Genomic DNA, 288,358 nt, shown 5'->3' with positions numbered 1-288,358 from the left:
CCCACCTCACTGTAGCTGTAAAATTTCCTTTTTTTATCCTAATCTAATTTTTTTGAACTCTCGCTTTTAAAATAAATGTGTTCCCCTTAACTGCTGTTTTCAATTTACTACAGATAAACATGGTTATCCCTAAACGCAAATAACCACAGTTATCTGTCACAAGCACACAAAATCCCAAACTCTTCCCTGCCCTCTCAGGCACTCACTCGGGCCATGCTCCCCCGACTCCCTTCAAGTTCTTTTTCCCTCCCTACCCCCCTTCGATTCCCCCAACATCCGTCCTTTCATTTGACACAGTTTCATTCCTGATCTAGTTTTCGATCAAAACCGCGATTATCCCACCAGATAACCATCTATTATGTAAACACGTTCGAGCTCCGAACTTGGTGCCTATTCCCCCCCAACATCCCAATTTAACTTGGTGACCTCTTTCCCCCCCCCCACCTCTTGCCTCATGGCATTTCATAATTTGTCCTCCTCCAAGCTGCATTTTTTCCACTTTTCGTTTTCGGCTAACCCCGGTCATACCTGTTCTAAATGCGGTTATCTTTTGCATCGACCACCCAAAAAAATGACAGTTTTTCATTTCTGAAAAGCCTTGCTGGAGAATTGTGGGACAAATATATATAGCTATAACTTTGGCAGTAGGGGGCACCCTGTTCTCCGTCAAATATTTTAACAGCTACTCCATGGAATAGCCCAAGACGCCTCCCGGAAATGTTATTAGCATCTGTGCTGTACAGCACCAAGACTGATATAAAGGTTTTAAGGAGCAAAGTGCACCCTGTACTCTGCTGAATATTTTAAAAACTACTGGATGAATTTACTCCAAACCAGTCAAGGAAATTAAGTCAATGCTTTGTGCCACAATTGTTTAGTGGGGTCTTGATAAAATGTGTGTTTGGAAAATGTCATCCAAATCCATCCAGCAAGTCATATATAAAGGTGTTAAGGAGCAAGGGGCATCCTGCGCTCTGTTGAATATTTTAAAAACTACTGGATGGATGTACCCCAAACTAGTCAGGTACATTAAGTCAATACTTTGTGCCTAAGTTGTTTCTTAGTTGGTCCCAATCTGCCTAGCGGTTTCACGCTACTGCTGTTCAAAAACTGCACTTTTTATCTGCGGGAAAATGAATGGGATGAAATTGTGAAACTGTGCTGTTTGTTTTCTGAATAACGTTTTGATTTTATAACATATTGTTCCCAATGTTTGCAGTTGGGGGGGTTGGGGGCACTTGACAAACTTATGGAGAATTTCATCCAAATCCACCCAGCAAGTCAAAAGTTATTAGCAATAGAACTTTGGGAAAAATTGCTGTTTTTCCATTTCTGAAATTCCTGTCAGCCCCTCTGCTGCAAAGCACCATGGGAGATATAGCTATAATTTTTGGAGAAGGGGTGCCCCCTTCTCTGTCAAATATTTTAAATACTACTGAATGCAATAACCAGTGGTTTGGGCTGTGTGCTTGAGCAAAAATGCTACTTTTTTCTCTGTGGGAAAGTGAATGGGACAATGCCGAAAGTGTTTTTTTTTACTTTCTTAATAACGTTTATATTTTTTAACGAATGAATCCCAAAATTTCCAGTCTGGCGGGGTCCGTGAGTACAATTTTGTTTGCAAAATGTCTGCCAAATCTGTCATACGAGTTATTAGCAATTCATTTTTTGGGTTTCCTGTACATATATATATATATATATATATATATGTATATATATATATATATATATATATATTCACAGAAAAAACTTTGTTAAAGGGACGTTATGGTTAGGTTGAACTAATAAAAACGTATGAAATTCAAAGAAAAAACGTTGTTAAACAGATGTTACGGTTCCAAGTAAAACCGAAAACCCCCTGAAATTTGACAGTTATGGTAAGCTAAGCAACCATAACTCGTGCCACCACCGTGCACTGCTAAGACTAACACCCAGGACATCAAAGATGACATCACAAATGTCATTGATGACATCACTGATGACATCACACGTGAAATACATTTTGATGAAAAGTCTCTACGAGGAGTTGTGTTTATATTGTTGATAACAAGATGTGAGGAGTGATCGGGAGACCTATCATGAACTACGGTAGTGGCTGTGTAGTAATGGTTAAGTTGCTATTCCCATAGGAAGAGCACTTTTGTGGTGGCTTATAATTTCGCTTCACCTGGACGAATCCACACCAAACTTTGCAAAAAAAAGTATATGGCCCACTCTGAATTTATTTGCAAAGTTTGGTGAGGTTTGGTCCAGGGGGGGCAAAGTTATAAGGGGGGTCCCAAAACTTCTTTTTTTCCCATAGACTGAATGGGGAAAAAACTTTGCTCACGCCTACAGCCAAAACCGCTGGATGGATTTTCACCAAATTTGCGGAAGGAGCAGCGGCTTGGTCCTGAAAGTGTGCTTTTGTAAATTTGGTGAAAATCTGTTCAGTAGTTTTTTTAAAAACGAGCAAAAAGTAGGTCACAAAAAATTAGTGATATCTTTGTCTGCTCCGCGGACACATTTCCCTGTTTGCTCCATGGACAGTGTCCTGATTGGCTAATCGGCTTCCGTCATGACCGCAGTCATGTGACGTGTTCGCTGATTGGATGGTGCATCAGATTTTTGGAAACGCCCACCAACTTGGATCCGCGGACATCCGCGGACTGCACAGTGACAAATGGTGGAGAAATACAACTTTGGCAAGTGTGTTGGTGTTTAAGAGCGTTTGGGGAGGGTAGGAGAGTAAGAGATGGGTCAAATGCTGTATTTATTTAGGTGGCAGCCACCCCTGTTGTGTTCATCATGTCTGCGGACAGTCGCACTGTCTGGAATGTCCGTAATTGGGCAAACGGGGGTGTCCTAAGGACACTATTCCTGTCCGTACTGTCTGCAGGCAAGTTGAAACTGTTCTAAGAACGGGCCTGGGGTCTGGGATGTCTGCACTTACCAAAAATGGGGGTGTCCTAAGGACACTGTTCTTGTCCGTAGTGTCTGCATGCAAGTTGTTACTGTTCTAAGAACATGCGCGGTGTCCGGGATGTCCGTAATTGGGAAAACGGGGGTGTCCTAAGGACACTATTCCTGTCCGTACTGTCCGCAGGCAAGTTGAAACTGTTCTAAGAACATGCGCAGTGTTTGGGATGTCCGTAATTGGGCAAACGGGGGTGTCCTAAGGACACTATTCCTGTCCGTACTGTCATCTGCGTACAGTGATATTAAGTGTGTATTTCGTGTAGTGCAAATCCCCACCTCTCCATATTTTTGCCTGAGGCAAATAGCTACTCTCTGGTCCCTCCACTGAGTTGCCATTTATCCGAAATTATAGCGCCTGTCCTGACTCTTGCAATCGAGGAGCTATATAACATATTGACCCATCTAATATATCCCGGCCCTATCCCGTATCCTTTCAGGGTCGCTATCAACCATGGCCACCTCACCGAGTCAAATGCCTTGACCGCATCCAATGACACTATGGCCTGCTCGCCCAGGTCATTTTCCGTTTGGTCAATAATATGGTGCAGCCTCCTGTGATTATCAGTGATATTCCTGCCTGGGACATAGCCTGTCTGATCCGGGTGTATCAATTTGCCAATTACTCATTTTAGCCTATTGGCCAGCACTGATTGGGGCCTCCAGGTCCGCCCTTTCTAGATCATCTAAAGTGGGCAGCTCGATATCTTCGATTGTTCCCAGATTCTCCTGACCCATATCTCATCCCACGTCCTCATATAAACGTTTATAGTATTTGTGAACTCCTCATTTACCCCCTCCTGGGTGTCCCAGATCTGACCATCCGCATCCCTGACTTCTCTAATCACCGGCCGGGGCGTCTCATTTTTGTATAGCCAGGCCAGTAGTCTGCCGGGCTTGTCTCCTTCCGCATGTTGCCTCTCAATATATTTCTTATAATTTAGCTTACATAATCTGTCCCAGAGTTTGCTGCTAATATTTTGCAGATCTCTCATCTTAGCACTGTCCTCTCGGGTGGTTCCCCCCCTTCGCATCAGGTCCTCTAGCTCCCTTTCAGTGTCCCGTAGCTTTTGTTCTATCCCCCCTTGGAGCGCTTTAGATTTTGATATGGCTACCCCTCGCACCACCAACTTAAATGACTCCCATAGTATTCCCATAGATCATACGCTTCCTGTATTTAAATAAAAATATTCCTCTATGGCCTCCCTCGGGTCCTCCTGGAATCCCGAATCCTGCAGGGCCTCAGCTCTGAGCCTCCACATCGGGATACGCGCTCTGGGGGGGTGGTGTCACCACTCCAGGACCAAAGGTGAATGGTCCGACAGTACTCTGGCTTTATATTCTGCACCCAGCATTTCTCTTGCTACCTCGGCAGAGGCGAACACGTAATCCAGCCTAGTATGTAGGTCATGTGGCGCGGCATAGTGCGAGTATTGCCTGTCCTTCAGATGCAGTTGCCTCCACACATCCTCCAGACCAAGCTCTGCCAACAATGTCCCCAATGCTTTGGCCGCTGGCACCGGTTTCAATGTCTTGCTATCTGACCTGTCTATCCCGGGGTTCAGGGTGCAGGTGAAATCACCTCCCCACAGTATTGTACCACACAGCAGGGGGATAACTTTACTATACAGAGACCTAAAATAGGCTGCAGTATCATGGTTGGGGTCATACAAGTTTATGATGTTCACTTCTCTGCTTTGGAGGAGTCCCACCACCACCACCATTCTGCCCTCTGGGTCTATTCTCGACCGAAGCAACTGAAACGGCACGTGCGGTGCCACCCATGTCACCACCCCCCTTGCATATGCCGAATATGTGGCTCCCGTAACGCTACCCTTCCATTTTCTCCTCACAACCTCCAGTTTCTCTTTGGTGAGGTGGGTTTCCTGTAGCAGAGCTACATCCACCCTCAACCTTTTCAGGTACATCATTACTTTATTACGTTTCAGATAACTATTAAGGCCCCGCACATTCCAGGTCACAACTCTGAGGTTACCCAATGCCATTGTCACTTTGTCCGCTCTCGTCCCTCCCTTTCCTGTGTCTTCTTCGGTGGCTCGTATTCCTGCTCATTTCCCTCCCACCCCGCCCAACTTCCACAACCGTGCCCCACTGCACACAACTCTTCCCCACCCACCTCCCTACCCAACCACAACAAATGCCCAGCTCCATCCCTGGATCTCAGGCCCACCCGCGTCTGGTCCTATCTCGTGACTTCGAGGATTAGAACCCCGCGGGGCGTCACCAATCTAATAGTGACCTAACTAAGCGTAATGCTATGGGGGTTTGAGGGTTGTTTCCCAGGAGCTCCCACTCATATTATTGGGATTATTCAGTTCAACCGGATCTTACAAAAATATACTGTCTAAGCAGCGCCATCCCTGAGTCTCATTCAATGCTATATTCTAGTCCCAGTGTCTTGCGCTCTGTCACCAAGGGTGCTACAGCCTCATGTTACTTATCTTCTTCCGCTCCCATCTGGATATCCGATTCCTGGGGGCGACTCTGCATATCTAGCCAGTCCATGGCGTCCTCTGGTGTTTCGAAAAACAAAGTTTTGTTCTTGTGGAATATCTTCAGCTTGGCCGGGTAAAGCAGCATGTATCTCTGTCCTGTTTCTCTCAGTCTTCTTTTCACCTCTCTGAAGTTCATTCTGCTATGCTGTACCTGCAAGGTATAGTCTGGATATGCAGTGATTTTGGCAGGCCCTCTCTCAATCGTTCCACCCTTCCGGAAGAATTCAAGTATCTTTTCCTAATCTAGGTAATTCAGAATTTTTGCGATCAATGGCCTGGGGGCGGCCCCCGGGGCAGTCTTCTTGTCAAAGCTCTGTGCACCCTTTCAACAGAAAACTTCTGGGTCAGGGCCCCTCCAGTTATCTCCTGCAGCAACATGGTTTCCACGTATTCCGTTGGGTTAGACCCTTCCATTCCTTCTGGCAAACCAACGATGCGGATGTTATTGCGTCTAGCAAGTCCTTCAGCTTCCTCCGCCCTATTCTCCAGGTTGCCTACTCGCTGTACCAGGGCATGTAGTTCCGATCTGTGGGCGGCACAGTCTGCCGTGTTTGGGGCCATCTCCTTCTCCAGTTTTCCAGTGCGCTCCACAAGCATTCTCAAATCTTGTCTTAGCAAATTCACATCTTCCTGGACCGCTCCGACCTTAAGGTCCAATGCCACTTTCAGTTCATTCATAGGCAGGCCCAGTTTGGTCTCCCAGGCAACTTTCAGATCCGCAAACCCTGCGAGCACCTCCTGGATTGTGCCCGGGGCCTCCTCCGTCAAAGTGGTGGTTTTGTCCTTGCTCCTGACTCCCTCCGCCCCGGGAGATGTCTTCGCATAAGCCTCCAGCGTGGGCTGCTTGCTTTTTGGTCTTACTGCTTTGTTCGACATTGTGCCATACCACCAATGTGTGTGTCGGCACAGCCTCCTCTTTTGTGAGGGTCCCCGTGGTGTTGTGCTATTCCGAAGGCTAGGGCTTGGTAACCGTGTTGGGGGAACTCCCCTGCTGCGCTCTAGGAATGGGCTGTGTCCTCCCACGTATTTGTGCCCACTCGTTGCTGCTCAGCTGGCCCTCTGGTGGTCGCAAGCTTCTGCTGTTTCTACCCCTTTCTGTGCCGGGGTCTATCTGGGCCCCACAGTCTTCAAGCTCACAGATGTGTCTCTGGCTCTATTGTACAGCCCAGTGATGGTGCAAGCTCTGTCTCGCCCTATTCATTGGTGATGGGGTCTCCCAGAGCCAGTTCTTGTGAAGGCAGCTTAATTATGTTGTGCCTCGGCACCGTGTGCGTGGCTCCTGAGATGTGGTGTCTTGTTTAAGTTCCCCAATGTGTCAGGCCACCAAATATCTAGCTGCAGCTCCCACCCATCTACAATGGGTGGAGCGCTATGTAGGGGGAATCCTGTGTGGCAGCGCTTTCCAGGGCTACCTCAGCTACTTCTCCCTCCTGTTGTGCACCAGGGAGGCTACCCCCCTTGTCCTTCCTGCACCTTTCACCGGTGCGTTCTAGTCAGGTACTGCCCGTCGGGGTCCCTGCAGGGAGGGCTCCCTTGCCTGAGTCCGGCTCCACAGGGGCTGGCACCCCTAACGTGCCCAGCCCTCCAGGCTCAGACCCCGTGTGTGCTCTTCAGGATTGAGCGTCCCGTAGGCTGGTGCCAGCGCTCGGCAGGCACAGTGTCAGCCGCTGTTCCCTCAGAGCACCCGCCACCTGCAGCACTGCCAGGCGCGAGCCGCTTTAGCCCTTCAGCATTTTCCAGCCTGCCGAACACACGGCTAGGGCCAGTGTTCCACTTTCCATGCGGCCCCCTCAGCTCCAGCACAGTGGGGGCTCCGCCGAGTGCAATTCAGGCCGCCTCTCGACCCCGCATGCGGTGTTGGCTATATAGCCCAGGGTGATCCACCGCCACCTCTCATTGTGTGTCACCGGAGATGCAAGCCGGGGTCATCCATCACCCAGCTACAGCCTCCAGTGCCGGCAATCTCCTCCTTGGCCCAACCGGCCTCTTCCAGCAGGGCTCAGTGCTGGGTATTTGCTGCTGGGCTCCACACAGCCAGCAAAGTTGCAGGGGGTGCTTCCACGGCGCCAACCACCTCCGTCCGCGACATTGCGGTCAGTTTATGACCCTCTGTGTGCCGCCACCATTTTGGCTGCCCTGCAGTTTCGGGTGCCCGGCTGACTCTTCTCGGCCACAGCTCCTCTCGTTCACTGCCGATCAGCCTCGCGCTGCATTCAATATATGCCCTGGACCTTCATACGTCCCCGGGTGTGCTGCCAGCCTGCTTTTTCGCCCGAATTCTCCCTTAATTCTCAGGATCAATGATGGATCAAGGGGAGCTCCCGAAAAGTGCGTCCCTTCATGTAGCCATCAAGCCACGCCCCCCAGATTATACCTATTGTTGTGAATGTTTTCTTACCAAGCGAAACTTGACCATGTGTGAATCCAGTCAGCTTGCAGTTTTTTTTGGTACCATCTGCATTGTAACGTAGAAGCATTAATATTACATATTTACTATGTGTTTGTATTAGTAAATTGGAGCGATAATCTGAATTGCAGGTAGTACATAATCTGCCATGGTTTGCATTTTGTACAAGTTACTGAAGTGGAACGGATTCACATTTAGGTACGGATACATACACAAAATGTTCATTAGGGATTTGTTCATATTGCATATTGTTGCACAGAGTGCATGTATGTTTCCACATGTATGAAAACTGGAAGATTTCATTTATAGGTATGTTTTTGTTTTCCAGTACTTGTAGCAAGTACATTAGAAAATCTTGTGAAACTTCTTGTGAGTTTATAGTGAATTTCACCATTGTAGCACAGGAGTCCAATTCTTGTCTTATTCCATGAACACTGTAGGTGTTGTCAGGATTTTTGGTTGCATTTCTATGAAGGACTAACATTTGCAAACACAATTGGTCTGTACTATGTAAGTAAATGTTGTCAATAATTGGTGGCAATTGAAATAGAATATTGATTGCTACGTTTGCGTAGCAATTTACACCAGTTATATTTGAAAATTTGAATGGACCAGATAGTTCTGTGTCCAAATCATTTTTTTGGAGTGTGTGTTGCTTCTTTGAAGAAGTACCTGAGTTACTTTGAGTAATAGATTCTTCTTTGGTTGTACTAATTAATGAAGTATTAGTTTCTTTTACTCTCTTTGGAGGATTTGCAGTGACATCCTGTTGCATTTCTGTTTGAACTCGTTTTCTTTTGTAACGTTTTGCTTTTTGTGGAACAGGATATTTTTTTAGATGGGTGTGTATAGTGAACATACTCTATTGTAGTCTAAAATGCAAGGAATATCAGCGTTTACTTTACTTGCATGAAAGTTGATTTGAAATAGACGGTCAAATGTACGTAAGCGTGATAGTGTTATTTAGCTCATGCCTTCTTTAAAGAATGTATTCCCAATTTCTATCAATGCTTTATCCAAGGTAAGACCTTGTGATTTGTGAATGGTGACTGCGTATGCTAGAGTTAGAGAAAATTGTTCTCTGCGTAAATTCATGTCTTTGAAAAGAAGGAATCGAGCTGTTGAGCGCCCGATCCTTTTTACTTCTGAAAGTTTGTCAAAGAGAATATTGACAAATTGAATGTTGTTGTCACGTGGGTATGTTTGAAAGCAAACAACTGTACCCAGTGCTCCATTACCTAGTCCTTGCTCCACGTCAAGGTTACATTTAAGCATTACTCTACAGTTTAAAGATAATTTTAATATTTTCTCCAAACCAGCTTTGTTGGAGATGGAATTTTCAAAGGTATATAGTCTTGGTGTGTCTTGTTGACACATGGGTAGTATCATACCATGTACGTCCAGTTTGTCTGTTGCAGAAATTTCAATTATTGGTTGCATTTCTTTTTTCAACATTGTTTCATTGAATTTGGAACAGCTTGCAAGAGTTGGCATCAAGGACATACAATTGACATTTTTGTGTGCTAATTGTTCCATGACATCAGTAGCACATGAGTTATGGCCATAAAGTGCATGGATGTGCCGGGTTTTTAATATTGCTTGTGCTTCTTGAGATAGTACACCAACTCTAATGCTTTTTAAAATGTTGGCGTAGGTGAGGTCTGCAGACTGTCACATGTTTTCTGTTAATTCTCTGTATTGGAAATGTTGCCAAAGATTGACATTTCTGATGCTGTCAACAGTTTTACAGCAGAGTTTGTGTCCTAAGGTTTTAAAACTAGGTTCACCTTTCACTGGTGTCAATTGAAGAAGATCTCTGAAAACAATAATGTGTTTTCATCCAAAGAGCTCTTCGTAGTTTGTTTTAAGTACTTCTTGTAATCTGAGGTGAATCAAAGCCAACATTAGGTTGGAGACTTGCTCACTTCATCTATTAGTAGCATTTTCATTTCTTTTAACATTTTGCTTAGTTCCATTGTAGCTTCTGTAGAAGGTTTGTAATAGTCTAATTTGTTTTGTTGTTCTACTGGCAGGAGTAGTAATCGGTATAAAGTGACACCGCCTATGTTGTAGGCAGCTAAACTTGTGGGGGCAGTTACAACAGATGACAGTTTGTTGTTTGTCAGTTGTTGAAGGAACTTGCTGATGATTTTGTTTAAAAATGTTTTGCCTGAACCAGCTTCACCACTGACGTATAGTAGTATAGGTTTGTAATTTTGGCAGGTGTATTCTTTATTTTCATGTTGTACACCATGTGCAATTTCTTTTGTTACTTCTTGAAAAATGCTACGCTGCTCATTGTTTAGATTTGATTGTAGTATAGTTAAGTCTTCTTTATCTTCATACTGACACATGGTGTTTTCTACTTCTGTCATAGCTAATTCTGCCTCATTTGCTATTAGTGGCTGTCCCAGTGGTTCTTGGCTTCCTGTTACAGAAGGTTGACTACTGTCGGGAGTGTCCTTATCTAGTTGGGCATGGAGTTCTTCTTTGTGTTGCTGTTCATTGTGCAACTTTGTTTTGTACTGTGTAAAGTTTACATCAGTTATAGTGATTTCATTTGCTTTGAAAGCATCTTCATAGGAGTCATAGTTATCTAGTATCTCTTCTTCTTTTCTCCATGATTTAAAGAGTTGTAGCAGGGACATGTAATATAGTTGTTTATGTTGAGGAGTTTTTAATGACAATTTGACATGATTAATTAAACTTGGTTTGGTAAGTTTTACTAAGCTGCCTTCACAATTTGTCACTCTGTGTGCCATTCTGCGTGCTAATCCCTGTTTAATAAATGATGATTTGTGGGCAGAATGGTGCACAAATCTTTGTTATTTTGGTGCATAAATTACATGAATCACCCGCACAGTGTGTTTGAGTAACAGTAAGAATATTTGTATTTGTATTTGTATTTATTTAGTTTATATAGTGCTTTACACCAAAGTGCTGCACATTTTAACAACAACACGATACATATAACAAGTAACATAACAGTAACCGTAGAAGCAATTTACAATTGAGAATCAGACCAAAAAAACAGTAAGTAGAGCAATTAAACTGACGGGGAGAAGTAGAGTAGTGCAGTAGAAGTGAATGAGAGAGGGAGGGGTGGGGAGGAGGAGGAGGGAAACGGATGTGGTGAAGGGTGAGAATGGGGGGGCAGGGAGGGTGATGATTAAGGAGATAAGGCAAAGGGGAGGGGGCAAGAAGGGGGAAGGGTTTCATGGTGGGGAATGGAGAAGGAGAGATTTGAGGAAAGTGCAGAATGAGGAAAAGGTAGAAATAGAGCAGAGTGAGAGAGGTAAGGAGTTCCAGTGCAGGGGGGCTAGGTGATGGAAGGAGCAGAAACGGGATGTGGCACAAGGGGAAGGAGAAACAATGAGAAGAAAGTGGTCAGCAGAGCAAAGGGAGTGGGAGGGAGTGTAGAAATAGAGGAGAGAGGAGAGATAAGGGAGAGCAAGATCGTGGAGAGATTTAAAGACTAGGCAGAGAAATTAAGGTATTATTGTACTTACTCTTTTTTTGTGGAATGAGCCTGTGTTTGTAATTCAGATGTTGCTGTTTTCCAGGAGAGTGGTCTTCACTGCAATTTTAAAAGAAAGAAGTTAGTCATTTTGTGTGTTTATAGCACTGATGTTAATTGAGAGGTTCATTTTTATGTCTGTGTAGTAGTATTCTTGTTTAATTTCTGAACATAGTGTATGCATGCAGTTTCATTTGATGTGCAGCCTTTATATTTTATTTACATTATGTTAGTTCAACATGCCTTGCAAATGAGTAGAATATTAAGTGTATGAAATTCACTTGGTTTTTTAAAGCTGTGTTATAGAATGTTAGGAATGTTAAGAAATAATATTTTTATTTTGCAATTTTTATAAGGTAAATGGCAGAAACTGTATAGAAAAGCATGGAATATATGCATTTGTGAAGGTGTGGGTAATAAAGCAGAAGGATGTGATTTACAGGTAGTGGTGTTATTGCAGCTGGGAGCTTTTCAATGATAGTGTCTATGTGTCTGAAGATGCATGACCTTTTACTGGCTGTGTGTAATTGTATGATACACTACTAAGTGTTTTTCCACAATTATATTGTTATTTCTTCCATCTTCTAATATTATAATTTTTTAGATAGGTATGTAGGTGTGTGTGTAAAAAAAATGTAGATAGCTGACAGGTTTGGAAGTGACAGTTGTTATAGCAGATGGGAAAAATGACAGTAAATTCATTTTATAGGCTATACAGTATAAGTGGCAGTTACTCTGTTTATATGCATTCATAAGAGTTGTACATGTACTATGCAGAAAATATGCATACCTGTAGTTTGTATTCATACTTGCGGATATGCATGCAGCTGCAAGTAGAAATTTTGGAGACTTGTAGTGTAGTTTTTGTAACAGGTGCTTTGCAATGATATGAGACTTGTACTCAGAGTGATCAACAGTACATTTGAAGTGCTGAAATCTGATGACGAGTTAGATGTAGAGGTCTTGGATGTGATTGGTGGATGGTTGTGTGACTGGTTAGCTGTATCCAATGAGGGAATGGCACACCGCATATTACATACAGGGATTTTGGGGTGGAGAGGCATGCAAATGAGAATGAGCAGAGCAAGGGATTGCTCAGTAAAGTTTAGTGGGTGTGTTGTGGAAGGAGAGAGTTTGTCAGAAAGTCTTTTTCCTGACAGAAGAACAGTTAACTATGGCTGTGTGTTTCAAAAAACAGATTATCTGGATTTTGGGAAACTCATGGATACATTGGTTGGAAGTGCATGCAGAACGCTGTGGAGTAGCAGCAGATCTTGGATTCCCTCATGTGTAAGTGCACTGGCATGGAGTGTGTGGAATTAAGTGGTTGGACTTGGTACCTCTCTGTTCTAGTTTGGAGACAGAGCTTCATCCAGACATAATTATAATTCATTGTGGAGGGAACAGTTTAGGACATGTGTCAGGAATTTCTTTGCAATTTGCGATGAAAGAAGGACTTGGGAAGATCATGGACATGTTTCCAAATTCCCAAGTAATTTTTTCTCGTATTGCACAGAGACAAATGTGGCTGCATTCTTCTTCATTTGGTCCACAGATGGAGAAAGCGAGACGGAATGTTAATAGGGCTGTTTGTGCCTTTTTAAGAGATGTTGGCATGTCCTCTTTCCACAATGAAAATATTATGTTTCGTAGCACATACATTATTCGCAGAGATGGAGTTCATCTTACTTATGCTGGTAATCAGATTTTTCTGAGAAATGTACAAAATGCATTGCAACCTTTTGTGGAATTACAGCCATCCATTTTGCAGTAGGTGTTAACTATTTCAAGTTTTTGAAACACAAAAAAACACCACCAAAAGGTTCTTTTCAGAGCCACCACTTCCTCCCAGAGAAAAGTGGAATGGTTTTGATAGGGCAGCACCCCAAAATTTTAGATGTCCACCGACTTTCCGCGGACTTCTAAAAAATGCACAGGGCCCTGTTCCATTTATTTGTCACTTCTATTTTAAGACTGTGAAAGGCAGCTCTGAAAAGAGCCTTTTTTTGGGGGGGATTTTAAAAAAATATATTTTTTGGGATTTTTTACACACGACACACTAGGAGAGGAGGGGAAAGGAGGGTAAGGGGGGACACCAAACACAGGGATAAAAAAGGGCAGGTGGAGAGAGGAAGATGTAGGGTGGGCCTTACTTAGGTAGGTAGCAGGTCTTCTCGTGCTCCGAGACCGCAGTCTCAAAAGCACTTCGAAGTCTCTCCCCCCTGCAGAGTATTGCGTCGCAGTACATACACAAAACTGTGACCCTCGAAAGGTAAGGGTCATCAGCATCGTGAATGGACTGTGAGGCAGATGGAGGGATGCGCTCTCCCATAGGAGTGTCTCTTGTGGTGAGAGGAGCGGAAACAGAGGATGTAGTAGAGGAACTCAACCTATTACGTTGATCACAAGGTACAACCTTGCGAATGGCCCCACCGTGGAACGACCTTATGTGTTGCTTCATAGATGTCGTACCAAAGCTGTATGAACCAGGCATCCCGCGACTCAGCACCATTTTGCACTGGTTGCAGGTGACCTTGTTCGCACGTGCTTTGGGTACGTCACCATGAATGGTAAATAACCGCCACACCCAAGACTCACGGCGAGTACTGGTAGTAGGGACTTCCACTACCTCATCCTCTTCATCCTCCTCCACATCCTCACACCTGTTCCCCTCTTCAGTCCCTTGGGGAGGTGGTGGTGGTGGAGAGTTTGGGGGTGGTGCTGATCCAGATGTAGCACCAGGTGGAAGAACAACCGCCATGGATGCCATCAGGTTTCAGCAAAGGCAGCAAAATCTGTAAAATTGCAAGGCAAAGTAGATAATGCTCTGTGAGATAGCCAGAAGCACAATGCAGATCAGCTCTGGGGTGTGGCCTTTTATAGGGGTGCTGGTGTGTGCTCCTCGGATAGCCGCGCTGTCTGCGGCCAGATCGAACACCCCAAAAAGGCTCAAAAGGTTCCAAAAAGTATGTAGAAAGTCAGGGTCATTGTCTGGGACATGTGCTATGGTGAATCTTTACTATAAAATACTTTGGATTGCCTGAAAAGGTACTTTTAAAATGTTCAGGGACCCGGACAGTGTCCGCAATTCAGGACAGACGCTCAGCGTGGGTGCGGTCACACGATGACATCGCAAACACGTCCGTGAAAGGAACGGGTGTCCGCAGGACACCAAATGTACAGGAACGGCTGTGCGCATGCGCGTGGGTGTTCTATGGACAGTGTTCGGGTCCTGAAGCTAATTAAAAGTGTGACACAAGTGGGACGAACAGTTATGGACAGGCACGATGTTCGTAGGACTTATGGGTGTGGGTCACATGTGCGTAGATGTTCTACAGGCAGTATGGACAGGAATAGTGTCCTTAGGACACCTCCATTTTGGTTAATTGCGGACAACCCGGACACCGCACGTGTTCTAAGAACATTTCCATTTTGCTTGTGTACAGTACGGACAGGCATAGTGTCCTTAGGACGCTGCCATTTTAGTTAATTGCGGACATTCAGGACACCGAGTGTGTTCTTAGCACAGTTTCAACTTGCCTGCAGACATTGCGGACAGGTATAGTGTCCTTAGGTCACCTCCATTTTGGTTATTTGTGGACATTCAGGACACCGAGTGTGTTCTTAGAGGAGTTCCATCTTGCTTGCGGACAGTATGGACGGGTACAGTGTCCATAGTACACCTCCATTTTGGTTAATTGCGGACAACCCGGACACTGCACATGTTCTTAGAACAGTTCCATCTTACCTGCGGACATTACGGACAGGCATAGTGTCCTTAGGACACCTCCATTTTGTTTAATTGCGGACAACCCGGACACTGCGCGTGTTCTTAGAACAGTTTCAACTTGCATGCGGACCTTATGGACAGGCGTAGTGTCCTTAGGACACCTCCATTTTGGTTAATTGCGGAAATTCCAGACACCGAATGTGTTCTAAGAACAGTTTCAACTTGCTTGCGGATAGTATGGACACTTCCATTTTGGTTAATTGCGAACATTCAGGACACCGAGTATGTTCTTAGAGCAGTTCCATCTTGCTTGCGGACAGTACGGACGGGTATAGTGTCCTTAGAACACCTCCATTTTGGTTAATTGCGGACAACACGGACACCGCGCATGTTTTAAGAACAGTTTCAACTTGCCTGCAGACATTACGGACAGGCATAGTGTCTTTAGGACACCTCCATTTTGGTTAATTGCAGACATTCCGGACACTGAGTGTGTTCTTAGAACAGTTCTATCTTGCTTGCGGACAGTACGGACGGGTGTAGTGTCCTTAGGACACCTCCATTTTGGTTATTTGTGGACATTCAGGACACCGAGTGTGTTCTTAGAGGAGTTCCATCTTGCTTGCGGACAGTATGGACGGGTACAGTGTCCATAGTACACCTCCATTTTGGTTAAATGCGGACAACCCGGACACTGCACATGTTCTTAGAACAGTTCCATCTTACCTGCGGACATTACGGACAGGCATAGTGTCCTTAGGACACCTCCATTTTGTTTAATTGCGGACAACCCGGACACTGCGCGTGTTCTTAGAACAGTTTCAACTTGCATGCGGACCTTACGGACAGGCGTAGTGTCCTTAGGACACCTCCATTTTGGTTAATTGCGGAAATTCCAGACACCGAATGTGTTCTAAGAACAGTTTCAACTTGCTTGCGGATAGTATGGACACTTCCATTTTGGTTAATTGCGAACATTCAGGACACCGAGTATGTTCTTAGAGCAGTTCCATCTTGCTTGCGGACAGTACGGACGGGTATAGTGTCCTTAGAACACCTCCATTTTGGTTAATTGCGGACAACACGGACACCGCGCATGTTTTAAGAACAGTTTCAACTTGCCTGCAGACATTACGGACAGGCATAGTGTCTTTAGGACACCTCCATTTTGGTTAATTGCAGACATTCCGGACACTGAGTGTGTTCTTAGAACAGTTCTATCTTGCTTGCGGACAGTACGGACGGGTGTAGTGTCCTTAGGACACCCCATTTTGGTTAATTACGAACATTCCGGACACCCGCGCTGTCCGCGGACATCTTAACTGCCTTTTTTTCAAAAATAAGACACAAAGGACTGAATTAAAACACATCTAATTTTTTTATTATATACAGATATAAAATTTATGAAAGAAAGGGGGAAGCAGAAACTGACACAAACACAGGGGAATTGGGGGTTTAGAGAGGATGTTTAGGAGGAGATGAAGGGATGGAAGTCTCATCGTAATGTTTTTCTTGGTGGGGAAGGTTTGGGGATAGTTGACTGGGATATGGAGAGGGGGAACAGGTACATGTGGGGAATGATATTTAATTTTTTCTTTTATGTGGTCCTCCACAAAATGTTTCAAAAGATTGAAATTTTCCATTAGCATGTCCATTTTTTCTTCCAAGCGGTGTCTTCTAAGGTGTCTTTAGGTGTACTATCCTCAATGTTTGTATGGTCTGTGAAAAAAAAATGTTAAGTACACATAAAGTTATGATTATTAATTTGGTTATATAGAGAAGTGTCTACCATTAGTATCATTATCTTCAGTCATTTCCTCGCGTGGAACATTTTCCTCAAGCCATTCCAAAGTACTGGCCATTTCTGTGTAAACAAAGAAATATATATACTACTTTTAGTGTACCTAATACAGAAAGGTTAGAAATATATAAGAAAAATGAATTTTACTTACTAGCTTCTGGTAAGTTGTGTTCTTACTGTTGTGTAGGTCTGCTGTTGCTCCTAGCTGTGCAGTTTCTGTGAGGTAATTATGTTGGAGGCATATCTTTTTGTTTTGGTATATTCCATTTTGGTACATATGGTATTTAAATGGATGGTTGATTTGTTACATATATAGGTTCCACTTCTTATTTATTATTACATATAATGTGTTTATATGCTGCTTTTTGAACTTATATGACTTGATAGAACAATTTAAGATAACCCCTGAGTTTTTGGGTAGTGTTGTTGTCCACGCACATACGCACAGTCCACAGACATCAAAATCACTAGCTGGGGGTTCAGTATGTTCTATGTTACATGTATATAAAGTCAGGGACGTTATGGTTAAGTTGCGCTACTAAAAACCTATGAAATTCAGTAAAAAATCTTTGTTAAAGGGACGTTATGGTACCAAGTAAAACCGAAAAAACCCTGAAATTCGCCAGTTATGGTAAGCTAAGCAACCATAACTCGCACCACCACCCTGCATTGCTAAGACTAACACCCAGGCCATCAAAGATGACATCACAAGTATCATTGATGACATCACTGATGACATCACGTGTCTTACTCACTCTTTTTTCCTTTAGTGATATATCTTGGCCAGTAATAGTTAGGAAAAAAAATCAAAAAGTACTATATTTGTAGACTTATAATTCACTTAGGGTCCACTCATAGCCTATGAAACATATACATAAGGAAAATACACACTTGAAAGACAGCAATGCTTTCTGTGTATGAAGAGCATCACTAAAGTTATCAACACTTTCTTATTGTTCTGCTGTTTTTTTATTACTGTACTTTCTCTGGATATGCTCATATTTGTATTCACATTACTTTCTCTAGGGTGCAGTCACATCATGTGATATTTCTACATTAGGAAGTAGTAAGTTTGAAGCAGAGTAATCCTGTCTGTGCATAAAGATAATCAGTTAGGTTGTGAACACTTTCTGCTTCTACTGCTGCTTTTATGCGCACTTTCACTTTCTCTATATATACTCATATGTGTATGTGTTGTGTCTTTGTGTTTTGTATGTAATAATTAAATTATGTAGTAAGTAGTTTTATTAGCTATTTATTACATGTTGCATAGTACACACAACTCTAATGAGAAAGCATTTATCATTTACTATTCAACATGGGAAGATTATGAATATTGCACCTCCATCATGTATGCTGTGCACAATGCTTATGTTTATACATGAGTAGCTTACTATACTGTAAAGAACTTCATAATAGAATGCTATTTATATCAATGTATTGCTTAATGCACTACATAGCTCATGATATTTATTGCAATGATCCTTGACACTTTTTTGTCAACATTATAATAAGAATCCCTTGTACAGACTTTTCATGAAAAGTAAATGCACATGTGATGTCATCAGTGATGCCATCGATGACATTTGTGATGTCATCTTAGATGTCCTTGGTGTTAGTCTTAGCAATGCACAGTGGTGGCGCGAGCTATGGTTGCTTAGCTTACCATAACTGGCGAATTTCAGGGGTTTTCGGTTTTACTTGGAACCATAACGTCCCTTTAACAAAGTTTTTTTTACTGAATTTCATAGGTTTTTAGTAGCGCAACTTAACCATAACGTCCCTTTAACAAAGTTTTTTTACTGTGTATATAAATATATATATATATTAAACAGAAAGAGGGACTGGAATCCAATCCAGGGCGCAATGGCACTCTGGCTATGCTCGTAAGGAAAAACATCAATCTTCTTCACAAATCCACAAACAGTCAGTGTTTTTCAGTGCAGCCAAAGCGTCCTTTATTAATTAAAAGTACTTGGACAAAGGAAGGCAGCAGCAGTTTAAAACAAAAAAGAGGAACGACGCGTTTCACCCTGCTCGGGCTTTGTCTGGTATATATACAGCATGAATAACATATTGATAAATCTTAAACATACTTATGAACAAATATATGTTGTAAAGAAAAGAGATTAAATCCATAATCAGTTAATATATTGCATTCATTTAGGATGAATGGTATGCACACGTCTTGGACATGTGTGACCAACTTCCAGTGTGTACAGGACACTTAAAGGCATGAGATTACAGTGTTAATGGGCATCTTGTTCTCACAAAACATGTTTACCCTCATATTGTAATGGGAAGATACTTTAAGATAACCTTAGCCTGCGCTTATAAAAGTATCATGTGTCATGCAAACATCTTTTTGGGAAAGCTTCCCAGTCAGAAAACATTGTTAATGACAAAACAACCAGAATTCTGCCAACAAGGAGCAGCCCCTTTCCTCCATTAATATTGTTAGTAAGAGAAGGAACTTCGCTTACTGCACTTCAATGTAACAGGCTTCAGCTCAGGCTGGTTTTCCCAGTGCAGGTTTAGAAGCACAGGTTTGGGACCTGAAATTAGCCCTTTCTTCTAAAGATATGGTTATCCGCAGGAATTACCAGATTTAAGTAAAACAAGTTGCTGACATGTGTACAATCCCTTTTATTGATATATAGAAACCCAATTGGATGCACCTAGTTTGCCTTTAAATTTGTGATACTCTAAAAAATTGCACATTTGACCATAAACCATCTAGACAATTTAAAATGGCCAATCAGAATACAACACAATACTTTTGCCACTAATCCATATGATATTTTCCCACAATCTGGTTGATTGATTGAGATATTTATAAGCGCGCGCACAACAAACTAAATCGAATCCTGGTGCAGCTGGAATGTGTCATCACAACAGGTATAATAAATAGCCAATCATATAATGGTAATTGCCTGTGGGCCAAGACAGAGAAGCCTTATCTGTAAAAGCCTGCCTGGGCTGAGAATCTTAAAAAGGCTTACAAGCCACAAAAGGTGCCGAAGAACATCGGCCATAATTGTCATTCCTTCGTCTAATAATAGATTATACAGTACATTGTTCATATTACATTGTTCTGAGTTTTAAAATCTGCAACTTGCTTGTGCATTAAAAAGCGTAATCATCAAGCACTGTCGATGACACGGGCAAGTGAACATATTTATCTTGCGATTAGTGATAGAAAATAAATGTGGGTCAATAGCGAAGCTCTTACTTGCTTGGTTAGGCCTGCATTTTTTCCATAATTCATATGATTTAATATGTATTGAAATTGCATGTCCCTGTTTATTAAAATGGAAATTCATTGCCTTGACCTTCACACATTGTTTTCTCAGTCATCAAACTTATATTCATTTACTGGGCTGTTCAGAAATTGATGGAGAATCTGTATTCAAGCCTTTCTTCTTCTTATTAGAGCCGCTGCATGCAATTACATCCTTGCATTAAATTAACAACACTCTGCCGAAATAGATGAGATCACCTAATCATCTATGACTATAATTCCAAGAGATGATGCCTATTATAATTGTCCACATGAATGTATACCGCTCTGTATAGAACCTGCGTTTTTATAAAATCTCCTAACCATTCCATGGATCTAGATTATGGGACTCAAATCCACGTCGGTGGAATAACGTTGATCGCATTTAAAAAAAGATTTGTTACCAAATGTCTAAAATTCGGTATCAGGTAATAATGTCCCCATATATACGGTTGCCATACATAATGTCGCCTGGAAAAGGTCATGATGACATTATATATGGTGACCATATATACGGGGTGGGGGTTGTTGGGGTGTCCCCCGAAAACCCATGGAAGGAAAGGGTTGGGGGTGGCGGGGTTGTCCCCTGCATGTTGAATGTAATAATGCCCAAGCAAAAAACTGCCACTTTTTGGTGACTATTTTTGCCAGGCGACATTTTTGCATGGACATTATTACATGGAACCTTAAACTCCAGAGTAAGCTTACCAGTGCCTTAGTATCAAAACATGTAATGCTGACAAATTTGGGAAAATGAATAACCACCCCACTACAGAAACAACTCATCAGAGTTAGGACTCATCACAGGACTGTAGGGGAATCCCAGATAATTGAATAAATGATTGTGTCCCAATTTGAAAAGCATGTGATCAGAACAGGGAGAATGAAACCATCATCGTCCCAATGTTTTTCCCGACAGGCCACAATAGCAACCCTACTTTCATTGTAAGACCATCTTCCGACTCGTGGGGAGCGATGCTTCCTGACTTGTCGGCATACTTTGATATAGTTGATGATGTCATAGAAGGGATGGGCCATTGCAATCTTCGTGCCAGCGGCTTCACTCCGCCCTGCCTGGGTCTTCAGGGCAAGCCTTACGATCAAGGTTTCTTCCCCTTGCCAAGTGTCCTGACTACTTCCAAATCTCCAGTTTCTTGTCCTACTTTTTCTTGTTGACGGACATTCTCCAGCAGCATAACCACCACTTTCCCTTATATGGTGACACACATGTCCATGTGTGCAATGACCGCCCATTTTTAGGAGTAGTACTCTGGCACACCTCTCATGCCACTTTCCTCTCTGGCAGAACAAGTACCCCCACCTACATCCTGGTATATACTGTGGGGGGTTGGCTGGAGGTTGTACCCAATGCAATGAGGCACACCTATGTTGACAGGATGTCCACCTGACTTCCTTGCTGTCTAACATCTGTGCAAAGTACCGGGAGTTGTGTTTGGTGATTTCCCTGCTTATCCTGTTCACTCTGTCTATCAGCTTCAGGACTCCTGCATGGACCTTCCTTGTCTTACCCCTTCCGCATGCAGATGGTCCTTTGTCTATCCTAGTGTCACATGAGGAGCGAGACCCTCTCAATTGCATTCCAGGTGCAATGATGTTTGCTAGAGTCCATGACAGCCATCAAAAGACATGAAACTAACACAATTAAACATTCCCAGAGCTACCAATCCAAGACATATAGAGAGCCGAAGAGCCCAAAAGGAAACGTAAATGTTATAGTTGTACCACTGAAAGACCATTACTTTTCAAAACTGATACATTTATCCAATTCTCAATTAACAATATAATAATACTATAACAATTCTGTATGGTCTGTTAAGCCTTCTAGAAGTCAATTCTCATCTATATCTTAATATAGAAAGTGACAAGTCACTATACTCAGTACAGGATAAGCCATTGATCCCAACCTCTGCCTACATCTAACTATTGGGAAGAAGAGAAAAAACGTATACTTTTCCAGGATTCTCCCTTGGCCCCACCCTCTGCCACCTTCTAAATATTTGGTAGAGGAAGGAGACTGTTCACTGACTATTCACTGCCCATGATCATCACTTGTCCTTACTCTACCTTGATCTAACTATCGGGAAGAGTAGAATGACTTTTACCCTTTCGTGATCATCACTTGACCTATTTCTCCATCAAATTCAAAATATTAGGAAGAGTGGGGAGACTTGTATTTTTCAATGGCTCAGCTGCAGATACACTCTTAACAAAGAGGCAAAGAATCTTCTTTTTCTGGAACCCCAAAAATGTGGTTTCAGCCAAAATGACTGCACCGACCTTACGAAAAGACCTAAAACGCATACCACCAAAAGTTTAAACATCAAAAGTTCAAACCTTTTGTGGTATGCATTTTCGGAAGGTAAAAACAAAAACGACTGCCGGGGCTTGGGGGGTGTCCCCCGTAACACCCTTATACAGTATAGTGAGCGGGGATTGCGGAGGACACCCCTGCAGCTCACCGACCAAAAGTAAAAAAAAAAAAAAAAGAAAAGGACCCTGCAGCGCTGGTTCCTGATCACAGAAGTGAATGGGAACCAATGTCGCAGGGACACAGCATGTCGGAAAGAAAGGTAAATAGCGAGGTGGGGGTGTGTTGGGTTGGGTTATGAGTGGGGGTGTGTTGGGGGTGTGGGTGGGATGTGTGTTTGTATGGATGTGGTGTTTTTTTTAAATGGATGTCCGCAAGGGAAATGTACAAACATTTTTGTATTGCATACATTTCCCATGCGGACCTTTTGCATGCCGTCATTTCTGTTGTGGGAAAATCACACAGATCCAAAAATGTTAGAGCGATTCAAAGTTCTACCCAGAATGGTCACAAGTCACATGAATTACTTGCAAACAAGGCTCTAGATCCTGTAATCACTGATTTTCAATCGACCAATCAGCAACATATGCATTTAATACCAATAAGAGGAAAATAATAGTTGATTACATTATTGTTGATGTGGAACACTGGCATGTATGAAAATGTCTGCGATGGCAAAAGGATCATGAGCCCTTGACATGAAGGCTTGTAAAAAGGCCTAATCTCCTCTTAAATGTCTTAAAATGAGCACCAAACAACAACCTAAGGAGGCTAGAGGGAGCATCCACCAGCAAGCGATCTCTCAATTAGGTTAGTAACCTTCAGTTAGTTGGCAACAAAAACGCTTGTGGCCATAAAAGCTTGTTATTCAGGGGGAGTGGGGGGGAAAGGAGCACAACCTATTGTTGCGCCTACATTATTGCATTTCAAGTAGGCAAGATTGTTATGCACTGTACCTTTAAAGAAGATCCAGCACTTGTCGAGTTTCTTCTCGAAGCTGACCCCTTGAATCAAGTACTTGGCCATTTTAGGAAACAACTAAAATTATTTAAACCAATCTTTACATGATCGAGGCCTGGGACACGCAAAATTAGGGGCCTCATTACGACCCTGGCGCTCCCGGGAGCGCCGATTACAAGCTTCCCTTTGCCAGGCGTCCTTTCCGGGTCCCGGGAGGGGAAGAGGGAGGTAATAACAGGCCAGTTGAAATCTGCCCCTTTATTACCTTCCCTCCCCATTCCCATTGAGCCCTATGGGGGATCAAATGGGAATGGGGAATGGTTCCTGCAAGGAGGAATTACTGGGTCCTCCTATGTCGGAATGACCCGGTTATTCCTCATTGCAGGAGCCCGGTAATGGAGCCCGGTTTGGAGGCAGCCATGGAGCTAATAGCTCCATGGCTGCCTCCATACTCGTAATGAGGCCCTAGATGGAGGTATGATAAGAAGTGTGAAGAAGCTAAATATGCTCTGTCACAGTCTCCGGTACTGCCAGGATCTCGAGTGACTGAGGTACAATGATTGATCCACGTTTTAAACATAAACTGATTGAATAAATGAAAAAAACATCAGCCTTATACACCAGGTTATACCCAATGGCAATACTATGGATTTTTGGTTATGGATAACTGGTGGTATTACTGGGGCGTCCACCATGCCGATCCATGTGATAATGCCGCCTGGAAAAAAGCCACCACGTAGGCTAACATTTTTTTCCTGACACCTAAAATACTTTCCCCAAATATTCTAGGAGGCGTATCATTTTATATTACAAACTCCCATAAACCCCTATTGTAGAATATTTCGGGAAAGTGTTTGATTGGCGGCTATTTCCTGGGCAACTTTATCACTGGACAGCCACCATGCTTGATTCTACCAGGGTGCATAAGATTGGCGGGTTGACTTTTCTGATATGTACAGCTCAGAGATTACTGATTATGTAAAGAGAGTAAAGCATGCATGAAAGCAGGAATTTGGATGCCTCGTGTCTCTTCTGGTGTACAACTGTCCCTAAAGACAACATGATCTAACACCTTTTGTGGTCCTGCTGCTATTGTCATGTCAGATACCTCGATATAGGCAGCTGTTTGTGTAATAATAGTAACTCTGTAGTCTTCTTTAGCTTGATATGATATGATTGTTTATTTATATAGCGCCTATACACAATGTGTTTCAAAGCGCTTTAAGGCAAGGGAGGGAACAAGGGAAAATACAACCACATTCTTACAGGCCATGAACATTAAGGATGTGAAATTAACTATCGTACTCGGCCTGGTGCCATAGTGCAAGAGCTAAGACATTGATAAGGAAGGGAGGGGGAGAGTGGGAAGGAAATGGAAACAGACAGGCGACTACCGTACTAGGCCTGACGACATTTCTGGTAGAGCCAGAGAAAAACAAAAGGTGAGGGAGAGGGGTGCAGAAAGGGAGGGGAGGAACAAAACAAGCGACTATCATACTAGGCCTGACGACATTTCAGATAGTGCTGGAGTGGTGGTGGGGAGGAAAAAAACAGTAATGGGAGGATGGAGGAAACAGACGAGGTTGCTATCATATTAGGTCCAGGGACAATTCTGATAGAGTAAGTGCATAGAAGAAAGTAAGGGGAGGAGATAGGAAAAGGGAGAAGGGAAAGGAGGAGAGAAAAGAGAGTAAGCAGTCAAATAGAGTGGAGAAGCAAGAGTGGAGAGCGAATACAATTTCAGAAGTCAGTAGTAACACATAATGTTGCAAGCCAGGATACAAGATGAAGATGGGAACAGCATGATTCAGGGCCACCATGAGTACAAGATGCAAAGGAGGTCCAGCATGAGAGTTGAGAAAGAGTGACGCAGCACCGTGAATGAATGAAGTCCATAAAGGTCAAATCCAGCATTGGCCACAAGACAGTGATGGTGAAGGAAGGCACCCGGTGGGCGGGGCTTGCTAAGTGGTGAAAAAGAGCATCAGGCAGGAAGGTACCAGGTGGGTGGGGCTTAGGCCAGGTGACCTAGATCCACTTGCACCTGCTCCCCATCTGCAAAGGAAAAGAAGCTGGAGGGCTCCTTAAGTAGGGAAACAGAGCGGCAATCAGGAAGGCACCAGGTGGGCGTGGGTTCTTAACATATCTTTATTACAGGTTACAGCAAGATAGCTAGAACAGAACCACTGGGTCCCATCACCCAGGCTTAACTGACATTAGCTGGAAACTTCTCCCATCATTCATCACCAAACATTACACATGACATCACCAGCTCATTAGATACAGGGACAAGCACTTCACAACACATCTCCTTCCTTTCCATAACACACACATATAAATCACACCGCCTACAAGCACTTCACAACACATCTCCTTCCTTTCCAATACCACACAAACACGACAAGTGCATCACAACACATCCCTCTCCTTTCCAATACCATACAAACACGACAAGTGCATCACAACAGTTTTTATGAAGGTTTTTAATTCCCAGGTCCTGCACATGGCACATCCTTGTAAATGGAAGACCATGACTTGTGTCTCCATTCAAAATAAGGAAAACAAATTACCACATTGTAACTATAGGTTTATCTACCTCCTGGATTCTTCATGCAAAATTGTTGGGAAGGTTTTTCAGCGGGAAATCCAGGATTGGATGTGTGCAAGGGACAGTGAAGATTCAGGGCTTCATTCCGAGATTGGTGGTAGTCATGGCATATTTGCGCCATGACTGCCACCAATAACGGGATCGAGTCCGGTGTGGTGTAATGGGGATTTACCAGTCTAGTCAGACCCTGGTGGGACCGGTAAATCCCCATTGCACCAACTATTCCCCATTCCCATTTGAGCCCCCATAGGGTTCAATGGGAATGGGGAAGGCGCTATTTCTGGGCCTGCTAATGGCAGGCCCGTAATTAGCAGCCTGGTCCCCTAGCGGGACCCGTAAGGGACGTGTGGTCTAACCACACGTCCCTAGCGGTTCCCGTTAGGGGACCTCGGAATCGGGTTGTAGGGGATTACCGGCCCTGGTCTCCTTACCGGTGCCCGATATCCCCTACCGCCCGACTCGTAATGAGGTCCTCAGAGTATACAGGATTCCATGAGAATCCTGTCACTTTAGTACTAGGGGTAGAATTGTCCCTGATTATGTTACAAGAAAGAAGGGAACTATCTTTGGTATATGTGTTGACTTAAAATGTATTTCTGATGGGATGGACAAAGGTTTACTGAGTCAAGTACCTGAATCCCGAGGCATGTACTGTGCGTGAAAAAAAGGTCTAGGAGCCCTTCTACCGTGAACAAACACAGCCAAATAACCTGTTCTCTGGGAAGATTCCCACTCCGGAGGGTCTACAACCCCGTTTAGCTTACTGTACCTTTCATAGAGGAGGAATATCCATTTGCAAATCAGTCTGATCCCTCCCACTTGGGCAGTCCATCACCGAAATACTAGGCAATTCTCCTCTGAACAAGAGTACCAACAGCAACCCCAGACACCTGCTTCGGCGTGACGTTAAACTGTACCTCTCTAAGCAAAGTGAAGAAAGAAATCCCCATCTGGATTACCCTCAGTAGTTTATGCTGAAGCCTCAAGTTCCTAGAAATTCAAAAAAAAGTCTGAGAGCCCCCCTCCCAAGAAACAACAACCTGTTCAATGGGAAGGTGCCAGCTCCGGAGGGTCTACAACCACGTTTTAGCTCACTGTACATTTCACAGAAGGGAAATATTCATATGCATATCAGTCTGGTCCCACCCACTTGGGCAGTCCAGCACCAAAATGCGAGGAAATTCCCTGAACAAGAGTACCAACAGCAACCACAGGCACATGTTTCTGCCTAGTTGGCCCTCATCAGTGAGGTGAAGCTGTGCCTCTCTAAAGCACAGTGAGCAAGGGATCCACATCTGGATTACCCTAGGTAACTTAGGGAAAAACACCAAGTTCCTAAAATTTAAAAAAGAGGTTTGGGGGCCCCACTACCGAGAAAGAACACAACTGTACCATATTTGGCTTACACTTTTAAGGGTCCCGTTCTCTAATATTAGTGCTCAGTTCTACTGTGGCCATAACTGTGAATGCACAGATCAATTCCCTATCCGATCTGTTGTAAGACAGAGTTGTGCGTAGTTCTTCACAAATTGTTACCTTTTTGAAATTATATAAGAGCATATCTTAACGTTAAAAAGTGCGCATTCTTAAGGAAGACTCACTGCCACACTATTCATCCGTCTTCTAATTTAAACTGTGACCACTCTGCTCCCTCTAACACAACATTGGAGCACTTACAAAAGGAAATAAAATCACTTAGCTGCTTATACCGCCACACTCTCCTTAACTCGAAAAAGAGGCATGGCTCTGGATTATAAACAGTGATATAGAGTCTTCCTCCAGCCCATATCCTCCTTAGACATAGGCCATGCCCCCCACTGCAGGGAAGAAGGGGCGTTCTGAGAATAGGACCTTCCTGCGGCTGTCCCACCCTCTGCCCACCCCATTTAGGCTAGGAGGAAAAATATGGCTTTTTCAACAAATGTCTACAGGTTTGTTCATAAAAGGCAACGTGCCCTCCACAGCAGGGAAGACGGGGCGTTCTGAGAAAAGGACCTTCCTACAGCTGGGCTACCGTCTGCCCAACCCATTTAGACTACGAGGAAACATATGTTTTTTTCAACAAATATCTACAGGCTTATTGATAAAAGGGAACAAACAACAAAAAAACAAATATTTTAACTCTTCTATAAAACAATACATCATCTAACAAAATTGAATGTCACCCACATACAGCATAAAATTGAAATGCTGGTACTATGAACTGAGGGGGATAAATTACACTTCAGGGTTCCCAGTGTCATCATAGGCAATTCAAGTTTCGGCCTTGCTATCTATCTGATGTCACTTGAGAATGTTGGTGTTAGGTATGAGCGATCATTGGAATGTACTTATTTAAAACGTTGCCCTTCTGCAGGGTGCAATTGGCTATTAATCGACCCGCCGCCTGATTTCCTCCTTCAACTACTATCACCAAACATTGGTCCGCCTGTGCCCTCATGCTAAGCATGGTAACGCTTTCCTTATGCCTCTAGCCTCTCTGCATCCCCTGAGCCTCCTCACTTTGCTACCATAACCTGGCGCGGCAACACATGACTTTGTAAATGACTGAAATGTACTTTGTCCCTGTACCTCTCCTCATGACGCCTCTTCAACTATTTTCCACCTTATAGACACTCCTTCATCTCCAGCCTTTCCACCAACGATATGTGTATATCATATGCAGCATTGCGAACCCCCTGCACCCTGAGCCTTCGGCCCGCCCACTTTGCTTTCATCCTTTCCAACATCACTCAGGACTGTTATGCCTTCTGCTCCTGCCCCTATCTATCTCCTCTGTGTACATGTACACCTTTACTTTTGCCTCGCCCTGCCTTGAGGAATTACATTCCGATGGTGCTTTACCGCACCGTACCCACCAGTAACTTCCTTGATGTAGTTCCTTGCACTTATTAGTGTGGCTTATAAATTGCTTTTACCCTCCTGCACCCTGTACCTGTTTACTTTGTTGCAGACCCTGCACTATGTAGTGATGCTTTCTAATGTTGCTGCTTTGTACCCTCCTGTACCTGTCAACCTCCTCCTACCAGTTTTCTCTGTCATCTGCATGCCCGATGTAGCCCCTCATCCCACGAGGCAAGGCTTTTCCAGTCTGCAGTCTTTCATACCTGCTTAGTCATAATTGCTTGTCTGCATGCCTGATGTAGCCCCTCATGCCACAAGGCACGGCTTTTCCAGTCTGCAGTCTTTTATACCTGCTTAGTCATTATTGCTTGTCTGCTTGCCTGATGTAGCCCCTCATGTCATGTGGAAAGGCTTTTCCAGTCTGCAGTCTTTCATACCTGCTTAGCCATAATTGCTTGTCGGCATGCCTGATGTAGCCCCTCATGCCACAAGGCAAGGCTTATCCAGTCTGCAGTCTTTCATACCTGCTTAGTCATTATTGCTTGTCTGCTTGCCTGATGTAGCCCCTCATGCCATGAGGAAAGGCTTTTCCAGTCTGCAGTCTTTAATACCTGCTTAGTCATGATTGCTTGTGTGCTTGCCTGATGTAGGCCCTCATGCCATGAGGAAAGGCTTTTCCAGTCTGCAGTCTTTCATACCTGCTTAGCCATTATTGCCTGTCTGCATGACTGATGTAGCCCCTCATGCCATGAGGTGAGGCTTTTCCAGTCTGCATTCAATCATACCTGCTTCACAATTGCATGTCTGGCTTTCAAAATGCAGTTTACCCAGGGATTCCATTTCACCAAAATGCCAGGCGTAGCGGAATGACATCACACGACCCTTGACTCCTGATGACATCACAGGAAGTGATGTCATTTGACCCCACCCGAAGTGATTTCGCGGCAAGCAATGGAACATGACCTTTCACCCGTTGACAAAAGAGGAAGTGGCATCACATAGCATTGCTCACTACGAAAAATATGGTTACGATATCATTATAATGTGATGTATATTTTATACAAGAATGGATCGCCATATGTATCGTTAAGATCAGTGTGTAAAGGCCCATATTACCAAATTACTGTGAATGCAAGCAGACATCCATGACCAAATGATAATGATGTGTTATTATATAGCACTTACGCTTAAGTGCTTTACATAGAATATACACCCAATATCACCCAGCCTGTTTTGGTACCCATTTATCAACCTCAGAAGGATGAAAGGCTGAGTTGAGGCATTTAAGAACAGACTAAATCAGTGACTCACCCCCTGAAGTGTGCCTGAAATAAACCTTTAATGAGTCTAGCAATTATTGTATAGATTTCCAGAAAGACACATTGGCCCTCATCAGAAGGTTGGCGGAATGGGCTTACCGGCACCGGTAAAGGTGCCGGTGCCGGTAAACCCATTCCGCCCTACCACAAGGTCTGCTCGCGGGACCCGCAATGGGCGCCTGGAAAAACCAGGCGTCCATACCAGGTCCCGCGAGGACACCAGGGAGCCAACAATGGGCCCATTATTAACTGGCCCGTTGTTAGCTCCATCCCCATTCCCATTGAGCCCTATGTGGGCTGGAATGGGAATGGGGATGGACCGGGTCCGGGTTCCTTGGACGGGGAATTACTGGGTCCGCCAAGGTTGCGATGGCCAGGTAATTCCTCATTCGAGGAACCTGGGCCCGGATTGCGGTAAGGAGACACCATGCCGCTAAAAGCGGCATGGTTACCTCCAACCTCCTAATGAGGGCCATTGTTTGGTATTCCTTTTCTTTCTTATTTAGGGTCAGTGCTGAAAGTTTTAGACTTGTGGCACTCCTGTTCTTATTGTTCTTCTTTTTTTAAGGGGCCTGAACAAGAAAGCTAGCCCCTCCAGAATTAAAGAGCCACATGGTACTGGCCACAGCCCAGGAGCTTGCATTACAAAAAGAAATATATAAATATATATTTTTTTTAGAGGTCAGAAGGGAGACCACAGAGGTCGCAAGGGAGGCCACAAAGGTCGCACTTGCGACCTCTGGCGACCCCCAAATGATGTCCCTGAGTTTACCTACCTGTACCTGTCCTTAACTTGTTTTGCATTTGTGTACCTCTCCCCTCCCTACACTCCCTCCCCTCCTGCACTTCCCTTCCTCCCCCTCTCCCCTTTTTTCATGTCTCAGCACTTGCACAATCCAAATTGTGTCAAGACCCGGTAGGAACACTTTTTTTGTTGTTTTTCATCCCTTCCTCCCCTTCCTGCACTTCCCCTGCTCCCCCTGCCCCTTGCTCTCATGTCATAGCACTTGCACATTCCGAATGTTTCAAGACCTTTTAAGAGCATTTTGTTTTTCTTTTAAACTGTTAAACCTCCTCTCTCCACCCCCGTTTTGCCTTGGTTCGCCTTGAAACGCAATTACATTTTTGCTGTATAGTGCACATGACAAATAACCAATAAATAAAATAAATAAATAAAAAGCGTGCCCTTGAGAAAGAGGTGGTAATAAAAAAGTAAGAAGCTTTGTGGAACTTTTGGAACAAGTTCGGACTAAATATATTGGAGGAGCATTTGGAAATTAACCAGTTCAACATTAACTGCAGTTAAGGATGCATATATACACGAAACGTTAGTGTTTTGAGGATCCTCCATATTCTATAGTTTATTGTTAACAGCAGTGAGCATTATTCAGAGTTAAGGATACTACCAGGGGTACCCAGTGAAAGTGTCATATCAAGTGTTCTTTTGTGTGTGTATGTGCACGGTGGGAGGAAGAGAAGTGTTGTTCAGTTGAGTGAGTCTATGATTGGTTTGGTTTAACTAAGAGTCTATGATTAGTTTGACGTAATTGGGTATTCATCTGGATAGGACGTGCTGTATGGTGAATGAGTGGGAAGGTTGTTTGGTGTGAGTTGTTGAAAAGTGAAGGATTACGCCCTCACTTGTTTGCTGTACTAGTTGTTGTGCGTTACCTGTTAGTAAGTGCGTTGGTTGAATGTGGGTGTGCTTGTTTTGTTCCTCACGCGCTCTACAGCCACGAGGTGCATCCTAGTTCAGTTTCAGTGACAACCTGTTGGTTCTCCCTCATAGGCCCGCCAGCACCTGCTGGGTATGTTTGCAATACTAGTTGTCGGTGTAGGTTTCAACATGTTTTTCTTTGTAAGAGGGGGAGAAGTTATGTGTATATGTTGTCCTGTCCCTGCTGGCCATCTATGAATGCAGTGAGAATGTTGGTGCTAGGAGTGATTGACAGCTCAGTGGTGTGATTGTGAGTGTTACTGTGTGTGAGTGTTCTGAGAGTGTCAGTTGTGCCTGAGCTGGGTGTGCTAGAGGATGGGCGGTGGTTGGTCTGAACTATGTCTCTCTGCCATGTATATACCTCAAGAGTGAGAGGAACCCTGTAACTGTTTATATGTAAATAAAGCCTACCTAGGTTCCTTTATGAAGTGGCCCACAACTGGTCTGTATCTAGACTCCATCCCTGCCCACTAGATCTCAACACTACAGTGTTGTCCCCACACGTTGGCAACCCCATGTCAGAGATACATTGGGTCACCCATGGACACATCCATGCATCAATAGAAGAGTGAAGCAAGGACCCTACTCTGGCAGGTGAGATTGGCAGCTTTATTCAGTGTATATATAGCCCAGAGTCTCTGCAGCCTCCTCACCATCCAGCTCCCATTAACCGTCTCCCCGCTCCCCACATCCCACATTCCCGGCTTCCCCACATTCCATCTGACCTCACATGATTCACAGCTAACTGGACCAATGGATGAATCTGCCTAATCCTGACAAAGAAGCTAGGGGGTGAAACATTGAATGTAGGGTGGCCCGTCCAGTGTAAGATGTGAGATACAACAAAGAGGTGAAAAACTGCACCTCGAACGCTTTAGAGACTGAGAGGACGCAATGGGCAAATCGTTAGAATGGAAGCACGTGTTCAGAATGCATGTCAAGTAAGACATTTCCTAGTAGAGCACCGTCTACTCTGCAACCATTGGAACTTCTGTGGGTATACATGAGGTTTAGACTTGGTACACATTCAAGGGTCTGGAATGCGCAGAGGCCTAGGCAGGTGGTCTGATGAGGCGACTGTAATAAAAGCCACTGATTTTGGTCTTTTATATGTATTGGAAAGGAAAAAGTGACTCATTCCTGCATTGGAAACACTTCTCAGAAGTGATGTCAAGACATCACTATTGTTTTGGAAAGGGACAGAACATGACATGGTGCAATTTGGTGTCGCTATATATATGGCTTATGCCTGGAGGAAAAGGGCATCCGCTGTATTACAAAAATGACTCATGCTAGGAGGCAGTACTGCACCAGGGGCCCGCCTCAATTCTAAACGGACTGCAATGTGTTCTGCAGAAAATGAAGTGGATAGAAGAGCAATTCTAGCTTACACTATAGACTTTGAGATGTTTATTTGGAAGATATATATGTGTGAATATATATTATTACATATTCTGTGAGAAAACAACACTTAAAGCCTAATTCGAGTTTCAGCTCAATGCAACAAAACCTTTGACGTTCAGCAAAACATCTTTAGTTGATGTGATGTCAAGATGCCGGTTTAGCACAACAAACCATTGGAACTTTAGAAGGTTTTGGAAGCTATGGGGCCATAACTCTGAATCCCCCTCGTTGCCCAGCAAAAGAGAACAATGATGATATCACGGATTACATCACTGGAAACAGCACATATGACATAATTGTGACATCATCAATGGCATCACTGCAGACGAGATCTCACTGAAGAGATCACAGAGGCCATCATATCTACAATGGCATCACTGCAGACGAGATCTCACTGAAGAGATCACAGAGGCCATCATATCTACAATGGCATTGTTATATCATCATTAACAATATCAATTATGACATAACACCTGCCATTTCGTATGACAGCACATATAACATCACTTATGAGACCGCTTATGAAATCATTGGAAAATATTTGTTGCACAGAAAAAGTGCCTTGCTCACTTGCAAGACATATATCAAGCATATTCTAGTGGAGCAGATATTCTGCATGCATACACAGGTGTACTAACACCTGTCATAGCAAGCATGTCATGCTTACATGAGAAGAAAGAGAAGAATGTTTTGTTTGAATGTGAGAAGTTGGAATTTGGTAGGTTGATCATTTTGATTATCTCGGTGTCAGATTGACAGCTAATGGATCCAGGGGCAATTACATTGTCCACAATAGCTGTATTTCAAACTGGGCTTACCATAGCTTTTTCCCGAAAATCCGCAGGAAAAGTAATGCTAGATACATTAACAGTTTGCAAAATATAGGCACACCCAAGCACTCTTTATGGGCCCGAGATATGGGTCAGGGCCCCTATATAAGTGATCGAAAAATGACAAGAGATTTTTGAAAAGCCTGACTTGTTCCCCAACTATCGAGCTCTCTAGAGCCGGCAGATGCTTGATCTTGAAGTCCCCAGGTGTAAATGCTCATCACCCATGAATCAGTCTTTTTCTGGTGCTGCCCTGAAATGCTGAAATGCCCTTCCAGCTGATATGCGTGTAACACTAGAGTATTCTAGTGGCCCTGGAATTCTGTTTGCTAATTATAGCAGGTGGTTTAATGGTTGCCCACTCTACCTTGCCTGCTCTGCCTGTTTTTGCCTCTGCTATTTTAAGATTTTAGTTTGATTGAGCCTCGCCTATTCCTATTGTTGTTCATTTTCGCCTTCACTGCTTTGGGTGTAATACTACTGATTCTACTGATTCTGGTATTTAGGTTTGTAGTTTTTAATAGCGCACTTATTAGTAATTGTAGGATTTTATGAACAATTCTTTATATTTTCTTTTATGACTGTATTTTACTTGTGTTAAAATGATGTTTTATCTATTTTACAGCGCTCTGATGCACTTCTTGTGTTTTGTTCCCGCTTTATAAAAAATGAAAAATAAATAAATATATATCCTATCTTTTCTGGACTTCCCCAATATGCTAGTTAATACTATTAACAACACTGGTCAACATATTCTGAAGGGCCAAGTTACATCTTTAAGAGCACGGCCTACTATTCTGTATGTTATGCGATATAGAGCCACTTAAGGGTAAAGTTATGAATGACATAAAATACTTTTTGATTGCAAATTGCAGCATGTAGTCCCTGATTTATGTCCATCAGAATATCATGCATGAAAAGTGTTGGAATTTGCATAGAGAGCTAAAGACAAATATTGCTTCTTAAACCATACATTGTCTTACTTTAGATGAGTATTTATAATGCGCGCGGTTCGGGAATTGAACCTGTGATACCTCTGTCATCTTGCTCCCAAGGCCAGCAGGTTTCCCATGAGCTATCCTCCCGGCATGTACATGTCGTATTAATCTCTGGCAATTATTACCTGTGTCACACTTTCACATTTCAGCAACACTACTAAGTGATGTTACGAGATGCCATCTGTGATGTGATCAGTGTTCTAGTTTCCAGTGATGCCATTGATTATATCACAAGTGATGTCATACATGGCATATGTGATGTCATCAGTGATGTAAAGCTGTCAGTCATGCGTAATGGAGGAATGGCACACGATGCAGGAGATTATTGTAAGAAGCGACACAGGAATGATTGATTTTTCAACAGGAAACCGGAGATTCGACAATGCTCTGTGCGTGGAAACCGTGGAGACTATCCAACAGGTACCATCAAGGAGGATTGCTAGATCTTGACCACAGAAAACCTTTAAGGCATGCAACATTAACGAGACTGGCAAGAGTTTTGTTAAGATTACGAACTTCTTTACCCTAAAGGATAATCATAATTTGTTCTTTGAGAATGATCACATTGAACTGGCAGCTGAGTTGGGGGCTGCGGTCCCAGTGCAATTGAACTTATTGTGTCAAAATGATTACCATTGCCTAGTCACCAACTTTACACATTGCCCAGGGATATGGAGAGTGACATGGAGGGTTTGCCCACTCTGATAGAGTTCCAACAGCAAGCGAGTACAGAAGAAATAGGTCCGGAGAGTGAAGTGCCGGCAACTTTCTTGAATTGACATGCTTCTAATGACAATATTACTGACACTGTAGAGAACATTGCATTAGAAAAAGCATTGTGCAGCCCACCTGTGCTCTCTCTGCATGCACCCGATTTATTAGGTCAACCTGGTCTACTTTCCTCTCCTCCCGCATCGCTAGACTGCCAAGTGGAGGCGAGTAATAACATTAATGAGCCTGTGGGTTCTGCAGAGGGGAGGGGGATGAGGACTGCTCACTTGACAACAGTTGTATCAGCTTGAGAAGTAATGAGAGCTGCTCCTCGATAGAGATGTTTGGTGTTTTTGAAAATCCACTAACGACCTTGATAGAAAAATGTAACAACTTGACAGTGAAATTAGATGTGCAGGCAGAGATTCTTAAGGGAATATGTCACTATTGTGAATGTATTGATATAAAATGGTTAGAAAATTGATAGCATTGCATTGTCTCACACTTAAAAATTGTTAGCATTGCTTTAACTCACACTTAGTAAATTGTTGGCATTGTATTGACTGAACCCTAGAAAGTGCCCACTGTGATAGTACTGTGAATTTACTGTGAATTTACTAGCCTGCTCAGCACACTCAGGAAAATGTTAGCATTGTAATGACTCACACTTAGAAAATTGTTAGCATTGTATTGACTCAAACCTAGAAAGTTCCCACTGTGATAGTACTGTTAATTTACTAGCCTGTGCTGCACACTTAGAAATATGTTAGCATTGTAATGACTCACACAATTCTGCTGTCCTTGTTCAGGGCCTTTCTCCCTCCATCGTAGTATCTCAAACGTAGGGGCTGCGGTTTCAACTTGGGATATCATAAATCACACGCCACTGCATATACCAGTGTTAGGCAGAAATATATGCAGTACCCTTTGGGAACACCACACACAATTAAGACTACAAGTGACAGTACAAATTCACAAATACAAGCCCGTACTACACAGTAAAGTGGTAGCGATGGCTGAGCAGCCAGACTTATCTCAAGAGCAAGTGAGCAGTATCAATAGTTATACAAAGGACAGCAATTACTATGATTCAAACAAACACTGACTCAAGGTTTCTGAGTAAAAGAATATACATTTATTTATACATCAGTTGTAAAACATTTCATTAAAGTAAAGCAGTTGGAAAATCACACTTTTAATACACCACACCACTCCCAATAGATCCTCGTCAAGTTGAGCTCAAAAAATGAAGTGTGAGCAAAATGGCACTCCAATAATTTAAGAGGGAGGGAAAGACAAAGTTAGACTAAAATTGAGCAGCATCAACAGGTAAGTAAGCGGGTCAATCTAGAAAGAGGAACTACAGTGATGGCATCAAATCAAAAAGGCTTAAGGCCAAAGTCAATAGGACAAAAGTCTTTTGCTCAAGATCACACGGTTCAGGGTAGTTCGCAGTTAAGTCTTTGCCAAGAGTTCCGGACGAAGTTGGTTAGGTGAAAAGTTAGTTTAAAGAGTAGAGAAGGACGAGCCCTCGGATTGGCGAAAGGTTTCACACACGTTCACCACGGCTGGACGAAACAAACAACCAGATTTGCACAGTACCTTTAAATGGCGAAGAAGCTGTAGCTGAGGCGGATGTTCCTGGCAGGTCCTGCAGGCTCACGGTTCCTGAAGCGACTGTAGGACTGATATGAAGTAGGAAGACTGGAGGGTCCTGCACTGCCCCGGGAAGAAACCAGCAGCAGAGCAAAGCAACAAATAAAAGGTGCGCTCCTTAAAACCCAAGCAGGGTCCTACCTTCCTGCCTATCCAGTTCACTGTACCTCTGTACAGCAAATTCGACCAGAGGAGAGAGTCCTGGGTTGCAGTTTGGGCAAACTGGTTGGTCCCACCAGCTCAGGGGAAGAAGATTCCTGGTAGATCTTCTCTGTCATTGGAGTCTGAAGATTCGGACCTGCAGCAGGGCTTCACCGGGCAGGTCAGTTGTGGTAGGGGTCCTATTCTGTCAGCTCCTCGTCGGTTCTTTTGTTCCAGTGGCGACTCTGCCTTTCCAGCCCCAGAGACCTACTTTTTTATCAGTTTTCCCCCATTCACACAGCCTGGCTGTCAATCACACAGCAGGATAGCTGTCCTGGCGGGGCAGTCACCTAGCCAATCAAACAGGAGTGTGACTTGGGTAACCAAGGGAACCCATGGCAGGGGTCCCAAAACCCCTCCCTCACATCCTGCCTACCCAGACTTTCAGGTGCCTAAAGGACAGCGAACAAAGGAACCAAACCTGGTTTGGCGCGCAGCAAAAAAAACGAGAAAGACATTTTCAAAAAGAAATGGCGAATAAACCCAGCCGGAACTGTATAACAAAATATATGGTCTTGCGGGTTGAAGTTCGAGGCTACCAGGTAGGAAAAATAGGGTAGTTACCACTACCACCAGCCAGGTCTTGATGAAAAGGGAGCAAAACAATGCGCCAAGAGAAACAGACAAAAAAGGGATATTATTAACCCTTTCCAGTACTCTATGTAAGATAGTTTGTACTGGGGCTGTGGATTAAAGAGACTAATAAAGTCAATGGCAAATTTACATGTTCTGGGAGACAGTAGTCAGTCCCAGAAAATGGAGTCTCAGTTGGGAAGTCTAAAAGACAACCCTGTGTCACTGCACTGAAGGTGCTGTGTAACACATTGGGCCTCATTACGACCCAGGCGGCAAGTTACCGCCTGGGTCGTACCTTTACCACCATCCACCATGGCGTAAACTACGTTTACGCCATGGTGGTTGGCGGACTTACCGCCCCATTCCGAGGTTGGCGGGGCGGTAAATCCACAATCCCCATTTACCCTTCCCCATTCCCATTTTTGCCCCATAGGGCATAATGGGAGTGGGGAAGGCGTTAATTACGCCACCGTAAATTACGGTGGCGTAATTAACATCAAGGTCCCTTAGCGCCATGGATTTTAACACCTGCTAAAAGCAGGTGTTAAAACCTCCATGGCGCTAAGGGACCTCGGAATCAGGCGGTAAGGGACGGTGCTGTTTACGCCGCCGTAAACCCCTTACCGCCTGAGTCTTAATGAGGCCCATAGTACAAAGATGATGCCTGTGGAGTAGGTGAGGCTCCACAGTCTCTGAACACAAGAAAAATGTTAGACACACACAGCAAAACACATGTAAGTGTGGGAAAAAAGGTTCCCACTCTTACCAGGTGAAAAAAAATAAATCCTAGAAATCCAGCAAAGCTGCTGAGGGACTCAGTAGGTAAGGGAAATTAACCATTCTGGAGAATTCTCACTAACAACCGGTGTCCCTATGTTAGGCTTTCCCACGCTATCCAAGTGCTCCTAGACTAGACACCGTTTTTATTTCAAGGCTTTTTCCCGCACTGGGTCAATCCCCCACTATCCAGGCGTCCCAAGTCTAGACACTGCTATTGCACCCAGAATGCCTGCATTTTCTGTTGCCCCTTTGACACTTTCTCTGTGTCCTTCAGCCCAAGTCTAGACGCTGGTATCACATCCAGGGTTTTTACTTTCGCTGTCACAGGTACCTCAAACTCCGGTTGCTGCCCCTGTCATTCCCCATGATGGAGACCCCAAATCAGCTAATCCTCCTCGCCTACCCGCTTTCTCCCGGCCTCTGAATACCTTGCCCTCTCCTGTAATTCATCCCCCCTGCGCATGGCCTGTGCCCTTGCACCCAACTTCATGAACCACCCCTACACCCACGTCAGCCCACAACAATGTTCAGAAACCCTGCATATCAACACCACTGAAGAGAGCTAATAAATTACAATGAATCTTACTCTGAACACTGCAATCACAAACGCAGACCTTAATTCTGGAACAGCGAGCTTGCTAAATCAAAACCCTCCTCTCATACACTCACCACTCATGTCACTACGCTCACTCCCTTCTCTACACCAACACACAATTAGAATGCAGCTACACCCCTCTATCAATTTCTGCCTAGCTGCTCACATACGTACATTGCCTCATGAACACCACAACACTCTGATAAAACGCAACCATACCTCTCGATCCAGCGTAGCTGCACACATAAGCGTACTATACCGGCCTAACGCAGCGATAACCCAGTCCTGGTGACCATAGCCCTGACTGCACACATTCTACTGAATACAACCACACATATAATCGGTGTACCAATAAACCTTATGCAACCTGACTCTCTCAACTGACCTGGACCACGGTCCCCGAGGGCGTTCAACCTACCAGTGCTTTGAGGTCATACCAATAATATATATAGCGCTATATAAATGCCAATTAACAAACCATAACATAACATAAAATGTCAAGCACACTGGACTTTTCTTGAAAGATACGCGTACTGTTTCTCAGTAAACACTGCTCTACATCACCAGAAACCACAGCAAGAAACTGATATGAAGAGGGTGGATGATGGGGAGCTGAAGGGGATGTCCACCCACAGTCACCTGGAGTCGTGGGAACTCTACGTCTATCATAGATTAAATTTTTCTATCCCCTGAAGCATTAGAAATGTGTAAACATTTTGAGATTAAAGACGGGGGTTCAAGCGAACAATAGAAGATTAGAAGCAGAAATTACCTGGCAATTTACCAAAAAAGGTCAATATTTCCACCAATCTCTAACCATTAATAATGGTAAAAACAGACTGGTGAAATACAGGAAAAATGGTATCTGTCTAAACGACAAACTGCAAAGGGTTTGACAGGGTATGTCAGCCCCGAATCAGAAGCAAAAATGTGGTCCACTTTTTTTTCAGGATTTGTTGTGTTATGTAGAATACACAGAAAGCTCAAGTCAATTGAAACAGATATTTTACCATCATATATTCGATTAAGCGACTTGGGCAAGAAAAAGAGAAATGCAATCCGCTCTAAGGTCCTTGAGAATTGAAATGAAAGATACTGAAGAGCTCAATAAAAAAATGACCACTATCAAGAGGGTGTATAAAAACTAGTTGAGGCAAACGACAAGCACAGCGCTCACAAAACGACGAGGAGCAGATGCTCGAAGTCTTATATGAAAATACCTCTTGCAATTTATGCGCAGTGATGAATGCGATTGGGAATACAGAAATATGTGAACAAACAAATTTAGTGCCAGAAAATGACTGGATTAACCATCTGCCCAGCCAAATCAAAAACCATCTGGGGGACCTAGTTTTAAAATCCCTGATATTCCTTGGACCCTGGACTTCGCTGAGAGTGATGTCGCAGATTTAATAAAAAAGACATTATCCTCTCGAGCGGCTGGCCCTAATGGTTTAATTTACCAGGTGTTGAAGGGCAATATAAGCCTTTGGTCAGGGCTGCTAACACAATTATTCAGAAAAACCCTGAAGAATAGAGTTTATCCTACCTCCTGAAAGATGTCGATAATCATCCCCATTTATAAGAGGGGGAATCGAATGGTTCCAACAAACTTCCGACCAATCACCCTCTTGAACGTCGAAAGTAAACTTTTTGCAAGCCTTCTGTTGAAGGAGCTAGAAAATTGGGCTTAACGAAGTAACATGTTCCTAAAACAACCAACAAGCTTTCGTAAAGGCCTTTCTAAATCGCTAAATGGTTTAATCTTAGCTACCCTAAGTGTTAAATCTGGAGTGAAAGGTAGACCGGTACTCTATGGTTCATGGATAGATTTATCCAGCGCCTTCGATCTAGTTAATAGGGACCGGTTGAGGCATACATTGGAAATCTGGGGAGTATCTAAACCACTTCTATCTATGTTAGCCACATTGCATGAGAACAGCACAGTAAGAATAAGATTAGATGCTGAAGGCTCACTCTCGGACTATTTTAAAGTGGAGAGGGGAGTCAGACAGGGATGCATGGTAGCACCATTGCTATTTAACCTTTATGTGGAGGGCATGGGGAGGGAGATTGAATCTGCAGCTTTGACTAGCCCTAAAGTTGGAAGTTATTTGATCAAATGGCTGGCATATGTGGATGATAGTGTCCTTTTAGATAATACAGAAGTGGGCTTGCAACATTTATTAAAGTCATTAGAACTCTACATAAAAGTGAATGATCTATCTATTAACCCAGCAAAGTCCAAAATAGTAGCCTTTAGAAGATGTCGCAAGAAAAGCCATACATTTGTCTGGACATTGGGAAACCAGACCATTCTGGTGGCAGAGGAATCGGCTTTACACTATATGCTGCCCCTAAGGTAGGACAAAATAAACAAGACTTCACAGAAAAAGCTTCCCAATTAACATCACAAATGAAAATATATTGGGGAAATACTGCACATTTTCCATCTTGCCTCTGATAAAGTTTTACACAGCTAAAGTGATCCTGAATATTATCTAAGGTATAGAAACTAAACCCCTGGCCTGGAATTTGGATTGGCATAGATTAGAGGGAGGAATTTGGAAGAAGGTTTTTGGTCTCCCCCAGAGCCTCCCCATGGCCAGTCTTAGATATGAGCTGGGCCTCAGGTCACTTAAAGTAAATGTTGAATGGAAGCTTCTATCGTTACATCATAACCTATGATCCTGCAGCCTAATTCTCTTTATGAGGACCTACGGAATCATTTGGGAAGATCTTGCTCTGTGGTATTGACTAACTTGCAGAATCTGGTATCTAGAGCATTAGAAGACAGTAAAGATGATGTATATACACTCATAGTCAATCCTATGAAGACTAAGCAAGCATTAATGTGAATGGACTGGATCCATATGATAAATCATATGTGAGAGTCTATAACAATAGATTCCCTTTCCCATATGATAAAAAAAATTGGTTTCCGCCTGAATTACTTGCGAAAGTTTCCAGATTGGAGAACAAGACAAAACGTGTTAAGATTTCGTTTGAATCTGGTTCACACTGGGGAGTTGTTCTGGTGGGGGCGAGCCAAACATGCAGAAACATTGTGCCCTGGCTGTGAGGAATTGAGCAGGTAGTCTATAAAACACATATTGATGGAATGTGGGGGTACTCTGGGTGTAGGGTTGTAGTGTCAGAGGGGCGATTGACCTGAGCTACACTCTGGGATAGTCTAATACCATGAAACATCTTTGACTGTAAATGTAATAAGGGTTCTGAAGCTGTCCGTGTTTATTGAAAATGATCATTATCATCATGGAATATTTACATCTCTTTCTTTTTTCGTTTAAGGATAGTTTGTTTTGTTAGATAATCGTGTAAAAGTATTTGAGGTATTTTAGATTTTGTTCATGACTGTATGTCTGGACATGTTTTATTGATTTTGTGTTTGTGAAAAACTGATTTTCAGTTGTAACCCAATAAAAAAAAAGAAAAATGAGGTGGACCCGGGACATTGTGGGGGTAAAGGACCGGTGTTGAATCTGAATAAGTGCAGAACAAAAAGAAAAGTAATAAAACATGTCATAATGTATACAAACACGAGTAGGAAAACCAAACCACATTTTTGGTATTCATTGATGGTATTGTGAACACAGCTAACACCTGAAATAAGGCTAATAATAATGAAAGATTGATGGATATATCACTTGATTAAATTATTATATTACGGGATATACATTGTCTAACAGATGGCACAAAGATTGCCCAGCCTAGAAGCAACATACACTTAACTGGATGTGTGACCAATACTATAGATAAGAATTTGTTTTGGACCATATGGGTAGACCCATCAGATGCATTATAAACAAGGCGAACTGTATTGAATGTAGTAATATGAATCATGGCTTAAGTAACTTTACTGAGATTAGTGCAAATAACACCAGATATGTAGTGGAAAGAGGAGAAGGAGGGGGGAAATGATAATGTAAAACAATGGTGAGGAACAAAGACATCCCTGTGTACTTGCTGGTTCAACAGAACGGTAGTAGTACCACACTTAAAGAATGAAGAAGCAAACTAAAAATAGAGTGTGGAGATATTGAGGGCTTGTTTCAACTAACAGAAATTCTTGAATTAAAGAACCAAATTGATGTGCATGCACAAACCTTACCGCTGGATTCACACATAACAATAAATGACACCAGCAGATGCTGCAAGGTGAGAACAATTACTTTAAGGCCTTAAATATCTGTAGCCTATTTGGCTCTAGAGATGCAAACTACATAAATAGAACAAGGTTTGTATCGCAGGTGTCTACCCCTCTTCCCTTCAACTGAGTATAGGTAACATGATAGGCAGATCAAATAGTTCTATCATTGCAGAAATCAGGATTATAGTGCATTTATTTAAGGTAAAAGGTGCACATGGCACTGTGCATATTTGGGTTAGAAAAAACCAGGATATGAAGGGTGCTTTAAATATCACACACATATCATAAGTGTATAAAGATATATTATGAATAAGTGATACAAAGTGAGAAATGCTTAAATAAATAAATAATAGCTCCCTAAAGGATTAATATATTTCATAATGGATGACTTAAGTACAAAATGGTGTCCAGTTTTAAGCCACGTGTGGAAAACCCTGACTCATGTTGACAAGCAACACAGACTGATAAATTAGAGAGTCTTTGGCAGCATCTTGCAGTGAGATAATTGGGTCTGTTAGCCAAAAATGAAACTTGGCAGGAAAAGCAGACAAGTGTCATGATGTAAAGGCATAATGTGCTTCATGCAGACCATTTTGAGAGACCAGCTGCATTGTTTGGCACCATATTATAGAGTGTATCTCTTTTTTACACAGTATAAGGCACTAACTAACTTGGCAGGGTCTCAAAAATCATGTAAGGAGTAAATATTGATGCAATGAAGGTGTTTTGGCAGGAGTTGCTAAATTTTATAAATGTGTCCTGCGAAGTCAAAAATAAGTTTATCAGTTGTGTGTGTCAGAGAAAAATTGGGGTGCCATCTATACTAATGTGGGCTTGGTGTGCATCAGATAAGCCATCCAATCATAGTGAAGGGAGTTATTTTCTCTGGCTAAGGGGAGCTATCAGAAGCATACTCTAACCAAAGTAGTCATTTTCATAAGGATGTTGCATCATCCAAATAGCCTATGTAAGCAGGCTAAAGAGAAAATGTGCTGTGTGCTTTCCGGAGTGTTTCTTGTACCTACACCTAATGAAGACTGCTGGAAAAAACTCATGGGTGCCTGAGTCTTCTCCTGTCTGTGTCTCTGAGGAAGGATTCCTGTATGCCTGGCATTTGATAGGGACCCGGGCCCTTTATTTATGTGTTTCCCAAATGTGGGGCCCTAAGGTCTTTTTCATAAAGATTCAGGGACAAGGACTTAGGCTTCATGGTGACATGCTGACAGACAGTGAGAGATGCCTGAAAAAGATAAGGTAAGTGACAAAACTGCAGTATGATTTCATTTCTGTCAGTGGCATCTCCTCATGACCATCAGCATGGCACACCTGGCATCTGTGAATTATGGTATGTATTATGAGAGATAGAGGCAACAGAAAATAAATGAAATATTTTTATGTACATATCATGTGGTTGTAATCATTTTAAATAGCTGGAAATATTGTGTGAAGAGGTACTAGCACCGAGAAGCCTGACTCAATGTGTTGAAAGAGAAAGTATATTGTGCCTCCTATTGTAATAAATATATTAATATTGGCCTACGCCAAGCTGCTCGAAAGTCGCTTGCGAAAGAAATCCGTGTTGCAAGGTCCTGACCTTAAATCCATGTAAACCGCCATTTTAGGTCAAACCGCCATTTTAGGATTCGCTTTGTAAAAGTCACCCTGTGAGTTAAAATGGTGGACGATGTCATTCCAGAATACAACATGGCCGTCTTGACCTCTGTACATAGCTAATGTGTAACTTGCCTGCAGGCCACTCGGTGAGGTCGTGAACTGAGACCTTGTCCTTCGTTGACCTATGCGTAGAAGGATTACACGTGCAATGAAACTAATCCACGAGCATATGTTGAGACAATTTATTCAAATACTGAACGAAGAACATCTGTTTAACTACATTTTATTAATGTTTGAGAAGGCCTGCATGGAAAATCTTAGAATACACAGTTATTTCATAGGCTTGTTGATACATGTATTAAAGGCAAACCAGTTATATGCGGTTGTTTGAGACTTGCCACAAACCCTAGATCGGTGATGTACTAAAAGGAATATTAACCCGAAGTGGGGCTGGACATCGTGCCCACCAAATGTATAAAAAGCGAATGCATTCTAATGTACAACGTCTCTCACTGAACACACTGAACCACGCTGGAGTTCGTTGTGTTGTACTGACGGCCGATAGCTATCTGATTTTGTTCTGTTTTTGTAACTGGATTCAGTATAAAATAAAGTACTTTGTATGTTCCTTTGTAACCCGTGTTCGGTGTATTTCCTTTTGGGGTACTCAGCCTCGATATTTTGATTCTGTTTTCACAAAGGGAGTCCAGGGGAAATGTCTCACACTCCAGCAGGAGTAAACTAAGCTACGTTTAAACAGGTTCACATAAAGAGACATTTTAAACCCTGTGACAGGGTACTTAATTAGAGGCGAGAGTGAAAAAGATAATCACAGTGTTTTTTGATGTGTACATTTTGACTAGTGTGTTTGTTTCTGAGCAAAATATATTCAAGAGTGATAAACATTGTGAAGTTATTTGAGGAGCAACAGTGATTGAGCAAATCAATAGAATAGATAGACTATTGAAATTAGAGGCTTGAGCAAGCAATTGATGGGACATGCTCATATTTGTTATTTTGAAATGTTTTGAGGCTTTATTTAAGCATCTGGTAAAAAATATGCAGTCAATTGTGACTCACCTCCACATTTTTAAACAAGTGAGTGCAATCAAGTGAAGGGATAAAGACAAATAAACATTATATACGCACAGAGATAAGGCCCTTTACGGATTGAAATGCTTTGAATGATAAGAATCCAAAAAGTGGATGAAAATCCAAAAAGTGGATCACATAAATGAAGATCAACAGTGGGAGATTTCGCAGCCTTGCTTCTGAATAAAAAAGTGCATAGTTGAAAACATTCCTTAAGGCTGGGTTGTGAGTTAAAATCGACAGTAATTTCATTTTTATTTCAACAGATAGAGGCAGTTTGTATGTGGCATGCTCTAAAAAGTAAACAAGATAGAAATGTATTAATTTAAGAAAAATTGCATAGTGTGTACTTGATAAAAGCCACGCATCATGCAAAGTGAGATGTTTCAAAACTGAGGCACCTTTTGAAGTGAGCCAAGGCCCCTGCTCAAAGCTAAAGATAAAGGGCTGATACAGAGCCAAGAAATTATTAATAGTTGCCGGAAACAAAGGCGCCTGTATTTGAAAACATAAGATAGCCTTGCGAGGTAAAGTGGATATGAACTGGTTTTGCATGGAGAAAGAGGATAATGTTTTGTTTTTGTAAGAGTCTCAATATTTTGTATATAAAATACTCGCAATATTGTGGGAAGCTTAGAGAAATAATATATGTGTATTAGCATTAAAACAGAAAAATAAATAAAGAATTCATGAAAATGTGATTGAAATGTGTGGGAATGAGTAGGGCCAGAGCTGATGCATGTATGAGCATACATACAAGACATTTTGTGATTTGCGTATTTTTGAAATATTCATATTTTTTTGTACAAAGGTTCTAAGTGAGCCAGGGCTGAACTATGGAAATGTAGCCTTGAACCAGAACTCATTGAATTGACTTTCGCTTTTTAAGGATTTTTGAGATACACACATGTAATGCTTGTGTTTTAAAGTAGGGAAGCTCAGCTGTATGACAAACACCAGCTGAAGAATTTGACAATTGAGTAGGTTTTGCGAACAGCATTTTTTCCTGGTTTTGTGCATGGTTTGTTAATATCAGGTGCTATAGAAGCACTTGAGTGAAGTTTATGACATTGTGGGATAGTTAAGTTGGTGGTTGTTTATGTGATTAAATTGTATTGTGAGTTTACTATTTCATACAGGAAATCGTCCCCAGTCATTACACAGATGTGAACTAGGGTGGTCCCATTAGGTCACTGTTTAAAGTTAAATAAGTCACTTCCCATTTTTATGGGGTTGTTAGTTTTTTGGAGTTGTTTGGAGTTAATGCTAGATACTTTTTATGTTAAGCACACATCAGGTCGCCCCTGATTTGTTAATTTCATTAGGCATTTCTTAATGGTGATACACAGAACATTTTGAAATAACATATATCATAAAGCATGCATGGGCAAATGACACAGATGAGGGAAACGGTACTGGCAAAAATCCATGTTAAAAAAATCGAGACACATTAATGGGAAGTAATTGAGAAAAGGGGAAAGGTGCTTCACTAAGAAGTTTCAGTGCGCGACTAAAAGGAAGAGCAGATGCACACTGTTTCCTTTCATGGAATTTGTAACAGAAGGCAAGGAAGTATGTCAGCAAAAGGAAATGGGAAAGTGATTACGGAAGGAGAGAAGGAGGATGAGAACGAGACACAAAATGATTGGGAGAGCAAAAGGAAGGTAGAGATTGCAAATAGAAGCACAGGAGAGTGCTATTAATACCCAGAACTGTGAGAATATTGATAATAAAGGACAGGGAGAGGAGGCATGGGATATTCACCATAATACATTAGAGTCATAAGGATATTACACATGCAGACTCAAGCATATGCACCAAAGCCACAGCAAATCAGACAAGCTTCAAGAGGGGGGACAGCGTCTCCCCCACTGTATAGCATAGAGGCATTAAAAAAATAAAATTAAAAAAATTAAAAATGTGCCTTATATCACACAATTTGTGAAACATGCCGCAGAGAATAGAAATGTAATTATTAGTGCAAATTACATTAAAAAGCAGATTAATGCAATAGTAAATCATACTAGATTAAGCACATTGGGCCTCATTACATGTTGTGCGTTAAGGGATTAACGTTACCGGTAATGGAATACCGGTATCGTTAAATCCCAGCCCCAATTACGACCCGGGTTACCGCTATTAGCGGCACCGCTAAGTACGGTGCCACTAATAGCGGCTTGTCCACGGGCGCACAACCCTATATCCAGTAAATAACAGCATGTCGCTAATAGCACAACATCACAAGCCATGTGGGCATGCAAATAGCGGCATGGTAAAGCCCCAAAAACCCCTTACCGGCATGGCGCTAATACCGGCATCGCGAACCACCTGTTAAGAGAACTGAGCAGTGTTCCCACCTGCCACAGGTGGACACAATCAGCACAGGTGGAGGCAATGGAGACTGTGCCAGCACAAAAGGAGCACACCACACCCCTTCACACACCCCTTCCTACGCCAAGATGGTTCCAATACTAGCAGCATTACATGGGCTGGAGGATATTATTGCAGTGCAGCAGCAACAACAACAGGAAGCACAGAGGAGACGCAGGAGGAGGAGGAGGAGGAGGAGGAGGAGGAGGAGGGCAAGACAGGTGCAGCAAGCACCTAGTAATACCACAGAGGCAGCCACCAATCCCCAGGATGCGAGCCAGTCCATTTAACCTTACCCCTGAGCAGATACGCACCCTGTACCGTCTGGACCGGGATACCATAACCAGCATCATGGCCATGATACATGACGACATTGTGAGCCTCATAGACCTCAGAACTGCCATCCCCCCTCTACTGAAGGTGGTGACCGTGCTCCACTTCCTGGCCACAGGCACCTACCAGCATACAGTGGGGCAGATGCATGGCATCTCACAACCAGTATTCTCATGCACGCTGAACCAGGTACTCAATGCCTTCCTGAAGCATGCACGTGAACACATATTCCTGCCATGGACTGCCCAGGAGATCGCAAACACCAAAGTTGGCTTCTATTCACTGGCAGGCATCCCAAGTTGCATCGGGGCCATCGACTGTACACATGTGGAATTGGTGGTCCCACATCACAATGAAGTAGTCTACCGAAACAGAAAACAATTCCACTCTATCAATGTCCAAATGGTATGTGACACAAACAAGATAATCACACATTGTTGTGCCCGATTTCCCGGATCAACCCATGATTCAATGGTCCTGCGGAACTCAACCATGCCACGCTACATGGAGCAACAAGCCGGACAACGTTTGTGGCTACTTGGTGAGGACATGGCAGTGTGATTGGGGGGGGAGAGATACATACTCCAACTGTGTGTAGACAGCCGTCCATAGGACAAATGGACATACAGATGTACGCCAATGTCAATCAGGGAAGGCCACAATGTACTTGAGAAGAACCCACATGCAATTTGAAGCTACACAACATGGAGAACAATCCAAGTTTCCAAATATCACACATCCATCCACATCCACATTTCACATCATGCCACACCACATAATACACAAATCTGCAACATGGCGTCAAGATAGTTATACAGAATTAGCGCAACACAACATCAATAAAGCAATGTGCCCTTGAATGCATGCAAAGGGATTACCCCTAGTCATAGCATTGAACCATGCACCTATAGCACCACTGAAGTGATGCTTCACAGCATGGCAACATCGATGTCGGTATGGCAGTACACTAGCAGTGTGGTACCAATTTTGCCTGGGCCCAGGGACACCTAAGACTTGGCCTCACCCAGGACATGTCAATTACTGTCGGAGGCATGAATGGGGCATGTCCACTTGCAAGGTCTAGCTCACCTTTGCACATTGCAGTCACACAGATCGTCTGCATGCATGCTGGTAATCGTGGATTTCAATCAAAATGCAAAGTCGATTTCTGTGATATGTACAGGCCGCTCTTGAGGTGAACAGTAACAGGTCCCCATTCTTCCCCCCATACAGGTGATGCCGGCTATCCCCTGAAGAGGTGGCTCCTTACCCCTGTACAGAACCCACAGAACAGGCACGAAAAAGACTACAATCGTGAACATACCCGTACCCGCGTCATGATTGAGCAGACCTTTGGCCTTTTGAAGACATGGTTTAGGTGCATTAGCAGGTCTGGTGGTGCTCTCCTATATGGCTATGAGAAGGTGGCCAAGATCACCATGGCATGTGTCATGCTGCACAATATGTGTATCAGACGGAATGTGCCACTGCCCCCTGACATTGAAATACAAGCACCTGATGAGGATGATGATGGTGATGAGGACGGAGGTGACGGGGATGCAGGTCATGCAAGAGGCGATGGCCAGGAGGGACGTGATGTGAGACGGCATCTGATCAACCAAATATTCTAAGTAACATGGTTTCACTCTGTAGGATGGTTATGGGTAGTAATGCACTGGTGTCTGTGTTGAAGTGCACAATGGACCCTGTCACCAATAAAGTACACATACACAATGAAAAAGTCCAAGCCTGTGTTCTGATTAATCACCAGTGTATTAAGGAATTTTAAGATGTAAAAGTGCATGTCCCCAACTATCCCACTACCCTTCCCCCCTCCCCCTACAACAGTCCCGAAACACCCTCCCTTCATCCCCCCACAACAGTCCCAAAACACCCTTCCCCCTGCCCCCACAACAGTCCCGAAACACCCTTCTCCCCTCCTCCACAACAGTCCCGAAACACCCTTCGCCCCTCCCCCCACAACAGTCCCGAAACACCCTTTACCCCCTCCCCCCGACAACAACCCCTTATGTGTCTGGCACAATGTTGTTGTCCTGCTGCACACATGGAAGGTTGACCCTGCAGTCCCTATTCTCCATTGCCACCACCAGCATTAGGAGGCTGGGTTGACGTGTGCCTTGTGGTGTGCGTGGAGTGGCGGAGGGTGCTTGTCTGCCTCGAACTAGTGGATGATGATGTGGCTGTCTGTCCCTGTGGTGGTGGTGGGAACTGGCGGTCCATCTCATCCGCTATACGCGTGAGGACCTGCCTGAGTTGGCCAATCTCCACACACAGCCTGTTGGTACAGGCTTCAATCGCCTCCCTTGAGTGCCTGGCAGTCTCTGTTATCGCCCCCCTGAGACAGGCAGCCTCTTCCACATGCTGCCCAAGCAGCACAGTTATGTCTTCTTGGCGCTGCCTGATGCTGGCCAGGTCAAGGGTACTGTGGTGTGCTCGTGGCGTGGCTGCTGCGCCTTCCTCTGCAACCAGGACATCTGGTGAAGCCACCGGTGGGCTGCTGCACCCTCCCGTGTTGTCCTCACCAGACTGGCCATGGACACTGGACCCTGGTGTTTGCTGTGGAGTTGCCTCTGGGGTTCCTGGGGGAGTTGGGGTGTGCATTTCCATGGAGAACTCCATCGGGTCCTCCACATCTGAGAGCGGCACTGTGGCTGCCGCCTCACCTGTGGTACTTGTGGCATCAGAGGGTGGGACCTCCGTGGCTGGAATCTGTGATGGGGGGTTCCCATCTGAAGGTGTGGCAGTTGTTGCTGGTGTGGACTGCGGTATGGTAGCAGTGGCGCTCCGACGATGTTTGGCACTCTGCATGGGAACACTTCTCCCTTTGCCCCTTGATGTAGTGGGGGTGTCCCGTGTGGCCTGTGGCCTTGGTTTCTTCTTGGCAGGGGGTGCCTGAGTCACAGTGCCAGGTTCTTCACTGTCTGTATGTGAGCCTGTGGGGGACAAAGAGGGGGATGGCATTGGTGATGGTTCAATGTACTTCATGCAGAATACGTTCATGCTGTTGTGTGCATTGGGACTTCATTGGTAGGAATGCAGGTGATGAGTCTGTTGAGTGGGTCATCCATGCATGGTTCTGTGTGGCACTTGTCTGTGGTGATGCGTGCATGTGTGTGTGTTTGTGTTTGACACTGACATGGCCAGGGTTGTATGCATGTATGGATGTTGGCACATCCATGAGGTCAATCTGGGCTCACATTTGGGGGGGACCTCAACATTCACAGTGCATAGTTTCATGTGTACGCTCACCTCCATCTGATGTAGTGGCCACACCATGCTCCATGCTCCCGACTCCCTCAATTGATTCAACACCAATCGTGTTGGCGCAGGTCTCCTCCCACTCCCTCAATTTTATTGGCAAATCGGCTCCACCTCCTGTGGCCATGGCCAAGTTGCGGTTCGCAGACAGGATGCTGCGGACCCGGAGGCGGAGGTCGTCCCACCGCTTTTTACACTCCCGGACAGTGCGTGTGGTGGTGCCCACCGCACTCACTTTCAGGGCAACCTCTGCCCAGATTGCCTTCTTCCGGATAAGGGTCTCCCGCCGCATGTCGTTTGAAAATACCACGTCTGCATTCGCTGCATGGGTCTCAGTGAGCATTGTTAGCTCCTCGTTGGTAAACTTCTCCTTAGGCTTGCGGTCGGTTGTTTTTTTTATAGCCTTAGGCATGGCGAGGGAATCCTTGTGCCTGTGGAATGGCACAGTTCTCAAAACAGGTCCAGGGGGCAGAGGATGGCAATGGATTGTGTTTTTAAAGATGGCCGCCGTGCTCTTTCTCGTTCCTGTGCGATGACGCTATTTCCGGTTCCGCTATTTAACGGTGACCGCTAATTGGGGTGACCGCTAATTGCGATGGCCGCTATTAGCGGTGACCGCTGTTTGCATTTTGCGGGAGGTCGGAAGTGCTATCAGCGCTTTCATCGGTGCCGCTAAGGGTCTTTTTGGGGTCTTTAGCGGCATGGTGGTAGGGTCATTACCGGCATGGCACTATGCTTGTGTCCGCGTACTCGTGATGGTACGCTATTAGCGGCCTCTTGCCAAGGCGGACACGTTAATAGCGCCATGCCGGTAAATGTCGATTTTTAGCACACAATGTGTAATGAGGCCCATTGAATGTTTATGGGGATAAAACACCTTTTTTCAGCAACAATGTTAAAAGTACTTGTATTGATGGAAACATTTGTATTTAGAATGGGGAAGCAGTAAGTAATTAGAGGAAGAACTCTCAAACGCACCAAGGCTAAGGTTACACACAATATAGATGAAAAGTATGATATATTTAACAGTTGTATTGAGGAGAGATCTCAGTATATAACTAAGGAGATAACATGCACTGGTTTAGGGATTAGTTATGAAGACACACTAGTATTTTTAAGGTCTGCACATATAAAGGAGTGTGCCATTAGGTTAAGGAGTATTTTTTAAAGAGCACACACCCTGATTAGTATGACTTTCATGAATAAGGACTGCATTATTTAGTGTTTTTGCAGGGTTTGTTTAAATGAAACATATTTATGAATAAATATAAGCAGGCTGGGAGCTGACAAGGAAAAACAAGGAAGGCTTGTTACAATTATTGAGCACGATATGAATTACTATTATGCATAATGAATTGAATTATTGCGAGAAGTAGAATTTGGAGATATGAACAGAGAAGACATTTTTTAATGAGATTGGGGAAAATAGGGATGATTCGTTTAGAATCTCTGTCATGATAGGCTTGTAAAGAGAGGGGGAGGGACACACATACACACACGCACACACACACACGCACACACACACGCACACACACACACGCACGCACACGCACACGCACACATGCATGCACACACATACACACATGCAAACACACATGCACCCACACATGCGCACACACACACACACAGACACGCACATGCACATACACACACACACACACGCACATACATACACACACACGCATGCACACACATACACAATTTTGTGTAAGTACTGGCAATCAATGGATCACAGGCTCAATTCACATAAAAACACATTTAGGTAGTCAGAAAAGGAATTCAACACTGCAACGAGAATTCACACACACACATGTAGATTGCTTTTGCTTTACATTAGGAATACCAGTTAGGAACATTATCTCTTTCTGAAATGAAATATAAGAGTAGCTGGAGTTTTTGGAGACTATAAATAGAACAGATATAGGGAAGCCTTGAATGAACAGGTTCAAGAAGAGACAGGAAGGATACACACAATAAAGCTTCATGTAAGAGTGGTAAGGATTCCTACTGGCAAGGCATGGTAGGAGAGTGCGCATTAAATTCCCAGAAGGGTTAACAAAAAGAGAAGACAATCCATCCACTAAGACAGTGGAGGAAAAATGTACGTAGGGGAACAAAATTAAAATACACACATGTAAGGGATTATAATATGCAAAGTATATGAGTTTTTGTTGTGTTTAGACTAATTAATATAAAATAACAATGAACAGTTAAAACCAAAAGAACTGAAGTTGGAAGTTCCTAGCCAAAATATTGACATCTATCCAGGGGTGAAATAAATAAATAAGTAAATCAAAAATGATGAATGAATGAATGGATATTAAAGCAATAAAAACACAAGTTGATAGTAGGTGTAAATAAAGGAACAAAAAATAACATTGCGAGACAAGTGTGATGGAGGAAGGTGTTAATTAAATATTCTGATTTTTGTACAAATTGACCAGTGTAGTATATTTGATCAAAATAAAATGTGATTAATGAAAGGCCAAAAAGGTCTAGATGGCCATGATTGATCTAACAATACGAGAGAATTGTAGCCAAAGTAAACACGCCAGTTATGTTTACTAGGAGCTTTATTAAGTCATATGAAGATCATAAGACAAAGACCCCCAACACATCCAACAACCAAGGCTTAACTGACAAAGCTTGAGCAATAACAAGGTGATGAACTCCACATTCCAGAATAGGTTCACTGTAGAGATTAGGAGTAGAATGTTGGACTCGAGCTGGTCTCGCGGACTCTCAGGATCGTATGTGTAGAGAGCCGCGCGACCAGCGAGAGAGACAGTTGGCGGACGGCGGAAGTTGGTACTGTGTGGAGACTCGGGTGAGCTCCGTAGATTAAACTCAACGTTACCTTAATCAGCTGTATCAATCACATTCTTTCATGTGGCGACGAGGAACGGAGCTCGCCACAGAGTCAACGGGGTGTTCCTGAGAGTCGGCGTCGGGATATCCGGCGTGAATACCTCTACAACCGAGTGGCAGGAAAGAGGTGGGGGGGGCCGCAGAGAGACTGTCCAGGCAGCAGAGTCTCAGAGCTGCAGGGGGACGGTCTCCGCGGCGGCCGCAAGGGGACTGTCATAGCAGCTGAGTTCGTAGTTGCAGGGAGACGGTCTCCGCGGCGGAAGAGGAGTGGGGAGCAGGAGCTCTTCGCTCTCCCCACCTCATCAGAAAAGCCAAGTGTTGCAGTCACCCAGACCCCTCAGGACACAGAGGTGAGGAGGAAAAACAAAGAGGGAGAGGGGACTGGGGGATTGAGCACAATAAGAGGGGGAGGAGGCAAGACAAATGTGAACACAGTGCCATCTAGAGGAACCAAGAGGAAATGATTTAACGGAAATAAATAAGAAGAACAACCATAAGGGAAGGCACATTCAGAAAAAGAAATGTATATGGTGCCTGCTACAGGATATATAAAGAGGTGTTTAGGAAAGGTGTGGTGACACCCTAAGGATAGAATTTGCTTAAGGATTTCTATTAAGTAAAGGACGGTGATTCTTACAGGAAACTATTTTGAAGATTTGGACAGTGAAAAGGGAGGAGTCAGAAGGCCAGAATAAGAAGATTTCTGGAAGAGAGATAAACAAGCTGATAAGAAAACACTAGGTGTGATAAGCAAATGTAATAAGTGTACAACGGTACATAAGAGCATATTGGTCGAATAAATTTTGGCTTGTACAACGGAAATAATGGCTGCAGCAAGTATATCACCACCACCTCCGTTCCTGTCAGAGCCTGGTACTCCGCCTATAAGATGGGACAGGTGGAAGAAATGGTTTGATACTTACCTGATTGCAATAGGTGGTGATAAGTTTGCGTCTGCGAGAAAAGAAGCAATCCTACTCCATAACTTAGGAACTGAGGGCAGAAGTGTTTATGATGGATTGCCTGATGTAGCGCAGCAAGGTCAAGGAGAAATTGACCAGTATTCAATGGCGGAAAGGAAATTGGAGATCCACTTTGAGGCTAAGAAGAACCTAACGTTTGAGAGACATAAGTTCTTCCAAAGGGTACAAGATCCACATGAACCAGTGGAGAACTTCATCGCGGCGCTAAGGTCATTGAGCCATACATGTGAATTTGGGGTGCTCACAGACTCTATTATAAGAGAACAATTAGTCAGATGCACAAATAATGCAAAAATACAGGAAAGACTATTATCAAAGGATGCATCACTTGAATTGGCCATTGATATAGCAAGGAGTATGGAACAAACACATAAATATATATCTACTATGAAGGGAGACAAGCGAGAAGGAGAAGTGGCCGCTGTGAAGGGTTTCCGCAAGAATGTCCAGAACAAAGAAATAAGATGTTATAAGTGTGGAAGCAACCGTCATATTTCCACAAGTATGTTTTGTCCCGCCAAGAATATCGTGTGTCTGAAATGCAAGAAGAAGGGCCATTTCGCGAGGGTATGTAGGGAATCAGATGTGGTGCAGAACATTGAAACAGGAGGAAGAGTACCAGAACAAGTAGAGGATCAAGTAATGGAACTGTGCAGCCAGACAAAGCATGTGCTGGAGATTTCGGAGGTGTCAAGTAAAGGAGGTGCACCCACTGATGTATTCATGATCAACGGGAGAGTCGTGACCATGAAGGTGGACAGTTGTTCACCATGGACCTTAATGTCGAAGGCGACATTCCTGAGTTGCATGCAGGGAGACGTGAAAATGTTGAAAGAACACAATATTGAGCCCTATGCATATGGGAACGTGAAAATTGATGTAGTAGGGATGTTCCAGGCTTCCATAAAATATAAAGGAAGAAGCTGTGAATCGGAAATATATGTGACACAAGAAGGGTCATCACTTCTGGGATGGGGTGAACAATGGAAATTAGGAATCAGAATCCAAGCGAATGCAGAGAGACCCATTGATGTGGCAGAATTGAAGGACAAGTGGGAGAAGGAATATCCCATGGTATTCAAGGATGAATTGGGAATGTTGAAAGGATTTGAGCACCAAATTCAGTTGAAAGCGGGCGCGAGTCCAAAAGTGCATAAGGTGAGGCCAGTGCCTCATGAATTGAGCGAGAAACTGAAGATGGAGATAGAGGCATTGCTTCAAAAGGGAATAATAGAAAAGAGTGAGAGCTCAGAATGGTTGTCGCCGGTGGTGGTAGCTGCCAAGGCGAGTGGAGACATTAGACTTTGTGTAGACCTGCGGGATCTGAACAGAAACATCCTGGTTGATAGGCATCCCCTGCCGATAATTGGTGATAGATTATCTGTATTAAACAATGCCAAAGTATTTTCAGTCATTGATCTTTCTCAGGCGTACCATCAAATTCCATTGAAGGAAGAGTGTCAACACTTGACAGCATTTATTACGGTATTTGGAACATTTAAGTACTGCAGGATGCCATTTGGACTTGCCTCGGCGGCAGCTGTATTCCAAAGGGTGATGGAGATAGTTCTGGATGGAGTAAAAAACATTATTGTGTTCCAAGATGATGTTCTCATATATGCTAGTTCCGCTAAGGAGCATGATGAAGTGTTGAAACAAGTGTTGGAAAGATTGGGTGAGGCAGGGCTAACGGTTAAAAGGAGCAAATGCAAGATTTCGGTGAGCAGAGTGGAGTATTTGGGACATGAAATTGATGAGCATGGTGTGAGACCTAAGAGAAATTTAGTAGAAGCATTGAAGGATGCACCGGTACCAAAGGATAAGGAACAAGTCAAATCATTTTTAGGGTTGGCTGAATATTATCACAGATTTGTGAAGGATTTTGCTAAAGTGTCAACTCCTCTGAGAATGCTACTTAATAAGGGTGCAAGGTTTGAATGGTCAACGGAATGTGAGTTGGCTTTTGAGTGCATTAAAAAAGCGGTGAGCGCAGCACCGTCCATAGGAAGATTTGATTCAAAAGATAGAAGTGTGTTAGTGGTTGATGCGAGCATGTTGGGATTGGGAGCGACGTTGGTGCAGTATGACAGGAACAACGTAGAGAGAGTTATTGCATTTGCGTCTAGGACACTAAGGGGTGCGGAATGTAAATATTCCGTCATTGAAAGAGAAACATTAGCTATGTTCTGGGCTGTAAATCATTTCAAGTATTTCTTGTGGGGGAGAAGATTTGTGATCAGGTCAGACCACAAACCCATGGTGCAGCTCTTTGAAAGCGGAAGGTGGGCTTTGGGTTCACCAAGAATAAGCAGGTGGGGTTTAGGACTCCAAAATTTTAACTTTGATGTGAGTTACTTGCCGGGAAAGAGAAATGTGGTGGCGGACTGCCTGTCCAGACTACCGATGAAAGATAATGGGGTAGAAGATAGAGAAGTAGAAGAAGAGTCAGTGGTGGCAGAAATACAGTGTGCTGTCAGTAGAGAAGAGTGGACATTAGAGGAAGATTCTGACGAGGATCTCAAACTTGTGAAGGGTTGGACAGTGGAAGGGTGGCCAGCTAAAAAGTATTTGGATAACAAATTCAATACATGGTGGGAGATAAGAGATGAATTGAATTTGTGTGAAGGCAGATTGAGGAGGGGAAGGTGGTTGGTTCCCCCTCAGTCAATTAGGTCGGTTTTAGTGAGATTGGCACATCAGGGACATCCAGGGGAGGCTGCCATGAAAAGGAAGTTGAGGCAAAACTATTGGTGGCCGGGAATTGACAAAAGTGCTGAAAAGTATGTTAAAGATTGCTGGAATTGTCAAACAAGTGACAAATGTAGAGTGGTAAGAGAGGCACCTCTAGTACCTAATATCATACCGGATCAACCTTGGAACAAGTTAGCAGTGGATATTATGGGCCCTGTGGCAGGTCTTGGAGAAGGACTTAAATTTCTATTTGTGATAGTAGACTTTCATTCTAAACGGTTCGAATGTGAAGCGGTGAAAGAAGTAACGACTAAAGAGTTGATTGGGTTTTTGGAAAAAGTTTTCCTTAAGGAAGGTGTTCCTGAGGAAATTGTGTCGGATAATGGAGTACAATTTGTGTCAGTGGCAATGAGAAGATTTCTGGAGGGCTACAGCATAAAACACACGAGGACTGCGCTGTATAATCCCAAAGCGAATGGTCTGGTGGAAAGAATAAACAGGTATATAAAAGGGGGTTTACAGTTGGCTATGAAGTCGGGACAGCCATGGAGAGAGGTGTTGAGGATGTTGACATGGAGTTATGTTACTACGCCACACTCTGTAACAAGGGTATCTCCTTTTGTGTCGTTAAAAGGCAGGGAACCTGGTACAAAGCTTTGTCCAGGATGGCTAGGCATGGCCAAGGTGGTCAGTGTGGATCGGGATCACATAATGAGACTAATCAAGTTGAACCAGGAAAGAAACAAAGAACTGTTTGATGACAGGATGAGGGTGAAAGAACAGGAATGGAAGGTTGGGGAGATGGTATATGTTAAAAATCCCAGGTTGGTGAACAAATGTGTTGAAAGTAAGTTCCTAGGACCAAAAAAGATAAGTGCGGTTAAGAGCAACGTGGTGGTATTGGAGAGTGGTGCAGTCTGGTCGAAAGGAAGGTTGGCAAGAGCGGGTAATGAGAAAGAAGATACATTGGAAAAAAAAAAAGTGAGTGTGGACATTAATAAAAAAGAGGAGGAAGGGGTGAAAGAAGGAGTTGATGAGGAAGTGAAAGGAGGAATGGCAGATGTGGAAAAAAGGGATAAGGATGTAAGAGTGAATGAACAAGGTTCATATAGACATAGATCCAAACCTGTGTGGATGAGAGATTATGAAACCTAAACATAACATGCAAGGTTAAACAAGTTCAAAGTTTTATTGTTCATGGGTGTGAATTATTCTTATCTGCTTAGCATATTTCTATTTTAAGTTTGTTTAACTAAGTATGTAAGGTAATAGAAATCAATGTAAATTTTCGTATTATTATAAGTTGTATTAGTTATTTTCTGCATAAGGGGAAAGATGTGTAGAGATTAGGAGTAGAATGTTGGACTCGAGCTGGTCTCGCGGACTCTCGGGAAAGTATGTGTAGAGAGCCGCGCGACCAGCGAGAGAGACAGTTGGCGGACGGCGGAAGTTGGTACTGTGTGGAGACTCGGGTGAGCTCCGTAGATTAAACTCAACGTTACCTTAATCAGCTGTATCAATCACATTCTTTCATTCACCTTACAGGCTAATTCTAGAATGAGCCTACCTCACCCAGCCATAGTCTTTTACTCTTGTCAGACACTGGATAAGTTGTCATTTATACAACAAGAACCGTTAGTAGAATTGCACAAAGAACATAATAAGTAACAGGAACATTGTCTATGTTCATATGAAAATGTTGATTCATGTATTACAGATGAAAATAAATGTCATTTTGGAACACAGGAGGAATGTCTATATGGCCTCAGTAGAGTATAGCGATATAATGGGAAGAAACATTATGACAAAACTAAGTACTAGTGGACAAGTAGAGACAGAAAAAGTAAGTACCCGTTGACACAGTAAGTTTGTGACTAATCTTATTTATCATTATTAGGAGTAAGAAGACCCAGGTGAGTACAGATTAAAAGATTTTAAGGGATACAGTCCTTTTAAATAGATAGCATTTTCCCCAAGAATTATGTACGCAGGTGTGAGTGCAGGATAGTACATGTATGCGAGTATGGCCATGTCTAATGAGGAGAATGAAGAAGACTTTTGGATAGAAGGTGGAGTAACCTTTTTGTAATCCTGATGACAAGGAATGTCAAATATATACATTTAGCAAATGCATTAAACTTTAAGGATATGCAAAACAGTGTATGCTTATATGCCACACTTGCATACACTTAATAGGATCAGTGCTTGTTTCCAAATACCGCAGGTATGTAAGATTAGTGTAGGAAGGGCAACAAAAAATGTTTATTGTGTCTCATCAGAAAAAATACAGCAAAGAAAGAAGAGGCCGCTGTCCCACGCCATCAGGAGGAGGACTTCAGAAGTACAGAGAACATTTTAAGCATAGCAGAAGAGAGTAAAAACAGGCGTGTTGCTACATTTATGACAATTTAACTAAAAGTGCACCAACGTTTCGTTTTTCAGAAAAGCGATCCTGTATATTATTGGGCTGAGGATTCCAAGAGATCACCTCAGCAACATCACGTTAAAGAAAAAACAAAGGTCTATTTAAGGAAGTAACTGATCACTTGGCCAGCTTATCTTGACTTTGACTCTATTTTGGTTTCTACAGGGAGCAAGAAACCACATCACCTACGGATACACCAAAAAGAAAGAAGGGGAGTGACTGAAGAAGGCATATCTGTCATGATGCCCGCTCCCGGGGAGCCGGTTCATGCCCTGTTTGGTTCTCACCAATCCGAAAATCCAGTGAAGTAACTGGATACCAACGCGCCCCTGCATCAGAAGCAGGATGGAGAGCTCGTCCTTCCAGACCCTAAGGTGAGACGCTACGAGGAATCACAGAAGGGTTTCGAGGAGGGTGAGAGGGGAAAGTGGGAGGCTGATTGCATTACCCCGCAGACAGTTAATCCCCTATTTTCGCCTACAGAAGGATACTTCTGTGAGCCAGACAAGCCAGATTTGGGGGCCCGGTCCAGTCCGTCTTCCGAACCCTGCGCATCACCTTAGAAGAGGTCACAGCAGCGCGAACCAGGCCAGCACCTCTGTGGGAGTCAGGTGAGCGTTACAGAACGTGAAGCCTTCCTACAAATTCCCACCCAGGCGCTATGGAAAGTTCTGAGACTGATCAGTTGGCCCAATAACTGGGGGAATTACGGCCGAAGTACATGCCGCTCGTCAAGAGACTAATGCCCTCAGGAGGGAATTAATAATATCAAAGGAAAGAACTGATGACCTGGCCAGACAGCTTTTGCAAGGTCAAGCTGGGCAAACTCCTCTACCCGGTTCCGGAGGGAACCCTGCTACTGTGGTTTCCAGTAACCCTGTGCAGATTAATCTACCTGGAAACATGCCGCTGGCCCCACCCGAACGCTTTGCTGGGGACCCCAAACAATTCGCCGTATTCATGAATCAGTGTCGTTTGCACTTCCTATGCAGACCTGGGGCCTTCCCTAATGATCAGACCAAGGTAGCCTTTGTATTGTCATATCTCAGCGGCTGCGCTGCCGATTGGTCAGTTCCACTGGTTACTCAAGATGACCCGATTCTCTGTGATTTTCAAAGGTTTCAAGCAAGCATGGAAAGGTTATTTGCTCGACACTCTCAGGGGCAGGCTCTGGATGATGAACTTCTATCCCTGCGACAGGGCAATCAGGACCTCCTATCCTATATTGCAAACTTTAATAGACTAATTGTGGAAACGGGATGGCCAGAGGATAAAAGAGTCACGTTGTTTTATCGAGGCCTACGCGGAGAACTTAAAGATGTCTTGGCCCAAGTTGTAAATCCGCCCCAAGAATGCACAGAGTATATAGACTTAGTGGTCCAATTGGATCACAGACTTCAAAACAGAAAAGCAGATCGGTCCAGGTTTGAGACCCGGTGTTGGTCAAGACCCATGCTAATCCCAAGGGAGTTGATGTCTCTGAGCCTATGCAAATTGGAGGGGTTAAAGGACCCTTAACTCAAAAGGAACTTGAAAGGAGGTGGCAGTTAAAATTATGTCTTTCTTGTGGGAATTCTGGACACTTTCTACGAGATTGCCCGGCAAAACCGCCCCGAAAGGCGGTAGGAGCCGCTGATAAAAACCATGAAGACTCTGTTTCGGGAAACGACTCCGCCCGACAAGTGCAGGGGTCCGCTTGCCGAGCTTGAAAACTAATTCTCAGACCTCGCATTTCATTGTGCCAATGGTTCTCGTAGATCCAGAACAGCCTAAGCGGTTGCATGCAATAAAGGCATACATCGATAGTGGGGCTATTGGAAACTATGTGGATCGTGAATTAGTCTCTAGGATTAACCTCCCTCCCGGTCCTAAAACCAGCAAAGATGTCATCACCACAGTCGATGGAACTGAAATTGCCTATGGACCGATAACACATTCCACTACTGAGGTGACTCTTATTGGTCCCGACGGCCATCGGGAGGGTGTTGTGTTTGATGTAATCAAGGCTCCACAGTTTCAGGTTATTCTTGGAATCCCTTGATTAGAAACACATAATCCTCGAATTGATTGGCGAGCTAAGAGAATAACCTTCCCGGATTGTACACAAACCTGCTACCCAGAAAACCTGAAGATTAATCTAGCATCTGTAACCTCTGCCTCCATGCAACTACCTCCGGAATACCAAGACTTTCAGGACGTCTTCCAAAAGGAACAGGCCAACACGTTACCTCCTCACAGATCGTACGATTGCCAAATCGATCTGGTGCCCGATGCACAACCCCCTTGTAGCAGGATTTATGCCCTTACCGAACCTGAGAATCTGCATTTGAGACAATATTTGGATCAATACCTAGCTAATGGGTTTATTCGCCCGTCAAAGTCCCCGGCATTCTCGTCTTTGTTCTTCGTGCCCAAAAAAGAAGGCGACCTTAGAACTTGTATCGATTACCACGCATTGAACCAGATAACGGTTAAAAACCGTTATCCTCTGCCTCTGATCCCTGAACTCCTTGACCAGGTGAAGGACGCTTGCATATACACCAAGTTAGATCTCCGGGGGGCTTATCATCTGGTACGAGTTAAAAAAGGCGACGAATGGAAAACTGCCTTCCGTACTAAATACGGATTATTCGAGTACCAGGTGATGCCTTTCGGATTCTGTAACGCGCCGGCAGCCTTCCAATACTTCATGAATGATGTCCTTCGGGAACTCATCGATGTTTGTGTTGTCGTATATATAGATGACATTCTGGTGTACTCCTCTTCGGAATCTGATCACAGAAAACACGTCAGGGCAGTACTTAAAAAACTGCGCCAACACAAACTATTTGCTAAATTGGAGAAATGTGTTTTCCATACCAAAGAAGTCGAGTTTCTAGGTTTCATCCTGACACCCAAAGGAGTCCGAATGGACTCAAGAAAAGTGGATGCCATCCTCAAATGGCCATCACCTAGCTCTGTAAAAGGGGTTCAAAGCATGCTCGGCTTTGCCAATTTCTATCGCAGGTTTATCCTGGAATTTTCACGCGTGGTACAACCCATTACTGCACTCTTGAGGAAAAATAAACGTTTTGAATGGTCTGAAGAAGCCGAGCAGGCCTTTCAGGATTTAAAAGCTAAGTTTACCTCCGCACCTATATTGAAACACCCGCGTCCAGATCTCCCTTATATCGTCGAGACTGACGCATCCAGCCTAGCCATGGGAGCTGTCCTGTCCCAAAGAGATCCCGAACCCAACCAACTGCATCCCGTAGCATTTTGGTCCAGAAAATTCTCGGCACCCGAGGTTAATTATGCAATCACGGACAAAGAACTGTTAGCCATTAAGTCTGCTTTTAAAGCCTGGCGGCATTATCTGCTTGGCGCTCGACATACCATCACAGTGATCACTGATCACCGGAATTTACAGTATTTGAAAACCGCCAAGGCTCAGTCATCACGGCAGCTCCGATGGGCTTTGTTTTTCGCTGAATTTGATTTCGTGATTACCTATCGACCTGGCTGCAAGAATGGCAAAGCAGACGCCTTATCCCGAATTGGAATGGGAGAATCTGATACAAACTCAGAACCAGTACCAATAATTCCCGAACAGAGGATTCTAGGCATGACTTTGTTACAGACGCTTGAAGACATTCAAGCCAGAGTGAAACAACTCCTGGACCCTACAACCTTACAGGATTGGATACAAAAGGGATCAGACTTTACCATAGATAATGGTTTACCTTATTTTCAAGGACGCTTATTCCTGCCACATAAGGAATTACACAAACTAGTTATTTCTGGTTATCATGATGCATTAATAGAGGGACACCCCGGTATTGCCAAGACAGAGGAAAAGGTGAAACGACAATTTTGGTGGCCCTCTTGGCGAAAAGATGTTAAATCTTTTGTGATGTCCTGTGGTGTTTGCGCCCAAAATAAAAGTCAAAAGAAAAGACCAGCCGGTCTCCTTCAACCTCTAGACATACCGCCAGCACCCTGGCACACCCTATCAATGGATTTTATTACGGACCTGCCTCCTTGTTCGGGGTACAATACTATTCTGGTAATTGTGGATTTGTTTTCCAAAATGGCCCACTTTATTCCTTTGAAAGGTTTACCTTCAGCTTCTGTCCTAGCCAAAGAATTCCTCGAAAATATTGTTCGGCTACATTGATTCCCATCTATACTAATCTCTGACCGGGGAAGCCAATTCATTTACCACTTCTGGCGCAAATGTTGTCAAATGGCGCAGATCGACGTAAGATTATCGACCAGTCACCACCCTCAGACCGATGGTCAGACCCTTGAGCAATACTTACGGTGTATGTTACAGCAATCTGAAAGCAACTGGAAAGACATTCTTTGGATAGCCGAATACGCATATAATAATTCGGTACACTCTGGAACTGGCCACAGTCCTTTTTATACTTTGTTTGGGCATCACCCTCGAACCTCAAACCTTGACTCACCTCAGAACCTTGGAATGCCTGCAGTAGAACATCTGCATTCTACAATTACCCAAGCCTTCAAAGAGGCAACTACGCATTTACAACAAGCCAAGAGAAAATACAAGGAGAATGCTGATCTACATCGGAGTAAAGCACCTCCGTATCAGATTGGGGATCAAGTGTGGTTAGCTACCAGACATTTACCACTCAAAGGGCCTCGAACTTTTAACCCAAAATATCGGGGACCTTATTCTATTACGGCAATAATTAACCCAGTGGCTGTTAAACTTGATTTACCAGCTAGTATGCAAATTCACCCTGTTTTTCATGTTTCAGTTCTGAAACCAGTGGTACCCGGAACCCGACTACTCAAACCTCCAGAACCTATTCTAATAGATGGGGAGCCCGAATTCGAAGTGAAGAACATTTTAGACTCAAAAATGTTTAGGTCAAAACTGTTCTACCTAATTGATTGGAAGGGGTACGGACCTCAGGAGAGGTCGTGGGAACCCAGCGACCATGTGCATGCACCTCGATTAGTCAGGAAATTCCACTGACTCTTCCCAGACAAACCAAAACCCCCGGAGGGAACAACCTTGGGAGGGGCCTTGGGGGGGAGTGCTGTCATGATGCCCGCTCCCGGGGAGCTGGTTCAAGCCCTACGTCCCAGAAAGCGGACATCCAGTCCCCAAGGAAGGACCCAGCAACCCCATATAGGGGCCCTTTGGACAGTGTCCTGGCGCCTATGGCGCCAGGCTCATAAAAGACATCAGTCCTGGCGCCATAGGCGCCAGGCTCATTATGGATGTGCTTGGGTGCACTTACCTGATGCAGACCATGCTGCAGGATCCCGGCCTCCTTGAGGCCTGAAAGGAACTACTTTACCTGTGGGACTAATTTACCATTCGGGCGTGGTCGGGGAAGGATACATACCTGATTGGAGGAAGGATACATACCTGGAACTTCTTCCAAGGCTATTTAAACCCCACCCGAACAGCCACACGTGCTTCGCGTTGTTCTGCATCTAGCAGCTGGACGCTCACCGTGTCTGCTCCTGCATCCTGACTTCTGCCACACCTGCCAGCATCCTGGATCACCTGCAAAGGAAGAGAAGAAGAGAACAGAAGAAGGAAAAGTCCTTACCTGCTAAATCCACATCCCGGAGACATCTCGCCGACAATCCTGAAAAGGAAGACGTTTATTTAAAAGCTCATCGCGTCGATCGCTGCAGCGCCGCATTCCACTCACCTTTACTGGGCGCCTCCATGTTCAGCAGCGATCCTCCGGATTCGCAGTCACACCCCAGCGCCTAGGGAGAAAAAGACCAGAACAAAAGGTGAGAGAGAGAAGGGAATAAGGAAAGCTAAATCTCCATGTTAAGACTTACCTGTTGATTCATTCCCTCTTCATTTCGGGTCCGCGCCGCATCCTGGCATTTCCGGACCCCGGCCCCTAAGGGGAAAAAGAGACATCAGCGTTAATGAGCGAATGAAAAGACATTACCAAAAAACGCTCATTAAAGACTTACCTGATTTCTACAAGGATTTCACCTCTCATCTCGGGTCGGTGCCTGTTCCCCGGCATTCCGTACCCCGGCCCCTATGGGGAAAAAGACACTAGCATTAGTACATTAATGCATGGACACAAGGGGAACCTCTTATCAAAAAACGTACCTGGAAGCCAAGCAAGTTTGGTTCTCACCAATCCGAAAATCCAGTGAAGTAACTGGATACCAGCGCGCCCCTGCATCAGAAGCAGGATGGAGAGCTCGTCCTTCCAGACCCTAAGGTGAGACGCTACGAGGAATCACAGAAGGGTTTCGAGGAGGGTGAGAGGGGAAAGTGGGAGGCTGATTGCATTACCCCGCAGACAGTTAATCCCCTATTTTCGCTTACAGAAGGATACTTCTGCGAGCCAGACAAGCCAGACTTGGGGGCCCGGTCCAGTCCGTCTTCCGAACCCTGCGCATCACCTTAGAAGAGGCCACAGCAGCGCAAACCATGCCAGCGCCTCCGTGGGAGTCAGGTGAGCGTTACAATATCCTTTTTTTAAAAAAATGTTTGGGAATTTGTTATGTTGTTTGTTTTGTCTTTAATTATTTTTATCTCAAAGAAGGAGACCGTGTAAACTCTACTGATGTGAAGAGTGACACAACCACAGAGAAAATGTTTCCTTTGTCACTTAGAAAATAAGCACACTATAAAAAATGTTGAATGAAAGCACGTGACAAATGGGGCAATTAAAGGAAAAAGCAAAAATGTGTGTAATTTATGGTCTCATTTCATAGACACTCCCAGGTATCAACCATTATGAATAAAGCATAGGTGACACTAAGCTATGCAGTAAAGGGAGAAGGACGCAGCCATTCTGTTCTATTAGAAAAAGAAAACATTCAGTTGCAATTATTTCTAGGAGGTAGGACTGCTTAAAGGAAAGGACCAGGTTATTATAAGGTTTAGGTTTGAGGAGACAGTACTGATGATAAAAATGTATGTGTCCTACAAGGAACTCATCCAGTTTTTGTATTACAGATGGATGGGACGCAACTGCACTCCAGGCGATTGACAGCAACCGATCGTGAGAGCAGGGAGAAAAACCCATATTGTTGTAAAAGGGGTTTTGAAGGACCCAGTCAGATGCCCATTTGCAACTAAAATGTAAGACTTTTTTTCTCTATGAAACTCCCCCATCCTTGTGTTCCCCAGAAACAATACAATGCCCCCCAACTGACTATCCAAACCAGAAGATTGAGAGTTCGAGTCCTCTGTAGTCACAAAAGAGTGAATCCAAAAAGACTGGTCTATGAATTAAGGGGCCCATGAATTTGCTGCAAAGCAGCCCAAAGGACAAATAAAAATAAAGTATAGACTGAATTGAGAAAGTCTATGGACTTGGAATAAAGAGAATAAAGCATCGGGTGGAAGATGTGCAGATGGAAGACGAATAAGATGAAGACGAAACTAAATCTGCAAGGGGAGAGGGCAGGGACCAAGGAAGTGTTGTGGCGTGGGAGGAAGAAGAAAATATATATAAATAGTAAAATGTTGCACATGGAAGGAACAGTAGAAAATGGGCTGGTGAGTTCCCTCAGGGATTTTGTAACTGTCCTAAATGATCTCTCCCGATTCTCGTGGTGACTGAAATCACTTGTTGTGCATGTTATATTTATATTTAATCGGGTAACAGAGGTGGGAACCAGACAGGAGCAAAGTTATTGTTTGAGGATACGTAAATACAAAGAGTAAAAGAGGGTGAAACATATGCAATGGTCTTTTGACAGAAAAGAGATACCTTTATATCTTATATAAGAGGAGAATACAATATGGATGAAGACATTGTTGATTCTTTAGAAGTGTAATTTATGAAACCTCCCATGTTGAGATAGAGCATTACATTGAGGGGGGTGACTGAGTTAGGGATGCATAGGTACACTGCATATGGGCGAGGGTGGACACTGGGTATAGTGGTCGAATATCGAACGCTGGTCAGATATCGACCAAAGGGGGGAAATGTATAGGAGGTGTTAACCCCTGCCCCCTTCAACTGAGTATAGCTAAAATGATAGGCAGATCAAATTGTTTTATTATTGCAGAAATCAGGATTATAGTGCTTTTATTTAAGGTAAAAAGTGCAATATTTGTGTTAGAATGACCCAGGAAATGAAGGGTGCTGTAAATATCACACACTGTCACGATATGCAAAGTGGTGTGGGGTACTGCAAAACAAAAGCTTGTTAAGCGTTCTATATGGCCGCATCCCTCCGGTTGTAACCTGCTACAACGTTGGACATGCATGGACAGACCTCTTAGCGGCCTGTTGCCTGGGCAATGACATAGGACGGCGTGATCACGTGAACGCACCAAAATATATTTCTGTTTTGTGCCCCTTCCCCACGGTGCTTCTGATTGCAGTTGTTTCCACATTGCTCTGTTCCATTGACTTTTCCTAGATATTGACTCCTCTTACCAACCATGGGCTGCTTTATGGATTGATTTGTTTACTCCTTGTTGGCCGCATTGAAATTTCTGCCTTCTGACAACAGACTGTCCCTGGATTGTTTCTGCTTGCTCCCTAGTTGTTCTACGGCGAATTACTGTTTCCAAACTCGGAACGCCTGTGGTACTGTTCGGCCTGTTCCTTGCTGTTCGTTTCTGATGCTCTCCTTCTAACTATGGAATTCCCTTCAGCCTACTCCTATCTGCCTTCTCTGAATGTTGATCTGTATTCCTTTCCTGAAGTACATTGGAAACCCTCTTGTTTACTCACCGGATTGGATTGTCAAGGAGATTGAAGGGATCTCTCCAAAACTGACTTGGACGCTATGCAGCATTGATCCTGGATTGGATATTCCCCATTGAACTTTAGTGCACCCTCGTTCCGTTCAGGATAGATCCTACTAACCGACTAATCCTTCCTTCCGTCCAATCTCTGGTGTTGGTTTCTACATCTACCTCAGGATTCTGGATAAACGCACGTCCTGCCCACACCTGGGATTGACTCACGCTTCCATAAGGTTAGAGCTTAACAGGCCCTTAGTTCTCTTGCGTTCCTTTAAACATTCCTTATCTGATGTCCTCCTCTTTCTTTTTTTTCTTAGCCTGCCGTGTACTGATTGTACCCTGCTCTTTCATTTGAACCACTGTGGTACCTGTTCATTATTATGTGTAGCACGGTCTCTCGAAGGAAAGGTCACCCTCAGTTTAGGAGACCTTTCTTGGGTTTAAAGCGTGTCTTGGCGGAATCAGTTGGCGTTCAGTCTACACAGCTTCCAGGGGCCTGATCCCTTGTACATGAGTATGACAGAATCAGAAGCCATGAAAACCGCTGACACGATGGCCAATTTATTTCAATTGGTAGCCAACCTTAGGACTGATATGACCATGTCCCACACAGCCCTTCATCATAGGATGGATACCCTGTATGATAATCCCCCAGGGTGCTGATTATGAGGGGGATCCTGCAGCTGCTGCACCAGCCTATCCCATTACATTACAGAACTCTGTTCCTGTTTTGATGTAAACGCAGTTTCCATTGGCACCAACCGAATGTTTTCTAGGTGACCCTAGGATGTGCTGCACATTCATGAATCAGTGTAAGCTTCAATTATTATGTTGTCCGGCCTCTTTTACTGATTCATCCACCAAGGCAGCTTTTGTCCTTTCATAACTTGGGGACACTGCAGCAGCATGGGCTAATCTGCTACTGGAGTCTAAAAGTTATCTCTTGTATGATTGTGATGCACTTATTACCTCAATGAATCGAGTGCCTGGCACCTGTTACAAAACCCAGATGACTATCCTTAAATTCCTAAGTCTAAAGCAGGATTCTCTGACTCTCCTGACATATCTCACCAAATTTAACCAATTGACTGCAGAGACAGATTGGCCGAGGAAAAGAAAACAGCGTTTTTTTACAAGGGACTGTCTGAGGATTTAAAAGATGCCCTCTCTACTGTTCCTGTGATTCCTGTGGATTCCCAGAATTACTTGGTCCTTCAAATCGATGCCTGCAAAGCTGAAAGGTGGGGTGAAAAGAGGGTCACAGCTCCCATAGATCATAGCATCGATGTTCCCAGGTCTTCATCTAACGGTGCTGAGCCTATGCAAATCGTGGTTCTTAGAGCTCCTCTGTCCAGCACTGAGAGGGAACGCAGCCTGAAAAACAACTTGTGCATGTATTACGCCTCCCCAGAGCTCTTTCTTAAAGACTGCCCCATAAAACCTGTAAGGAAACATGTAAACTCCAAAACTTGACCGTAAAAGGAGTCCTGCAGCCGAGTGATGAAATTCTGGACTTCTGTTCCCTTACTCATCATGCCTTGATCTGTGTCTCGTTTTTGCTTCAGTTATTGGTTCATACTATCCTACAAATCCAGGCTGTAATTGATTCAGGGGCTGGGGCTAACTACATGGACAAAGGGTATGCCCGTCAGATAGGTGTCACTATTGTATCCAAGCCTCAACCCGAATTGGTTAACGCTGTTGATGGAACAGCTTTACTCTCAGGTCTTGTTATGGAACAGACACTGCCCATTTCCATGTCCACTGGCTCTAGACATCAGGAGTTAATTTCATTTGACCTCATATCTGCTCTTCAATACAAACCGATACTGGGTATACCATGGTTAACGACTCACAATTCTCATATCGACTGGGAAACACAAGAGGTCACTTTTATGTCTGACTATTGCAACACCAATTTTTTTTATCCTAATGTTGACACCCCTAAGACCCATAGTATAGGCATACTTGATCTGTCTCAACCATTGGGGTTGTTTTCTGCTGTGCTGCTATGAGGCTCCCCAAGGAAACAACAAATTCTCTGATTTCTTCGACAAGGGATGGGCCGAACAACTGCCTCCACTTCGCAGCTACGATTGCTCCATCGATCTACTTCTGGGATCTAAGATTCCCACAGGTCATGTTTATTCACTTACAGTGAAGGAAAATCAGATCCTGAAGGAGTATCTGGACAGGCCACTTGCTACTGGCTTTATACGACGCTCTAGGTCCACAGCTTCTGCATCTTTGTTCTTTGTACCAAAGAAGGAGGGGGACTTGAGGGCTTGTATTGATTACAGGGCGCTTAATGCTGTGACCATCAAGAACCAGTACACCCCACCACTCATCTCAGTACTATTAGATCAGCTCTGTTCCTCTACTATCTTCACCAAGTTGGATTTGAGAGGGGCCTACAACTTGGTGCGCATAAGTCTTAATGAGTGATGGTGTAATCGCATATATACTTATTTATAGGTTTGTGATGATTTGCTCAAAGGAGCTGTAGTGACTATTATTTAGTGCATGCCTAATGATAGTATGTCATGTTAGCTTAGTTAGTGACCACCATGCTTCACAGCGACCTGACCCTCACCCCGCCTGGACACTGGCAGCTGAACCACGTGATGCTCACCCTCCCACCACTGGAGAGACCAATCGGGACGGAGCAGCACCCATAGCCATATATCTGTCAATGTTATTTGCCCAATCCCAGGCATTTGTAGTCCTGTATAGTATGATGTCAGCAATAACGCTTTTTCTCTTTAAAAGCCAATGGGCCTCATTACAACCCAGGCGTTAAGGGGTTAATGGCCCCGTAAAAGGTGTCGGCGCCATTAAACCCTTAACGCCTGATTACGAGGTCCCTTTGTGGGTTGCACTTCAACGCCTGCTTTTAGCAGGCATTAAAAAACCAACCCGCAAAGGGACCTAGGAGCTAATTACGGCATCGTAATTTACGGTGCCGTAATTAGCGCCTTCCCCATTCCCATTGAGCCCTATGGGCCAAAAATGGGAATGGGGAAGGGGCCATGGTGAATGGGGAATTACCGCCCCGCCAACCTTGGAATGGGGCGGTAATTCCGCCATTCACCATGGCGGATTCCGGCATGGACCATGGTGCTGAAAGCACCACGGTCCACCGCCTGGGTTGTAATGAGGCCCAATATCTTTGTATTGTTTGCCAGAGCGCTCTCGGGCAGCAGAGTTCTCTGGATGCCAATTTTACATAATAGACAACTAACTCTCGCAGCCTGTTCTCTTAGTCTCATTCCCTGTTGGGGTGTGTCTTATTTCTTTGCATTGCACGTCTAAGACAGGGATGGGTCTTTACATTTGGTGACCCCCTGCAACGTTATTGGGAAAGGTGCCCCGAGGCCCCCGTGCCGTGCGGCGAGATCCGGGACACCCCCCATCGAAACCATTGCCTCCGCGGTTGACCAGTTTGTGCACACAAAGGAGATGGTCCACGGGTTCCCGTTTGCCAAATACCCAACTAAAAACTGCTTGCCAAGGCGGGCCACGGCTTGGTTGGGGTGCGAACCAGATTGTGGATAGAACGTAAATGGTGGCTCTCGGACCACCCAACTGAGCCCGTGAGTACCGGTCGCGAGAATTTTAAAGGGAATGAGAGGGTGTGGGAGACAGGGGAAAAAGGTAAAAAAACTGGTAAAACACAAAAAGTTAGAGTAAGGTTTAGGGTCTGTGTGAATGTCACTGAGGCTTTTTCTCGTCTATCCTTTATATGACCATTAGGTTTGTGAAAAAAAGAGGTAAAGAGAAATAAGGGAGCCTAGTCCGAACGGGGTAGAAGGCGGCGCTGCGTAGCATTGTCTCATCCAGTGCAGGGAACAAGTGAAGATAAGTAGAAAAAAAGTAGGAGTCTCATATATTTAGTAGACTCGGAGTAGTAATTTAGAATATTCTTTTTACTTGTGAAGCAGAATTCTTGGAGAGGTAGCGTGAGGGGGCTCAGAGGTGGGGAGTGCATGAAAAAGTGAGAGTTAGGGGCAATAAAATAGAATCATTAAAAAAGGGAGTAAAAGAGAAGGAAGTCCATGTTACATTTTCTATGTGCTCTATGAGTTAAAGTGTTACATGTTGGTTTGTCAGTAAGTCCCTCTGTATTTGTGATTCGAGAAGCATAACAGTTAATTATAAATATTGGTAATGAAAATTGTGATTGATGATCAGAAAGAGTTTGAATATTGGAAAATAATATCCGATGTTGAAATAATTTGTGGTTCCAGCAAAAGGGTGTAAGTAGTAAGAGTAAAACATACGTCATCATGGGAGGGACCACACCATTAGCACATATTTGTCAGCATCTCCCTTTGTACAGTGAAAAAATACAAAAATATCATGATCAGTGGGTGGCGGAAATATAAGGAGACAGTATACTGCCTATATGGCCAGAGGGAGGGTCATTTGATAAGAGGGCATTGGATCTAGTATCCACACACCTGCTTGCGAAATACAGGGGAAAGCAGCTGCAGAACAGAAGGGAGGTGCTAGATTTGTAGCAGATGTTCGAAGAAGTAGCGCCTAGTGGCGAGGTAAGTAAAGACACAATAATTGAAAAGGAGAAGGGTCCAGAGGGAGATGATGGGGCCACAAGGGTAGACTGCACGATACCCACAAAAGCAAATGACCCCACAAAAATATACCCATTACTGACAAGGCCTGCAGTAGGATACAGTGATCCTCTTTATGTGCCACCGTGCACCACACCCATTACCCAAAGAACAACATCAGCCACCGCCCGCCTCCGTATGAAACAGGTGGGCTATATGGCCCAACTAGCGCCCCGCCAGTGAACCTAGCGCGGCTGACAGGAGACCTAGACAGGCAGCTTGCACACGCACAGATGGAAATAACACGTTTAAGGGCATTATGTGATAAAGGACAAATGTTGCCAGGGGGAGGGGAAGTACCACCATTGACGGCTGTTGACCTCACACCCCCGCAGAGTGTTGCAGGGGGATCCAGACCCTCCCCGTCCGCCGCCGGCACCAATACCGAAAGGGCAGGAACAGGAGTGGCAAAGAGGTGAGTTCCTGTTTCATCTAAATGGCAAACCTGTGAGAATAATACGACCTGCAACCCCAGACAGCCAAAATGGGAAGAGCAAGGAGGGAGGGAGCCAGTGGAGGAGGTAGAAGAAGTATGGAGCGATCTAGATGAATACGAAGAAGGAGCGGCAGCAGCGGGGTCTCCGCTGCCATTCCACTTTGACCAAGAGGATGAAGGGGCTGCACCGAGATGGCAAAGGAGATTAGGACAAAGAGTAGGGAACATGCTGGTGAGTAAAACAAAGAAGGGAACGGTAAGTAAGAAAGGAGGTAAAGCGAAACTACAAATGCCTCTGATACACAAGGGAGCAGGAAGGCCCCACTACATACCATGGGCACAGTTGGGCAAGAATAACTTGTTGAAACTCCTCCCTCCACTTTCAGGTGGGGAAGTGGATACATGCATTTGAAAAACACACAGCAGGAGTTCCTTTTTCTATAGGGGACGTGAAGAGTTTGCTGCTGTCTGCTGTTGGTGATCAAGCAGATGCAGTGTGGGTGAAGGCGGGGTTCCCGGGAGTGACTACGAACTGTGACCACCATGATGGGTCAGCATTCAATAACGTTAGAGCTCAAGTGTGGGATGCATTGCGGAGAACTTTTCCAGACACTCCAGACTTACACTTAGTGATGTAATGCACTATGGGAGAGGAGGAGGAGCCTATGCAATTTATCCTCCGGGTGCAAGACCGGTGGAGAAGTGAAACGGGTACGCCGTGTGACCAATCTACCGCCTTTTCTACTTTATAATAAAAAAAAGGCCTCCCAAAGGAGGTACAGAAGGCCTTGGATAAAATAGCTGGGTTAGAAGCCAAGGGCTGGCCTGAGATCCAGAGCATAATTGTACACCATTGTAGGAGGATCAAAGAAAAAGGAAAGGAGATAGCACAGCAGAGGTTGGCAGACGAGACAAAGTTTGTGCAAAATAAATTAGTGAAGGTCACGACGATGAATGCAAGAACATCAACTGACAGGCAAGGCGAAAGGAGAAGAGGGGGTGCGAAATACGCCAGTAAGAAAGGCCGCAACCTGGGCTGCAAATGGGCAGGAGCAGTGGGACGGAGAGGAGCAGTACGGAGGGCCCCAATGGCAAGGGAGGCCTACAAGAGGACGAGGTGGGTACAGAGGACCAAGAGGGGGATTTGGAGGAATGGGAAACAGAGTATTTGGAGGGCCTGGGATGAGGGGGGGCCGTAAGGATCATGTTGGAACTACGCAAGGTGGGGGCATTATTCAAGAGAATGCAGAATGCGACCTATGGATTATTATCAAGGACAGCCCCCCATGGGAAACAAGCAGCAGTATGGTCACCCACACCCAGGCAGTCCCTATGGGTTACCGATGGGAGGAAATGGGCAGAATGTTATAATGAGCCACAAATGCAACAAAGACAGCAACAACAACAACCACAGCAGAGAGGCATGCCACAGCAAATGGCGAGGCAGAACACTATGGCCAATGCGAACACTAATATTTTTGCAACTTCTGCAAATGGCGCACCAGCGCCTTTTCGCGGTGTAGCAGTGGTGGGAGATAATGTGTTCTCTGTTCCAGGAACGGAGACATATGCAGATTAGGACAGCCCACAGAAAGCACTTGAGTGTCCAGTCCTATTCACTACCCTACGTGCAGAAGAGGAACCACTAGTGGGGGCGGAGATAGGCAACAAACAGTTCATCTTTATGGTGGACTCGGGAGCTGAAAAATCGTGCCTCATGGGAGACCGGTTCCCGCTCTCAGGAAGACATTTGGAAATGCAGGGGTTCTCTGGGGCTATTTTAAAAGTTCCTTACACAAAAGATCTTGACATAACGGTGGGGGGAAAAACAGTGCGAGCACCCTACTGTATCACAAAGACTCGCCAATTTGTTGGGAAGAGATCTCCTAAGTAAATTAAACATGACAATCTCTTTTACTGAACAGGGAATAGTTTGTTCCACCCCAGGAGTGTGCCAGGTACGGGTGACATTGATTATTAGTACAATGACAAACGAAGTTACTGTAAGAGGGGTGCCCATTGACATGGATATGTTCATTTATGGTATCAGGGTGTTAGCAAGAGTGGTGCCAGGGATAACAGGAAAGGAATGGAAGGTGTCTTCAGATTTTATTTTCTGCCCAATTGTGAATACAGATATTGTACCAGGAACAGTCCTGTCCATTGATCTAGAAGAGGTACAAATTTCGAGAAAACGTATTGCAGTGATAAGACTGGACACACATGGGTGTGAATGGAGAACAGTGTTGTGCATAGACCCAAACATAATGTTGCGCGACCTAACTGATGAAGAACTGTTCACTGACAATGAGAGTGATGGGGAAAAAATAATGGAAATTAGTGTACCATGTGACATCATGATTCAACACAGGGAGATACATAACCCTCTCATGGCTAGTGTTAATGTACCACCTACTATATCCGAGGAAGATATGGAAAAGGTCCTGCCAGAAATATGGACCACAAACCCCAATGATGTAGGGCTATTACAGGAAGTTACGCCAATAAGAATAAAATTAAAACCAGTTGCCATTCCACCTAGAGTGAAACAGTACCCACTATCAAGGGAAGCGGAGGAAGGAATAAGAGAAACAATAAACGCACTGCTAGAACAAGGAATAATAGTGCCATCAAATTCACAGTGTAACACAGTGATTTTTCCGATCAAAAAAGCAAAGGGCGGGGCTTGGAGGATGATCCAGGACCTACGCCCACTTAATGACATAATACAGAAAGAGTTCCCATTAGTGCCTAAACCTGCATCAATATTGTGCAGCATACCTAAAGAGGCCACGTGTTTCACAGTAGTGGATTTGAAAAATGCTTTCTTCTCAATTTCACTTGACCCAAGCTCCCGGTACCTCACAGCGTTTACGCTAGGGGGGAACAGATATGAACATTGCAGGCTACATATTGTGAAAGCCCAGCATTTTCAGTAGAATTCTGCATGAAGATCTTGGCAACATTGATGTAGAAAACACGATAATACAGTATGCAGACGATTTACTCGTCTGCAGTAAAAGTAAAGAGCAGTGCAGGGCAGACTCAATAACATTGTTACATTTGTTGGCCACAAAAGGATACAAGGTGGACAAGGGCAGAATGCAATATTGTCTAGCAGAGGTACTATACCTGGGACAACTAATTTTAAAAGATGGCAAAAGAATACTACCAGACAGAGCAGCAGCCATACGCCACCTGATCATACCAAAAACAGTAAAAGACATGCAGACATTTCTCGGCATCTGTAATTACTACTGTGCATGGATACTGGACTATGCAGCATACACACACCCTTTGTTACAGGCTCTGAAGGAAGCACAAAAGAATAATGTCCCATTAAAATGGACAGATGACATGATGACACAGTACTTCAAACTAAAGGATCTCATTGCACACGCACCCGTTTTGGTGAACCCTGATTATGACCCGGAGTTTTACTTATTCTCCCACTGCAATGGCGTTTTAATGACTGCAGTATTAACACAGAAAACATCCCTAAGACAGAAGCTATTGGCCTATTACAGTGGTACATTGGACTCAGTTATGCAAGGTTACTTCGCGTGCGAAAAGCTCTCGCTGCAGCGGCCTTTGCAATAGAAAAAAGCGCAACTATTGTAATGGGATGCTCCGTGACCCTATACGCAGAACACTCACTCTTTGCAATCCTAGAAAGGTCCAAATCAACACTAACAACACAGAGGGCAACGGCCTATGAGATAATAATCTCAATCCCAAACGTTCATGTGGTCAGGTGCAAAACAGTGAACCCAGCCACATTTATCACAGAACCGTGCATAGTTGAAGATATCCAGACACATGACTGTGCTACATATGAGGGAGAAGTAGATGACATTCCCGAAGCAAGTGAAAATGCATTACATAAGGGGGAAATATACTTTGTGGACGGGTCAGCATCGATAGACAGTGAGACATGGGAAAAGCACGTGAGGGCGGCAGTTGTAAGAATGGAAGAAGAAGAATATGAGATTATTGTACAGAAACGCCTCCCCTCTCATTACTCAGCTAAAGCAGCGGAATCGAGAGCACTAATTGAAGCGCTGCACACTGCTAAAGGATGTGCGGTCACAATATACTCTGACTCAGCATTTGCTACAACAACAGTACACTCAGGACTGTCACAATGGTGGCGAAGAGGGTTTAGAAGGGCAGATGGTTCACAAGTACAACATGCCACACTACTAAATGAACTAATAGAAGCATTAGCAGAACCGTCGGTAGTAGCTCTGGTGAAATGCCAAACGTGGCAGCAGATGCAGCAGCAAAAGACGCTGCATATTTTAAGATACCACAAGCAATTGAATGCCTACACCAAGCACAGATGCATTAGAAGAAGGATACAGTCACACACCAATTGTCCAAATAATAGAACTACAAAAATGTGCATCTACGGAAAAACAAGACTTTTGGGGGAAAAGAGAATGCAAACAGTCACCAACAGACCTCATATGGAAACAAGAATTAACATGAAAGGTAGTGATGCCGGTGGAATTATTAGAAATTGCATTTCAACAAATACACTTCCCAACACATGTGACCAAACAACACATTGCAGCAGAAATACAAGAGCATTGGTTTCTTCCAAACTTGCATGAACACTTGTCCAAATTAACAATAGAATGTACAACAAGTCAAACATATAATTCAGGAATGACTCTGAGAACGTTGCGAGGAACATTACCACAGACTGTAGGTCCGTTCAGAGAGCTCCACATTGACTGTGCAGATATGGGGGAAAGATGTAATGGAGCAAGGTACCTAATTGTGATAGTGTGTCCTTTTTCAAGGTGGGTGGAAGCTGGACCCTGCCCGTACCCAGATGCAAAAAGTGCCGGCAAGTTCTTAGTGTGGGAAGTTTTTTCAAGGTGGGGTATATGCGATGTAATACGATCAGACAATGGCACACACTTTGTGAATGACCTCTTCAAAGAAGTAACGTCATTACTGGGGATCAAGCACAAACTGTGTACTATTTATCATCCGATGGCCAACGACATGGTGGAAAAGATCAACGGTCTGCTAAAAAGCAATTTATTAAAGTTATGCAACACACTCAAAATGAATTGAGTGTATTGCTTGCCTCTAGCACTGTTCCAACTCAGAACACAGCCAAGAAAAGACCATTATTTGAGCCTGCACGAAATAGTGATGGGAAGGCGCATTCATACACCACTCTCCCCAGTGAGAGGAGCTTCTGATGCTCATAGAGCTGCCACAGTGCTGGGGGATGAATTTAAGGAATACCTCACCAACTTAACACAGGCAGTGCGGAGTATAGCAAAACAAATTGTACGACCATTTAGGGAAAAGGCTACAACAGACACTGCAAGACCAACAGATGACAGTCCAAAGGGTCAATTGATGCCAGGTGAAAATGTATATGTGAGAAGATTTGTGTGGAGATGGAACTCTCTGAGATTTCACGGGCCATATCAAGTGATATACTGCACACCAACTGCAGTGAAAGTGAAGGGACTGAAATATTGGGTGCATCTGTCAGATGTGAGAAGAGCATGTGATAGTGCAATCCCTCAGTGCGATCAAAATAATAGCAACTAAGTTGCAAGTGGGTAAGAGAAAGAGTATAAAGGAACAAAACTAGAAATTAGCAAAATTGAAAGTAATGACTAAAATTGACATTGAAGATTTGTGCTTTCTCTCAAAGGCCCTCATTACAACTCAGGCGTTAAGGGTTAACGGCGCCGTCGGCGCCGTTAACCCTTAACGCCTGATTACAAGTGTCCCTTTGCGGGTTGGTGTTTAACGCCTGCTTTAAGCAGGCGTTAAAAATCCAACCCGCAAAGGGACTTTGGAGCTAATTATGGCACCGTAATTTACGGTGCCGTAATTAGCGCCTTCCCCATTCCCATTATGCCCTATGGGGGCAAAAATGGGAATGGGGAATGGCAAATGGTGAATGGGGAATTACCGCCCCACTCACCTTGGAATGGGGCGGTAATTCCGCCATCCACCATGGCGGAATCGTAACCTTAGTGGCATGGACCATGGTGCTAATAGCACCATGGTCCTCCGCCAAGGTTGTAATGAGGGCAAATATCTATTCTCTCTCTCTCTCTCTCTCTCTCTCTCTCTCTCTCTCTCTCTCTCTCTCTCTCTCTCTTTCTGTTTCTCTCTCTCTCTTTCTCTCTCTCTCTCTCTCTCTCTCTCGCTCCATCTCCCTCTTTTCAGTAATGATAAAAGATTTTTTGTTTGGCCACTTTTATAAGATGAATGATTATCAGTGCTAAAGAAAACACTATGTGATGGGAAATAAGTTTATTGTGATGAAATTAAAGTTACAAGGAATAGAATAGTGTCAAGGTGTGCACACCTATATAAGCATAAAGACTATGATAGAGTAGTTAAAAGTAAATATGTTGATAGTAAAATGTTTAATTGTACATGCTTGTTACTTAATAATTTTATATCGCCCCTTCAGGTGAAACAATGGCAGAAAAGAATGCACTCACCGATGATGGCACCATGTTAGTTAGCAATAGGGTAGCTAGTAGAGTTAACAAATACTATAATATTGAATGTGGTATACAATACTGTGCAATACTGTTTTCTACAATATTATTTTTTATGGCATGGTATTATACTGTGTCTTTCATTATTGAGAACATGAAAGAAGGGGGAGTGGGGTAAACCTAATACGTGAAGGCTCAGCACTCATCTGGGCGGGTGTAAAAACTATGTGGAGACATAATCCCTCACCACTGCAAATCTTACTATGTTACATAAGAACCGGTCAGCAACAACCCCCCTTTTTCCAGTTGCTGCTATCAGGCCAAGTAATGTGAATGAGACCAATCAGTATGATGGGGACTACTTTTGGGAGAGTGGGCCTGAGTCAATAAATACTGATGTACAAGCAACCACAGAACTTACCTCGCAAAGCACTATACTGCACTTTAATATTCCTGCAACCAATGAATCAGAGACGCCAGACCCAAAGATCTAGCAAGCTGCTAGTGAACGAAATGACACAGCATGGGCAGGTGTCTTTCCCATACACTATCGAAAAGTAAAAACGATCAATGACAGGGAAGGGAGGAGGAGGAGACGAAAAAGGGGCGGGAGGGAAAAGATATGATATTTACCATGGCCTGGGATTAGATGAAATAGAAGACCCCCGCCACCCAGACCAGTCTAACAAATGGTACTCAGACATGAGTGCGACAGCAGAACAAGCAACGAACGAGAGCTCCTATGTTTGCTCTCTCATACCACATGCATCAGGCATGCCCAAAATACTTGTACCACAAGAAATGCCCTTGGCAGACGCCCAATGTTTGATTCATCTCATGTTATGTAGGATTCGGAGCACCTTCCGGTCACACACATAGTTACAATGGAAATGCTGCAGAACGAGAAAACATGCACAAGCAAGCACCAAGGAGTAATTTGCATCAAAGAACCTTTTTCATCATTAGAGGAACAAGGTTTACAGGCAATAAGTGGCATGATGAATTGACTGAGTGCAAAGCTGAAGCACTCAAAGGGCTAACGGAAGAAAACTTTCAATGGGTCAAGGAAACGTGTGCTCCCGTCTGGTCCCAGCACATTGCAAAACTCACATGGGTTACAGCTCTCAAAAAACCTATCAAAACGCAAAAGGAAATCTCACATGAACTTTGTTTCCATGGAGAATGAAAGGTGCCGATGGGTGCCAACAAGAGATGCAACAAAACTATCATCATCCAGATATGAAAAAAGGTACAGCAGCACTCATGGATATGTACTGGGTGTGTGGCAAATAAGCCTACCTGCATCTGCCAGCATCATGGAGAGGAACTTGTACCCTAGCCACACTGCATTCCGCACTGATGGTAATACCAAAAAGCAATATCCAAGGGGAGAGAGTATCGGCTGGCACATTAGCAGCAGGGGAATTGGCTGGCATATCGACAGCAGGGCAATCGGCTGACACCTCGGCAGTGCCCCAACCAGCAGTCACAGAGCTTTACTCATGCGACATTCTGTCTGAAAGTGACTTAAAAAACAGACTGTCCCACAAAAAGAGGACATCAAACTATATTTCCAGCGAATCAACCAATCTTCTCGCGGAGATCCCAGCGAAGTATAAACTCTTTAACTCTGCAGAGACATTATTTGCCTCCCTCGTAACGCCAGGACTTCAGGCACGGACAAACACCAAATGGTTACAGATCGTCCACTGGGAGTTGATCCAACTGGCCCACGACACTGCAGAGGGATTCAACGTGATCAAGGTGGAACTTCGCACCTTGCGTCTAATGACAATGCAGAACCGGTACGTCCTAGACCTCCTCACAGCGATGGACAGCGGTATTTGCCGAAAAATTGGGAGTGCATGCTGTACATTTCTACCTTCTGAAGACGCAGATAATGGGACCCTCTCCCATGTCATCTCAGCAGTGCATAGCTTGGGGGAAAGAATGCTGAAAGGAGGAGTAGAGACAAGTAACTGGTTTGACAACATGTTCAATTAGATACCATCCTGGTTCAGCGTCATGATGAACATTTTTGTTCCAGTCATCGTTTTTATCTTACTATTTTTTTGTGTGTGCCAACTAGGTATCCGATGTTGTGCAAAATATATGCCTAATTCAGCAATGATGGTGGTAACGATGGGCAGGCAGACAATGGTAGCCACCATGATAGATGCACAAATGCAAACCGGAGAACCAAACCCACCACAGTATCGCACGGCAGCTGTCTACCGCCAGAATGGGGATAGGGGGGATAATTTGTATCACACAACCATAAAAGAACCAAGGGAGCTGCAATGGTACAGGGAGGTGTGGGTGGGCAGGGATGAATATATATGACATGCAAACCTGACGAGTATGCTAGGAATGGGCATAGCCTGGGAAGTGTATGTCGGGCTTGGATGCCAATAAAAGTTACACCTGCTTGGGATGAAGTGATAGCGGAAGCAGAGTATTATCAGAATAAGAATAATAATGAAAAGTAGTTTGTTACTTTAGATGTAATGAAAGGGGGGAATGTGTGGGAGTGAGGGGTCATTTGGACCCCCCTCATGCATTCAGTACGATGTGCACCACTTGCTCGACCAACAGTGGGGGACGCCTCCATTGCCCTTATGCTCATGAACAGCCCTTATGCTGATGATGGCGTAGGTGGGACTGTTGCAGAGACACTTGGCATCATTTTGTGCACCCTCGACTCCATTTTGGACTAGGCTTCACTGAGATAATACAAAAATGCTTCTCCCCCCCCTGCAGCGCACACTGCGCTAATGGCCCCAAACTTTTTCGAACGATGTCTGAATGCCTCGCAGCTACGTTCTCACACCTGAGATGGAGGTAATTGCAACAGAACAAATGTAACATCTCACTCTTCCTCTGAGATCACTGCCCCATGTATGAACTGGCCTGATCAATGCATTGTAGCTCATCCATCTCCACAAACCTGCCTGTGCCCTCTTACCCCTGCTGTTGAAAAATTACTGCCAGTATAACCCTGTGTCTTTGCAAGGTATTCTCTTGATGTACCAGATGCTTGACCCGGCCATGAAGCCCACCTTAGTGTGCCCCCAACTACAATCAGACCTCAGTACATTGCACTATAGGACTAACAAACGTCAGAATGCCCCCTAGTTTCTTTGATGCGCCCAGACCCACCCGACGATCAATGTTATCATTCTTGCCAAGACCCCTAAGCCCAGTACTCCATATAAGTCTTAATGAGTGATGGTGTAATTGTATATATACAATTTATAGGTTTGTGATGATTTGCTTAAAGTAGCTGTAGGTACTATTATTTAGTGCATGCCTAATGATAGTATGTCATGTTAGCTTAGTTACCATGCTTCACAGCGACCTGACCCTCAATCTGCCTGGACACTGGCAGCTGAACCACGTGATGCTCACCCTCCCGCCACTGGAGCGACCAATCCGGATGGAGCAGCACCCATAGCCATATATGTGTCAATGTTATTTTCCCAATCCCAGGCATTTGTAGTCCCATATAGTATGATGTCAGAAATGACGCTTTTTCTCTTTAAAAGCCAATATCTTTGTATTGTTTGCCAGAGCGCTCTTGGGCCACAGAGTTCCCTGGATGCCAATTTTACATAAAAGACAACAAACTCTTGCAGTCTGTTCTCTTAGTCTCATTCCCCGTTGGGGTGTGTCTTATTTCTTTAAATTGCACATCTAACACGTGGATGGGCCTTTACAGTATCCGCAAAAGAGATGAGTAGAAAACCACTTTTAAGACACTGTATGGGTTGTACGAGTACATGGTCATGCCATTTGGGCTTTGTAACACTTCAGCAATCTTTCAGCATTTCATGAATGATGTCTTCAATGACATGTTGGATCGTTACTTGGTGGTTTACCTGGACGATATTTTGATCTATTCTGATTCGTATGAAAATCATGTACACACATGCTCTACTGTTCCTGTGATTCCCGTGGGATTCCTGGAATAACTTGATTTGGTCCATCAAATCGATGCCTGCAAAGCTGAAATTCGGGGTGAAAAGAGGGTCACAGCTCCCATAGATCCTAGCACCGATGTTCCCAGGCCTTCATCTAATGGTGCTGAGCCTATGCAAATCATGGTTCTTAATGCTCCTCTGTCCAGCACTGATAGGAAACGCAGCCCCAAAAACAACTTGTGAATGTATTGCGCCTCTCCAGAGCACTTTCTTAAAGACTGCCCCATAAAACCTGTAAGGAAACATGGAAACTCCAAAACTTGATCGTAAAATGAGTCCTGCAGCCGAGTGATGAAATTCTGGACTTCTGTTCCCTTACTCATCATGCCTTGATCTATGTCTCAGTTTCGCTTCAGTTATTGGCTCATACTCTCCCACAAATCCAGGCCGTAATTGATTCAGGGGCTAGGGCTAACTACATGGAAATAGGATATGCCCGTCAGATAGGTGCCCCCATTGTATCCAAGCCTCAGCCCGAATTGGTTAACCCTGTTGATGGAACAGCTTTACTATCAGGTCTTGTTATGGAACAGGCGCCACCCATTTCCATGTCCACTGGCTCTGGACATCAGGAGTTAATTTCATTTGACCTCATATCTGCTCTTCGATACAAGTATACCACGGTTAAAGACTCACAATCCTCATATTCACTGGGAAACACAAGAGGTCAATTTTATGTCTGACTATTGCAACACCAATTTTTTGATCCTGGTGTTGACACCCCTAAGACCCATAGCATCTGCATATTTGATTCCGTCTCAAGCATTGGGGTTGTTTTCTGCGCTGCTGCTATGGGACTCCCCAAGGATACAACACATTCACAGATTTCTTCGACAAGGGACGGGCCGAACAACTGTCTCCACTTCGCCGCTACGACTGCCCCATCGACCTACTTCTGGGATCTAAGATTCCCACAGGTCATGTTTATTCACCTACAGTGGAGGAAAATCAGATCCTGAAGGAGTATCTGGACAGGGCACTTGCTACTGGCTTTATACAATGCTCTAGGTCCCCAGCTTCTGCATCTTTGTTCTTTGTACCAAAGAAGGAGGGGGACTTGAGGGCTTGTATTGACTACAGGGCACTTAATGCCGTGACCATCAAGAACCAGTACATCCCATCACTCATCTCGGTACTATGGTACTATTAGATCAGCTGTGTTCCTGTCATGGCCACTGCTCATTGGCCAGTCACTTCACGTCCTGCAGGGTCCCAATGGACCCAGTCTTGGCGCCTTTGGCACCAAGCTCATTATAAAGAGTGCTTTGCACACAGACTGTTGAAGGCACGTGCATCTGGGCAGGGCGGGGCCCTAGCAATGCATGGAAGGCACGTGCAGAAGGCAGGAGGAGTGGCAAGGTGGGGATTCAGGGCGGGGCTTAAAGGGAGTGGCTGGGGCCATGCTATATAAGGCGGCCCCACCCGCATGATGGTGATTCGCATTAGTCTGCTGGAGCAGAGATTTATGCTTACTCCACAGGGTGTTCGAATGGACACACGCAAGGTTGAGGCTATCCTCACATGGCCTTCCCTGACCTCTACCAAAGGGGTACAAAGCGTGTTGGGATTTGCTAATTTTTACAGATGGTTTATACCACAATTCTCTCAGATCTTCCATCCGATCACATCCCTTCTAAAGAAGAATACGAAATTCTTATGGTCCGCTGAAGCTGAGAGCGCTTTTCAGGAATTTCAACAAGCCTTCACCTTGGCACCTGTACTTCGACATCCTCGACAGGATCTACCCTATGTGGTTGAAACGGACGCCTCCCGCATTCCTATGGGAGCTGTGCTATCGCAAAAGGTCCTGATGGGGCAGCTCCATCCCATAGAATTTTGGTCTCACAAATTTTCAGCAACCAAAAAGAACTATGCAATTACCGACAAAGAACTCTAGGAAATGAATGGAGCCTTCAAGACCTGGAGACACTACCTATTAGGGACAAACACACAGTCAGTGTTATTACTGATCACCGTAATCTACAATATTTAAAAACAGCTAAAGCTCAGTCCTCACGTCAACTCCGCTGGGCTTTATTCTTTGCTGACTACGATTTTATAATAACCTATCGACCAGGAGCACGTAACGGAAAGGCAGACACCCTATCGAGAATGGGAGAGGACCAAGACGCCTTCAATCCAATCAACCCCATTGCCATTATCCCCGAAGAACAAATTCAACACCAGATCGCTGTAACTACGTGCTGGGAAGACTTAAAAATTGATCCCCAAAGTCAGATGGACCAGACTGCCCACATGGAATGGTTGAGTAAGGGGGATCAATAGTCTATCAAAAATAATCTGCCATACTCCCAGGGAATACTATATGTTCAAGACGAGAAAACACGCACGAAAATAATAGCGAACTATCATGAGTCATTGGTAGAAGGACACCCTGGAATTGCCAAGACTAGAGCCAAAATCCATGGCAATTATTGGTGGCCCTCTTGGAGGAAGGATGTAACCCAGTTTGTTACCACTTGCAGTGTCTGCGCACAAAACAAAGCCCAAAAACTAAACCTTGCAGGGCTATTGAGACCATTAGGAGTACCAGCGACACCATGGCATACTTTGTCACTGGACTTCATTACCGACCTGCCACCCTGTGAAGGGTTTAATACGATATTAGTAGGTAGACCTATTCTCCAAGATGGCGCATTTTATCCCACTGAAAGGACTTCCCACCGCTGCTACTCTGGCCACAGTATTTCTGGAACAATCGTTCAACTACATGGTTTCCCATCTGTACTGGTTTCTGACCGAGGAACTCAGTTTGTTTCCCTCTTTTGGAAAAAAAGTTGTAAGATAGCCCAAATTGACCTCTGTCTTTCCACGAGTCATCACCTCCAAACCGATGGTCACACGGAAAGAACGAACCAGATGCTGGAACATTACCTGAGATGTATGTTGCAACAAACAGGAGAGTCCTGGAAAAACATTCTCTGGCTAAGCGAATTCGCATACAACAACTCTATTCAAACCAGCACCGGGCAGACCCCATTTTACACACTGAATGGTCGGCACCCAAGAACATCCTTTTTGATCCCCTTGACGAGTTGGAGATGCCGGCTGTTACATCATTGCATAGGATAATCACTCAATCCCTTAAAGAAGCCACCGAAACCTTGAACCGTGCTAAGGAGCAACAAAAGAAATTTGCAGACCGACATAGGTGAGAGGCTCCACAATATCACGTTGGGGATAAAGTATGGTTGGTATCCAAACACATTCCATTTAAAAGGGCCCCGTGCCTTTTGGCCACGATACCTGGGACCATATCCGATTAAGGCCATCATAAACCCTGCGGCCATGAAATTGGATTTACCAGCCAACATGCAAATCCACCAGGTTTTTCATGTCTCTCTTCTAAAGCCAGTGAAACCAGACACACAAATTTCAACACCACCTGAACCGGAGGTTATCGCAGGGGAACTTGAGTATGAGGTAAAAACATCCTGGACTCCAAGAAAGTATGCTCAAAATTTTATTATCTCATTGATTGGGAGGGCTAGGGCCCCAGAATCGTACTTGGGAACCAGCCAAATTTGTTCATGCTCCACGACTCATCAAACAATTTCACTGGAACAACCCCACGAAACCGGAACCTCAGGGAAGGACAATCCTGAGAGGAGCCTTGAGGGGGAGTGCTGTCATGGCCACTGGTCATTGGCCAGTCACTTCACGTCCTGCAGGGTCCCAATGGACCCAGTCTTGGCGGCGTTGGCACCAAGCTCATTATAAAGTGTGCTTTGCACACAGACTGTTGAAGGCACGTGCATCTGGGCAGGGCGGGCCCTAACAATGCATGGAAGGCACGTTCAGAAGGCAGGAGGAGTGGCAAGGTGGGGCCTTAAGGGAGTGGCTGGGGCCAGGCTATATAAGCCGGCCCCACCCGCATGCTGGCACTTTGCATTAGTCTTCTAGAGCAGTGTAACGCTTACTGCCATTCAGAAGACCTTACCAGTTTCAGCATGTGTATCCTCAGTCTCCAGAACCCTCCAGCATCTTACCTAGAGGTCAGCCACACCATCTCTTCACTTGTGCAGCTACCCCAGCATCTTACCTTGAGGTCAGCCATACCATTGCTTCATTCTGCAGCTACCCCAGCATCTTACCTTGAGGTCAGCCACGCCACCGCTTCGCTTCTGCAGCTACGCGCGCATCTTACCTGAGTCAGCCTCACCTTCGCTGGAAGCACTGCCATTGCTTCCCCTTCTGCAGCCACACACATATCTTACCTGGATCTGCAGCCCATCGTGGGTGCCGCCCGGCATCTTTACCGGTCCCGAACTACCATCAACATGGGATCTTCTTCCGACACACCGTTCTCGAGGATCTTCATCTCCGGCCGCCTGTAGGAGTTCGGAAACCTCCCATCAAGCACCGATCAGCTGGATCTGCAAAGGGAAAGGAAACACAAGGTTAGCATTTGCATAGACTTTCATACTCTAAGCAGCGTGCTTCAGGTAGAGGCCACTTACCTCTGGTAGCTCCTCCGGAGTAGACTTAGTCATCACACGTTTCTGGGTAATCTTCATACCTAAGGGAGAGAGAAAGGACAATATAGGGTTACCGACAATAATCATGGCGGAAGATTAACACAATCAATATGAACAATAAGCACAAAACCTACCTTCAAGACAGAATGGTCGCAGCACGTCTGGACCTTCACGCCAAGGACCAGTGACGCAACTAGGTCCATCTACAGCTCCCCTGCTGCAAGAAAGCAGGACGGAGAGCTCATCTTTCAATCAAAACAGGTGGGCCTGCATGGGCAAACTCTTGCTCACAACCTTCTGGAACGAAAGGGTTGAGAGGAATCCTGACGTCACGACGTCATTTTCACCGTCTCTCATCTTCTCTCAGGAGCAGAACCAGTATCCTGGCTCCTCAATAACGCAGTGGTTGGGGGAGAGAGCTGATCCACGGGAGCCAGGTCCAGGGAGGGCTCCACCCGCGCCCCAACGCCCCAGTGGAGACCAGGTGAGCATAACAGTTCCTCTACTATCTGCACCAAGTTGGATTTGAGAGGGGCCTACAACTTGGTGCGTATCTGCAAAAGAGATGAGTGGAAAACCACTTTTAAGACCCAGTATGTGTTTTACGAGTACATGGTCATGCCTTTTGGGCTTTGTAACACTTCAGCAACCTTTCAGCATTTCATGAATGATGTCTTCAATGACATGTTGGATCGTTACTTGGTGGTTTACCTGGACGATATTTTGATCTATTTTGATTCGTATGAAAATCATGTAAAACATGCTTGTTCTGTCCTCCAGAGGTTACGGGAGGACCACCTTTATGCAAAATCTAATAAATGTATGTTTCACGCCAACAGGGTTCAGTTTTTGGGCTATGGCATTACCGATAAGGGGGTGCAAATGAACATCTCTAAGGTGAGGGCCATTCTGGACTGGGCCGTTCCCTCCTCTGTTAAAGCACTGCAGTCTTTCATTGTGTTTGCTAACTTTTACAGGAGTTTCATTCATGCTTTTTCAGTCATAGTGGCACCTCTTACTGGCCCAAAGTATCCTTTGACTGGAACAACATCACCCAGAAAGTGTTTGATGCCCTCAAGCTGGCTTTTACCACCGCACTGGTTCTGCAACATCCTGACACTCAGCAACCATTCTTGTTGGAGGCCGATGCATCTAGTGTTGTGTTAGTTGCTGGCCTTTCCAAATGGTGTTCAAGTATGGGTGAAACACACCCTGTGGATTACTACTCCCGTAAACTCACTTCCGCCTGAAGGAATTACTCAGTAACAGACAGGGAGCTTTTGGCAATCAAAGATGCTTTTTCTGAATGGAGGCATCACTTAATGGGCACCCTTCATCCCGTCGAAGTGTTTACTGACCACCGCAATCTTCTAGCACTTAAATCTCTGAAGTGTCTCAACGCGAGACAAGCTCGTAGGCAAAATTGTTTCTCCATGTCCGATTTTTCCATCACTTATAGACCAGCTGTGTTACACACCAAGGCTGATGCCTTATCACGCTTGGGTGAAACCGGACCGTCATGCAAATGTGATACCACTATCCTGCTACCAAAGCATGTGGTTTGTGCTTGTACCCCTTGGACCATGCTCAAAGAAAAACTACAGGAGTGGGTCTGCCTGAACCCATCTCACTATAGCCCATGATATTCCCTACATTCATCAGCGAATATACATGCCTAACGAAAATAAACGATTTTCTGCCCTCCAGTGGTGTCATGATTCACTTCTTGCTTTACATGCCTGCAGACGAAAGACCCTTGAGTTGTTACGAAGATGGTGTTGGTGGCCCAACATGTCACAAGATGTGATAGACTACGTAAAGACCTGTATAGTATGTGCTCAATGCAAAGGTCAAACTGGGAAACCAATGTGTCTCTTATGTCCTCTTCCAATTCCGTATAAACCGTGCTACATGATTTCAATGGATTTTATCATAGAACTCCCGCCTGTCTCATCTTTTGCCACTATTTGGGTAATCATAGATTACTTCACTGTGAACTGAAGATGGAGGAATGCAGGGGAAAAGGCACAATGGAGGGGATGTCAGAATTAGAACGCCGCAATATAGAAGAAAGCCAATGTGAGAGCCCACTCGTTGCAACCCAACGAGAGAAAGTGAAACAACGATGTCTGTGGCATCCTGGGTTTTACAACCATGCGGCTGACAGCCATGAGACCCCTGCAGTCAGAGTCACTTGAGGCCCGACGGAAAGTGTCCCGGCCGTACCCACTCCCCTGCTTTCCACCTACCCAGGGAATACTTTTCACGACAAGCGGAACAACAAGACCCAGGATAACTGAGTCGGACACGTTCCCATGCAACCGTCAGATACCTACCACACGGTTCGGTTCCCAGTACAGCAGGAATACATAGCAGACAAACATGAAGCAGAAAACCTTCCCCGGGTACTCACCCATCACTCACCTTCCGTATTGAGCAACAGCGTTCCAAGAACCTCGGCGGTGTCGGCTCGCTTGGAAGCCGGGGTTCCCCGTAGTTTCTTGGCCCTGACGGCTGAGACAATATGGCAGCCTTCTATCAAAGAGGAAGGGGGTGGGGCTTATGGGGGTATTTATAGAGAACCAGTACAAGACATCACTGATTGGTCCACCCAACTCCAGCCCCTATATAAGGGTGAAACAATTGACGGACTATGTGTGTCTATTCCAATCTCTTGCAGGACATCGAGAGAGAGAGAGAGAGCTGCACCCGAGACGCTCTGGGAATACGAGGACTAGCTGTCAATTTTTGAAGTCTCACCCTTACTACAAAAAGAAGAAGAAATCTATCTTGGAACTCTGATATAGATATTTTTTTTTATCCTGAATAAAGGCTCTTTTAAGTTCCACACTCCTGGCTGCCTGTTTCCTCCTTTACAATTTGGTGGCAGCGGTAGGATCCGACAGCACGCCATGGAGGGTATTATCAAAACCCTAGCCGAAGGTTAACAGCAACTACAACAAATTATACAGGTGGAGTCTCACCAGGCACAGACAGACCGCCAAACTATCCAACAAGCACTGCAGCTGCAGGCAGCCAATCAAGATGCACTGAAAACAGTAACTGAGGCTGTGGTAGCCAGTAGAGGCATTCCAATGGTTCCTACCGTTAAATTAAATTAAATTAAATTACCGCAGTGTTACAAAAATTCCAGACTGATGAGGATCTGTGTTACTTCTTCACTAATTTCGAAAGAGTTGCTCGCAACGCCCAATGGCCCGTTGAAAAGTGGGGACACTTCATAGCCCCCTTACTAACTGGAAACATGCAAGGCGCATACCAAGCCGCCAATCCAGCTGGGGACACCGCCTACGCAGAAATAAAGAGGACAATACTTGAACGTATGGGCATGGATGAAGAAGCATACCGGATCAGACTCAGGGAAACGAAGCTGAAACCAGGGGAGACACCCCGACAATTGTACTATCGGATTCAAGATCTGACAGAAAAATGGCTAAAACCTTCCAGTAGCAGTATCCAAGCCATGGTGGGTAAAGTAAAACTGAAGCAGTTCACAGAGGCACTACCCTCACCGATGCAAAGGTGGGTTAGGCAACACCACCGACCCACATTGGCGGAAGCCATCGCCATCGCTTCTGCCTTTCAAAAAGCGGGGTCTGTCCGAGGGCCTACGACGGATCTTCCCTTCCCAAGAAGCTCAACCCTGAAAGCCCAGGGAACAGTAGAACAAAAGCCACTACGTGTGGAATCCAAGCCCATGCCATGGCCAACAATAAGCAGACAGCCTCAATGTTTTGACTGTGGGGACTGGGGCCATGTAGTGAGGTTTTGCCCCAAGAAACCTAAACCTGTCGAGCCAATGGAAATTGGATTTGTTCAAGGAAGAGAGTATCGGAGGAGCTGTGAGCCCTACTTCCTAGATGTCTGTGTGGATGGAACACCCCGACAGGACCTCCTGGACAGCGGAAGTGAACAAACAGCAGTCAGACTGGAAGTAAGTGGGGAAGGGGTTGGGTTGGAAAGCCCAATACCTATAAAGTGTGTGCATGGTGACACTTAGGGCCTCATTACACGGTACGCGGTAAAAAACGGAATTTACCGGCATGGCGCTATTAACGTGTTCGCCCTCACAAGAGGGCGGCAATAGCGTACCATTGCGAGTTCGCAGACACGAGCATAGCGCCATGCCGGTAAACCCCCTACCGCCATGGCGTTAAAGACCCAATAAAGTCACCTACCGCCCTCGACCAATGTGCTGATTGCACCTTCGCCCTCCTGCTGCATGGAAATATCGGTCACCGCTATTAGCGGTGACCGTTATTTTGCGGAACCGGAAATAGCGTCATCGCACAGGAACGGGAAATAGCACGGCGGCCATCTTCAAAAACACAATCCATTGCCATCCTCGGCCCCCTGGACCTGTTACGAGTTGATCAGAGTTGGAAATCATCCTGTACACCTGCATCATGCCAAAGGCCTTCAAAAAAAGTGCTGACAGGCAGCGCAAGGAGAAATTCACTCCTGAGGAATTGAATATGCTTACACAGACCCTGGCTGAGAATGCTGATGTCGTTTTTGCTAATGACATGCGGCGGCCCACACTAATGAAGAAGAAAGCCATCTGGGAACAAGTGGCAGTAAAAGTCAGTGCAGTCGGCACCAGCACCCGCACAGTGCGTGAGTGCCGGAAAAGGTGGAACGACCTCAGGCTGCGGGTGAGGGGCATCCTTGCGGAAAACCACCGGATTGCCAGTGAAGGAAGAGCTGATTCAGCCATCCGACTCAAAGAATGGGAGGAGACCTGTGGGAACCTCATTGCAGTTGAATCCATTGAGGGAGTAGGCAGCATGGAGATCGGCGTGGGTACCACTTCGGATTCAGGTGAGTGTACACATGACAGAATGCAATGTGAATGTACTGTTTGACCCATATGTCAGCACAGACTCCTCTCATGCATGGACACACATCCACACATGCATCCATCCCTCCCCATGTCAGTGTAAGACCCAAACACACACATATGCGCACATCACCAGTCACATGTTCCAAACACAACCATGCATGGATGAGGCACTGAACTGGCACATCACCTGCATTCACAACTACTAAGTCCCAATGGCCACAACTGCATCATTGATGTTAACTGCATTAAGTATATTGAAAATCAACCAATGCCATCCCCCTTCTTGTCCCTAACAGGCTCACACACAGATGGTGAGGATGCCGCTAATGCATCCCTGGCACCAGCGACTAGTAAGAGGCCAAGGGCCCAGGAATCGGAGGACACCCCACAACTTCAGGGGCAAGGGGGGAAGGTCACACCTGATGACCATGAAACACCGACAAAGTGCCACTGTCAGGGAAGCAGTAGCTGTACCACAAACTGCAGCCACACCACTGGAGGAGATCCCACAGGCACCAATAGCAGCCACCGAGGGCCCACCATCAGCTGCGGCAAGCTCCGCTGGTGAGGCAGCTGCCACTGCCCCCCTGTCTGATCCTGAGGACACCATAGTTGACCCAATGGGGATGCACACCCCAAGCCCCCCCTAGTACCCCAGAGCCTACACCATTCCAGACCCCAGGGTCTGATGTGACTGTTGAAGAGAACAAACCTGCCATTATGTCCCCCATGGTGGCTTCACCAGCTGCAGTGGATGCTTCTGAGGGCACTGCATCCAGTGCACAATCACCCAGCACTGCCCTCCAACTGACCACCATCCTGGAGCATCAACGAGAATTGACTGTGCTGGTTGGGCAGCATGTTGAGGAGGTTGCCCATCTCAGGGAAAACATTGCGGAGACGGCGAGGCACTCCACTGACAGGATGGACGCAAACAATGACAGGCTGTGTACTCAGATTTCAAGGCTCAGGGAGGTCCTATCTCGCATGGCTGACGCCATGGACCGCCACTTCTTGCAACAAGGACAGTCTGCCCCATCATCATCTTCAGGATCAAGACAGACAAGCCCCCTCCGGCGCTCAACACGCACCACCAGGCACTCGTCTGCCCATTCTCAAAATGCTGCCACAGACAATGACAAATAGGGGGTTGATGGAAATTCCACTGCGTGCATGGCCAAATGCATACATGGCAGACAAATGAGGAACTGTTGTGGGGGGTGGGGGGAAGGGTGTTATGGGTGTGTCGTGGGGGATGGGGGGAAGGGTGTTATGGGTGTGTTGTGGGGGGTTGGGGGAAGGGTGTTGGGATGTTCGGGGACTTGCACTTTTTCACCTTTTCATTACTCAATACACTGGTTTATGTTCAAAACACAGGCCTGGACATCCTCATTGTGTCTGTGTACTTTATTGGCAACAGGGTCCATTGCGTGCTCACAAACATACACGAGTGCATTACTAACAATATCCATGTGACAGTACGAAAACATATTCCTCAGAATATTTGGTTGATCAGATGCTGTCTCACAGCACGTCCCTTCTGCCCATCCCCTCTTGCAAGACCTGCATCCCCTTCACCTCCATCCTCATCACCATCATCTTCCTCATCAGGTCTTCTATTTCAACGTCAGGGGGCAGTGGCACATTCCGTCTGATACACATATTGTGCAACATGACACATGCCATGGTGATCTTGGACACCTTCTCATGTCCATACAGGAGAGCGCCACCAGACCTGCTAATGCACCTAAAACGTGACTTCAAAAGGCTAAAGGTCTGCTCGATCACGATGTGTGTCCGGGTATGTGCACGGTTGTATTCCTCCTCGTGCCTGATCTGTGGGTTCCGTACAGGTGTGAGGAGCCAGCTCTTCAGGGGATAGCCCGCATCACCTGTATGGGGGAGGGAACGGGGTCCTGTCACTGTTCACCTCAAGAGCGGCCTGTTCAAATGACACAAATTGGCATTGCATTGTGATTCACATACACAATTAACAGCATACATGCAGACGGTCTGTGTGACAGCAATGTGCAAGGGGGAGCTACACCCTGCAAGTGGACATGCCCCCTCAATGCCTTCAGCAGTAATTGACATGTCCTGGGTGAGGCGAGGTCTCTGGTGTCCCTGTGGCCAGGGAGATGTAGTTCTGCACTGCTGGTGTACTGCCATACCAACATTGATGTTGCCATGCAGAGAGGCATCGCTTCAGTGGTGGTATAGGTGCGTGGTGAAATGCTATGGCTAGGGGTGATCCATTTGCATGCATTATGGGGCACATTGCATATTTGATGTTGGGGTGGACTAATTCAGGATGGCTCTCTTGATGGCATGTGTAAAATGTAATATTTTGTGGCGTGGAATGTTGTGCAATGTGTATGTGGATGGATGTTTAATGTTTCTAGACCTGGATTGTTATCTATGTTGTGTAGCTTGTACATGCATGTCGGTTCATCTCAAGTATGTTGTGGCCTTCCCAGATGGACATTGGTGTACATCTGTATGTGCATTTGTCCGGCGGACGACAAGCTACACCCATTTTGAGTATGTATCTCTCCCCCCCAAAACACACCCAGTTGGAGTATGTATCTCTCCCCCCCCAATCACACTGCCATGTGCTTGCCCTGCTACTCACCAAGTAGCCACGAACGTTGTGCGGTTTGTCGCTCCATGTAGCGTGGGATAGTTGAGTTCCGCAGGACCATGGAATCATGGGTTGATCCGGGAAATCGGACACAGCAATGTGTGATTATCTTGTTGGCGTCACATACCATTTGGACATTGATGGAGTGGAATTGCTTCCTGTTTCGGTAGACTACTTCATTGTGATGTGGGACCACCAATTCCACATGGGTACAGTCGATGGCCCCGATGCAACTTGGTATGCCTGCCAGTGAATAGAATCCAACTTTTGTGTTTGCAATCTCCTGTGCAGTCCGTGGCATGGTTATGTGTTCAGGTGCATGCTTCAGGAGGGCATCGAGTACCTGGTTCAGCGTGCGGGAGAATACTGGTTGTGAGATGCCATGCATCTGTCCCACTGTATGCTGGTAGGTGCCTGTGGCCAGGAAGTGGAGCACACTCACCACCTTCAGTAGCGGGGGGATGGCAGTTCTGATGTCTATGAGGCTCACAATGTCATCGTGTATCATGTCCACAATGCTGGTGATGGTATCCCGGTCCAGACGGTACAGGGTGTGTATCTGCTCAGGGGTTAGGTCAAATCGACTGGCTCTGATCCTGGGGATTGGTGGGTGCCTCTGTGGTATGATTAAGTGCTGTGGTGGTGCTTGCTGTGCCTGTCTTGCCCTCCTCCTCCTCCTGCATCTCCTTTGTGCTGCCTGTTGTTGTAGCAGCTGTGCTGCAATCAGGTCCTCCAGGCCATGTAATGCTGCCAGTATTGGAACCATCTTGGTGTGGGAAGGGGTGTGGGAAGGGGTGTTGTGTGCTTCTTTTGAGCTGCCACAGTCTCCATTGCCTCCACCTGTGCTGATTGTGTCCACCTGTGGCAGGTGGGAACACTGCTCAGTTCACTTAACGGGTGGTTCGCGACGCCGGTATTAGCACCATGGCGGTAAGGGGTTTGGGGGGCTTTACCATGTCGCTATTGGCATGTCCACCAGCCTCGTGATGCTGTGCTAATAGCGGCATGGTGTAATTTATGGGATGGAGGGTTGCGCGCACGCGGCCTGCCCGCTATTAGTGGCACCGTACTTAACGGTGCCGTTAATGGCGGTGAGCCGGGTCGTAATCCGCATGGGGATTTATCGTTACCGGTATTCTGTTACCGGTAACGTTAAATCAATACCGCCTTCTGTGTAATGAGGCCGACAGTCTTATCCATCTAAAGAAGTTACCATAGAGGTAAAAGTGGTATAATCCAAAATGAAGGTTGCCATTATGCCTCATTTGCCAACACAGGTTCTTCTGGGGACCGATCTTCCCTCCTTTCAGGATTGTGTAAGGGATACAGAATGGTTGCAAACAGCTCCCTTCTCACGAACGGATCTAAAAATGCCCCTCCCAAGGTCTCCCAAGAAAAGTAGAAGCGTAGTAAGAAGGGAGAAGATAAAATGGGCAGAAGGGAAAAAATTCACGGGGGTCATAGACTGGTTACTAGATGATAAACAACCTACTTTTTGAAGTGAATTAGGCACAGAGCCCACCCTGAGAACCGCCTGGGATCAGGCCATTGCCCATCCAGAGAAGGGTACAAACTATCCATGGTTCAAGTCTTCAAAAGGCCTGTTGTATCGGGTAACCGAAAACAGAGGTAACCTGGAGGTAGAAAATTGTTGGTACCCCAAAGTTTCAGGTCGACTGTTGTGAAATTAGCCCATGATGAGACAACAGGTGGAGATTTGGCAAGGGAAAAAACTCAAGAAAAAGTGTTGAAAATATTTTATTGGCTAGGAGTCTTCCGGGATGTGACTTAGTACTGTGAAGAATGTGTTGTCTGCCAGAAAACCAACCCCCGAATGCCTCCCAAAGCCCCTTTGCAACCTTTGCCATTGAAAAAGGAGACATTTTCCCGAATTGGGATGGACATAGTGGGACCATTAGAACCTAATAGCCATGGTCACCAATATGTTTTAGTCATTGTGGACTACGCAATGCGATACCCTGAAGCTTTTCCCATGAGAGGAACAAGTGCAACACAGGTCTGTAACCTGTTGGTACCTTTTTTTTGTCGAGTGGGACTATCCGCCGAAATAATTACTGACCAAGGGAGAAACTTTGTATCAGGGGTGATGCGGAAGGTGTGTCAACAACTAAACATAAGATAGATCCGCACAACAATCTACCATCCACAGACAGATGGTCTGGTAGAATGGGATAGTAAGACTATTAAGCAAATGTTAAAGAAGATAACCGAACCCATGGGCACTAATTGGGACAGAGTACTACCATGGGTACTCATGGTATTGAGAGACACCCCACAGTCATCCACCGGGTTCTCCCCGATTGAGCTGTTGTTCGGGCACAAACGTCGAACAGTGATGGACATAGCCCGCAGTGAATGGGAAGACCAGGAGGAAGAAACCCAACTTATTGACTATGTTATGAATCTCTGGGACAACCTAACAAAACTAACAGAACTGGCCAGGGAAAATCTTGGACGATCGCAAATTGGCTCAAGAAAAGTATTACAATCGTACTACAAGGGTACGATCCTTCCAGAAAGGGGATAAGGTACTGGTGTTGTTACCCACATCATACAATAAGATGGTGGCCCAGTGGAGAGGCCCATATACAGTGGTAGCAGTACTTTGACCTGTTAATTACTTAATAGAACAACCAGACAGGAGGGAAAAAACCAAGAACTATCATGTCAACCTCCTGAAAGAATGGAAAGAACCAAGAGGAATAAATTTGGGGAATCAAGATGTACAGAACTACGAAAAAGAACCCTCCGCACTACAGACTGTTCAATGGGGTCCTGACTTAACAGAAGAGAAAAAGAAAGAATTACTGGAGTTTCTTACCCCTTTAGGTGAAGTTTTTTTCCTTTTTTTTGGGCAGAACATCACTGGTAGAACATTGAATTGAAACCAAACCAATTTGGTAGAATAAGACCTTACAGACTTCCTGAAACCAAAAGGGCAGTAGTGCAGGTGGAAGTTGAAGAGATGTCGAAATTGGGAGTAATTGAAAAATCAACAAGTCACTGGTTCTCCCCGATAGTCTTGGTGCCCAAATCGGATGGCACGTCTCGGTTTTGTATGGACTATCGAAACTTAATGAGATTTCCAACTACCAGGCATATCCCATGCCTCATATAGACGAATTATTGAATGGCTTGGCGCAGCTCAATATCTGACCACTATAGATCTCCCTAAGGGTTACTGGCAGATACCATTAAGGAAAGAAGACAAGATCAAAACTGCTTTGTCCACCCCATCGGGGTTGTACCAATTTACATCCCTGCCTTTTGGTCTTCACGGAGCTCCAGCCACGTTCCAGGCATTGATGAACCAAGTCCTGGCTTCCCATAGTGATTACTCTTCAGCCTACTTTGATGACATTATAGTGTTCAGCAATAGCTGGAAAGAACATCTTGAACATCTAGAAAAAGTCATAAAAGAATTGGACACAGCCGGCATGAAAATCAATCCAAGAAAAACAACCATTGGAGCCCAACAGACACGGTATCTGGGATATCTAGTGGGAGGTGGGAAGATTTGACCCCAACTAGACAAGGTGGAAGCCATTCTGAAACTACCAATGCCCAGCAACCGGAAACAGATTTGGGCCTTTTTGGGGTTTGTAGGCCATTATAGGAGGTTTATACCTCTGTTTTCTTCAGTTGCAGCACCCATGACAGAAGCACTGAAAAGTACCTACAAGAAAGACATCCATTCTGACAAGGATGTTCTTAGGGCGTTTAACAATTTAAAAAATGTGATCTCAGTCATACCAGTCATGTGTTGTCCAGACTTCAAGAAAGAATTCTACCTACAGACTGATGCCTCTGGTTCCGGAATGGGTGCAGTACTCTCACAGGGTGTTGAAGAGGACCTATATCCCATCGCCTTTATTAGTCGAAAACTCCTATCCCATGAGGAATCCTACTCAACGGTGGAAAAGGAGTGTTTAGCCATCAAATGGGCCGTAGAAACTCTAAGATATTATCTATTAGGCCGGACGTTCACTGTATTCATGGACCATGTGCCACTACAGTGGTTGGCTGTACAAAAAGATTCCAACCAGCGTGTTCTGAGGTGGTTCCTCACTTTACAAGCTTTTTGCTTCAAAACAGTTCATAAGCCGGCATCTTTCCAGGTGGTCCCAGATTATCTTTCCAGGAGCATGGATCGACCCCAACGGCTTGAGTCTTCGGGGGGGGTTTGTGAACTGAACATGGAGGAATGCAGGGGAAAAGGCCCAATGGAGGGGATGTCAGAATTAGAACGCCGCGATATAGAAGGAAGACAATGTGAGAGCCCACTCGGTGCAACCCAACGAGAGAGAGTGAAACAGCGATGTCTGTGGCATCCTGGGTTCTACAACCATACGGCTCACAGCTGCGAGACCCCTGCAGTCGGGGTCACAGGAGACCCGACTGAAAGTGTCCCGACCGTACCCGATCCCCTGCTTTCTACCTACCCAGGGAATACTTTTCACGACAAGCAGAACGACAAGACCCAGGATAACTGGGTCGGACACGTTACCAGGCAACTGTTGTATACCTACCACGTGGTTAGGTTCCCAGTACAGCAGGAATACATAGCAGACAAACACAAAGCAAAAAACCTTCCCCAGGTACTCACCCATCGCTCACCTTCCGTATTGAGCAACAGCGTTCCAAGAACCTCAGCGGTGTCGGCTCGCTTGGAAGCCGGTGTTCCCCGTAGTTTCCCGGCCCTGATGGCCGAGGCAATATGGCAGCCTTCGATCAAAGAGGAAGGGGGTGGGGCTTATGGGGATATTTATAGAGAACCAGTACAAGACTTCACTGATTGGTCCACCCAACTCCAGCCCCTATATAAGGCTGAAACAATTGACAGACTGTGTGTGTCTATTCCAATCTCTTGCAGGACATTGAGAGAGAGAGAGCTGCACCCGAGATGCTCTGGGCATACAAGGACTAGCTGTCAATTTTTGAAGGCTCACCCTTACTACAGAAAGAAGAAGAAATCTATCTTGGAACTCTGATATAGATTTATCCTTTTTTTATCCTGAATAAAGGCTCTTTTAAGTTCCACACTCCTGGCTGCCGGTTTCCACCTTTAAATTAATCAAATTAGCTGTTTTTGTTCCCTGTGAAGGTCTTCCCTCTGCTCCTGTGTTGGCTGATTTATATATTGGAAGCATCTTCTGTTTTTTCGGTCTCCCCTCTGTTATCATTTCAGACAGAGTTTCTGAATTTACTTAGCATTTTTGGAAAGTTTTGCCCTCATCCTTTGGTATTGAGGAAAGGTAGTCAAGTGCTTATCATCCCCATCAGAGCAGACATAAAGGCTGAATGCAACCCTTGAACAGTACCTCCGCTGCCTCTGTTTGCAGTATCAAACCAATTGGCTCTCGGTGTTCTCTGTGGAAAAGTTTGCATACAACAACTCAAACCATTCCTCCACTGGTTCGTCCCCCTTCTTTGCCCTCTATGGTCAGCATCCCAGATCGATTCCCTTAGAACTATCTTTGCCATTCGAGAATCCAGCAGTCAGCACATGTATCCGTGACTTAAAGGCTGTTCAAGAGAATGTCAGAGACCATCTGGTGCAGGCTCATAACCGAACCAAGAAGTCTGCCGATGCTGATTGCCTGCCTGCTCCTCCCTATTAGATTGGTTCTAAAGTATGGTTGTCCACAAAGAATTTGCATATACGGGGAAGGCGTAAACTGCTACCACGATACGTCGGTCCCTACTCCATTGTTCACGTCCTTAATCATGTTGCTGTCCGTCTGGGCCTACCGGAACATTGGCATACATCCAGTGTTTCATGTGTCCCTTTTGGAACCATGTCCCCCTTCTACCTGTTTGCCAGTGCGCCCATCCCTATTGATGTACAAGGGTTGGATGAATACGATACTTGATACCAAACTGCGCAGGGTCAAACACTATTATTTAGTAGACTGGAAAGGTTATGGCCCTGAAGATAGATCCTGGGATCCAATAAAGAACATCCATGCTCTGAGGCTTGTAGCCTGTTTTCATGCCTCTCAGGAAGTGGGCTGGTGCTTGAGGGAGGATACTGTAACGATATGGAAAGAGGTGCAGAGTCCTGCAAAGTGAACCTTTGCTAAGCGTTCTATAGGGCCACGTCCCTGGCGGTTGCCATAGCACCTGCTACAATGTTGGACATGTATACGCAGCCCTCTTAGTGTCCTGTTGTCTGGGGAACGACATAGGACAGCATGATCATGTGACCGCACCAAAACGGATTTCTGTTTTGCGCCCCTTCCCCAGGGTGCTTCTGATTGAAGTTGTTTGCACGTTGCTCCGTTCCATTCCCTTTTCCTAGATATTGCCTCCTGTTACTGACCCTGGACTGCTTTAAAGATTGCTTTGTTTGCTCCTTGTTGGCCGCGTTGATATGCCTGCGCTACCTACAAGAGTGCATCCTGCCGAGTGCTGACTGTTTGGCTGCATCCCCTGCTGCATTGTGGAGCTGCGTTTTCCTCTCAGCATGATATCTGTGCCCTTTGCTGAAACACATTGGGCTAAGCCCTGTCCACTTCTTACCAAAGCACAAAAGCAGCAGACGACGTGCTTCGGAGGCGTGTGCTTCCTGCAAGAGTGCTACTTGTCGAGTACTGACTGTTCGGCTGTTCAGCTGTGCAGCCGGGCATAGTTTCTGCTTTGTGGTGCTTCATAGCATTTCTCCAACTGTGGTCCGCTTGCTTACTGAAAGCTCGAAATCAACCTAGTGGGGCTTTTCACTTGAGGTGATTGTGATTCGTATGTATATGCTGAAATCAACCATGCCCGACGATCTCACAAACGCTGCGCCCTGTTTGGACAAATCCTCTAAGGAGGTAAGCACATTGGTTTCGTCAGCCACGCTCCCTTTGACTCCCGCTGGTGCACGAGTTCAGACCTTACGGAAAATAATGAAACTCAAAAACCCCACATGTTCAAAATCTGCGTGTGTGGACCTAAGAAAATTGTGGACTCTGACGCCTAAACCCATCCATATACCTCTCCCATCCTAGGAGCAGGAGCTCCTCTCCCAGGTCCAGCCCCTGCAGGAGCAGTGGGTGCCCGACACGGAGCCCAGCTGACCAGCGCCATCCGACCGGCTTCCATCATGCTTGCTGCACTCACCCGTGCAGAATCGCCCCCAGAGCAACGAGGCCCCCGCAATTTATGCAGTGCCAAGTGATGTCCAAAGAATAGGCTGAGTAGCCGAAATACGGCGGCCTGTGTCTTTTTTTTGCATTTGCCTTCCCGAACCTCCATTAAGGTACACGCGGTACCTTTACATTCTAAGATGGCCGCCCTCACTTTGCTGCCTGACTGCAGAGCCTGACCTGGCTCATCATAGCCACTGCCGCCTCCGGATTGGCTGCCCCTTTGTTTATCTCACCCTGATTGGGCGCCGGCAGGCGAAGCCGGCCCACAGCAAACAAGGCCCACTGAATCAAGGCTGGCACCTGTTTGCTGCCTGTGATTCTTTATACCTCTCCCAGCCTAGGAGCAGGAGCTCCTCTCCCAGGTCCAGCCCCTGCAGGAGCAGTGGGTGCCCGACACGGAGCCCAGCTGACCAGCGCCATCCGACCGGCTTCTATCATGCTCGCTGCACTCATCCATGCAGAATCGCCCCCAGAGCAACGAGGCCCGCGCAATTTATGCAGTGCTAAGTGATGTCCGAAGAATAGGCTGAGTAGCCGAAATACGGCGGCCTGTGTCTTTTTTTTGCATTTGCCTTCTCGAACCTCCATTAAGGTACACGCGGTACCTTTACATTCTAAGATGGCCGCCCTCACTTTGCTGCCTGACTGCAGAGCCTGACCTGGCTCATTATAGCCACTGCCGCCTCCGGATTGGCTGCCCCTTTGTTTATCTCACCCTGATTGGGCGCCGGCAGGCGAAGCCGGCCAACAGCAAACAAGGCCCACTGAATCAAGGCTGGCACCTGTTTGCTGCCTGTTCGTGCGCATGTGAGGGCAGCATGGCCACCCACGTTGTCTGATCGACCTCTATCAACAACACTCCCCGTCTAACGCTGCACATGCTAACGGACTAACTCGAGCCACCATCCGGCAGCAGGTCATACTGCATAATGCATCGAGTGAGCACACGGATCATGCAAGCCACTGTAAGTACTTCTGTCTACTCGCATATCCTTGACTCCTCTCTGTAATCATCCCTCCTATTACCGATGCACTCATACAGACTACCACCGACAACCTGATCCCCGCATGTATGCCTGTATACATTTAAGTCATTATGAATACTACCAAAATCGGTTGCCCCATTGCATTATGTATACCCTTTGTCACCAATGAAACTGTTAACATAGATGCCTGCCGCTATATATTATCTGTGTGCTAGTTACTAACAGGTATGCCCAATCTAGGTGCAGCATTGTAGTTTCCATGCATTTTGTCCTGAAACAGGATTGTTAAATCTAGGTGCAGCATTGTAGTTTCCATGCATTTTGTCCTGAAACAGGATTGTTAAATCTAGGCGCAGCATTGTAGTTTCCATGCAATTTGTCCAGAAACAGGATTGTTAAATCTAGGTGCAGCATTGCAGTTTCCTTGCATTTTGTCCTGAAACAGGATTGTTAAATCTAGGTGCAGCATTGCAGTTTCCATGCATTTTGTCCTGAAATAGGATTGTTAAATCTAGGTGCAGCATTGTAGTTTCCATGCATTTTGTCCTGAAATAGGATTGTTAAATCTAGGTGAAGCATTGTAGTTTCCATGTAGCTTGTCCTGAAATAGGATTGCTAAATAGCACTCCAGCTGCTGTTAGGACTATCAAATTTAGTCGCCCACTGATGTTTGCACTCTTAGTCGCTGATAGGATTGTCAAACCCAGGTATCCTTTGGTGTTCACATCGGAGTCCATGCTGGTTTTTGCCTAATCCAGATGCCTCCCTGTTACTCGCTCCCCAACATGTACACTACTAAAACACGCCTAATATACATACTCTGTACCTTACTCTGGACTTTCCTAACCATCACTATAACAATGGCCCATACCAACTCCACAACCTTCAACCTGCAAGAGAGAAACCTTCGACTTAGAGCTAGACTGCCACGCCTCTATGACCTCAAAACTAAAAGAACTAGTACCCTTAGCTCAACGTCATCCCCAACTGCACGGGACCCTAACCCTTTCGCCTTAGAGGCAGAAAGACGCCATAAGCTACAAACCGACCGCCTCCATAACCAAAAAAAGCCTAACACCTCTAATCCTAGTACAATTCAAGACAAAACTACGACTTCCACCTTAGCAGGAGCACTCATCAACGCAAGGTCCCTCATTGCAAACAGCACTGAGATTGCCGATACACTTGTTATGGACAATTTAGATTTCCTCGCAATTACTCAGACCTGGCTCCATGATGCCGCAGGACCTGCACTTATGATTGCCGTACCTGACAACTACAACATACTAAGAGTCGATCGGCCCAACTCTAGGGGAGGTAGCCTGGCTATCATTGCCAAAACTAAGCTAGATGCAAGACTTACCCCCCACCCAGAAATAACTTCTTGCGAACTTCTCTTAGCCAAAATACTCATCTCTTATAACAGCACTCTAACTATCCTCTTGGTGTACAGACCACCAGGCCCACTAGGGAACTTTGAGGAAGACTTATGCAGCCTCCTTACCAACAACATCAAAGACTCTACCCAGTTCCTTTTATTAGGTGACTTTAACATGGGCTTTAACGATAATGAGGACAAACAAGCCTACACCATTCAATCTATCCTAGCTGATCATGGCCTCACACAGAAAGTTCTTGCCCCTACTCACATAAAACGATGGACACTAGATTGGATAGCTAACCAAAACTGCACCACCACCATTTCCAACATCCTACCACAAACTTGGACTGATCACCACCTCATCTGCTTCTCTTTAACTATAGAGCCGCCTAAACCAAAGAATCAGTAAATAGCACCATATATGCCAACTAGAAGCAAAAAAGATATCACCCCTGAAAAATGGCTCCCACTTCTCCTATCAGCCCTCACGGGCAGCGATATTAACCCTGATCCCAATACGCTAGTTGAGTCATTTAATAACGCTATGTCCAAAGCCCTGGATATAATTGCCCCAATTAAATCTCGAAAAAGGAAACGAGAATCTCATCCCAACTCATGGTTCACACCGCACCTTAGAGTACTACGTATCCGAAAACGTAAACTCCAAGCTATCTGGAGGCACACACCCTCAGCGGAGAACAAAACCCTTCTTGATAATTTTGCTAAAAAATATAAGAAGGAAATAATCCAAACTAAAAAAGACACATTCAATGAGAGAATTAGCAAGGCTAATTCCAATTCCAAAGAACTCTTTTCCATCCTTCGGGAGATGGAAAACCCCTATTGCCCCCATAGACAACGCCACTAAGGACAAACAATGGTGCACTAGCATCCAAAATGCACTAGCTAGCAAAATTGCAACCTTACAAACCAAAATTGCTAAAAAGAAAGCATCCTTGAGTCCTACTAGAATCCATACCACACACTCGACCAACATACCCAGAACAGCCACCCAAAGCAACTGCAAACCTTTCAGTTTTACTAACATATCCATTCTGGAAACTGAAAAGGTGATCTTATCACTGAAGCCTTCTAAATGCCAAGGGGACAATTGCCCTGCACAGATCATTAAGGACGCAGCAAGAGATTTAGCACCCTTCATCTCGAAACTAATTAATGCTTCCTTTAGATCCAGCATTGTACCCACTAACCTCAAAGAATCCTGGGTACTGCCCCTCCTTAAAAAACAGACCCTCGACCCAGCTATCCCTACCAACTATAGGCCCATCACTATAGTCCCATTTCTCCTCAAAATCATCGATAGAGTAGCCTACCTCCAGATCCAAAACTACCTGGAGAAGAACCAACTACTAGGATCTCGCCAATCTGGATTCAGACCACTTCATGGCACTGAAACTGCCCTTATCGACCTTAAAACACAAATCGACGAGTTGAAGGATAAAGGTAAAACAGCTATGCTCCTCCTCCTTGACTTATCTGCGGCCTTTGACCTGGTGGACCATGCAGTGTTATGCAACCACCTAGTGTCTGCTACCCATTTTTCAAGTGATGCTATAGCCTGGGTACAATCCTTCCTGGCCAACCGTACAATGAGAGTGTTTTCCCCTTTAGCCTCAGCGGACCCAATACAAATCACCTGTGGAGTCTCACAAGGTTCATGTGTCTCACCCACCATGTACAATATCTTCACTAAGCCACTCTTCGACAAACTGGACAGACTAGGGGTAACTTATACCAACTACGCGGATGACACGCAGATCCTCATACCCCTATCTGGCAACTTTGTCGAAGACACAGCTCTAGTAAATAAGATTTATCTCCTCATTCAGGCATGGATGGCCTCCCATGGCCTCTTCCTGAATGATGACAAAACAGAGATACTGATCCTAGGCTCCGACTCTAACCTCAAAAAACCTAGCCCAAATTACCGAGCATTCAATATAGATGGAAATATAATCAAAGTGGCAACTGAGGTAAAAACACTAGGTTTCTACCTTGATTCTACATTATCCCTCAAAAAACAAGTTAACTCCCTAGCATCCTCCACAGCTTACACCTGTAAATTAATCAGAGCCTGCAGACCTTACCTATCCAAAACCAATTGCATAACACTTGCCAATGCCTTAGTAATGTCAAAATTGGACTACTGTAATGCTCTCTATGCAGGTACTAGTAAAGCGGTCATAAATAAATTGCAAATACTGCAGAACAATGCTCTCAGAGCAGCCCTGGCCACACCCCGCAGAGCCCACATATCCAACATCAGGAAAGACCATCACTGATTAAAAATTAGCGACAGAGTCCTCCTCAAGACACTATCCATCACCCATAAAGGCTTAAATAATACTGCGCCTCCCTATATCACGGCCAGACTGACCAGAAAATCCCACACCTACCATACTAGAGCATCTAACCACTTCCTACTCGAAATACCCAGATTTAAACTATCCAAAGCGGGAGGGGCAAGTTTCCCGGTTAGAGCGGCCCAGGCCTGGAATGCACTCCCCTCCCCACTGAGAGCCACATTACCGTACACTAGATGTAGATGTTAAGTGAAAACCTGGCTCTGGACTAATGATAACTGACAACTTCACTAGGTCCGGTTCGAGTATCAGCTCCAATTACCGCGACACCTCTGACACCTGACAACATACGATCCCATGGGACCGTACTTTCTGGACCTGCATTTATAGCTCCCATAAACTGTATATCTATTCTGTACATTCATTAATAATTCATGTATTGTTTCCTCCTGTATGCTACCTACGTATGTAACCTATGCATGTAACCTAAGCTTAAGTATTCTTATGACTGCTGCGCCCAGATACCCATGGGTTTTTTGTGCGCATTATCAAATAAACTAAACTAAACTAAACCAATAGCCTACCAATTAATCTTGATGCGTTGTGACAACAATTGGAGTTTCACCTGTGTCACAGGGTGAGTTCTGACCCATCACTGATACAAGAACTATTCATGTTACAGAAGAGGAACAATTGGAGATTAACACGCAAGGACGCTTGTATATGTCTGACAATGTCTCTCGGGAACCAGCCTGCCCCGTCAATTCTTCAGTGCGTGGCAGACCGGGTCCTAACGTTTTGGCACTCTCTGTACAGGTACATGCAAACTCTAGTTTTGATGCGCCCATTCTCTACTCTCAGGCTCTTACGAGACAGAGCCCTCGAATGCACCATCTATCCAACACGAGTGAATTAAACATCGCAGCTCGACCTATAAAATAATTAGAGACGCAGTGATCCCAGTAATAGACCCTTCAGCTATGAAGCTGCAAGAATTGCTAAATTGTCCAGACAATGATTTAAATTCTACCAAATTATGTGTGCATATGAGCACACCTACTAGTGATCAGAACCCTATTTTAAGAACTCAACCTATGGAAGACATGCTGGGTGCCACTCATAATGACAAGTCCTTTGGAATGTACGCAGCTAAAATTCCGTGTAATCATTTGAACCAGACTACGACCCCTATACAGAAGTCAGACAAGAAAGAACTAACACCTAAAGACACTTGTGTGCCAGAAACTCAAATGAATCATGATGCCACGCCAATTGAGGCTGTTGTGGGCAGAGACGTAGACAAAATCTCTGCCTCTCCCCACCTCACTTCACATCCGGAGGTCGACATCATGAATTCCTCTACATCATCAGAGATGTCTTGTATCAAACCAACACCTAGACCATCTTTCGGATTTAAAAATCCTATTTTTCACCTTATGACATAACTCTGGCAGCAATAAACACAGGAATCTATAGCTTAACAAAAATGTATGAACATCTTGAACTAAATATGGACAAATGTTTGAAGCCAGTGATTGGATACAATGTTCACTTTGATCAGGTGTCTAACGAGTTGAATGAAATTAAAATGAAAATGACGAAAACGAAAACACAAATTCTGGATGAATAATAAATTAAAAGAAATATGCATTGACATTTCTAATCATTATGAACAGCAATTTGATGAACCCAATCTCATAGATTTAATTTCACAAGACAATGGGCCTCATCACAGGTCGGGTGGTCCGGAAATAACAGTGGCGGTAAACCCGCCACCACTGTTAATTCCGGACCCCCCGATCCCGAGTCCTGCAGGCGGGAGGTGGCATTCCCGCCAGGTCTGACCTGGCAGGTTTACCACCGCCCACCTGCAGGCGGACGAGGAAACACCGGCACCATCACAAGATGGTGCCGGTGTTTCCATGATCCCCATTCCCATTGAGTCCCATAGGGCTCAATGGGAATGGGGATTTACACCATTCCGCCTCCGGAATTCCTGGGACACCGGGGTTGTAATGCCCCGGTAATTCCGGGAATCATGGAGGCAGAATGGTATTACGAGTCTGGCCGTAACCAGGCGGTTTTACCGCCTCGGTTACCGCCGGACTTGTAATGAGGCCCAATGTCTCACAGACAGTGTCACCACCTGAAGAGACACCCATTCCTGAAGTGAACCTTGTAACCACTGATGCTGAAACGGTTAATCCAGAGAGTGTTGAGATCATGTAATTTCCCAGTGAAGAACTGATATATATTTTCTACCAAAGGAAAATTTGAGCTAGCCCTACAAAAAGAAAAAAATATCAAAAATAAAAACTTGAATACAGAGAAAAGAAAATTCTTAAAGGCCTTAACCATACCCTTATGAGTAAGACACATAGAACATCTACTAACAAACAACATCACCACATTAATGATGAAAAAACATCGAATGAAGATTTAAACTCAAATGTGAATATCTTATCGGGGAGGGAGTGCGATCCTAATATGGATATAATTTTGAACATGTCAACACACTCTGTAAAATCAATTCACAGTCAATTTGGATCACAGTTTTGCCCCGATGACTCGAAGTCAGAACGGGTAAAACCTGAAAATGAGTGGTGGCCCCCAAAGCTTTTAACCATAGAAGACAGAAGATCTCACACGACTATGAAAGAGAAAGGAATAACGGAAGATAGATAAACCCTGCGAGTCGTCCAAAGTGGCAAGTGAGATCAGGGACGTGACAACAGAAAAAGATCAAAGTAATAGCAAGTGAAGGCAAGATAGCACAAGCGAGTACATTGAACAAGAACAGGTTGTTATAGAACTATTTAATCGAGAATATAATGATCCCTATCCTAATCAGCCAACTCTTTTACATTTATTCAATTCCATTAAACCCTTGAATGCCATTAGCTCAAGAGATATACAAACTGTCACCATTACTAGGGATAGAAGAAGAGACATTGCTACTATTCATGTTTTCTCTCTTCTGTAAGGAAGACAATATGGCAAGACAAGTCAGCTATTGAAGACCACAGTTTTGGACTGATAAGCAAAGAACCAGCATCTAACAAACAAGGTGCTGGACTCAATTATCATGACAAGCCCACTCGGAAATCGCTGTCTCATACTTCCATTCAAAAAGATGCCCTTGTCATTAACTGTCAAGGCACATTGGGACAACTAAAAAGAGAAGAAGTATACTATGAAAAAGAGAAGCCTAAAATCATTGAGAATAAATCAATCACATGGTCATGGCTCGAGAAATCCAAAACAGAAACCATTCCTAAGACTCAAAACTAGCATCAGACAGATGAAGATGCCCTAAATTTCCAAATTGGCATCTGGAATACAAGAGAACATTTTCATCTGATGTTAGCGAGTCCAATCAATATTCTTGAAATGTTTGACCTATTACTTTTACAAGAGACTTGGCTCACTCATTAACCCATATGGCCAAACAGGCAAATTTGTGCGGAAATGGCTATTAAACAACAACAGGGAAGTCCCATGATGGGGTTACTTGGTGCTTTAAAAATGTCCTCGCCTGGGAAGTTTACAAAATGGATGAATACATGGCCGAGACTTCAGTTATTAAAATACAAAATACATAAATCATTATACAAATGTACTGGAATCCCATCAGGATCAATGATAGTGAACTCTTGATGCTAGTCATCGAGCTGCTAGACGCCATCGATATTGAACCATCAGTTACAATGACCTTAATAACGGGAGACCTTAACACCCACTCGGTAAGCAATTCAAGAAAGGTCTTATGTCAAAGAGCCGAGAACTGGCTCACTCTCATGGCAAAAAAGAGATATGGTGATGCTAAACTGATGTATTTCAGGCGATGTGCCACTGCAACCAACATGGTCAAGAGGACCATCAAATGGAATAATATACTAGGCGTTTGTATAACGACAATCGCTGGCAATGATTTCATATTTCCAAATGATAACAATGGAACTCAGCGATCATAAAATCATGGGGATCACATTTAAACTAATAGCAAAACCTCAAGAGAAAAAGCTTTTTCAATATACGGTGGAAATAAATCAGCGGTTAAATTGAATAAAATGGTCTGCAATCAAAATAAATAAACTATTAAAAACCATATTAATCGATACTCTGTTGCCCTACGATGAAACATTACACAAATTTGCATCATTAGATAAGCCTAGCAATTGCAGAAAATAAGAATTTATCACATATGATCGTATGATAAGAGAAAAAAAAGGGATAAGAGAAATGTTATATGAAGTATCCTTAGTGAAAACTATCAGGATTATATGATGCAAATACATAAAATGCAAATTGAATGTGATGTGTACTATGTTATACAAAGTCAATATTGGCTATAAGTATATCAGTAAAAATTTGAAATTTGAAATATATAAAATCAATACTAATTATAGGGATCCTATTAGACAATATTGTGTTAAAAAAATCGAAATAGAAAGAAAACTGATGATGAGAACTGTAAGTAGCAAATCTAGGGCACCAATATGGTCTTACTTAAGGATGGTGCCGGATCAGAAACAAACTTGAGTATAATAAACTCCATAGGTGTCACGGCTCGCTCCCTTCGCTCCCGTTCCCGCCACTTGGGGGCATGTTTTGGGGCTTCTTCCCTACTGGACATTTCCTCCGAACCTTATGCTACAGTGTCCAGATGAATTGGGAGCGCTAAAACCTTATTTCCCAAATTACTTCCCTTCCGGATCCATTCCAGATTTTTGGCAGCCAGCATGCTACTGCTACTATAATCAAATGACTATGCTTCCCAGAATGCCTGGCTCACTGCCTCACCTCCTCCCTTGCAGGACAAGGCTGGGTGGAGGATAGGCAACACCTGTGGCTGCAGGTGCAGCAGGCGACACGCCTGAGGGGTGTGCTCGTTAAGCAGCTTTAAAAGCCTCAGTCTGCTTCAGTCCAGCGCTGGTCATTGTTGCAGCGTTCCTGTCGTGACTGGTCCCTTGTCCCTTGTTCCTGGTTCCTGGTTCCTAGTTTTTGTGCCCAGTTCTAGTTAGTGTTTCTTGTTCCTTGTCCTGGAATTCGTATTTGTATGCCTAATTGATTTCTGCCTTTTGGAAATCCCTTTCTCCCTTTCTCTGTCTGCAGGCAGCCTTTCTCCGAGCTTTCCTTTTTGCTGTAGCCCAATTGCCTGTGTTCACTGTTTCCTAGAAATTGCCCTTTGCTACTGAAAGACTTGTTGCATTAATCTTTCCTTTACAGGTTTAGTTTCCTGCCTTTTCACCTTGGATGGGTGGGAAAGTTTCCCTTTTGAAATCGTTTTCACTGCTCCTGATCCTTGCCTTCTATTGGGATCCATGCCATGTTTTCCTTTACACTTTTACATTTATTTCCTATTTTATTATTAGGTATGGGAAGCTGTTGTAACTAGCCCCTGTGTGATTATCTTTTGTTTTCCACACTGTACTATTCCTTCTTGCCTCTTGACTTGGGTTTAGGTATTTAGTCATCCTCACTCTTTGCCTTTACTGCCTTCTGGGTTCTTGTTTGATTTACAGGGTTGTGGGTTAGTACTAACTTCTGAGTGGTCTTTCCGGTCCTCGTGAATACGGACATCCAAGTGGTCTTTCCGGTCTTCGTGAGTACTGGCATTCATGTGGTCATTCCGGTCCTTGTGAGTACTGTTTCCAAATTCCTTATCCAGTACCGTCTAGAGTGTCAGCTTACAGATTCTGTCCCTGCTTGCCCTCCACGTGGGCTTAGCGCTGTCAGTATCTGTAATAGCATAGTGGGTAAGGAGTTTGCCGACTTTCCTTTCAGTCATAAGGAGGTTCTAAGTGCTTACCCTACATTCCTTTTCTTAAAGTGGTATACACGAGTCTTGGGTATTGAATGCACGTTGTTATATTCAAGGTTGTTTACTGTGTATTTTGTGCACATTTCCCCTGCCATATCCATCGCATTCTTCCTTTCCTGACAATAGGAGAAGATGGATGGCTCAAGCACTTTACCCACTTATTTTATCGGAAGAGTGTTAGAGACAACTTCTGACAACATTTGATTTGAAAATAGATATAGATATGGAACTAATAGGAGCGATCATTTAAAAACAGAGCTCTTCTAGGGCACCCGGCCCTGATGGCATTTCGAATGCCACACTCAAAGAGCATCCGGTAATATGGGCCAAGATTTTGCACCAGATATACCTTAATATACCTTAAAATAAAAAACAGGTGATTTACCTCAATCCTGGAAAAGGTCAATTGTTTTGCCAGTCTTCAAAAAAGGCAATCGCCTAGATCCAACAAATTACAGGCCTTTGGCTTTGATGAATGCGTCAGGAAAAATGTATGCAAAGATTATACTATCTATGCTGAATAAATGGTTAATCCTGAACAGTTTACTAGATCCTAACCAAGCAGGCTTTATTGCTGGAGTGGGCACTACTCCGAACTTACACATCTTGTTAGCCCTGAAATCACAAGCCATAGTGAAAAAAATCTCTACACATGACATTTATTGATTATCGTCAAGCCTTTGACACGGTCTCAAGACCTCTACTTTGGACCAAACTCCAAAGAGTAGGTTGTCCGGCACACTTATTATATGCAATACAACAACTTTACACGGGCACCTCGATTAGTGTCAAATTAAACAGAGCTGGCCTTTTGACTAGTGACATAGAGACCAATATAGGTTTGAAACAGGGGTGCTTGTTAGCATCAACATTATTTAATTTTTACATTTCTGAAATAAACAATCACTTTGCGAGCATCAACACATATCCTCCTAGATTAAATCCAAATATATAAACTATTTGTTATATGCAGACAAATGAATTATCTTATCTTTGACCTTACACCGATAGGCATGAGTCACATGCTAACTGCTGTAGAAAATCATGCCAACGAGAATAAACTTCAAATCAACTCACAAAAATCAAGCATAATGCTAGTTGGAGGCAATAATCAATGCAGAAATAAATACAGCAGAAGATGGCGAATTAATAATGAGATAATAGAAGCTGTCAGCCATTACAAATATCTAGGAGTAAACATGAATGATTCACAAGTGGAAACACCATTTTGCGAAGATCTAAAAGTAAAAATGATCATGTTTACTTCTCAAGCCAAACTAATCTAACATAAGTATGGAAAGTTTTCGACTAAAGCGGCCATTACATACTATCGCCAAAAAGTGGTCCCCTCTTTTACATATGGAGCCTTGTGTAAATTTGTGAAACATCAACCCAACTGGATCCAATTAGAGGGCATGTATTGGAAAACAATTTTGGGACTCCTCAAAAGCTCTCCGATGCAAGTTATACCCCACAAATTAGGCCTCAGTTTGCTTGAAGTCATTGTTGTCTGGAATTCTTTGCTCTTTTATTCTAAATGTAAAAGAATAGAACAATATAAGAACACAGTGATTTCTAATATCAGCCAAACGTTGTCTGATGATGATTTGGAGCCTAAAAGTAAATGGCATGAAACATGTTTATTAACCATGTATCTGGCTGGAATCAGTGAAGAATTACTATTTAATAATCCAGACAAAGCAAAGGAAAAGCTCTTCAATACAGATTGGATTAAAACAAGATCAGAAGCTGGAAAATACAAATGTTTTCAATCTGGTATATTTCCACATATAAAATTAAATACAATACCAATGTATGTGATAAAACATCCAAATCCACAATACAGAAATGAGATTATGAAATTTAGGTTTAATCTTATACCGACAAGATCTGTCACAGCCAATTGGCTAGCATTGAGGGATGTTGACAATGAAGGAATAGCAAATAAACAGTGCAGATTCTGCGAAAATGAGAAAGCCACTGAAACTCTAAGACATGTTATGGTAGAATGTGAAAAGTTAAGTTAAGCACCCTGAGATGTGAACATTTTAGGAAACATTTTAAAGTTTGTAGACTTCTAAATCAGGACATGATATGGGCCAAAATGGCCAATGCACAGAAGATAGCACTAATTCTAGCTATCATACAGTATCTAGCAAAGTTAAAAATAACTGAACCAGCAAAACTGTATGTGAATTAAGAAAATTGATACAAACTAAGATCAAGATAATGTGATATACTGCACACTTGTTTGTCTTTAGTCCTAAAATGACAATTTTAATTTTGTTCATTTGTATATTGTTAAATTATAAAATGTGTTCATATAAAAGTTGATGCGTAGCATGTCAAACAGAGAGATAAAATGACTTTGTCTTTTAACATAGAAGGTATGTTCATGGCATCTTGAAAAGAACATTAGCTCACAGATGTGAATTATGCAAAGAACAAGTGGTCATTTGTTATTGATTTATTGGAAAACAGTCGTAATTGCGATTGTGGTTATGACAAAATTGTGTAAATTTTATATTTGTAAAGTTGGATTCAACTAAATCAAATAAAAAAGATTAAAAAAAATGTAAAAAAGATATTCCAGCCTTCCGACCATGGAACATCCCTGGATTGTTTCTGCTTGCTCCCTAGTTGTTCTATGGTGAATTGCTGTTTCCGAACTCGGAATGCCTGTGGTACCCTTCTGCCTGTTCTTTGCTGTTCTTTTCTGAACCTCTTATTCTGACTATGGAATTCCCTTCAGCCTACTCCTATCTGCCTTCTCTGAATGTTGATCTGTATTCCCTTCCTGAAGTACTTTGGAAGCCCTCTTGTTTACTCACTGGATTGGTTTGTGAAGGAGATTTAAGGGATCTTTCCAAAACTGACTTGGATGATATGCAGTATTGGTCCTGGAATGGATATTCCCCATTGAACTTCAGGGCACCCTCGTTCTGTTTGAGATAGGTCCTACTAACCCACTGATCCTTCCTTTGGTCCAATCTCTGGTGTTGGTTTCTACATCTACCTTCAGGATTCCGAGTAAATGCATGTTCTAGACATGCCTGGGATTGACTTGCGCTTACATAAGGTTAGTGGTCAACTGGCCCTTAGTTCTCTTATGTTCCTTCAAACCTTCCTTATCTGATATCGCCCCTTTCTTTTTTTTCTTAGCCTGGTGTGTACTGGTGGTACCCTGCTCTTTCATTCGAACCACTGTAGTACCCGTTCATTATTACGTGTAGCATGGTCACTCGAAGGAAAGGTCATCCTCAGTTGAGGAATCAGTCAGAGTTCAGTCTACTCAGCTTCCAGATGCCTGATCCCTTGTATGTTAGTACGACACACACATACCATAAGTGTATAAAGATATATTATAAATAAGGGATACAAAGTGAGAAATGCTTAATTAAATAAATAATAGATCCCTGAAGGATTAATATATTTCAAAACGGGTGACTTAAGTACAAAATGGTGTCCAGTTTTAAGCAAGGTGGGAACACCCTGACTCATGCTGACAAGCAACAGAGGCTGATACATTAGAGAGTGTTTGGCAGCATCTCGCAGTGAGATAATTGGATTTGTTAGCGAAAAATGGAACTTGGCAGGAAAAGCCGCCAAGATTCATGATGAGAATGTGCTTCATGTAGACCATCTTGAGAGATCAGCTATATTATTTGGCGCCATATAATAGAGTGTATCTGTTTTCTCTGCAGTATAAGGCACTAAATAACTTGGCAGGACCTCGAAAAAAAATCAGATAAGGAGTAAATATTGATGTAATGAAGGTGTTTTGGCAGTGAATTGTTATGAATGTGTCCAGCCAAGTCCAAAATAAATGTATGCGTTTTGTGCGTCAGAGAAAATTCTGGGTGCGAGCTATGCTAATGTGGGCTTGGTGTGCATCAGATAAGCCATCCAATCGTAGTGAAGGAAGGTTTTTTCTATGGCTAAGGGGACCTATCAGAAGCATACTCTAACCAAAGTAGTCATTTGCATAAGGATGTTGCATCATCCAAATAGCCTATATAAGCAGGATTAAGGCAAAATGTGCTGAGTGCTTTCCAGAGTGTGCCTTGTACCTACACCCAATAAAGACTCTCTGCCGGCTGATTTTTCTTCTGTCTCTGAGGAAGGATTCCTGGATGCCTGGTGTTTGATGGGGACTGGGGCTCTCTACTAAGTTTCTTAGAATTGATTCATGGTGTTATCCCACTTTGTTGTATCAGGAATTATGACATATGCATTGTAGACATCAGGGAAGATCTAAATATAGCAAGATTGTATATTTATTTCAATGCAGAGGAATTTGTTGACTACAATATTCAGTATGATAGTGCATTATTTACATTGGGATATGAATGTCTTGCAACTAACGTGAGAGAGTTGGATGTTGAAGGACTACATTCTAATGATATGATAATGATATGATATGATATGGCATTCATAACACGCCTGTAAACAAGTGTTTCTAGGCGTGACAAGACAAGGAGGGGGAAACAAAGGGAGGAAAAAACAACATGCTCACAGCCGATATCATATTGCCGATTAAATCTGACAGACAACACATGCTTAACTGGCCGTGAACTGTGATTAAGTAGGAATGATAATGGTTGGGAATGGTGCTTGAAGCTCTACGAAAAAGTCCTCCAAATTATAACCACCACCTTTTTTGCTTACATGTAACACCATAGGATCCAAACATTATTTGCAGAAGGGGGATTTTTTGAACATATTGACAAATTTGCCACTGATGCATATCAGGTAACATTGTTAGATAACCGCTTGTGATATGTGGGTGGAAATTTAGCTGTAAAGTGGGCAATATGGGCCCAAGAGGAAGGCCTAAGGGGAACTGGCATTGGGTGTCAGACATCCACTCCATTTTATTGTGGTTAATATTGATTCCAATTACCTTATTTAGTTGGCAAAATATCATCAAGTAAAAATAGTGAACTAGAACACATTTGGCCTGACATAATGATCATTTCTGTATATGATCCTCCATCTAGTTTAGAACATTGAAATATTCTTGGGTAACTGGAACCATTATTACTGTCTACTATGGGTAACTCATTAGTGGTGTTATGTGCTGACCTTAATGCAAGGATTCCTATTGATGCCCTTTTTAGTGACACCGGGATTACCCCCGATCATCTCCATGTGCACAAGGGGGCTTGTCAACTGTATGTAAATGTGGACTGAGCTGGGCTAAACTGTAATATTCTACAGGATGTACTATGTAAAATGTGGAATTGTCTGTCCGATTCACTGTACTATGATAAATGTGGAATTGTCTGTCCGATTCACCTGCTCAGTACACTTGGTCTTCCTCTTGCAGTTCTAGCATTATTGACTATGGGCCTTATTACTAGGTTTCCATCAATCCTGTAACACAGTTTCCACCACCTGAGATTCCGGTGCCACCGGGACATTACTAGTCCTGGCAGCCCGGGATATCAGCCGGTGGAAATCCTAAGTCCTCATTCCCATAGAGTCCCAGAGGACTTTATGGGAGTGGAGATATGGAAGCACCGGCACCGTTGCTAATGGTACCCTTGCCTATGTGAAAACTGTGCCAACCGTGGCTGATGCACCCGGCAGGTCAGTTCCTGCTGGGTGTAGAGACCCCGGCAAGCACAGTTGTAGTCTGCCGGATCAGAATGGGTGCCGGAACAATGCTACCGGCTCGCTTAAATTCAGACCGGCAGACTTGTAATGAGGCCCTATGTATTCACAAAGCAGCAAGCATCATTGGTGGCAGACATGTGGGTTATACACAGGGAAGAGAGTGATCACCAACCTCTTGTCTGTGCTCTGAGTTGCCACATGCCTGATATGGGTAGTGGAGAGCAAGGCATGCTCACTATAAACCAGCGAAACAACCGCATACAATGGACTGCCATTGATGTACAAATGGTGCAAGTGTTAGAAAAGTATTTGCTTATTGGCTATATCCTAGAATACAAATCAATGTTGTTAGATCAGATGCCACTAGCAATGGTGTGTGGGGAACTCATTAATTAAGAAAGTTGTATTGAGAGCATAAGCTTGAGTATTACTAAAGGTTCAAGAAGACCCCATAGTGTGAATAATGTCAGGTTGGTGCACGGGCACCACTTTGACATTGCACTAAGGAAAAGAAAGAGGCAGCTCAGAACAGAATTTAGGATAACAATGAACCAAAGGCTCATGCATTATTGTCAAAAAAGTGTTGTGCTTCTTACAAAATCTGGTTAAAAAAACATAAATATGTATTGGAATGTAAGAAGGGGCACACATTGGTCTATATTGGCATTACCAATTATCAGACATTTTTTTGGGGTATCATTAAATCAGATAAGGCTTATAGTCAAGTAATTTGTGAGGTATCTGAAGGAGACTGGGTGAGGCATATAGAGTCATCGCTGGGGGTTGATTCTAAATCCATTGCTCTTGGTGACAACATGATGGAAGCACAATGGGATTACCAACTGGAGCATTTGGATATTGTTGACATCATCGGCTCTTGTAATCAGTTGATTAAGAACAATCAGTTGCTATGCGCAGGTGCCTTACACTAGATCTTTACATTGTTAGGCAGAACATAGCTACTCCTGTCAACTTGGAAGGAAAGCATTATAGAACCATTATACAAAAAAGGATCAAGACATGACAGCTGTTACTATTGGCTGTTGGCAATGCTTGATGCCCCCACTAAAATCTTTACCAAAATACTGTTAGGAAAACTCAGTAATTGGATTTCGGAAAACAACATCATACCCCTAACTCAAACTGGGCTTAGGGGGCCGCTAGCACAGCTGACAATGGTCTGTGTTTGATCACTATTATAGACAAGTATGGCTTATACTTAAACAACTTGTATATGTAGCATTTGTGGAGTATAGTGCGGCCTTTGACACTGCTGATAGTGGTAGGCTGTGGTGGAAACTGTCTAAATGGAATATACCCAGGGCATAGTTAACATGATAAAGACCTTACATGAACACACGATAGTCAGCGTAAGAATGAATTACTTTGGGGACATGGCTAAGTGGATAGACACCTGTTCTGGTTTGAAACATAGCTGCACACTGTTTAACTTATATCTGGCTGATTTGGGTGAGGAAATGGAAACACAACATCGATACCATCTAAGCTTGTTAGTGTGGGCGTACAATGGCATGCTTATGTGGATGATGTGGCCCTGCAGGATTTAACACCCCGAGGGTTGCAGGCCTCACTGGACAACCTACACTCTCATGCTGTGATTAAAACCCTGATGATCAATACCAGTAAGACAAAGATCAAGGTGTTCACCCCAAAACATACTCTGGTAAAAGATGTATTAGGCTAGCCTGGACATTAAATGGGGAACAAATAGAGATGGCTAACTCCTACAAATATTTGGGAGTAACAGTTGACCCCAGATTGGACAGAAAATTACACCTACAACAGGTCCAATTTAGGACAGCCCAGGTTATGGGACTATTAATTCACTAAAACATAGAGCAGGATGATGCACTGTTGGAACAATTATTAAATTGGATCTCAATAAGGTGCTTCCAATTATACTATGTGTTATTGAACTTTGATGCCCTAAGCATGACAATGAAACTGGCATTTCTTGAGAGAAGTATACTCCAGAGACTCTTGCGACTAAATAAAAACACTCTGGCTGAGTACATTATGTTGGAATATATATATCCGTGCTTAAATAGACCAAAACTGTTAACATATGCACTACAAAGTAATGAATGCCTCACCAGGAACACTACATTGATATCTGAAAGATGTCCTTGTGAGTTAGAGGGACTTTATGAGAACTAGGGTCATTTGTACACTCTCTGACACTGCAAATGCATGGGTCAGCAGATCTCCAAATGGTTTATTGTCATTACCATACTTAGAGTATAGGAATGTGACCCGAATGATCCTAAGTAAACACAGTAGAGAACAAAATCTAGTGGATCTTGTTGGCAAATCATCTGCTAAACGATATATGTTGCATTTCCTTGGGTGTGCAATGTTCCAAGTATTTTCTTGGGAATCATCTTATCTGGTCCTATATAAGAATTAAGTTTAAATGTGTTCAGACCTATGAAATAGCTGGAGCATACACTGGTGTTTTGAGGGGAGCATGAACACACCGTTTATGTGATGAAAGGCATATAGAGACTGTTAAATATCTTTTGTTGTACTGTCCTACTTTTGACACTGTAAGGAAGAAGCACCTCTTGGCTTTGTGCAAAGATACATCTGCCAATGATCAGGATACGTGGGAAATGTGTATATGAGATGATGAAGGTTCTATTTTACATTTGACGAAATTACAGAAGATAATTGAAGCAATTTTAACAATTATTAATTAAATTATTTTTTGACTTTGGATTTAGAGATTCATGAATGATTTTATATGAATGGATTACAAATTGACCATATTTTAAAAAAAACTGTATAATACTTAGAATAAAATAAATTCAATACAGCCTTTAACATTGTGGGATGATATCTGGCAGGAAAGATCTGAAGAACCCACCAATGGATTCCTTGCAGGGGAGTATACCAGGAGGTCCACTCAAGTTATAAAAGGAAATGTACCCATGTTGCAAAATACCTGACAGAGAAGTATACCAGGGAATCTAGGAAGCACATGAAAAATATCTTGATGGGCAAAAGCACAAGGCATTTGAAGTTGTGAAGTTAAACAAAGACTTTTTGGTGACAAGATACCTGCAGCATGGCAATAAAGCAGTGGTGAAAGAATCTTGATACATTTGCAGGGTCAAGAGAGCAGAATTCTCCTGGAGTTTTTATGTCTATCCCTTCTTTGTTTTGTTTTGCTATGCGTAGGTAGTCGTGCAAGTCCTCCTTTGCATATTCTGCGCAACTCAAAGTGACAAACCATGTGGGTGGGCCAAGGTTCCGTAGCATACACCGTACATCAGTGTGACCTCGGAAACAGTACTCTTTTGTACCACACATGTTTGCCTAGAGATTTGTGATACTTGACTGCAAAACCTCATATTTGTCTTTTATCTTTTGAAGTAGTTGGGTAGCAGACATGTTTAAAAAATTGGAACCTGTTTTCAATGTGTGTGTGACCCTGTAACATAGAGTTGCTAGTTCACTTTCAAGCGGGAGGTGGAATATGTAGTCAATGTTTTGTCTGAATCTGGGGTCTTTAGAATACATTCATAAAGAACAGTATTTTGATGCTGTTATTTGTGTGCATCTTTCATCATATCTTCCCCCTTCTCCTGTAGGAAAGTAGAGGAAAAGGCTTATTCTTCTACACTTTTTTCCCATATGCTTGACGCATTTGTTATGTTTCTAGTGCATCGTCTATGGTGTCTTTGGAGTGTAGTGGGTGAATTGTATACTGGTCTAAAATATTGGATGCTGTAATAGGACCTAAAAGTTCAAATTGTCCAGTTGGTGAGGAATCCTGAATTATTTCAATGGTTTCCCTTGGGTTTTGTTCAATGTGTTTTCTTTGTAGTACTCATTGTTCTCTTTAAGATATTGCAGGGCTTCTCTAACTTTATTTAGGTCTACTAGTTGTTGCCAAATTATTTTGTCTTTTGTTGTTACACCATTCACTAGGATAATCAAAGATTGATCTATTGGCCATTGCACTCCTAGAGTGTCGACATTTTCTTTAAGATCTAATGGCAAATAAACTACTTTGCCACAAATGCCTTTTAGTAATTCAGAAGGAGGCAATTTGGCTGTTTTGGGTTGAAGGCATATTATAGGTTTAAATGGGTGTACTGTTTGGATGATAATGCTCTCATGCAAATTAAGCTGTTGGAGAGGTTTTGAAAGTGGGAATTTTCCAAGTTATTAGTGATAGCCTGTGAAGGCATTTGGTTATTATCAAGCTTTGTATTGCAGTATGTGCAAAGTATTGAGGGGTTAGTAATTTTGTATTTGTTTTCTGCTATAAGATAGAGAGCTAATTGGAGCCATTGGGATTCCTCACTGTCTTCTATTTTGTACGTTATATCTACAGTTTTGGTGCTCTCTTTATAAAAAAAATTCTGCGACCACACACACATACTTGGTTTGGTACTTCAGCCAGTGGCGCCCCCAGAATTTTTTTATAGGGGTGGCCTGATAAGGTTACAGGAAATCTTGGGGTGGCACACCAAAACAAACAAATAACTGAATTTCAGGAAATCTATTATGCCGATGTAGTATATAGTCCAGTTGAAAACTATGTATATATGAGAATTAAGGAATTAAGGAAACACCATTTCTGGGGCACTTCTGCAAGAGGGGACCGAAGGCAAGCACCACCAGGAGAACGATAGTCACGCCCTGTCTTGGACACTGCTGCCAAGGAAAGGGCACGGCCAAGACAGAAAGACCCTGTTCTTGCCACTGCTGCCAGGGAGTTGCGTGGCAAAGAAGAGGGGAGAGAGACCCCCACTCCTCCCGGGGCATTACAGCAAGGAGGCAGTTCTAGAAAGAGAGAGAAAGAGAGAGTGCGCGCAAGGCCCTGGGCCTGCTGTCAAAAGTAAAGCACTCGTTGTCAGGATAGAGCCAGGCCCTGCCCATGGAGTTCGATGCCAAGGCAGTGGGCACTGGCATGACGGAAAGACCCTTCCCATGACACTGCTACCAGCCAGGTTGGGGCACCGCAAGAAAAGGCAGTGATTGCCCCTGGAATGCAAATGCAAGAAGGGGCACAGGAAGGGGAGAGCGGGCACAACCCCTGGGCTCCGTGCCAGGGAGGAGGCATTCACAGGAGGAAAGAGCCACACCCTGCCCTTTAGTCATTGCTGCAAATTATAGGGGCGAAAAGCAGAAATCAGCGAAGCACACGATGCATGAGCTGCTCATCCTGCCCGGATGGCATACGTGTGCCATGGATAGGACCCAGGCCCGTGGAGAAGGGGAGATAGACTCTGGCTCTGTGCTCAGGAGGGGCCACAGGAGTGGAGAGGATACACCATATCACTGGGGCACTGCAGACGTAGGAGGAAGGCTGCCTCAAACCGTGGAAAAAAGGCAAAAGTTAAAAATTAAATACTTTTTTTTCTCACTGAACTGGGTATGTTATTTTCCAAGCACAGTTCATTGCGGGAAAAAAGTATTTTTTTTTCCTTTTCAAATTTTGCAGGGTGGCCGATGGGGGGGAGGCAGCATTTTTATAAGGGTGGCCATGGCCCCCCTTGGCCACCTCTTGGTGGCGCACCTGACTCCAGCTGATGTGATTTTAAACTTTGCTATTTCTTTTTTGTACGTGTTTATTAGGAGATTGGCATTTGTAAAGTTTTCGCTACTCTCCTCTAAAGTTACCTGATTTTCTAAGTGATCTTCACTTCCAAAATATTTACTCTGGATGTGGTCTATTTGTTGAAGGAGTCTTTGGCTGTGACATGTAGGAGAATGTTATTAAAATGTTGCAGTTCTAAAGCAGGACTTTTAGCATAGTACAGTCTCTGGACAAGATTCTGTATAGTGGAATGGTGTCTTGCTAACATGTTGATTTGGTGGAAGGCGCTTTTGGATGCAGGTCCTGAAATGGAGGCTAATGAATGTCCTCGCAGTCCAGTGTAATTGCAAAGTTTTTATTCAGATGGTCTCTTTTACTTTCACATATTGATTGAGGAATTGGCGTAAAGATCTGAAGGATTGTTTCCGTACGTTACACATTGAGGTGCAGGGCCATTTGTAGACTGGACGGATTGGTTCGGTGGAATGGAGAGTTGATTGTAAGTTTGTTTGGGACACTTTTTCAATGAGGGTTTCTTGTGCCATAATGGCGTTTTCTACCATTTCATACCCTTGGCCACTGCTATGTATGGCAATTGGGGTTTTCTGCTCTTGTCCATATGCCTCTTCTTTGAAATATGGTTCTGTGCTGCTTGTGTGTATCCACTCGCCTGCACAGAAGTTTGCAACAGTATCTATATTGACATTGTGCATGTTTACAAGTACTTTTTGTAGTTTACTGATTAATTTTGTTAGTGGTTTCATTCTGGTTAAAATAAATATGAACAGTTTTCTTTTGAGGCGCATTGCGCTGTCAATGAGAGCTTCCAGGATTAGTCTTTTGCAGTAATTTTTAAGGGTTGAGCGTGACTTTTCTGCTGTTTTTATACGATTGTGAAGTACACAATTCTGCTAGAGGTAGATGAGTATTTTGCATGCTTCTATTTTCGTTGTTTTCTACGGAGTTGCTTTTTAGTAGGCATTCTGTTCCGTCTGTTGGAGAAAAAAGGAAAGTGTGGGTTTAAAAGTTGTGCAATGTATTTGCATGCATTGTGAATGAGTGTGTGAATATCAGGGCAGGCATAAATAGAGGGAGGGCTGTTTGTGCAATGGGCTGTTAGATCTGGTTGGGAAGTTTGTAAGAGTAGCTGTGCATGTAGATGTGTGAAGGGCTTCATTCAGTGCGTAACATAGTGTACTGTGCATGAATAAGTAAGGACATTAATATGTTTTCACAATACTAGTGGGTGTTATGATACTGATGTTCAGATGAGAATACAAAGAGTGTACCTGCTGAGGTGCAATGAGTAAGAGCAAAGTAAATACTGTTGGTTTTGAAAGAATTTTGTCGTCTACTATATGGCTACGATGCACTGTATGAGTAACAGAAAGAATGCTACTATACTAGTGAACTTAGTTTGTTGGATTTGAAGAGTAGTTTTCTTCTGTTTTTATTTTCGAGGAGAGACGTTGTTGTCATTCGGGAAGCTGTTCTTCACTGCAATTGGGAAAGAAGAAATTTAGTGGGTATGTGTGGTAATGGCAAAGTAAATGTAGAAAAAGAGACATTATTTTACACTATAGGAGGAGTTGTTGGGAACAAGAGTTAGTAACTTTGTACATGATTGTGAGTATTGTTGTAACACTGCTGTTGCTGCAGATGGGTTAACACCAGATTCTTAATAATTGTTTGGCAGCTAGCTTCCCAGTGTAACTAGGACATTACAGGTCATGTTGGCCTGGAAAGTCAGGCAGTGCAAAATGTTAGTCTCTATTTGTGTACAGCTGCATAGCACTGAATGGGATTGGGGACTTGGGAGCACCTGCAGTGTTGGTAATGGGGCCGGTGGTGCTGTGATAAGTATGTCCTATGGGCTGGAGTTTTGAAAGTGTGAGAGTTGTTATTGCACTATTTGTATTAGAAATGGAGCACTTCAAGTCCTAGTATGCAGAGAAAAATGGAGAAGACACAAAGCATGTACAGATTAGAAAGGAGAATGTTAGTGTGTGCAATTTCATTAACTTTCCCACACATGCATGCTTCGTACGTGAGTGTTATTGCAATATGTTGGAGAAAGCGTTTCCATTTTGTTTCATTTATTTATGAACAATTACATATAGCACTGCTGTAAATGTACGCATGCATTTATTTGTTTTCCTTCAAATGGTTCTGAAATTAATAGTTTCAAACGCATTGGATTTTTTCATTTTTCAATCGATGGACATGCCATGCTTTAGTAACATACATCCAGTTTTCGTTTTGAATGTGCATTAGTGTGAGTTTTAGTGCAGCTTTGTTAGTGGGAGAAGTGGTTTTAAATGTGACACAATGAAAGAAGAAAATAACAGTTTGCACATTAGAATGGCTGATATGGCAAGCATGCATGTTTTGGCAATATATTGAAGTTTCACACAGATCTGGCCCTTAAACATGTTGTGTGAATGTTTGAAATGTGGTCTTCTCTTGTGTGCCTTCATTGCAATATCTATCTCACCCTTGCTCTCCCGTACCTGTTTCTTTCTCACCACCGCTTCTCTCCCTTTCCTTCCTCGATCTCTTTCACATTTCTCTCTTCTGCCTTACTTCCTTGCCTTTCTTATTGTTACACATTTCTATAAAAAATAAACTGTGTACATTTGTTCTCATTTCTTGATAAAGTACAGGCACATCCAAGAGCTCTTCAAGTTGTTGCAGTTACTTCTGTGTTATTTAACACTAGGGTGTGAGGCACATCCCTATGCTGATTCATTATGTGTTTAGAAAACCATTTGGCAGGGTACCTTCTTTTATTCACATTACTTTTCAACAATATACCTACACTTTTAAAAATGATTTCCTTTTATCAATCAACGTGTCTTCCTCCCTTTTCTGTGTGTCTGCCCTGTGCATATATAGTGTACCTTTGAAAATACCCCTGTTTTACTAATAAGGGTACCTACAATGTTTAAATGGGATAATAAAACCAGGGGGGGGCTCTGATGTGTGCTAATATACTGTCTATGATCAGGTCCTAAATAATTATCTGGCATAGCCCCAAAAAATCCAAATTGCTAATAAAACCTTCATATGGCAAGTGGCCTGTGCAATTTATTAAAATAATTTTATGGGGCCAATATGATCCATATATGGGTAATGAAGGGGGTAAATTCTAGTGTAAAAAAGTGTACTTAAAATATGGTTAATCGTATATAAATGTTTGCCAAAATAAAAATATTCAAAAATATAGACCCCTGCCAAATCAGAAAACAGGGGTCCATATACCCAACAATCGCATACTTATCAATCAAAGCCCACCCCAAAAGAGCACCATCTCAACATAACATATAGCAAAAATCAAATCCCTTTCTTCTTAAAAAAAACTCCAATCTTAAATTACTTCAACTGGTAATGCTCTCGCAAACTAAACTAAAAATCGTATCCCCTAATCAAAAAATAACATTTTTACTGATATATCTAATAAAAAAAACCTTAAAAAGAAACATCGGTTCAATGAGTCCTGGCTTTGAAGTACTATTTGAAAGAGAGTGGTACTGAGCCCCTGCTCACTTAAAGCTCTCCATTAAAAATACATCATCACAATCATTTTAATACTCTCTCTGCTGGCAATTTCAGTCCAAAATCACTTTGTTATTATATACAACAAATATAAAAAATGTATACATTTTAAAACCTATCATCTATACTAATCATATTCATGCACAAATATATATTATCTCTAGCACTACTCATTCTTGTATGTCTTAATCCAAATCTCATATTTTCCCAATCTATTTTTCATATGCACACTTTTATGTGCCTCAAATCACACCACTTAAAAGAGATTAGTCGTTTCTAATTAACCTACTTTATGGCCCTTTATCTTCATATATTCACAAAAACATCCTATACACAGATGCATATATGGCAATTTCTCCCTGTCTCATTTAAAAGGCCGAAAAATTCTGCTTTTTCAAACTTGTTATCCTATTTTCATATTTAAATGAACACCAGAAAACTGCCAGCTTAAGCAGAACACATTTCCTTCATATTACATTCCAACATGAGTCAATGTATATATGCTCTGATATTTACATAGCTCTTTGCCTTCTGTGTCAACATGTGCCTTTGTGCATTACTTATCAAATACTCCTGCTGACCGTTTGGGCACTAAAAAACCTGCTGCTACTCTTTCCACATATTATTTCAACTGTCTCTAACACAACCTTTGCAACCAACTCTTCCACCCTTCAAATGCATATTACTGCAACAATGTGAGGAACTCAACAATCAGAGCTTTCACTCACTGAGCTTTTCAGCTCAGTGTTTGTTTGATTACTACATTTCTCAAGAAATGCAGGGTGTCTGTGTCTGCTGCACACCCTTGCCTATACCCTTCCTTATTTAAAGTCTACGAGCACAGCAAAGGAATGTTATCTATGCCTGCCTCTCTGACTCTCAGACAACTATACATTTCGCAATGTTATTGAATCTCAGCATGAAAAAAAAATAAAATAAATAAAGACACTGTGGGGGTCATTCCGAGTTGGGCAGTAGCTACGGTGCTATTAGCACCATGGCTGCCTCCCATACCGGGTCTGGGTCCAGTCTGGTTGAATGGGGACTTACCGGGTCATTCCGACCCCATAGGGCTCAATGGGAATGGGGAAGGCGCTAATAACGGGCCTGCGAATAGCAGTCCCGTTATTAGCGCCCTGGACCCATAGCGGGACCCAAAAAGGACGTGTGGTCAGACCACACTTCCTTTACGGTTCCTGCTAAGGGACCTTGGAATTGGGCGGTAAGGGATTACTGGCACCGGTCTCCTTACTTGTGCCCGGTATCCCTTACCGCCCAACTCGGAATGACCTCCTGTGTCTCTTTCAAACATTATTTCATTTGCAGCTTGAGTTTATAAAAATACAAAACCGAGCTATTGCAGGATTATTTATTTAAAATGGTCTTCATTGGTCAGAAATATGACAGTTATTCATTCTAGGCCATTTACAAACAAGGCTGCATTTCCTTGTTTAAAAACAAAAAAATGAAGTCCCTCTCTTTGAGCTCACCGAAAATGATGCATCACAGAACACACATAACATTTATCATGACTTAGTTTTCATTAACACAACATAACAAATATCAACACATAACAAGTTAGCCTTTGCTAACATAACAATAACTTATAAAATATGTATATGCCACAAAATAACCTCCCTCCCCAAAAAGTGCACATAATTCTATGATCTTCTTCTCCCCCTGTCTCTTAGTGAACGAAAACATCTCTCAAATCCATCCTCCCTCGAGATTTGAAGTGTGCTCATCTCAGGCATTGCCTCAGGAAAACTATACATAAAAATGTGCCTCTTCACATAGGAGGGCAAGCCACCTTCCATATTAATTAATATAGGTATCCAGAGGGATCATTTCCTTAAAAAATGCATTTTCTTTACACAAACCTGTTACACCATATATATTTATTTGCACATGCAATATAATCCCTTTCTTTATTTTTGTCTCTTGCACAATGTATACATCAATACATTTATGAGGCTAACTTCCTTCTTGAAATACACCATCTGCGCTGCACTGCCAGGCACAAAGACAATGAAAAATGAGGTCAGACTGTAGCCTTTTCCTCGCGCCTCTCATCTCTCTTCTGTAAATTCTTCGTGCCTTTCAGCGCTGCACTTCAGAGGATTGTGCACGCTTGTTGCTCTTAAGATTTAAAGCGTTCCATTGTCAGCCGCCATATGTTAAAGAGGTTATTTCTCAGCCTTAATTCCTTGCAGTCAGTAATCCTTGGAAATACACACACCGTGCAAGAAGGAGAGATAAAGATGGCCAGCCAGAAGCATCGTCTTAATCAATTGTTTTACAAGCTGAAGAAAGAAACTCTCACAGGCCGATTCATGGAATAATTAGCGCGGCGCAAGTGTGCAAAAACGTGCGAATCGCAGTGGAATAGCGAAAATCGCAGTGCAAGTGCGAAAATCGCACGAAAAGCAGCGCACATCGATTCATGGAAGTCCGTGCGCGAGAAAACCAGCGGATGTGCGATAAAAAAGTGCGCGGCGCTCGTTGGCGCACAGGCCATCTAACAGCGTGCGCCAGGTCACAGCGAAAATCGCACAGGCCACAGCGAAATTCGCACATAGCGCGGCGCACGCAACAAAAGTAGGCGGAACACGGGCGTAACACTCGGAATGGGGAACAACTTGCCAAAACGTGGGCGTCACGGGGGAAGTACAGGGCACAAGTGCGCGGAACGCCCACACGCTCGCCTACAACACGTATTCATGGAATAGAATAGGGCAAAAAAGCGCACGCTCAAACCAGCGCACAGGCACAAACACGACCGCCACAAGAAAGCAGGCGGTAGCGTCTCTGCGGCTGTAAGAAATGTGCGCCAAAAGGTGCGCCAACAAATAGCACCTATATACTGCCATGATGAATGTCCTATAGTGTGGCCCTCCAGGACAAATGACGTGCAAAGGGGTACCCACAAACACGGACACCCGCTGACAAAAAATACGTGTGCGTGTATACCGGTGTGCGCGGGAAGTCTCACACGCGATTTGGCCGAGTACGTGGATTTCAGGGGTGCGCGGGAAGTTCCACACGCGATTCCAGCAGGGTACGTGTATTTCAGGGGTGCGCGGGAAGTTCCACACGCGATTTCATCAGGGTACGTGTATTTCAGGGGTGCGCGGGAAGTTCCACACGCGATTGGCCCTGTGCGAGCAGGGTACTTGTATTTCAGGGGTGCGCGGGAATTTCCACACGTGATTTCAGCAAGGTATGTGTATTTCAGGGGTGCGCGGGAAGTTCCACACGCGATTGGCCCAGTGCGAGCAGGGTACCTGTATTTCAGGGGTGCGCGGGAATTTCCACACGCGATTTCAGCAAGGTATGTGTATTTCAGGGGTGCGCGGGAAGTTCCACACGCGATTTCATCAGGGTACGTGTATTGCAGGGGTGCGCGGGAAGTTCCACACGCGATTGGCCCAGTGCGAGCAGGGTACGTGTATTTCAGGGGTGCGCGGGAAGTTCCACATGCGATTTCAGCAAGGTATGTGCATTTCAGGGGTGCGCGGGAAGTTCCACACGCGATTTCAGCAGGGTACGTGTATTTCAGGGGTGCGCGGGAAGTTACACACGTGATTGGCCCAGTGCGAGCAAGGTATGTGTATTTCAGGGGTGCGCGGGAAGTTCCACACGCGATTTCATCAGGGTACGTGTATTGCAGGGGTGCGCGGGAATTACCACACGCGATTGGCCCAGTGCGAGCAGGGTACGTGTATTTCAGGGGTGCGCGGGAAGTTCCACACGCGATTGGCCCAGTGCGAGCAAGGTATGTGTATTTCAGGGGTGCGCGGGAAGTTCCACATGCGATTTCATCAGGGTACGTGTATTGCAGGGGTGCGCGGGAAGTTCCACACGCGATTGGCCCAGTGCGAGCAGGGTACGTGTATTCCAGGGGTGCGCGGGAAGTTCCACACGCGATTTCAGCAAGGTATGTGTATTTCAGGGGTGCGCGGGAAGTTCCACACGCGATTTCAGCAGGGTATGTGTATTTCAGGGGTTCTGGGGAGTACCACACGTGAATTGGCCGTGTGGGCCCTCCCAGGTGTACGCTCCACAACCTCCACGGACCCTGCAGGCAGCCCACACCACGGGGGACTACCCTGCACCCATGCTCATGTCCCGCAGGCAGCCCATCCACCATGGGCATGCCCCCCAGCCAACCCACATGTCACCTTGCACTACTGATCAACAATGCATGTCTACCACCACCCCCACCCCCCCTGCCACCATGGGCATCCTCCACCAGGCCCCCACTCATGTCTACCACCACCCCCACCCCCCTGCCACCATGGGCAGCCTCCACCAGGCCCCCACTCATGTCTCCCACCACCCCCACCCCCCAGCAGTGCAGGGTCACCCTCCACCAGGCCCCCACTCATGTCTCCCACCACCCCCCACCCCCCAGCAGTGCAGGGGCAGCCTCCACCAGGCCCCCACTCATGTCTCCCACCACCCCCACCCCCCAGCAGTGCAGGGGCAGCCTCCACCAGGCCCCCACTAATGTCTCCCACCACCCCCACCCCCCAGCAGTGCAGGGGCAGCCTCCACCAGGCCCCCACTCATGTCTCCCACCACCCCCACCCCCCAGCAGTGCAGGGGCAGCCTCCACCAGGCCCCCACTCATGTCTCCCACCACCCCCACCCCCCAGCAGTGCAGGGGCAGCCTCCACCAGGCCCGCACTCATGTCTCCCACCACCCCCACCCCCCAGCAGTGCAGGGGCAGCCTCCACCAGGCCCCCACTCATGTTTCCCACCACCCCCACCCCCCAGCATCCAGGGTCACCCTCCACCAGGCCCCCACTCATGTCTCCCACCACCCCCACCCCCCAGCATCCAGGGTCACCCTCCACCAGGCCCCCACTCATGTCTCCCACCACCCCCACCCCCCAGCATCCAGGGTCACCCTCCACCAGGCCCCCACTCATGTCTCCCACCACCCCCACCCCCCAGCATCCAGGGTCACCCTCCACCAGGCCCCCACTCATGTCTCCCACCAGCCCCACCCCCCTGCCACCATGGGCAGCCCCCACCAGGTCCTCACAATCCCCAATCATGTGCGTAATGGTCAGCCTCCACAGCCAAAAAGCCCTACCAAGTAACCCATTCAGCCACATGGAAATGGAAATCACATGTTACACCCCCAATGTACATGAAGCTAATGAACCCATGTCCGTCACACAAAATGGTTGCAATTGAATGGGAAAACACACAACATGACATGCATGAAACCAATGAGATGATACCACACAGTGAAGTATGGAAACAAAATTGTATTGAAAAAAATAAAGAATGCTAAAGAAAGAAAACAAACTACAATGTGAATGAGAAAAAAAAAGCTGCATGTCCGTATAAAAACACAAAACTGCAAATCAGAAAGAATAAAAAAAAATTTGTCCAAAGTCAAATGTAAAAAAATCTCCATGCAATAAAGAACTATGTACAAAACCAACAAGGGTCCATGAGCCCAACTGAACAAAGGAAACCTACTAAAAAACCTACCTAAAAATCAACTATATACAAAAAGTGGAGCAGTGTCCGTCGACTCCAAATCATAATAAGAAAGAAAGGAAACCTAAAACTAAAGAACTATATACAAAGGCGGCGGGCAAGTCCAGCGGCTCACTCCGTGGTGTCCCGGGCCTGGGCATCATCAAACTCCTGTTCGATGTCCTGGAGGCGGTCCAGTTCCATGGCCCCGAGGGTCCGCAGGGACGACGCCGTGTCCTCCTCCAACCCCCTGCGTATTGCCTCGAGGCACTCGGCCCGCCTCAGGGCCCTGCGCATGGAGTTCTCCGCCCTGACCATTGTGAGCCGTGCCTCTTCTGCCCGCCGCCGCTCCGCACCTATGGCGTGGCCCAACTGCTGCCACACGGAAGACACTCTCTGTCCTGGGTCCCCCTGCCCTCCGGCCGATGCCTGCCCCTCCGATGTCGAAAGCCCCGAGCCTTCATGTCTCCCACCATGTTGCTGCTGCTGTTGCTCTGCCTCTGCCCGTGCACTGCCTCCTGCTGCCTGCACATCCTCCGCCGGCTGGGGTGCAGTTGTTGATGTGGCCACCCCTGCTGGACTTCCGACTCCCGACTGTGGCAGGGATGCCTCCTCCACCAGCCTGGCCGCACCGTCAGAGGCAGCTCCACAGGGCACCCAGGTGACTGATGGGTGGGAAGATGGCACAGAGGACGACTGGCGCGTAGGGGGTCCAGTTGAGGTGGGGGTCGGAGCAAGCCCCATCAGACGGAGGAATCCGGCCTGGGTGACCTGTCCCAGCAGGCTGACGTGGTCAACAAGCCATTCGAGATGACGTGCAGTCTCTCCATGAAAAGACTGCAGGTCACCTCGCATGGCCCGTTGACGCAACGCCACACCAGCCAGGACAGGCTCAACCCGGACCTGGATAGCCACGTCCACAGGCAGAGGAAGGCCAGTTGACGTCAGCTCATCCCCTGCCTGAAAACGGGTCTGGACGTAGGCATCCCTGCTGGTGCAAGATGATGCAGGGACAGGATCGGGGACAGGATTGCACACAGGCACCTCCGCGGCCGCCTGTGCTGCCTCCTGTCCCTGGTCCTGCACTGCACCACTAGCACCAGTGGGATCCCCACCTCCAGACCCCGTCTCTGGTGCTTGCACGGCCTCCTCCTCCACCAAACCCCCCACCAACCTGGATGACTCCGTGCCATTTTCCCCTGTTGGGCCCTGTGGGGTCCCAGCTGCCCCTTCTGCTGCCGAGGAGTCCAACTGCAACCTCTGCCTCTTGGACCTCCCCCCGGCAGCTGCGGCCTGGGACGCGGCACCGGACTCCTCACTCCCCGACGAGATGACAACACGGGAGGGGAGCCGGGCCTTGCGTCTCCGGCTGGCGGTCGGATCCCCGCCGCTGTGCTCCACAGCACCTTCTCCGCCCTCTTCATCAGTTGACGCTGCAGACAGGGAGAAACAAAACACAGGCATCAGGGCACTGTACAATGGACACATACACGCATGACAGTTGCACATGAGTGGCATTGGCAAACCTCAGACATGTCATCACAATCCCCAACACACATGTCACTGCAACTCGCACACATGAGCCATACCACAGCCATATCGTAACTGCCACCACCATCCATACACATACAACAGCATGAGCAGCCAAAGGGGAGCCAGACATCACATGCAACACAGGAAGTGCACCACACATGTACACACACCACCACACTTGCATGCATGTCTACACCTCTGCCAAGTGTCGCACTGTTCAGACGGGCATCCATGTCACATCTGCCAATCAGGCTTCCACATACCGCTGTCACATGCATCCATGTTGCATCACTGTTGCACCCTTGTCAAATACACACACATGCACATGTACACAGTGCTCATACATGCAGCCGAAAACAACATACATGCCTGACATGACGGACATGTCTACTTACATACACATTCATCCAAACATGTGTGCACGCACAACTGCATTTGCCATGCAAGCCCACACACACAAGCACCATCCATGTCTCACACATTACAGCCCTCGCATGTGTCAGCCCCACGGCCCTGTACACCCCCACCCATACTCGACCACATACAAACAGATGTTCAACCGGCACAATGCCGAATAATCAACACACGCACTGCTCACAATCAGGATGCATGTACACTCACCGCTCGACTTCAGACGGGTCTGCTTCTCTAGGACCTGGACGTGGAGCACTGGGGATATGCGTTCCAGGACCCCCATCTGTTCTTCCGACAAGTGGCCCCGGCGCCCCTTGGCATCCGCTGCCTTCAAGAGGCGCCGGGCCTTGTTCAGGGTCCTGGACCTGAAGTCCTCCCAGCGCTTCCTGACATGTTGTAAGTCCCGGACTGCCACCCCATCCGCGTTGATGGCAGTCACGATGTCAGTCCAGATCCGAGTCCGTCCTTCCTTGTCGGCGCGGGAACTTCCGAAGAGGGCATCCTACTGCCCCAGGACTTGCTCCACCAGGACACCAACTTCGGTGGCACTGAAGCTGGTGCCCCTCTGCCTCTCTGGCCGGGGGTTGTCAGTGGTCACAGATGGTGTTTGCCCCGACATGACAACCCCAGAGGCAGGAGTGGGTGGGCAACTGGGTCCTGGGGCTGGGCTGTGGAGCGATGGAATTCCAGTCGGGAGTCTTCGCTTCCAGCAGGGGTGGTCACAGCAACAGCACCCCTGGCTGATGTGCAGGCAGCAAATGGCAGTGCACGTGGGCAGCAGGCAGTCCGGCAGCAGCAGATGGCAGGTGGGAGCGTGCTCGGGGCTCTGGGGGGCAGTAGTTCGGCCTTCTGGGCAGGAGCGTGGTCTTCCGTGTGCTTACGCGTGGCCAGCTTGGTACGGAGTGATTTGGCACGTGAAAATCCTGCACGTCAGCGTGAAAACCGAGGAAAGGCCCTTAGCGCGTAAGCGCGTCAGCATGCATACGCGAATCTATTGGACCAAAGGCCCTCAGCGCGTAAGCGTGTCTGTGACGTGACCCGCACGGGTGTTTCCCACACAGCACGTGATGACAGAGCACACGTGGAAAGACTGCACGTCAGAGTGTCATCGCGTGTAATTGGACAGCACGTCAGAGTCTCATCGCGTGTAATTGGACAGCACGGCAGAGTCTCATCGCGTGTAATTGGACAGCACGTCAGGGTGTCATCGCGTGTAATTGGACAAAAGTGCGCGTACACGCGAATGGCCTATGTACGTGTATGTCAGGTGTGCGCGGACACTTACACACGCAAGTACGTCAGCGCACCTGTATCCCGGTGTGCGCGGGAATTTCCACACGCTATTGGACTGGGTACTGGATTTCAGGGGTGCGCGGGTCACACGCTCGCCTACAACACGCGCAGCGCATTAATTTGCGCGCTAACAAAATAACAAGCTCAGACCCAGGATGAACATACCGTTCCTAGCAGCAGTGGGCGTGGCCTACCAAAGGAGGAGGAGGAGGATAGTCAGGGCCAGAATATTCACACCCAGAACCAGCCTTTTCGGGATGCCTGATGACAAGGTGCATGGGAGGTACAGGTTTCCACCACACATCATACTGGACCTGGTGAGTGAGTGGGAGGATGACCTCACATCACCCACCCTGTGCTCCCAAGCACTCAGCCCCCTGGAGAAGGTCCTCAATGTACTGCACTTCTTAGCCACTGGATCATTTCAGCGGACAAGTGCCATTGTGGGTGGTGTATCACAGGCCACCCAGTCACGCTGCCTACACCAGGTCTTGAACATCATCACTGCACGCCCATCAGTCCGCAGGCACATATACCTGCCCAGAACCCCTGCAGAAAGCCATGCTGCCGCCCTGGATTTCTACGCTGTGGCACGATTCCCCAAAGTGCTAGGTGCCATCGACTGCACCCATGTGGCTCTACGTCCCCCCAGGGCATCTGAGCACATCTATAGGAACCGCAAGCACTGGCATTCCATCAACGTGCAGGTAGTATGTAATGCCAAGGGAATCATCACCTCAGTATATGCCAACTATCCCGGGTCCACCCACGACAGCTTCATTTACCGAATGTCCACCGTAAGCCGGGACCTAGAAGCTGGGCGGCATGGAGATACATGGCTGCTTGGTGAGTATGAATGCCACTGCACATGCATGCATGTCAGATACTGAGCAAGGTCACAACCCCACCAATGATACCAATCACCACCTCCACAGGGGACAGTGCCTACCCTCTCAGCCCCCACATGATGACGCCAATTCGGAACCCCACCACGCCACCCGAGGTAAGATATAACACATCCCACATTGCAACCCGGGGCATAGTGGAGCGCACATTCGGAGTGCTGAAGTCACGCTTTCGCTCCCTTGACCGTTTTGGCGGGCAGCTGTTGTACGCTCCCCCAGTAGTGTGCAGGATCATAGTGGCAGCATGTGTCCTGCACAACGTTGCAACACGCCGGGGCCTGGCCGTGGACATGGTGGTGCCCCCCCATCCCCAACCACATGCACAGCCGCTGCGCATGGGATGGGAAAAGGCACGGGGGGAGGCAGCCCGTACACAGCTAGTGGCTAATTACTTCACATAGAAATCACACCCCTGTGGAGTGCACACTGCCCTGGCACATTCCATCTGACAATCAATGATGACTCGACCTGACACTGATCCTGAATGTCTGGAGAAAGAACCGTGAAAACCATATCAGCCTGAGATTGTTCACCTGGAAGTGTCACAATGTGTGCATCCCTACCCACACAGACACCACCAATGCAGTTTTGTGAAGTTACACATTCAAGCAGCTAAAATGAATACCCACTTGCAAAATGCAACAAGAGGACAGTGCCATGTCAGCCAACCCAACCCCAGCACCGCCACACGACACACCGTGCCATGTCATGCTATTTGCAGGTAAACAAAGTAATCCCCACAACATGACACTAGTGTCACAATGTACAGTGTCCCTATTAGAAACTTGCAACACCTGAAATGCTCACAGTAATGCCGGACCAACAACAAACTTGAGCACGTACTACCATTAACATGACATCACTAATGTTAAATATTAGTAGTCTCACCACCTGGAAATGCCTGCACTCCCACCACTACCAACTGTGCAGTGTTAGCGCCATGTAGAGTTGTAGGTGCACTGCTGCCAACATGGACCACATCTCCAGACTAGAGGTCCTTGTGTAGACATGAGGAAGGGACCTGCAAATTGGGAGGTAGACACAGAAGATGAGTTACACATCAATGCAACATGCAGTGTACAACACAACAGCAATATGCACTAGGAATGTATACACAGTATTGACTACAGACTGCCCACACAGCTCATGGGAGTCCAACGTCACTGTGTAATTCACTGTCACTTGGGCACACCCTTTGCAAGCCCATGGAAACGGGAAGCAGGAGGGGTGTGTGTGACTCAAACCCAAGCATCTGAACCAAATACATTACAAGCCTGCATGTGCCCAGCCACAATGCAGCGTATGCCCACAGGAACCACGGAAGCCAACAAATCGTCCCAAAAAAATTGGGAATAAAATAAAGAAAAATAAAAATAAAAATAAAAATAAAATAAAAAATGGCCATTGAAGGGCCCGGGGGGGTTGGGGAGGCCACCCAGGAGGTCCGAGGACAGGATGCACACCAGAACCCACCTGCGTGGATCCTGGGAAAATAAAACACCTCCATGGGCTCATGGCCCACACGGCTACCCTATTGTGGGAGTATCACTGCTGTCGCTATTATCACCCTGTGCAGCTGCATCCGGAGGTGGTTGCACTATGGGAGGCAGCCCACGCAAGGCCCTAGTCTGCTCCTCCATGGCTGCAAGCATGCGGGTGTGGTAGGTCTGGTTCTGGAGGATGAGTGTGCGGAGGTCCCCATGCAACAACTCACGGGATGCCCGGACCTCCGCCCTCGTTGCCTGCATCTCAGCTGAGAGCGTACGGGTGAGACGCTCCAGCTGCTGTTCTGTCCTTTGGTGTGTTGAAGCCTCAAGCTCAACAAGAGTCGTCCTGAGGTGAAGGAGCTCCTGCCTCAGGGCTTCCCTGTGGCCCTGGGACTCAATGGAGATGGCCTCCTGCAGAGTCGCCAGTGCCGCCCGCCTGTCCCTGTTGGACCCCAACATGTCCTCCCTGTGTGACTGGCAGATGGAGTCAGTTGCCTGCTCTAGTCGCTCCATCAGCCTTTTAGGGGGGACAATGGAAGTGGCCACCCTATCCATGGCCTGAGCCATCATCTCGGATGATGCTGCCTGTTGGGTTGCCATACCGTAAATGGATTGCTCCCATGCGGTATTGCCAGGTGGCGTACGGCCACCACGTCGGCGGGCACCACACCTGTCTGGGGCAAGGCGAACTGCGCCTTGCTGTGCCGGCACTGCCTGAGGCTGCAGGACTGCATTCCCCCTCTGATCTGCTGGCCCAGGAACAGGATCAGATGTCGCGGAGTGTGACCCTGCATCCGTAACCACCAAAGGCGTAGCTGCCAACACTGACATCCCCATTGAGGGTTCTGACCCTGGTGCAGGTGGGTGAGACAGAACAGAATCCCTCCCTGGAACACTCACCTGCGACGGCACGTAGGTCTCATCCGAATCAACACCTGAGTACAGCTCGGGGGAGGTGCTGCCAGAGACACCCCTTGAGAGCACCACCTGCAGCACTTGTGCGTTCTCACCCACCACCACACCACGTCCCTCACTGGTGGTTGGTCGGCCCTCGGACCCCTCCTGGGTCTGCACCATCTCCACAACCCCAGCAGTATCAGGTGCGTCTTCCCCTGCAAAGACATAAAAACAAAGAAATGGAAACAGGCATTAGCACCATGGCACACAATGAGGGCTGAGAAGCAAGAGAACCAGTACTTGTTTGACACATGTCCCACATGACTAAAACCCTCCCATGCATGCACCCTCACTGCGTATGAAGGGCAGGCAAATGGCACACACTGATGACACCAAGATGGAAGATGAACACATTTTCTGCATGCTGCCTGGCAGTGGCATCACACATTGGCCTGTGATTGGCAGGTGAAACACACATGCCATCCCACGGATGGCATGTACCATTGCTATTGAGTGAAGATGGAGAGGAGGGCAGCACCTATTCATTCAGTCCAGTTCCCACATGTAATAGCTTTTCTAATTCAAACAGGTCAGATTCTTCACCTGGAGCTGCCAGTCCGAAATGGTGCAATTGCACAGGGACATGTCTGAACAAATGATATCCAGGTAACAAAGTCACTCCACTTTACCATAGCCATGTCAGACATGTGACTAGAGGACTGCGACATGCCTAGTAAAAGTGGTGGAATGCAAACAATCTGACTAAATGAACAGTGAAAAATTAAGCAACAATGTTGTGGCAAGGTGACACTTCAAGGGCAACTGGCGTGCAGTTGGGCTAGATGTCTACTGTTGGATCGAAGGGATACTGCTATGGCCAAATGCAGCTGCGCAGGATGTATTGCATGAAGCACATGGCTGACCCATACGACTCAGGCGCACACACTCTCACCTGGCACACAAACAGAAGCCCTCACACACACCATGCACATGGATGACACACAAATGCATGTGCACTCACCGGACAATGCCTCGTAATCAGGCAGATCTCCCACGCCTTGGATCTGTTCCTCCGTGACGTAGGTCCCAGCGACTGACTCATGTGGAGTGAGTTCCATGTCTACTACTGGAGACCCACCTCCAGTCACTAGAGTTGCGGCATGACTTGAGGCCAGCTTACTCTTTGCCCTGCGCTTTAGGTCATTCCAGCGCTTATAGCAATCATTGGCTGTGCGCCTCACGATTCCAAGGGCACTTACGATGTCCGCAACGGTCTGCCAGTGTGCCTGGCATTGTGCAGGTGTGGTCTTGGATCCTGCAACAATGACCATCTCGTTGTCATGTGCGGACACATACTCGACAAGTGCATTCAGTTCGTCATCCGTGAAGCTGGGCTTCCTGGATGGGCCGGACTGTGTAGCCGTGTCTGGGGCATCAGCCTGTGCCGGACGAGCACTCTTCCTCTTCCGCTTGGAAGGTGGTGGTGATCCTGAGTGTCCTGCGCCGCTCTGGACACTAGGGGCAGGAGCCCTGGTGGACTCTGTATCAGGAGTGTGGGATTGCACACTCAGCATGGGAGTTGGTGCAGGCATTGGCTCTAGTGTGATGGTGTCAGGGGGAATGTCAGCAGCATGGACTAGGACCGACACTGTCCGGGCTGGGTGTGTGAGGGCTGGGGTGGATGGAGCCACAGCTGCCCCTGCAGCCTTTACGCCCTGCCTACTTGGTGCAGCAGATGACCTTGCTGCCCCAGATGCACGTGGCATGGTGACATCAACGTGCACCAGCGCACGTGTCATAGGCCTGCTGACCTGGAAGTCAGCCATGGAGTCAGCCAGGTCTGGTGCCACAATGGGCTGGTCCAACAAGGGCTGAGCATGGATGGTGTCAGCCACATCAGCCTCAACGGGAGGGGGGGGTGGGGGGATTATGGGTGCCCTTGACTGGTCCTCCACACATGGGGGGACAGGCTCACCCTGCAAGTAACCACCACGTCCCCTACCGGATCCACCACGGCCACCACTTGTGGCTCTTCCACCTTTGCCACCCTTACGGAATCCTCGCCTCCCAGCCATGGCACTGATGTTAATGTGCGTATGGGAGTGGCTGTAAAATATTGTCCTGGGCAATTGGGGGTCAAAGGGGTTGGGTACCAGATGGTAATTGTACCCTAGTGCTCTTGCAAGGCTGATTGTAACCCCTGGGGAAAGATGACGGGTCACGCTACGCACAGGAGCCCCAAAAAAGGGAGATTACGTGCACGCAACCCCTCCTAGACCACGTGTGCAGAAAGAAAAACCTGCACTACGCTGTGGCACCCAGTAACACAAGAATGAACGTATGCGTGTCACACACAGCCTAGAATGACCTCTGAAGGGGTAGGCTACACACGGGGCAAGCACAGATGTTAGATACGTGCGTGACTCACCGTCTGCCAGGTAAAAGAGCGTGAAAAAGGAGCGCGTTTGGTTGGCAACACCCCCGCCAAAAGAAGATTTGTACGCTGTCTGAGGAGACAGGACAACAGTAGAAGGGAACACTGTTTGAGGGGACAGGCCCAGGTAAACCAGTAAAAGAGAAAAAAGAGAAAAAGCTGTCAGAGGTAACAGGGAATACGAACTTGAAACGCCGTGAAGTAAATCGCGTGTGAAACGACAAGAAGTACAGAATTCACCCACTCGCTCTCCACGAAAAGCACGTACAAGGAAATGGTGTTCTACGCGTACCTTTTATACAGGCCCACACGTCCAGCGTCACTTACGCAGCGTGTACGTGCTAGGGCCATTTCCACCAATTACACGCTTTGTCACTTCTGCGTGTAGGGCCATTTCACCCAATTACACGCTTTGTCACTTCTGCGTGTCGGGCCATTTCCACAAATCACACGCGATGAGACTCTGACGTGCTGTCCAATTACACGCGATGACACTCTGACGTGCAGTCTTTCCACGTGTGCTCTGTCATCACGTGCTGTGTGAGAAACACCCGTGCGGGTCACGTCACAGACGCGCTTACGCGCTGAGGGCCTTTGGTCCAATAGATTCGCGTATGCGTGCTGACGCGCTTACGCGCTAAGGGCCTTTCCTCGGTTTTCACGCTGACGTGCAGGATTTTCACGTGCCAAATCACTCCGTACCAAGCTGGCCACGCGTAAGCACACGGAAGACCACGCTCCTGCCCAGAAGTCCGAACTACTGCCCCCCAGTGCCCCGAGCACGCTCCCACCTGCCATCTGCTGCTGCCTGACTGCCTTCTGCCCACGTGCACTGCCATTTGCTGCCTGCACATCAGCCAGGGGTGCTGTTGCTGTGACCACCCCTGCTGGAAGCGAAGACTCCCGACTGGAATTCCATCGCTCCACAGCCCAGCCCCAGGACCCAGTTGCCCACCCACTCCTGCCTCTGGGGTTGTCATGTCGGGGCAAACACCATCTGTGACCACTGACAACCCCCGGCCAGAGAGGCAGAGGGGCACCAGCTTCAGTGCCACCGAAGTTGGTGTCCTGGTGGAGCAAGTCCTGGGGCAGTATGATGCCCTCTTCGGAGGTTCCCGCGCCGACAAGGAAGGACGGACTCGGATCTGGACTGACATCGTGACTGCCATCAACGCGGAGGGGGTGGCAGTCCGGGACTTACAACATGTCAGGAAGCGCTGGGAGGACTTCAGGTCCAGGACCCTGAACAAGGCCCGGCGCCTCTTGAAGGCAGCGGATGCCAAGGGGCGCCGGGGCCACTTGTCGGAAGAACAGATGGGGGTCCTGGAACGCATATCCCCAGCGCTCCACGTCCAGGGCCTAGAGAAGCAGACCCGTCTGGAGTCGAGCGGTGAGTGTACATGCATCCTGATTGTGAGCAGTGCGTGTGGTGATTATTCGGCATTGTGCCGGTTGAACATCTGTTTGTATGTGGTCGAGTATGGGTGGGGGTGTACAGGGCCGTGGGGCTGACACATGCGAGGGCTGTAATGTGTGAGACATGGATGGTGCTTGTGTGTGTGGGCTTGCATGGCAAATGCAGTTGTGCGTGCACACATGTTTGGATGAATGTGTATGTAAGTAGACATGTCCGTCATGTCAGGCATGTATGTTGTTTTCGGCTGCATGTATGAGCACTGTGTACATGTGCATGTGTGTGTATTTGACAAGGGTGCAACAGTGATGCAACATGGATGCATGTGACAGCGGTATGTGGAAGCCTGATTGGCAGATGTGACATGGATGCCCGTCTGAACAGTGCGACACTTGGCAGAGGTGTACACATGCATGCAAGTGTGGTGGTGTGTGTACATGTGTGGTGCACTTCCTGTGTTGCATGTGATGTCTGGCTCCCCTTTGGCTGCTCATGCTGTTGTATGTGTATGGATGGTGGTGGCAGTTCCGATATGGCTGTGGTATGGCTCATGTGTGCGAGTTGCAGTGACATGTGTTTTGGGGATTGTGATGACATGTCTGAGGTTTGCCAATGCCACTCATGTGCAACTGTCATGCGTGTATGTGTCCATTGTACAGTGCCCTGATGCCTGTGTTTTGTTTCTCCCTGTCTGCAGCGTCAACTGATGAAGAGGGCGGAAAAGGTGCTGTGGAGCACAGCGGCGGGGATCCGACCGCCAGCCGGAGACGCAAGGCCCGGCTCCCCTCCCGTGTTGTCATCTCGTCGGGGAGTGAGGAGTCCGGTGCCGCGTCCCAGGCCGCAGCTGCCGGGGGGAGGTCCAAGAGGCGGAGGTTGCAGTTGGACTCCTCGGCAGCAGAAGGGGCAGCTGGGACCCCACAGGGCCCAACAGGGGAAGATGGCACGGAGTCATCCAGGTTGGTGGGGGGTTTGGTGGAGGAGGAGGCCGTGCAAGCACCAGAGACGGGGTCTGGAGGTGGGGATCCCACTGGTGCTAGTGGTGCAGTGCAGGACCAGGGACAGGAGGCAGCACAGGCGGCCGCGGAGGTGCCTGTGTGCAATCCTGTCCCCGATCCTGTCCCTGCATCATCTTGCACCAGCAGGGATGCCTACGTCCAGACCCGTTTTCAGGCAGGGGATGAGCTGACGTCAACTGGCCTTCCTCTGCCTGCGGACGTGGCCATCCAGGTCTGGGTTGAGCCTGTCCTGGCTGGTGTGGCGTTGCGTCAACGGGCCATGCGAGGTGACCTGCAGTCTTTTCATGGAGAGACTGCACGTCATCTCGAATGGCTCGTTGACCACGTCAGCCTGCTGGGACAGGTCACCCAGGCCGGTTTCCTCCGTCTGATGGGGCTTGCTCCGACCCCCTCCTCAACTGGACCCCCTACGCACCAGTCGTCCTCTGTGCCATCTTCCCACCCATCAGTCACCTGGGTGCCCTGTGGAGCTGCCTCTGACGGTGCGGCCAGGCTGGTGGAGGAGGCATCCCTGCCACAGTCGGGAGTCGGAGGTCCAGCAGGGGTGGCCACATCAACAACTGCACCCCAGCCGGCGGAGGATGTGCAGGCAGCAGGAGGCAGTGCACGGGCAGAGGCAGAGCAGCAGCAGCAGCAACATGGTGGGAGACATGAAGGCTCGGGGCTTTCGACATCGGAGGGGCAGGCATCGGCCGGAGGGCAGGGGGACCCAGGACAGAGAGTGTCTTCCGTGTGGCAGCGGTTGGGCCACGCCATAGGTGCGGAGCGGCGGCGGGCGGAAGAGGCGCGGCTCACAATGGTCAGGGCGGAGAACTCCATGCGGAGGGCCCTGAGGCGGGCCGAGTGCCTCGAGGCAATCCGCAGGGGGGTGGAGGAGGACACGGCGTCGTCCCTGCGGACCCTCGGGGCCATGGAACTGGACCGCCTCCGGGACATCGAACAGGAGTTCGATGATGCCCTGGCCCGGGACACCACGGAGTGAGCCGCTGGACTTGCCCGCCGCCTTTGTATATAGTTCTTTAGTTTTAGGTTTCCTTTCTTTCTTATTATGATTTGGAGTCGACGGACACTGCTCCACTTTTTGTATATAGTTGATTTTTAGGTAGGTTTTTTAGTAGGTTTCCTTTGTTCAGTTGGGCTCATGGACCCTTGTTGGTTTTGTACATAGTTCTTTATTGCATGGAGATTTTTTTACATTTGACTTTGGACAACATTTTTTTTATTCTGATTTGCAGTTTTGTGTTTTTATACGGACATGCAGCTTTTTTTCTCATTCACATTGTAGTTTGTTTTCTTTCTTTAGCATTCTTTATTTTTTTCAATACAATTTTGTTTCCATACTTCACTGTGTGGTATCATCTCATTGGTTTCATGCATGTCATGTTGTGTGTTTTCCCATTCAATTGCAACCATTGTGTGTGACGGACATGGGTTCATTAGCTTCATGTACATTGGGGGTGTAACTTGTGATTTCCATTTCCATGTGGCTGAATGGGTGATTTGGTAGGGCTTTTTGGCTGTGGAGGCTGACCATTACGCACATGATTGGGGATTGTGAGGACCTGGTGGGGGCTGCCCATGGTGGCAGGGGGGTGGGGCTAGTGGGAGACATGAGTGGGGGCCTGGTGGAGGGTGACCCTGCACTGCTGGGGGGTGGGGGTGGTGGGAGACATGAGTGGGGGCCTGGTGGAGGGTGACCCTGGATGCTGGGGGGTGGGGGTGGTGGGAGACATGAGTGGGGGCCTGGTGGAGGGTGACCCTGGATGCTGGGGGGTGGGGGTGGTGGGAGACATGAGTGGGGGCCTGGTGGAGGGTGACCCTGGATGCTGGGGGGTGGGGGTGGTGGGAGACATGAGTGGGGGCCTGGTGCAGGGTGACCCTGGATGCTGGGGGGTGGGGGTGGTGGGAGACATGAGTGGGGGCCTGGTGGAGGGTGACCCTGGATGCTGGGGGGTGGGGGTGGTGGGAGACATGAGTGGGGGCCTGGTGGAGGGTGACCCTGGATGCTGGGGAGTGGGGGTGGTGGGAGACATGAGTGGGGGCCTGGTGGAGGGTGACCCTGGATGGTGGGGGGTGGGGGTGGTGGGAGACATGAGTGGGGGCCTGGTGGAGGGTGACCCTGCACTGCTGGGGGGTGGGGGTGGTGGGAGACATGGGTGGGGGCCTGGTGGAGGCTACCCCTGCACTGCTGGGGGGTGGGGGTGGTGGGAGACATAAGTGGGGGCCTGGTGGAGGGTGACCCTGGATGCTGGGGGGTGGGGGTGGTGGGAGACATGAGTGGGGGCCTGGTGGAGGGTGACCCTGGATGCTGGGGGGTGGGGGTGGTGGGAGACATGAGTGGGGGCCTGGTGGAGGGTGACCCTGGATGCTGGGGGGTGGGGGTGGTGGGAGACATGAGTGGGGGCCTGGTGGAGTGTGACCCTGGATGCTGGGGGGTGGGGGTGGTGGGAGACATGAGTGGGGGCCTGGTGGAGGGTGACCCTGGATGCTGGGGGGTGGGGGTGGTGGGAGACATGAGTGGGGGCCTGGTGGAGGGTGACCCTGCACTGCTGGGGGGTGGGGGTGGTGGGAGACATGGGTGGGGGCCTGGTGGAGGCTACCCCTGCACTGCTGGGGGGTGGGGTGGTGGGAGACATGAGTGGGGGCCTGGTGGAGGGTGACCCTGGATGCTGGGGGGTGGGGGTGGTGGGAGACATGAGTGGGGGCCTGGTGGAGGCTGCCCCTGCACTGCTGGGGGGTGGGGTGGTGGGAGACATGAGTGGGGGCCTGGTGGAGGCTGCCCCTGCACTGCTGGGGGGTGGGGGTGGTGGGAGACATGAGTGGGGGCCTGGTGGAGGCTGCCCCTGCACTGCTGGGGGGGGTGGTGGGAGACATGAGTAGGGGCCTGGTGGAGGCTGCCCCTGCACTGCTGGGGGGTGGGGGTGGTGGGAGACATGAGATGGGGCCTGGTGGAGGCTGCCCCTGCACTGCTGGGGGGTGGGGGTGGTGGGAGACATGAGTGGGGGCCTGGTGGAGGGTGACCCTGCACTGCTGGGGGGTGGGGGTGGTGGGAGACATGAGTGGGGGCCTGGTGAAGGCTGCCCCTGCACTGCTGGGGGGTGGGGGTGGTGGGAGACATGGGTGGGGGCCTGGTGGAGGCTGCCCCTGGTGGCAGGGGGGTGGGGGTTGTGGGAGACATGAGTGGGGGCCTGGTGGAGGGTGACCCTGCACTGCTGGGGGGTGGGGGTGGTGGGAGACATGGGTGGGGGCCTGGTGGAGGCTGCCCCTGCACTGCTGGGGGGTGGGGGTGGTGGGAGACATGAGTGGGGGCCTGGTGGAGGGTGACCCTGGATGCTGGGGGGTGTGGGTGGTGGGAGACATGAGTGGGGGCCTGGTGGAGGGTGACCCTGGATGCTGGGGGGTGGGGGTGGTGGGAGACATGAGTGGGGGCCTGGTGGAGGGTGACCCTGGATGCTGGGGGGTGGGGGTTCAGGGGGACATGAGTGGGTGCCTGGTGGAGGGTGGCCATGGTGGCAGGGGGGTGGGGGTGGTGGTAGACATGAGTGGGGGCCTGGTGGAGGCTGCCCCTGCACTGCTGGGGGGTGGGGGTGGTGGGAGACATGGGTGGGGGCCTGGTGGAGGCTGCCCCTGGTGGCAGGGGGGTGGGGGTGGTGGGAGACATGAGTGGGGGCCTGGTGGAGGGTGACCCTGCACTGCTGGGGGGTGGGGGTGGTGGGAGACATGAGTGGGGGCCTGGTGGAGGGTGACCCTGGATGCTGGTGGGTGGGGGTGGTGGGAGACATGAGTGGGGGCCTGGTGGAGGCTGCCCCTGCACTGCTGGGGGGTGGGGGTGGTGGGAGACATGGGTGGGGGCCTGGTGGAGGCTGCCCCTGGTGGAAGGGGGGTGGGGGTGGTGGGAGACATGAGTGGAGGCCTGGTGGAGGGTGACCCTGGATGCTGGGGGGTGGGGGTGGTGGGTGACATGAGTGGGGGCCTGGTGGAGGGTGACCCTGGATGCTGGGGGGTGGGGGTGCAGGGGGACATGAGTGGGGGCCTGGTGGAGGGTGGCCATGGTGGCAGGGGGGTGGGGGTGGTGGTAGACATGAGTGGGGGCCTGGTGGAGGCTGCCCCTGCACTGCTGGGGGGTGGGGGTGGTGGGAGACATGGGTGGGGGCCTGGTGGAGGCTGCCCCTGGTGGCAGGGGGGTGGGGGTGGTGGGAGACATGAGTGGGGGCCTGGTGGAGGGTGACCCTGGATGCTGGGGGGTGGGGGTGCAGGGGGACATGAGTGGGGGCCTGGTGGAGGGTGGCCATGGTGGCAGGGGGGTGGGGGTGGTGGTAGACATGAGTGGGGGCCTGGTGGAGGCTGCCCCTGCACTGCTGGGGGGTGGGGGTGGTGGGAGACATGGGTGGGGGCCTGGTGGAGGCTGCCCCTGGTGGCAGGGGGGTGGGGGTGGTGGGAGACATGAGTGGGGGCCTGGTGGAGGGTGACCCTGCACTGCTGGGGGTGGGGGTGGTGGGAGACATGGGTGGGGGCCTGGTGGAGGCTGCCCCTGTTGGCAGGGGGTGGGGGTGGTGGGAGACATGAGTGGGGGCCTGGTGGAGGGTGACCCTGGATGCTGGGGGGTGGGTGACATGAGTGGGGGCCTGGTGGAGGGTGACCCTGGTGGCAGGGGGGTGGGGGTGGTGGGAGACATGAGTGGGGGCCTGGTGGAGGCTGCCCCTGCACTGCTGGGGGGTGGGGGTGGTGGGAGACATGAGTGAGGGCCTGGTGGAGGGTGACCCTGCACTGCTGGGGGGTGGGGGTGGTGGGAGACATGAGTGGGGGCCTGGTGGAGGGTGATCCTGGATGCTGGGGGGTGGGGGTGCAGGGGGACATGAGTGGGGACCTGGTGGAGGCTGCCCATGGTGGCAGGGGGGTGGGGGTGGTGGGAGACATGAGTGGGGGCCTGGTGGAGGCTGCCCATGGTGGCAGGGGGGGTGGGGTGGTGGGAGACATGAGTGGGGGCCTGGTGGAGGATGCCCATGGTGGCAGGGGGGTGGGGGTGCAGGGGGACATGAGTGGGGGCCTGGTGGAGGCTGCCCCTGGTGGCTGGGGGGTGGGGGTGGTGGGAGACATGAGTGGGGGCCTGGTGGAGTCTGCCCATGGTGGCAGGGGGCTGGGGGTGGTGGGAGACATGAGTGGGGGCCTGGTGGAGGCTGCCCCTTCACTGCTGGGGGGTGGGGGTGGTGGGAGACATGGGTGGGGGCCTGGTGGAGGCTGCCCCTGGTGGCTGGGGGGTGGGGGTGGTGGGAGACATGAGTGGGTGCCTGGTGGAGGGTGCCCCTGGATGCTGGGGGGTGGGGGTGGTGGGAGACATGAGTGGGGGCCTGGTGGAGGCTGCCCCTGGTGGCTGGGGGGTGGGGTTGGTGGGAGACATGGGTGGGGGCCTGCTGGCAGGTGCCCCACAGTGCTGGGGGGTGGGGGTGGGGGTAGACATGCATTGTTGATCAGTAGTGCAAGGTGACATGTGGGTTGGCTGGGGGGCATGCCCATGGTGGATGGGCTGCCTGCGGGACATGAGCAGGGGTGCAGGGTAGTCCCCCGTGGGCTGCCTGCAGGGGCCGTGGAGGTTGTGGAGCGTACACCTGGGAGGACCCACACGGCAAATTCACGTGTAGTACTCCCCAGAACCCCTGAAATACACGTACCCTGATGAAATCGCGTGTGGAACTTCCCGCGCACCCATGGAATACACGTACCCTGATGAAATCGCGTGTGGAACTTCCCGCGCACCCATGTAATACACGTACCCTGCTCGCACTGGCCCATTCGCGTGTGTAACTTCCCGTGCACCCCTGAAATACACGTACCCTGCTGAAATCGCGTGTGGAACTTCCCGCGCACCCATGTAATACACGTACCCTGCTCGCACTGGCCCATTCGCGTGTGGAACTTCCAGCGCACCCCTGAAATGCACGTACCCTGCAGAAATCGCGTGTGGAACTTTCCGCGCACCCCTGAAATACACATACCCTGCTGAAATCGCATGTGGAACTTCCCGCGCACCCATGTAATACACGTACCCTGCTCGCACTGGCCCATTCGCGTGTGGAACTTCCCGCGCACCCCTGAAATGCACGTACCCTGCAGGAATCGCGTGTGGAACTTGCCGCGCACCCCTGAAATTCACGTACCCAGCTGAAATCGCGTGTGCAACTTCCCGCGCACCCCTGAAATTCACGTACCCTGCTTGCACGGGGCCAGTCGCGTGTGGAACTTCCCGCGCACCCCTGCAATACACGTTCCCCGCTTGGCGTTTGCTGTTTGCCAGCCCGGTGAACTGGTCCAGGGTTAGCGCAGCCCTTTGCGATGATTTAGCGATTTTGATGGCTTTTCCTTGCGCGAGGGCGTTCTTGGGGGCGTTACTGGCGCTGCTGCAGTGTCGCTGCGATTCTCTGCGCCACGGCTGGTTTGGGAGCCTGAAATCCATGAATACGCTGTGCGCGGAAATCGGTTTTAGCGCACGTGCCTGGCGCAGTCAATCGCACGCGGACACTCTGCGCCAGCCGCTTGCAACACTTTTCTGCGAAATTCTATGAATTACCCTGTCAATCTTTTTCTGCATACCCCATACCTCTATAGGATGGCAAGCATTACACATCAGTTATGTTCTGAAAATTAACTTTATAATGCAATTGGTCACAATTCTAATTGCAAAGTTTATTGACTTTTTTCATTGGACATAAATGCCTCCTTAAACACATGATTTCTTCTTTCTTTCATTGACCTCATTTATTCCAATCAGCATGAATGGTTGTTTTCCAAATTCACTGAATCACAGGACATATGTTGCAACTTTAAACTGGAAAATAGCAGTCCTGGGATGAGGCACGCTTGAGTACATTCTGCTATGGACATTTGATTTGTAGCTGCATTTTTATTGGTTACCTCACCTAGTTTATATACTTTAGCCTACAGACAAATTGTATTAATAAAAAACCCTTGAGCACCACCGCTGACAACTGTATATTTCTTCCATTTAAACTGCTAAATCACTGCACCTTGGCTTCTGTCCCGGCCCTCCCTTTCTCAATAACCTTGGCTTTGGTTGCTATTTGTCTGAATTCCACACAGCCCTATATTTTCTGTTTGTTCAGCACTTTTAAATTTCCCTAAGGCCTAAGGCCTGCAGCCATTTGTAATACATGCTTTGGTGTCCATTTAAAAAAGAATGGACATCTGTTGAGGTAATATTTCTTATGCCAGGGAGCCATATTCTATGTTTTCCTAAATTAATGTGTGCTGTGTAATATTTTCCATATCTCTTAAATAAATGTGTTCATGTATACCTCTTTCTCCTATTCGCTGTCACCTTCAGATTACTTTGTACCTACTTCCTAATGTTCCTGCTTGGGATAAGGGCAGCATGGCTGCCTCAATGGACAATGTTTCTGACTTTACAATGTTAGACAGGAGGGCGCGCATGGATCCCGTGTGACATGTTCACCCGTCCAACACCAGAGGGAGGGAGGGTTTACTCCTCTTCACCTCTATCAAAATGAATCTGTGCCATTAACTATCTGATGGATTTGCACCCTCTGATGTTAAACTCTACTAAAACAGTGGTGCTCTTCTTCCCTGACAAAAGCTCTCTCTCATCTCTTCCTCTTCCTGTCCGGTAGAAATTTCAGCGTCATCTATGACCTTTCTCACACCTTCTCTACTTACATCTTGAAAACTGGAACAGCAGCTCACCTCAAACTCCTAATTATTAGGAAATCAGGTACCTCCTTCCTTTCAACGCTGCCAAGCATCACTTAACCACTCTTGTCTTCTCTAAACTGGACCACTGTGCCAGCATCCGCTTTGGTCTCCCTAACTATGCTTTTGGTCCTCTCAACAAGATCATTAACTTCGCTGCCAGGACTCTCTTTGATCTTCCTCACATAACACCTAGTTCCTTGTACCGTCACCAGGCTGGATGATAAGGCACCACTGTATCTATCCAACTCTACAAGCCTTCTCGTAAATCTCTGCTCTGCCTCCTCGACTACCCTCATGGCTCCCTGCCCTCCCTGTGTTTACTCTCGCTTCCACGCTTTCTCTGTTCTTGCTCCACTTGCATGGAATTCTCTTCCCCCGGATATATGAGAAACAGTACACCCACATTTTTTCAAAAGCAAGCTAAAAGCCTACCTCTTTGCCTCTTATTTGCCCTTGTAACCTACCTCTCATCTGCCTGCTAGCGAACATTTTTCCCTTGCCTCTAACCTGCCTTTGTCCCTCACTTCCTCTGCCTCCACTCTAGCACTTCACCCATCATGGTCACATCCCGAGCACAGCTGGCCATACCACCTATTTGCACTTAAAAATGTCCAATGTTGGTTGTCCTTAATCTATGTATGTCCACTTATGCATTGTCCCTGGTGACTGTTCTATTTACTCCCCTCCACAACCTGGTCCGAATGTCCCTCAAACTCACCCCATTGTAAGAATCTCACTTCTTCCTATGAAATTTGATTTTTTGTATCTAGTGTATGTTCTTTTTTGATCAAAAGAGCATTGTGCCTCCTATATATAAATAAATTAAAATAAAATGCACAAATAAATACAAAACTTTGGTGCAGCTAGTCTAGATATATTTTCTAACTGTGGCATGGCATTTTTTTTACTGGCAAAGCCATTAGGAGCAAGTTCCTTTATGGTAATTCTGGCATGTATTGGTGTAGACTGCATGGACATGAATGGGCACAGTCAGCATGAACATGTTTTTTTAAAGGCATTTATTGTGAGCAAAGTCATCAAAAAAATGAGATTGAAAATGCTCTGCGCCCTGTTTGTGACTTGCATCTAGTGAATTTTTATGATGTGTTACCCTACAAAGATGCATGTAAACTGTTTGACCCAAGTTTTCACAGAAAGAATGCTTAACATACATCATTTTAACATATTATTTTTCAACTTTTCTCTGGGGGAGCCCTCTCCCCAAGAACTCTTTGGTTGGTTAGGGCTCCTTCGCTAAGGCTAGTCGCTTATGCATTTTCGTGGGGGAGATTTAAGCCATTTCAATTTAAAAATTCACCAGCCGCAACAGCAATGATCTACCACTTTGTGTGCCCCATTTCTCTCTCTCTCTGTACGCTGTCTCACGTTATGTTATTTCTTTGTGCTCTGTATCTTTGTGTGCCTTCTTTCTTTGGGCTATGTCTGTGTATGCTGTTTTTCTGAGCTCTCTGTCTATTTGTCACTCGGTATTTCTGTGTGCTATTTCTAGGTGATCTCTGTATTTATGTCACACTGGCCCTCAATCCGAGTTTGGAGGTAATCATGGCGCTATTTGCGCCATGACTACCTTCAATCCCGGTACCGAGTCCGCCCTGGTTCAATGGGGACTTACCAGTCTATTCTGACCTTTGCGGGACCGGTAAGTCCCCATTGAAAAAGCCATTCCCCATTCCCATTTCAGCCCCCATAGGGCTCAATGGGAAGGCGCTAATAATGGTACCGCAAAAAAGTCCCTTAACGAGCCCTGTCCATAACGCCTGGTAAAACCAGGCGTTAAGGAAGGGACCCGCTAAGGGACCTCGGAATAGGGCGCAAAGGGATTACCGGCACCGATGTCCTTAACAGTGCCCCGTATCCCTTTGCGCCCAACTCAGAATGAGGGCCACTGTCTCTCTGTGCACCCTGTCTCTGTGAGCTTTGTCTTGCTGCTCTGTCTCTCTGCCTCTATGTATATCTCTCTGTGTGTTCTGTCAATGTATTCACTATGTGCTCTTTGTCCCACTGTCACCCTGTCTCTATGTGCTATGTCTCATTGCGTTCTCTCACTTTCTGTTGCTCTGTCTCACTGTGTGCTCTCTTTTTCGGCTTCTCTGTCTTTTTCTCAGTGTGATCTGTCTCTCTGGGCACTTGATGCGCTTGGTCCTTCTGTCGCTCTATCTGAGCTTTGTGCTCTCATTCTGGCTGCTCTGTCTCTTTAGACACTTTGTATATTCTGTCTAGCAGGTATCTCATGCTCTGTCGTTTTCTCTATGTAGTCTGTCTCTGACCCTCACTGTGCTATGTCTCCATGTGAAGCTATATTCTCTGTGTGCGTTGTCCTCTTTGTTTCTGTGTGCTCTGCCTGCTCTGCCTTCCTGTATGTTCAGTCTTCACATACAGCTTCAGGGCCTTTCAACTTTTTCATTTGCAATGGGCCCCCGGACTCTGGGGGCCCAGAGCAGCTGCCCCATGTTGGCAGTCTTGGTACATAGAAACATGTTCTGATAATTCAGGACATTAAAATGTGCCCAACGTTCACTTTACAGGCTGTCTGTGCTGGCCTCCTCAGCCAGCCCCTTTGCAGTTAACACCCTGCAGTCAGAGAACGAGTCATAGATTTGCAGCTGGACATTTAATGTTTAAATTCCCTGTTGGCTGGTGATAATCTGCAGCTATTAACCACCTCGCTGCATTAGATTGACCTAATTTTCACTCAGATTTTCAGACTGTCAAACATCATGCTGAAAAAGGCCACCACCAGCCCTGACACATCATCAGCCAGCCCGTCTTTCTCACTGTGCTCTCTTTCTCCCTGTGCACTCTCTGCATTCTGCTTGCTCTATCTCTCTGTGCTGTAGGATAGGAAAAAACAGAAATAAAGACACAGAGCCCAGGGTGTAAAGAGACATATTTTATTTGAGGTAGTATATGTGAATGTAGTGTTTCTGTTTGTTGCAGCATCACTTACCTGGCCTGTACCATCCAGCATCCCATGGGGTTGGATGGAATGTAGTAGAAAGAGATAAAAAAGGAGAACAAGGGAAAAGATCTCCCCTGCTCAGGAGTGGGCGGGGCAGGGAATAGAGCATTAAAAAAGAAAAAAGAAATGTTGGAAGAAAAAAAGGTGACAGTTGAAAAGAAAGGGAAGAGAAAGAGGCTGCATCTGGTGACGTACGGGGGCCCTGCCCCAAGCGGCCTTCAGGGTGGAAGATCCTGGAATAACCAGGGCACATGTGAGGGCGGCCTGGCATCTAACCTAGGCCAGGCTGCGTGACCAGAGTCGCCTGGGCACCCATGGTTCAATGTTATGTTATTGGGCACTAGTATAGCCCCTTTTTTTACCTTTGGTATGATCTCAGAGTGCTGTGGGAGGAACGCCCCTGGGGACCGTAGTCCAGGTCAATGGAGAGAGTATGGTAGTAAATAGTGCTTGGATGCACTCTATATCTGTGCAGCCAGGGCGGTTTACATGGTGTGTAGCTGCATTCTAATGCTGGGTGCGGTGCAGTGGTTGTGTGAGATAAGTAGAGTGTGTGCAGCAAGGCCAATTTGACTTGGGTAGTTGCATTCCGGCGAGGTGGAGCTTGTGTATGAGATTATGTGTGCAGCTAAGCTGATTTTCGTGTTTTGGTGATCATGGAGATGCATAGGTATTTGTGCATGTGTGTTGTCGGCTCACCCCGGGGCGCCACACTAGACGGCCCAACTAGGAAAAATTCCTGGATCATGTGTGTGGGAGGCAATTCTGGGAGAAGAACTGCCCAGACCAAACCATGGTTTTGAGGCAGTCTGAACTGTGTTCCTGTCAACACCCAGCCTGGTGCCAGATGAGGTGCATCCAGAAGCTAAGCCGTCCTTGGTGACGTCTGCTGAGGCGACCTGGGAGGTGAAGAGGGAGATGGCAGAACTTCACCCCACTACTTTGGTTGGGGCAGAAAATTGAAGTCCCAGATCGCTTTGTCCATGGGCCGGGAGAAGAGAGGATTTGATGGTGGACGTTTCCCCACCACCCTGCGCTGGGGGCGTTGAAGACAAGACCGGGGCTGCTGCGTTCAGGCATCTCAGTTGAAGAAGGAAAGCTACTGCAACCTGGCCAGAGCTCCAGGACGATAAATGGTCCTGCCCTCTTGAGTCACACAGATGCAGTGTCGAGAAGGGCGGGCCGCGACAGGGATGCGCTGTGGGCACAGCAGTGAATTACTGTGGTGTCCACATGACAACGGTACGCCACCTGAAAAAAACAAATGCCAGAGCTGAAGTGGTGACATGGGAGGCAGTGAGGTGCAGCAGCTCATTGGGCTTCTACAAGGAAGAACACCGGTGTCGCAAATGCAACTGTGATGACAGCAACTATAAAGAAGAATTAAAATGTCACAGGGCGCGGTAGTGTGAGGCAGCCCACATGGTGGGCGAGTCCATCTGAAAAGACATAAAGTGGAGAGAGGTGCTCTCATTTAGTGAATTGGTGCCTCATGAGGTGTAGGGGGTACAGCCACTAAAAATACACCAGTCTAGGGTCAAGCAGCCTAATTTCCCAGCAGTGGTAGACCCCAACAGCCAAGACAACAAGCACCACCATAGGTGCTAAAAATGGTGGCTGACTGCAACAGCCACCCAAATGTAATGTAATATATACATTTGTGTGCAGTCTATTTAAATGTATATTTATGTGTGTGTGTGTAGGTTTACGGTTATAGTTATATTTTATTTTTTATAGTTATAATTATTGATGTAGTGACTGTTAGTACTGAATTAGGAGAGTAGAGTTGGGTAGGAATGCAGATAAGGGTGGGAGGATGGATATGGAATGTAAGGAGGTACCTTGACATGAGAGGGAGAGAAGTGGCGGTCTGTCTGAGGCTGTCTAGCAGGTGAAACCATCCACAGGGACCATCACATGGTGCATCTTTACAGTGGCTGGTGCCAGGAAGAGGTTAGGGGGTCAGTTCAGTCAGTTCCACCATATGGGTCTACTGATGACCCCTCTAAGGGAGAGTGGGCTAATGGGGGGCAGATTCCTCAGAGGGAACTCGCACCGGGGAAATTGAGAAGAGAGTTCTGTTTATAGGGGAAATATTTAGGGAGTTATTTTTTGTTTTTATAAATAAAAGGGGTCCCTGCTGGGATCCCTTATAAATTCACCTTGGCGCCTGTGTCACCTTGGAATGAAGAAAGAAGGTGAGGACTCAGGGAGTAGCCCTTCTCCTGTTGTGTCATCAATTTTATTTGCCATTTGCTCAGCTCCCCTTCCTATCCAGCTGGTTTAGGGAGTAGGGATGGTTTGTTCCCGAGAGGCCTGTCCATGACCTCAGGTGTGGTTTGTTCCCGAGAGGCCTGTCCATGACCTCAGGTGTGGGAAGTGTACATATTTCCTCTGGACCAAGGCCAGAAAACAGGGGCTCCATTGGAGGCACTGTTGAGATGGACTTCACTTGAAGATCCCCCATTTAAGCTACAAAGACTGTTTATTTTGTACATGGCAGCATTAGGAAAATGCTCCACAGTTATTGCTAGCAAATCACACACTCTACCACACACCGCTCCATATTGTGTGCATCTCAATATTCACCTTTACTAATCCTTCTGCTGTTTGGGATGAACATTGATGGGGGCTACAACATTATAGTTCTACACAGATAGTGTATATGAAGTATCGTTAACACGGAGGCGTATTAGGTAAGTATATATGTTTATTGTACATTATATATATATATTATAGAGATCGGTAGATATATAGTGTCAGGCTCCACCAGCTGACGACCTCTACCGTTAGCAATTCAAATCTCCTCCCTCGCTCCTAATCGAAGCGTCCTCCGCACTGTGACGCGCCTCAATGGATCACCTCTCGTGCTTGCCTGATGACGAGCTCTGCTGTCATTAGCAGAGATGCTAATACTACACATCTCCCCTTCTTAATATACGAAAACATAACAAGACTGTCTCTTTACAAATTGCATTTGGGCTCATTGTCCACACACAAAGTCTTTCAATCTGTAGGGATGATGAATGACTCTCCCTCTTCTTGATGTACGTGAGATATCTGTTCTTGGTTTTGGCAAGGAAATCATTGATGGATCTTTCTCCTGTGTTACATCTCTCTGACATCTCTCAACATCACTAGTACTATTAGCATTCATACCTTCTCTTAACTTCCCTCGACTACTATGCATTGGTGCATTCTCTACAGGAGTATCCCACACATACACTCTCTTCATATTCCAGACTCTTCCATCTTCAACCCTCACTGCATGTTTAAAAACTTCAATGACTCCAACTGGCTTGGACCATTTGCATGGACCATTTCTCAATACAGGCGGAAGTTTGATTCTCACTCGTCCTCCAACCACCAACGTTGGACTCCCTTTTTTTTTAGTGCTAACAGACACATCATGATTTCTTTTGTTTCTTAACTGCATAGTTCTGATGTTCTGACATGCATCTCCGAAATCCTTCCTTATCACAGTCATTCTTTTTAACCAGGATGGTGTTAACTTAGTGTTAGCTTTCCTACCTCTACTCAACGTATAGACCAAGACCAAATATGAAGAAAATGGACTATTGGGATTCTGTAAAGTTGCGAATGAACTGAAGGTGGAAAATAACAGAATTATGAGGAGTGACAGAATTGTCCCACCTGTAAGCCTACGTCAGAAGATCATTGGGTTAGGTCATGAAGGTCACCAAGGAATTGTAAAGACGAAAAGAAGAATAAGAGATGAATTCTGGTGGCCAGGATATGATCTACAGGCTGAGAGAGTCATACGTGACTGTATCCTTTGCAAAGAGAGTGATAGAGGATGTGTGAGTGAGAAATACCCCATGGTAATTACTGATCTTCCAGGTAACATATGGGAAGATTTGGGTATGGACATAATAGGTCCGATTCACAGTGAGGGAAAACAACAGTATTGTATAGTGATTATTGATCTTTTGACTAGATGGGTTGAAGTCATGATTAAACCATGCATGACTGCAAAAATGGTGGTTGATTTCTTAAAAGAAGTATGTGGAAGGGAAGGGTTACCCAAAAGCATACTAACAGACAATGGAGTTCAATTCCGTTCAAAAGAAATGGAGAAATTTTGTGTGGAAAATTCCATTGTACATAAAAGAAGTGCCATATATCACCCACAGACTAATGGGGTAGTTGAGCGTTTTAACAGAGTGCTTAAAGATGCTGTGAGATGGGCTTGGGCAAACGGTGTGAAATGGGAAGAAGCTGTTAAACAAAAGATTAATGCACACCGTTTCACAACACACTGTACGACTAACGGGGATACCCATTCGCTGGCGTCAATACTTTCTATGACTCCTTGGTCAACCAAATCATTCAGTTCCTTCTTGACTTCTTCTCTCATAGAAAGGGGAATATTCCGTAATTTCTGCGCCACTGGAATACATCCTGGTTTCATTCTGATTTTATGAGAATACCCACGTAAACACCCAATTTCGTTCTTGAACACATTCTTCATTATTTCTTCCATTTTCTCACGTGTTAAACGTTTTCTTGTTTCATCATTTTCAATATTCATCACTGACTCATCAGCATTGGCATCCAATCTCACTCTGAGTTTGCTCTGATGGGTCCAGCTTAATAAAGGAATTCTCCCAGATTTCGTAATGTAAACTTTCCCATTCGCCTTTCTGTTTTTAAATTTGAGTGAAGCCCAAAACCATCCAATGATATCTATTTTAATGCCACCATAGGCTCTGGGTCGAATGTCAGGTTCATGCAAATATTCATGTTTCTTTCTGTCCCACATCTCTTGTGGTATTAATGTATATTTGGCACCAGAATCAACCATCATGTGCATATTCACTCCATCAACACACACCATGGCTTTAGGGCTTTCTATTTCTTCTTCTTCTTCTTCATCAGATATGGCAAAAACACATTCATCATCATCGATATTACTGTCATTGTCACTACCAATCCAATTCATGGACGTAGTTGATGCTTTGCAACATCTGGCATAGTGGCCCTTTCCCTTGCATTTGCCACATATAATTTCCAAAGCAGGGCATTCAGGACAATCGGCCCAATGGTCAGTACTGTCACACCTAAAGCACCTTCCTTCATTTCTTCTTCTTGGGTTGCCTCCTTGTCTGCGTGGACTTCTTCTTTTCTCATTTGCTCTGGTTGCACCTCTGCCCTTTCTATTTCCATTCCACAATGAATTACGAGGTCTTCCTGATTTGTCTCTGTTGCTAGTTGCATCCATCACTTGGGTTATTGATTCAGTGGTTTTATTTGTGTTTGTAGTGTTATTACTCTTTGGAGCTTCCTGTCTAATTTCCATAGACTGCATCCTGTTTTCTAGTTCCTGAACACATTTTTCCGTATGTTCAACTTCTTTGGCTATCCTCAGAACCGTGTCGAGGGGTGGGTCATCTTCAGCCCACAATTTTTCCCTCACCTTGCCGCTTCTGCACTCTAACATGAACTGGTCACGTAGCCTCTCATCCAATTGTGCATTGAATTTACAGGTTCTGGCTAATTTCCTTAAATTAGTTATGTATTGTTCAACACTTTCGCCTTCTTCTTGAATTTTCTTCCCGAATTTGTACCGTTCTAGTATAGTGCTTAATTTTTTTTCATAATGTTTACTCATCTTCTTCACAGAACATTCATAGTCGTTTAAATCTGCACTTTCTTCTGGCAATAGTTCTGGCAGATCTTCAAATTTTTCTTGTCCAGCCGGTCCTAAGCAGTGTAACAGAAGAGATTTTCTTTTCTCTATACTACAATTTGGACCACACACTAGTTTAGTTTAGTTTAGTTTAGTTTATTTATTTGTACCGCGCACCGAACCCTGGGGTAGCTGGGCGCCGGAGACTTAGAAACAGTTACAGCATGGCAAAAATATACAATACAGACTGTGATAAAACAACAACGGTGTAGCAGACCGGGTTACAGGTGGTCAACAGAGGCATGCAGAGAGGAAGTGCATTAAGCAGCGTTTTTGTTGGAAAGCCATGTTTTTGTTTTGGCTCTAAAAGTCCAAAATCCTGCATAGTGTTCAAAAGCCTTGATCCATCTCTTCCACGGTATTGAAGGTTCCCCTACATCCGTCAAAAAGAACATGGGAGGTGGAACACCACTGAATGGCATTTTGAATGTCTTACTAAAAAATTGGCCTAATTATTAGTAGTGCGCACAATATTGGCAGTGTACTTCTGTGGTAACACAAAATCCAGTTCTCATTCACTTTTCAACATTAGCGTTTCTCATTACAATGCATTTCACACCGTTAAAAATTCCACACTTTGTCCTGCAATTGAGTTCACTTCCTCATCTATAACGTGGTGTGCAGTATAAATTTTACTTTTACCTTTCCCTGCTATTAAAGGTAGTTTGTCAGGTTACATGCGCATCTATAACGTGGTGTACGGTAACAATTTCCGTGTATACACTGTGATCAGGTCGAGCGGGCGTGGTATTCTCCTGGACTGTTTCCAACGAGAAAACAAAGGCACTTACTTGATGATGTGTTCTTCACAGATAGAAAGGTTCAAAGGTGGCCGCTGCAACGTTCACATGAACGGAGCGGCCATACACATCGTTGGGCCACTGCCACGCTCGGGGAATTAGAGCGGAGCGGCCCGGTTCCCTTGGAAATGTTCTCCGGCGATTGAACACAACGGCGAAAGGAGGCGGTGGAGCCCGAATCCTCGTCGCCACTTGAAGTATCGTTAACACGGAGGCGTATTAGGTAAGTATATATGTTTATTGTACATTATATATATATATTATAGAGATCGGTAGATATATAGTATCAGGCTCCACCAGCTGACGACCTCTACCGTTAGCAATTCAAATCTCCTCCCTCGCTCCTACTCGAAGCGTCCTCCGCACTGTGACGCGCCTCAATGGATCACCTCTCGTGCTTGCCTGATGACGAGCTCTGCTGTCATTAGCAGAGATGCTAATACTACAGTATATCTCTGTATCTCTGAAATCTATAATACCTTTACACTTCTCTGGCACCAACAAAGAACCTTGTGTCACTGGGCACAAGCGGACAGGTCTACGAGATGAGATTTTTCCAGGAGGTCATTGGTCACTGGGGTGATGTCAGATGCATGTAAGGCGGGAACTCTAAAAGGCTTAGCAGGATGAGGTGAAGCTGTAACAAGTCAAGTAAAGAGTTTTTCCTCTCCTCGCATGTATGTGTGCTGGAGAAGAAGACTTATAAAGACTGGATTTCAATGCTGTCTTCCGACACCAACAAAAACAAAAATCCCTTTTAAATGTAGGTTTTTACATTAAGACAAATGTAAAACATGCGGCCAACAAGTTCTTAAAAGCAAACATAGGTCCACAGCACCAAACATTAGAGAGGTATAAACTACAAGTGTGGGGGGCGTGGCTTGGAGCGCCATCGATGTGGTCGCTCCCTTGAGGCCGCCCGTGGGATGTCCGCCGCCAAATTCAAGCGGTTCTGACCGAGTATCCAAGTCGCCAATGCCATCTACGGCGATCGGAACCGATGAGGCACAACCTGGCTTACAATGACCTCCGAACGCTGGAGCGTTCTCCTAGAACTTAGCGACCGAACCGCTCCCCTGTCGCCATTCGAAGAAACCAAGATGGCGGCCGCGCCGGAACTCAACAACATACTGCGAACCTGATGGCGACGGGCTTCAGGGGGACCGAAGAGGAGCAGCAGATGGACCCGCCAACACGGATCCAGCCAGATCGTGCCGGGGTTGCCCGGTGAACATGTGAGAACTTCATCGGGGGCTGCACTCGGCCAGGTTGACAGGGGAAACACGGAGGCCACGAGATAAGCCCCGAGAGCCACCCAGAGAAGCCCGACCTCGCGGGCCCTCCCTTCATGCACCACTCAGTGCTTCCTGGGGCGCCCCGGCCCACCCATCCAGCTAGCGACCCAGTCTACTGTCACACCTACTCCGACATCTCACTCGCACTCCCATGCTTGAACTCTCCTAGGCGGCTGGCACACAGCTTTGGCCTCGCCGCAACCCTTCCAGCCAAGACCGCCAAACACGATCATCATGTCTAGGTAAACGAAGGTTGGCAAGGGCGCAGATATCTCCACCATGCTCACTACGCTAGATAAAAGCAAGAAGCAAGAGCCTCCCAAACTCACTCCACAGAAACAACAAGAGGACGGGGGAGCCCTCGCTACCAAAGGGGACCTGATAGCCTTCATGGCGGACATCAAGTCGGAGTTCCGCTCATGCCGATCAGAACTCACCACCAAAATCGAACAGACGGACCAAAGGGTCACGGAGGCCAAACAGAGGCTCGGAGAAACCGAAGACCACTCGCGGGACCACGCCACCACTCTAGGGGAAATGCGAAGAGCCATTGACTCCCTGCTTCAGAAATGCGAGATCCTGGAGTTTAAACATGAGGAACTTGAAAATAGGGCGCGCCGCAATAATCTCCGCATTCGGGGGGTCCCAACCACCGTCCCCGACAACAAGCTAGCGGACTACGTGGGACGCTTCTTTGAGGCCCTCCTCCCAGACCTGGATAAATCTCAGCTCTTGCTAGATCGCACCCACAGACTTCGCCCGCGTCGTGGGGCTGTCTTTGACCCCCCCCAGATGTCATTACGAGGGTCCACTTCTTTACAACCAAGGAAGCGATTTCGGCGATCAGCCGCCAAGGGGAGGAAATTACATTTCAGAGCACGCCACTCCAAATATATCAGGACCTCTCACCACTCACCCTCCAGAAAAGAAGAGCACTCCGACCCCTGGCACTGTTCTTTCAGGAGCAGCAAGTCCGCTACAGATGGCTGTTTCCAGCGGCTCTACAATTCACATACAAAGGCACCCTACGCCGGATCAGTCACTTGGAGGATGCGGAGAGGATCATGCATCCATCTTCACCCCAGGAACTCTCCACACCAACCCCGGAGGGAGCTGAGGACTCCGGGCCGCTTTCCTCCCCGAAACCTAAACGTACGCCATGGTCATCAACCCAGCGGATCAACAAAAAGAGATGAACAATGGCGCCCCCGCACCTCCAGGTTCCAACTACATCTCTCCCTGGTCTCCTCTGACCCGGCCTGAATTCGGATCCACCACATAACGCTTAATCTGATGAGCTTCGAGGGCGGAGACGGCGGACCATACCCACGGTTCATACCCACTCCAAGGACACTTTCCAACTTTCGTTCCTTGGAAACCCACAGTACTTGATACACGATGGGACAACCGGCCCCGTTGGCCAAGGGTAGGCCCGTACCTACAATGTCGGTCTACCCACCAGTTAAAGTTGCGGCCCCCCGTTGGGGCCCCGCATTAAAACCTCAAGTGCAGGATGGTACTACAAGATCTCATGACAAACATGGCAACTAAACCATCAACCCAGACCCCCCCCCAACTCAAGAGATAGATAATGTGACACCTCTGGACCACCAGGTTCTGCGAATCCTCTCCCTAAATGTTAACGGACTGAACTCCCCTAACAAACGAAAGGCAATTTTATTAAAGCTCCAGGACGAAAACGCTGCGATAGCTATGCTCCAAGAGACCCACTTGCTGCTGGCGGACGTGACCCGGCTTCGTTCTCGATCATTCCCGCTTCAATTTTTTGCCTCCGGCCCAAGCAAAAAGGGGGGCACGGCGATTCTCTTTAGAAAAGACCTGAACCCACAAATCCTGGAAACAAAAACATGCCCGGAAGGCCGATACACAGCAGTCAAATGCCTCCTGTTGGGAGACCTATACACCCTCATCTCAGTATATGCCCCCAACACGGGACAATCACTCTTCTACGACTCCTCGGGCACGACCCTCGCTAGTTTTGTGGAGGGCCAAACAATTGTCGGAGGGGACTTCAACGGGGTTCCCGACCCCACTAAAGACCGGTCACAACCCCCGACTCCAAGCGATTTCGCCCAAGCAGTCAGCCTCCTCCGGCTGTTCAGGTCTCTGGAGATAATAGACTCTTGGCGGGTGTTTCACCCCGACGAAAGAGACTACACCTTCTACTCGTTCGTACACCGCACTTTCTCAAGGATTGACTTATTCCTGATCTCCCCGCACACCTTCCCCTCAGTAAAAGAGGCCTTCATCGGCACGAGAGCCATGTCCGACCACGCTCCAGTGTTCTTGGAACTCCGGGTTCAGGACCCCAATCTCAATAACCCACGCAAATGGTCTCTATATGACCCGATTCTCAATGACATGGCTACGAGAGACAAGATCGCGACAGGAATTAAAAACTTCTTTGACGAGAACCCAGCCTCGGACACCTCACTGGCAAATAACTGGGACGCCATGAAGGCAGTAATCAGGGGCTCCCTCATCGCTCAGGGAGCGGCCTACCACCGGAACAGACGCCAGACCCGAATAGCTTTAGAGGACGAGCTAAGAGAGGCTGAGGCAATCCACAAAGTAAAAGGCTGGTCCCCTAAAACGTAACGGATCATGCGAACAGCGAGGAAAAAGCTTGAAGCCCACTACGCGGAACAAACCGCCCTAATGATGGCAAAAGCCAAACAATCACATTACGCGAAGGGCAACAAGGCGAACAGGTTCCTGGTGGCCAAACTAGCCAAATGGAGACGCGTCAACACGATTGCAGGTCTGCGTGATCCTGAGGGGGTCACCCGATACTCGGAGCCCGAAAAACAACAGCTCGTAACAGACTACCTGACCCAAATCATGAAGGCAACCCCTCGGAACCGACCACAACAGGTGGAATATCTACAGAAGGCAGCGGTTCCCCGTCTCGCCAACACAACGAGAGACGAACTGGAGGATCCCATCACGGGGGAGGAGGTCGAGGAGGCCATCAAGTCGCTTAAAACACGAGCCCCAGGCCGGGACGGCTTTTCGACCAGATTCTATAAACTTTTCAGGCCACAACTGACCCCCCATCTGGTGACCCTGTTCAACTCCTTCAGAGACACAGGCGCGGTCACCCCATCGATGCAGGAATCAACCACCATCCTCCTGCCCAAACCAGGAAAGGACCCAAGGAGTCTAGCCTCTTACAGACCGATAGCACTCTTAAACATTGATGCAAATATATATTCAAAAATCCTGGCAAACCGCCTGAATCGCGTTCTCCCGAAGATCATTCATCCCGACCAAGCAGGCTTCATCCTCCATCGATCAGCGGGAGACAACACATGGAGAACCCTGAACCTGGTGGACCTCGCCTCCCGGAACTCCCAAAAACTGGTCTTAGTGGCTCTGGACGCAGCCAAGGCATTTGATCGAGTAGATTGGCCCTTTATGAAACTTACCCTAGAGGCCTTCGGCTTCGGGTCAACTTTTCAGACAATGGTGCTGGCCAACTATAAGAGCCCAAGTACGAGTCTAAGAATTAATGGACATAGCTCAGCTCCGATCCCCCTATCATGCGGAACCCGGCAGGGCTGCCCGCTATCACCCTTACTCATCGCTCTCACCATGGAGCCTTTGGCCCAAAAGATTAGGGGAAACGATCAAATTAAAGGGCTGCAGGTCGGCCCCAACCAACATAAAATCGCCCTATACGCGGACGATGTCCTACTCATGATCTCAGAAGCCCAATCATCATTGAAACAGGCAATACGAGAATTTACCACCTATGGTGAAGTCTCAGGCTTCACTATAAACTTTGACAAATCCTCGGCCATGGGCATCGGGCTCACTCCAGCAGAACGGGAGCCACTGACGATGATGTGCCCGATGACATGGGTGAAGAAGGCCATCCCCTACCTAGGGGTCCACATCCCGGCTAACCCAAGAGACACATACAAAGCCAACTTCCCCCGGCTACTGAAAGAACTGGAAGGCGACTTGAAACGATGGGAGACCCAAGAGATCTCACTGCTGGGGCGCATCACAGCATGCAAGATGAACCTACTGCCGAGGTTCCTATACGCCTACGCCTCCCTCCCAGTAGCGATCCCCACACCAACCCTCAAGGACATCCAAAGGAAAATGCTGAAATTCATCTGGAAAGGTAAGAGAGCGAGAATCCCTCTCAAAACGATGCTGGGGGGCTCCAAGCTAGGAGGTCTGGGGGTCCCGGACTTGAGGGCCTATAGTGTGGCAGCACAACTAGCACAGTTTCAGGCATGGCAGACCATAAAAAACCGCCCCAGTTGGGTAGAGCTGGAACAATCACAAACACCTTTACCCTTGCGATTTCTGCCACACATTCCGCGCCCCCTTAGAACACACTGGGGAGACCTCCTCCTATCAACTAAACACACCCTTAGCTCCTGGGACTGGGCTCTAAAGCAGAAGGGAGTGCCCAGAGGACTGAGCCCACGCTCCCCGGTCTTCCATAACCCATCCTTCTCACCCGGAGCAGACCCCCGCAATTTCCGGAACTGGATAAAGGGCGGGCTGGAGAGATATATGGGAGGGACACCCCTCACCTTCGCCCAATGCAAGGAGAAGTTCCAACTCCAGGAAAGGGACAGATTCACCTATATCCAGCTACGCCACTGGTGCTCGCACCCCCAGACTCTGCAGGCAGCAACTCGCCCGCCCACCGCCCTGGAGCTGACACTGGGGGACCTTCCAACTCGGGGCAGGATATCCACCCTATATAGGCGCTTCTTAAGGGACTTCCTGTCCACAAAGACCCGCTGCATGGCTCAATGGGAGGCGGACCTGGGCCATCCGGTCGAAGACCAAACCTGGGTGGACATCTGGACCAGAACACATACCTCATCCACCTGCGTTACCAATAGGGAATGTGCGTACAAGGTGCTCCTCCGGTGGTATTACCCGCCCCTTCGACTTCACCACATGAACCCACATGTGGATTATGCCTGCTCGAGGGGATATGGTCACCCAGGCTCTTTCTTCCATATGTGGTGGGCTTGCCCAAAGACACAACAGTTCTGGAGGACATGCCTAGAGACCATCGCACAAATTACGGGAACGGCGATTCCTCTGGAACCTGAACCAGTCTTGCTGGGAGCCCCGATCCCCGCGATCTACCAGCGCTCCGGGACCAAGTCTAAACTATTGACACACTGCCTTCTGGCGGGGAAAACGGTGTTGGCCAGGGCCTGGAAATCCCCAGAAGGACCTCACATAGCCCAATGGTGGTCTAAACTCTGGGACATCCTGATCGCGGAGAAGGTCACGGCAGCACAGGCGGGAACGCTCCACCGCTTTCAGAATGTTTGGAGCCCAGTGCTGGAATACGACCAGCGCTTCCCCGCCCAGACCTACAAACCGACCAGGGCCCGATGGATCTTGAAACACCAAGAGGACCCTGGAGAAGACACATAGACGTTAAGGGGCGAACTGGATAACCCAGAAAGAAAATTCTGCCTCCAAACATGAGGGGGGGAGAGGCCGAAGGGAGGTGGGAGGGAGGAGGCCTGATGGGGGATATGAGGACTGGGGATCGAAGTACCTGAATACGCATTGCTTGTGATATGTCATGATTTGTATATTTGCCATCCTGCCTTGATTTAAAATAAACAAAGTTAAAAAAAAAAACTACAAGTGTGCATACATTTAGGGATTGTGCAATATTCTTTTTTTTGGTTAAAGTTATCTCAATACAACCATTTTAATGTGTAAAAGGCCTCTGTTATTTAAAACGTTCTATTTAATGCTTACATATGAGAGAGCTATGACCGTCAGTTATGGGAAGGGATAGAAACGACTGTGGTTAGCTTTAACAAAATCTTTTACATTAAATTGCATTTCATTGTATTAGCCTATTCGGCAAAACACGAAAGGGGTTGCAAGAGTTACTTTGCTTTCAGCTGTTACTTGCTGCGGCATGTGAGAAAAGGAGACAAGACACAGAATCGGCTCTAGTATTTCGGCTGCATTTGCATTCCCACATAAATGTACTCCTGTGAACTTGAGGCACGCGTGAAGTTAATGCCCCACTCCCTGTTGCAAAAGAAACAAGCATTGGTGAATCCAACAGCTTTGGCTTCTCTGTAGGCATCAGATCTGCATTTTCTAGCAAGCACCATAAGGTATCAACAGGTGGCAAATTGTGGTAGCACCTGGACATATTATGACAGTGCCTGGAAAATGCATATCTAATGTGATACAGGAGACAAAATTGTTGACTTTGTCAGTGCTTGCTTTTAACTGGAATTCAGTGCATGGATGCCCTAAGTTTCACCACTAAAACTCAGGACATACTGTCCTCTTTCTCCTCCGCTCCTCGCTCTCCCTATTTCGGCCCCCTTTTGGCCACCGCTCCCTCTCCTCCTCGCTTCTCCTCTTTCTCTCCGACAACACCTGATGACATTTCTAGACAAGTCCGATCTATGAAAGTGTCCTCCAAACAGGTGCTCCCCTGCTCCTCCACAACCTCAACACCCTCACTCCAGCAATGGCTGATTTCTGAAATCACTCTTTCACCACTGGATCTTTTCCCTGCCTCCTCAAGCACTCCCTAGTGCACCCATCCTTCAAAAGCCTTTAGCCGGTCCCACCTGCCTGGCAAACTACTGCCCAATTGCTATCACTCCTTTCCTGGGCAAACCCCTGGAAAATCTGCCCATCTCCCAGCTTACTCTCCACACTGAATCTGTTGGTTACCTCCACAACCATCTGTCATCCGCCGACGCTCTTGGCGCCTGTTTCAGCGTTGGCGGCTCCTCGACAGGAGGCGGAGCAGATATTCCGCCACGTTCCTTCCCCTGCGTAGACTGCCGGTCTAGAGGTTTTTCAACATGGAGACCGCTGGGAGGCACTTAGCTCAACTTTCCCCATCGGTTGTCGCGTTGCAACCCCCTTGCTGTGCGTTTTCGCTACCTTTGGGTCTAAGCGCTAGTGATCCTTTTCTCACGGCCACGCTTGACCGTGCCTTTTATTTCTCTGGCTCGCCCTTCTCGCGGGTCGCCTTCTCGCTCTCTTCCCTCTTACGCTTTCCTTCTTTTCTCCGCTGCTGCTCACCTGTATTTCCCCCGCAGTTCCTGCTTCAGATCTACGCAGGCTGGCCGCGGGCGCCCACTTGTTTTTCCCGGCAGCCTCTCTCTCCTGCCGACAGCTTTCTCTTTCTCCTCCTCTCTCCGCCCAGCTCTGTTTGTGGACGGTGTGTACTTGGAGCTGACTCCAGCGGCTCTAGTATTTCGGCGGTACCCATTCCGCTCACACTCCTGCTGCAGCCTGCTTCTGCCAACTTACCTTCTCTCAAGGACTCGGTCAGCATCAAGATCCTGGACTTCTATCAGTGCAATACAGCATTTCCACTCACCGGAAGGGTTTTTTCCGCCGGTAACTGCTTTTTCCCTTCTGCACAGTCTGATCGCGGGAAGGGGGCCCCAGGACCGCCTTTACTAGCATTCACTGTGGCTTCCTCCTGAGACAGGCATTACACACACAAGAAAGAAAAGGATTACTTGTCTCATCGACAGCTACATTTAGAGGACCTAGAATCAGGTGAGGAGAGTGGGGAGGAAAGAGGGTTGGAAGAAAGTATTGAAGAGGACAGATTGCAACGCCAGCCAGTAAAGATGTCAGCCGAAGAGCAGATTCAAGAATTATGGAAAGCAATCCAAAGCATGTCCCAAGAGCTCCAGACGTAAAGGCAGAGAATGTTGTTCTGAAACAGATGATCTCGACACGTGAACCTCCATCGCCAGAACAACCTGTCATGGCACTCTCTGCAGGGAAGTTTGATGGAACCCCTAAGAAGGTCAAGGGGCTCCTGGAAGCTTGCATCGTGTATTTCACCTCCAGGCCCCGTTTGTTTGCCACTGACCAAACAAAGATTGGGTTCATGATTTCTAATATGACCAGTAACGCCCTGACATGGGTTACTCCGCTGGTTACCAGTGCCAACCCGATTCTATAGGATTTTACAGGATTCCAAACATTATTAAAACAAACCTTTGAAAGGCCTGAACTGACATATACAGCCTGTGAAGATCTGTTGGACATCCGCCAGGGAACTTCGGAAGTTCTGACGTACATATCGGAGTTCAAAACATTGGCGGCAGGGACCGGATGGTTGGAGCAAGCCCAATATGCCCTTTTCTGGCGAGGCCTCAATGAGGAAATTAAGGATGAACTCGCTAGAGCTACTCGACCACCATCTTTCTCGGACTTATTGTCCGCTGCTCTGCAAATTGAATATCGCCTACAGGAACAGCGTTTGGAACGTCGTAGACATTGAGCGACAGCCTATCTCACTGAACCCTCAACTTCTTCCTCCACTCCTTCCTCTTCTTCCCACCTTCCTGACGAACCCATGCAGATTGGAGCTACGAGGGGACCTTTGTCTGCAGCAGAAAGAAGGAGAAGAAAAGAGAATGGTCTATGTGCCTATTGTGTTTCAGATCAACATCTTCTCAAAGAATGTCCCGAACTTCCTCAGAAAAGGCAGAGAAACGGGCTCCCTCGGCGCCAGTAGGGACCTGGTTCCGAGGGGCTTCTGGACCAGTCTTTCTCGGTCTTGGACCAGCCACGACTGGCCACCATTATCAAAACTATTTCTACATAGAAATGACAACAACCCATCCAGGCTACTATATGCAAAAGAATTGAATTGCAAAATATAATACTGGACAGCATTGTAACTAAAAGGTTATGTTTCAATATGAAGTAATATGACATATACCTCTATTCCATGCTTTTGCTAAACATAAGGTGTTTCTGCATATTAGTTACGCAGACCTGTGATAGGTTGCCTCAGAAAATTGTTAAAACCCTTCTTATTGCTATAACACAGTTCCTTACCAAGTTTTTGATTGAAATTATGTGACGTTAAAACTCTGATGCTTGACTGTGCTTTCCATGCTTTACTCTTTTTCTATATCTTTTATTCTAATTGAATGTTTGTTTTTACAAAAAGTTACAAGAAAAAGCCACTTAAGAAATAAAACAAGGCTACCTTCTAAAAACCAGATATTGTTAATGGTTGTTTTCTCATCCCATGCTCGGGATCTCTGTACCTCTGCATGGGGCTTTTAGGAAGGTTGAATCATTTGCTGCCTTAAATTGTGCGCAGCACACAGAACTCAGGGAGGACAGGACCACCCAATGTGTACATACTTCTGGTACTACTTGCAGTCCCTATGTTTCTCTCTCGATTTCGGCTCCCAGTTTCCAGGATGACTCAAGACTCATGGTCCTTCTTGTGTTCATCAACGTCTATGGACGGTCAGTTGTGTGCCTCGCACTCTTGGATTGTGGCGCGGCAGGGAACTTTGTGGACACCCTATGGGTCAAACAGGTGGACCTCCGTAGACTGCCCCACATTGAAGATCAAAAGGTGGAAGGAGTGGATGGTTCACCCCTCTCTTCAGGACCCATTACTTACACTACTGAGGAACTTCCTGTGACCATCTTCCAACACTCTGAGATTATCAAGTTCGATATAATACGAGCTGCCCATTTCCCGGTTATTCTCGGTATCACATGGCTGAGGAAGCATAACCCGTACATTAACTGGGCGGATAACTAACTAAACTTCTGCTCCTCATACTGTAAGCTCCATTGTTTGTCCAGCAGAAGTGATTTCCAGACCATGACAGTGTTGGCCAAGGAGCAGACCGTTGTTCATGCATTACCCTTGTACTGCTCTCCCTACCAAGAAGTGTTCATTGAAAGAAAGCCTGCTACCTTGCCTCCTCATAGGCTGGATGATTGCACCATAGACTTAGAACCCAACGCACTGGTTCCGTTTGGAAGGATGTTTTCTTTGACGCAAACTGAAAAACAAGTTTTGCGGGACTATCTTGATGTCAATTTGCAGAATGGGCTCATACAACCTTCTAAGTCCCCAGCAGGAGATTCTTTGTTTTTTATAAAGAAAAGAGATTCTACTGACCTGCGTCCTTGTATAGACTACCAAGGCCTCAATAAGGTGACAATCCAGGACCGGTACCCCATGCCATTAATACACGAAATAATTGAAGCAGTTCAAGGAGCACGCTTGTTCACTTAACTGGATTTAAGGAATGCTTACCATCTATTGCGGATTGCACAAGGGGACGAATGGAAGACAGCCTTCCGTACCCCCTTTGGGCTGTATGAGTATAAGGCTATGCCTTTTGGATTGGTTAACGCCCCAGCAGCATTCCAAAGGTTCATGGACCGGATGTTTTCAGACTTGTTGTCAGTCTCTGTTATAATCTATCTAGACGACATTTTGATATTTTCTGCCACTCTGGAAGAACACAGGACACATGTACAACAGGTATTGGAAAGACTTAAAGTCAATCAGCTTTTAGTCAAACCTGAGAAGTGTGTTTTTGCCGAGTCTCCGGTTCCCTATCTGGGATATATTCTATCTAAGGAAGGCATTTCTATGGATCCGGGCAAGGTGACGGCCATTCTCGATTGGCCTTCTCTGTCTAATGTCAAAGAAGTACAAAGATTCCTCTGGCTTTCTAATTTCTATCGCAGTTTCATCCCCAACTTTTCTGAGATCGTTCTCCCCATTACTCGACTGCTCAAGAAAGAGGTTAGTCCCTTCCGCTGGACCGAAGAAGCGGAACAAAGCTTTGGTCGTCTCAAGAACCTCTTCTGCTCAGCTCCCATCCTTCGCCATCCCGACCAGACCAGACAATTTATTGTGGAGACAGACGCTTCTGCTATGGCTATCAGAGCTGGTCTATTACAGTCTTTTGATGACTTGGAACACCCCATAGGCTATCTTTCCAAGACGTTGTCTCCTAGCCAACTTAACTATTCGGTCCTGGAAAAGGAGTTATTGGCAATAAAACAGGCCTGCGAAGTCTGGCGACATCTTTTGATGGGAGTACGTCACAAGGTTATAATCAGAACGGATCACAAGAACTTGAAGGCTCTGCAAACTATGGAATGTGTCAACTCCAGGCAAGCCAGATGGGCCTATTTTTTTGCCCAATGCTATTTACACATCACGTACTTACCCGGCACCAATAATAAGTTGGCTGATGCTCTCTCTCGGAAGGATTCCATTGAAGCTAAGATGCCAGTGAGTGAACCAATGTTCCACAGAAACAAGATTTTGGCTCTAGACAACACCTTTCTCCAGGAAATAAGGTCCGGGTTGACTTCTGAAAGATCAGGACTGCTACTCCAAAGGAAGACGCCATATACGGAGAAGGAAGGTCTGGTTTACCTTAACAATCCCCTATATATTCCTGCTGGTCCTCTGAGTCAGAAGATCATTGGCTGGTGTCACGATACACTCACCGCCGGCCATCGCGGAACGTTCAACACCACTGAACTGGTTGCTCGATCTTTTTTCTGGCCGGATCTTAAGAAGGACGTAGAAGGATACCTGCGTGCGTGTCCCGTTTGTGCCATGACCAAAACCCTTACCGGTAAGCCCTTAGGTCTTCTCCCACAACCAGAGATGCCTACACGTCCTTGGGGGCTGGTATCTACAGATTTCATCGTCTAACTCCCTGTTTCCAACTCCGGCACGTGCATCACGATGACTATTGATACCATGACCAAATTGGCTCATTTTTCCCCATTACCTGTTCTGCCTACTGCTACGGAGATGGCAGACGTTTTTGCCCGAGATATCTTTAGGCTTCACGGTCTTCCTGATAAGATCATTTCTGATCATGGCAGCCAATACGTCTCCAAGTTTTGGAAAGCTCTTTGTTCTCGTCTGGGTATGGAACAAGCTCTTTCATCGGGATTTCACCCCCAAATTAACGGTCAGACGGAGCGCCTCAGTGCTACTTTGGAGAAGTATCTGCGATGTTATAGCAACCAACTCCAGGATAATTGGGTTTCTTTACTCCCCAGGGCTGAGTTTACGTATAACAACTCTAAGCATTCTGCCATTGGTCAATCTCCCTTCTTCTGCTCTTACGGGCTACATCCCCGTGCCATTCTCCCTTTAGTGCCATTGCCTACTAACTCCCCAACGGCAGAAGGAATCCTGCAATCCATAGTAGAAGCCCATGCCAAGGCCAGACAGTGTTTGGAAGAGAGTCGGAGATGCAATAAGGCTCAGGCCGATAAACATTGCAGGCCTTGCCCGGATTGGAAGGAGGGAGACAAGGTGTGGTTATCCACCAGGTTCCTACCCCGCTGGGTGCATCCCTCTAAACTTTCTCCTCGTTTCTTGGGGCCCTTTCCTATCCTTTCTAAAGTTAACCCTGTCTCCTTTTGGATTAAACTGCCCCCTCACTTGGGGCGCATCCATCCTGTCTTCCATGCCTCAATTCTCAAGCCTTTTTTCCCTGACTCCTACCAGAGACCCGTACCCAACCAACAGTTTTCTCAAGAGACACACTCTGATGAGTATGAAGTCTCTGCTATTCGGGATTCAAGATATTACCGAGGTAGTTTGGAATGCTTGATTTCATGGAAGGGGTATCCAAGGTCAGAGGACTCTTGGGAACCGGCTTCCTACATCCACGCACCCAGGTTGCTTGCACGTTTTCATTCCCATTTTCCCAACAAACCTGGGGTGCCCCGCTCTGGAGGGGGGCATACTGTCATCCGCTGACGCTCTTGGCGCCTGTTTCCTCGTTGGCGGCTCCTCGACAGGAGGCGGAGCAGATATTCCTCCATGTTCCTTCCCCTGCGTAGACTGCCGGTCTAGAGGTTTTTCAACATGGCGACCGCTGGGAGGTAGTTAGCTCCACTTCCCCCATCGGTCGTCGCATTGCAACCCCCTTGCTGTGCGTTTTCGCTACCTTTGGGTCTAAGCGCTAGTGTTCCTTTTCTCACGGCCACGCTTGACCGTGCCTTTTGTTTTTCTGGCTCGCTCTTCTCGCAGGTCGCCCTCTCGCTCTCTTCCCTCTTACGCTTTCCTTCTTTTCTCAACTTCTGCTCACCTGTATTTCCCCCACAGTTCCTGCTTCATATCTCTGCAGGCTGGCCGTGGCCGCCTGCTTGTTTTTCCCGGCAGACTCTCTCCTGCCGACAGCTTTCTCTTTCTCCTCTCTCCGCCCAGCTCTGTTTGTGGACGGTGTGTACTTGGAGCTGACTCCAGCGGCTCTAGTATTTTGGCGGTACCCATCCGCTCACGCTCCTGCTGCAGCCTGCTTCTGCCAATTTACCTTCTCTCAAGGACTCGGTCAGCATCAAGATCCTGGACTTCTATCAGTGCAATACAGCATTTCCACTCGCCGGAAGGGTTTTTTCCTCCGGTAACGGCTTTTTCCCTTCTGCGCAGTCTCATCGCAGGGAGGCGGCCCAAGGACTGCTGTTTACTAGCATTCACTGTGGCTTCCTCCCGAGACAGGCATTACACACACAAGAAAGTAAAAGATTACTTGTCTCATCGACAGCTACATTTGGAGGATCTAGAATCAGGTGAGGAGAGTGTGGAGGAAAGAGGGTTGGAAGAAAGTATTGAAGAGGACTCCATCAATCTGGCCAGAGGCACAGAAACTGCTCTCCTGAACACCCGTGAAGCTCCTCTATCTAATCTTGACACCAGCCGTTCTTATATCCTCATCCTCCTTGACCTTTCCCCTGCTTTTGACATGGTCAATCACATTATCCTTATCAATCAACTCTGCATAAACCTGTGCATCACGAATCAGGCCCTCGAGTGGTTTACCTCCTTCCCTCTGGACCGACCCTCCCAGGTCCAATTTGGGTCCTTTCTCTCCACCACCTCTGTATCCACATGTGGTGTTCCCCAGGGCTAAACCCTCTCACCGTGGCTCTTCAATGCCTACTTGACCCATTTGGCCCACCTAATCTCTACCTTCGCCTCCAACTTTCAGTGTTATGTGGATGACACTCAGCACCCTTTCATGCTCCCCTCAACCTCCTCTCCTCTCTCCCTCATTCCTGACTATCTATCCATGATTCAGGATTGGTGCACCTTCAACAATCTATGCCTTAACGCAAGTAAAATGGAGATCCTTCTCATTGGGACCCCTGCTCCTCCTTTCCCTCTCTCACTCAGGCCATCTTCCTTGGGCCCCCTTCCATCGTCTTCCTTTGAGGTGAAAAAACCTTGGTGTCGTCTTCAGCTCCACCCTCTCCTCTCCTCACATCACTGAAGTTGCCAAGAAGGCCCACTACCAGCTGCCCCTCCTCATAGGCATTCTTCCCTTTCTCACTTTCCCCAGAAGCTCACTGTCTCCAGAGCCCTGGTTCTCTCTAAGCTGGACTACTGAAACAGCCTCTTTCTCAATCTGCCTTCCTCTACATTCCGCACTCTTCAACTAATCCAGAATAGAACTGTGATATTTATCCTTGGCCTCAAGCCCAGGGATCATATTTCTCCAGCCCTGAAATCTCTACACTGGCTCCCAGTGGCTGTTAGGATCAAGCTGAAGACCCTCTGCATCGTTCACAAGGCTTTCTGAGGCCAGGTCCTGCATTACATCCAACTCTCTCTTCCAGAATACCTTCTTTCCTGAGCCCTTCGCTCAGCTACCTTCACTCTCTAAGGGTCAGACGCTTCTCCAGGCAGAGAGTGGGAGTAGATCTCTCTCCTCTGCAGGTGTCTCTTTGGAATGGTCTCCCTGTCCCTTTCAAACTTAAGCCGGACCAACCGAAGTTCTGGAAGCAGCTCACAACCTTCTTTTTCTCCTCTGATATGATATATGATAGTTTATTTCTATAGTGCCTATACACAAAGTGTTTCAAAGAGCTTCAAGGCAAGGGACAGAACAAGGAAAAATACAATGACATTCTCACAGGCCATGAACAGTAAGAATGTGAAATTAACTATCATACTCGGCCATCATACTCGGCCTGACAACATTTCAGATAGTGCAAGAGCTAAGACATAGATAAGGAAGGGAGGGGGAGAGTGGGTAGGAAATGGACACCGACAGGCACCTACTGTACTAGGCCTGACGACATTTCTGGTAGAGCCTGAGAAAAACAAAAGGTGAGGGAGCGGAGGAACAAAACAAGCGACTATCGTACTAGGCCTGACAACATTTCAGATAGTGCTGGAGGGGGGACAAATAAGTGGAGGAGGGAGGGGGGAGGAGACAGACGAGGTAGCTATCATACTAGGTCCGGGGACAATTCTGATAGAGTAAGTGCATAAAAGAAAGTAAGGGGAGGAGGGGAGGAGGTAGGAAAAGGGAGAAATGAAAAGGAAGAAAGGGAGAGGAGGAGATAACAGAGAGTAAGCATTCAAAAAGAGTGGAGAAGCAAGAGGGGAGAGCGAATAAAATTGCAGAAGTCAGTAGTAACACAAAATATTGCAAGCCAGGATACAAAATGAATATGGGAACAGCATGATTCAGGGCCACTATGAGAAAGGGTGACACACTGTGAATCAATAAAAGTCCATAAAAGTCAAATCCAGCATTGTCAACAAGACGGTGATGGTGAAACCAGAATGTATCATGACAGACTCCTGCAGAAGTAGGCTGGAGGTGGGGAGGGGGAGTAGGATAGAAGAATCAAGCCACAGGCAACACCTGTGTGTGAGAAGGGTTTGGGCACAAGTCTGCTTTGTCTCTCTCCCTCCACTGCTGACCTATCTGTCTTCTGCGCTGAATGTTTGCCTGACTACCCTCAGAGCCTCACTGGGTACCAGGCTCCTTCATGATCAGTCTCCACTGCACTGCCCCTGGGCCTACCGCATACTTAGGGGCTGTAACTGTAACCTCTACAGTTCCCTGTCTCCCCACACTTTCCCAGAGATGTGCTGCCCGGCTTCCCTTACTCAGAACAATCGCTGCCCCGATTGCACTTCCCATCTCCCCCTCCCTTGCACTTCCCATCTCCCTTCCCCCTGCAATCTGCACTGTCACACCTGCATGATCTGAATCACACAAGGTCTAGTAAGATCGTTTGTCTTCTCCTACCTCTGTCTTCCCTACCTTGTCTTGTCACGCCTCGCGAGACTTGTGTATAGGTGCGTTGTAACTGACATATTTTAACATGCAAGGACCATATACTGCTCGTAAATCATGTGGTTAAAGGCACAATTGAGTAAAGATCGCTTTATGCGAGGATGGCTTAGCAGGTTTATTGCTGAAATTAAGCCATTACATCCAGACTGTTTTTAAAGGATAGAGGTAGAGAAAAAGTGATCTGGGGAGGAGGGTGTATGTTGGGCAGGATGGTATAGGTAGTAGGTGACAATGAGCAACAAGATAAGCATGTTGGTGGGGGGGCAATCAATGGGTATACAACCAAAGTATACCCAAAGGGTCTCAGCTGCTCTTAATAGCCAAAACTAAAAAAGGGGCCACTGTCCCATGTACCCTGTGTCTATCAGTGGTGCTGGGAGTATGGATGCTGGGGTGCCACAGCACCCACATATGTTCAAATGGGAATTGACTGATGACAGCCTATGTTGTGAGCCAGTCTGTTTTTTACAACACTGCACACAAGCACTGGGCTTCTTGTAACAATCCTGATTCGTGCAGTCTTGTGACAAGAGTTTGTGTGCAGGCTGTCCCTGCATGTTGGTTTCACTCTTTATTTTCACTTTATGCAATTGCAATGACAAAAATGCAGCAGTTTTACCTAATGTTCTAACGTTAAGAAAGTATACCAGGCCGTATGTTTGACAGAGTACTTGTTTGGGCATTTCCGGCTGTGCTTTCTTTTTTCACAGGCAAATGACCCGTTTTTAGAGACTTGAGATATTTGCTGTGTGGATGTTTCTTTATGACCTCACAGCAAGAAGTTGTCTGCATTTGTATGTATGAAAAGCTTTGTTGCATTAAACACGAACATTTGTCCATAGCTGTGCAATACAGGGGCACTGGGCAAGAGGGAGAGAGAGAAAAAGAGGTTGAGAGACAGAGGTTACAGATTGCTAGACATGGATTTAGAGCTAGAGAACGAATGTGGGTGTGCGGTTGTGCATTAAGGATATAGGTATTGTTGTTAGTTTCAAGAGGCAGGACAAGGATTGACTGGCTAAGCTGTCTGAGACCTCCGTTTCCCCGCATGAGCAGGTGTAATGCACTATGCAGGAAGCGTAAGAACCTTGCATTGCTGTGGGCGGGTGTCACTAGAATACTCTTAATAAGTGACCTTTTACAATAATTGCTACCACCCAATCACTGCCATCATTTCAGAGACATGGGGCCTCATTCCAAGTTTGGCTGAGTGGTAGAAAGTGATGATAATTCTGTTACTGCCACTTTTTATGGCGAAACGGAATTACCACTGTTTTTAACGTTCTGCCAAATCCGGTATTAGGCTTTGGTGGCGTATTTACCTTCATCATCATGATGGAAGTGAATCCTCCACTTTAACACCAAAAATCAGTGAAATTACTGTGGCGGAATTACTGCATGCTGTCATTCTGCAAAATGGACTCCAAAAATGGGGACACTGCCTACCACCACTTGTATTCCCATAGTAAACCCATAGGGCCTAGCGTGATAACGGTAACCGCTTTTGGTGGTAATTTGGTGGATTTGCTGCCGAATTACTGCCTTACTCGCTATGAGGCTCCAAGTCTTCTTCAAATATCTCCAAATTTCCATATAGGATAGGTCTTTCATTTGCCAGGCATGCCTTAAATATCCATGAGACTGCCCCAATCCCACAGTCCTTTCAGGAGCACCTGCTCTTTAGTGATGTAATGCAGCTGCAGAGAGTTATGTCATACCTTAACATGCAGGCCAAGTCATTGTTCTCTGCCCGATACATTATGGACACGGATAACACATCATCCCCCCGTCCTGAAGAAGGCCAAACCACACGAGCTTCAAGAAATAGCTTTATCTGACCGAAACATTATAGTGTCAACGACCTCCTCCCGGTACATCCCCATTCCCATTGAGCCCCGAGAGGGCTCAATGGGAATGGGGAGGAAGGTAACAATGGTCCCGTTCGTAACGGGACCGTTGCTACCATCGTGTTCTGCTAGCGGGTGCCGCTCTGCACGTCTGGTCTTACCAGGCGTGAAGAGCGGCCCGTGAGCAGAACTCGTAATGTGGCGGTAGAGTGATAACGGTGCCGGCAGCACTACCGGCCCCATTAACACTCTACCGCCAGGGTCGTAATGAGGCCAAATGTCCTGTCTGGGTTGCATTGTATATTTTTGAAGAAATTGATATGTTTAATAAATAACCTAGGGTCAAAGACTTTGTTGACCCAACAGTAAAAGTTTGTATTGTGTGGTTGTGTAGTAGCATATCAAAGGATTATATGTATGATATCTCACTTTGATTATTTTGATATATTATTAATACAACAGACAGTTCTAGCACTACAAAATACAACCCACCCTGTAAAGGAACACAGCGGACAGACAGTTTTGGGATGCACTCTGGAGAGTAGTTGGTAAAGTAATCCGTCGTACTGTTCAAGGTTATTCAGTCCCATCACCAAGGGGGCAAAGGGTCATAACTGTCTCTAGGGGCCTTCGGAGAAGGACCAGGGGGGCAGAACCACAATGTACCTGTTGCTTTAAGTAGTTTTTTGTGCTCAACAGCATTGAGGCATTTCCAGGGTGCTTCACAGCTCTTGAGACAGATTTAGTGGTGGGAGACAGCTGCGAGTATCAGGCAGCAGGCAGTCTGGCAAGCAAGGATGGACAGACGGTCTACTGGCTGGCCAGTGCGGCAACTCGTGGCCACGAGTCGTTGTCTCTGTGCTGGTTGGCGGATCTGGAATGCGGGTCGGGGCATCTCAGATGGCTCTGGTGACTGTGGCATGACAACCGTCAGCGGTGCAGCCAGATGTGGTTGGAGGACTCGTCTGTCTAGAAAATGGCCTTAAAAGATGGACACTGGATCATGCTTGTATGGCACTCCTCCTAGCTTCTTCACATCGCTCATGTCATCCTTTCAAGGCAGGTGGCCCAAAGCTCAGGAGAGTGTTTGCAGTCAAGGCCTTGTCCTTAAGTCAGATACTCTCTGGCACTTCCCACCTAGGAAGCTTGCTGGCAGAACCTAGCAGGGCATGCTGGATGCTGGCTGGGTATCAGGCTTGGAGCTGCTGGACGGGTCCTCTGAGTCCGGAATCTCCCTCTGTTCCCTGGGAGATATTTAGGGGAGGGATCTTGCTTCCCACTTGGAAAACCTTTCACTGGCGGAAGATATAAGGTAGTCTGTACCTTCAGCCCGTGTGCACATGAGTCCTTCTTACTCCTTTCAAAGTCATTGGATGATCTGTCAAGTGAGGGGTTCAACCCTCTCTTAAAGCCAAATGAGCCCCAGTGATTGGTGCAGGCTAAGCCCACCTTAATGAACCAATCCTTATCCCCACCAAACATCTCCTGTTGTGCATGAGGTCAGGACCAGAGTGCTCCGCAACAGGACAGACAGAGGGGTGACAGCACATACCTAAGTCCCACCCATCTTCCTGTCTGTTGTAGATCAAAGTGTCTCTCTGGTTAACTGAGCCCCCTGTGACTCTTGATTAAAGTGCGGGTCTCCCTTGAAGTTTGTGATGGCAGCAGACTTCCTGTCTAAATCACATCCTTTGTCCCTCTGAAAGGGGTCTGCCCTGCTGGGACACCTGCGATAACTGCTAGACCCAGACAAGCCATTCACTGCCTTTCATACAGAGAGGTGGGAACTAGCTTCAAGTTGACACATTGCATAACAAATGGGGTGTTAGCCCCGCCTTTCTGTTGTCTGTTCGGCAACAAAGCCTCTTGTCTAGGCTTGCTCAATTTCTCACATTAGTATGCACTGTCACCAGTCGAACTATCACAAAAGGAATGCAGATCCATGGAGCCTTTCATATTTAAATTAGGCTGCCTATGGCTGGGGGAAGTTGTGCATTCCCCCTTCTTGAGATGCTTTGACGTACCCGTGGCTGTCACATTCCAGCTGAATATGACAGCGGAAGACGGCGCCTGTAGGTTGTGTCTTATCGGAGTACACGTTGCTATGCGTTTCATGCGGGAAGCAGATGAAATGCTTGCGGAATGGCCTCACACATTTCTCAGAGGTTGATCTCCAATCATTCATTTTCATTTATCAAAAAATCAAAAATCCCAGGCGAGCGCACTCCCCCCCTGTGCGGATGGTCAATTCCTCACAATCTGTCTCGTTTACTTTTTGGAATCACATGAGGAAGGCTGATCTACTCACACAGATGTCCGATTTCTATAACACACCATTTAAGTGAAGGGAATAGATTAAACTCCAATGACAATTTGTGCAATGCTCAATGCCCACTCAAACCTATCATGATTTTTGTGTATAGCATTATACCCTGCTGCATCTTTCTTTAATAATATATAAGGTCTGGTGTATGTTTGTTTGATGCCATCATGTTCAATAGAGGCTGCTCAAACCCACTAGAGGGAGCTATTGCCTTAAGAAATACAGTGGTCCAATTTGCGTAGCTTTGCCTGTTGTCACGGCTAGAGGGAGCTGTAGGCTTGTGATATATAATGGTTCAACGGTGTTAATGAAAACCTGCACTTTGGCCTGTGTACAATGGAACTGCTCCTAGATGCTCAGCTTTGCCCTCTCCAAATGTTATAGGACCCCACCACAGGTGATGTTCTACAACAATTTAGAGGGCATATAACTGTTGTCATAGCCTGAATGGTAAGCACTATGTCTGAGTGGTAAGCACTATAATGTTCTTAGACCATTCCCCACCGAGGATAAAAAAAATGTCTAATTAAAAATAGGCAAACATAAAAGAAATGCCATGGACGTCTAGAGCAGGAGGCTTTAGTGACAGAACCTCCTTAGTGTCCCATGAAACTTCTGGTGAAGCCGTGGGAGAGGGTAGCAATGGATATAATTGGTCGCTTGCCTAAGTGTTATCAGGGGAAGAGATTCATGTTTGTGCTTATGGACTATCATTCCAATTGGCCTTGTGTAGGGTGGTCAGATGATATCACTGCCAGGTCAGTGGTGGAGTTCCTGGATGCTATTTTCAGGGTGGAAGGTTTTCCTTCAGTTTTGTTTACTGACAATGGTGTGCATTTCAAGTCCAATGTGGTGGCTGACTATTTGAAGGGGGGAAGCAGTTCGTTATTATAATACAGCCTTGTACTGCCCATGCCAGAATGGCATGGTGGAGTGTTTCAACAGGGCGGTGAAAGGGTGGCTTCAACTGGCCAAAATGTCCAATTTAGATGTGGTGAGTTTGATTCAGGATATGCTGTGGGCATGCAGGACTACGCCCCATTCCACTACAGGTGTTACACTCTTTGTGGCATTGAGGGGCAAGAGACTGATTGATGAGCTGATGCCGGAATGGCTGGGGTCTTCGGGTCCAGTTAAAGTTAACAGAGTGAAGCTTATAAATACAGCATAAAAATGCCGGGAGAGCTATAAGCAGTTGTATGATAACAGTACACTCTTTGTGGCAGGTGATTTTGTCAGGGTGAGAAACCCGAGGGTGAGGGATGCGGACTACGCATATGTATCTGCTCCTAGAAGGATTTGCAGGGTTCTAGGTACAGTTTTGGTATTGGAAGATAACACTAAATGGAGTGTGAGTCAATTGGTGAGATGTCATGAGATGGAGTGTGAGTCTAGAGGAGTAGTGCAGAGGGAAGGCCCACAAGAGTTGCCTGATGACGGTGGGAATTGTACAAGTGGAGATGGGGCTATGGGTGGTCGGTCAAAAAACCGAAAAAAAAATCTCGAATTACAAAAATCTCGAATTTAAAATCTCGAAAAAAAAAATCTCGAATTATTTATTTATTTATTTATATGTATTTGTGGGTTCAGGTAAGTATAAAAAAGGGTAAAATAAAAAAAAAAATGAAAAAAGGGGGGTTGGGGCGGGGAACCCCCCCATTTCGAAATTAAAACATATTAAAAAAAAAATTCGAGATTTTTTTTTTCGAGATTTTCAATTCGATATTTTTTTTTCGAGATTTTTTTATTCGGTTTTTTGACTATAAACCGAATTTATGGGGTCTCGGGAGGAAAGTGAAAGGAATAGTGATGACTCCTTGGTTGAGAGTGATGATGTGGTAGGTCAGAGTGTAGAAGGTGTAGAGTGGTAAATAATGGGGAAATGTTTTGGGGAAGGGCATGTGAGGCCAGCTTGCAAAAAAAGGATGAGCTGAAGATCAGGCAAGAAGAAGGTGGTGCACGGGTTCGGCGACCACCTATTTAGTTCAAAGACTATGTGTTGAGTTTGTTTACTTAAGGGCGAAGGTGTGTACGGGGATCTTATAGCTGCAAGCCTGTCTTGTGCAGGCTTGTGGCTGCCTGCTGTGTTCCTCGAGTGGCGGGTCACGCAGAGGCATCCTTTGAATGCCTCTCTACGATGCGCAGGGTACCGTCAGAGAGGCGGATGCTTCCTCTGATGAGGGTGTGGCTCCCATGCTTGGAGTAGGCTACCAATAAATCTCTAAACTTACCTCCTGTCATTTATCTCCTTTCTTCTCCTGGTTCCCGTGTGTCCACAACAATCTTCTTTCTTTTTTCTGCATAGTCATAATCCCACAAAGAGGTTACACTTCCAGCTCCATGTTTTGAAGTACACTGCGCTTCTGAAAATTCTGCAGAAATGTCAAGTTATGTCCACCCAAAATATCTCATCCAGCCATTCCAGATCATTCGAAACAAGGCAGTCAGGCTAACCGTTGATCATAAACCCTGGGGTCATAGCACACCACCTCTGTTCTCTTTGCATTGGCTTCCTGTTAGATCACATCTCAGTTGAAAGTGTTCTGCCTCATTCACAGAGCATTCTTGACCAATCGACCAGTTTACCAGCGACTTAATGTCACGAGTTATCATCTTTCTAGAGCCCTAAAATCAGCAGACTCCTTGGCGATTGTCACTTCCACCTTTAAAAAACAAAGATGGGTGGCAGGATCTTGGGTGCTGGTGGTGCCTCTTTCTGGAACTCTCAGTAGCCATCAAACCTGTGGAGAATGAGCTTCAGTTCTAAAAAAGAACTCAACACCTTTCTCTTCAGGAAGGTATTCTGCCTGGATCCTGGGCCACCTTACAAAGTCTGGGAGCCTGCTCTAGCTTGTACTCTCGTTAGGATGAGACTGATGTGCTTTGAACCTGAACTGTGTTTTCTGTCTATGTGCTACTCCAGCCTCGTGTTTGCACTTTTACTGTTGCCCCTTGGACTGTTTGTATGTAATACTTGCTTTGTTTTTGCACTTACTGCCTTGTATCCACTCACGATGCACTTATCTGTAGTTTCTCTTCCGCCTTGCCCTTTCCTGGCACTTCATATATCAGAATGTCTCCAAAGCCCATGAACAAACTGACCCCCACTTTTACTGCCCCTTACTTATGAGGCGCTGCAAAGATACTGTGCTCACGGTTGTGCCATATAATATTCCAACAAATAAAAAATAACATCAACGCATATTTCAAATAGGCTTATTATGCATTTATATATGAATAGTAATCAAATCGCAGTTCACCTTTGAGAAAAATGTATCATATTCCCACGATAAATGCTAATATTAATTCATCAAGCTCCTTTTTGTGATGTAATTAGTTAAACAATTAAACAATAGAAAAAGGAGTACAGGTAAATAAAACATTTCCTTTCATACTTTTAGCAATCATTTGTACATAAAGATATATCCTGAAGAAAAAAAAAATATTGCAGTTGCAAATGCAGACTCGTTAAAAAAAAAACAGCACATGTGATAATCTTCTTTCTTAGAAATAACTCAGGACCTTTTCTTCATTCTTGCAAATGCAGTAATCCGCAGGCATAGTTCAATTAGTGTCATATATGTGGCGAACTACTATAGGCGTCAATATGATACCAAGGCAACAAGGTGTCCATGAAAGGAATTAAAAGCAATTTTCTTAAAGCTATTTTTATACACTACTTAAGAGGAAGAGCCTGAGATTGCTAATTATACGATATTCTCTCTGGAAAGAAGTTGGAAATCCAGGGCATGCTGGAAATGTGTATACCACAAGTAAGACACCCGTTTTAATGTAGATAGTTAAATTGTGCTACATGTACAACCTTCTGAATGACAATAGTAAGGTTTACCAGATAAATTGATAAGTTATCTAAACAATGCACACAACATAGGTGACTACTAACTATGCCCAGCATGCGAAGGACCACCTGCATGAGGTGTGTACACTCAATCATAGATGGAACGCAGGTATGAGGGTAGGGCTTCACTAAATGATTATTTCCACTCATAAAGAGATACCGGAAGTTGTTGAATCTACAATATATCATTGCCGATTCCTTAGAGTACTCAGCGATGAGAAGATCATGTCACCATTCATGAGTGCATTCAACTGACTGGTACACAGTGGAGGTATGGCATCAGCCCTGCAATGATATCAACATGTTGACGTGTTGCGGCATGAGGTTTTTTTTATTCAGCCTTTGAAGGTCAGTAACGCAATGTATACACAAAGGTACAGATTAGTTTAGGTATGGGTTTGTGTCCTTAGTAAGTGTGCTATGACCACTTGTAATATAATGTGATGGCAAGCTGTGTCCCCTATTCCCCAAGGCCAACCCACAGAGGCCTGGTATACATAATAGTGTAACAAAGTGGTTGGAATGGTTTGTTTGCGCTCTGCCACTAGAAATTTATAAAGTATGCTTGTAGTTGATACAAAAAGGAGTTCAAAATATCTGTTGTTAAAGTCTTCCAGTAGATGGTCTATTAGCAATGGAGGTCAGCTGACTAAGGATTTATAGAAGCACTCTTTTTTGTGTGTTTTTCTTATCTCCATGCACATGAGCAGCAGGAGCATGTTAACAATGTGACTCAAAGCACATTGTGACAATTCGAACATGAGACATGTGTGTCAGAACTCTGATTCTGCAAACAGCGACGACCTCCTGGGAGTCATGAAGAAAGATCTACTCCTAATTCGGGCATCAGAGACTACTCCCCATTCAGCAATGAGACAGAGAAGGCGACTATGACTATCAAAACAGAAGTGACACAACATAGACACTTCAGGTAGATATCCTGGCACCTCAAAATAGGAGCTGTAAAGATAACAATTTAGCATTTATATAGCGATAAGAACCCTCAGGCATTTGAGCTCTGCTTATTATTACCCACGGTGTGTGGTGCTCATTTATCAACCTCAGATGGATAAAAGGGTGAGTTTGGCCCTGCTGGGATTGAACCTGCGCAAGCAGGCTCTGCATGGATGTCAAAGCAAGCACTCTACTCTGGGACCAGCACAGGGTAAACAATAACAACCAATTACTGTTGGTGATAGTGGTTAGTTAGGGAGTTCTTTCGCCCTTCCACAGTATAACAATAATCACCTTAAACTACCAGGGTATCTTGAAAAGCTATGTAAAATGAGTTCCAGTTTAAGAAAAAAAAAGTGTTTAGAACCAAGGGTCCAGGATTTCAGCCAAACACATAAAGGGCTTAGTAACGATCACTTAGGAAAGTGGTATGTACAGATATGAAAGCTAAAGGAAGGCTAAATACCTATAATCGCTGAATGGAATCTCAAGATCTGTATTGCAAGACACTGCTTGTGTCCTGCTTTTATACTGACTGCTTGTTGATAACGACTGCCAACTGAGACTGGATGCTGACGGCCATCTTCGGTTGGGCAGCATGGTCCCACTTGGTGGCCATCTTCATTTGGGTAGTATGATATAACAGGGTGGCCATCTTGGAGGTGGCAGTTTGTTCTTCCACAAACAATGTGGAATGGGAAAACTTAGTGATGGCAGCTACATATTGCTGTGCCCATCAGGGTTGCCATATGCGGCCCAGAAGGAGCATGGCATGTCTTGGATGGAATGAATTTCTAACAATGTGTGACATGTTTGCAAACTTTGCATACTCGGCATGTGCAGACTTCTTTCTTATGAAACAGTGCAATACAGGGTTTGAAATTCAGATTCGATGAGCAGGAGCTAACACTAGGCCAGCATCAGCTTGCAGGCAGGAGCTCCTGCAGGGAAACCAGGAGCTACTAGACATGCTCCTTTAACTTTTTGTTAATTTTGTATGAACCATTGTGTTTCACTGTGTATTAGATGTGTTCTAATCCTTTTTTAAGACCATTCTCAAATACTCAAAATTAATGTCACATTTACATGTTTGTAGGGTACCAGTTGGCCGTAGAAGCCAAAAGTAGCTCCTAATAGCTGTTGGTTTCAAGCTAACCAGGCTCTACTAAGCTACAAGCAAGATCTAAAGAGCTCCCAGCTCCCCTCAATTTTAACCCTGCTGCATTTAGTAGCAATTTGCATAATTAGCCTAGTATCATATTCTCTATTTTTGTCACATTTGTCCTTACAGATTAACTATAGACAGGTATGTAGACCTTCTTTCATGTGGTATTTATTGAATTAATTGTTATATATCTTCTATATAAATATATAAAAGTGAAAATGTGTTTGTGGCAGGATTTGCGAAGTGCTGTTCCTTATACAATTTCACACTGTTTCACCAAACTGCACCAAATTTTGCATAGTTACCTACTAGGACCATCTGGACATTACTGGCTACATGACATTTGGACACCCCACCACATTCCTGGGATTTCAGCACAAGTCAAAAAATGTTTGTGGGTTTGTGGCATGGCGAAGCGTTGTTCCGTAAACAATTCCACACTGTTTCACCTATCTGCACCACATTTTTCATAGTTACCTGTTAGAACCCTCCATGCATTACTAGCTACATGACATTTGGACAACCGACCCCTGTTCCTGGATTTCAGCACTTTCACACATGAGACGGTTGGCTGAAATCAGCGACACATCAATGTCGTCATAGAAGGACCGGTCCTGACACGAGGAACAAAACTCGAGGTCGAGGCCCCAGGATACACGGTTTCCAAGATATTTGTGCTGCAATGCACCACAATGAACTGCACCATGCCAGGGTGAGTCGCGAGGTGGGTAGACAGCACAGAAGGTCACAGTATGCAGCAGCACACCAACTCTCGCCTCCCCCCAATGTCTGCTCTGGGGTATTTCAGCTAGCCACATGCACCCATTCTCATTGCAGTTTACTTCAGGGTGCAAAGCACATCAAGCAATAATCGAATTGGAACAGTGACCTACAGGATCAGTGTTATGATGTCGGTCTACAGAACCTGTTTGGAGAACGGGTACTTGTGCTAGTATATAGATAAAAGGGAAATGTATGATATGTGTGTGTTTCTGTTTGAAAAGTTCACCATACTTCCCAACATGCGACACCTGTAATTTTGGCATGTGGGTTTGTTCTATGGGGCAGACAATGTAAAAAGTAGAAATATACATTTTTCTAATTTTTTTTTTAAAGCGTATTTTTAAGCCATCTGCAGAGCTTGCATATGTGTGTGTGTCTGTTCAAAATGTTTAGCACACTTCCCAACATGCTACAAATACGCAATTTGGCATGTGGGTAAGTTCCATGGTGTAGACAATGTAAAAAGTATAAAATATAAATATACCTTTGTCTAATTTAATTTTTTGGTCGAAATTTGTGAATGTGTGTGTCTGTCTGTTTGAAATGTTCAAAACACACTGTTTTCAGCAAGGGCTTAAGAGCAGCAACTTCCTCCTGATGCTGTCAGGAAGGTCGGTAATCTCCTCTTCCTCCTGAGACTCCCCTTCCTCCCCTTCCTCCTCACCTTGAAGTCTCCGACGTTGAGTTAGCGTTGGATTGTCCTTAGTTCGAGCCTTCCCTCCTTGTTTTTTTTGAAGAGAGGGGCGACCAAGGTAGGACGCCACAGTGACACCCTTTGGGTGATCTGTGGCAGCCCTCCTCAGTCGCTGTACAAAGGGGAAAAAGCCAAAGGCACAAAAAACCCCGGAGGATAAAGATCTTCAAGCGTAGTGATGTAATGGACTCTCCTGAGGATGCAGTAGAAAGAGGAATCGGGAACGAACCAGAACGATGAAAAGTTCTTAAATAGTAGACTGTAGAGGATGAGGCGAGGCAATCCAATTGGCAGACAGAGGTCGGTACACAGTAATCATCAGCAGACTAGCAGAAAAGGGCTGGACGAGGCAAACCTTGAAAACAGACAGAGGTCGGAATCCGGGAATTCACAGAGCGGCCAGAGGGGGGTAACTGGAGGAAAAGCGAGGAGAAAGAACACAGGAGGAAAACAAGAAAAGACGGGAACAGTATAGACGGAAAAGATCAAGGCGGAAGGGGGGGAAGGAAATAGATTGGAACGGAATAGAACAAGGGAGAGAGAGAAAGAAGGCGAGAAGAATTTACCGAAGCAGGTAAGGAGCGAAAGGACTGGAAGAGGGAAAGAAACTAACGAAGCGGAAGGGAAAAGGAATTAACTTCGAAAAGTAGCAGCGGCGCAGGAACAGGACGAAACACTGTACGTTGCAACGCACCTGAACCCGGAAGTGGAAAGGATTAAATACCGGTTCAGGTACGTCGCAACGACGACTAGACCTGCACCGCAAGCTCAAAACACAAAACGTAATGGAATCCGCTATGGCGGTCGCAGCTTCCACCTCCTCCAAAGCCGCCAGTTTCCCCGCGGCGTGACAGATGCTCATCGGTGATAAGTAAATCGGAACAGTGACCTACAGGATCAGTGTTAACATGTCAGTCTACAGAACCCATTCGGAGAACGGGTACTTGTGCTAGTATATAGATAAAAGGGAAATGTATGGATATGTGTGTGTCTGTTCAAAATGTTAAGCATACTTCCCAACATGCTACAAACCTGAGATTTGCCATGTGGGTAGGTTCCATGGTGTAGACAATGTACAAAGTATAAAATATAAATATACCTTTGTCTAATTGTTTTGTTTAAGTTGAAGTTACTGTGTGAAGCACAGATACAACTGCTAGTTGTAAATAATATACTTTAGTTCACATGCATTATGTTTTGTAACCATTATAGAAGAAGGCACACACAGGCACGCAAGTAGAAACCGAACCAAACTGAAAAGGCTACAAGTCGGTCTCGGCAGTGAGCGGTCCACACGCACACGTGGGGAGACAGAGACTTTATGGTGGGCACTGGTCCCCTAAAAGGAGGGGGTCCACAGGCCGGTGCCTACTTGGCCAAGTATTCTGGCACTGAATGGAGATCCCAAGCATCTGGCAGGGAAAAGTAACCTGTAAGTATCCTTTGACATGATGGTGCTGTGAAACACAAGGGACAACATTGGTCGCAGATGTTCTAGCTTAGACTCTTCTTCTAAATTAATACAGCTGTTGAGAAATTCAGCCTTGATTAACTTTTGTTCAATTATGAAAAGAGCTCTATAAAATGAGTAGAGACATTGTGGATTTTTATAGATATAAATAGTATTTTTCTTGTTTTAAATTGAGCTTGTGTATGTCCAATACTGCCTCCTAAATTGTAGTTCTATTTTTGGATCATACAATCATCATCATTGTGTAATACATTTACCCACTCAGTAGAATTCCCCTCCTTCTCCAAGCTGCATTTCAGCGGTCGTCAGTAGAATGGCTGCACTGGCTCCTTTGAGCACCATTGCTTCGCATCAAAACTGTGTTTTGCAGCTACAAAATGATGGCTGCACTGCCAAACACCTATTGGGTAAGATGGAACAGGGAGTACACTGAGAAAGGCTGCCAGTGTGTTTTCTTACATGCACCAAGGAAGAGAATTGAAAAGCAGCGCTGCTTTGTTGCTAGTTCCACATTTCCCCTTGAAAAAGGAAATATTTGGTGTTTAAAATGATGGTGCTCTGATGCTCTTTTTCATCTTTTCAAACTTTACACAGTTCTGATCCAGGGAGATCCAGCTGTGCCCATCCACATTCAGATGGTGTTACAGCCATGGAAAGCATTAACACTGAATGACAAGCTTTGTCCGGCAAGATCTGGGCACTCACAGGAAACTTTACTCTCAGCCGTACAGAAAAACGCTTGACTTTTTGCTATAAAGTGTCAAAAATAAACCCTTCAAAAGAAACCCTAGCTCTCTGTGTATATGTCAATTTCAGTGCACCATTGCCTTGAACAGGTTGCTGTGTGAGAGAAACTGACTAGAGCTGCAAACAATGTTTGGAATCTAGATGGGAAAGAAAACGGAATTTAAAAGGGGCATCCCAGCAGTATTCACCACATGTCAAAATGTGATTTTGCAAAAGAGAAAAATTGCCTGTTTTAAAAGTACAATGTGATTAAGGCCTTGTCCTTGCCTAGAAATGTAAGGGGGGCTTGGGTGAAATCTAGATAATGTTTTATTTTAACAGACTTGCTTCTAATTCAGAACAAAATAAAATAAATAAATAAATAAATGCATTGGCTGTACTGGAGAACCAGTTAAACAGGTTTCCTACTCAGTTTACATGGGCATTTGTGTGCTGGCAACAGGAGTGGCCTTCCCCCAATTGGAGCCACAAAGGGATTTCTGGGACACATACGTGTTATTTTCTGCCCTTGGAAACTTTGAATGACCAAGAGGAAGAATATCACACCCCCATCAGACTTTGTGGCTGGGCTCCAGCTCGACACATTAGAGTTCCAGGACACCTACATGTTACTTTTGGAAGTGACACCAACCATTCACTCAAACTGAGAAACTCCATGGCATCCCTGGGCTAAAATGATATTAGGTGGTGCCTGAGAAGAAATGGCCTTAGTTGGCGGACAAAGGCCAGCCTATTTTACTCAAAAGACTATTTAATGAATACACTTTAAAGACTGTTAATTCTATAACCAGACAATATAGTAATGTAACAGTTTTACAGTTTAAAGGTAATTTACATGGCTTTCAAACAGGATATAGTGGCTGTGAGTCACCCGCCTTATAAAAAGGAGAAGCTTACAGAGACAGGGGGACTCTCTTCTGAATTTTCCACCGCCTGCGTATCCGGATATTCCACATTCATCTTGCAAGTTTCCTGATTCTACTGCCAGGCCAGAGAATATCTGACCCTATCCAGGTAGGACCATTGACCCAGAAACCCCACTAAAACCCCCAATAACTAAAAAAGCTGTGGTACCCTTGTGGGAGTATGTTGTGACCAGACCGGCTTTTTCCCACTACCCGCATGCCAGCTGTACCCTTGCCATCCAGTGACCAGACATGCCCAGCTGTTGTTCTGCTAGGAGAGTCCGCCACCTCGCTGTGACAAGAGCTTTTTGAGTCCAGAACCCAGTTGGCTGTCCCAAATCCCAAACTCATGTGCAGATTGTGAGTATTTCCCCATCCCATAGCAACACATAGCCTATCCCATCTTGATACTTTCTCTTTGTTCCACTCTCTAAGTAATCCTATCCATACCCTGAGAACTTGCTTAAAACTGTTCGAATTCTCTGTGCATCCTGTCCTTGATTTCATAATGTTAGAGCCATTCTTCCATTCACTTCTGTCTTTTAAGTCATTAGCAATATTTTCATTAAATAAATGAATTCTCCCTAAGAAAAGAGGCAAACTGCTTGAAGGGTTAAAACTGCAGCATGACTTTTCTATTCACGGGTGGCGTTCCCCTTTTCTAGCCATTAAATCTAGTGTAAGTGAAATGTGTCTGCTTCTTTCCAAACTGATTTTCTTTCTTAACTGCTTTATTTTACCAAAACCAAATTTCTTTCACCTTGATAATCTCATCCAGCTCTTCAGCTACAGTCATTCTTTCGACTTTCTATTGTCCCTGTGATGTGCATCTATCACTGAGCCTAGAAACCGCATTCCGATTCTGTGTATTTCACCCGTTATTCTTAAAAAACATTTTAACTTTTAAAACGGCTGCACAGTGTTCTTATTTTCAAGTTGCTTTTTTGAACTGTATGCCCTTTGTTGATACCTTACCTTGTAGTTGATACCACATCCTTGATGCTGTTATAAATCATATTACCTCATTTATTCAACCGCAAATTAATGTAATTATTGTAAATTTCCGAGGGTCATTTTATGCAATTGCAAAGGGCTTTAAAATCTGTTTTTGCCTCTTGTTTTGTGACGGAAGGTCGGATTTTAATTCAGTTTGCTGCCTAATATCCCTGACACACTGCTGCTCATTTCTGTCCATTCAACATTTGAGGGTTTGAGGGAACATTGCAGGGGGAAATCTTAACTCTGGTGCTATCTACCCAAATGGTAGAATTGCCCCTATTCATCTGTGCTTTGGATATGTTCTTAAAGAAGGTCAATCAAGTGTATTTCATTAGTTTACATTGTAATTATCACCCCATTGGTGATTGCTACCCAATACTCAAACTGTGTGATTTTCTTTGAATTTAAAATAAATAAAAATTGTATTCCCACCAACCGGCCTGGTTCATGGTCCTTTGCAACCCAGGTTATCTGTAAAAGGGGGTGTGAGACGGGTTGGGTGCCAGCTCAATTCGAATTTGTTGAAAATAAAGAAAAAGTATTCTAATTGAACGCTACATCTTAGGCTAAGGGCAAGAGTCCTGGTCAGTTGTGATGTCATATTGGAATCTTTTACACCATGGTTTCTTTAATTTTCGTGTGTTTGGGTGAATTATGTTGATCTCCTGTGAGAACCACCCATGCTTATCCTTTCTCCTTTTCTGTACAATTGCCAAAGTAGGAACTATCTGAACTAGAATTATATATTAACTTGCTGTGATGGAATCTAAAAGGAAATGTGAACATCTATGTGGTACCCAAAAATGTACACACTCTTTTGTGATCAATTTCTTTAATCAGGCCATAATCACGTGGCTAATGGCAGCAAGTCAAGGCTGAGCCACGTGAGATTCCAATATGGTCAGACAAGCACAATGGTAAAGGTTTCAGGGTTGTTTAATCGCAGAAAGGGGTGAATGGTTGATTCAGTGCATGGTCAGCCTTTTGCCGCAGAATGAAACCAGTAGAGTAACACCTAGGGCCCACTATGATGTGTTCAGATGAAATATGTTGGTATCTTTGGTATGATGAAACTACAAATTCATGTCACCCAGAATTATCAGATGGGGTATACTGATAGATTTCGACAACTCACTCAGCCAGTTCATCCACAATATATATATATATTAATTACCTGGCCCGAGGTATACATATTACACAGCCACACTAGTGGCTGTGTAGGGTGTCCAGTCATTTGGTCGACTGAAAACTGGTCGAATGACATTTGGTCGACGCAATTTGGTCGAAAACCAAATGGTCGAATTTTTTTTTTTATTTATATATTTATTTTTCGGGTTTTCGTTTTTTAAAAAACAGGTTTTCTAGAGAAAAAAAGGGGGTTGGGGGGGGACCCCCCCAAAAAAATAAAAAAAAGGGGTGAAAATAAAAAAATAAAAAAATTCGACCATTTGGTTTTCGACCAAATTGGTTCGACCATTTGTCTGGTCGACCAATTTTTTCCGACCAAATGTCTGGTAACCGCTGTGTATTTATGGTTAAGTTGCTGTTTCCATAGGAAAAGCCCTTTTTGGGTGGCTTATAACTTTGCTCTCCCTGGACGAATCCTCACCAAACTTTGCAAAAGAAAATTATATGGGCCACTGGATTTTTTTGCAAAGTTTGGTGAGGTTTGGTCCAGGCGGGGCAAAGTTATAAGGGGGGTCCCAACACTTCTTTTTTTCCCATAGACTGAATGGGGAAAAAACTTTGCTCACACCTACAGCCCAAACTGCTGGACGGATTTTCACCAAATTTGGACCAGGAGCAGTGGCTTGGTCCTGAAAGCGTGCTTTTGTAAATTTGGTGCAATCCATCCAGTAGTTTTTTTAAAAATGACCAAAAAGAAGGTGACAAAAATTTTGTGATATCTATGTTTGGTCTGCGGACACACTTCCCTGTTCGCTCTGCGGACAGGGACCTAATTGGCTGGGCGATGCGCGTCGTGTCCGCGGACAATGAATGTGTTCGCTGATTGGGTGGTTGAGAGCGTGCGGTGAGTCAGATTTCCTGGGCACGCCTGGCATCTTGTATTCACGGACATCCGCGGACAGCGCAGTGAAACTTGGTGGAAAAATACTATTTCGTCAAGTGTGTTGGCGTGTACGACTGTTTCGGGGGGTGTGAGACGGGTTGGGTGCCAGCTCAATTCGAATTTGTTGAAAATAAAGAAAAAGTATTCCAATTGAGCGCTACATCTTAGGCCAAGGGCAAGAGTCCTGGTCAGTTGTGATGTCATATTGGAATCTTTTACACCATGGTTTCTTTAATTTTCGTGTGTTTGGGTGAATTATGTTGATCTCCTGTGAGAACCACCCATGCTTATCCTTTCTCCTTTTCTGTACAATTGCCAAAGTAGGAACTATCTGAACTAGAATTATATATTAACTTGCTGTGATGGAATCTAAAAGGAAATGTGAACATCTATGTGGTACCCAAAAATGTACACACTCTTTTGTGATCAATTTCTTTAATCAGGCCATAATCACGTGGCTAATGGCAGCAAGTCAAGGCTGAGCCACGTGAGATTCCAATATGGTCAGACAAGCACAATGGTAAAGGTTTCAGGGTTGTTTAATCGCAGAAAGGGGTGAATGGTTGATTCAGTGCATGGTCAGCCTTTTGCCGCAGAATGAAACCAGTAGAGTAACACCTAGGGCCCACTATGATGTGTTCAGATGAAATATGTTGGTATCTTTGGTATGATGAAACTACAAATTCATGTCACCCAGAATTATCAGATGGGGTATACTGATAGATTTCGACAACTCACTCAGCCAGTTCATCCACAATATATATATATATTAATTACCTGGCCCGAGGTATACATATTACACAGCCACACTAGTGGCTGTGTAGGGTGTCCAGTCATTTGGTCGACTGAAAACTGGTCGAATGACATTTGGTCGACGCAATTTGGTCGAAAACCAAATGGTCGAATTTTTTTTTTTATTTATATATTTATTTTTCGGGTTTTCGTTTTTTAAAAAACAGGTTTTCTAGAGAAAAAAAGGGGGTTGGGGGGGGACCCCCCCAAAAAAATAAAAAAAAGGGGTGAAAATAAAAAAATAAAAAAATTCGACCATTTGGTTTTCGACCAAATTGGTTCGACCATTTGTCTGGTCGACCAATTTTTTCCGACCAAATGTCTGGTAACCGCTGTGTATTTATGGTTAAGTTGCTGTTTCCATAGGAAAAGCCCTTTTTGGGTGGCTTATAACTTTGCTCTCCCTGGACGAATCCTCACCAAACTTTGCAAAAGAAAATTATATGGGCCACTGGATTTTTTTGCAAAGTTTGGTGAGGTTTGGTCCAGGCGGGGCAAAGTTATAAGGGGGGTCCCAACACTTCTTTTTTTCCCATAGACTGAATGGGGAAAAAACTTTGCTCACACCTACAGCCCAAACTGCTGGACGGATTTTCACCAAATTTGGACCAGGAGCAGTGGCTTGGTCCTGAAAGCGTGCTTTTGTAAATTTGGTGCAATCCATCCAGTAGTTTTTTTAAAAATGACCAAAAAGAAGGTGACAAAAATTTTGTGATATCTATGTTTGGTCTGCGGACACACTTCCCTGTTCGCTCTGCGGACAGGGACCTAATTGGCTGGGCGATGCGCGTCGTGTCCGCGGACAATGAATGTGTTCGCTGATTGGGTGGTTGAGAGCGTGCGGTGAGTCAGATTTCCTGGGCACGCCTGGCATCTTGTATTCACGGACATCCGCGGACAGCGCAGTGAAACTTGGTGGAAAAATACTATTTCGTCAAGTGTGTTGGCGTGTACGACTGTTTCGGGGGGTGTGAGACGGGTTGGGTGCCAGCTCAATTCGAATTTGTTGAAAATAAAGAAAAAGTATTCCAATTGAGCGCTACATCTTAGGCCAAGGGCAAGAGTCCTGGTCAGTTGTGATGTCATATTGGAATCTTTTACACCATGGTTTCTTTAATTTTCGTGTGTTTGGGTGAATTATGTTGATCTCCTGTGAGAACCACCCATGCTTATCCTTTCTCCTTTTCTGTACAATTGCCAAAGTAGGAACTATCTGAACTAGAATTATATATTAACTTGCTGTGATGGAATCTAAAAGGAAATGTGAACATCTATGTGGTACCCAAAAATGTACACACTCTTTTGTGATCAATTTCTTTAATCAGGCCATAATCACGTGGCTAATGGCAGCAAGTCAAGGCTGAGCCACGTGAGATTCCAATATGGTCAGACAAGCACAATGGTAAAGGTTTCAGGGTTGTTTAATCGCAGAAAGGGGTGAATGGTTGATTCAGTGCATGGTCAGCCTTTTGCCGCAGAATGAAACCAGTAGAGTAACACCTAGGGCCCACTATGATGTGTTCAGATGAAATATGTTGGTATCTTTGGTATGATGAAACTACAAATTCATGTCACCCAGAATTATCAGATGGGGTATACTGATAGATTTCGACAACTCACTCAGCCAGTTCATCCACAATATATATATATATTAATTACCTGGCCCGAGGTATACATATTACACAGCCACACTAGTGGCTGTGTAGGGTGTCCAGTCATTTGGTCGACTGAAAACTGGTCGAATGACATTTGGTCGACGCAATTTGGTCGAAAACCAAATGGTCGAATTTTTTTTTTTATTTATATATTTATTTTTCGGGTTTTCGTTTTTTAAAAAACAGGTTTTCTAGAGAAAAAAAGGGGGTTGGGGGGGACCCCCCCAAAAAAATAAAAAAAAGGGGTGAAAATAAAAAACAAAAAAAAATTCGACCATTTGGTTTTCGACCAAATTGGTTCGACCATTTGTCTGGTCGACCAATTTTTTCCGACCAAATGTCTGGTAACCGCTGTGTATTTATGGTTAAGTTGCTGTTTCCATAGGAAAAGCCCTTTTTGGGTGGCTTATAACTTTGCTCTCCCTGGACGAATCCTCACCAAACTTTGCAAAAAAAAATTATATGGGTCACTCTGGATTTTTTTGCAAAGTTTGGTGAGGTTTGGTCCAGGCGGGGCAAAGTTATAAGGGGGGTCCCAACACTTCTTTTTTTCCCATAGACTGAATGGGGAAAAAACTTTGCTCACACCTACAGCCCAAACTGCTGGACGGATTTTCACCAAATTTGGACCAGGAGCAGTGGCTTGGTCCTGAAAGCGTGCTTTTGTAAATTTGGTGCAATCCATCCAGTAGTTTTTTTAAAAATGACCAATAAGAAGGTGACAAAAATTTTGTGATATCTATGTTCGGTCTGCGGACACACTTCCCTGTTCGCTCTGCGGACAGGGACCTAATTGGCTGGGCGATGCGCGTCGTGTCCGCGGACAATGAATGTGTTCGCTGATTGGGTGGTTGAGAGCGTGCGGTGAGTCAGATTTCCTGGGCACGCCTGCCATCTTGTATTCACGGACATCCGCGGACAGCGCAGTGAAACTTGGTGGAAAAATACTATTTCGTCAAGTGTGTTGGCGTGTACGACTGTTTCGGGGTGGGGGGGAGTAAAAGATGCGTTAAATGTTGTATTTATTTAGGTGGCAGGCACCCCTGTTGTGTTTGTTCTGACCGCGGACAATATGGTGTCCTGAAATGTTCATAAATAAATGAAATGGGGGTGTCCTGACGACGCTATACCTGTCCGTATTGTTCGTAGGAAAGTTGAAACTGTTCTAAGAACACATCATGTGTCCTAGGATGTTCGTAAATAAATTAAATGGGGGTGTTCTGAGGACGGTAGACCTGTCCGTATTGTTCGTAGGCAAGTTGAAACTGTTCTAAGAATACAGGCAGTGTCCTGAAATGTTCATAAATAAATGAAATGGGGTGTCCTGAGGACACTGTCCGTATTGTTCGTAGGGAAGTTGAAATTGTTCTAAGAACATGTGTCCTGGGATGTTCGTAAATAAACAAAATGGGGGTGTTCTGAGGATGCTAGACCTGTACGTATTGTTCGCAAGCAAGCTGAAACTGTCCTAAGAACTCACGCGGTGTCTTGAAATGTTCATAAATAAACAAAATGGGGGTGTCTGAGGACACTAGACCTGTCCGTATTGTTCGCAAGCAAGCTGAAACTGTCCTAAGAACTCACGCGGTGTCCTGAAATGTTCGTAAATAAATTAAATGGGTGTGGGCTGAGGATGCTATGCCTGTCCGTATTGTTCGCAGGCTAGTTGAACCTGTTCTAAGAACACACCCGGTATCCTGAAATGTTCGTAAATAAATGATATGGGGATGTCCTGAATACGCTGTCCGTATTGTCCGTAGGCAAGTTGAAATTGTTCTAAGAACACACGCGGTGTCCTGAAATGTTCGTAAATAAACAAAATGTGGGTGTCCTGAGAACGCTATACCTGTCCGTACTGTTCGCAGGCAAGTTGAAAATGTTCTTAGAACACTCATAATGTTCGCAGACATTAAAAGTGCCCATATGGCATAGTTACAATGTTTGACTCTATGGGTGTGATATGCTGCGGTGGTTGTGGCTAGGGCATAGAGTCTTGGGTGCATTGCAATGCACCCAAGACTCTATGCCCTGGCCACAACCACCGCAGCATATCACACCCATAGTGGGTTATTACTTTGGGACCCAAGAATAAATTTATAAGCAACAAAGTTATAAGCCAGAATGAGTGTGATATGCTGTGGTGGTTGTGGGCAGGGCCTAGAGTCGTGGGTGCATGGCCAAGACCAAATTTATAAGCACTGAAGTTATAAGTCACTATGGGTGTGATTTGCTGTGATGGTTGTACTTATTATAATATACTTACTGTTTGGTTTAGTAACTGGAGTACATATATTCCTTGTTAATTTCTGTGATAAAAGAAAAGATCATGTTAGTATTGGTATTTTGTAACAATTTATAACATTAAATAATCAACTTTTTTTTTTACCCTCATATTTAGTAGATTACAAACCAGTGTACTGTGCAATTTGCTCAGTTTCTGTGTTCGTTGCTAAAATCATTGGGTCTGTGGAAAAAAAAAATCCATGTTGGATTAAAAAAAAACTTTTTTTTGTTATGCTACAGTCTATTTGTTTTGTTTTTTCGGTGTTCACTTGTTGTTTCTGGCTAATGTTCTGTTGGCTTGTTGCAGATTTGTTGGCATATTCTAACTGTCTATTTTTTGTTATAATGAAGTGGTATTGATTTATCTGTTTGGATATTGTAAAATCTTGGGGCAGTTAGATACCAGTTGGCGTATTCTAACTGTCTATTTTTTGTTATAATATAGTGGTATTGATTTATCTGTTTGGTTATTGAAAATCTTGGGGCAGTTAGATACCAGTTGACGTATTCTAACTGTTTATTTTTTTATATAATTTAGTAGTATTCATTTATCTGTTTAGTTGTCGGAGAATCTTGGAGCAGTTAGATACCTGTTAGCATATTCTAACTGTCTTTTTTTTGTTATAATGAAGTGGTAATGATTTATCTGTTTGGATATTGTAAAATCTTGGGGCAGTTAGATACCAGTTGAGGTATTCTAACTGTTTATTGTTTGATATAATTTAGTGGTATTCATTTATCTGTTTAGTTGTTGTAGAATCTTGGGGCAGTTAGATAGCTGTTGGCATATTCCAACAGTTTATAGTTTTTTAATAGAAGTTTTGTTAATGTTTAAGTACAGATTAGTTAATAAATTTTGGTTTTAAGAAGATTAAATAAGCGTTTCTAAGATTTGCTGGTAATCTCTGCTTCTCTGCTTTAGAGTAATGGTACTATCATTACATTCGAACCATCCACATTATTTTTTTTTATATATGCAGTATAGTGACCTGCATTGGTTGTGGCTCCTGCGTGGTAGATTATACCTATTGTTGTGAAGGTTTTCTTACTAAGTGATACTTGACCATGTGTGAATCCAGTCAGCTTGCAGTTGTTTTTGGTACCATCTGCATTGTAACGTAGAAGCATTAGTATTACGTATTTACTATGTGTTAGTATTAGTAAGATGGAGTGATTATCCGAATTGCAGGTAGTACATAATCTACCATGGTTTGCATTTTGTACAAGTTGCTGAAATGGAACGGATTCACAATTAGGTATTGATACATACACAAAGCATTCATTAGGGATTTGTTCTTGTGTCACATTGTTGCAGAGAGTGCATGTATGTTTCCACATGTATGAAATCTGGAAGATTTCATTTATAGATATGTTTTTGTTTTCCAGTACTTGTAGTAAGTACATTAGAACTTCTAGTGGATCTTCCTGTGAGTTTATAGTGAATTTCACCATTCCGGCACAGTAGTCCAATTCTTGTCTTATTCCATGAACACTATACGTGTTGTCAGGATTGTTTGTTGCGTTTCTATGAAGTACTAACATTTGCAAACACAATTGGTCTGTAGTGTGTAAGTAAATGTTGTCAACAATTGGTGGTAATTGAAATAGAACATGCATTGCTACATTTGCGTAGCAACTTACATCAGTTATATTTGAACGTTTAAATGGACCAGGTAGTTCTGTATCTGAGTGCTTTTTTGGAGTTTGTCTTCCTTCATTGAAGAAGTACGTGGTTTACTTTCCCTAATAGGTTCTTTTTTGCTTGTGGTACTTGATGAAGTATTAGTTTCTTTTACTCTCTTTGGAGGATTTGCAGTGACATCCTGTTGCATTTCAGTTTGATTTAGTTTTCTTTTACAACGTTTTACTTTTTGTGGAACAGGATATGTTTTTAGATGGGGGTGTATAGTGAACGAAGTCATTTGTATTCTAAAATGCAAGGAATATCAGCGTTTACTTTACTTGCATCAAAGTTGATTAGAAATAGACTGTCAAGTGTACCTAAGCGTGATAGTGCTACGTAGCTCATGCCTTCTTTAAAGACTGTGTTACCAATGTCTATCAATGCTTTGTCTAGGGTAAGACCTTGTGATTTATGAATAGTGACTGTGTATGCAAGAGTTAGAGAAAATTGTTCTCTGCGTACATACATGACTTTGAAGAGAAGGAATCGAGCTGTTAAGCGTCCTATCCTTTTCACTTCTGAAAGTTAGTCAAAGAGAATATTGACAAACTGAATGTTGTTGTCACATGGGTATGTTTGAAAGCCAACAACTGTACCCAGTGCTCCATTAACTAGTCATTGATTCACGTCAAGGTTACGTTTAAGCATTACTCTACAATTTAAGGATCATTTTAATATTTTTTCCAATCCAGCTGTGCTGGAGATTGAATTTTCTAAACTATTTAGTCTTGTTGTGGCTTGCTCACACATGGGTAGTGTCATACCATGTACGTCTAGTTTGTCTGTGGCGCTAATTTAAATTATTGGTTGCATTTCTTTTTTTAACATTGTTTCATTGAATTTGAAACAGCTTGCAAGAGTTGGCATTAAGGCCATACAATTGACATTTGTGTGCACTAATTGTTCCATAACATCCATAGCACATGCATTATCGCCATAAAGTGCATGAATGTGCTGGGTTTTCAATATTGTTTGTGCTTCTAGAGATAGTATACCAACTCTAATACTTTTTAAGATGTTGGCATAAGTGAGATCTGCTGATTGCTGCATGTTTTCTGTTAATTCTCTGTATTGGAAATGTTGCCATTGGTTGACATTTCCTATGCTGCCAACAGTTTTACGGCAGAGTTTCTGTCCTAATGTTTTAAAAATAGGGTCACCTTTCACTGGTGTCAATTGAAGAAGATCTCCGAAAACAATAATGTTTTCCTCCAAAGAGCTCTTCGTAGTTTGTTTTGAGTACTTCTTGTAATCTGAGGTGAATCAAAGCCAACATTAGGTTGGAGACCATGCTCACTTCATCTATTAGTAGCATTTTCATTTGTTTTAATAGTCAGTGTAGTTCCATTGCAGCATCTATAGAAAGTTTGTAATAGTCTAATTTGTTTTGGTGTTCTAAGGCAGGAGTAGTAATCAGTGTGAAGTGACACCGCCAATGTTGTAGGCAGCTAAACCTGTGGGGGCAGTGACAACAGCTGACAGTTTGTTGTTTGTCAATTGTTGAAGGAATTTGCTGATGATTTTGATTAAGAATGTTTTGCCAGAACCAGCTTCACCACTGACGTACAGTAGTATAGGTTTGTAATTTTGGCAGCTGCATTCTTTATTTTCATGTTGTACACCATGTGCAATTTCTTTTGTTACTTCTTGAAAAATGCTACGCTGCTCATTGTTTAGTTTTGATTGTAGTATAGTTAAGTCTTCTTTATCTTCATACTGACACATGGTGTTTTCTACTTCCGTCATAGCTAATTCTGCCTCATTTGCTATTAGTGGCTGTCCCAGTGGATCTTGGCTTCCTGTTACAGAAGGTTGACTACTGTCAGGAGTGTCCTTATCTAGTTGGGCCTGGAGTTCTTCTTCATGTTGCTGTTCATTGTGCAACATTGTTTTGTAGTGTGTAAAGTTTACATCAGTTATAGTGCTTTCATTTGCTTTGAAAGCATCTTCGTATGTGTCATAGTTATCTAGTATTTCTTCTTCTTTTCTCCATGGTTGTAGCAGGGACATGCAATATAGGTCTTTATGTTGAGGAGTCTTTAATGACAATTTGATATGATTAATTCAATTTGGTTTGGTGAGTTTTACTAAGCTGCCTTCACACTTTGTCACTCTGTATCTACCTTTTTTTTCATTGGGTTTTATATTATTTTTTTATGTGAAGTTTTGGGCTATGTGCTGTTTGGGTAGTATGTGTCCAGCAAATTGTTTTTCAAAGTGTCTTGGCTGTTGGGATAATTTTTGGCTATTGTTTCTATGTCGTCGTATGATTTCAGAACTCTTTTTCTAGATTTAGCAGGACCAAGACTTAGCCATACTATATTTTCAGATTTTCGATACAAAGCAGTACCGGTTAAACGATCTGCTGCTTCATAGGAGCCACATTCTCTCTGGGAGAGCATTTTTATGCGCAATCTGTATAATTTCTGAGACAGTGTTTTGTCTGATGACAGGTCATTCCAGAGGTCTTAAAGCTCTGTTTTTTCTGCTTTGTTTAAGTATGCTGTAACATATCGTGCAACTGCAGTGGAATTGTCTGCAATGTACTGCACATCTATGTTTGCATTCCATAAGAGGGCAATGATTGCATTGTAATCATTGATATATTTTTCTTCTTCTGTTCTTTTTATGTAATATCTATTTTTAGGTGATTTACCTTTAACACTATGTCTAACTGAAGACATGAAGTTGTTCACTTGACCTGTTTTTGTAACTTGTCGAGGGAAACCAAAGCGGCATTTTGCGTAATATTTCCCTTTGTTTTTGTATTTGCAACGACAATAAATATTTGCCACATTTGTGTCTTTGAAATTGTAAAATTTGTGCATGAAGATCACTATTTGTTTCTTCCAATGGAATTTCACAAGGGACATATGTTTCGATAAACTGTAACACACTTGCATCATTGTCTTGACCAAATTTAGGAGCATCTTTAATCCATAAAAGCATGTGGGTATGTGGTGCTCCTCTGGCTTGGTATTCTTTTCTCCAAAAGAAGTGTTGCACTTCTCCAAGGGGAGGAACAGTTTTATTACAAATAAAGTGTAGCATAACAATGAAGCAATGATGAAAACATCTTGAAACATTAACAGGATCTAGAGAACAAAGTTCTCCAGGTGCTAGTATATCTATGTTTGTTTTGTTTTTGTTTGATATGTGTAGGAAATCATGTTTGCTAATAGATTTGCAATACTTGATTGTAAAACCTCATCTTTTTCTTGCACTATTTGTAATAATTGTGTAACTGAAATATTTTGAAAGTGGGTTCCTGATTTTAATGTGTGTGCAACTCCGTAACATAGAGTTGCTAGTTCACTTTCAAAGAGTAGGTGGAATATGTATTCCACATTTTGTCTAAATCTGGGATCTTCAGAATACATCCGTAACGAGCGGTATTCTGATGCTGTTATTTGAATACGTCTATCATTGTACCTTCCTCCTTTGCCAGTAGGAAAGAGTAGAGGAAAAGCACAAGCTTCTATACTTTTCCCCATATGCTGATTGGTGATCCTTTTGTTTGTGGCATTTGGTACGTTTCTAGTGCATCTTCTACGGTGTCATTAGAATGCAATGGATGAATTGTATAATGGTCTAAAGTATTGGATACTGTAGCAGGATCTAGAAGCTCAAATTGACCAGTTTCTGGTGACTCTTGAATTATTTCAGTGGTTTCCTTCAAGTTTTCTTCAATATTAATTTCTTTGTAGTATTCATTATTGTCTTTTAGATATTGCAAGGCTTGTCTAACTTTATGTAAGTCTGCCAGTTGTTGCCAATTTTTTTGTATTTTGTAGGTACACCATTTACTAAGATAATTAAAGATTGCTCCATTGGACGTTGCACTCCCAGAGTGTGCACATTTTGTTTTAGATCTAATGGTAAATACACTACTTTGCCACAAATGCCTTTCACCAATGCAGAGGGAGGTAATTTTGCTGTTTTTGGTTGAAGGCGTATTATTGCTTGAAAGGGGTTCACTGTTTGAATTATGATGCTCTCATATAAATTGAGTTGTTGTAGGGGTTTTGGTAGTGGGAATAATTCCAAAATATTTGTGATAGCACGTGAAGGAGTTTGGTTGTTGTCAATTTTTATAGTGCAGTAACTGCAAAGTATTAAGGGGTCAGTTATTTCGTATTTGTTTTCTGTTATAAGGTAGAGAGCTAATTCAAACCATTTAGAATCTTCATTGTCTTCTATTTTCTATGTTAGGTCTACAGTTTTTGTGTGACTTTTATAAAAAGTTCTGCGGCAACATACACACACATGGTTTGGTACTTCAGCAGATGTACTTTTAAATTTCAGTATTTCTTTTTTGTATGTGTGTAGTAGAAGGTTGCCATGCGTAGAATTGTTGCTAATTTGTTGTAAAGCTATTGCATTCTGTAAGTGGCTTTCACTTCCAAAATATTTTTTTCTGGATATAGTCGATTTCTTCAAGTAGGTCTTTGGCTGTACCTTGTAGAAGAATGTTATTTAAATTGGCTAGTTCTAAAGCAGGACTTTTAGCATAGTACAGTTTATAGACTAGATTTCTTAAAGTTGAATGATGTGTTGATATCATTTTGATATGATGGAAGGTGGTTTTGCAAGTAGGTCCTGAAATGCAGGCCAATGAATGTCCTTGTAGTCCTGTGTATTTGCGCACTGGACAGGTATCCATATTTTGCAGTAGTTTAATTTTGATTTTGTCTTTGCCTTTCACATACTGATTGAGGAATTGGCGTAAAGACTTGAAAGATTTTTTGGGAATGTTACACATTGACGTGCATGGCCATTTGTATACTAGACGTTCTGGTTCAGTTGAATTGAGAGGTAATTCTATGTTTTCTGGGGATATTTTTGTAAGCAGTATTTCTTGTTACATTATGGTATTATTAACTTTTTCATAACTTTGTCCACTGCAATGTATGGCAATTGTATTTGTTTACTTTTGTTTGTATGCTTCATTAAAATATGGTTCTGTGCTTGTGGTGTGACTCCACTCACCTCCACAGATATTTAAGAAGTTATTTTTGTTGACATTTCGTTTATTGAGAAGTCTTTTTTGTAATTTAGTCATTAGTTTTGTTAGTGGTTTCATTTTGTTTAACACTAAAATATATAACTTTCTTTTGAGAAGGATTGCACTGTTTATCAAAGCTTCTGAGATTATTTTCCTACGGTAGGTTTTAAGGGTTGTGCATGATTTCTCTCCTGTTTTTATAAGATTTAGAAGGACTCTGTGGTGGAACATTTTTGCTAAAATACTTTTTTTGGTATGCTTACTTGGTACTATATCAAGATTTATAGGAACCGTTTTAAAAGTAGTGTTAGCTGAATTCTTGTTAATCGTTTTCTGTTTCGTTTTACATTTTGATAGAGGAGGCAAAGTTTCTGTACTTGAAGCTTGTTTTGTTTCGCTAAATGAATGTATTACCTGTTTTGTTTGAACTTTTTGTACAAATTCTGCTAGAGATGGATGTTTATTTTGGACACTTCTATTTTCATTTGCTCTTCTTCTGCATTGCTTTCTACGGACTTGATTTTTGGTAGGCATTCTTTAGGATCTGTTCAAAAAAATAAAGAAGGTATGGGTTGGGGTGTTCTGGAATGTATGTGTGCTGTTTGCATGAGTGTCTGAGTATGATGATAAAGATGTATGTGATGGTGTGTGATTGTGCATTGGGCAACTACAACTAGTTGGGATGGGTATTCTTGAATTTATGTGCTACTAAACTGGCATTCAGATGACAGTAGAAAGTAAGCTAGTGGTGAGGAGAAGCACCAATATTAAATCTAATGGTATAGAATTAAAACAGTTGTTTGTTCTATAATATTAAAATTCTAGGCGCTGACTTATGTCATTTGTGCGCTGAAAAATGGGGATTTGTGCACCATTCTGCTTGTAAATCCCTGTTTAACAAATGGGGATTTGTGGACAGAATTTTGCACAATCTCTGTTTTTAGGCGCAGAAATAGCATGAACGAGCCCCACAGTGTGTTTGAGTAATAGTAAAAATATTATGGTGGTATTTAACTTACTTTATTTTGAAGAATGAGCAGGTTTCTTCTGAGTTGTTGTTTGTACTTCGAATTCTGCTGCTCCTTTTCAGGTCTTCACTGCGATTGTAAAGGAAACAAATTAGAATTTTGTGTGTTTATATCACTGATGTTAATTTAGACATTGATTTTTATGTTTTTGTACAAGTATTCTTGTTTGATATCTGAACATAGTGTGTGCATGCAATTTTGTTTGACTATGTGCAGTCTTTATATTTTACTTTAAATATGTTAGTTCAACATGCTTTGCAAATGTGTGTGTAAAAAGAAATTAAATAGCAGATAGGTTTGTAAGTGACAGTTGATTATAGCAGATGGGGAAAATGACAAGTTAAAAGTCAGTTAATCTGTTTATATGAATGTATAAGAATTGTACATGTACTATACAGAAAATATGCATAACTGTAGTTTGTGTTCATGCATATGGATATGCATGCAGCTGCAAGTAAAATCTTGGAGACTTGTACAGTATTTCTTGTAGTAGGTGCTTTCCAATGATATGACACTTGTACTCAGAGTGATTAACAGTACATTTGAAGTGCTCATCTATGATGATGGAGTTAGATGTAGAGGTCTTGGATGTGATTGGTGGATGGTCCTGTGACTGCTTAGCTATATCCAATGAGGGAATGGCACAGAGAGTGAAGTGGAAATGGTAGAAGGGCTGCCCATGTTACGATATGTCCGTGGACATGGCGGTAGTCCGCGGACATCGCATGTTACACACAGGGATTTTGGGGTGGGCAGGCATGCAAATGAGAATGAGCAGAGCAAGGGATTGGTCAGTAAAGTTTAGTGGCTGTGTTGTGCCAGGAGAGAGTTTGTCAGATACTCTTTTTCTTGAGAGAAGAACAGATAGCTATGGCTGTGTGTTTCAGAAAACAGATTGTTTGGATTTTGGGAGACTCATGGATACATTGGTTGAAGGTGCATGCAGAAAGCTGTGGAGTAGCTGTAGATCTTGGATTCCCACATGTGGAAGTGCACTGGCATGGAGTACGTGGAATGAAGTGTTTCGACTTGCTACCTCTCTGTGCTACTTTGGAGACAGACCATCATCCAGACATAATGATAATTCATTGTGGAGGGAATAGTTTAGGACATGTGTCTGGAATTTCTTTGCAATTTGCAATGAAAGAAGGACTTGGGAAGGTCATGGACATGTTTCCAAATTCTCAAGTATTTTTTTCACAGATTGCCAGAGACAAATGTGGCTGCGTTCTTCTTCATTTGGTCCACAAATGGAGAAAGCGAGGCGCAATATCAATAAGGCTGTTTGTGCCTTTCTAAGAGATGTTGGCCTGTCCTCTTTTCACAATGAAAATATTATGTTTCGTAGCACATACATTTTTCACAGAGATGAAGTCCATCTTACTTATGCTGGCAATCAGATTTTTCTGAGAAATGTACAAAATGCATTGCGACCTTTTTTGGAATTACAGCCATCCATTTTGCAGTCGGTGTTGACCATTTCAAATTTTTCAAACACAAGCAAACACCACCAAAAGGCTCTTTTCAGAGCCACCACTTCCTCCTAGACAAAAGTGCAATGGTTATGATAGGGCAGCACCCCGACATTTGAGATGTCCGCGAAATGTCCGCGGACTTCTAAAAAATATACAAGGCCCTGCTCCATTTATTTTCCACTTCTATTTTTAAACTGTGAAAGGCGGCTCTGAAAAGAGCCTTTTTTTATTTTTGTTGTTTTATATTTTTTTTGGTTTTTTACACACGACACACTAGGAGAGGAGGGAAAAGGAGGGTAAGGGGGGACACCAACCACAGGGATAAGAAAGGGAGGTTGGAGAGAGGAAGATAAAGGGTGGGCCTTACTTAGGTAGTGGGCAGGTCTTCTCGTGCTCTGAGACTTTAGTCTCTAAAGCACTACGAAGTCTCTCCCCCCTGTAGAGTACTGTGTCGCAGTACATACACACAACTGTGATCCTCGAAAGGTAAGGGTCATCAGCATTGTGAATGGCCTGTGAGGCAGCTGGAGGAATACGCTGTCCCACAGGAGTGTTCTTTGTGGAGACAGGATCGGAAACGGAGGATGTAGTAGAGGAAGTCAACCTACTAAGCTCCTCGCAAGGAACAAGCTTGCGAACGGCCCCACCGTAGAACCACCTTAGGTGTTGCTTCATAGTAGTCATACCAAAGCTGTACGAACCAGGCCTCCCGCGACTCAGTACCATTTTGCACTGGTTGCAGGTGACTTTGTTCGCACGCGCCTTAGGTACGTTACCATGAATGGTAAATAACTGCCACACCCAAGACTCACGGCGAGTGCTCGTAGTAGGGACTTCCACTACCTCATTCTCATCATCCTCTTCATCCTCCTCTACATCCTCACTCCTGTTCCCCTCTTCAGGCCCTTGGGGAGGTGGGGGTGGTGGAGGGGTGGGGGTGGTGCTGAGACAGATGTAGCACCAGGTGGCAGTAGTGGAGCCCTGGATGCCATCAGGTTTCAGAAATAAATCTGGAAAATTGGCAGCAAAAATGCACTGTGTTCTGTAAGATAGCCAGAAACACAAATAGGATGGGCTCTGGGGTGTGACCTTTTATAGGGGTGCTTGTATGTGCTTCGCGGACGCCCACGCTGTCCGCGGACAGATCGAACACCAAAAAAAGGTTCAAAAAGTCCCAAAAAGTATGTAGAAAGTCAGGATTACTGTCTGGGACTTGTGCTATGTTGATTTATTATTGAAAAAATATTGTGGATTGCCTGAAAAGGTAGTTTTAAATTGTTTGAGGGACACGAACAGTGTCCGCAGTCAGAACACACGCTCAGCGTGGGCGTGGTCACATGATGGCTTTGCAAACATGTCCACGAAGGGAACGGGTGTCCGCAGGACACCAAATGCACTGAAACTGTTTTGCGCATGCGCATTGGTGTTCTACGGACACTGTTCGGGTCCCGAAACTAATTTAAAGTGCGACACAAGTGAAACGAACAGTTACAGACAGGCATTTGTTCTTAGAACAGTTTCAATCCGCTTGCGAAGAACACGGACAGGCATAGCGTCTTCAGGACACCCCCATTTTGTTTACTTACGAACATTTCAGGATACTGCCTGTGTTCTTAGAACAGTTTCAACTCGCCTGCGAACAATACGGACAGGCATAGCGTCCTGAGGACACCCCCATTTTGTTTATTTACAAACATCCTGGGACACTAGATGTGTTCTTAGAACAGTTTCAACTTGCCTGCGAACAGTATGGACAGGTATAGTGTCTTCAGGACACCCCTATTTTGTTTATTTATGAACATTTCAGGATACTGCTTGTGTTCTTAGAACAGTTTCAACACGCCTGCGAAAAATACGGACAGGCATAGCGTCCTGAGAACACCCCCATTTTGTTTATTTACGAACATCCCGGGACACTAGATGTGTTCTTAGAACAGTTTCAAATTGCCTGCGAATAGTATGGACAGGTATAGTGTCTTCAGGACACCCCTATTTTGTTTATTTATGAACATTTCAGGATACTGCTTGTGTTCTTAGAACAGTTTCAACTTGCCTGCGAACAATACGGACAGGCATAGCGTCCTGAGGACACCCCCATTTTGTTTATTTACGAACATTTCAGGTCACCACTTGTGTGTTTAGGACAGTTTCAACCTGCCTAGGAACAGCACAGATAGGTATAGCGTCCTAAGGACATCCCCATTTCATTTATTTACGAACATTTCAAGACACCCATGTTGTCCGCGGACACCAAAACTGGCTTTTAAAAAGAAAAAAAACACAAAGGGACACCAAAACTGGCTTTAAGAAAAAAAAACACAAAGGACTAAATTAATACACACATAACATTTATTTTTAATTATATTATATATATGTACAATTTTTGATAGAGAAGAGGTAGCAGAAACGGACACAAACACAGGGGAATTGGGGTTTTCAAGAGGATGGATAGGAGGAGATAAAGGGATGGAAATGTCATCAAAACATTTTTCTATGTGGTGCGGGTTTGGGGATAATTGACTGGGATATGGAGAGGGGGGACAGGTACATGTTGCAAAATGGTATCTATTTTTTTCTTTTATATGGTCCTCCACAAAATCTTTCAAAAGGTGGAAATTTGTCATGAGCTTGTTCATTTTTTCTTCCATGCGCTGGAGAGTTTGTTGTAAAGTATCTTGTTGTGTATTGTTTTCATTGTTTGTATGGTCTGTTAAAAAAAAATATATATATATGTTAAGTGTACATAAAGTAATTCCTATTAATTTGGTTGTATAGAGAAGTGTCTACCATTAGTTTCACTATCTTCAGACATTTCACCATGTGGGAAATTCTCCTCAAGCCATTCTAAAGTATTTGACATTTCTGTGAGGAAAAAAAAATATATTACTTTTATTGTATTTAACATAGACATTTCAGAAATATATAAGGAAACAAAATGTACTTACTAGATTGTGGTAAATTGTCTTCTAACTGTTTTGTAGATCTGCTGCTGCTCCTAGTTGTGTTGTTTCTGTGAGGTAATTATGTTAGAAGCATACCTTTTCTTGTTTTGGTATATTCCATTTTACTGTATATGGTATTTAAATGGTTGTTTGATGTGTTAGATATATAAGTTCTAATTCTTAATTTTTACTATATATAATGTGTTTGTGTGTTGGTTTTTCAACTTGTACAGTGTTCATATGGCATGATATAACAATTTAAGATACCCCTGAGTTTTCGGGTAGTATCAGTGTTGTCCATGTCCGTCCGCGGATATTCGCACGGTCTGTGGACCTCATAATCACTAGGTAGGGGTTCAGTATGTTCTATGTTACATGTATATAAAGTAAGGGAATCCTCGTAAACATCTATCAAATTTACACTATGAATATGTATATTCAGTAAAATAAAATTTGATAAAGGGAGGTTATGGTCAAGTTACGCTTATAAAAACCTATGAAATTCAGTAAAAAAACATTGTTAAAGGGATGTTATGGTTAAGTTGGGCTACTAAAAACCTATGAAATTCAGTAAAAAAAACTTTGTTAAAGGGACGTTATGGTACAAAGTAAAACCGAAAACCCCCTGAAATTCGCCAGTTATGGTAAGCTAAGCAACCATAACTCGCGCCACCGTGCACTGCTAACATTAACACCCAGGACATCAAAGATGACATCACAAATGTCATTGATGACATCACTGATGACATCACATGTGCATTTACGTTTCATGAAAAATCTGTACAAGGGATTCTTATAATGTTGAGCAAAAAGTGTCAAGGATCATTGGAATAAATATCATGAGCTACTTAGTACATTAAGCAATGCATTGATATAAATAGCATTGCATTCTGAAGTTCAATCCAGTATACTAAGCTACTCATGTAGAAACATAAGCAGTGTGTGCAGCATACATGATGAAGGTGCAATATTCATAATCTTGCCATGTTGAATAGTGAAATGAATATCTGTTTTTTTATTAGAGTTTTGTGTACTGTGAAATATTTAATAAGTAGCTAATAAAACCTACTTGATACATAATTGCATTATTACAGACAAAACACAAAGAAACAACAACACATACAAACATGAGTATATGCAGAGAAACGATTGCTGTTTTTTAAAGCTGCTACTTACTTACTGTATGTGTATCACATGATGTGACTGGACTCTAAGGGAAGAAGTGTGAGTACAGTGTATACAAATATGGTTATATACAGGAAATTACAGTATGAGAACATGCTCATAATCCTAATGAGTATGTTCACATGCACAGAAAGGATTATTTTCTTTCAAGCCTGTGTCTTCCACTATGTATATGTTTCATATGAAGGATAAGTCTAGAAATATAGTATATTTTCAGTTTTTAGTTATCGACTTTTACTGAACAGAACCATGTGGCCTACATATGTTAGTAAAGGAAAAAAGGGTGAGCCAGACATGTGATGTCATCAATGACATTTGTGATGTCATCATTGATGTCCTGGGTGTTAATGTTAGCATTGCACGGTGGAGCGAGTTATGGTTGCTTAGCTTACCATAACTGGCGAATTTCAGGGTTTTTTTCGGTTTTAATTTGAACCATAACATCCCTTTAACAAAGTTTTTTTTACTGAATTTCATAGGTTTTTAGTAGCGCAACTTAACCATAACGTCCCTTTAACAAAGTTTTTTAATGAATATATATATATTTATATATATATATACATATATATATATTACAAGGCCACGTTAGTGGCCATGTAGTTATGGTTAAGTTGGTGTTTCCATAGGAAGAGCACTTTTTGGGAGGCGTATAACTTCGCTCCCCCTGTACGAATCCACACCAAACTTTGCAAAAAAAGTATATGGCCCACTATGAATTTTTTTGCAAAGTTTTGTGAGGATTCGTCCAGGGGGGAAAAGTTATAGGGGGGGTCCCAAAATTTCTTTTTTTCCAATAGACTAAATGGGAAAAAAATGTTGCTCGCGCCTACCGCCCAAACCGCTGAACAGATTTTCACCAAATTTGGACCAGGAGCAGCGGCATGGTCCCGAAAGCGCGCTTTTGCAAATTTGGTGAAAATCCGTCCAGTAGTTTTTTTTAAAATGACCAAAAAGTAGGTCTGTATTGTTCTGTGGCAAGTTGAATGTGTTCTAAGAACACTCGGGGTGTCCTGAAATGTTTGCAAATAAACAAAATTGGGGTGTTCTGGGGACGCTGTCCGTATTGTTCTGTGGCAAGTTGAATGTGTTCTAAGAACACTGAGGGGTGTCCTGAAATGTTCACAAATAAACAAAATGGGGGTGTTCTGAGGACGCTGTCCGTATTGTTCGTTGTCAAGTTGAAAGTGTTCTAAGAACTCTCGCGTTGTCCTGAAATGTTCGCACATAAACAAAATGGGGGTGTGTTCTAAGAACACACGTGTTGTCCTGAAATGTTAGTAGGGGGTGTCCTGAGGACGCTGTCCGTATTGTTCGTTGTCGAGTTGAAAGTGTTCTAAGAACTCTCGCGTTGTCCTGAAATGTTCGTAGGGGGTGTCCTGAAGACTCTGTCCGTATTGTTCGATGGCAAGTTGAAAGTGTTCTAAGAACTGTCTCGGTGTCCTGAAATGTTCGTAAATAAACAAAATGGGGGAGTGTTTTAAGAAGTCACGCCTTGTCCTGAAATGTTCGTAGGGGGTGTAATGAAGACGCTGTCCGTATTGTTCGATGGCAAGTTGAAAGTGTTCTAAGAACTGTCTCGGTGTCCTGAAATGCTCGCAAATAAACAAAATGGGGGTGTTCTGAGGATGCTGTCCATATTGTTCGTTGTCAAGTTGAAAGTGTTCTAAGAACTCTCGCATTGTCCTGAAATGTTCACACATAAACAAAATGGGGGTGTGTTCTAAGAACACACGCGTTGCCCTGAAATGTTAGTAGGGGGTGTCCTGAGGACGCTGTCCGTATTGTTCGTTGTCGAGTTGAAAGTGTTCTAAGAACTCTTGCGGTGTCCTGAAATGTTCATAGGGGGTGTCCTGAAGACGCTGTCCGTATTGTTCGATGGCAAGTTGAAAGTGTTCTAAGAACACTCGGGGTGTCCTGAAATGTTCGCAAATAAACAAAATGGGGGTGTTCTGAGGACGCTGTCCGTATTTTTCATTGTCAAGTTGAAAGTGTTCTAAGAACTCTCGCGTTGTCCTGAAATGTTTGCACATAAACAAAATGGAGGTGTGTTCTAAGAACACACGCGTTATCCTGAAATGTTCGTAGGGGGTATCCTAAGGACGCTGTCCATATTGTTCGTTGTCGAGTTGAAAGTGTTCTAAGAACTGTCTCGGTGTCCTGAAATGTTCGCAAATAAACAAAATAGAGGTGTTCTGAGGATGCTGTCCGTATTGTTCGTTGTCAAGTTGAAAGTGTTCTAAGAACTCTCGCGTTGTCCTGAAATGTTCGCACATAAACAAAATGGGGGTGTGTTCTAAGAACACACGAGTTGTCCTGAAACGTTCGTAGGGCGTGTCTGAGGACGCTGTCCGTATTGTTTGTTGTCGAGTTGAAAGTGTTCTAAGAACTCTCGCGGTGTTCTGAAATGTTCGTAGGGGGTGTCCTGAAGACGCTCTCTGTATTGTTCGATGGCAAGTTGAAAGAGTTCTAAGAACTCTCGCGTTGTCCTGAAATGTTCGTAGGGGGTGTTCTCAAGACGCTGTCCATATTGTTCGCTGGCAAATTGAAAGTGTTCTAAGAACACTGGTAATGTCCACAGGCATTAAAAGTTTCCATAGGCTACAGTTGAAATGTTTGACTCTATGGGTGTGATATGCTGCGGTGGTTGTGGCCAGGGCATAGAGTTTTGGGTGCATGACCATTTGGTCATGCACCCAAAACTCTATGCTCTGGCCACAACCACCGCAGCATATCACACTTATAGTTGCTTATAACTTTGGGTAAAAAACAAATTTATAAGGAACAAAGTTATAAGATATTATGGGTGTGATATGCTGCAATGGTTGTGGCCATGGCATAGAGTGTATAATATACTTACTGTTTGTTTTAGTAACTGGAGTACATGTATTTCTTGTTAATTTCTGTGATAAAAGAAAATAGCATGTTAGTATTAGTATTTTGTAATGACTTATTACATTGTATTATCAACATTTTTTTTTTGGCCCCACATATTTAGTAGATTACAAACCAGAGTACTGCGCAATTTGCTCAGTTTCTGTGTTCGTTGCTAAAATCATTGGGTCTGTGGGAGAAAAAAAAATCCATGTTGGATTAAAAAAAAAACCTTTTTCTGTTATGCTACAGTTTATTTGTTTGTTTGTTTTCAGTGTTCATTTGTTGTTTCTGGCTAATGCTTTATACATTGGGTTGTTGCATTTTTTTTGGAGCAGTAGCATATTATTTATTTATTTGGATATTATGAAATTTTGGAGCAGTTAGATACCAGTAGGCGTATTCTAACTGTCTATTTTTTGATATATTTTAGTGGTATTGATTTATCTGTTTGGATATTGTTAAATTTTGGGACAGTTAGATACCAATTGGCGTATTCTAACTGTCTATTTTTTTTATATATTTTAGTGGTATTCATTTATCTGTTTGGATACTGTTAAATTTTGGGACACTTAGATACTAATTGGCGTATTCTAACTGTCTATTTTTTGCTCTAATTTAGTGGTATTCATTTATCTGATTAATTGTTGTAGAATCTTTGGGCAGTTAGATAGCTTTTGGAATATTCTAACAGTTTATACTTTTTACTACAAGTTTACTTGAGGTTTATGTACAGTTTAGTTATCAAATTTTAGTTTTAAGAACATTAAATAAGCGTTTGGAAGATTTGCTGGTAATCTCTGCTTTAGAGTAAGGGTACTATCATTACATTCAAACCATCCACATTTCTTTTTTATATATGCATTGTAGTGCCCTGAATTGGTTGTGGCTCCTGCGTGGTAGATTATACCTATTGTTGTGAAGGTTTTCTTACCAAGTGATATTTGACCATGTGTGAATTCAGTCAGCTTGCAGTTGTTTTTGGTACCATCTGCATTGTAACGTAGAAGCATTAGTATTACGTATTTACTATGTGTTTGTATTACTAACGTGGAGCGATTATCTGAATTGCAGGTAGAACATAATCTACCATGGTTTGCATTTTGTACAAGTTGCTGAAATGGAATGGATTCACAATTAGGTATTGATATATATACAAAGCGTTCATTGGGGATTTCTTCTTGTGTCACATTGTTGCAGAGAGTGCCTGTATGTTTCCAAATGTATGAAATCTGGAAGATTTCATTTATAGGTATGTTTTTGTTTTCCAGTATTTGTAGTAAGTAAATTAGAAATTCTTGTGGATCTTCCTGTGAGTTTATAGTGAATTTCACCATTCCAGCAGAGTAGTCCAATTGTTGTCTTATTCCATGAACACTATACGTGTTGTCAGGATTGTTTGCTGCATTTCTGTAAAGTGCTAACATTTGCATACACAATGGGTATGTACTGTGTAAGTAAATGTTGTCAACAATTGGTGGTAATTGAAATAGAATATTCATTGCTACATTTGCGTAGCCACTTACACCAACTATATTTGAGAGTTTAAATGGACCAGGTAGTTCTGTATCTGAGTGATTTTTTTTAGTTTGTCTTCCTTCTTTGACGAAGTACCTGGTTTACTTTCCCTAATTGGTTCTTTTTTGCTTGTGGTACTTGATGAAGTTTTCGTTTCTTTTACTCTCTTTGGAGGATTTGCAGTGACATCCTGTTGCATTTCTGTTTGATTTAGTTTTCTTTTAGAACATTTTCCTTTTTGTGGAACAGGATATGTTTCTAGATGGGGGGTGTATAGTGAACGAAGTCTATTGTATTCTAAAATGCAAGGAATATCAGCGTTTATTTTACTTGTATCAAAGTTGATTAGAAATAGACCGTCAAGTGTACGTAAGCGTGATAGTGCTTAGTAGCTCATGCCTTCTTTAAAGACTGTGTTACCAATGTCTATCATTGCTTTGACTAGGGTAAGACCTTGTGATTTATGAATGGTGACTGCGTATGCAAGAGTTAGAGAAAATTGTTCTCTGCATACATACATGTCTTTGAAGAGAAGGAATTGAGCTTTTGAGCATCCTATCCTTTTTTTGTTGTGCCAGGAGAGAGTTTCTCAGATACTCTTTTTGTTGAGAGAACAACAGATAGCTATGGCTGTGTGTTTCAGAAAACAGATTGTTTGGATTTTGGGAGATTCATGAATATATTGGTTGAAGGTGCATGCAGAAAGCTGTGGAGTAGCTGTAGATCTTGGATTTCCACAAGTGGAAGTACACTGGCATCGAGTACGTGGAATGAAGTGGTTGGACTTGCTACATCTTTGTGCTACTATGGAGACAGAGCAACATCCAGACATAATTGTAATTCATTGTGGAGGAAATAGGTTAGGACATGTGTCTGGAATTTCTTTGCAATTTTCTATGAAGGAAGGACTTGGGAAGGTCATGGACATGTTTCCTAATTCTCAAGTAATATTTTACGGATTGCACAGAGACAAATGTGGCTTTGCCATTTTTCATTTGGTCCACAAATGGAAAAAGCAAGGCACAATGTTAATAAGGCTGTTTGTGCCTTTCTAAGAGATTTTGGCATGTCTTATTCTCATAATGAAAATATTAAGTTTCGTAGTACATACATTTTTCGCAGAGATGGAGTCCATCTTACTTATGCTGGCAATCAAATTTTTTTGACAAATATACAAAATGCATTACGACCGTTTTAGATTTACAGCATCTATTTTGAAGTAGGTGTTAAGTATTTATAATTTTTGACATACAAACACCTCCCAAAGGCTCTTTTAAGAGCCACCACTTCCTACCAGAGAAAATTGCAATGGTTATGATAGGGTACCAACACAATTTTTTTGATGTCCGCGAACTGTCAGCGGACTTCTCAAAAATACAAAGGGCCCTGCTTCATTTATTTTCACTTCTATTTTTTAACTGTGAAAGGCGGCTCTGAAAAGAGCCTTATTTTTTTTGATTTTTGTAATTTTGTATTTTTTTGGTTTTTTTTAGACACAACACACTAGGAGAGGAGGGGAAAGGAGGGTACAGGTGGGACACCAACCACAGGGATAAGAAAGAGCGAGCTGAGAGAGGAAGATGTAGAGTGGGTTTTATTTGGGTAGTGAGCAGGTCTTCTCGTGCTCTGAGACGATAGTCTCAAAAGCACCCCAAAGTCGCTCCTCCTGCAGAGTACTGTGTCACAGGACATACATACAACTGTGACCCTCGAAAGGTAAGGGTCATCAGAATTCTGTATGGCCAGTGAGGCAGCTTGAGGAAGACACTGTCCCACAGAGGTGGTCCTTGTGGTGACAGGATCAGAAACGGAGGATGAAGCAGAGGAAATCAACCTACTACTTTCTTCGCAAGGCACAACCTTGCGAATAGCCCCAGAGTGAAATGACCTCAGGTGTCGATTCATGGTCGTGGTCCCAAAGCTGTACGAACCGTGCTTCCCACGACTGAGTATCATTTTGCACTCATTGCAGATAACACAGTTCGCACGAGCCTTAGGACCATTCCCATTAATGGAAAATAACCGCCACACCCAAGACTCACGTCTAGTGCGGGTAGTAGGGATTTCCTCTACCTCATTCTTGTCATCCTTTTCTTCCTCCTCTGCATCCTCACTCCTGTTCCCCTCTTCAGGCCCTTGGGAAGGTGGTGGTGGTGGAGGAGGGGTTGGGGGTGGTGCTGAAGCAGGTGCAGCACCAGGTGGCAGTTCTGCGGCCAGGGATGCCATCTCGATGCTGTAATCAGCAAGTTACATGAGAAATAGCTGTGCTCTGAAGAATAGCCAGAATCACAATGAGAATAAGCTCTAGGGCATGGTCTTTTATAGGGGTGCTTGTACACGTTTCGCGGACATGCGCGCTGTCCGCGGACAGATCGAACACAAAAAAGGGTTCAAAAAGTTTCAAAAAATATGTAGAAACTCAGGATTACTATGTGGGACTTGTGCCATGACGAGTTTTTATGGAAAAATATTGTGGATTATTCCAAAATGTACTTTTAATTTGTTCGGGGACACGAACAGTGTCCGCATTCAGAACACACGATTAGCGTTGGTGCGGTCACATGATCCCTTCGCAAACATGTCCGCGAAGGAAGCTCCTGTCCGCAGGACACCAAATGCACGGACATTGGTTTGCGCATGCGCGTTGATGTTCTACGGACAGTGTTCGGGTCCTGAATTAATTAAAAGTGCATCACACATCAAACAAAAGTTTCTGGACATCGTGTGTGTTCTAGAACAGTTTAAACTTACTAGGGAACACTACGGACAGATAAAGTGTTCTTTAGGACACCTTCATTTTCGTTTAATTACGAACATTTCAGGACAACAATTGGGTTCTTAGAACAGTTTCAACTTGCTAGCGAACAGTACGGGCAGGGATAGTGTTCTTCAGGACACCTCTACTTTCATTTATTTACGAACATTTCAGAACACCCGTGCTGTCAGCGGACATCTACATTGTTTTCTAAAAAATAAAAAATGGGAACTAATTACAACACAATATAACAATTTAACTTTATTTCACATATATTAATAAATTATGACAGAGAAGGTTAGGCAGAAACAGAAACAAAAACAGGAGAATTAGGGGTTTCAACATGATTGGTATCAGGTGAAGAAGGGATGGAAGTCTCATCAAAACGTTTTGGATTATGGAGAGTGTTTGGGGATGATTGACTGGGATATGATGAGGGGGGCAAGTACATGTGGGACAATGGTATGAGGTTTTTGTTTTAAAATGCTCCTCAACAAAAGTTTTCAAATTATTAAAATTGCTCAATAATAAATCCATTTTTCCTTTTAAGCTGTCAAGCGTGTTTTCCATAACAGTTTCTTCAGAGATATTTTTTGTATTTTGGTATGCTCTGTACAAAAAAGAAATATATATGTTAAATATTTATAAAATAATAACAATTAAATGGTTTATATTGTAAAGTGTGTACAATTAGCTTTACTATTTTCTGACATTTCGTCATGTGGGAAGTGCTCCTCTAGCCATTCCAGAGTACTAGACATTTCTGTGAGAAAAAAATAAATATATATAATATTTCTTTTTTATCTAATACAGAAAGTTTATAAAGATATGAGTAAAATGATGTACACTTACTATTTCAGATAATATATGTTCTGAGTACTCTGTAGGTCTGGTCTTGGTCTTAGTTGTGGAGTGTCTGTGAGGTAATTATGTTGGAAGCCAATTTATCTTCTCTTGGTATATTCCATTTTAGAACATATTGTATTTAAATGAATGGGTAGTGTGCTACATATATGGGTTACATTTCTTATGTATTACTACATATAATATTTATGTGTACTACTTTGTGAATTTTTGAAATGTTATCATGTTGTAATATAACAATTAAACCTACCCCCCTCCCAAACTTTTTAGGTAGTGGTACTGTTGTCCGAACATGTCCGCGGACATCAAAAATGTTTGCGGACATCACATTCAGTAGAAGTGGTTCAGTATGTTCCATATTACATGTACATAAAGTCAAAGTTACTATTGTTAAGCTTTGCTACTAAAAACCTATGAAATTCAGTGAAAAAACATTGTTAAAGGGACGTTATGGTGCCAAGTAAAACCGAAAAACCCTTGAAATTCGCCAGTTATGGTAAGCTAAGCAACCATAACTCGCGCCACTACCGTGCACTTCTAAGACTAACACCCAGGACATCAAAGATGACATCACAAATGTCATTGATGACATCACTGATGACATTACATGTGTGGCTCCCCCTTTTTTCCTTTACTGACATATCTAGGCCACATGGTTTTCTTCAGTAAGAGTCAGGAATTAAAAGTGGAATAGGTAGTATATTTGTGGACTTATCCTTCAAGTATGTTCTTACAATAATTCCCTTAGGGTTCAGTCATATCATATGAAACATATACATAGGGGAAGACACAAGCTTGTAAGATAGCAATTCTTTATGTGCATTAAAATAATCAGTAGAGTTGTCAGCACTTTCTGATAGTTCTGTTGTTTTTTTTATTACTGTACTATCCCTGTATAAGCTCCTATTTTTATATCTTGTATTCACACTACTTTCATTAGAGTCCAGGCACATCATGTGATATATATACATAGGGTAAGTAGCAGCTTTGAAACAAAACAATCATTTATCTGCATAAAGGTAATCAGTTAGTTTATGAACACTTTTTGCTACTACTGCTGCTGTTTTTCTCTTACTTCAATTTCTTTGTATATACTCATATTTGTATGTGGAGTTGTCTCTTTGTGTTTTGTCTGTAATAATGCAATTATGTAGTAAGTGGGTTTTATTATCTACTTATCACATGTTTCATAGTCTTCAAAAGTCTAATAAGAAAACAGTTATCATTTCACTATTTAACATGGCAATCCTATGAATATTACATCTCCATCATGTTTGCTGCACACAATACCTACGTTTCTACATGAGCAGGTTAGTATACTGGATGGACTAATTAGCCCTTGATATTTATTCCAATGATCCTTCACACTTTTTTTTATTGACATTACAATAAGAAACCCTTGTACAGACTTTTCATGAAAGGTAAATGCACATGTGATGTCATCAGTGATGTCATCAATGACATTTGTGATGTCATCTTTGATGTCCTGGGTGTTAGTCTTAGCATTGCACAGTAGTGGCGCGAGTTATGGTTGCTTAGCTTACCATAACTGGCAAATTTCAAGGGTTTTTCGGTTTTACTTGGAACCATAACGTCCCTCTAACAAAGTGTTTTCAATGAATTTCATAGGTTTTTAGTAGCGCAACTTAACCATAACGTCCCTCTAACAAAGTGTTTTCAATTAATTTCATAGGTTTTTAGTAGCGCAACTTAACCATAACGTCCCTTTTTTTCACTGAATATATATATATATTAACTACTTAATTACACGGCCCGAGGTAGATGCAGTGTAGTTATGGTTAAGTTGCTAAACCCATAGGAAGACCACTTTTTTGGTACCTTATAACTTCGCTCTCCGTGCACACAAAGTATATGGCCTCATCTGAATTTTTTTGCAAGATGGTGAGGTTTTGTGCAGGGGGGAAAGTTATAGGGGGGTCCCAAAATTGTTTTTTTTCCATAGACTGAATGGGAAAAATGTGCCCGGCTACAGGCTGAACGGCTGGACGGATTTGCACCAAATTTGCGGCAGGAGTGGGGGCTTGGGACAGAAAGTGTGCATTTGTGTCTTTGGCTCCACGGACAGAAGTCTCATTGGCTTGCAGTACGCCGTGTTGTCGGCGGACTTTGGATGCAACTCGTGGTTGGCTGGAGGGAAGACTGCTGTGTGTCAACCTTTTTGGGAAACACCGCTGCCATGGTGTATCGGAGGAGAGTGTTGTTGTGTGTGTGCCAAGCCCCTATAACATTGTGTGCATAGCTGGGGCTCTTTTACGTAACAGTGTGCCTACTAAAGTTAGTCATTGCTGTACCCGCTTTGGCGTCCCATTTCCCTGTTCGCTGCACGGTCAAAAATTTGATTCCATTGCAGTGTGCAGTGACATGATGTGCGTCATAAGTTTTCGATACCGCTGGCATGTTGTATCCAAGGAGAATGTGGCGGTGAAAGGGCTTGGAAAACATACTTTACAGCATCTGGTGGTGGGAAGAAGGGATGGAAAGGGTTGGGGAATGAGAAGTGCTTCATCTGATACATCTCATTAAAAGAAGCCAGTGGTGTGCCAGCGGTATCCGTGCAAACTATGCCAATTTGTGGTTACCTCAACAGGCAGTAACTTTGTGTGGTGATTGCAGGCAGCATTCATTATGACATGACAGCTCCAGCTGCAATCTCTTTCTGTGATGAGTGCTGGCAGGCTGAATTGCATAAGGGGGAGTGTATTCCACATGACATTAACATTTAAAAATAGCATGTACAATGGTGTGTTGTGTGTGGTAAGTCTGTAACCCTTTCGATGCATGGCTGGAGCCCTTGCACAGAAAAATATGCCCACTGGTTGAAAAGGTATGTCCACTGGTTACAAATAGGTGTGACATTGCTGCTTTCTGCGTGTGGCTTCGGCTGCATTGCACACATTGTTGTTACATGGGTGTGGCGATTGTTGGAACATCCGACAGTTGTCGGCTTATGGGTGGAGATGGTGCAGTGATCAGTCCTGCAGTGTGTCCACTGGGTGCAGTGTTGGAATAGTGTCCATATAGAAGAGGGTACGGTTATCCTGGCTTTGATATGTGCTTGGGTAGTCTGCATTGCGCAGATTAGTAAGTGTTGTAGTGCACTATGCAGTATTGATCCTATGCACGTAGTACAGTGTTGGGAGCAGACCAAATGTTGTGAAGATTTGATTTGGTTGGCAGAAACAAAATGCTTTGTGAATGGAAGTGGGAGTGGTGCCAAACATTGTGGTATGTTTCTGCATTATGGTAACTGGAACATGTGTGCGTGCATCCCTGCTTTATGGTGCGTCGGTTGGATAGAAGTGCTGGTCCCTATGTTGGCTTTGTGAATTCTGGCACATGGCTACATGTTTGCCTACATGGCTCTATTATGTTGTGGTCAGTGTTGGCAAGGTCTAGACTGTTGATTGCATGGCCAAAGTCCGTAGGCCGTAGGCCATGCACCCAACAGTCTAGGCCTAGGTCTTCAACACAGTCACCACAACATAATGCAGCAATGAGGTTGTAACTCTGCATGTCTTCGAAGGTGGGGATCTTTACACAATGGTTGTGGAGGACATTGTAGACTTAGAACAACAGAAGGGAGCTGGTATGCACACATTAGCACATGGCATAGGTCATTAGTCACATGTGACCATTTGCGTTTGCTAGGGTTTGCCCTTTATAAGACCCTCCAATGTTGTGTTGCATGCATGGCTGGAGCCCTTGCACCGACAAGTATGTCGACTGGTTGCAAGTAGGTTTGCCATTGTTGCTTTGTGTGTGTGGTTTGGCTACATTGCATACATTGTTGGTTCCATGGGTGTGGTGAATTTTAGAACATCTTACAGTTGTTGGTGCATGGCTGGAGATGCTGCAGTGAGCAGTGCTGCAGCATGTCCAGTGTTGGAATACTGTCCGTACGGAAGAAGGTACGGTTGAAGTGGATGCAATATGTGCTTGGGTTGTTTGTATTGAGCAGATCAGTAAGTGTTGTACTGCACTCTGCCCTTTTGCTTGTATGCAGTTACTTCTTACAGTTGTGGCTGCATGGTTGGAGATGCTGCAGTGAGCAGTGTTATAGCATGTCCACAGGTTTCAGTGTTGGATTACTATCCATACAGAAGAGGGTACGGTGGAATTGGTTCTTATATGTGCTTCGGTAGTCTGCATTGCGCAGATTAGTAAGTGTTGTCATGCATTGTGTAGTATTGGTTCTATGCATTTACTAGAGTGTTGGGAGCAGGACCAATGTTGTCAAGAATGCATTGTTTGGTTGGAGTAATAGAATGCTTTGTGAATGGAAGTGGGTAGGGGTGCCAACCAGTGTGGTATGTGTGTGGATGATGGTAACTGGAACATGTTTGCATGCATCGCTGTATTAGGGGGCGGCAGTTGAGTAGAAGTGCTGGTGCCTATGCTGCCTTTGTGAATTCTGGAACATAGCTACATGTTCGCCTGCATGGCTCTGTTATATTGTGGTGGTTATGGGCAAGGCCTATGTTGTTGGGTGCATGGCCAAAGGCCGCAGGATGTAGGCCATGCACCCAAAAGCCTAGCCCTTCACCACAGCCACCACAACACAATGCAGGTATGCAGTTGTAACTCTGTATGTATTTGAAGTTGGTGACTTTTACATAATGGTTGTGGAGGACATTGTAGACTTGGTAGAACAGCAGAAGTAAGCTGCTATGCATAGATTAGCATATGATGTAGATCATTGCACCTGTTGCACAATAGGGAGCTATATGTGACCATTTGCGTTTGCTGTATTTAGGCCCTTATAAGACCCTTGCTTTAGGAAGTGCTGTAAAATATTGCGGCATGAAAGGAAGTGCTCAGCACCACACATGTAAAAGATGGCCAATGTACACAGGCACCTACATTCCATTCAGCACATCTGACGCAACGTTATGCAACCATGCATGCAAACATGTGGCTAGGGTGAAAGCTGGCAGGGTCAATTGCAGATGGGGAGTGAATTGCACATGACATGAGCATTTAAATATAAGGTGTTCTATGGTGTGTTCTCTGTGATGGGGGCCTAGCACCTTGGATCCATGACTGGAATGGAAAGGGAAGAAGGACTGTCCTTGCTTTACTGGGGCGCGGCCCTCACTGTAGTTGAGAAAGCGCACATGCCACATCCTGCCCTTTTAAGCATGGTGGGCATGGAACTGGAACTGTGGGAATTAGCCAACCAGGTGTTGAGGGTGTGCCTTACAGCAAGGGCCGGTACTATTTTCCCCCATCAGTCTGTGCAGTGAGGGTGGCAGGCAGTGATGGAGTGGCCCAGAGTCCTAATGGTGGGTGACACCTCTGTGCAAGATCTGTACATGTATGCTGTGCAAAGAGGCATGGCTGCTAATTCTGCGTTGGAAGGAGTGGAGGCTTTCTGGGGCACTGTCTATGAGGGCAGTTTCAGCGGTATGGTTGACCTTTGCAGAAGTGCGGCCTTTGTCGGTAGTGTTGATGTTGTCGTACTGCATTATGGAGCTGTATCTTTGGAGTACATGTCGTGGGGACATGTGCTCCATTGTCTAAAGAAGTTGATGAAAGAAGTGATGCAGATTTTTCCCACTACTAAATTGGTTTTCTCAAGCATACCACCAAGAGGAGCATGGGATCATGCCAGTGTAATTTGTCCCCAGCCAGAGGTCGGAAAGTGTTTCAATAACAGAAGCATGTGTCAATTTATGTCCACTGCTGGAATGTTCTCCACTGACTATGACATCATTAATGAGCAAAATTTGCACTGGTTCCATGCGAATGGCATTTTTTATTACCACCATTGGCAATGTTGTTTTGTTTTACACTGTGCAAAAAGTATTGAAGACAATCCCATAACAATGTGAGGAGGCAACCAAAAGAGAAACTCAAATAAAGAGCAAAAACAAAAAAAGTTATTTGTAAGCACATAAAAAAACGAACAAAAAAAATAACATTTTTTCCAAGCGAACAATAAAGACCCAATCCCCTAACCTGTTTCACAATTCTTCCCCCCACAGAAATATTTTTTATGAAGTGTACAAGGTAAATGGCAGGCATCCTGTTGTTTTGCATGCAATGTGTGTATAATATCATACAATGTGATATTGTATGATATGCCATTTGTACTGCGCATATACACATGTTTTTGAAGGCGTGCCAAGGCAAGGTGGGGGAACAGAGGGGAGAGAGACAGAGACAACGCAGCTACTAGGCCAGGTGTCACTCAGATTGCCCAAGTGCATGGGGATGGGAAGGAAAAAGAGCAGTACATGGGAAGAAGAAACAATGACAATAAGTAAAACTACAGCCCGATGGTGGCAAGTAAAAGGATAAGTGCAGGCATCAGGTGGTGGTGGAACTGTCAGGGATACAGAAAACAGTCCCCAAGTGTGGGGTTTGCTGAAAAGGCAGTGCAGGGCAGCAGCGGTGCAGGGGAAGGTTGCGTGGGACCGAGATCAGAGGGTGGCCAGGTAACCAGTGCAGAATCAGTTTCGGCCAGGAAGTCAGCAGGGGATAGGAAGAGAAAAATCTGAGGCAAAAGGAAGGTTCTCATCATGTTTCTGGGACGCAGGGACGCTGTTGCAGAAGGAGGCCCCAGTCGAAGAAAGAGATCTACCACCATCTGATTGCTTGCTGAAGCGAGTGTCCCTGATGGAGTTGGAGGCGGATGAGGGAAGAGAAATTTAGGAAGTAAGAGTTGCAGGTATTGAGGCCCCAGGGCCCAGAACGCCTTCTGCATAATGCAGACAGTTTTTACTTTATTCTTTGCTGCTACTGGGAGCGAATGTAGACATTTCAGTCCTGGAGAGATACAATCTCTGGGCCTGAAGCCAAGTACAAGGCTTCTGGATGGGTTGCAGAGGGCAGAGAGTACAAGCAGGCAGATTTAGAATGAGGCTGTTGCAATAGTCTAGTCTAGAGTGATCCAGAGCTGTGGAGAAAGTGAGCTTTTCGGACGTTGCTTTAGGTTGGTAACATATATTCAGTGCTGGTTTTGGTGGCATGTTTTTATGATTTATGTAGGAGATGGGGAAACAAATTTGTAGCATTGTCGGAAGGAAAGAAAAGAGTTCCTATTTCAATAGGAATACGGGTAAATGAAAATGTTGCAAGCATATACAATTGAAGTGCCACTTGATGATAGTGGATCGGCAAAAAAAACAGTAACCTTTTTAAGAATGTAATGGAAGCTCACTGGCAGATACCGTGTGCACAGGCACTTATGATCTAGTTATAAACATACTGCAGAAACAGATTTCATATCTCCACTTTGTGCTTATGGGTACTCATGTGGATGAATGCTGATGCTCAAATCTTGCATTCTTTTGCTGAACTTTTACTGGACGTGCTTTCCAATGACACGACACTTGGAGGCTCAATGTGCAACGGGTGCAGTGTTGTACAGAAGTGACAGTGTTAGAAGCTAACGTCTTGGATGCCATTGGTGGATGCATGTGTGACTATTTAACATTACACAATGAGGTAGTGATGGACAAAAATAGTGGAAAGTGAAGAAGGACTACTTCTGCTTTACTGGGACGCGTCCCTCGCAGTACTTGTGGAAGCGCAAGTGCCACATTCTGCACTTCTCACCATGCTGGCCTATGGAAATGGGACTGTGGGAATTGTCCAATCAGGTGCTCAGGGTGTGCGTCACAAGAAAGGGCGGCAACATTTTTTTCATTACTCTCTGTAGTGAGGGTGACATGCAGAACTGGAGAGACGCACTGATTTGATAGTCGGTGATGCCTTTGTGGAAGATCTGTTCCAGTATGCCGTTGAAAAAGGCTTTTTTGGCAACTTCGATTTGGAGGGAGTGGAGGCTTTATGGTGCTGTGGCGATGTGTGCAGTTTTGGCAATCTTTTTGCAGAATGTTGTTGAGTGGCCACTTTCGTAACTCTACATGATGTGGTCGTGCACTATGAAGTGTTGCATTTGGGTTCCATGGGTTGTTCCCGTGTGTATCGTCAACTGAAGAATTTGATGAAAGCAGTGAAGCACATTTTTCCCACTGCCAAGGTGCTTTTCTCATGTATGCCACTGAGAATAGTATGGGACTATTCCAATGATTGTTGTCACCAGCCAGAGGTCGGAAGGGGTGTCATCAACAGAAGCATGTGTGACTTCTTGAGTGCTGCTGGGATGTTCTCCTGTGAGAATGACAAAATTGGTTCTCGATATATACACCTTTTCAAAGCAGATGGCATTTCTTTGCCGACCAGTGGCAATGGTATTTTGTTTTACAATCTACAGGCTGCACTGAAGACCCTATTCTAAGAATGTGAGCTGACCTACAAAACACAAAAATACTTATAAAAACTGCAAAAAAAGGTGTTTCTATGGCAGCCCATAAAAAACATTTAAAAAAGGCTCTTTTCAGAGCCGCCGCTACTAACGAAGTCCCCTACCCTGGTTGAAATGTATTCCTCACACCTGCGCGCGCACAACACGAAAAGTCCACAGACATTGCAATAACTGCAGGGTTGCACATGTCACATACGCCCCTTTTGCAGATGACGGCCATAGAAATTGGCCTGTGGAGGCTACAGCATTGGTCAATAAGGTTTCTGGGTGTGTTTTGTATGCACAGACTTTGGTACATGAGTATTTGTTGACATAAATGCAGAGGGTGCGGTTATGGCTGTGTGTTTCATGAGCCACCGCGTACGGGTTTTGGGGGAGTTCTAAATACATTGATTGAAAGTGAATGGAAAACACTGTGCAGTGGCTGATCATTTTGGATTCTATCATGTGGATGTGTACTGCTATGGAGTACCTACAATTAAGTGATTTTGGTTTGTTTGTGTGAGACTTTGGTGATGCACGCTCATGCCGACATTATTGTTCTTCATTCGAAAATTTCACAACATGTTACATTAGTTTCAGTGCAGTTTGCGATGAAGGAGGCACTTTCCCAGGTCATGCATCTGTTTCTGATCTCCTGCATAATTCTTTATCGCATTACGCAGACACCGATATGGCTGCGTTATTTTTCATTTGGTCTGCAAATGGAAAAAGCATGGTACATTGTGAAGAAGTCTACTTGTGCCTTTTTACGACATGTGCCAATGGCGTACTTAAAAAATGGGAATATGACGATTCACAGCATGAAGAGTTTTGTCATGATGCCTACACCCAGGCATCTGGATCCAGCACAGCAGCCTCGGGAGCAGACATCCAGACATTTATTGAGACCCCAGAAGCCCCGGCTGGGGGCTATCTGGGTTCAGTCCTGGCGCCTTAGGCACCAGGCTCATAATAGACATCAGTCCTGGCGCCATAGGCGCCAGGTGCATAGACATTACTTACCTCCTGCAGACCATGCTGCAAATGAATCAAAGCCCACGTGAGGCCTGGATGGGACTATTTTATTACAGGGACTATTTTTTACTCGGGTGTGGTTCTGGTGAACTTATTACCTGGGACTACTTTGCAGGCTATTTAAACCACGTCCGAACAGCAGCCCATGCTTCGGTGTTATTCTGCACTTCAGCAGCGTGACGCTCACTGTCACTGTGCCTGCAGCATCCAGTCCTCAGCCACGCCCACCTCGAACCTGGACACCATCCTAGAAGAAAGAGAAATAAGAACAAGAACTTAACTTTTAACCTTCATCTGTTCCCGAATTCGCCGCATTTCAGAATTGGAAAAGACACGTCGGAAATAAAAGCATCGCTTCGCTAGCAGACGCGCCGCGCCATACTTACCAGTCTGCATCTCCCCGGTTCAGCGCTGCAGCCATCATTTCATCACGGAACCCATGGAACCTGGAAGGGACAAAGAGAACAAGATGAGCCGGGTGCTAACAAAGACAATCAATGCAACCATATTATACTCCCCTGAGTTAACGCTCTCCTAGGCATCTTTCATAGTCGTTCCACCTCTTTAAAGCCGCACCTGTGGGAGGAAAGAACCCTTGTTAAAGACATTTATTTCGCTTTTACCGGACAACGCTGGGTAATACAGACTCTTACCCACGCGCAACCTGCAGCACTTCAGGTGAACTCTTCTCTCATCAAGCTGCAATACAAAAGGGATAAAAACGATTGAATAACAGACAATTGAACTCTATAGACATTATACTTACGGTTCCTTGCCATTTACCACGGAGTCCAACACGCCTGGAAATCTTCAAACCAGTGAAGCAACTGGGATTCTACGCGCCCTTGTGCTCTGTGCAGGATGGAGAGCTCATCATTACAAATAATAAGGTGAGACAACAAAAGGAGAATATCGGGGGCTTAGAGGCAACAAATTAAACAAGTGTTTCCTTGCATCCACTGGGTGGCTAATTCCCCTCCTCCTGCTTTTAGAAAACTACTTTTACGAATCAAGCAGACGAAGCTAGGAAGGCCGGTCCAGTCAGCCGTCTCTGCACTACGAATAACGCTGGTGGAGACCTTAGCAGTCCAGTTCCGATCGACACCCCCGTGGGAATCAGGTGAGCGTTACAGAACGTGAAGCCCATCTACAAATCACCACCCGGGCATTATGGAGACCTCAGAAACTGACCAACTGGCCCAATTATTAGGGGAACTTAGAGCGGAAGTGCACTCTGCCTGTCAAGAGACTAATGCCCTCAGGAGAGAACTGATTGTGTCAAAGGAGCACACTGATGATCTTGCTAGGCAATTTCTGCAAAACCAAGCTGGGCAAACACCCCTACCTGGACTTGGGGGCAATCCAACCCCTGTTTCATTGAGCAATCTGTGCAAGTGATTTTACCAGGAACTATCCCTTTAGCTCCACCTGAACGCTTTGCTGGGGACCCAAAAAGGTTCGCAGTGTTTATGGATCAATGCCGCTTGCACTTTTTATGCAGACCTGGAGCCTTTCCGAATGACCAAGCCAAAGTAGCCTTTGTATTATCATATCTTAGTGGCAGCGCAGCAGATTGGTCCATTCCACTAGTCAACCAGGATGACCCCCTTCTCCGGGATTTTCAAGGTTTTCAAATGAACATGGAAAAATTATTTGCCAGACATTCACAGGGACAGGCCCTGGATAACGAACTCTTATCCTTACGACAGGGTAACCAGGATCTGTTAACCTATATCGCAACTTTCAATAGGTTGGTGGTGGAACCCGCATGGCCTGAGGAAAAGCGAGTTACATTATTTCACCGTGGACTTCGGGGAGAACTCAAAGACGTCTTGGCTCAAGTTGTGAACCCACCTCAGGATTGCACAGAGTATATAGACTTAGTGGTCCAGCTAGACCATCGACTCCAGAATAGAAAGGCTGACCGAGCAATGTTCGAGAATCGGGTATTAGTTAAGCCCAACATTGCCTCCAAAAGGACTGATGCATCTGAACCTATGCAGATCGGGGGGGTTAGAGGACCCTTAACGCAAAAGGAAAGAGGAAGGAGACGCCAGATGCAATTGTGTCTGTGCTGCGGAACCTAAGGACATTTCCTACGGGATTGCCCTGCAAAGCCACCCAAGAAGGTGGTAGGATTTGCTGATAAAGGCCAAAGAGAACACGATTCGGGAAACGACCACGCCCGACAAGCATAGAGGTCCGTTTGCCGAGCTTGAAGAAGGACACTCAGACCTCGCACCTCATCATAACAATGGTCCTTGTTGATTCAAAGCAGCCATCGCGTATGCACGCAGTAAGGGCATATATTGACAGTGGGGCCATAGGAAATTACATGGACCACGATTTGGCTTCAAGGATGAATCTACCTCTTTGCAAGAAGACCACTTCGGATGTCATCACCACAGTCGATGGAACTGAAATAGCCTCAGGGCCCGTAACTCATTCCACTACAGAGATGACACTGTTCGGTCAAGACGGGCATCGAGAAGCTATTGTGTTTGACTTAATCAAGTCCCCACAATTCCAAATCATTCTGGGAATGCCATGGTTAGAAACACATAACCCTTGTATTGATTGGCAAGAGAAGAAAGTGACCTTCCCGGATTGTGCACATACCTGTTACCCGAAAGAACCTCTGAACAAAGACCTGGCCACAGTTACTACCCCAGTTGCGCAGTTACCTCAGGAATATCAAGACTGTCAAGATGTTTTTCAAAAAGAACAGGCAAACACATTACCGCCTCACAGACCATACGATTGTCAAATCGACCTCTTACCAGGTGCACAACCTCCTTGCAGTAGGATCTACGCCCTTACTGAGCCCGAAAATCTTCACCTACGACAAAACTTGGATCAATACCTTGCTAATGGCTTCATTCGGCCATCCAAGTCTCCGGCATCCTCAGCTTTATTCTTCGTGCCTAAAAAAGAAGGTGACCTTAGAACGTGTATAGACTGCCGCACGTTAAATCAGATTATGGTAAAAAACTTACTCCCCTTGCCTCTGATCCCCGAGTTACTAGACCAAGTAAAGGACGCTTACATTTATACCAAGTTAGATCTCCGAGGGGCATATCATCTGATACGTGTAAAGAAGGGCGATGAATGGAAGACTGACTTTCGCACCAAGAAGGGATTATTCGACTATCAGGTGATGCCCTTCGGGTTGTGCAATGCACCAGCAGCCTTCCAGTATTTTATGAACGATGTCCTTCGTGAACTCATTGACGTCTGTGTTGTTGTAAACATAGACGATATTCTAGTGTACTCCTCCTCAGAATCAGACCATGTTAAGCACGTTTGTGCAGTCCTTGAGAAACTACGCCAGCATAAGTTATATGCAAAATTGGAAAAATGTGTTTTTCATAATACAGAAGTTGAATTCCTTGGATTCATCCTGACTCCGAAAGGGGTCCGAATGGACTCTCGAAAGGTGGACGCAATTCTCAAGTGGCCATCACCCAATTCAGTTAAAGGGGTACAACGCATGCTTGGATTTGTTAATTTCTACCGCAGATTTATTCCGGACTTCTCACATGTGGTACACCCCATCACAGCACTTTTGCGAAAGAACAAACGCTTCTTGTGGACTGAAGAGGCTGAAAGAGCCTTCCAAGAATTGAAATTGAAATTCACATCTGCGCCTGTCTTAAAGCATCCACGCCCGAACTTCCATATATAATGGAAACCGATGTATCCAGTTTAGCCATGGGAGCTGTCCTATCCCAGACGGATCCAGAAACCGGTCAACTTCATCCAGTAGCATTTTGGTCTAGAAAGTTCTCGGCACCCGAGTTGAACTATGCGATCACCGATAAAGAATTGTTAGCCATCAAATCAGCCTTTTAGGCTTGGCGGCATTATCTTCTCGGTGCCAGGCATACCATTACTGTAATCACAGATCACCGGAATCTGCAGTATTTAAAAACAGCCAAGGCCCAATCGTTGCGTCAACTTCGATGGGGCATTATTCTTTGCCGAATTTGATTTCCTGATCACCTATTGACCAGGTTGTAAAAACGGCAAGGTAGATGCATTATCCCGAATAGGAATGGGAGAAACATATTCCAACCCAGAACCGGTGCCTATAATTTCAGAACAAAGATTCCTCGGCATAACTATGCTACAGACTTTAGAAGACATTAATTTCAAAATCCAACAACTTTTCAATCCAGCAGCCCTGCAGGACTGGGTAAGGAAAGGCCAATACTATTCTGTCATCAATGATCTACCTTACTATCAAGGGCGTTTATTTCTACCTCACAAAGAACTACAAGAACTAGTCATCTCCAATTATCATGATGCTCTGATGGGAGGACACCCTAGTATCGCAAAAACTGAGGCTAAAATTAAAAGACAATTCTGGTGGCCCACCTGGCGGAAAGACGTAAAGTCGTTCGTGCTGTCTTGTGGTATCTGCGCCCAATACAAAAGTCATAAGAAAAAAACAGCTGGCCTTTTACAACCGTTGGATATTCCGCCTACACCATGGCACACTTTGTCCTTAGACTTCATTACCGATTTGCCTCCATGCAATGGATTCACACCATTCTAGTTATCGTGGATCTTTTTTCCAAGATGGCCCACTTTATTCCTTTAAAAGGATTACCTTCCGCTTCAATTTTGGCCAAGGAATTTCTCGTAAACATTGTGCGAATCCATGGATTTCCTTCCATATTGGTCTCTGACCGAGGTAGTCAATTCATTTCGCAATTTTGGAAGAAATGTTGTCAATTGGCGTGAATCGACGTAAGGTTATCAACCAGTCACCATCCCCAGACCGATGGTCAAATGGAGAGGACCAACCAGACTCTCGAACAATACCTATGTTGCATGCTACACCAAACCGAAAGCAACTGGAAGGATATTTTATGGATTGCTGAATACGCATACAATAACTCAGTACATTCAGGAACCAGACAGAGCCCCTTTTATACTATCTTTGGGCATCATCCTCGAACCTCAGAACTCGACTCGCCTCAACGCTTAGAAATGCCTGCAGTAACTCACCTGCACTCTAATATTACACAAGCCTTTAAAGAGGCATCAAAACATTTGAAACAAGCAAAAGAAAAATACAAGGAAAATGCCGATCAACATAGAAGTGACACTCCACCATACCAGATTGGGGATCAAGTTTGGCTGGCTACAAAACACATACGTCTGAAAGGAACTCAAACTTTTAATCCTCGAAATTTGGGACCTTACACCATCAAGGCCATTATCAACCCGGTGGCCGTCAAATTGGAATTACCTTCTAACATGCGGATTCACCCTGTCTTTCATGTCTCACTTCTAAAACCAGTTCAAGCTGGGACTAGATTGGCCAAACCACCTGACCCCGTCCTCAGAGATGGGGAACCTGAATTCGAAGTTAAAAACATCCTGGACTCTAAGAGGGTTAAATCAAAGCTTTTTTATTTAATCGACTGGAAGGGCTACAGACCACAAGAAAGGTCATGGGAGCCTAGTGACCACCTTCATGCGCCTCGATTGGTGAAGAAATTCCATCAGAACTTCCCAGACAAACCAGGGCCAGGGGGAAGAACAACTTTAGGAGGGGCCTTGGGGGGGAGTGTATCCAGCCCAGCAGCCTCGGGAGCAGGCATCCAGACATTTATTGAGACCCCAGCAGCCCTGGCTGGGGGCTATCTGGGTTCAGTCCTGGCGCCTTAGGCACCAGGCTCATAATAGACATCAGTCCTGGCGCCATAGGCGCCAGGCTCATAGACATTACTTACCTCCTGCAGACCATGCTGCAAATGAATCAAAGCCCACGTGAGGCCTGGATGGGAATATTTTATTACAGGGACTATTTTTTACTCGGGTGTGGTTCTGGGGAACTTCTTACCTGTGACTACTTTGCAGGCTATTTAAACCACGTCCGAACACCGGCCATGCTTCGCGTTATTCTGAACTTCATCAGCATGACACTCACCGTGCCTGCAGCATCCAGTCCTCAGCCACGCCCGCCTCAAACCTGGACACCATCCTAGAAGAAAGAGAAATAAGAACAAGAACGTACCTTTTAACCTTCATCTGTTCCCGAATTCGCTGCACTTCAGAATTTGAAAAGACATGTCGGAAATCAAAGCATCGCTCCGCTAGCAGGCGCGCCGCGCCATACTTACCAGTCTGCATCTCCCCGGTTCAGCGCTGCAGTCATCATTTCATCACGGCATCCGTGGAACCTGGAAGGGACAAAGAGAACAAGGTGAGCTGGGTGCTAACAAAGACAATCAAAGCAACCATATTATACTCACCAGAGTTACCGCTCCCCTGGGCATCTTTCATCGGCGTTCACCTCTTTAACGCCGCACCTGTGGGAGGAAAGAACACTTGTTAAAGACATTTATTTCGCTTTTACCGGACAACGCTGGGTAATACAGAGTCTTACCAACGCGCAACCTGCAGCACTTCAGGTGAACTCTTCTCGGATTAAGCTGCAATACAAAAGGGATAAAAAAGAGTGAATAACAGACAATTGAACTCTATAGACATTATACTTACGGCTCCTTGCCATTTACCACGGAGTCCAACACGTCTGGAACTCGCCCAAAATCTTCAAACAAGCGAAGCAACTGGGATTCTATGCGCCCCTGCACTCGGTGCAGGATGGAGAGCTCATCATTACAAACAATATGGTGAGACAACAAAAGGGGAATATCGGGGCTTAGAGGGAACGAAATAAACAAGTGTTTCCTTGCATCCACTGGGTGGCTAATTCCCCTCCTCCTGCTTTTAGGAAACTACTTTTACGAATCAAGCAGACGAAGCTAGGAAGGCCGGTCCAGTCAGCCGTCTCTGCACTACGAATAACGCTGGTGGGGACCTTAGCAGTCCAGTTCCGATCGACGCCCCCGTGGGAATCAGGTGAGCGTTTTTATCACTAATAACGTTCATCTTACTATTCCTGCCGTCCCGATTTCTGCACGCCCTATCCACATTGCCTTGCTGCCCTTCTTGAAAGTACAGGAAGAATTTTTGTAGTAAGTATTGTGCACTTAAACTCTTCAAAATGCACTGCGACATGTAAAGAAACCTCTTTCTACACCAAGCCCTTTCTACCCAATTCCACTACAGTGTTTTCCACAGTGCCATGCCTTCCTTTATTTAGCGCACATTCTTTGGAGTGTATACAGTGCCTGGCGCCCTAAATCCTTTCATTGGCAGTTCCATTGTTCAACTCTGAAAGGAGTTTTCTTTATTTAACTTTTTTCCTTTTCCAGTTCATTTCTATTTATTTTGGTCTTGTAACACATGCCACAGAAGGAACAGAAGGCAAGGCCAGCTCGGAAGGGGCATCACCTGCAGGGATAACATAGGGGACGTGCAGGGAGAGGGAAATGTTGGGTGGCCCTCACCTAAATAGGCACCAGTCGTTGTCATACTCCCGGACAGACGCTTCACAAGCACTTCCAAGAGGCTTCCCTCTGTAGAATTGTGCATCGCAGTACATGAACAATACAATGCCCTTTGCTGGGTAAGGATCTGTAGCACAGCAGATGGTCTGCAAGGATGTTTTAAAGCTCTGCTGCCCTATTGGAGTGCCCCTGTTTTTGGCTGCAGCAGATGTGGAAAATGATGTACATTAAATTACCCTACTGCATTGTTGGAAGGGCAGTACCTTGCCCACTGGTCCTTTCTGCTTCCATTTCAGTTCTTGTCACATGCAGTACGGACACTTCATGGAACAGTGTTAGCTGTAGGACTAACAATCATGGCGATAATTACATTCTGAAATACAAGAATGCTTACAACAACGAGAAACACAGCTTCTTTATGTGAAGCAGGAAGATAATTATTCAGAGAGACCCATGCGGCTACAGTACTTTTCTAACCACGACTGACATTCTTTGCGCTCCGAAAAATCTGCTGTTTGCTTACTTCTCTTTGCATGCACTAGTATGTGCGTGACCAAGCCGCACCAGCTTTGCCATTTTGCGGAATCACTACGAACTGTCACACCTGCAGTTCAATGTTTTCTTCAACTCTACGACCTGCAGGCGAACACTTGACCCTTTCCATCACAGTGCTCAGAGCAGAGACAGTGTGTCTGTTTCATGGGTAACAGAAAGGCAAGCAGCACATCACTCAAATTAATGCGACATTTAACATGCCCACCGTACACTGGAGGTTGCTGTTCCTTGTTTTCTAGTGGGTCTCATACAGCCAGGCGTGCTGCAGCCATAAATTGTAGGTTTGCGCAGCAACCCACGTAGTTGCCAGGAATACTTGAAATGTGGTAGCCTATCATATTCATCCGTAGGGCTGGCAACAGGGGTGATGTTACCAGCATGCAGAGAATGCCCTACGTATGCGCATAGCTGTACAACGGATTCACGCGTGCTCCTACAACTATTTAAAAGTGAATTTGAAGATGCGGCCATGCGGCCAGTACTGATGTCCTACAGATTCCTTGCAGTGTGATTGCACATACGCCGGCCAGGTGGAGTCTCCCTAGGAAACCTCCATATTGCTTACCTGCAGTCATCTCGGACAGTACTTTGTGGCACAGATTCACCATGCAATGATAACACAAAAACATTTGCGCTGCTACAAACTTATCCCCTTTACTGGAAAAACTATTCTAAAGGAAGGGTCTGGTTACAGTGCCCTACTAAAAACCTATCAAATTCAGTGAAAAAAGCTTGATAAAGGGACGGTATGCTTCAGTTGTCCTAAGAACAACCTAGCAACTTCAGTGCAACAACTTTTGTTAAATGGACGTTACAGTTACTTTGCACTAACAACAACCTATCCATAGTATGGTTACAAGTAAAACCGAAACCCCCCAGAAATTCGCCAGTTATGGTAAGCTAAGCAACCATAACTCGCACCGCCACTGTGCACTGCTAAGACTAACACCCATGGGATTGTCAGTATAATGTTGGCAGAAAACTTTCAGAGGTCATTGGGAGAACTATCATTAGATACATAATTAATTACACAATGCATTGCTATGAACACCATTGCAGTACAGAGTTCTTTCCAGTATAGGAAACAACTCATGAAGAAACGTAGAGGCATTGTCTGCAGCATGCACCATAGAGGTGGAATAAATACATTTCTGCCATGCTTATAGTAAAATGATGAATGCTTTAGTGTCAGAGTTTTGCGTACTGTGAAACATGTAATAAGTAGCTAATAACGCCTCACTTACTCATATTTGTGCTACTACACACAAAACATAAAGAGACCACAACGCACACAAATAAGCCTATATACAGGGAAAGTAAAGTAGGCAAAAAAGCAGCAGTATTACCAGAAAGTGTTCATAACCATAACTGGTTATCTTCATGCACACAAATGATTGATGTGTTTCAGGCCTCCTTCTTCCCTTATGTATATGTATCATATGCTGTGACTGAACCCTTAGGAAAGTAGTGTAGAAACATATGAGAAGGGTAAGGTCTACACACATAGTACCTTTTGAATGTTTACTTCCTGACTGTCAGTGAAGAAAACCACCTGCCCTACATATGTAAGTGAACAAGAAAAGAGGGAGCCAGACATGGGAGGTCATCAGTGATGTCATCAATGATGTTTGTCATCATGATACCTGCCCCTAGACATCCGGAACAGATCCATCTATCCAGGGAACAGGCATCCACAAAGACCCAGGAATTCCAAAAGCCCCGTCTAGGGGCTATATGGGTGCAGTCCTGGCGCCGTAGGCGCCATGCTCATATTGCCATCTTTAAACTGTGCAGGTCATCCTGCAAAGAACTCACGTACAGGCCATCATGAGGCCATGAAGGGACTACTTTCCTTTAGGAACTATTTTACTACTTGGGTGTGGTACTGGAACTCTTTACCTGGGAACTACTTTTTTGATGCTATTTAAACCACGCCCGAAGAGCAGCACACGCTTCGCGTTATTCTGCATCTCAGCAGCGTAACGCTCACCGTGTCTGCAGTCCAGTATTCAGTCTACAGCTACACCCGTTTGTGTCCGGAGCCGATCCTTGAGAAAAGGAAAGAAGAGAAGGTTAGAACAGGAAGATTCCCATTTGGTCATCATCTTCTCCTGGAGCAGCCGCACCTGTGAGAAAGGGAAAAAACATTTAAAACAACCACTTCGCATTGCCAGCTGCAGCACCACGCCATACTCACCTATCATTAGAGCATCTTCAAGACCCAGCGCGGTGCCCGTTGAATCGCAGCTCGCAACATCAGCATCTGAAAAAACAAGAACAAAAGGTGAGCGGGGTTCCGCCAAAGGCATTCACTTTCTTACCGCAAGATACTTACTTGGCATATTACCGCTCGAAGCAGCGCTGGTCACCATTCTACGCTTGACATTTTCGCAAAGGCGCCGCACCTGCAACGAAGATAGAGAACTATTGGTTAATCGCACTTGGAATAATATTACTTGCTAAACAGTGCTTGGTGCAAACTGACTCTTACCAAGGCGCTACCTTCATCCATCGAGGCGAACTTGCTCCTCGGACCACGCTGCATGGGGAAAGGTATGAAAGGAGCATGAGTGAATAAACAGACATTTGAACTCGAAAAGAATTATACATTTGGTTTACACACAACTTACCTCGGAGTCATCATTTGTCTGGAAATCTGCCAAATACCTTCGGATCAGTGAAGTAACTGAAGTTCTACGCGCCCCTGCACTCCAAACGCAGGATGGAGAGTTCATCCTTCCTAACTATAAGGTGAGACTTTACGAAGAGGAATACTAGAAGTTTTCAGGGAGATAGTGCTAGTGTTAACCCCTCTACCACGTGTGGCTAATTCCTTTTACTACTTCTAGGAAAATCCTCTTGCAGACTTGGCAGACGAAACTGAGTGGACAAGTGCAGTCGATCATCACTTCGCTATGAGTCACACTGGTGGAGACCGCAGCAGTCCAGCTTCGTTTAGTGCCCTGTGGAATCCAGGTGAGCGTGACAGAACGCAAAGCCTTACTACAAATCTCCACCCGGGTGTCATGGAGACCTCAGAGACTGACCAATTAGCCCAACTACTGGGGGAATTTAGGGCTGAAGTGCATTCCGCCTGTCAAGAGACTAATGCTCTCAGGAGAGAACTGATTGTGGCAAAAGAACATACGGATGATCTTGCGATACAATTAATTCAAGCTCAAGCAGGACACACACCTTTACCTGGACTCGGGGGAGCTCCTGCCCAAGCTCAATCAAGTAATCCAGTACAAGTGATTTTACCAGGGACAGTCCCTTTAGCACCACCAGAACGCTTTGTGGGGGACCCTAAAAGGTTCACCGTGTTTATGAACCCGTGCCGCATGCACATTTTATGTATACCTGGAGCCTTTCCAAATGATCAAGCAAAGGTAGCCTTTGTACTATCGTATCTCAGTGGCAGTGCAGCCGATTGGTCTATTCCACTAGTCAACAAGGATGACCCTCTTCTTCGGGATTTTCAAGGTTTTAAACTAAGCATGGAAAGACTATTTGCCCGACATTCTCAAGGCCAAGTTTTGGATAACGAACTTTTGTCCTTGCGTCACTGTAACCAGGATTTGCTGACCTACATCTCAACTTTCAATAGGTTGGTGGTAGAAACCGGATGGCCAGAAGTCAAGCAGATTATGCTATTTCATTGTGGGCTACGAGGTGAACTAAAAGACGTTTTAGCACAAGTAGTGAACCCATCTCAAGAATGTGCTGAATACATTGACCTGGTTGTTCAGTTAGATCACAGACTTTAGAATCGAAAGGGTGATCGGGCTAGATTCGAGAACCGAGTATTGGTAATACCTAAGGACAACGTCACCCCCAAAGGAACTGATGTACCAGAACCCATGGAAATTGGGGGGGGTTAAAGGACCCTTGACTCAAAAAGAAAGGGACAGAAGGCGACAGTTACAATTGTGTTTGTATTGTGGAACCTTTACGCATTTTTTACGGGATTGCCCAGCAAAACCACTTAAGAAGGTGGTAGGAGTCGCCAACAAAATCAATGTGGAATCATAGCCGGAAAAGACCACGCCCAAAAAGCGTAGAGGTCCGCATGCCGAGCATGAAGAAGGACACTCAGACCTCACAACTACTCATACCAATGGTCTTTATAGATCATCGACAGCAATCTTGTATGCATGCAGTGAGAGCATACATTGATAGTGGAGCCATAGGAAACTATGTGGATCAAGAATTGGCTACAAGGATGAACCTGTCTCTTTGCGAAAAAACCACAACTGATATAATCACTGCCGTCGATGGGACCGAAATAGCTTCCGGTCCAGTAACTCATTCAACTATGGAGATGACACTGTTGGGTCAAGATGGGCATCGAGAGAACATTGTGTTTGACTTAATCAAGGCCCCACAGTTCCAAATAATTCTGGGGATGCCATGGTTGGAAACTCATAATCCTAGTATTGACTGGCGAGAAAAGAGAGTGACCTTCTCGGATTGTGCACACACTTGTTACCCTGAAAGAACTTTGATAAAAAAACTGGCTACGGTCACGAATCCGACAACTTAGCTACCCCAGGAATACCAGGAATATCAGGATGTTTTCCAAAAAGACCAAGCAAACACGTTACCACCCCAAAGATCATACGATTGCCAAATCGATCTCCTACTTGGCGCTCAAGTCCCATGCAGTAGAATTTTCACCCTCACAGAACCCGAAAATCTTCATTTATGGCAATATTTGGATCAATACCTAGCTAATGGCTTCATTCGCCCGTCCAAGTCTCCGGCGGCATCGTCTTTATTCTTCGCTCCTAAAAAGGAAGGGGACCTCAGGACTTGTATTGACTATCACGCATTAAATCAAATAACGGTAAAAAAACGATACCCATTGCCCCTGATTCCAGAACAACTGGACCAAGTGAAAGTGGCTCGTATCTACACTAAGTTGGACCTTCGAGGGGCGTATCATCTGGTACGCATAAAAAAGGGCGACAAATGGAAGACTGCCTTCCATACCAAATACGGATTGTTCGAATACCAGGTGATGCCTTTTGGGCTTTGCAACGCACTGGCCGCTTTCCAGTATTTTATGAACGATGTCCTTCGCGAACTCATAGACGTCTGTGTTGTTGTATACATAGACGACATCTTAGTATACTCTTTATCTGAACAAGACCATGTGAAACATGTTTGTGCTGTATTAGAAAAACTACGTCAGCATAAATTATATGCAAAATTGCAAAAGTGCGTTTTTCATACTTCAGAAGTCGAATTCCTTGGATTTATCCTGACCCCAAATGGAGTTCGAATGGATTCACGAAAGGAGGATGCAATCCTCAAGTGGCCCTCACCTACCTCAATTAAATGGGTACAGAGTATGCTTGGATTCGCGAATTTTTATCGCAGATTAATTCCCGATTTTTCACATCTTGTACACCCCATCACAGCTCTTTTGCGGAAGAATAAATGCTTCCAGTGGACTGAAGAAGCAGAAAAGGCCTTTCAAAACCTAAAACAGAAATTCACTTCAGCTCCTGTTTTAAAGCACCCACGCCCAGAACTGCCATACGTGGTTGAAACAGATGCATCCAGCTTAGCCATGGGCGCTGTCCTTTCTCAAAAGGGTCCTGAGACTGGTCAACTTCACCCAGTGGCCTTCTGGTCACAGAAATGTTCAGCACCTGAGTTAAACTATGCAGTTACCGACAAGGAATTACTGGCCATCAAGTCTGCGTTCAAGGCCTGGCGGCATTATCTTTGCAGAGCTCGACACACCATCACCGTAATCACGGATCACAGGAACTTACAATATTTGAAGACAGCCAAGGCTCAATCATCACGCCAATTTAGATGGGCCTTATTATTTGCAGAATATGATTTTGTGATAACTTACCGACCTTTTTGTCGAAATGGCAAAGCAGATGCTTTATCTCATATTGGAATGGGAGAAGCATATTCAAATCCAGAACCAGTACCCATAATCTCAGAGAGAAGAATTCTTGGAATAACTACTCTACAGACTCTGGACGACGTCCATAAAGAGATTCAGCTGCTTTTCGACCCTGCAGCCTTACAAAGCTGGTTAAACAAAGGCAAAGATTATTCAGTCATCAATCACCTACCATACTATCAAGGACGTCTTTACCTACCAAGTAAAGAACTACAAGAACATGTTATCTCCAATTATCATGAGTCTTTGGTAGAAGGGCATCCTGGGATCGCTAAAACCGAGGCCAAGATCAAAAGACAATTCTGGTGGCCTACTTGGCGTAAAGACATTAAGTCATTTGTACTGTCTTGCGGTATTTGTGCCCTAAATAAGACCCAGAAGAAGAAACCAGCATGTCTATTACAACCTTTGGACATTCCACCTACGCCTCAGCATACCTTATCCCTTGACTTCATTACCGACCTTCCCCCATATAATGGGTACAACACCATCCCAGTAATAGTGGATCGTTTTTCCAAAATGGCTCATTTCATTCCATTAAAGGGTCTGCCTTCAGCCTCGACCTTGGCCAAAGAATTTCTAGAACATATTGTCCGAATACACGGATTCCACGCCGTACTTGTTTCAGACCGGGGAAGTCAGTTCATTTCTCAATTTGGGAGGAAATGCTGTCAATTGGCCCAAATCGATTTAAGACTTTCAACCAGCCACCATCCTCAAACCGATGGTCAAACTGAGAGGACCAATCAAACACTAGAGCAATATCTACGGTGCATGTTACATCAAACCAAAGGCAATTGGAAGGAAATTTTGTGGATATCCGAGTATGCCTACAACAACTCATTGCACTCAGGAACAGGACAAAGTCCATTTTACACTATATATGGACGGCATCCTCGAACCTCTGAACTCGACCTGCCTCAACACTTAGAGATGCCCGCCATGAGCAACCTACAAGCCACTATAACACAGGCTTTTAAAAGTGCAACCGAACATCTGAAACAGGCTAAAGAGAGGTACAAGAAAACCACAGATCAACATAGAAGCGAAGCTCCGAAATACCAGATAGGAGACCAAGTTTGGCTAGCTTCAAGACACATACCTTTAAAGGGGACTCGCAACTTTAACCCCAAGTATTTGGGACCTTACACTATTAAAGCCATTATTAATCCTGTGGCTGTCAGATTGGAGTTACCGTCAAATATGCAAATTCATCCAGTCTTTCATGTTTCACTTTTAAAGCCAGTACAGCCAGGGACAAGACTAACCAAACGACCAAATCCCATCCTAATAGACGGAGAACCAGAATTTGAAGTGAAAAATATTTTGGACTCAAAAATAGTAAAATCAAGACGTTTTTATCTGATTGACCGGAAAGGTTATGGTCCACAAGAAATGTCATGGGAACCAAGTGTCAATATTCATGCACCTCGACTGGTGAAAAGGTTCCACCAGAATTTCCCTGACAAGCCGGGGCCAGTAAGGAGAACCGCCTTAGGAGGGGCCTTGGGGGGGGGGTGCTGTCACAATGCCTGCCCCCAGACATCCGGAACAGATCCATCTATCCAGGGAACAGGCATCCACGAAGACCCAGGAATTCCCAAAACCCCGTCTAGGGGCTATATGGGTTCAGTCCTGCCGCGGTAGGCGCCAGGCTCATATTGCCATCTTTAAACTGTGCAAGTCATCCTGCAAAGAACTCACGTACAGGCCATCATGAGGCCATGAAGGGACTACTTTCCTTTAGGAACTATTTTACTACTTGGGTGTGGTACTGGAACTCTTTACCTGGGAACTACTCTTTTGATGCTATTTAAACCACGCCCGAAGAGCAGCACACGCTTCGCGTTATTCTGCATCTCAGCAGCGTAATGCTCACCGTGTCTGCAGTCCAGTATTCAGTCTACAGCTACACTCGTTTGTGTCAGGAGCCGATCCTAGAGAAAAGGAAAGATAGAGAGAAGGTTAGAACAGTAAGATTCCCATTTGGTTATCATCTTCTCCTGGAGAAGCCGCACCTGTTTTAAAGGGAAAAAACATGTAAAACAACCGCGTCGCATTGCCACCTGCAGCGCCGCGCCATACTCACCTATCATTGGAGCATCTTCACGACTCAGCTCGGTGCCCGTTGAATCGCCGCTCGCAACATCAACATCTGAAAAAACAAGAACAAACAAAAGGTGAGCAGGGTTCCACCAAAGGCATTCACTTACTTACCGCAAGATACTTACTTGGCATATTACCGCTCGAGGCAGCGCTGGTCACCATTCTACGCTCAACATTTTCGCAAAGGCGCCGCACCTGCAACGAAGATAGAGAACTATTGGTTAATCGCACTTGGAACAATATTACTTGCTAAACAGTGCTTGGTGCAAACTGACTCTTACCAAAGCGCTACCTTCATCCATCGACGCGAACTCGCTCCTTGGACCACGCTGCATGGGGAAAGGTATGAAAGGAGCATGAGTGAATAAACAGACATTTGAACTCTAAAAGAACTATACATTTGGTTTACACACAACTTACCTCAAAGTCATTATTTGCCTGGAACTCTGCCAAATACCTTCGGATCAGTGAAGTAACTGAAGTTCTATGCGCCCCTGTACTCCAAACGCAGGATGGAGAGTTCATCCTTCCTAACTATAAGGTGAGACTTTACAAAGGGGAATACTAGAAGTTTTCGGGAAGATAGTGCTAGTGTTAACCCCTCTACCATGGGTGGCTAATTCCCTTTACTGCTTCTAGGAAAATCCTCTTGCGGGCCAGGCAGAAGAAAATGAGTGGGCAAGTGCAGTCAATCATTACTTCGCTACGAGTCACACTGGTGGAGACCGCAGCAGTCCAGCTTCGTTTGGCGACCCCGTGGAATCCAGGTGAGCGTGACATATGGGTGTTAGTCTTAGCAGTGTATAGTGGCGGCGTGAGTATTGGTTGCTTAGCTTAACATAAATTCCTGGGGATTTTCGGTTTTACTTGTAACCATAGTATGGATAGGTTGTTGTTAGTGCAAAGTAACTGTAACGTCCCTGTAACAAAAGTTTTTGCACTGAAGTTGCCAGGTTGTTCTTAGGGCAACTGAAGCATAACGTCCCTTTATCAATGTTTTTTCACTGAATTTGATAGGTTTTTAATAGGGCACTGTAACCAGACCCTTCCTTTAGCATAGTTTTTTCAGTAAAGGGGATAGGTTTGTAGCAGCGCAACTTAACCATAACGTCCCTTTAACAATGTTTTTTGTTAGTGAATATATATATATATATATATACACAGGGTGGAATAATGCTCTTTTGATCACAAAGGTATGTATAATAGATCCACGTTCCGATTTGATGGGAAGCAGTGAGCTTCGTACAATGGGGTGAGTTTATCTGTGCCATTCTCCTCAGGTTGTGGAGGGGAGTAAATGGTACAGTCACCGGGGACAAAACATGTGTGGACTTACAAAGGTGAAGGACAATCAACATTACATATTTTTAAGAGCAGATAGGCATTACAGTCAGCGGTGTTAGTGTACTTGAGATAGTGGTTGCTGATTTGTGCATTATGGAGCATTCCTCATTAAATAGGTTCCACCCCTCGCCCCCCATTTGTCTGATTGTAAGTGGGCAAAGACACTATAGCCCGGGGGTAACACATTGTAACCAAAGAGAGATTGATAACACATAGCTAGATCTCTGTGAGACAAAGCATACCAAGGTAATTTTCTGTTGTCAGGTTGTACATGAAAAGTGGTTCTTTTCAACTGATCACGAACTCCAATGCATGCAGTTAAGAGATTTGGCAGTAGTCAACATCTTCCGATGCCCTGAAAACAAGGACACGCCTGCTCCAAGAAGAAATAAAAAGGTGGGAAAGAAACAAGAACCAAGTACAACCTCAGGGCTGCAAAAGAAAACAAAATAGGTTACTCAGCGTAGCAACTCTCCTTATTGGGACAGTGTTGTGAGAGAACAGTGCTCATAGCATCATTGAGGCATCAGCTTCCACCATGGATGGGTGGTCAGGATCTGCATGCAGCAGTACTGAAGCCATTGCTAAGGCCTACTTTAAGTCATCAAAAGCTTGATGTGCCTCATTAGACTAGATACACAGAATCATATTTCTGGTTAACGGAATTAAGAGTGTGTAATAGTTGTAATGGTGGGGAAATTATGTATAAATGCATAATAGAAGTAGCCAAAGACTACAAATCTGTGTAATGCTTGAACACCTTTTGCTCGTGCCTTTGCCATTTCCATCAGGTTGCTTTGGAGAGTGAGAATAAACCACAGAAACTCAATAGAGATTTGGTGAAAGAGGCATTTCTGGTGGCTGGCATATAACCGATGTGTACGGATAGTTTGAAGCATCCAGGCCACATGCCCTTTATATTTTGGCTAAGGAGAGATGAAGATTTTGATGTCATCTAAGTATTTGGCCGAATAGCTTACAGAGCCTCCCTGTGATCAACATTCACAAACTGCTGTAATATATCATGGGAATTGTACAATCTGAATGGCATGACCTGGTTCTAGACAAGGCCATATCTAGTTCAGAAGGAGGCCTTCCACTCCTCTCCAGTGCGCAGTCTGACTAAGTCTACTTCAGTGTAGATATGGGGTCCTCGTACTTGACCTAGTAGTAGAGAGATGAGTGGTAAAGGGTACCGTTTTATAATATTAAGGTTGTTCAGAACACTGGAATCAATGCAGAGCATGAGTTTTTCGGCTCCTGGCTCCACCACAAAGAAATAGAGATAAGGCAGCAGGAGGCTTTCAATGGCAACATGAAGCTTTTTTTAGAGACTCCTTCAAGTTCTGTCTTAAGTGTTTTTCTTCGTTTTTGGTCAAGGCTTATATGTGTCCAACAAGTATCTTAGTTCTGGGAGTCTGATAGAGGGGGCAATCATATTTCCTGGGAGCGGTAGCGATGTTGCTTGTATTTTATGAAATACATCAATGAGGGCAGAATAGCAGGAGGGTACTGTACTAGAGCAATGTAATGGATGAGTAAAGAGGCTACTCATATAGAGACATGCTTTCCTCCTTGTTTCTTCGCCTGAGTTCCCCTTGATAGGTGTCTTTCCATGCCCCTATTCAAGAGAGACAGTAGGCCGGAAACAGTGAATTTCTGAGTTAAGGCACGTAAACCGAGAAACACTCAAAAGAGTTCCAAAAAGAGGGCATCGATAAGATCAAAAGACAGGTGTACTAGATGTCCATGCAGGCAGGTTAGCCACAGATCGATTGTGTGCTCAACATCAGGCTCCAAGGATAGACTCTTTAAGTCCACCACCTGAACCGGTTCTGGTTTCCATTTGACAGGAATATGTGACGGCCTGGCTTAAGAGATATCAATACAATTTCCAGTAGCCCCAGTATGTTAGAATGGGAACAAACAATAACCAGTCTAGCTTGTCATTCACTCAGCCATGAATACATCACACACTGTAATCAAGGTAATCAACTCCCTCTGCATTAAAAGAGTACCCCCACAATTGGACTGCTTATATGCTTGTATATGAAGATACAATTCAATTGTGCGAATTGCTTGGCGGTAATAGGTGCACGGAGAGAGCTGCATAGACTGCAGTGCACGTGCAGACCATGTGGAGGAGAGGAGAGAGACACAGTACAACACTTGCTACTGGCACGTGAGAGTTTGTGCAAGATTCGAAGACAGCATTTGCTTGGATATGGTGAAGCGATCAGGGATGATTCCTCTTCCATTAATGAATTATGAAAAACCTTCTATGTGGTCATGATGTAAACTTAACATCCCGCTGGACAACATGTTGGTGCCAGTTTTGAACACATTATGGAAGGTTTGACTTCCTAATATAATATCTAAAACATGATTTAAAAAAATGTAATATTCAATCGTGCATCATGATGGTATATTGAGCATGCTAATGAAGTTTTAGATAACTGTTTCACAGATGTACATTATTTTAATATCGATGTGATGATTGACTGATTATTCATGCTTTGTATTGAATACCATTGACATGTTTTATTTTTCTTTGAGGTGTATAAAAAAGCCTGATAGGCGACACTATACCAAATTAATTAATTAATTAATTAATATCAAACAAGATAACAGAAAACAGGGCACTGGACTAACGTCACGTGTCTGATAAGGTAATAGAAGACCCAACAAGGACCCAATTAATGTAGGAAGGTGTATATCAGATAATATAAAGTGAAAAAGGAAACTGCAATAATGTCAGGAGTCCAATGAGGTAACATGAGACCCAATTATGAAGGCACAATTTTTATAAATAAAAATGACCAATAGGTAAACAACCATATGGAAACTACGTCAGTGAACGGTGAACAGATGTAACGCTCAGCAATTGGCATTGTAGATTGCACTTAATGAGCTCCAAAAACAGTGCATAAAGGAGCCACAAGATCAGGTTAAAATGGGTTGGGGGAAATAAAGCTACAACAGTACTCTTTTAGATTAACATATTTCTGTAAGGATCTATATATATGTCTGAGTACGTTATTATGATGTGTGTACTTTTCAAGTCCTCTTTATAAAAGAGAGTGCTGTTCAAGGTAAACAAAGCGCAGAAGAGGGGAAAATAAGAGAGGGGAAGAGAGTGGTGATGACTTGGGAAGAGAATGTGCTGCCCCAGACACTGGAGAGGTTATTTTTGGTCCTGGCCCTGTGCTGATTTTGTTAACATTTGAAGACCTGCAAAACATGACACCCCACTAAGTAGGCTTTACACTGATCTCACTATCCCGCAATCCAGCATAAGCAGCAAATCTGCCACGACTCCCATGGAACCTGCAGTCGCAGAACTAGCATAGGTATGTAGCTATCTTATGTTTTGAAAATAAGAAAAGCATTGCTTGATGATTCATTTCTTATGACAGGCAAAATAATACTCGTCTGTAGCTTCTGAATGCACAGCATATTGCTAGTTTGGACATAAAAACCAATCATGAAATTGGTACAAAGCCAACACTTTACTTCAAGTAGCAAAACACAGTCACATTCTTTGCATTCCACAGTCAAATGTTTTTAAACCAAACTTGTAAGAAGAACAGTTAAAACAACCTTCTTTGCCTACTTACAGCGGGGATGATATGTTTACAAGTGACTAGGTTGCTGACTAATCTCAAATCTTGGCTTTGACACTTAATCAAGGTGTGTGTTCCTGGGCAAATTGTTTTCTCACTGGGGCATGCCTACTAAAATTAGAAGTCCTTAGAAATGATTCATCTCACACTGGTCACAACTCCCAAAAATGCCTCACTTATGATATTGCCAGATATGTATTAATAATAGTTACCATTCACATACTGGACAACTCATAGTTTGTGTCTTTGCTTACTTCTAGTAACTTCTTTACATGTCACTTCCCATGATCCGTCAATGTGTAGACTCATTCTGTCACATAATTTTTGTGCTGTCACTGATGTCACTACATTTGCAAATATCCCTGCAATCCTAGGCCTGGCTCTTGCCAGAATACAATAATCTTGCTGTACTTGCCCGGTGTGTGGCTGTCCCATTGCCGGAATAAAATGTTCTTCGAAGAGGCGTGTCAATTGCAAGATGCAGTGAAATAAAAAAGAACATGCATATTCCCCATTCCTCACACAGAATAAGGAAGAACAAGGCAATACTTGGGTGTGATGAGGGACGGCCTGAGCGAGGAAATCGCACCCCCAGCACTGCGCAAAACCAAGTGTATTAATAGATCTGACCGTGCAATGTATATGTGGCTAGAACTGCTTTGCATGGGGGTGTGCCATGGGCGTTCCGGCTGCTAATTGTGCCTAGGGTTACCTTACGGTTAAAATTCCATGAAAACACGGATCGCACATAACATGCTTTTGCGTGCAGGTACACGCAAAGTGGTGTTACGCGCAGAGGTCTTTGCAAGGTTTTTGCGGGGTCTATGCACATTTTCTATAAATTGGGCCCTAAATTTTGTACCAACTCTTTGTTCATCGCACAACCCGAAGCAGGGCAATCTGTGTCCCACCAACAATTATGCTTCCTGGTTATAAAGTAAAATATGGAATTATTCTCCATGCACCTTGGACCCTGCCTGTCAGGCACCCACTGTGCCTCCTCCAGGAGAAAGTATACATGGCAACATTAACATTACGCATTCCATTCCTTAGACAAAAGTCCAGTCCTGGTTTTAACTTTGTATTCTAGGACTTGTAGGCCTGGGTTTCACCATTATAAACCTGGGACTACAAGTGCCAGAATGCAAAGCTATGAACAGGACTGGTCTTATGTCTCCTGAATAGAATGGATAATGTCGACACATCTGCGGGAGGGGCTGCATTCTGTACCAATCTTGGATACCATACAGAACCCGCTACAGGAGCACACTAGCATCTTCCCATTGGAAGACAGTTGTACACCACTCTACGGCTATTCTTGTGCAGCTCCATCCCCCATCAGTTATTCTGCTTGTCCTTCACACCAACATTTAATCACATGGTACTTAAAAAAGGAAAAGGCATAATCATGAATCCGTATGCTGGTTGTTACATTTTAAATTACATTTTAAATTAGACATCTAGTTTTTAATGAAATGTATCTAGTATTTAGGATCAATATTGATTAAAAAGATGGGGCTCATTATGAGTCTGGTGGTAGCCGTGCCGATAAATACCGGCATGGCTGCCGTTGGAGTAATTTTTTTTCCGGCGCCCGGCATTGGGCAATTACCGGGGCATTACAGTGACGCCAGCAGACCCGGTAATTACCCATTGCCGGGCGGCGGAAAAATAACTCCCCATTCCCATTGAGTCCCACTGGACTCAATGGGAATGGGGAGGGCGGTAGCACTGGCACCATTTAGAATGGTGCCGTTGCTACCGTCAAGGTCCGCGAGCGGGTGCTGTTCCGCCCACCAGGTCAGACCTGGCAGGCAAGAGGGCCCCCGCCCGCAGAACTCATAGTTTGCTGGTCTGGAAACAACAGTACTGGCAAGCTTACCGGTACTGTTGTTTCCAGACCAGCAAGCTTGTAATGAGGCCCATTATTATTTTGAAAAGTTCTCTTATCTGAAGGGCCTCTATTGTTTGGCCAAAAATACTTTTTACTCTTGTCTTTTTAGGAGAAAGAATTGCTGAACAATACTAGTATTTGTTACAGATAATGGCTCTGGATAGTATTGGCCCCTGCCACAGGTGACCTCATCTCCCTTCCATCACCCCCTATGGTTTTCTTCTAGGCCCCAGCTCATAGTCTATTTAATTCTTTCACTGCCCGGACGTCAGTACTTTCCTGTGCAAATGAGGACCTATACATACATCTTGGATCAATTTAAAGGTAATGTTCCCCCACAACTTGTCAATTTGTGAAATATCTCCGCTTAGCTATTCGGCATCAGTTAACTATTAAGTCAGAGCTCATCACTATAATGTGCTGTTTACCACATTTCCAAGCCTTGTAATCATACACTTTGGCGTTAGTATTAAACCATACTCTACTATTCTGCTTATTTTAATTTGAACCTTTTTACAAAATGGTATTACATATTGGGGCCAAATATTTGCATGGTAGAACATCATGATATGGCCATGATCATCTCTGGTTTGCTCCCACAACCTTACACTTGGTTCCCAAAGCTTAAACATGTGCTAATATGGAGATGCCTGAAGCAGCCTTGAGCCTCTCACGTGAAAATGTCCTTCGTATAGATGCGCTCAAGGGCATCTCAGAGAGGCTCTTGTTATCTACAGATTTTCTCCAGCTTTATGGTAATAATGTGTTCTTTATAAAGCGCTTTCAACAATGCGCTTTACAGAGAAAATATTTACATATGATATCACCCAAACCAAGTTGGCACTTCGGACGGATAAAAGGCCGAATTGGCTTTGCCAGGATTCGACTCTGCGACCTGCAGATGACACACAGATCGCAGAAGCGTCTGCTCAACCTCCTGAGCTATCTTAACGGCTTCTGCTTGGATATAATGTATAAGGTATAAGGAATGAGGTGTAAAGATGAGGTTATTCTGGGCTTCTCCTCATTTGGTTTAATACAAATTGGTGTGAAATTGGCCCGACGTATCCAGTGGACACGTTCTCGAGGTTGCATTTTCAGAAATAATTTAGTTTTTGTAATAATTGTTTCCTATTAGTCTGGAAAGGAACACAACCTATGCATAGCAAAGCAGTGTTCCATTCATAGTGTATTGACTTTCACATTTTATGACCAGTTTCAAAGGGAACTTCTCAGATGTCCACTTCAACTTTAGTTTGTAGTCTATTTGCCATTTATTTTGAAACTTTGAACCTCTGCTTCATTGACTATGTTCAGCAATGCTGAGTCCTAATATACCGGTTATTAAGGTTCTGTCACCAGTAGGGTAATCTAGTTTATTTGCAAATCTTCTGTTTCCCTTAGTACATATCTAAGACATTACATCTTCTTCAACCCTTAGCAGATGCACATATTAAAATGTGCTTAGGGTCCCTTCGCATCACGGGGGTCTAGTTCATCTGTGTTGCAAACTTTATGAGTAAGATGTAGAGTCTCAATTCTCTTCAATTCTGCTTCTCTCAGCAGTTCGATGACACAGCCTCGACCACTAGAGATATCGCTTTGGAGCTCTATATTGGCATATTACTCTCCTTTTGCCTTCTTTGCACTAGAGTTTGACAACTTCTTGCCATAAGAGTCTAGCTCCTCGTCTTTTACTACCAGAGCTTTTATCATTTTCATCTGTGCTACCAAATAGTATATCTGAAAATCTGGTAGGGCCCAACCTCCGTTTTCTAACTTTCTAAAAAATCCCTTTCTACAAATTCTTGCCAATCTTTGCTGCCCACATGAATAATGAAACAATGCATTTTAGTGAAAGTCGATGGCTTTATGTGTACAGCTAATGCATCAAATAGTAATATACATTTCTGCAAAGCGATCATTTTGATGATATTGATTTGTCCAATGTATAATAAAGGACGGTTACACCATTTCTTTTATATCCTATTTTGCAAATTTTATGAATGGGCCAACATTTATTTTGTCAAGTTTTTTAGCTATGTTTGTAAGTTAAACCCTAAACATTGCGTCTTTTTTACATTAAATGTAGATTAGATAGTAGCATTTCATCATATTAACTTTTTGTATTGATCTTGTATCCAGACTTATCTCCAAATGCTGTTAGAATTTGTATGCGATATCCTAGTAGTTCTTGCACTGATGATGAGTATAGTACCAATTCATATGCAGACAGTACTGTCTACATTGACCTCTTTGTACTTGAAGAGAGAGATTGTGTTATCTAATTTTAAGTGTTCTGCTATGGGATCCATTACTAAAGCAAATAAAAGAGGAAATGGAGGGCAGCCCTGTCATGTTCTTCATTCAATACCAAGAACATTAGCCGTCATCCCATGTACTGTTGCTTGTGCCACTGGTTTATTGTGTATATAGCTCCTGTATTTTCTGTGGAGTTCTCTCTAAAGCCAACATTCTTTTTTTTTAACAACTTTATTTATATTTGCACACAGGTTATGCACGTACATTTATACCTTTCGATTAATTAAGTATAAATACATATACAGGTCAATTCTCTTCAGTATTCAGGTTTTCAAGGTCTGCCAGTTCCGCCAGATATTGTTTATATCGGGACCAAATTTTTCTGGGCCTACAGGGGGCCATGACTGAGTCTATGTATAGTTCTTCAGTATCATTGACCCACACCATGTCTCTGTTCCATTCTTCAATTGTGGGTGACTGCGCATTCTTCCATCTCATTAAAATGACCCTTTTTGCTATTAGCAGGATTAGATTCAATACTTTCCGCCATGTTGAGTTCATTTTCCCCATTCTTTAAGGTATGATGAGGAACCCTGCATCATGCTTCAACAAAAGTCTTCTGTGCATAATAGGTCATAGCTAAGGGCTTTTATTCTGTTTATGTGACATCTATTGCAGCTACTAGGGTTTGGGTTAAGTAAGTTGGTTGCCTGTTTGGAGAGAAAAAACCTCTTGGTCATTATTTATGAGGAGCTGGACATGCTCATTAATTCTTGTCAAAAGACATTTTGGGACAATATTATAGTCTATGTTCTATACGGATATTCATCTTCATGAAGCAGGCTATATTGGGTCTTGTTCATGTTTTGCAATGCCTTTGAAATACATTGCACAGGGATCAATGAACAGGCGAAGATGGTAACGCAACATAAACTGGTTGCTTTTATTGTAGGTATATAACACAGGCAAGGGTTCGAAATTAAGATTGGACATGCAGAAGATAAAGGCAGCTCCTGGGTTTCCAGCATTAACCAGTGACCATGTGCTACCATTGGAGAACAAAGAACTATAACATAGCATTCCACAAATCTAACTTCCACTTAAGATGCAAATACATAATTGTGTCCATTATTTATTACCCTTAAAGCTGTAAAGGTTGTATATAGGTGCCCAGTTGTTTATTTATAGATTGTCCCAAACATAGAGAGTTAAATTCACATAGGTTTGTTTGTTCAGCATCAGTTGGCCTGGGGAGCCAAACGTAGCTCTTGGTAGCTGTTGTGCCGAGCAAACACGGCTCTACTAGGCTACAAGAAGGAGTTTAAGAGCTCCCATGTCCCTTCAATTTCGATCCCCGCAGGGTGACCGAAACAACAAACAAGGACTGTAAAATGCTAAGAAAAGGAAAGTGTACAAGTCGTCTCATGTCTATGGACAACTCCGAGTTAACCTTCAGCATATAAGAAGTTTGGGATTAAAGGATTTTGCGCATGCTTCTTTGGCTTTCTGCACAAGTCTCTTCCTGTATTGTTAAACCCGGCCTTAAGGGTTTTCTGCATCCATCTTCTCTCTGCCTCTCAGGATCTTCTCCTCTATTATTAAGGACAGCTTTAAAGATTTGCTGCACCTTTCTTCTTGTGCTCACACTCAATTTCCTCTTAGATTAAGGTGTAAGGGGTTCCAGCACCATTCTTCTAGGGTTTCCTATCTTTTCTTAATCCTGGGTTTCAAGAGTTTCCTGCATCATCTTCTATTGTCATCTCAGCATTGTTTTATTTTGCTCTTCATCTTTAATGACTGAGGCAAATGGGTTTGTCTCTCCTCACGTCTGCAGGCAAGTTTAAGAGAGACCTCTCCCTCTCTGTCTTGGGGTCCTGACGTCTTCCCTCTAAAGCACCTCCCTGCTCCTGCCCTGCTCTGCATCTCCTCAATGCTGTGCCAAGGACTCATTCCTCCTCTGACAGTGGACTTGAGTCCTTTAGATCAGAGTTTCATGCCACCCCCATCCTTGGGTCGTGTGCCCTCTCATGGCCTCCTGATCTTGCAAGCTATGATCATGCTAGCATCCTGCCATTCCTCCTGATTCTTCTCTTCAAACGTCTTCTGTCTCAGACCATCCTCCCCCTAATGTCTTCAACCAAACTCCTCCAGATGTCTCCAACCAACCCCCTTCCGATGAATGTAACCAATTTCTAATTGATGTCTCATCCCAACCTCTTCCTGATGTCCAAACCAAACTCCTCCTAATGTCTCAACTGAACTACCTCCTAATGTCTCAAACCAACCTCCTCCTGATGTCTCAAACCAACCTACTCCTGCTGCCATCTCCTGCCCCAAATACACATTGTCTAAGTGGGCATCTGGGCTTCCATAGCCCTGCAACCTCTCCCTTGGGGTGGAATGGATGAGTGCATGTGAATGGCCATTCCCAATTGTTTCACCTGTGTTTGATTGGAGGGTTTGGAACCAGAACAAGCCTTGAACAACTGGTCTGCCATCTTGGATTGTACCTTTCTCAATTAAGTGAATGCTGCAGCCTTTTCTCTTTGTTCTCTTGACCAGGGAGCTGCGGCTCACAATATGCAGGAGTATTACATGGGAGTGAGCAATGTAAGAGCACTTTTGAACTTGACAACTCCCTGTGGGAGTCCTTTTGTTCTGTGCTGCAGAGAGGCAATTGTGGCTTCAGTTCATTCAGCAGACCCGCTACACAAGCGCCAAGCTGTAGGAAAATGGGGTGTTGCTCCATTGTCAATATGGCTCGCAGGGTGAGTGCCGTAGGAACATGTGGGTTGCCTCTGACGACTGAGTGGGTTGCTGAGGCTAGTATAGAAGGAGTTTAATTCTTTCACTATATGTTTTGCTGCAGACTCAGAGCTCTGTTTTCTTGCAGGGACTGTGGACCTCATCACGAGTTGGGCGCTAACGCTGGTGCTATTAGCGCCGGGACTATTAGCGCTACCGCCAAACACCCCGGCGCTAATAGCGCCGGGTGATGGGTTTGGCGGAACGGTTGGTTCCCATTCCCCATTAGGCCCATTCAGGAATTTCTTATTCCCCATTGGGCCCAATGGGGAATTTTCGTGCAAATTTGCACCGGATTTGCTCCCAGCTCAGAGCTGGCGGGAAATCCACCAAGGCCAAGATCAGGTGGACCCTCTCATAATCTCCCCAATGCTTAGATACAATTCTCGGGGGAAACCTCCTCTCACCTCACCAGGAAAGCAACATGGTTTACTGGCCATCTAGTCTTTCCGTGCCCTTAGGCAGTCCATGGGCAGTCCTCTGCATAACTGATCATAAAGAAAACTGAAACATAGAAACATTAACTCAGATTAGATGAAAGCTGTCCAATGTTGTAGAATAAATGTTTGACCAGTACCCCAGTGTTGGTGTGCCTTGAAAACTCTTATGCAGTTTTCACTGATGCTTTAGGTCATTTGTGCATCTACATGTCCTTTTCGATGAATTAATCATGGAGTGCATTTTGTCCCCCAAACAGTTGTTTAAAATACTATCTGTTTTGACCATTGTGAATGGCTAAGCAAGCTTTACAATGGATCTCTGCTGTAATATTTCATAAAATACTTTGGAGGAATAACTTCACCCTCCACCGTGTAAAATTGTCTTTAAATCATATCCAGCTTTGGCCAACATTGGACAAGTACACTTAGAAATGCACTATACGCCAGATTTTTTGCCAGTCAAAGTGTCAATGTGACTATAAGGGACCACATATTTGGATTAATTAATAGTGTTCTCCCTGATTTTAATGTATGCAATGCATATTTGAAACTAGCTAGCACATTCTTAACAGCTCACATTATACCTAATCAACACAACATTACTGCTTTCAGCAAACCCACTTAGTACAGCATTACAGTTTACTTGATGCAAAATTATCAAATTACCTCATGTCCACTTAGCAGATCCGTGCCAGTTTCTATGGCATCCTGTTCCAAATTTGAGAAGGCTTTCAGAATACACACTTGGCATCTCATTGCTAGTTTACATTATGGCCTTTTGGTACTCTAGGATCTTCACTATTGGCTTGCAGCCTGGTTCCGGTGGTCGGACCTGTCTGGCTCCGTCAGGCTCAGTCTGCCGCAGGCTTCCTACAAGTGGACCAATCTGGGAGGTGCATCTGACAATATGTCCCCCTGGAAAATGAATCATGGCACACGTTCAAGGGTTGCCATATACCCAGGCCATTGAAACACGTTGCACGTGTCTTAGTGCTGAAGAAGTGGCTGGATTTAGTGTCACTGAAATTACCAAATATGTCTGCATTTCAACAACATGATATGCAATATTAAAAACACCACAGCTCGACCACTGCACACATGATGTAATTGCACCTGCATTTTAAACATGGCTGGTGTTAGCTCTGGTGCAATGAAAACATGTGCACCTGGGTTAACGCTTAAAATAATCCCAACATAAATGTGGTACTTGACCCATATTTAACACTTGGGAAAATCCATTCATTGTGCAAGTGCTAAAACCCGTGTAAATCTGCTTGCACCTGCTGCCTCTTGAATACGCCATTCAGACGTGTCTAAAAGTATGCAAAAACTAGGGGGTTCTGGGAGTTCCTCTGCCAGACATTAGCGGGTCCTGGAAGTCCCACTGCCAGACATTAGTCCCGGTTACGAGAGACTTACCCAGAGTCTTTATCTCACTATTTTTCACAGAGGAGAAATATCCAAAACATATCACTCTTTGTCCTGCCCAGGGGCAGTCCAGCACTAAAATGCTAAGCAATTGTCTTCTGAACAAGAGTACCAACAGCAACCCCAGACACGTGTTCCGTTCTCGTTGCACCTCATCAGTAGGGTGGAGCTGTGCCTCTCTAAGAATAGTGAGCAAGGGGTCCACGTCTGGATTCCCCTAGTAACTTATTTGAGATCCAAAGTTACTTAAATATGTAAGACAGTGTGCTAAAGAATCTGGGTAAGGTTCTCGTAACTGGGACTAATGTCCGTTAGAGAGACTTCCAGGACCCCCCCTTGTTTTGTGTCTAAAAGTATTCCAGATATAAACTTCTGTCAACTGAAGTATATTGCCAGTTTTTGCATTCCTGGTATGGTCACATTTTGTACACTCCTGTTATACTTACAGTTTGTACACTCCTGGTATGGTCACAGTTTGTACACCCCTGGTATGGTCACAGTTTGTACACCCCTAGTATACTCACCGTGTGTATTCTCCTAATATGCTCATAGTTTGTACACTCCTGGTATGCTCACAGTTTGTACACTCCTGATATACTCATAGTTTGTACGTTCCTGGTATGGTCTCAGTTTGTACACTCCTGGTATACTCACAGTGTGTATTCTCCTAATATGCTCACAGTTTGTACACTCCTGATATACTCATAGTTTGTACGCTCCTGGTATGGTCTCAGTTTGTACACTCCTGGTATACTCACAGTTGGTACACTCCTGTTATACTCACAGTTTATACACTGCTGTATGCTCACAGTTTGTACCATCCTAGTATGCTTACAGTTTGTACACTCCTGGTATGGTCACAGTTTTTACACTCCCTGTATGGTCAGAGTGTGTACCCTCCTGGTATGGTCATAGTTTGTACACTCCTGGTATGCTCACAGCTTGTACACTCCTGTTATGGTCACAGTGTGTACACTCCTGGCATACTCACAATGTGTACACTCTTGGTATGCTCACAGTTTGTACACTCCTGGTATGCTCACAGTTTGTACAATCCTGGTATGCTCACAGTTTCTACACTCCTGGTATGGTCACAGTGTGTACACTCCTGGTATGTTCACAGTTTGTACGCTCCTGGGATACACAGTGTGTACGCTCCTGGTATGCTTACAGTTTGTACACCCCAGTATACTCACAGTGTGTGTACTCCTGGTATGCTCACACTTTGTACACCCCTTGTATGCTCACTGTATGTACACTCCTGGTATACTCACAGTTTGTACACTCCTGGTATGGTCACAGTTTGTACACTCCTGGTATGGTCACAGTTTGTACACTCCTGCTATGCTCACAGTTTGTACACTCCTGAATACTTATAGTTTGTAAGCTCCTGGGATACTCACAGTGTGTACACTCCTGGTATGCTCACAGATTATACACCCCTGGAATGCTCAGTTTGTACACTCCTGGTGTGCTCACCGTTTAGATGTGACATATCGTAACATCATGATACAAACATTCTGGTCGCTCTGTGCCAAATGCGAGTAAGGGACCTTTCCAAGCAAATAATGGATTTTACGCCTAAGGAAAAATAAATTAAACGTCTTGCATTGCAAAGCCTTCTATGAACTGCACCCTGTGCAGCATTCACTGTTTCACTTGTCACTGCAGACAAGGAATCAATATAAAGCGAACATAATTTCACATATCTTGGTTGGATCTGGAGGTCGCACACATGTAAAAATGAAACCACATGGACAGACATTAAAGCCACAAGAGAAACTTTTATTTGCAATGTGGTTAATGTTCAGACCAGGCAATGTAGCTTACTATATTACTTAATATTAATAAATGGTCTAGTTCAATTGAGAAGTAATTCATTCATATAGAACAGAGAGCTCATCAATGTTAGCGTGTGTCGAAGATCACAAGGCTGCACTGCAATGCAATCCACTCCATATGCCAGCAGTAAATTCTGTGGCTCTCAATGGCCACCAAGACGGCACCGTCAGTAAGACCTGGTGTACTTGAGTGCTTTCCATCACTCTGACAACACAGATCTTATTCCATTCTCCGTTAATTAGTCCCAGAAAGTAAGTAGCCGTTTTCTAAGCACACACTGTCACTCATCCATATTTTACCACATAGTGTGGAGTTGTCTAGTTGCTAAGTTATTAGCATTGGGACCTGGATGTCTGAGTTCCAATCACACCTCCAGAATTCCACTAAGAAGATCATTTTGGAGTTCTGTGTAACTTGGGGGCGGGAACCTGATACATTTACACTTCACCATAAATGGGGCCCGCCGCCATATTTTCATCATTTGCACGGCAGAGTGCAAAGGGGAGAGCAAAAGGCGGCATACAAGCATGTACGCTACCTTTGCCATCTCCTTTTGCACTCTGCTGTGCATATTGAGTAAATGCTGCATGCCAAGCAGCATTTTCAATAGAGCCCCCTGCTTTTTCGTGGTGCGTAATCCGGTGGACTCTGTACGGATCCCCAGCGTTTTCACCAGCATGAAAATGCATGCTGGTGTAAATGCTGGAGTATTTGTATGGCGGAGAGGAAGAAAGGTGGCAGAAACGTAAGTCACGTTCTGCTGCTCCTCTCTGTCATACAAATGCAGGAATCTGGGCCCTGGCAGTGATCGACACCCTTACACAAGCTTTTACTCTGTACATTCCCACTATGAACCTTTAAAGCAGAGCTCAAAATGTTCCTCATATTTTGACACAGGTACTCCTTAAGTTTACACTTCAAGTTTACACTGTTGCCAAATTTTCATAATTTTCAACATGGTTGTTTCCTGTTACGTGGGGCTCAAAATGAGCCCCTAAGTGTCTTTCTCTGGCAGTCACTTCATCTCTCGAAACCACAAAGTTGAAAATATGAATATAGTGATGTAAACAGATATCCTAGTGTGCCATTCCAACTTCTGCTCCCTGTTACATCCCGTTTTCCAGGACCGGGTCTCACCCAGACCCCGCGCAGTTCATGTTTTCTATGCAGCTCATCAGCTTTGAGATGCTCCCTAACACTGAGGGTAGCTCCCATCAAGGGGTTGGTGCTGATTGTGAGCTACATCAAGTACTAACAAAGTATTTTTCTCTAAAACCTTAAATCAAAAACAGAAGTCCCTATCTCAATGATCTATTCTATTGTTGCATGTAATATTATGTCTTAAACCATCTCTTTAAGTATCAATATGCATGTGCATCATATATGAATTATGGCAACCAAACTATCTCTAGAGTAATATGAAATTGTGAAACTTGCTCAGAGCACATACTTAAGAGACCCCAGGGCAATAAAGTGCATTCTTTGTTGTTTGGAAAGTCAGGGTAGGATACCTTTAGGCACGGTAAGGGCATTTTTGTTGCAGGTAGAAAGGGACACACGTACAATAGTCAAATGCTCCTTCCTGAGAGCTGTCAAGCCCTCACCACTAAATACCATACACATGTGTGACCCCCAAACCTAGAAACCAATAACAAAAACGTGTTGAAATATTTCAGTATAAACAAAAGTGATGCAAGTTGCCTGTAGGAGAGTACAGGTTGGGTAACATTGTAGGGCTTCAGCCTTACTTTTAGAAACGTTGGCTGAAGGGATGAAAAACATTTTATGATCTAAAGACCACCAAGAAGGGGTACGATGTAGGTGACAAGGTTTACCTCTACAACTTTCAAAAGAATTAGACCAAGGAGCAGAAATTTCTTTGAAATTGTAGATAAAATATCACCTGTTGCCTACAAGATCCGCTTCCCAAAGGGAGAACAGACAGAAGGAAAAATGGGCCCACATTAATCAGTTGAAAAGATGTCATGCCAGACAATGATTACGACTGATTGAGGAGCCAGACGAAAGTCGAGCAGAAGAACCGTCCGAGGAGTGAAAAGAAAGGGTGAAAACCTCGGATGAAGACTTGTAATAGGTGAGTAGTTTAATCAAAATTCTTTGCGAGTGTTAAGAAAGAAAAATGTCTTATGTTGATGTTCTGAAATGTTATATCTATTTCTCTGTAATGTTTGTTTTCTTGAATACTATATTCTATCTTCCGGGGAAATATGTTGTGTAAAAAGTACTGAACATTTCTTTTGTTTCAATTGCTAGATTTCAGCCTGGGGGCAAGAGGGGAGTCTGTGGAGGAACCCATTGACCGACGGAGGAGGAAGGGGGTTTTGTTTGACACCTCCCAACCAAAAGACGGAAGTGGAGGCCAGAGTGCCCACTCCCTAAGAAAGGAAAATTTGACAGAAGGGCACCAACAACAAATAAACAAAAATAATTACAAATTAAAAGAAGAACATAAGAAATTAAGAACAAAAAAGGACTTCGGAAGAAAAGCCCATTTGCCCTGGCTCTTTCCCATGAACAAATAATGAAAGACCAGTGGGGTTTAATCACAGCTCAAACAAATATGACTGAAAAGCCCACTGGAAAACAACCTGCCAGCCTTCAAAAACGTCCACGTTGAAAATGAGCCAATTAATGCAGACTGTGTTTCTGCAAGTAACGCAATAAAGAGTTGTGATATAATAGTAAGGATATTTGAATGGCCAAGCATTGGAAATCAAAATGCCTATATTTCATTGCACAAGGAAAGGATGAACTGAAAAGCAGCCGTTAATTTGCATTTGCAGTAGAAAATCAAATGCTCCCTTCTACATGAAAAGCAGGGTTTTCAAACACTAAAACTAAAATGGCTTTGCATGTGCTTTTTGCAGATTTAAAGCAAGACCTGAGAAACGTTTTCCTCTGCTAAATAAAGATAGCAGGGAAAAGACTTGATGTGTATTGACAAGATGCGATATATTAAAATATATAATATGCTTCTCATGCAAAATACAAGTAGCAATTGAAAAAGGCTATTTTGTTTCAATAGGCCAGAGACATACCCTGTTCTGTTGTTGTTGGGCATAATACCAAGGCCTGTCTGTCTCCTTATCTGGAAGGCAAACCTCAAAGCTGATGTGCACTCCAAGTATTTACGAGAGGGGCAGATCAACACAGACCCAGCCCTGGATGGGGAAAATTCCTAGGAAATATAATGTTTCAAGATCAAATTGTGGTCAACTTCAGATAAACAAAGTGCCAGATGTCAGCATTGCCTCATGGCATCACAGGGCAGAGGTAAAGTGTCTGCTGCATGATAAGGATCTGCTCAGCCCACCAACTTTCAAACAACAAAGAGGCTAGAAGCTTTTACTCCTGCCTTTAAAAAAACCTTCAGTCCAGGAGGCTCTGGTCACATGCTTGCTAAGAAATTAAACTGGCCTGGATAAATGAGAGCTAAGATTTGCATACATGTGAAGACTTCCCATTAGTTTAAATAGACTATCATTACAAGTGATTTTCTCAGCAACAATAGATCACACTGCATCAATTCATATGTCATTTGAAGGCTAGTAACAAGCTGGTTATTCTAGTGCAAATTTGATCCACATGCGATTTTTTGAAATCATGCTATCACCTGAATTCAGTTTTTGGCTGTCCTCAAAATGTCCTGAATTTAAGAATTGGCTAGTCGATGGAGGGTCAAATTAGGTATTTGGAGAGTAAATTGCATGTTCATAACTGTTTTACCTTTTGTACAATCAGCAAAAAATGACCACGCTCCCATGCAACATGGTGCAAACACACCTGTCGTTTTATCAAATCCCCCATGATTAGCTGAAGTGGAAGATATATATATATACCATGGCATTTATTAGTAAATTACCCTATTTTGCTTTGTAAATTACAAAATTTTGCCATGTAGGTACTTTTAGGCTGAAATTGGACATGGAAGAAAAAATGTGAATCTCAAAGGGGAGTTGCAATATTTCTGTTCTAGACTCCTGAACCAATCCTTAGAGAGAGGCTGGACTTAAGCATGGAGAGAAATGTAAATATCCAATCCTGATTGCGAGATCATAAGTTAGCACCGCCTAATGTTCATTGTCCATGGGAGGGGCTTAGGAAGTAAAAAGGTCTTGCACTATGGAAAAGAGAGGGCTGCTAAAAAATTACCAAGGGACGGCTGCCAAAACTCACCAAAGGAGATCTGCTGAAATTGCATCTGAGTGGAAATATTGGAAGAGGGCTGGATATTTCTGTTGCTGGGGTGACAAGAAAGCAGAGGCTCTGATTCTTGACTGGAGCCATAGAGAGAGAATTGCTGTGGAATCCCATTGACTGAAGTGCTGCCCAGAAACCTGTTTTTCCCGGAGAGCAAAGACGTGCTCAGTTTCCATGAGTGCTGAGCCCAGAGATTTCCAAAAGTAAGTAGATTGTTGAACTAAATGTAAGTCTGGGGATCAGTATAATTGACCCATTCCCTTATGCTATTGAGTGCCTTTCCATTACTGGGTGTAGGCCCTTCACATATTTTACTCTATGTTAATTAAATTAACTCCCTAATAGATTGATACAGGGGGGAACTTGGAATAATTCAAAACTTTCAACCTCTCTCCTGGCAAGAAGATACAAGATAGTTATTTAAAGTATGTGGGGTACCTTGATTTTACTGTTCAACCTTGACTTCTCCAATGAAAAGGGGTATCCTATTCTTAAATGAAATGCCCAACTGATAAGCCTTACCAAACCTTGTTTCAGCAAAAGATATACTTGACACCAAAATGAAATTGATGACTGTCACCATCCCCAAACCTTGCCTTTCCGCCAAAAGATGCTTGTCCCGAAAAAGAAAATTCCTAACTGAAACCCATTACCCAAAACTTGATTTGAAATAAATGGTATTATTATTTACAAATGAAATTCACAATTGTCACCACTCTTTAAACATTGAATTTAACCAAGGGGTGTCCTTGGCCACACAAAAGAAACTTCCTAACCGTCCAACTTCCCCAACACATGCCTTTAAGTGGAGGGGGGTCTGAGAAACAAAAGTCATAATTATCCCCATTTTACTGTCCAACTTCCCCAATGCGTGCCTTTAAGTGAAGAGGGGGTCCGAAAAACGAAACTTCTAAACTGTCCCCACTCCCTAGACCTTGACTTTTAACAGAAGGCTGCTGCATGTCATTGATGATTGGGTTTTAGGAACTAGGGTGAAGTGCTTTGCAAAAGTGAGACCTCATGTATCCAACACTGAACATATGATGTATGTCTTGTTTTTAATTCAACCTTGTGTCTATTTCTAAGCTAAATTTTGGTGTCATATTTGTCACAGGCATGTTTACAAATCGGTAATTTCAACTGCTAGCATTTTGAGTGTGCAGGGAACTCCAAATATCAAGACTTGAAGGTCAATTTGCAACGGGAGTCAAAGGAAAAGAATGTTGACAGTTAATTAGCCTGTGTTCCATGTTTGTGAGACAAAAGTAAATGTAGAAAAAGTGTGTTTTGTAACTGAAGCTGTGTTTTCTGCCACAATGAAGGTATGATTAAACAAAATTATTATTAATTGAGCTTATAATTGAAATACATATATATTCTTTCTATACCCCGGCCTGGTTCTTGGCTCACTGTGGGCACAGGGGGGGAGATGTGTGTGGCTCTCTATGAGTCTTCAATATGGCCAGCGCTAAAAGAAAATGTAAGCAAAGTATTGTCAGGCTCCTTGATTGAGGCAGGGGGAAGGAGCTCCCCACGTTAAGGGTGGTCTCTCAATATAATGCTACACTAGTAAGACATTGGGCCTCATTACACGGATGGTGGTAAGGGATTACCGGTACCGGTAAGGGTACCGGTACCGGTAATCCCTTACCGCCCTACTACGAGGTCCCTTTGCGGTTCCCGTACTTAACGGCTGGTTTTACCAGCCGTTAAGTACGGGACCCGCAAAGGGACTCTGAAGGTAATTACGGTACCACAATTTGTGGTACAGTAATTACCGCCTTCCCCATTCCAATTGAGCCCTATGGGGGAAAAATGGGAATGGGGAAGTGCCATGGTGAATGGGGAATTACCGCCCCGCACACCTTGGAATGGGGCGGTAATTCCGCCATTCACCATGGCGGACTCGGTAAAATACCGGTGGCAACCATGGCGCTAATAGCGCCATGGTTACCGCTTTCCGTGTAATGAGGCCCATGTAACGCTCACCTGACTCCCACGGAGGCGCTGGCCTGGTTCGCGCTGCTGTGACCTCTTCTAAGGTGATGCGCAGGGTTCGGAAGATGGACTGGACCGGGCCCCCAAATCTGGCTTGTCTGGCTCGCAGAAGTATCCTTCTGTAGGCGAAAATAGGGGATTAACTGTCTGCGGGGTAATGCAATCAGCCTCCCACTTTCCCCTCTCACCCTCCTCGAAACCCTTCTGTGATTCCTCGTAGCGTCTCACCTTAGGGTCTGGAAGGACGAGCTCTCCATCCTGCTTCTGATGCAGGGGCGCGTTGATATCCAGTTACTTCACTGGATTTTCGGATTGGTGAGAACCAAACTTGCTTGGCTTCCAGGTAAGTTTTTTGATAAGAGGTTCCCCTTGTGTCCATGCATTAATGTACTAATGCTAGTGTCTTTTTCCCCATAGGGGCCGGGGTACGGAATACCGGGGAACAGGCACCGACCCGAGATGAGAGGTGAAATCCTTGTAGAAATCAGGTAAGTCTTTAATGAGCGTTTTTTGGTAATGTCTTTTCATTCGCTCAGCAACGCTGATGTCTCTTTTTCCCCTTAGGGGCCGGGGTCCGGAAATGCCAGGATGCAGCGCGGACCCGAAATTAAGAGGGAATGAATCAACAGGTAAGTCTTAACATGGAGATTTAGCTTTCCTTATTCCCTTCTCTCTCTCACCTTTTGTTCTTGCCTTTTTCTCCCTAGGCGCTGGGGCGTGACTGCGAATCCGGATGATCGCTGCTGAACATGGAGGCGCCCAGTAAAGGTGAGTGGAATGCGGCGCTGCAGCGATCGATGCGATGAGCTTTTAAATAAAAGTCTTCCTTTTCAGGATTGTCGGCGAGATGTCTCCGGGATGCGGATTTAGCAGGTAAGGACTTTTCCTTCTTCTGTTCTCTTCTTCTCTTCCTTTGCAGGTGATCCAGGATGCTGGCAGGCGTGGCAGAAGTCACGATGCAGGAGCAGACACGGTGAGCGTCCAGCTGCTAGATGCAGAACAACGCGAAGCACGTGTGGCTGTTCGGGTGGGGTTTAAATAGCCTTGGAAGAAGTTCCAGGTATGTATCCTTCCTCCAATCAGGTATGTATCCTTCCCCGACCACGCCCGGATGGTAAATTAGTCCCACAGGTAAAGTAGTTCCTTTCAGGCCTCAAGGAGGCCGGGATCCTGCAGCATGGTCTGCATCAGGTAAGTGCACCCAAGCATATCCATAATGAGCCTGGCGCCTATGGCGCCAGGACTGATGTCTTTTATGAGCCTGGCGCCATAGGCGCCTGGACACTGTCCAAAGGGCCCCTATATGGGGTTGCTGGGTCCTTCCTTGGGGACTGGATGTCCGCTTTCGGGGACGCAGGGCTTGAACCGGCTCCCCGGGAGTGGGCATCATGACAGCCCATTGGTTTGATATGCCCACTAAGCTACCAGTTTGACAGTGTAAGTCAGGTTGACATGTCCAGTAATATTCCAGTTTAACATTCACAGTAAACTTAAACAAGAAACACTGTGGACATTAACTAGAGAGATTAACAACATAAGGGTTGTTATGGAGATAGCTTCAGTTGTGTGGGAGGGTGTCAGATACAATCGTTTTCACATAAACATTACCATCTATTAGGGGCATTGCACTAATCCATTCCAGACGTGTTACAAAAGTATTTACAAAGCAAGCGTTAAACCCTCCAGGTGGCAAAAAGGGAGCCTTTATATGGCTATGGTGCAGCTTATCACTTTTCTTTTCTGGAACTCTAGGCATCCTGGAACCAGGTCCTGAACAATTTGTAGCATATCCTTCTTGCATTTGTGTTGGAGCAGCAAAACGTCTAACAAATTCATGCAGAATTATTGAGTATTGTCTTATGAGTTCAGGCTGAGTTTAACAATTGCTGCAGATATATTGTCTAAATCTCCTTGCATCTGGGCTACTCGTCTCATCATCCTCCCTGTGAAGAGCACCCTGCAGGGTTTAGACATCACTCTGAAACTGAAGCTATGGAGCTGTCTCGTCACCAGGGGATGTGGTGGATGGGTGCAGGGTTTCATGTTTGGCGTATAGCTTTGAAGGAGGGGTTTGAGGCCTTTTGAAGACAGTGGGATAGAGTTTTGGGAAAAAACTGCGAGGGAATCTGGCCCCTCCCCTGATGTGCCATGTTTGATACTGAAAGGGTAATGCCCTGAAGGGCCAAGGTCCCAGCAGTGTGCACTGAGAGTGGCACCCGAGTAAGCTGGAATGAGGTTTGAGACTGTGCTTTGTCTGCCAACCAACATGCCAAGGAGGGTGATGTGATCTTGTATGGTGTTCAAAACTCAGGAAGCTTCTTCTCTGCTCTAAAAAGTTAATGCCTCCCATAACCTTATGCATTTTACTTATGTTAGTGAGTGGAGTCCCAGTCTGTCCCCTTCCATCTTCTGCCAGTTTCCTGATCGTTGTTGCACACAGTTCACTTACTATGTGTGTATGAGAGAAAGAGAGGGGGGTTGACAGTGGTAAATTGAGAAAGGGAAATGCGAGCTATCTGCAAAGGCTGTCTCTGCCTTTCATGCTTTGCAATGGCATCTACTTCTTGATTATGCTCTTCATGCTTCATCATGCGCTTATCATGCCTTGGCAGACCATATTAGGCATTGCTAGTGATAGCTGGATCGTTCATACCCCTCACTAACCTGCTCACCATTTGACTTTCGACCTTGTACCATACTGCAGCCAGGTAGCCACTGTTTTTCTGCCAATTGTGATTTTCTCCCATGTGTCCCACTGTACATTTTGCTCTGGTTTGGTTTTGCTCGTGTCTGTAACACAACGAATTTTCAAGCTGGTACCTAAAGCAATTAGTGCTTTGCTGTGATTTTGCTCTCTGATGCCCAATTTAACTTGTGTAAGTGGTTCCCACTTGTCGTATCTTGACTAGTAGCCCACTGCTTAGTTCCTAGTGATCCTGCCTGAATAGTATCCACTAGGGAATCCCTACTCTGAACTATCATTAAAAGGTGTCCTCAACCACAGTCTGCTCAATACCCACTGCTACATGCTCACAATGTCTTTCACTCTGCTACTTGTTCCCCCACTCTCATCCAGGACCAGTCAGTGCACACTGTCCACTAACAGACATACCAGCCCTCACCACAGTGCCTGGGAGCATCACCACCCAAGTGCCTTACCTGAAGGGCAATACTACAGAGACACCGTCTAATAGACACGCCTACCCAAACGTTGATGTGGTATCACCAGATGGACGCTCCAAGTTGTCCACCAGGCCCGCCAGTAACCTCCCTGCACTAACATTCTCAACCTGTACATCTAAGACACTACGGGGCTGATTCATGGAATTATTTGCGCCGAAAAACAGGGATTTGTGTGCCAGTCTGCCCGCAAATCCCTGTTAAACAAATGGGGATTTGCGGGCAGAATGGCGCACAAATCCCTGTTTTTCGGTGCAAATAATTGCATGAATTAGCCCCTATTTAGATACCACATAAGCCAGTTCCACAGAGCGATGGAATAACCCTCCCAACAGACATCAAGCAACGGAATGCTTCAAGCACCTTACATAGAACAGTCCCAGCCAATGCATCCTAGGAAAACGACCAGGCTTCCCTCTCGCAGGCAGAAGGGCATCCATGCTTCAACAGACATCCCCTGGAAACAGACCCACATGGAGAACTCTGGGTACTCACAGTCTGCACACGACTATTCTATTTTGTAGTTTTGCACGCTGCCTACTAACCAAATCCACCCCACTCTATTCTGCCCTGCCAGAACACTTAGAGAGCATACACGTGGCAGGAATGTGTGCTATAAATCCCAGTAACATTACATTTCTGCATGGATTAACTTAATTGACGCCAAGGACTATGGCAGGAAGCGCTATACAAATGCAAGTTAACATAACACTAATTGACAAGGATGGTCACTACATACTGTTTCATACACATGTAAAAGGGGGTTCGGTGCAGTGACACAGTTGCTGCAAGCAGGTGGGGCAAATCCTTTTTGGATGCTGTCTCTGGTTTTGCACATCGAGTGTGTATCGGGCAATGTCGAACAGGACATTTTAGTGGCCTGTACTCCCCGCTGACTGTCTCGAGTACCTTTGAAACCCTTGGTGCTGTAGAATTAAGGCACAACATTGAGAGGGGATGCATTAGTTCAGTTAAGATTTGAAGAGCAACTTAACTCTTGTCAGTACTTAAGTCGATATAATGTGGGTGCTCTCAAAAAAGCTTCTGTATTTGATTGTTACTTACTAAACTGGAGAGAAATAAATAAGCTCGTTTTCAGGGCTTTCTTGAAGAGATGCACCTCCACGCTAAGGACGCTTCTTGGTATTGCTCGCCTCAGGCGTCCATTCACAAAAGGTGGATGGTGCCAAGTGGTGCACACATGCTAAACGAAGGTTATGCTTGGGCAGATATCAAGTGAGTTTTTCCTGTTTGCACCGTCTGCTGGCAGGGCACAGAATTGGCCTAGCGTTCAAAGTGCCTTGAAGCTGATGTAGTGGGAGACAGGGAGCTGACAGAGAAAAGTCAGTTCCATGTGATAATGTCCCTGCAAACATTTCGTCTGACAAAAATGTCACCAAACAATGGCAGTGGTTTGCAGCGATATTATCACATTGAACATGCGGGGGACACCCACATAGCCCCCAAAACATTTTTTTTTCAAGGGGAGCAGGGGACACCCCACAACTTCCGCTCCCCTTACCCCTATATTTATGGTCACCATATATAAAGTCGCCACAGACTTTTCCGGGTGACAATATGTATGGCGACCATATATATGGGGAACAATATTACCAGATACTGCAAAGACGTGGTCGATCCTGTTTCATAAGCCAAGAGGGAGCCCAAGTCTGGCCGCTCTGGTGTTCACATGCTGGAGTGTGCTTATTAGGCTTACATGTGCTCCCAGGTGCAGTTCATTAGCATTGTTGCTTGACTTGTAGTGGCAAAGTGAAGAAAGAAAAGATTCAAATCAGAGATTTGAGGTAGAATAAATGATCAGACATTTTGTAGCTTATAGGATGGAAGGGGGTTGGGGGGTAACCAGTTACCAGAGGACTTGTTCAGGTTATATGGAGCTGTTGCATCACATGCCCATTGCCATTGTGCTCAACCTTGGCTGCTCTCACAGTCCAAAATGTCTATACATATGAATGAGGACAGGGAGGTCCTCGAGTTGCAAGACCTGAGTTCTCAACCTAGGCCTTCGAGTAGCAAAACCTGAGTTCTCTAGGTCAAGAAGGGCCATGACTAACAAGACCTGTGTTCTTGTCGAAAACCCTTGAGTAATAAGACCTGAGTTCTCACCCAAGACCCTTGAGTAACAAGACTTGGGTTCTCACCCATGGCCCTAGAGTAACAAGACATGAGTTCTCACCCAAGGCCCTCAAGTAACAAGACCTGGGTTCGCACTCAAGACCCTAAACTAATAAGACCTGAGTTCTTAAGGTAATCAAGGCCCCTTAGTCACCATACCTGTGTAGATAAGCAGCTGAATGCCTCTGCAGGAATCCTTGCCCCCCAACCTCCCATGTGTTGGAAGCCTGACATTGTGCCATGTTTGCCATCATCAGTTGTGCCAATAGTGCACCATGTGTATGGGAGAAGATACCCATGATACCCATTGAGATAACCCTACCGAATGTATCCCTGAAGGGATAACAATTTGAGGGAGGAGCTCCCTGAAGGAATATGAGAAGAAGCGAAGAAAGAAGCATGTGATGTCACAAAAGAGTATGAACCACGTCTTGGGACACTGGCTGAAGAAGATGTATAGATCCTAAAGAGACTTATGATGAAGTAAAGAATCAAGTGAACGTTTAAATATGAAAAAGAAGATTAGGCATGCACAAAGTGCTGCAGAGAATCAACAGTTCAATAATTGTACAGATGCTGAAACGCAAGTAGATTAAGTCATCATAGAAGCTGGCTATACATAGTGAATAGAATGTAGACGAAGCCGCCATTGTATAGAAGCTGGACATCGGTATCATGAATCGATAAGCCAGGACCCATGAAGAAGGAAGGGAAAAACTATGTTGCAGCAAAAATAAGCTGAATCGTGGAGCTGTGTGCCAAGGTTCTCTGGTCTGGAGTCAAAACTGAAACAACCAAGGTCAGCTATCTATTCTGGAAAGGAGCGAATGTGTGAAGGATCAATCATCCCTTGTTAAGGTGCAAAGAAAGAACACAAAGAGTGCCAAGCCTAATTCATTTAAGACATTTAAAACCTGCAAAATAGACCAAATCGTGGTCTCTTGTCATGTGATCCAAGGATGAAAATAGAGTTCAAACTTGAACTTGGAGTCCTAGAACACAAAGGTGAGTGCCCTCACTCCTGTGTATTCTCAGAGACAAGGAAACTTTGAAACGCCAAGTTCAAAGACAATCTTTATGGCAGAAGGCATGGGCGAAGAGAAATGCTGGGCTGATTGTGTGGGGAGTTAGTTTAAGGCCACATCTCCTTGCACCTGGGACTAGGCTTAGGTGTTGCTAAGTGAACCGAATGTTCCAGACTGCCACAATCGTGGCAACTCATTTTAGTGTTCCATATAACAAAGGACTTTATAGTTTGAGAACCAATGAGAAACCGTGTTTCTAATGTTTCTGAAGATGACATGTTTTAGAGGTAGGCATATGTAGTCCAGCTGACAGTGGGCAGCCAAAAACAATCCTAGTTCCCATAGAATGTATCCTTAGATGTACCCCTTAATCTAATCCAATACCTAGTAGGTTTTACATTATTGCCACGTAGTATGACATCACCACTGACATATTTTTAGTATAAAGTCTACGTTTTATGAAGTTATTCTGTGTCATCCCATCCATTACATGCACAATCGTAAAGGACCCTAATCTCGTGTGTTAGCAGTGCGGATGGTTCAAAGGTCCCAACGAGTTTATCTCCAGATTTTCAGACGATCGGGCATCCTCCGCCATTAGCTGGTAGATCGCAGAGTTTCCTGTGGAGAGTGGCCGAATAGAAATAAACTTGCAAGAAGAACCGAGACAGTGGGCAGGTCCCCCTTTGAAGAAATCCCTGCCACGTTTCCACGGGTGCTCTGCGGATGGAAGGCAAAGTGGTCGGATTGGATGAGGAGTCGATACCGAAGGGCTCAAGTCGATTAACGAATGGTGGGTAGACTAAGGGGAATGGCTAATAAGGCGACGGGATTATGATCATTTTGAGTAACGAAGGAAAAGCAGGGAGCGACGAGAACAGATATATCAGGAGGAGCAAGAGACAATTGAAGAATGGGCAGAAGAACAAAGAAAGTACGACAATAGACAAAGAGTGATAGAAGAAAGGGAAACAAAGGAAAGCAGCGAACATGTGAAGGATGAATCATCCATGAGTGCCAAGTTTAATTCATTTACATTTAAAAACCTGCAAAATGGACCAAATGGTCGTCTCCTGTCAGGTGAGTCAACAATGAACATAGAGTTTGAACTTGGAGTCCTAGAACACGATAGCGAGTGCCCTCACTCCCGTGTATTCTCAGAGACAAGGATACGTTGCAAGTCCAAGTTCCAGGACAATCTTTACGGCAGAAGACATACGCGATGAGAGATGCTGGGCTAATTGGGTGGGGAGGTAGTGTCAGGCCCCATCTCCTTGCACCGGGGTCTGGACTTACGTGCTGCTAAGTGAACCGAATGTTCCAGACTGGCACAAGCATACCAACCAATTGTAGTGTTCCATATAACGAAGGACCTTATAGTTTGAGAACCAATGAGAAACTGTATCTAATGTTTCTAAAGATTACATGTTTTAGAGTTAGGCTTATGTAGTACACCTGACAGTGGGCAGCCAATCACAATCCTAGTTCCTATAGAATATATGCTGCATTCTTGCCCAAGGCCCTCGAGTAACAAGACCCGAGTTCCCACCCAAAGGCAGTGGCTGTTTATAAATCATTGTGATAGTGCACTGTGGATTAGTAGTTGGTGGCTTAGGTTTCAGCAGCAATAAATGTCATACTAAAGGTTAACTTAGCATACTGCTTTCCAGTACAGGCTGCAGGGAAAGTTTTCCCTCCTTTGCACGAGCCCCTGAGATAAACACACACAATCCGAGGTTGTCATCCCTTCCCTCCCTAAATATTTTTGGCAAAATGCCCTCCTCAGAGTGCAAGGCCTAGTTGAAGTGCTGGTGAGCTCTTGCATTGTACGTTTCTCTTGATACAATTATGAGTCCTGAAATCAATTATCCCGAGCCATGAGTGGCCTACGTTCCCACAGCGAGAAGGAAGTTTGAAACTGCTAAGGTACCTTGAGGCTACTGGCAAGAATGAAACCAGAGATTCCCGAGGGTGTGTGCTATTTTCAGTCAGCTAACCTGGTTCCCCTCTATTTTTGGCATTTAATAACGTTTGACTTCACAGAGTCTGGGTCGGGAGGGGTTTTGTGGGTTCTGAACACGCTGCAGCAACACTGGGGTCTGTACTCTGAAAGAACACTGTGACAGCTTTCAACCAGTTCCTAGGTTGTCTTCATGCAGCCAGCAGCGCGCAGTTTAAATTGCACTCTTCAAAGGCCAATTTACAAGAACATGCCTCAGTTTCTGGCAGACAAATTGTAACCTTTAAGTAGAGTGTTCCTCGTATGTGTTCTTAAAGTGAGACCCGAGGCGTTCTCAAAATTACTGATCGTCGTTCCAGCAGGTTTTGTGACCTTTCCATAACATTGCCCTGAATTCAACCATAGTGACAGATTTTCCCATTCTGAAGAAATGTAAAATGTGTAGTTTGAATACTGTCCCTCAGTGCTATTTGCATCGTCTTTAGGTGCTATGGAATCTGAAAAAAAGGCAGGTTGAGTTTGATTAGTGAGGAATGATGGAAAATGAAAGGTTGCCTGGATGTATGTGATTTCTTCGAAAATATTTCACTTAATGGAGATTTCACCAAATCCATTTTACCGAAAAACGAAATCTACTTCTTACTTTTTGTACTTTTTTTTGTTAATGCGGGGAAGACCCCCCATAACTGCCCCTCACCCCTACCTACGCTGACCCAACACTGCACCTATTACGCACTGCACATATACCACCTCCCCTACAATTTTCAGTGAAATAAATTCTGTGAAATCTCATTAGGTGAAATGGTATTTGAAAAAACCTACGGTAACGAGATTGCCTTAATGATGCGTGCAGGCCAGAAGAAGCCTGGATCTTCACACGTGTATGTTTCGTGGTGGTTTTTGCTGAGGGCACTCACTTGAGGTACCTGTATTCAGAAGGGATCCTCGTGCTGTCATGCAACGAGGGTGCTTCTGTGATTACTGTGGTATATGGGTTGGTGAGAGGGATATAGCTGTTCAATGCTTTTGCCCAGTAGCAGGGGCATGATACCCGGTCCTGTGCTTGAAGGCCGGAGTCCGCATTGAAGCACGCTGTAAAAAGACAAGGGGCCTCATTTCGACCCAGGCGGAAGAGTGATAACGGCGCCGGTACGAGTTCTATGGGGGCTCGAATGCGAATGGGGATGTACCAGATCCGGGTCCCAAAAATAGGAATTACCGGGCCCGCAAAAGTCAGAAGGGCCCGGTAATTCCCTTTTTTCGGGACCCAGACACGAATTTGGAGGCAGCCATGCCGCTAAGAACGGCATGACTACCTCCAAACTCGTAATGAGGCCCAAGGTTTTTTTTTTAGTCTTTCGGGCGTTGATGTTCAATTGCCTTATCAACGTATTGGCCTTTGGAGAATCTAGTACTGGTGCTCCTACAGGGGAAGTCTCTGTTGGGAGTATCATGGAGCACCCTACAGTGAGGTAAATACCCCAACAAGCATCTATAGCAGAATCACACAGCATCATAATAACAGGGGAGAACAAGCGGGAGCCAAAGGTATTGTGAACCACAGTGGAGCAAAAACAACAGTGGGGGGCACCCTAAGTTGTTTGACAGTGGGGACACCCGTGCACAGACAAACAGTAGGCAAGCACACAGAACCTCAAGGGCCAAACAGCAGTGGAGCAACTGGGAGCCCAACGACAGTGGAGGGAATTGGAGCACATCTCGGTTTGCACAGCGGGCAATGCCCGGGGGGGGGCAATTCAAGGCAATATATTAGGCACCCCAGCATCATTGTTCTCAGGTGTTCATATTAGAAAGTGTTGTGAAGACTTCATCTGTTGTATGGTTCAATGCCAGGTTGGTTCTTATGTATTTAAAGCTGAACATGAGCGTCAGTTTTGCATGTCAGGAAAGTTTCTTCTTAGAAGGATATAAAAGCTAAATGTATCTACTTGTAATGTATTTGGTTTTTGAAAGTTTGAGCCAGTCACAAATTAGCGTCGCCTTGGTACACAGTTGATAGCAAAAGGGTCTTGTGGTGTCAAGGTCATACAAGCAAATATTCAGCAAACATAGGCCCTCATTATGAGTATGCCAGTCTGTGAAAAATGCCGGTAAAATGGCCGGTAATACCGGATCCGGCATTGTTACCGGACCGGCATACTCAGAGTTTGCCGGTAGGGGCAGTGAACTAACGGCAGGTCTGACCTCCTGGGAGTACAGGCCCCTACCGGCAAAGAATTATCCCTATGACCGGCACTGTTACTACTGGTGCTAGTGTGGGGGCAAACCCATTCCATGTAGTCCTATAGGAATCCATGAAATGGGAAATGACCGCCATTGCCGGCATCCGTAATATCCTGGTAACACCGGGATATCTGGCGCCGGTAACGGTAAACCGAGTCTGCTGGTAACTTACCAGAGAATCGTAATATGGGCCATATATAAGTTTGCTGGTCCAGTAATAAAGGGCTGGTAATAACATTTACCAGCACTTGTAGTTTGCCGGTAGGGATGGAGGATTTTACCACCAGCTAAGAGCTGGAGGTAGATCCGACCCCTACCAGCAAAAAAATGCCGATATAACTGGCAAAATATCCACATGGAGTCCTATGGTACTCCATGGAATGGGGATTTACCGTTTAAATTGGCACTTGTAATCTGACGGTAATACTGGCAGAGAAGTGCCGGTAACAGTATTACCATATGCCGGTATTCCGGCAGTATTACTACCGGGATACCAGCAAACTCGTATTGACCCCAGACACTATCTAAATTATTGTATTTCTAAGACAAGTTTCAACATGCAAGCGATCCTATTATCCAAGCATTACAATACATATTTCTCAAGAGGGCGCAGGAACAAAAAAAACCTAATCACGTGGGAAATTTGTGGAAGAAGGTTCTGTTAGAGAGGGAAAAGAATGGGAAAGGTGAGAGCTTGCTCACCCTGGGTCCAGGAAGTAGGGGGCACAATGAAAATGTTACTATGCTAAGCTAGTAAGAGTCTTCCCTGCTATAGGCGACTCATTATGCCTAAGGAAACCCAAGCTGGGAAACAGAGCAGCTGGGTAGAGGAGCCACTGCCTTGCATAGGGATCCATGTATTGGGGGATGAAAATCTGGAATGAGTTTGAATGGGGAAGCTGGAGGCGGGTGAAACATGAGGCTGATCTATAGTGATACCCGTATGGAATTCCAGGAAGAGGAACCAGAACTACCGAGTCCCTATTCACGAGCTTGCAGTTGAGCTGTCAATCACCTCAGGTTGAGGCCAAGCAGGAGGGGAAGGTGGTGGTGGGAAGCCAGTGTGAAGGAGAGTCCAAGAGCATCCACGGCTGGTAGAAGAGCCACATGCAGAAGTTGCGGTTCAAGTGGCAAATACAGGGGGGGTTGCTTGAGCAGGATTAGCTGGCAGCAAAGCCAAATGCCATGGGTGAGATGCAAGGAAAAGGAGAGTCAGGCGGCGGAGGGGTTCAAGGACACTAGACGCGGGGGAGCAGTCTACAACAAGAATTGAGAGGTTGAGAATGCCAGCAGGAGAATCATGAACATTAAAGGAGTTAGCCTGGCTTAGTAAGGTATAATTCAGCAGACGTTTCGAGCCAGATTAGCACTGTGATTAAGGTGTATCTTGAGGAGAAGAGGTTTCATTTCTTTCCTGAATATGATGAGTGATGGGGCACGGTGATGTGGACAGGAGGGAACAGGTTCCAGATCCTTGGAACTCGGCTGGGGAAGGGTTGTCTCATTGTTTGGTTGTCATTTTTTCCTTGGGGGTTTCAGGAGCAGTATTTGCTCTGCAGTACCTTGCCACCACCTCAGAGCGCAAGATTTCTAGTAAGTACTTACGGGTTTCTATGTGAAAAGCTTTGCGAGTTAAGCAGGCTGTCCTTAAAGCATACCCAGCTTCAATCGAGAGCCAATGTAAACAGAAGCGTTGCCAGGGTTAGGCTGAGGCGGCAATAGTCCCAGGTCTTTGGGTTGTAGCCCTGGATAGAAGCTCTGGGGCTACAAACAAAAGGCTAGCTAGCTCTGATTCCTGACAGTCCTGGCATGAGTGTAGCCCTGGATCTTTTTCCGACCTAGCAACACCCTTGCATGTAATACAATGTCTACCAGAGTGATGTGCTAGAAACAGCGAAGGCCTGTTATGCGGCCGACTGCTCCATGCAGTATGGTCATCACCAGTACAAGGCAGCTTCTTGGAAGGCCCATCAGGGGTGCATTTCAGTGATCCAATCTAGAAAGAACAGTTAATTTTATTTGTACCACTGTGCTTAGGACTGACTCTGGGATGAGCTTTTAAAATATTTGTCAGTAGCATTGGCAGGTATCGAACACACTCCCCCATGCTTTAATATGCAGGTCTAAGGAATGTCTGATGGAGGACATAAACCAACAATTTGGCACTTGTGACTAGTGTTGCGGTCCTCCAAGCTCTGAGAGGGCTGTCATCCAAGCGTTGGATGGGTGGGGGGCAACGTGACAAAGACAACAAAGCAATTCCAATTTCCGAGTTGTTCAGCTTCAGGTGGTGGTGCAGCGACATCTAGTCTTTTATTTTCCCTAGGTTTTCAGAAAGGCGGTTAATGTCTTGCTCCATCGGGATCTTGAGGTGAAGCTTGATCTCATCCATGCATCTGTGGGTCCTGATGTTCATGTCAGTTTGTACTTCACCCTGCCATTCCAAAGTCAAGGTAAATAGCATGGGTGAAAAGACAGAGCCCAGAGCGATGCTCTTTGGTTCGAGGACCAATGATGATGTGGAATTGTCTAGCTTCATTAGCCGTGCAAAGTACTGGTGACCCATTGAACCTTTTCTCCACAGATACCTTGGTGACTCTTCATGGTGTTAAAGGGCATCTGTTGGTCCACAGATTTAGTTGCTGAGGAAGGATCCAGAAAGGTGAGAAGGTATGCTGCTTCTTTGCCCATAATGCATAGTGCATCATCTATAACCTGATCTGTGGTGGATTTGGTGCTGCAGTCCACTCTACAGTCCACTGTTAGTCTCCCATTGGGCTGTTGTCAATGACATGTGTTGATAAGTGCAGTGTTATGCAGCGTTGCCTGGTTTGAGCCAGTCATTGGGAGGTAGTTGTTTAGGTCAGCTGGTTCATCGGAGGGGTTCAATAAGAAACCAGTGACCTGGCATTCGTTTAGGCTGCTGTGGAATCCACCCAAAGTCAATGATGATTTGGAGCCAATACGAATGCAGACTTTGAAGGATCCCTTCACCAGTGAAGCAGGAATTGGGTCTCTTGCATTGTTCGCGGGTTTCATGGCCATGCAATGTAAATACTAACATAATTAGGGATTCAAATATGGTAAGCCTCATATCAGTTATGGAAATTTCTTATCATTTAAAGAGGTTTTGGGCATTGAGAGAGGCGTCTTTGGCATTCATGTGTCCAAGAACTCCCAGTTTACACATAGCAGAGGGACCTAGCATAGCTCAAAATCATTAGCAGATTGGAATGAGATCATTATATCCGGTCCCTTCAATCGGAGAACGCAGTGAAGGTCTCCTTCACCCTCCAGGTGATATACTCTACAGGCTGATCAGACATTCAGAGTGGGCTAAAAACACAAGATCAGACTCCCATCATGATCCTGTCCATTAGGCAGACAGACGCTTTAAAGGTAATAAGTGGTGGTACACAAAACATTTAGATATTTAGATGAATGTATACATATGGAAACACATACTTATGCAGGTATATATCTAAAATGCATACAGCATTCGTGTACATATACTCCTCTAACGTACATTTCCCTGTGAAGTTACATTATCATAACAGTTACACAGGAATCTGTTCAGTGGTATCCGTAGAAGAAAAACACACACACACACAGACACCTTTGCAGTGTACCTACCACAAAACAATTAGCCCCTGCGTTATTTCACTTCAATTCTACACACTCATGCTCCAAAACATTCAGCCCATCTGTTGGTACACTCCTAATCCAAACACTCATACTCTACAGGCTCTCTACTCTGACTCTCTCTGGGAAATATTCTCACCCACTTTCTAACTCACCCTGAAAAATATTCACTACAACGTTCTACTTGGCACCCACTGCTGCATGCTCCCTATGTCTTCTACTCCTTCGTCTGTGTCCACACTCTCATCCCGAACCAGTTACTGCATGGCAACCACTGCCAGAGATACCTGGCCATACAAGATGGAGGCTTTAAATTGCACACCAGCCCTTCCATTAATATAAAGGACTGAGACAAAGAAGGAATATGATGAAGGAAAATGGCTACTTAGTCAAATGGAAAAGGAGAAGGACTAGGATGAATAAATAAAGACTGTAATAAGGAGAAGGGGAAGGACTAGAAGAAAGCAAAACACTAGGAGAAAAGAGAAGGACTAGAATAAAGTAGTAGGATTCAACTGAAGGAGAAGGGCTAGGACTAAGCCAAAGTACTCAGACTAGGACAAAGGAGAAGCACTAGAATAAGGAGAAGCATGACTGTGGAGAAGGAGAAGAAAGTCTAGTATGAAAGTAAAGAAAAAGAAGTATTGGGATCAAGTAGAAGTAGAATTACTGACACAATTGAGAAAGATTAGGATAAAGGAGGGAGAAGGACTAGGGTAAAGGGAAGCATGACTGTGGAGAAGGAGAAGAAAGACTAGGGAGACGTAGGACAAGGACTAGGACAAAGTAGGATGAGGATGAATTAGGATTTGGATGAAGGAGAAGGAGAAGACCGGGATGAATGTGAAGAAAAAGAAGGATTGGGATGAAGCAGAATCACTGTCACAATTGACAAGGATTAGGAGAAACAAGGAGAACCAGGGAGAAGTAGAAGCATTAGAAGGAAGAAGGAAATGGACAGAGTAAAAGAGCCAAACTGAAGAAGATAGAGAAGTACAAGGATTATGGAGAAGGTCTAGGATGAGGGAGTAAAAAAAGGGCTAGGATGAAGGAGAAAGTCTACAACTGGGACTAGGATAAAGGAGAAGGAACAGGGCTAGGACTGAGATAAAGACATAGTACTCAAAAGAAGGATACGAAGGAAAGGGAGAATGAGTAGAAGAACTAGGAAAAAGCAAAAGAAAGACTAGGGCAAGAGAAGCAGACTAGGATGAAGTAGAAAGCTAAAGACGAAGGAGATGAAGCAGAAGAAGTAGTACTGGATCAAAGAAGAAGAAGGAATAGAGCAAAGGAGGAGGATAAGTAGTGGGACAAAGGAGATGAAGGGCTTGGGCAAAGCAGAAGAAGCAGAAGAAGACACGGGTACAGGAGAAGGAGAAGCACTGGGAAGAAGAAGAATGACAGGGATGATGGAAAATTACTGGATTGATGGAGAAGCAAAAAGACTCAGTTAAAGGAGAATGACCTGGATGAAGTACGACTGGAGTGAAGGAGAAAGACTTGGATAGAACTGAAGGACTGGGACAAGGGAGAAGGGCTGGGACAAAGGATAAGAAGTAGAAGGACTGGAACAAAGGATAATTACTGGGATGAAGAAGAAAGAGAAGGACTGGGACAAAAGAGGACAG

Source organism: Ambystoma mexicanum, chromosome 2q (assembly GCF_040938575.1).
Source record: "Ambystoma mexicanum isolate Mex_15411 chromosome 2q, UKY_AmexF1_1, whole genome shotgun sequence".
Taxonomy (NCBI): Eukaryota; Metazoa; Chordata; class Amphibia; order Caudata; family Ambystomatidae; genus Ambystoma; species Ambystoma mexicanum.
Note: the sequence above shows the minus strand (reverse complement) of the source record.